The 252,735-nt window shown below is 40.7% G+C and overlaps 3 protein-coding genes and 2 pseudogenes across 11 annotated transcripts; 2 read left to right on the top strand and 3 right to left on the bottom strand.

Annotated features, from left to right (window-relative positions):
• Nucleotides 1-3,835: 3,835 nt before the first annotated feature.
• On the bottom strand, nt 3,836-16,354 carry AHCY (adenosylhomocysteinase). Its single transcript, XM_059133483.1, has 10 exons — nt 16,197-16,354; nt 11,747-11,937; nt 10,564-10,639; nt 8,921-9,070; nt 7,919-8,031; nt 7,259-7,466; nt 7,083-7,170; nt 6,864-6,981; nt 5,886-6,080; nt 3,836-4,747 (listed from the first exon to the last, which is right to left on the bottom strand). The coding sequence occupies exons 1-10, from the start codon at nt 16,222-16,224 to the stop codon at nt 4,616-4,618; spliced, it is 1,299 nt and encodes a 432-aa protein (XP_058989466.1). The 5' UTR covers nt 16,225-16,354; the 3' UTR covers nt 3,836-4,615.
• Nucleotides 16,355-37,227: 20,873 nt separating this feature from the next.
• On the bottom strand, nt 37,228-37,328 carry LOC131808711 (U6 spliceosomal RNA; annotated as a pseudogene).
• A 23,293-nt stretch (nt 37,329-60,621) lies between these two features.
• On the bottom strand, nt 60,622-62,011 carry LOC131807929 (putative elongation factor 1-alpha-like 3; annotated as a pseudogene).
• Nucleotides 62,012-76,361: 14,350 nt separating this feature from the next.
• Nucleotides 76,362-213,168, top strand: ITCH (itchy E3 ubiquitin protein ligase). 8 transcript variants are annotated; one of them, XM_059133478.1, is made up of 26 exons: nt 76,362-76,492; nt 81,150-81,226; nt 102,331-102,426; nt 119,852-119,942; nt 130,536-130,677; nt 134,369-134,493; nt 135,507-135,644; nt 144,871-144,916; nt 159,063-159,220; nt 160,848-161,037; nt 162,247-162,342; nt 163,934-164,108; nt 175,268-175,337; nt 180,450-180,534; nt 185,445-185,573; nt 191,346-191,418; nt 192,290-192,361; nt 194,736-194,824; nt 197,207-197,366; nt 197,597-197,730; nt 198,044-198,184; nt 200,095-200,215; nt 200,662-200,766; nt 203,964-204,060; nt 208,117-208,189; nt 210,491-210,618. In XM_059133478.1, exons 3-26 carry the CDS (start codon nt 102,394-102,396, stop codon nt 210,492-210,494), a joined length of 2,547 nt encoding a protein of 848 aa, XP_058989461.1. In that variant the 5' UTR covers nt 76,362-76,492; nt 81,150-81,226; nt 102,331-102,393; the 3' UTR covers nt 210,495-210,618. The 8 variants fall into 8 exon arrangements, with proteins under 8 accessions (XP_058989461.1, XP_058989462.1, XP_058989454.1 ...); XM_059133479.1 differs by having other exon boundaries at nt 76,363-76,492; nt 159,174-159,220; nt 210,511-213,168; XM_059133471.1 differs by having other exon boundaries at nt 76,363-76,492; nt 210,511-213,168.
• A 3,297-nt stretch (nt 213,169-216,465) lies between these two features.
• Nucleotides 216,466-236,011, top strand: DYNLRB1 (dynein light chain roadblock-type 1). Of its 2 annotated transcripts, none has more exons than XM_059133480.1 (4): nt 216,466-216,621; nt 225,791-225,866; nt 231,834-232,001; nt 235,652-236,011. In XM_059133480.1, the coding sequence occupies exons 1-4, from the start codon at nt 216,619-216,621 to the stop codon at nt 235,693-235,695; spliced, it is 291 nt and encodes a 96-aa protein (XP_058989463.1). In that variant the 5' UTR covers nt 216,466-216,618; the 3' UTR covers nt 235,696-236,011. The 2 variants fall into 2 exon arrangements, with proteins under 2 accessions (XP_058989463.1, XP_058989464.1); XM_059133481.1 differs by lacking the exon at nt 216,466-216,621 and adding an exon at nt 216,816-216,976.
• Nucleotides 236,012-252,735: the final 16,724 nt, after the last annotated feature.

Genomic DNA, 252,735 nt, shown 5'->3' with positions numbered 1-252,735 from the left:
AAAAAAAAGGTACCCGCGGAGAGACATGCTGAAGCAAGGCATTGTTGGACGCACTGTAGGTGTATGTTCCTACCCACCTGTTTCTCTCCCTGGTAACAGGACAAGTATGAGAACAAGTGTGAGTGCAGGCAGACCACTAGGGTGCTGGGCAGTGTGGACTTAGGTGCCAATTGTCGGAAAAAGCCCAGTGCCTAATACTTGGGGCCTTTGGGCCCCTTGTGAGTCATAACTCCTCCAGCCTGGAGAGAAAGCAGTAGTCCTAGAGGAATCTGGGAACAAGCGCAGCTCCCACTGGGTCCAGGCAGCCCAGAGCAGGGTCCTGGGGTCACAGTTGGGAAATGTTCTACATTGCACACACCAGATTTCCCGTAAAAGTCCTAAAGCCCTGCATTTGATTCTGGACCTACTTGAGCCACGTGCCTGTCCTTGAGCCAGTCTGGAGAGCTGATAGATGAGGAACAGACTGAAGCTGACTGACAAGGCCTGGATCACATCAGCACCCCTGGCTGCCTCTATCACTTCAAGCAGGTTTCCTAGTCTCATCCGCTGGGGTAGCCCTGAGTAGGTCTCAGGTGTAAGAGTCTGGATTCCTGAGGTTTCCTGAAACGTTGGACCCTCCCCCACCAAAGCGGTGGTGACCCCTACCTGCTGCCTCTTCTAGTTCCCACTGGTATCAACAGGCCCACACGACCCCTCCAAGCTCATTACTTATCCCCAACAGGACTTGAAAAGGATGCCAGCACCTCTAGCCTAGCCGGGTCCTGCCACCACGTGGATGTGAGCAGAGGGGCCTCGTATCCAGGGAAAAGCTCTATCTGGAGGCAAGCTGGACACCTGCATCTGTAGGATGACTTTATGTGTCACTTAAGTTCTTTGAGCCTCAACTTCTCCACATACAAATGTTGGATTTGGCTTTACAGATGCTCTAAGACCCTTCCTGGTTCTAAGAGCCTATGATTTTTCTATAGTATTGTCTAATTTTCCAAGTATTCTAAATTCTCTGCCCTCAAAACTGCTCCCTCACACCCACTGTACTTGACACACTTAAAAAAAATTTTTTAAAGATCTTATTTATTTGACAGAGATCACAAGTAGGCAGAGAGGCAGGCAGAGAGAGAGGAAGGGAAGCAGGCTCCCTGCTGAGCAGAGAGCCTGATGCGGACCTCGATCCCAGGACCCTGGGATCATGACCTGAGCCAAAGGCAGAAGCTTTAACCCACTGAGCCACCCAGGCACCCTGACACACTTAAAATTTGACATGAAACTCTTCATACATGTTACATCATTTGACCCTCAAAACAGCCACCTGAGGTAGATACTTGTCCGGGCCCCAAGTCACGTGGTGGGTTAACAGCAGACCCATGTCTCGTGCTTTCAGACCCCAGCCCCCTGCTCCGCAACCCCCACCCAGCCCCCAAAGGCCTTAACCTCCTTTCTCCCTTTCCTGCAGCAGAGGAAGTGGGGGCAGAGACAGCCATGGCCGGGCTAGGTGTTACAGAACCCTCAGCCAATTCCTTTTTTACCCCATGAAGCTTTGATGATGGAGCCCAGACATCAGGAGTGGGGACTGGGGACATACGAGACACATCATCTTTCATTGTGGATACCAGGTCAATGTTACACATGTGACAGATCAGCACATGTTACCCATGTGACTGAGATCAGAGGTAAGGCTGAAACCAGATTTAAGGGGAGAGGGTTGTTTAATACACAGTGTAGTTTCACTGAGTTTACCTGAGGCCATTCTCATTCCTATAAGTAAGTGTACATTTATATCTTAATAAGGATGTTGCTTGAAAGATGCATTATATACAGTATAGGAGGTGGTGTTTTTTTAAGATGAAAGATTCTAAGAACTGGCAGGACATTTCCAAAGATGAAAGGGAAAAAAAAAAAAGGAAAGGCCTGGATAACAAAAACCAGAACTCCTGGGAGACTGGAGGTCCGGGGTGGGGGCACGGGGATCTCACAGAAGGGAATTCTAGAAAGGTATTTCCTAGGTCTGGAAGGAGGCTGACTTGAGGGAAGGGAATGTGCTTACACACAGGGCTTCTTGGAGGGAGCAGCATGACTGCCTTGTGAGCTTAAGTGTCTAACCTCTCTGGCTCAGATGAACAGCGGCCTGCCCCTCTTTTCCACTGAGAAGTCATTGTCCCAAAGACCACCATGGTAGAGTTGCTGAGGGGGTTGCTGTGGGCAGCACTTTCTGGTGGAAGTCTTACCTTTAGGGGGATTTGTATTACAGTTCCAGAGTTACTGATCCAAATGTTGGGAAGTCCTGGGGTATGGATAAGGCTTGGATTGGGGCTCAGAATCCTACCTAGTACAAAGGCCAGTTCACGCTCATGGTTCCTCTCAGAGCCTGTTTGCTGATCTGTAGAACAGGAATGCAAGTCCCTACGAGGTTATCATGAGGAATAAGCACTTTCTTAGCATAATACGTGATAAACAATTAGGTTACGTGAAACAGCAGTGGGCATGGTAATGGATGCTTGACCATTAGTGTCACAATCAGTTGAGAAGTGGGTCCTATGTCATTTGTTACTGGTAATCACTGAAGTATGAAAATTCATAAAATTATTCACAGTAGAGACCTATCATATATGCAATAATGTATGTATGACCTAGGGTCAGGCCATTTGGCCTCTCTGAACCTGTCCTCATTAGTAACATGGGAATAATACCACCTCATGGCTGGAGGCCGAGAATACAGAAATGAACAAACCACATTTGTGGAATGCTCAGCCAAGTAGGGATATTTCAGGAGTCTGTACGGCTCAAGGATTAAAACCAGAGGTCTCGTCTTAGTGTTCCAAGTCTATCCTTCCTATCCCCAGGCCACCTTTCAAACCCTTTATCTCAGCTTCTCCTAAACTACAGCCGAACAACTCTATCCTAACCCATCCCCTCAACCCACACTTGCTTAAGCTGTTCTGCCTGGAATGCCCTTTCCTTCAATTCCTCCCGTTAAAATTCACCAGTTCTTTCAAAATCCATTTCAAGCATTACCTCTTCCCTGTGCCTTTCTCCTACTACTGCCAGGAACTGAACTCTAAAGCTGGACAGAGAAAAAGAAATGCCAGGAGATGGCAAAGCTGTTTTGTAAGTGTATTCTCCCTCTAGCTTGATCCCAGAAGGCTAGTCAGGTCTCAGACATCCCAATATCCCCATCAGGGCCTCCATCCAGTGAATGACCCTTAGAATAGTCTTATCCTGTCCAGGTGGGTTCCTGACTTCCAGGACCAGCACAGAGTTCAATATATTACCATTTCAGCAAATAGGAGGGACCTCAATTTCCTTTAAGTAGCCTCTTAAAAACTGTGGGACTTTAGGAAAGACATTTAATCTGAGTCTCCACTCTCAACTATGAAGTTGGGGTAACATTATTACTAAGCTTATTATGAGAATAAAGAAAATCAATAATGAAGCACCTAGCATCCAGCAGATGCTCAGGAAGTAACAGCTCCCCCCAAGGAGCACTGGATCAACCCAAAGTATAAAGGGGAAGAAAAAGAAAAGATGAATGAAACACACAAAAAAATAAGGTAGATGAAAAAATTTGAATAGAGATTACAATAAATATAAATGGGCTAAATCCACCTATTAAATGATAGATTAGGTTAAAAAACATGCAAGTTTACAAGACACATACCTCAAGAGATCAAATTCTCTCTTCACTTTACCCATTCTTCCAAGTCCAAGGGTTTGCTTGCAGGCTTTATCACCCCACCCCACACTGCAAACAAATCCTTGTTTTCATCAGCAGGCAACTATTACTTCTTATCCATGGCATTTATTGTTGGCTGTGGATTATCTATATAATAAAGGCTCAGAATTCTTTTAGGCACCAAAATTTTTATTTACCCATCTTCCTGCTATTTTTTAACATTATAAACATTAAACATTATAAACCAAATGAATCTTCTTAATCCAGGGTTGTTACAGGAACCATTGTGTTCCAAAGAGGTGGCAGATCTATGCCTCCTTTTATGATTCTCTGGCCCCTCTCAACCTCTGGGTGTCACTTCTTTTTCTTGCTCTCCCTTAACAGTATACTCTAACCTGTGTAAAATAGAAACTGACAGTACTAACCTCATTGTTCTGTGAAACCTCTTTAACAAGAGAATCCGCAGCACTAAGGTAGGTTCTCAGGGACATCAAACTCCCAAAAGTTCCTCCCAGCTCTCTGATACAGTTCATTCTCGTGTCATGGGCTGAGGAACCAGTGAATCAGTAAACTAAGAACATGTGTAAAGTCCACAGGCCAGGTGAGGGCCTAGATGGTAAAGTGCATGCACTTTGTGACCACCACTTCTGAATTCCAACCCAAGTAAGGACTGACTGAGCAATTCTAAAACCCCTGAGCTCATGGTTCCCTGTGGGTATCTCCTATGTACTTGCGATGACCACTTGAGAAGGGGCTTCTCAATTCCATCTGCCACACTTAGAACAGTATGAGGGATGCACCAGAGGCCAAAGATGGAGTGACTAGCTCTGGGGAGTCAATGGGGGACATTAACAAACCTATCTCAAAGTTGGTGCCATTTGCTCTTGGGGAAGAGAGGTGGGACCCCAGCAAGGCCAGCATCTACAAGGCAAACAGTAGGCCTGGTTCTCAGTAGCGGTAATGATCAGGCTTGAAGGGACCATCACGGGACAAGCCCAAGTACTGGGCCTGCTTCTCAGTCAGCTTGGTCAGCTTCACATTCAGCTTAGTCAGGTGGGCTTCAGCCACTGCTTCATCCAGCTAGAGAGAAACACAGGAAGATGTAGAATCAGTGTCCTGCTCTGGGACCCATTACCTGCAACCAGCTACCCACAGAGACAAGAACTACTCTGTTGAAGTATCCGTCATATATGTTACACGTATTACCTCATTCTATCCTCACAGCCAGCCTCACTGGATGTGTTGTTTTTGGCTGCCCAGCTCCCCTTCCTCAAGAGGGAGCCATGCAACATACCCCCTCCAAGTAGCCCTGGTGAGACCATCGACTACATCTCCTTCCTCACCCTCCACCAACCCAAGCAACTACCACACGCTGCTCTGGAATTTATCTATGAACAGAACATATTTTCTATGACAGAGACAGGGATTCTTTAATTCCTAAACAGGGAGATAATCTTTTTTTTTTTTTTTTTTTTTTTTTTTTTTAAGATTTTATCTATTTATTTGAGAGACAGTGAGAGAGAGCATGAGAGAGGAAAAGGTCAGAGGGAGAAGCAGACTCCCCATGGAGCCGGGAGCCCGATGTGGGACTTGATCCCAGGACTCCAGGATCATGACCCAAGTGGAAGGCAGTCGCTCAACCAACTGAGCCACCCGGGCGCCCGGGAGGGAATCTTAAACAGGAAGGGTATCAGTCTCAGCTCGTCAGTCAGTGGCAAGTCTATTTGACAAGTGAAGTGAATCTAAAGAAGAGAACAGCCAAGACACAGAGGAAGATGAATCCCTAGGTCCACTGTCTGACTCTTAGACTTCTCTGTTATATAGCCAAGGGTTTCCTTTTAGGTTAAAATGGCTGTTGACTGTTTTACAATAGATCCTTAAATTCTTTGTTTATAAGTTCGTAATATCATTTCCTTCAAGAGGGAGAGCCAATTCCTCGCTCTTTGAGTGACTCACTTCCAATGAATAGAATAAAGCAGAAATGATGTTGTGGGACCTGGAGACTAGGTCCTAAAAGGCATTTGAAGCTTCCTCCTTTGCTCTCTTGTGGATCACTCACTCTAGGGGAAGGCCAGCTCCCCTAGCGGCAACAGCCACTCTCTGGGAGTCAGTCCCTGCTTTTGGGCCTCAGTTTCCTCCTCTGATAAATGGAGAGAATGATTTCTGCCCTGTGGAGGACTCTGGGAGGACTCCTAAGAGGGCAGAAATGCAAACCCACCTTCTTGGGCAGGAAGTGGACTCCAACAGAGTACTTGTCTGGGTGTGTCCACAACTCTATCTGTGCCAGCACTTGGTTGGTGAAGGAGTTGCTCATCACAAAGCTGGGATGGCCCGTGGCACAGCCTAGGTTGACCAGCCGGCCCTCAGCCAACAGGATGATACGGCGCCCATTTTTCAGCCAGTAGCGGTCCACCTGTAAGTGGGCAGAGCAGCAGTGAGGGTTGGCAGGACATTTGTTCCCAATGTCCATCCCTGCCTCATCCTACCCTCTTGTCTAGCAGGCCTTCCTGCCTCCTGCAGTGTCTGTGAAGGGACTGGACTGTCCAGAACAACCCACAGCACAGGGCCAGGCCCTCACAAGTAGTAAGAGCCAATAGTTTTTAAGGAGCTCTGAGCTGCAGAGCTCAGAGGTCTGCTGTGAGAATTTAATAAGCTGACACATGTAAAGCCTTTGACACATGGCTTGGCAGATCCTAAAGTACTCAGTAAGTATTAACTAATGTTATTATCATTATTATTGCCATGTGCCTTGGGTTAAAAGCGTACACAAACTAATTATATATTTGTATATAATTATTACATTTGATTCCAGTAACCACCCTATGATTTAAGTACTATTATTATCCTCATTTCACAGATAGAGAAACCGAAGTTTAAAGGGTTAAGTTGCTGCAATTTGAGCCCGGACATTTTGAGCACAAATCCCATGTTCTCGATTGTCATGCTTAGTCAAAGTCGGAGGGGTGCCCAACGTGGGCTGCACAGCAGAATCATCTTGGGAGCTTTAAAAAAAAAATATGGGGATGTCTTGGTGTCACTCTAAGATTCTGATTTAAGTGGCCCTGAAACTAGGCCCTCGTCCTCCCCCGTTCCACTGCCCAGGTTGCCAGAGCCTCCTCATCTACTCTTCCTGGTGACCAGCCCACAAACACACCCCCCTCTGCCTTCATCTGCCCACCCTGCTGGGGCTTCTCACCTGGGGCTTGATGTTCACCTTCTCCACAGCATTTTCGTTCAGCCACTTGACATCAATCTCCACGTCGAAGTGTCCAATGTTACACACTATGGAGTCATCTTTCATCTGCTCAAAGTGCCTGTTGGGGGAGTGCCAACCCATGGGAGGCTGTCAGGGACAAAGAGCAGCCCCGAGCCTGCCTTCTTCCTCGCTCCCTGCGACCCCCACCCTGGCACCTACCGGCCAAGGATGATGTCAGTACAGCCTGTGGTGGTGACAAATATGTTGCCCTCCTGACAGGCCTCATCCATAGTGGTCACCTCATAGCCTGTGCAGAGATGGCGTCCACGGGTCATCCAGGGTGGCCCTGCCCCTCTGGCCCCAGTGGCTGACAGCCAACCCTTGCCCTATCATACCCTCCATGGCAGCCTGCAGTGCATTGATGGGGTCGATCTCCGTGATGATGACGCGGGCCCCAAAACCCCTCAGGGCCTGGGCACAACCTTTGCCCACATCGCCATAGCCTGCTACCACTGCCACCTTGCCTGCAATCATCACATCTGTAGCCCGCTTGATGCCATCTATAAGAGACTCCCGGCAGCCATACAGGTTGTCAAACTTGCTCTGAAAGAAGAGGGGGCAAAGGGGTGACGGGGGCAGGCAAGGCCCTGGGGCCTCGGACCTACTCTCAGCATCTTGGCCTAGTGGGGCTTGGGCTGATCCCTTCCTGGGACTCTCCCCACCAGCTAATGTGCTCCTATGCCCCTCGCTCTGGTCAGCCCAAGACATTCTCCCTAGCCCTTCTATGCCAGTCTAGAAGGCTTCCTGAGGATCAACTGCTAAGAGAGATTGCCTAGAATCTGCTTCACTTTAAAGCTCTGGCTGTATAACTCATTGTATAATTCTTCCCTCTTTAATGTACTTACTACCCTCAGTCATTATAACTCCTTTCCCCCTGTCAAATGAGGGCTTCAAGTCCTTAGCCTACAGCCTTCCCAGGGGCCTTTCTTCAGAGGCCTGCTCCTGAGCTGCACTGGGAATGAACGGCTGAACACGACACTGCCCCACAGACTCACCTTGGTGACGGAGTCATTGACGTTGATGGCAGGCACCTTCAGCTTCCCGTTGGCCATCATCTTGTATAGGTTGTGGACCCCCGTTGTGGTCTCCTCAGAAATGCCTCGGATACCTGGACAAGAGAGGAGGGCCTGAGGCTAAGGCCAGGAAGGGGCTGACCAAAGGATAATTAATGGCCGTGCCTCTGGGATGAGACCCCAAGAGCCTCAAAGAACCCACACCTCAACTCACCCAAATTCTTCACCTCTGCCCCCAAAGCGGCTTTTCTTTCTGGCTTCCCATCTCTGTGACTGATACCAGTCACCCAATCCTCTAGCCCAGCATGCAAGGGGAGTCACCACCATCACCAGCCCTAAGGATCCCGTCTCCCCACGATCCCCAAGCTCTCCATTCGAACTGCCACTGCCCTAGTCCCTGCCACCATCATCTCTCGCCTGGTCTCCCAGCCACAACCCATCTTCTATCTACACAGAGCCCAGGAGCCATTTTATATTTTCAGAGAAATCTTTTTAGTACCACCCAATTACTTCTCTTTCCTCTCAGGATCAAGCCAAACTCTCTTCTCTTGGCCTGTTAAGTGCTTACACATCCACCCTTCATTAAAGCTCCGTCTATACCCTGCAATTCTCCTCAGTAAAGGAATGCCATACTGGCTTCCCTTCAGTTTCCTGAATAGTCCATCCTTTCCTGCCTCAGGGCCTTTGTACTGCCTAACCCCTCTACATTCCTTCCCACCCTGATTTAACAAAGCTGACTCCTTCCCAGCTGTTCCCAGCCCTCAAACCAGACCTTAGCCAGACCTCCCCCCATCACCTCAGCCCCACACCATCAGAAATCAGGAGGCCAGGCCCCAGCATGTCTGCAGGAGCCTGCCATCTTCCCATCTTCCACAGGATCTGCTGCTCTAGGCAGTGGAGTTCTGCCAGGGCTGCTGCCTTCACACGGGCAAGCAGGCCCCATCTAGCCTACCAATACCCTGCCCACCCACCTACCCCATTTACCTGACAGAAGCTGTGGGTACTTGGTGTGAATGAGGTTGGTGAGGTCACCGCCATCATCCAGAATCATGTTGAGGGGCCCGTCCTTGAAGTACAGCGTCTGCTCAATGCACCACAGGTACTCCTCGTCTGTCTCACCCTTCCAGGCGTACACTGGAGGTCGGGTGGCACAGTATATCGGGACTCGCCCTCCCCACTGAGGCCTGCTATAGGCAGCCACCGGAGCATAGCCAATGCGATCTCCTACCGAGTTTCCATCCCCAGCCACCTCCAGCCCCTCTGAGGACTCAGGCGGTGAAAAGAACAGAACTTGGAACCAGCTCGATCTGAGGGCAAATCCTGGTTCTCCATTCACCAGCTGGGGGACTTTGAACAAAGCACTTCACCTCTGACAGCCTCCGTTTCTTCACCTCTAACAGTACTGATTAAGTGAGATGGAGGCCAAGTACGGCCCCTCCAGATATAGGTATCTGGAAATAATTATTTCCTTCCCTACCCCCTTCTGTCTGGACCCCAAGGATGGGGACAGCAATGAGTGACCGGGGCTCGGTCACCCACAATGCCTAATGCTGCAAAGTGTTACAGGATCATTGAGCCACACTCAGGTGGACCCACAAGCCAAGATCCAAGATCCATTCTGCACTGAAAGGACTTGAGGGCCCAGCAGTCTCTGTGGTGGGTTGTCCTGGGCTAAGTCTGGCCAAAAATTTAATAGCAGCTACTGTGCATGGAGCACTTTCTCTGTGGCAGACATTATTTTGACTGCCTCATGCTCCCTCTCATTTTTCCTCACAGTAACACTCTGAGGCAGGCATTACCATCATTCATTTTTGATGCCCAGAGAGGGGCTAAGATGCGCCCAAGTCACAGCATGGGCATTCCAGAACAGGCACCAGAATCCAGGCCTCCTCCTAACTGCCAGCCCAGAGTGGGACACGGATGTTGGGCTCCTGTGAATCTTGAGCAAATGAAACTGGCCAAGCAGGCCCAGCTGCCCTCTCCATCGAACTACAGCAGACAGTGGTCTTGAAAACAAGGCCTCTCCCAGAAAAGGGTCACGGAGCCAAATAAGGCAGAGCATTGGGGGACCTGCCAGTCCAAGCTCTGGAAGGGTCCTCCCCAACCCATTCTCTCCACCTATGGCTGGTTAGAGGGAATTGTGCATGCCCTATTGAATCACCATCAGAGCTAACCACTTCCCTCCCAGAGTCCCAGCAGATGTGTACCTGTTTCTCTAGCAGCTTGTGATGAAGTCTTTCCTTAGCCTCCTAGACCATCAGACTCTAGGCAATGGACCTCTGGGGCTATTTTTCCACCCAGTATCTCCCCCGATTCTTTTGGAAATAGACGTAGATCTTCCTTTAAGGAACTTCCTCTCCTCAGCATCATGTGGTTCCCAATCATAGGATCCCACCCTCCCTGGTTATGTGATTTGGGAGGGGCCAAGAAGTGCATCCCAGAGGATTTTAGATGACACTGGCACAAAACAACTCTTTCCTTAAGAATCACTAGGCTAGAATTCTGTGACGGGAACCCCTCTCCCCTGCCATGGGAAAACCTGTTGCAATGCGAGTCAGTGAGGCAAAAAAGGGAGAAGCAGAGCCCATTATGCATTCCCACATCCCTCAGCAGCAAACAGGACTCACCTGGAATGCCAGCCTTGGCGATGGCAGCAGCTGCGTGGTCCTGGGTCGAGAAGATGTTGCAGCTGGACCACTGCACCTAGAACAGCCAACGAGACAGGGCTGCTGGTCAGACGGCTCATGCACAGACAGAGATTGAGCAAAGCCCTGGATCAAGGGGAACGAGGCCCAGCGGGCTCTTCAACCATAGGCTGGGGACAGCTGGTGGATGGATGGGAGCCAGAGCATTAACAAAACCCGATTTAGGCTTTAAAACATCACCTGGTGCTATGGGAGGGCAAAGAGCTCCACAAGGAAGCAAGGAGATAAGTGAGGAAGCTGCTGTAAGAGTTCAGACGAGAAATGCCATGGTAGCAGCGGAGGTGACCACAGGTCTATTCTGAAGGCCGAGATGACAGAATTTGCTGTGGGGTTAGTTGCTGGCGGGGGAGAGAAAAAGGAGTCCAGGTCCTTGGACGGAGAGAACCTGGAAGGCTGGTGTTTCCATTTACTTACATGAGGAAGACTGCAGGAGGAGGGGGGAACAGGAAATCATGAGTTTGGACATGTTGAGGTTGAGATGTCTACTAGATCTCTAAGTGGAGATGACTGACACAGCGGCTGCCGGATACATGGTCTGGAGTTGCGGGGAGAAGTCCAGGCTAATCCATGTATTTTGGAGTCATACACACAGTACTTAAAGCCAGGAAATCAGGCCACTGAGTGTGAATGTTGAAGAGCGGTAAGAGGTCCAAGGACTGAGGGCTGGTAGACTTGGTTCGTTGTTTGTGGCTGCTCTTCCCTGCCGCGTCTCGGGAAACCATCTTACTCCAAAACTCCCAGAGAGGTTGGAAGAGCCGCCAGCCCTTGGTACTTATAACCCAGGCTGAAACAACGAGAGCACACCCATCCTCCTGGCACCATGACTGGTCCATGGCGGGCACAGGACCCTGGGAGGGCCCATGAGAGACAGTCCTTAGATGACTCGGTGGGACATCAGCCTTGAGTTTTTTCCTACCCAGAGCTCCTCAGTCAGCAGGATGTAAACTGAAGGAACTCAAACTATCTTCACAGTCAGGGCAAAAACATGCGTAAGAATAGTCACCACAAAGGGTGGTGGCACTGTGACAGCCTGAAGCCTCTATTGGGCCCCAGGGGCACCACATTGGACGTCCCCACCCCCCACAGGAAATGCTGAGGGCCTCACCTCTGCACCCAGGGCCACGAGGGTCTCAATGAGGACAGCTGTCTCCACAGTCATGTGTAGGCAGCCAGCGATGCGGGCGCCCTTCAGTGGCTTAGAGGCCGAGTACATCTCCCTCATGCGCATCAGGCCTGGCATCTCATTCTCCGCAATGTCCAGGGCCTTGCGTCCCCAGGAGGCCAGGCTGATGTCGGCTGTAGGACCAAGATGGATAGGAGTTCCGTGAGCCGCCACCTCCCACCAACCACAAAACACCACCATTCTTGCTTATCTACTTGTGGACACAAAACACTCAAGTGAGCCATCTGGTCACTGCACTCTCACTAACGCAACAAGGATTTACGGAGATGGGGCAGTCAAAGACCGACAGACATGGTCCCTGCCTAACCGCAGCTTACAGCCGTGTAGGAGAACACATGTAATCAAGGAGTCACTACAACGCAGTTGCTTGATCTCCTTGACCATATGAAAATGCTGCTTCCCCACTACCGATGTTTCTTTCCACTGGGAGTAAACTCACCTGTGTAACTAATACTCTTGGCCTCTCTCTGCCCTTGGAGAAGCCAGAGTGACGTGTCTGATTGGTAAACTTGGGAAGAATGAAGGGCATGCGCAGTTAAGCTCTCCCTTTTGCAAGCAAGCAGTAGCCAGCCAGCCTGCGGGGAGCAAGTTCTTTCACATGGAGACCTACCTAAGCTCCCCTTGCCTGTACCTGCAGGGTACCTGAATTTCGCAGTTTGCTAGCGGGATCATTGGACTTCAACACTCATCTACACCCTCTGGCTTCGATGTCATCAGTAATGAGAGTTCTATTTTGGCTTCTCTCTGCTACCCCAAATGTCTCAAATGTGTCCAAATTCTCAGACAGGAAAGAAGGATACTATTATGAGCTCTCTCACCATCTCAATATTCTTCTAACAATTTCACCCTTTCTCTCTCCCAGCCCACACCAGCTCATTCCCTAGGTCAGTGGTCACAAACTTCCCTGATAAGAGTCATCAGGCATCCTTGTAAATCTCCCCTGGAAAAAAAGAGTCAATAGTTCTAGGCTGAGGGCTGAGACTCCTGGCGATTTTTATCCTGAGGGAAATTTATGTCCTGCCAATCACCCAAAAAGGTAGTTGGTGGGAGGGAAAAAACTGCAGAGAATAGTAACAATAAAACTAAGTCTGCTTCCTTCTGTACATCTAAGCAATTTCAGAGAAGAAATATTCCTCCCCCACGGGAGGAACTACTCCCCCAGTGTCTCGACACACACACCCTCCCCTTTCACCCTCCCACCCCACCCCTACCCATTCACCTTGGCAGGCCATCACCAATTCTGACCCTCCTTTGGAAATCTTGATTTCAAAACCAGCTCTGGCCATGTCCCATCTTTCCAATCCTCTCCCTCTGGAGCCCAAACTCCCAACAAGGGCAAAGCTGACCAGGTCAGAACCTCGAATGCATTAATCCTACCGATTTCCACAGTCCCTCACCACACCACCTTCTATTCTCAATTGCTTCCACAGTGGAAGATTCCCCTGTTCCCTCTGAGAACTCCTTGGCAAAACTCCCTCACCCAACCCTCCACTGCACCCAAGCCAGTGAGCCCAGCAGGAGGAAAATCACAACCATACTAAGACCACAAATCTCACAGCACATTCAGCAATCATAGGATTTTTTTTTTTAACATCTTATTAATTTGATGGATAGAGATCACAAGTAGGCAGAGAGGCAGGCAGAGAGAGGGGGGAAGGAGGCTCCCTGCTGAGCAGTGAGCACGAGGCGGGGCTCAATCCCAGGACCCTGAGACCATGACCTGAGCCGAAGGCAGAGGCTTAACCCATTGAGCCACCCAGGCGCCCCAATCGTAGGATTTTCTTAATAAATTTACTCTCCTTAGGCTGGGGCACCTGGGTGGCTCAGTTGGTTAAGTGTCCAACTCTTGATTTTGGCTCAAGTCATGATCTCAGGGTTGTGAGAGGAAGCCTTCTCGTGCTGAGCATGGAGCCTGCTTAAGGCTCTCCCTCCCAGGGGGCCTGAGTGGGTGTACTCTCTTGCACGCACACTCTCAATCTCTTAAAAAAAAAAAAAATTTACTCTTGTCCTACTCTGTCCAAGCCTCTAGCACCTCTCCTCATGAATTAATAACCTCACTTCACAACTCATTGAGAAGAAATCAGAACTATGCCATATTGCCTTCATGCAATCCACTAGTCCTCCTCCTCTGTAGCTGTAGACCAAGCATTCTTATTATAAAAGAGAACAGTCCTCCTTCTGAAACCCTTTCTTTTCTTGGCTTCTATGTCTGTCGTCCCATAGTTTTCTTCCTACCCTTCTGGCTCCTCTTCCTGTAACTGACTCTAATGTTTGGAAGCCTTCAGGGCTCCATCATCTCCTTCTTCTCTCTTACCAGGTGAGCTCATCCCATTACAGCCTTTAAATACCTTCCCTACGGCAACAATTCCTATGTTATTTCCAGCCCAAACTTCTCCCCTGAACTTAGGACTCTCATAATCCAACTTATCTATTCAGCATCTCTACTTGGATACCCAGTTAGATCTATTATGTGTCACATTTGAGCCCTTGGGACTTCTCCTCCCTTTCAAACTTTTACTTCCCCAATCTTCCCATTTTAGGGAAATGAAACCACCATTTGATCAGCCACTCCAGCCAAAATCTTTAAGATTTCTTGATTCCTCTTTTCCCCTTTCACTGTCTCACCCTCTTCCAGCCCATCAGCAACATTCCAAAAAGGCCCTCAGCCCTGGCCAGCTGATCTCTCCACAGTATGACATGACCCCATTCTCGCTCAGGCACCGATGAGATCTTTACTTAACCTCTCTGGGCTTCAGTTTCATGGGGACAACTGGCTATTTGATAAGCCACCATTTCCACAGTATCTTCCCCTCCCCCCAAAGATTTTATGTAAGAGAGCACAAGCAGGGGCACCTGGGTGGCTCAGTGGGTTAAGCAGCTGCCTTCGGCTCAGGTCATGATCTCAGGGTCCTGGGATCGAGTCCGGCATGGGGCTCTCTGCTCAGCAGGGAGCCTACTTCCCTTCCTCTCTCTCTGCCTGCCTCTCCGTCTACTTGTGATTTCTCTGTCAAATAAATAAAAATCTTTAAAAAAAAAAAAAAAAAAAAAAGAGAGAGAGAGAGCACAAGCAGAGGGGAGGAGCAGAGGGCAAGGGAGAAGCACACTCCCCACTGAGCAGGGAGCCCAACTCCGGGCTCTGTCCCAGGACCCTGGGATTATGACTTGAGCCCAACTAGCCCACTAAGACGTAACCCACTAAGCCACCCAGGCATCCTATTTCCACAGAATCTTTACAAGTGCTTCCTACTAGTGCCTCAGTTTCTTCCTCTGTATAACAGGACAAAGTCTACTTCCAAAGATTATTTTGTAAACACAAGCAAATCACCAAATACACTGCAAGTGCCCCATAAATACTGATGACTTTCTCCAGGTTTAATGGTGTCTTGAATTTACTTTAAAAACTGCTAGCAGCCTGAACAGGTTTGTGCTGAGAGTTCATTAGTTTGCTCCAAGTGTGTTCAATTACACAGAGTGGTGAAAGGGGTGTGCTTAGAGGCCTCCAAGGCCTACATTCATATCCTGCTCCAACACCAACCAGCTCTAAGACCTTGAGCAAGCTACCTTTATTCTTGTGACTACGCATACTCAACAACAAATGAGAAAGTAATAGTCCCTTCCCTAAAAAACCGTGACATAAAATGAATTAATGTAGAATAAAGGTCAAAGGTGGTGCCCATCCCATAATAAACGCCCAAAATACACTGGCAGTTTATCAACTTTAATCCACAGAACAGCAAGGATTTTTCTAAGCACTCCAAGCTTTCTTCGAGATTCGCCGCACGACTGTCCCTGTTGACCAGGAGAGTGACCCCAGAGGTTGAGCAACGAGCCCAAAGTCCCCTGTGAGTGGACTAGTGCCGGCCTCTGGCTAGCTGTCCAGGCCTCTCCCCCGCACACGCCTTGGGGACTCCAGCGCCCTCGCTTTCCCTACAGGAGGCCCAGACAGGGGTAGACACTTGTCCGGGTCCACCCTGCTGGCCTAGGGGGATCCAGGTGCAGACGACAGGATCTTGGCCTCCTGGAATAGGTCCCTGCAGGTGCCAACAGTCCCAGGCCGCAGCCAGGTGCACGCTCTCCGCCTGCCCCAGCCCCCTCCCGGCGCAACACGCCGCCAGTTGGCGGCTCCGCAGCCCGCGCCGGGGCAATGGGCCTTGCGCGGTACGCCGGAACTTGTAGTCCACGGCCGCCTCCAACGAACCGCTCGCTTTGACTTGAGAACTCCAACCCCCAGGAGGCCTCGCGCAGCCAAGATCGCGCCGAGCCAAAGATTCAAGAGGACCATGAGCGCCCCGCGAGGGCCCCGCGGCTGCCTCCCCAACAGGCCACCAGTGGATGTGGAGCCTACGCGGCTAGCTGCGCTCCTGGAACTCACCGACTTTGTACGGCAGTTTGTCCGACATGCTGGCAATTTCCGCACAGAGTGATGGACACACGCGAAGGGAACCAGCCCTGGGACTGCGGGTAGCGCAAGAAGGGCGGCGCTGGGCAGGGATCTGCGAGAGGCGCCGGCGCCTTTAAATATCTTCCTCTATCTTGCATATTCATGAGTCCCGCTACTGCTGAGCGGTCCGGGGCGGGGCCCAAGGCCGCGGAGGGAGGGGGCAGGGGCCGGAACCGACTTCGAATCCAGCTGAGAAAAAAACCCGGATTTTGTTCGTGGTGCGTCTGGAAGAGAGCTCGGGGAGAGTCCTGAGGGCAAACCTGAGGCTTCCTTTCTTTCATTCGTTCAGCCACGAAATCCATAGTCAAAACCTGGTGAAACTGCTATTCTAACCAGCTCACCTCCCGGAGCCGCAATTTGCTCATTAGTAAAATGGACCGAATGTACCTACCAAACGGGTTATACGTAAAGTTGCAATATGTCAGGTACCTAGCACAACCCAGATAATTCCACCCTCCCCGCCAGGTAACCACTCTCCTGAATTTAGGTAAATTTGCGAGCATTTTACTACTTCTACTGCATTTGTGTACATCGTTAAACGTTTCATTAAATTCCTTCTGTAAGACCATTACGTAAATGGTACTATACTGCACGTAGACTTCTGCAACTTGCTTTTTTCTGTCACTGTGATATTTGTACGAGTCACGCATATAGCTTAAAATGTACTTATTTTTGCTTTTGCTGCTAGATGCCATTTCAGGCGTACGTTCCATGATTAATTTATCTGTTCCATGCTGATGTGCAGGTAATACACAATCTATCGCTTCTGTATACGTGGAGCAATGGACATTTCTGTCCTTGTCTCTTAGTGCACGTGTGCGGGTGTCTCTGAGGCCGAAATGTACCCAGGCGTGGAGTTTCTGGGCGGATATTGCCAATTTAGTTTCCGAGGTAGTTTTACCATTTTACCTGCCCCACCGCCCCACACACACACAAGCGGTATCTGAGATGGTCTGTTTTTCCATATCTCCGTGACCCCTTGTCAGTCTAACAAATTTCTGTTGACGTTATGGATGTGAAAATGTATCTTCTTGTGTTTTTAACTGGCCACCTGAAGACCCTTTAACATCTCTCAAGGAACCCTGCCCCCCCCGACCCCCCCCCCAGCTGCTATCCATTTTCTTCCTCCCCTTTTTCAAACATTTTCAGTGTTATGCCTTTCCCCGATCTGCTCTTCTTAGCTCCCACTCAGTTCTCAGCTGTGTGGCTTCTACCCCCAGGTCTTGGCTGAAATTTCTACAGCCAAGGAAGGTCATCAGGAAACCTGGCTGAATCCAACAAATGTGCCTCAACCTGCATTTCCATCCCACTGCAGCACACAATATGCCTTTGCATTCCTCCTTCCTGTCTCTCCTCCCGGTATTTATTCCTGTCCACTCAGTTCCTTCTCTGTCCTTGGAAACTTCCTCTTTCTCTAGTGCCTTTAAGGATTGATGTTCCTTCCTGTGCCATTTCACCCATACTCATGGCTGTTAGGACCATTCTGTCAGGTTGATCCATGTGTCTGTGGATTGAAACACTGCCATATGCCAGAAGCCACCTGCTTCCCTTCTCCCCACCTGGAAGTTATTGCTACAGTGAATTTTGTCTTAATCATTTTTCTTTTCTTCTTTCTTTCTCCTTTGCTTTTCTTAATGGGTTTTATTATCTTTGTGACTATCCCTAAACACAACATTGTTTAGTTTGGCCGGTTTTTTGCCTTTGTAAAAATGAAATCATACGGTACATAGTCTTCTGCAACTTGCTTTTCTCTCAACAATGTTTTTGAGTCAGTTGTGTAGATGGTGTAGCTATGGTTCATCTATTTCCCATATAATCCATTGTGTGAATATATCACAATTTACTAATTCATGAAATTGTTGATGGGCACTGAGTTGTTCCAGTTTTCTCTACTACAAATAATAATGCTCTAACATTCTGCAGGTACACTCATGTCCAACTTAGCTGGATAATATGAAACTGTTTCCCAAAGTGGTTGCATCAGTCTATAACCCCACCAACTTTGGATAAAAGTTATTGTTCTGTCCCTTTACCAGCACATCCTGGTATCAATTTTTATTTTTGTCAACCTGGCAGGTATGACATGATCTTCTGTGTGGTTTTAATTTGGATTTCTGTAACTACTAATGAGCTTGAGCACCTACTTGTATGCTATTTATTGTATGAATTCTATCTGCGATCCTTTCTCTGTAAAAGTTGTCTTGCCCATTTAAAAATAGGTGGTTTGTTTTTCCTTTCAGTTAATAGGAATTCTTTGCATATTCTGGATACATACCAATCGTAGGGGTTGCAGATGTCTTCTCCCGGTTTTTTGTCTTCTCAACCTCGCTCTGTTTTTTGATAAATAGAAATTCTTCATTTTAATGTAGTCAAATTTATCTTTTCCCATAGGAAGTTTTTGTCTTGTTTTAGAAAGTCTACAGATCCCAAGGTCGTAAAGAATTTCTCCTGTATTGTCTTCCCACAGTTTTATGATTCAAATATGTATGCAGTTGGTGTGAGGTAGGAATTCTGTTTCATTTTTCTCCCCATATGGGTAAGCAGTTCTCTCAGTGCCACTTAGTGCCTCCCTAACCCCAGGGGCCAACAGTGCCAGCTGTCACAGATTAAGTGTCCATGGTTTCTGCATTCTCTGTTTTGATGCATTGATCTATTCCAACTCTACCCTGTTGAAATGACCAAAGTTTTATAATAGATCTTTTTTTTTTTCTTTAAGTTAGGCTTAGTGCCCAGTGTGGGGCTTGAACTCATGACCCTGAGATCAAGACTGACATGTTCTACCAACCAAGCTAACCAGGACCCCCTAAAGCTTTATAGTAAACCTTGATATCTGGTAGGGGAAGTCCCCTCCCACCATGTTCATCTTCAAGAGTGTACAATTTATGGACACTGGGTGGCCCGGTAGGTTAAGCATCTGTCTTTGGCTCTGGTCATGATCCCAGGTCCTGGGATAGAGTACTGTATCATGTTCCCTGCTCACTGGGAAGACTGCTTCTCCCTCCCTGCTCTCCCCTGGCTTGTGTTCTATCTCTCTGACAAATAAATAAATAAAATCTTTTAAAAAGGGGGGGTATGCAATTGGTAAACAGTGATATACACAGAGCTTAAGTATTATACAGATTAATTTTGACACATACGTACATCTATGTAACCTATACACCAGCAAGATAAGAGAATATGTACAAGGATACTTTTTTTATTTTTTTAAAGATTTTATTTATTTACTTGAGAGAGAGAGCATCAGAGGGAGAAGGAGACTCCCTGCTCATCAGGGAGCCTAATGTAGGACTCGATCCCAGGACTCCAGGATCATGACCTGAGCTGAAGGCAGTCACTTAACCTACTGAGCCACTCAGGCACCCTGGATAATTTTTTTTTGAAGTTCTCATGGAGTGGATGTATCACACAGGTTTTTCCATTTTTTCACTATTAGAACTACGATGAGTTGTTCATTCACACGGAGTTCCTTATATATTTTGGATCACCCCCTTGGGGGAAAAATCCTAGAATTTGGACTAACTGGATCAAAGGACATAAGCATTTTTTTTTTAAAGATTCTCTTTATTCATTTGAAAGAGAGAGAGTGCACACAGGGACAGCAGCAGAGGGAGAGGGAGAAGCAGGCTCCCCACTGAGCAGGACCCCAGGATCATGACCTGAGCTGAAAGCAAATGCTTAACCAACTGAGCCAACCATGCACCCCTGGACATAAACATTTTTAAGGCTCCTTCTGATTTTATTGCCATATTTTCTAAAAATCACCTGTGGTATCTGAGTTTATTTTACTGCATGTTTTCCAGCATTTATATTATCATTGTTTTTGTTGTAGGTTTTTTTTGTTTTTGTTTTGGGTTTTTTTTGCTAATTTAGTAGGTAAAAATGATACATTGTTGAAATGTGCATTTCTGCACCTTTGGAACAAAAGGTTCCTGCTCCAGAATGAACCTAGCCAGAACATCCCACTGAAAGTTTACCAGGGTCTATCTGATTCCATGCCATATAGCCTGAGATACTTTATTTTCCAGTTTGTTTCTTCAGAAGTGATTTCCATTCCTCTTTCTCTGTCATCCTTCTCTCCTGGAGAGAGTGTCCACCTGCCCATTGCCTGTCAAGTCTCAAACTTACTGGTCTCCACTCCTGCTGTGATCCTTGGGGAAGCACACCACCTTTCTGAGCCTCATTTTCCTCTACTGTAAAATGGGAATAAGAATAAGAACATCACCTCAGAGGGCTAGTGCTAATCAAAAAGTACGATACCTTCACGTGGATATAGCACTTTACAGGTGACAAAGCACTTTTAAATCCCTTTTCTTGGGGTGCCTGGGTGGCTCAGTGGGTTAAAGCCTCTGCCTTCGGCTCAGGTCATGCTCCCAGGGTCCTGGGATCGAGTCCCGCATCGGGCTCTCTGCTCGGCGGGGAGCCTGCTTCCTCCTCTCTCTCTGCCTGCCTCTCTGCTTACTTGTGATCTGTCTGTCAAATAAATTAATAAAATCCAAAAAAAAAATCCATTTTCTCACTTTGGAAAATTAATAACTTTTTCTATTAAACAGATAATTATGTGAAATGTAAAAAAAAATAAGTATAAAAACCTCAAACTAATTCAGAGAAATGACTATTCAGAGATTATGATTTATCATTTTGATGAATTTCCTCTTGGTCTCTTTTCATTATATCTATAGTTTTTCTATATCTGAGATCATATTGTATAAACTGTCTTATACCTCTTTTTTTTTTAAGAATTTATTTATTCGGGGCGCCTGGGTGGCTCAGTGGGTTGAGCCGCTGCCTCGGCTCAGGTCATGATCTCAGGGCCCTGGGATCAAGTCCCACATTGGGCTCTCTGCTCGGCGGGGAGCCTGCTTCCTCCTTCTCTCTGCCTGCCTCTCTGCCTATTTGTGATCTCTCTCTGTCAAATAAATAAATAAAATCTTTAAAAAAAAAAGAATTTATTTATTCATTTGACAGAAAGATAGCAAGAGAGAGAGAGAGCACAAGCAGGGGGAGAGGCAGAGAGAGAGGGAGAAGCAGGATCCCCACTGAACAGGGAGCCCTACACAGCGTAATTCCAGGACCCTGGGATCATGACTTGAGCAGAAGGCAGATAGATATTTAACAGACTGAGCCACCCAGGCGCCCCTATACCTCTTTTTTTATACCTAAAATTATTACAAGAGCTAGCTTCATAATGCTCTCAATTTATGCCCGGTTGCATTCAAAGAGCTTTGTAAATAGTAGCTCATTTAATCCTCATAATACTAAGAAGTAGGTTTTCCTCATATTGCAAATGAGGAAAGTGGCACAAAAAGGTTAAGTAATTTCCCCAGAGTTACACACTTTATAAGTAAAGAAACTAGAATTTCAGGGTGCCTGGGTGACTCAGTCGGCGTCTGCCTTTGGCTCAGGTCATGATCCTGGGGTCCTAGGGATTGAGCCCCGTGTCACTCCATGGGAACCCTGCTTCTCCCTCTCCCACTTCCCCTGCTCTATGTCTCTCTCTGTCAAAAAAATCAATAAATAAAATCTTAAAAAAAAAAAAAACCTAGAATTTCAACCCAGGTGGTCAGACTCCAAAATTTGTTCTTAACTCCTATATTATGCAGTTTCTCTTCTTACAGAAATTCCAGCCTGTGGATGTATCACAATTTATATAGCCCAAGCATCTGTTGTTTCAGTTTCCCTGAAATAACAAGTCCCACCTTTGATACATTATGGCTTCAGATAAACAAATAGAATTGCTTGCTTAAGGAATATCAAAATTCTTTTTAAAAAAAAGATTTATTTATTTTGTGGGGGGAGAGCATGGGAGGGAGGGACAGAGAGAGGAAGAGAGAAAATCTCAAGCAGACCCCCAGTTGAGTGCAGAGCCCAGACAAGGGGCTCAGTCTCACAACCTGGAGATAATGACCTCAGCCAAAACCAAGACTCAGTCACTTAACTGACTGAGCCACCCAGGCACCCCAACATTTGTCAAAGTCTTGATCCAACTTGCCAAATTACCTTCCAGAAATTTGGTTCCTATTCTTGATACTCTGGAAAATTAAGTATAATATTTCAAGTATTTTCTAATTTATTGGGTGAAAAAGTTGACCATACAATCTCCAACCTTTATCCTTTTTTAAGCATTATTTTTTAAATAAGCTTTTTATTTTGCACTGATTGAAGATTCTCACGTAGATGTAAGAAATAATACAGAGAGATCCCATGGTCCCTTTACACTATTTCCCCCAGTGATGAGGTCTTTCAAAACTGTACAACCAGACTGCTGACACTGATACAGTCAAGATACAAAACATTTCCATCACCACAAGAATCCCTCATGTTGCAAATCATAAGAGAATCTTAGGAAACAAACAGAAGGTTGTTGGAGGGGAGAGGGTTGGGGGACAGGGTAACTGGGTGATGGACATTGAGGAGGGTATGTGTTGTAATGAGGACTGGGTATTATATAAGACTAATGAATCACAGACCTGTACCCCTGAAACAGTACATTATATGTTGATTAATTGAATTTATATTTAAAAAAAGAATAACAGAAATTTGTAATATCAAATGTCAGTTTAGTAAGGATCATGAAATAAATGTGTCCAGTTTTTTTTAAGATTTTATTTATTTTGGCAGAGATCACAAGTAGGCAGAGAGGCAGGCAGAGAGAGAGGAGGAAGCAGGCTCCCACTGAGCAGAGAGCCCAATGGCAGGCTTGATCCCAGGACCCTGAGACCATTACATGAGCTGAAGGCAGAGGCTTTAACCCACTGAGCCACCCAGGTGCCCCTAAATGTGTCATTTAAAATTAAAAAAAAAAAAAAAGAGTCCCTCATGTTGCCCTTTTATAACCACACCCACTTTACCTGGTTCTATTCCCAGCCACTAATCACATGTCCAACTCTATAATTTTGTCATTTCAAGAATACTATATAGGGCACCTGGGTGGTTCAGTTGGTTGAGCATCTGCCTTCAGCTCAGGTCATGATCTCAGGGTCCTGGGATTGAGTCTGGCATCAGGCTCTCTGCTCAGCAAGGAGTCTTCTTCTCCCTCTCATTGCCCCTCTGTGTGCATGCGTTCTCTCTCTCGCTCGCTCGCTCGCTCTCTCAAATAAAAAAAGAATGCTATATAAATGGAATCCTACACTATGTAACCTATGTGGATGGCTTCTCCCACGCAGCATACTTCTTTGGAGATTCACCTAGGTTGCTGCATTTATCAAAGTTGTTCTTTTTTATTGCTGAGTAGTATTCCTTTGTATGGATGCACTACTTGGTTTAACCAGTCGCTGACTGAAAGACATCTGGATTGTTTCCAGTTCTTGACTATTACAAATAAAGTTACTATGACTATCCATTTACAGGTTTTTTATGTGAACATGAATTTTAATTTTTCAGGGATAAATGCTGAGAAATAGAATTGCTGGCGGGGATCTGGCTGGCTCCGTCACTGGAGCGTGTGACTCTTGATCTTGGAGTTGTTAAGTTCAAGCCCCATACTGGGTGTGGAGAATACTTAAAATCTCTTTTTTAAAAAAGTGAAATTGCTGGGTTGTATTGGAATTGCATGTTTAATTTTTTAAGAATAACTGCCAGACTATTTTCCAGAGGGGCTGTACCATTGTGCTATGTGTCCACCAACAAAGTATGAATGATTATTTTTTAGATTTCATTTATTTGAGAGAGAGAGAGATAGCACACATGAGTGGGGGGAGGAACAGAAGGAGAGGGAGAAGCAGACTCCCCAGGGAGCCGGGAACCTGATGCAGGGCTTGATCCCAGGACTCTGGGATCATTACTTGAACCAAAAGCAGCTGCTTAACTGCTTAACTGACTGAGCTACCCATGTGCCCAAAGTACCAGTGATTTAGTTTCTCTGCGTCCTTGTGAGCATTTGGTGTTGTCACTATTTTTTATTTTAACCACTCTGATAGGTGTATAATAACTCATTGTGGTTTTAATTTGCATTTTCCTGACAGCTAACGATGTTGAACATTTTTTCATATGTATATTTGCCATTAGTATGTCCTCTTTGATGAAATAGCTCTTTCTTGCTTTTTGCCCATTTTCTAACTGGACTGTTTTGGGAGGGGGGGTTGTTGTTGTTGAGTTTTACAAGTTCTTTATATATTTTAGGTAGTAGCGCCGTGTCATATATGTGGTTTACAAATATATTCTCCTGGTCTGTAGTTTCTCTTTTTATCCTCTTAAGAAGGTCTTTCACAAAGCAAAAGTTTTCAATTTTGATGCAATCCAATTTATCAATGTTTCCTTTTACAGATCATGCCTTCAGTGTCAATCCCAAGAACTCTCTGCATCAGCCCTAGAGCTCAAAGATTCTCTCCTATGATGTTTTCTAAAACTTTTGGAGTTTTATGTTTTACATTTAAGTTATGATCCGTTTGAGTTAATGTTGGTATCAAGTGGGCAGTTTGGTTTTGGTTCTGGTTGATTTGGGGGGTATCTTTTTTGCCACTGAGTATGCAATGGGCATTCAGTTATTCCAGCACCACTTGGAGCAGGTTACCTTTCCTCTCCTGAACTGGTTTTGCCCCTTTGTCAGAAATCAGCTGGGCCCATTGATTTCCATCTATTTCAAATCCCCTCGTCCATTTCTCTAATCCATACGTCTATTCTTCTGCCAGAAATCCAGTCTAGGTTTCTGTAGCGATGCAATTAGTTTTAAGATCAGGTAAGCTGATTCTCCAACTCTGCCCTTTTTATTTTTCAAAATTGTTTTAGTTATTTTACTTTCTTTTTCTTTTCACATAAATTTTAGAACAAGCTGATTCTCCAACTCTGCCCTTTTTATTTTTCAAAATTGTTTTAGTTATTTTACTTTCTTTTTCTTTTCACATAAATTTTAGAACAATCCTGTCCATGTCTAAAGGATTTATTTATTTATTTATTTATTTATTTGACAGAGAGAAATCACAAGTAGATGGAGAGGCAGGCAGAGAGAGAGGGAAGCAGGCTCCCTGCTGAGCAGAGAGCCCGATGCGGGACTCGATCCCAGGACCCTGAGATCATGACCTGAGCCAAAGGCAGTGGCTTAACCCACTGAGCCACCCAGGCGCCCCTGTCTAAAGGATTTCTTGCAAGGATGTTGGTAGGAATGGCATCAAACTGTGTATGGATTCAAGGAGAACTGACATCTTTCCTATGTTGATTCTTACAATCCACAGACACAGTTATGTTTCCCCCATTTGGGTCTTCTTTGATTTCCTTTATTAGTATCTTGCCGTTTTCAGCATACAAGTCCTGTGGTGTTAGATATACACCTAAGCATTTCTTTCTTCTTTTTCTTCTATTTTTCTCTTCCTCTACCTCCTGAATGATACAACGTTTTACATTTTGGTGGTCATGTGTTCATTATTAATGTATAGCAATGTGGTAATGTACAATCGAAATGGTATGTTTCTTTTGTGTTTTATAGATAAAAGATACCCTTGCTGAACTCACAAGTCATAGACATTTTGTGTTTGGTTTTGTTTTGTAGGTTCTTTGGAATTTTCTGTGTAGTCAATCCTGTCACCTGCACATAGGGACAGTTTTATTATTTCTTTCTGATCTGTATGCTTTTTATTTCCTTTTCTTGCATCATTGTACTGACTAGAACTTCCAGCACTGTTGAATAAGAATGATAAGAACAGACATTCTTGCTTTGCTCCTGAGTTTAGATAGAGAGCATTCAGTTCAGTCTTTCCCCATTAAGTAAGTTAGCCATAGATTTTTTTTTTTAATAGATGTTCTCTATCAAGTTGAGAAAGTTCCCCTCTACTCCTATTTCCTGTTGTTGATGTTTTTTTAAATCATGAACAGATGATGAGTTCTGTCTTGTGCTTTTACTGATATTAATTGATGTCATGAGTTTTTTCTTCTTTAGATTGTTAACATGGTAGGTTATGTTGATTGGTTTAAAAATATTAAACCAGATTTGCACCCTTGGAATAAGCTCCACTTGAAAGAATTACATGGCATATAATTCTTTATAATTATTGTTGGATTATATTTGTTAATATTTTGTTAAGATTTGGGGGGAAAAAGGAGAATTTTGCATTTGTATTAGTGAAGGATATGGAGCTGTAGTTTTCTTTCTTTGTACTGACTTCGTCTGGTTTTGGTATCAAGATAATACAGCTTCATAAAATGAATTGAGGGGTCGCCTGAGTGGTCCAGTCACTTAAGCATCCCATTCTTGGTTTTAGCTCAGGTCTTGATCTCAGGGTCATGAGATTGAGCCCCATGTTGGTCTCCATGCTAGGCAGGGAACCTACTTGGGATTCTCTCTCTCCCTCTCTTTCTGCCCTTCCCTCTGCTTGTGCACTCATGTTCTCTCTCTCTCTAAGGAAAAAAAAAAAAAGGATTAGAAAATATTCCCTTCTCTTCTATTTTCTGGAAGAGATTGGATGGAATTGCTGTTAATTCTTTCTTAAAACTTTGATAGAATTCTCCAATGAAATGGGTCTGAAAATGTCTTTCCTGAGAGTTTTTAAATTATGAATTTAATTTTCTTAATAATCTAAGACTATTCAAATTACCTATTTCACATTTAATGAACATGGTAGTTAGTTTGTGTTTTTGTGGGGGGAGAGTGAGCCATCTTGTTGAGGATGAATTTGTATGTGTAGAATTATTTGCAGTATTTCCTTATTACGCTCTTAATGTCTGTGTGGTCTATAGTGATATCCCTGTTTCATTCCTGATACTGGTAATCTGTGTCTTTTCTCTCTTTTTTCTTTGTCTGTCTTCCTAGAGTTTTGTCAATTTTATCAATCTTTTCAAAGAACTGGCTGTTGCTTTCATTGAATTTCTCTACTTTTCTACTTTCAACTCACTTCTGGTCTTTATTATTGTCTTTCTTTTTTAAAAAAAGATCTTATTTATTCATTTGAGAGAGAGAGAGAGAGAAAGCACAAGCAGGGGGAGCAGCAAAGGTAGAGGGAGGACCAGGTTCCCCACTGAGCAGGGACTCTGATACAGGACTTGATCCCAGGACCCTGAGATCATGACCTGAGTGGAAGGCAGGTGCTTAACAACTGAGTAACCCAGGCACACCTATTTCCTTCTTTCTGCTTGCTTTGGTTTATTTTACTCTGCTTTTTTTATATTCTTGAGGCAGGAGCTTTGATGATTGACTTGAGACATTTCTACTTTTCCAATACATGCATTTAGTCCTATGAATTTCCCTCTTAGCGCTGCTTTAGCACAAGTTTTAATATGTTATGTTTTTATTTACATTCAATTCTGCGTTTTTTTCATAATTTCCCTAGCGACTTCCTCTTTGACATGAGGACTATTTCAACATCTGTTATTTACTTTGTAAGTGTTTGGAAATCTTCGCATTATCCTTCTATTATTGATTTCTAAGTTTGACTCCATTGTGATCAGAGAACACATTCTGTAGGCTTTCAGTTACTTTAAATGTCTTAAGATTTATTTTATTTTGTGAGCAAGGACGTGGTCAATCGTGGTATGTGTCTTTTGGGCCCTGGAAGCCAGTGTGTGTTCTGTGGTTACATGCACTATTCTGAGTGTGTCAAGTAGATACCGTGGTTGGTGATATTGTTGAGGTCTTCTGTGTCCTTGCTGATTTTCTGTCCACTTGTTCTATCAGTTGTTGAGAGGTATCTTAAAATATTCCAACTGTAATTATGGATTTGTCTGCCTCTTCTTTCAGTTCTACTGGTTTTGTTTTTGCAAATTTTGGACCTCTGTTTTGTTGTGCATATACACTTGGGATTGCTTTGTCATCCTGGTGGATTGAGCCTTTCATCATTCCATAGTGGGAAAAAATATATATTAAAAAAAAAAATCAAGGAGAGGGGGGATTCTTTCTTAGTGGCACCTGGGGGTGGACACTAGGCTCCTGGTATTGTTTATGGCTGGGGAACGGGGATGATCAATTTTCTTTTTACATTTAGTATCAGACTGATAAAAATTTAAAAGTGTGATAACTGCTGGTTATCTGTTGGTGAGGCAGTGGGGAAGCAGGCCTCTCATACATCATACATTGGCCCAACTTTTTTTTTTTTTAAGATTTTATTTATTTATTTGACAGAGAGAGACAGAGAGATAGTGAACAGAAGCAGGGGGAGTGGGAGAGGGAGAAGCAGGCTTCCTGCTGAGCAGGGAGCCCAATGCAGGGTTGGATCCCAGGACCCTGGGATCATGACCCGAGCCAAAGGCAGCCACCCAGTGACTGAGCTGCCCAAGGGCCCCTGGCCCAGCTTTAAAGGGGAACATTCCAGGAACAAGATCACAAACTCACATGCCCTTTGACCAAACAGTTCGCTTCTTAGGAATTTATCCCAAAGACATGCGAGCAAAATGACACTAAGAGCAAAAGATTGCAAACAGTCGAAATGTCCTTCTGTAGACTTGCTAAATAAATAAAGGTCCCGTCCAAATGGTGGATTACTGAAGTGCCACCACTTCTTTAAAAGGAAGGAATTTATCTATTGCTACATAATGTTCCATCATCAAGATAAAATGTTAAGTGATGAAAAAGAAAGCATAGTGCAGGACAATGTGTCTGGTATGTCATTATTTGTCTAAGAGGGAAAAAAAACACAAACAAGTATTTGCCTATATATGTTAAAAAAAAAAAAAAAAAATCAGGCTGAATGCACAAGTGCTTCCTAGAGGGTCGCCCACACAGGTGCACTCTGCTTAAGGCCACCGTGGACAAAATACTGTCAGATGGGCCTTCTCCCCCCACCCCCCCAGGCACCAGCCTAGGCCTCTGCAGAGGCTGCGGGGCCACCCTAAATAATAGGCAGAGACAGGCCAGTCCCTGTGGCCAGCCACATTGTCTGCCCTTTGAACCTACCCTTTGGGTGTTTGCTTTTGCAGTCACTTAGGCCTCCAGCTTGGAAAGTGGAGAGGGGTGGAGACAGAAGGAGCCCTCCCATTGGCCAGAGGGCCCTCTGGTTTGCCCAAGCTCCCAGGATCAGCACTTAGATTGTGAATTAATTGGGAGGCTGCCAGATGGGGGATTGGGGTCCAGATCCTGAGGATGCCTGTCGATGAGGATGAGATGGAATACTGCAGCTCTGGAATAATGCCTCTGTCACTGCTCCACGCCTATCGGGGTGTCTCCCCACCTTCCCAACTCCTTCCCAACTCCTTCTACAACCTCCTTCCAAGCCCTCTCAGATTTGTACTTGTCCCTTGGGTGGGCCTTGATGTCCCTGCTGGGCATTGGGTACAGCAATGGGGGGTTTCTTGGAGAGTTTGGAATAGGACTCCCCCAGGCCCCCTCAATCTTCTCTTCCTAGACTGCTGCATTGGAGGTGGTGAGGGGGCCTTTGAGAGTCCCAGGAGCTGGCTGTCCCCACCCGCAGACACGCTTCTCCCCTTGGAGAAGCCCTCAGACTCAAATGGGGGTGTATGCTACTAGGTATCATTATGTCAAAATCATCCGATCGTATGTCTGACTGTCCCACTGCTTCTAGAGGGGTCACGAATGTATCTGGTTTTGCCCACCACTGTGTACCCAATGTCCAGCTCAGTGTCTGACACACAGAAGGCACCCAGTATTTGTGGAATGAATTAACGCTCTCAGATGTAGGCCCCAGAACCCAGCTTGTGGTGTCTCTTGGCTTCAGCCCACAGACCTGGCTATCCTTGGTTGGGGGGCAGGGTGGACCAGGAACTCTGCAAATCCAGGTCTCGAATGTCCCCGGTTGAAGTGTTGAAGTGGGAGCCTTCCCCTGAGGGGGGCTGGATGTTTTCTTGGGTCAAGAAACGTTTTCTTGACAGCTGAGTAAGAAAACATTTCTTATTCTTTTTCTTTTTCTTTTTAAGATTTTATTTATTTCTTTGACACGGAGAGAGAGATCACAAGGAGGCGGAGCAGCACAGAGGGGGGGGCAGGGGGGGAAGCAGGCTCCCTGCTGAGCAGAGAGCCTGATGTGAGGCTTGATCCCAGGACCCTGGGATCATGACCTGAGCTGAAGGCAGAGGCATAACCCACTGAGCCACCCAGGCGCCCCAAGAAAACATTTCTTGATCCAAGAAAACATCCAGCCATTAAAACGAATGCATTCTTGGGGCACCGGAGTGGCTCAGTCATTAAGCATCTGCCCTCTACTCAGGTCATGATCCCAGGATCCTGGGATGGAACCCACATTGGCTCCCTGCTCAGCGGGAGGCCTGCTTCTCCGTCTCCCATTCCCCCTGCTTGTGTTCCTTCTTTCACTGTGTTTCTCTCCGTCAAACAAATAAAATCTTAAAAAAAAAAAAAATGCAATCTTGCCATTTGCAATAACATGGATGGAACTAGAGGGTATTATAAGCAAAATAAGTCAGGGGAGGATAAAAACCATATGATTTCACTCCTGTGTGGAATTTAAGAAACAAAACAGATAAACATAGGGGAAGGGAAGGAAAAATGAAGTAAGATGAAAACAGAGAGGGAGGCAAACCATAAGAAACTATGGGAAGCAAACTGAGGGTTGCTGGAACAGAGGCGGGTGGGGGGATGAGGTAACCAGCTAATGGTCATTAAGGAGAGCTCTTGAAGTAATGAGCCCTGCGTGATATATACTACTCATGACTCACTGGATTCCACCTCTGAAATTAATAATATAGTATACGTTAGTTAAATTGAACTTAAATAAAAAAAATTTTTTTAAACATTTTCTTGACTAGAAAATACCTAAATATTTTTTCTTGACTAAACAAAAAAAATTTTTTTAAATGTTTTCTTGACTCTAACATACTAGAGTCTGGGCTTCCACGATCCTTTTATTCCAGCATTTACTGAGAACCTAGTCCAGGGATCCTAGGAATCCAGTGGTCCGGGATGCTGCCACTCCCTGTCATTTCTCAGATGAGTCCTTCCCTCCTGAAGAGATAGACATTGTCTAAATAATCACACAGAAGAATGCAAAATGAATACGGCTTGCTCTGAGAACTTGTGACGGCGGCCTGGCTCAGTCCGCCTGCTAAAGCGCGATCTGAGGAAGGAGGAGTCCAGCAGACGAAAGGGGGCGGGGAGAGGCAGCCTAAGCTCCCCAGATGTAGAAACCCCCTCCTCCCAGCTGCCCCTTTGCGGGCAGTCCTGACAGCATCTGCCTCCTATGAGATCCGCGACTAGTCTGAGGGAGCCAACCTTTACCCCATACTTCCAGGAGAGGGCACCCTGTTCCTAGCTTTGGCTTCTGCCTCCCTCAGTCCGGTGATCTCATAAACCTCCCAGCTGCCCTAGGAGGCAAAATACAGGGCATTGTAGGACAAACTAAGGCTCAGAGAATTTTGACGTATATAGTTTGTAGTCTGTTGACATGTTTGGAGGGGTTTTAGCCTTTGGAAGTATCCAGTGTGGGGGTCAATAGTGACATTCAGTATAATGATACTGGCTGACATTTGCTAACTACTTCCTACGCCCCACCCTACAGGTTAGATGCTGCAATCGTACCTATATTACAGATGAAAAAACTGAGGCTTATAGTGGTCACCTGGCCCAAAGTTAGAAGCACTGATGACATCTGACTCTTGGACCCCTGCTGGTAAGCACTGTGCTATTCTGTTTTCCCATGATGCTCTTCCTGATTTACCCCTCCCCCCTCCACATTCTGGGCGTGCCAGATACTAGAGGTGAAGACAGAAAGAGGAACAACACAAAGACCCTTTCCCGTGGAGCTCCATCTTAGTGACCGTGTGTGTTTACACATAAATGCAACCATATAAACCCTCACACCCGTATTCTTTCACATAAAAACGTTTTTCCCACCATCACACACAGATACACGCCCCCCCCCCAACACACATATTCTCACTCATTCACAGGCACACACATTCACACACTGTCACATACTCACATATATTCAGACACACATTTACACACAGTTAAGTGTTAGACAGGATGGGCCCTTGACCTGTTTTAGCTGCCAGAGCCCTGGGGCCCAAGGTTCAGTCAGTGATCAGGGAGCTGCCTGTGACACCCCTCCCTTCCTCTTCCCTTCCCTTTATTCCAGAAATACTGCTGGACCCCCACCCAAGGGCAGACTACTGGGGAACATGGATGACTCAGGCCTGGCTCCTGCCCTTCAGAAACTTCCTAGCTCAGGGTCCAAAGACTCACCAAGAACCACCACATAGACCATCGATGTTCAGGCACATTTGAGCAAAGGGTCCAGAGGGGAGGGAAGCAATGATGCACCAGCCTGGGGGCTGTGGAGGTTTCTCAGAGGCAGCTGTGCCCACCTGGGTCTAGAAAGAGCCATACAGAAAAGGCAGAAAGAGACCTGCTCCAGCATGGAAATGTTAGCAAAGTCATGACAGAGTAAAAGAGTGGGGGAAATAGCAGTTGACATCATGAACTCTTTCAAACCCTCCATGTCAATGATCCTGTTTAACCCCCTCAACAATCCTATGGGATAACAATCATTATTAACTGCATTATATAGATAAGAAAACTGAGGGTCAGGAAAACCCAGCTGGTAAAGCTGCAGAGCCAGGATCTGAACCAAGTTCTACCCAGCCCCAAGGTGCAGACTCACGGCGCCAGGTTTCTGCTGCTTTGGCTGTGATTACTTCTGCTTCCCACACATAGACGTCCTTCCTCTCTCTCCTCTGCCACTGAAGGGGGCCCTGACAGGTGCAACAATATAGTGTCCCCCTCCTCACGCCCTTCAAAATTCATCTAAGTATTCTGGTGCCTCCCGCCCAAGAAGAACTTTCCAGTAGTGTGCCCTTAGAAACCACACTGTGTTATTTTGGTTTTGGCAAACAGCTTTGTAAAGTGCGTTATAACCACCTTCCACCCCCAAAGTATAAAGTCTGAATTAGTTGCCAATTTTTTTTTAAATTGGGAGAGTTCCCATGGAAATCCATATTTCTAGGTTCTCTTGAAAAATGATCAGGTCTGGCAAGTGAGCGTATGTTGTCCTATAGCCATGGGTGGGCAAGCTGGGTGTTAACTGCCCTCTTTAGATGGTATTTAAGTTCTCCAGGCCAACATCCATTCCCGCCCCTGGTCCACTTCAGTTGTTCTGACAGTCTGGTGTCTGGCTCACTTTCCTCAATGATCCAGGATCATCCCAATGATCACTGGTTGCCAGTCTCATTGGCACAGTGGCCACTGAGTTGTTTGCCCCCACGCTAGATGTCCCCGCATTGCAAGACTTCCTGTGTTGCTTATAATGTACCTATCTTCCAGTTGCCCCCCGGGATCCGAAAATACAAGCATTAAAAATAACCCCTTAGGAGTGCCTGGCTGGCACAGTCAATAGAGTGCGCGATTCTTGATCTCGGAGTTGTGAGTTCAAGCCCCAAACTGGGTGTGCAGATTACTTAATAAAATCTTTATAAAAAATAATAATAACCTCTGAAACTCAAGCTTCTCTGGGCTTTGGATCCTTGTAGCCTCCCTTTGAGGTGGACAGAGCTGGAACTATTATGCATTTGACAGAAGAGTAAACAGGGACAAGGTCTTGCCTGAAGCATCCTGGAGTCAGCAGGGGATAATAGCCTGGGGCTTTAAAGCTCCCAGCCAGATAGGGAGTTTGACGCAGCAGCGGTCATGTGATGTGAGGATCAGATGATAAGGACTGTGCTCTGAGATCCTGGCTTCTGGGGGTGGAAGAGAAGGCTCCAGAGGGAGGACAGAGAGCTTGGCACCCCTGCCCCATGGTGGTCTGAAGCTAAATGTTGGTCAGTCTCTGCCAGTTATCTACTGCTGTACAGCATCCCCCACCCCCATGCTTAGTGGCATGTAACAACAGTAATCATTACTACTGCCTTTTGGTTTGGGGGTTAATGGAGCTCAGCTGGGCCGTTCTTGGTCTTTGTTTCTTTTGCAGTTGTGGTTAGGTAGTGGCTGGCCTGGTGTCATCTTAAAGGCTTCCTCACACACATGGCTGCCAGTGGGTGCGGGCTGTCAGCTGGGACCTCGGTGAGGCTGTCAGGAGGAAACCTGCACGTGGGCTCCCCGTGTGGCCTGGGCTTCCTCCTAGCATGGTAGCTGGGCTCCCCGGGGGAGTGTCCCAAGAGAGAACCGGGAAGGATTGATGTCACCTTTTATTTTTTTTTTAACTGTTTCTTTTTGTGTTGTTTTTTTAAAGATTTTACCCATTTATTTGAAAGAGAGAGGACAAGCAGTGGGGCAGGGGCAGAGGGGAAATGAGAAACAGAGTGATCCCTGACTTACTTTTCTCACCAGCCCAGGATCATCCCAATGAAACTTCCCACTGAGCAGGGAGCACATCATGGGGCTCATCTCAGGATCCCAAGATCATGACCTGAACCAAAGGCAGACACCCAGCTGACTGAGCCACCCAAGCACCCTTTTTTAACTGTTCTTTAAAAAAAAAATTTTTTTTCTAGCTTTATGGAGGTGTAATTGACATACAACATTGTGTAAAGTATACAGGGGTACCTGGGTGGCTCAGTTGCTTAAGCATTTGCCTTAAGCTTCTCCCTCTTCCTCCTCCCTCTCCCTCTGCCTGCCGCTTCCCCTACTTATGCGCACTCTCTCCCCGTCAAATAAATAAATAAAATCTTAAAAAAAAAATAAAGTGTACAATGTGATGATTTGACAATCATATGTATTGTGAAAATCTGAATACAATAAAGTTAGGTAACTGTATAGCTATCATTCACCTCACATAATTATCAGTAATTTTTTTTCTTGTGGTGGTTAATGGTGGTGATGAGAACCTTTAAGATCTACTCTCTTAGGGGCGCCTGGGTGGCTCAGTGGATTAAGCCGCTGCCTTAGGCTCAGGTCATGATCTCAGGATCCTGGGATCAAGTCCCGCATCAGGCTCTCTGCTCAGCAGGGAGCCTACTTCCCTCTATCTCCCTCTCTGCCTGCCTCTCCATCTGCTTGTGATCTCTCTCTGTCAAATAAATAAATAAAAGATTTAAAAAAAAAAAGATCTACTCTCTTAGCAACTTTCAAGTATACCATATAGTATTGCTAGCTATAGTCACCATCTTTTTTAAAAATTCTTTTTATTTATTTGACAGAGAGAGACACAGCAGGAGAGGGAACACAAGCAGGAGGATTGGGGGAGGGAGAAACAGGCTTCCCATTGAGCAGGGAGCCCGATGCAGGGCTCAGTCCCAGGACCCTGGGATCATGACCTGAACTTAAGGCAGACACTTAACAACAGAGCCCCCCAGACACCCCTATAATCACCATCTTATAATACATTCCACAACTTATTCATCTTCTAACTGGAAGTTTATGCCTTCTGACCAACATCTCCCCATTTTCCCCACTCCCAGCCCCTGGCAACCACCATTCTATTCTCTGATTCTATGAATTTGGCTTTTTGAGATTCCACGTACAAATAAGACCTGCAGTATTTGCCTTTCTTTGTCTGACTTACTTCACTTACAATGCCCTCAACTCGGTCCATGTTGTCCCAAATGGCAGGATTTCCTTCTTTTCTTTTTTTCCCAAAGATTTACTTATTTTAGAAAGATAGAGAGAAAGAGCCCATGAGTGGGGAGAGAGACAGAGGGAGAGGAAGAGAGAGAATCCCAAGCAGGCTCCCTGCCCAGCACAGAGCCTGATGCAGGGCTTCAGCTCACAACCCTGAGATCATGACCTGAGCTGAAACCAAGAGTCAGACACCTAACTGAATGAGCCACCCAGGTGCCGTAGGTTTCCTTCTTTTTATGACTGGACAATGTTCCATTGTATGGGGAAAAGTGGCATATTTTTTCTTTATCCATTCATCCATCAATGGACAGTCAGGTGTTTCCATGTCTTGGCCATTTTTTGGTATCATCTCTCAGGATCTAGCCTTGGAATTGATATTGGCATCACTTCTACCATACTGTTATTTGAAGCAGTCACAGAGACCCACTCAAGTTCAAGAGAAGGGGCCATAGATTCTACTGTTCCATTGGAGAGTGACAAGTTTCTAGAAGAACATGAGGGATGGGAGCTATTGATGTGGTCATTTTTTAAAAATATGCTCTACCACACCCAATAAGGAAGTGGGGAGCTCTGGAGTCAGATGCCTGGGTTAGAATCCAAGCAGTACCCTTTATGGCTCTGAGTTTCATTTTCTCATCTATAAAATGAGACTAAAAATAACACCTGTTTCGTGTGATTTCTCTGAGGATTATATGAGTCAAGGTCCCAAAGGTCCAAAGGCCAGGTACCTGGCACATGGCCAATGTTCAGTCACTATCACTGTCATCATGCCAAGATCTGACGAGTGGGGGTCACCACCCAGGCCATTGCCTGTTTATATGTGTATGAGGAAGCCTGGAGGTATGTTCAAGGATGGATGTATGTGCATGGACCCACATGCCCAGAGGAGCTGAATGAGTGTGTATGTGTGTCAGTATGAAGACTTAACTAGGTAGGACCTTGAGTGCAGGCCTCCCCATGCACCGGGGCACCTGCAGGACTATGGGAGTGTGTGAGTGTGTGAGACAGGGGAGTGAGAATGACTGAGGGTGAGTGTGTGTTGCCAGCTGCACACAATTAGTAATGGATGGGGGCAGATGGAGCCATGAAGATCCATGAGAATGTGGGATATGGCCAAGCGTGTGTGTTAGATGGTGTGTGCCTATGTACGTGAGCCCGGGTGTTTTCTGAATGGTATCTGTCCGTGCTTGATGCTTGGGAAAAAATGAGAACATGTAGAAACAAAGAATGCTTTCAAACCTTCCCAAGGATGTTTGAATCAAATGAACCCTTGGGGACTGTGACCAGTTGGGAAGACTAGGCAAGCCAGGAGGAGGAGGGTGGAGAAAGGCTTTTCTGAGGCTCCTAATCACACTTGGGCTGAGAACCAGGGACCCTGTTAGGGCCAACAGCTTCCCCCACACAGTTGTCTCTTCAGCTTGGATGACAGAGTCATACCTGGGCCCTCTTCCTCTTCATTCCCACCACTATTAGTAGATCATTTGTTCACTCATTCAAAACATTTTTTTAGTCAACTAGTTTATTCTCTTTTTTTGTTTTAATTTTAATTCTAATTAATTAATTTTAATTTGTACATTAGTTAACATACAAAAGCACTTCATGAATTTGCTTGTCAACCTTGTAGGGGCCATGCTAATCTTCTCCATATTATTTCAGTCTTAGTCTATGTGCTGTCAAAGCGAGCCAGTCATTCAGATTTTTATTGGATGCCAGGGCACCTGGGTGGCTCAGTCATTAACCATCTGCCTTCGGCTCAGGTCATGATCCCAGAGTCCTGGGATTGAGCCCCGCATCAGGCTCCCTGCTCTGCGGGAAGCCTGCTGCTCCCTCTCCCACTCCCCTTGCTTGTGTTCCCTCTCTTGCTGTCTTTCTCTCTCTTTCAAATTAATAAATAAAAGCTTTTAGTAGTTTTTTTAAAAGATTTTATTTATTTATTTATTTGACAGCAGAGATCACAAGCGGGCAGAGAGGCAGGCAAAGAGAGAGGAAGGAAAGCAGACTCCCTGCTGAGCAGAGAGCTCGATGTGGGGCTCAATCCCAGGACCCTGAGATCATGACCTCAGCCGAAGGCAGAAGTTTTAACCCACTGAGCCACCCAGGTGCCCCCAAAATCTTTTATTTTTTTTTAATGTTCAAACATTTACTAAATATTTACTCTGGACTAGGAACTTTGCTACAGGCTGGGGGTAAAGCCCCTGCCCTAGAGAAGCCAGTGTCTTAATTGGAGGGGATATTACATATATAAACACATATATCATGGACAAATGTCACATCAAGTGGTGGTGAGGGCCATAAAAAAAATCAGAGAGATGGGGGTGACTTGGGAGGTGGGAGATGCAGAGAGGAAACCAGGGAGGCCTGTTTGGGGAGCAGAGAACTGAATGTCAAGGGGAAGACAAATATTTTAGACAAAGGAAACAGCAAACACCAAGACCTTAGGTGAGAATGAATCTGGTACATTCCAGGAATGATGAGGAGACCCGGGAGGCTGCAGTGAAATGAACTAGGAGCAGAAGGCAGGAAATTGGGTCATAAAGATGAAGAATCATGAGCTTCAGGAGGGAAGGCGGACTCTCTCTCCTTCCTTTCCATTGCCTTCTCTGCTACCCTTGCGTGTTCCTTTCCAGCAGCTGCTGTGTCAGCTTACCGTGGACTGGTGGTATAAAACAAATGAAATTTTTTCTTGCAGAGTTATGGAGACCGGAGTCCAAAATCAAGGTGTCAGCCAGGCCACACTCCCTCTGAAAGCTCTAGGATAGAGAATGCTTTCTTGCTTCTTCTGGATTCTGGTGGCTCTTGGAGTTCACTGGTTTATGGCCACATCCCTCCAATCTGTCTCCATCTTCCCATGGCCTCCTCTTCTCTCTGTGTCTCTTCCGACTTCTTGTCTCTTCTGAGGATTCTTATCATTGGATTTAGGATTCAGGGTCCATCCAGATAAACTCATCATGAGATCCTTAATTGAATTGCACCTGCGATTTGCAGGTTCTGGAGTGAGGACATAGGTATATCTTTTGAGGGGCCACTGTTGAACCCACCGCACTTCATTTTTTTAGGATCTAAGGCAGATCAAGTGGGGCCTCTGTGGATTTCAGTTTCCACCTTTATAGAAGAGGACAATGGCATGGATTCCTAAGGTTGTCAAGAGGGAAAGTTGAAGTCATGAATAAAAAGGTGCCCCAGAGGCGCCTGGGTGGCTCAGTGGGTTGGGCTGCTGCCTTCGGCTCAGGTCATGATCTCAGGGTCCTGGGATCGAGTCCCGCATCGGGCTCTCTGCTCGGCAGGGAGCCTGCTTCCCTCTCTCTCTCTCTCTCTCTGCCTGCCTATCCATCTACTTGTGATTTCTCTCTGTCAAATAAATAAATAAAATCTTAAAAAAAAAAAAAAATCTTTTAAAAAAAAAAAAAGGTGCCCCAGATATGTAGGTGCTCCATATTGAATTGTTACTATTGGGGGTGTGTCTCCATGAAATCAGTCACTTTATCAAGTTTCTTGAGCTTCTATTGAGTGTAGAGCCTCTCCTAGGCACCATGGGAGTTGAAAAGCAAGGGGCAGGCCCAACATCAGGTCCCCCTCCCAATGCTGCTCTGGTTGGCAAAAAGTACCCACCACCCTCACCTTTTGTGATGGTTAATTTTATGTGCCAACTTGATTGGGCCACACGGTGTCCAAATTAAACATTCTTTCTGGGTGTCTCTGTGTGTTTCCACGTGAGAGTCACATTTGAATCAGTGGACTCGGTAAAGGACATTGTCTTCCCCAATGTGAGTAGGCATCACTGAGGGCCTGAATGGAACAAAAGGTGGAGAACGGGAGGGTTTATTCCCTTCCTGATGGCTTGTTTGAGCTGGACATTGATCTTCTCCTGCCCTTGGACAGAATTATACCACCAGGTTTCCTGGGTCTCCAGCTTGAGGATGGTAGATCATGAGACTTTGTCCCTGTAATCATGTGATTCAATTCCTCAAGTAAATTTCTCTCTCTCTCTTTTTTTTTTTTTTTTAAAGATTTTATTTATTTATATGACAGAGAGAAATCACAAGTAGATGGAGAGGCAGGCAGAGAGAGAGGGAAGCAGGCTCCCCGCTGAGCAGAGAGCCCGATGCGGGACTCGATCCCAGGACCCTGAGATCACGACCCGAGCCGAAGGCAGCGGCCCAACCCACTGAGCCACCCAGGCGCCCCTCTCTCTCTCTTTTTTAACACGGACAAATCTCGGTACTAAATTGAGTGAAAGAAGCCAAACAAAAAAAGAGTACATGTTGGGACGCCTGGGTGGCTCAGCTGGTTAAGCGGCTGCCTTCGGCTCAGGTCATGATCCCAGCGTCCTGGGATCGAGTCCCGCATCGGGCTCCTTGCTCAGCCAGGAGCCTGCTTCTCCCTCTGCCTCTGCCTACCACTCTGTCTGCTTGTGCTCACTCTCACTCCTCTCTTTCTGACAAATAAATAAATAAAATCTTAAAAAAAAAAAAAAAAGAGTACATGTTGCATAACTCCACTTGTATGAAGTTCAAGAGCAAGTAAAACTAATGTACGTTTGTAGAAAATAGGACAGTTGTTACTTTGGCAGAGAGACTGAGGACTCTTAACTGGGAAGGGACATGAAGGAGTCATCTAGTGGTCTAGAAACAGTCTGGGTAGAGGTTACATGGTTTTGAACAAAAGTAAAAATGCATGAAGCTGGACGCTTAGGACAGGTGTATTTTATTTACTTAAATGTACTGTGTTATATCTCCATCACAACATTAATAAGTCTGCCAAAACCAAATGCTGACAACAGTGAGGAGTACTAGGACTTCTCATGCTTTGTTAGTAGGGGAAAAGTAGATGCACATAATCTCTTGGGGAGCCAATTAGCAGTAACTTGCCAAGTTGAAGCTGTGCATGCCTACCAATTCCATTCCCAAGTCTATACCCAACAGAATATCACACATGTGCTCAAGAAGACGTGTACAACATTGTTTATTGCATCATTGTTTGTAAATGTGATATATTAGACACAACCTGAATGTCCATCAACAGGATCATAAGATGTGCTATACTCTTGTAATGTAATTACACATACCAGATGAGTTAGAGAGAAGAGGTAGAGAATCATGGGTGGTAGATCTAGAAGGGCCTCAAAGATCAAGCCCATGCTCTCTTTTAACCATAATGAAACTGAGGCCCAGAGAGGCTGACTGATTTGTCGAGGGTCACACAGCAAATTAATGAACAAGTCAGGTGAGGCTTAGATTTTCTTACTCCCAATCCAGTTCTCATCCTTAGGGATAGAAAAGGAAATTTGTTATAATCACTGTTCAGGGAGCTTTCCTGGGGGCAGGAGGCAATTCCACACATGGGGAAGTAAGCACAATTATGGTTTGGGTATAGGGACCCTCTCCCACAGAGATATCCTATGGCCAGCTGCCCCATCACAAATCTTGTGATACCTTCACCACTTTCTTGAGACCAGGCCAGGATTACTCAGGGACCCTTTGCAGGTGCAGCCACCAAAGGGAGTTGGGGGAGAATGAATATATGGATGCCAGGCTCTTCCTTGAGTACTCTCATCCCATCAGGATCTAAACTCAGTTCCCACCCTGGGCCCACTCCCTCCCTGCCTGCAGCACTCCCCCACTCAGCCATTCCATCACTCCTTGCTGCCTCAGGCTTCCCTATCCCTGGTCCTGCCTACATGGGTGCTTGTCTTAGATGTTTCCTCTGCGGCTTCAGAACCTCTTTTTCTATACAAAACACACTTCTTGACCTTCCCAGAATGTTTCCTTTCAGGGCTGCTCTACTAGAGTAAATGGAAGGGGGTGCTGATTTGAGGTTGACTTTAGTTGGAGGAAGGATACTTTGTAAAATTTGTCCTGAAAGATAGACTGATCTTTACAGAGGTCCTTATGGCAGCCTTGTTTCCCCTTCTGAGCCTTCAGGAAGGGTACCATGTCCCCAAGGGTCCTGTCAAGGAAAGGTCTCTCATTTCCTGTCAACTCCATGCATCTCAGAACCTTCTCCATTCCCGAATGCTCCTTGCACATTGTTGCTTCAGTTGAATTGCCTGAGCCTCTCTTTGCTCAGATGCAGAGTGGAGATAGTAAAAGTATTGCCAAAGAATGCTCTTGGTCGCAAGCCATAGAAAACTGAACCAATAGTAAGTTAGGGGACTTTGTTTTACATGAAGTCTCAATATAGGGAGCTGCTTGGGTTGTTTCACTGGCTTAATGATGTCGTGGCCAGGGTCTCCATGATTCTGTTGGCCCTTTTGTTGTATTGTAGCCTCATGGGATATATTGTTCCATGGATGACATCAGGTCCATGTGCCAGGTAGAAAAAGAAAGTAAAGTAAAGGAATGAAGGGAGATCAACTCTTCTTAGAAAGTCTACGTATTACCAGAAGTTTTACCCCATGGATTCTCTTCTGTCTCATTGGCCAGAATTATACCCAGCACTCCCCTTAGCTAGAAGGTAGCTAGAGAGGAGAATATTGATGAGGTCAGTCACTAATCAACAGTATCCACACACACAAATTCACCTCTTGGGGTGATATGAGGGTGACAAGAGCATAGTGCCACCAGAATAGTGAGAATGCAAAAGGCTGACGATGTCAAGTGTTGATGAGAATGTGGAGCAACTAGAACGCTCATACATTATTGGTAAGAGAATAAGTTGGTACAACCCCTTTGGAAACTATTTGGCATTACATACTAAAGCTAAATCTGTATCTGTCTTATGATTCAGCAACACCCCTAGGTTTATATGTCCAAGAAGAGTAAATAGATACATCCAAAAAACATGTGCTTGTGTGATCATGGCAGTCTTCTCTGAAAACAATCCTGATGCCCATCAACAGCAGAACAGGTCAACTGTGGACTATTCATACAATGGGACCCTGCATAACAGAAGGAGGAGGGGGAAAGAAGAGGAGGAGAGGAAGAAACACATACATGCAAAGGTGGGATTCAACCCCAGGTGGGGTGACTCCAAATGCTGTGCTTCTTAGAGGAAACAGGATCTCCAGCTGGTGGGAAGGTAAATTAGAAAAGCCTTCTTTTTATGTATGTATGTATGTACGTATGTATGTATTTGATAGAGAGAGAAAGAGAGAGAGAGAGCATGTGCACACAAGCAGGGGGAGAGGCAGAGGGAGAGGGGGAGGCAGGCTCTCTGTTGAGCAAAGAGCCAGATGTGGGGTTCGATCCCAGGGCTCTAGGATCATGACTTGAGCTGAAGGCAGACACTTAACAGGCTGAACCACCCAGGCGCCCCTAGAAAAGCCTTCTTGAGGGAGGTTTGGCAGTATTGTTGCTAAAACTGTAATGGCCTTTGACTCAGCAAGGTCACCATCACAACCGACCCTATGAAACATATCCTTGTGGACAAGAAAGAAGCATGTGTGAGGATGTTCTCTTCAGCATTGTTTGTCATGGGGGAAAATAGGAAACAATCCAAATATCCTCCAGTAGGGTACTGGGAGGGCGCTGTTGCATTTAGAAAGGCTCTTAGAGGGGGGCGCCTGGGTGGCTCAGTGGGTTGAAGTCTCTGCCTCCGGCTCAGGTCATGATTTCAGGGTCCTGGAATTGAGCCCCACATCAGGTTCTCTGCTCAGCGGGGAGCCTGCTTTCCCCTCTATCTCTGCCTGCTGCTCTGCCTGCTTGTGATCTCTCTCTCTCTGTCAAATAAATAAATAAATAAAGTCTTAGAAAAAAGGCTCTTAGAGATGCAGTGGGTACAGCCTACTTAAAAACCAAAACAAAACAAAAAACAGCTAGGAGGTGCGCCTGGCTGGTTCAGTTGAAGAGCATATGACTCTTGATCTCGGCACTTAAGTAATTAAGTAAATATTTTTAAAATTTTTTAAAACTACAAAGATCTGAAAAATCTATGTCTTTGTACAGAAAAGATATCTTTAGGTCCTAGGATGAAGTAGGAAGCTAGTTGCACATTTCTAGTTATTCTTCCCCCTTGGAAAAGTAAAATGATATTTTCCTGTATGTTTATGCCACAGTTCCAATAAAAACAAGATCTGGAAAGATATAGACCACAGGTATGACAGAGTTACCTCTGGGGCAAAGGAGGAATTTTGCTGTTTTATCTGCCACTTAATAGCTATGTGATCTTGGACAAGTTATAGTGCCTCTCTGTGCCTCATTTGCCCCATCTTTAAAATGGGGATACACTAGTAGCTAAATGGCTGTAAGGACTAAATGAATTAACACACATGAATCACCTAGAATAGTGCCTATAGCACAGTGCAAAGAACTGTTAGCTATTACTCATGAAATTAAATTTCTTTTCATTCTTTTGTGCTCTTTCACTCAACTGAAAACTTCTCTGTCTGGGTCAGAAGTGGGGGCTAGCTACACCCTCACAATTCCTTTGGGGTTTTATGCAGAGGAAAAGCTTGAGAAAGTTTGAAGGATTGTACTGGAGACAGAGGGTAAAGAAAGGCTCGTGGGTGGTGGGCAGGAGTGGGCCTGGGAGTGGGACAGTGGAGGAGGAGATGGTTATGGCCAGGCCCCGTCTCCAAGAACAGAGCCCAAGGGACCGCATTTCATCCAATTTGAGACCCATTGTTGTAATATGTGTAACACCATTAACCATTGTTATTTTATTTTGTGTAACACCATGTGCTTTTTACACATACCTCAACTATTACGTGCATCCCAATTTCAAAGATTAAAAGACAAACAGATGTGTATTGTAGACTCATTAAAATATGGGCCCTTAAAGCACTGAAAAATTATAATGATCTCACCCCATTTTTTAATATCCTACAAAACTGTAAAATAAGGAGAACAAGATTTTCGCTCTGATGGTTACTTTGAAGTTTCTTGGGGGAGGGGCTGGAATAGTAAATGTCAAATTCTTTCCTTAAACCATATCTCGTCGTCTTTGTTCATCTGCATGGGCTGAGTCAGCCTGTTGGGTGACCCAGGCCTGCCCCAGGGGAGGGGGGAAGCCACACAACTGAGCTCTTTGAGCTTCTCCCCTGCCTCAAGGGCAGCAGCAGCTGGAAAAGGGCCCGGCTTTATGGGGGAACAATGGTGCCAGCCAGCTGCGGGTGAAGCAGGGCTGAGCGGCCTGGCCCAGCCTGGCCTGGGTCCAAAAAAGTGACCCTTGTACCTAAGGAGTCCACTCCACTTGGGGAAAAGTCTGAGAGATCCAGGGAAAGTGGAGAGGGACTTGCCTCAACACTCCTGGTGAACAACTCCATGCATGAAATCCAGGAATCTCTTAACCAGAGGCATGTAGGGCCCATGGGATTAAACAGTCCTATTGTACAGCTAGGAAATCAAAGGCCTCAAAGGAATTAAAACTTGCCCCAGGTCACACAGTAAAGTCAGAAGCAAAGCTGGAGCCAAATCCAGGTTCCCTCTGACTCACCAAGTCCACTGTCAAGTGATGATTTGTGCGATCTTCTATAAACATGCCCAGGTCATGTGGTTTTGACAAAGTGACTGTCTGACACATCGGATATAGTGTCTGATCCATATGATCTATGGAATGAGATCCACACTGATATGCTCACTGACTTGAAGTATGAGTATCTCCGGGACGGGAGATCTGTGGACACCTGCCTGCCCCCACTCCTTCAAGCCAGTCTTTACCATTGACATGGTAACTGCCTGAGTTCAAAGCCCACCCCTAATACTTACCCTATGCATGACCCTGGGTAAATTACTTTGTCACTGTGGTAGCTAGCCTCCATGATGTCCTTCAATGGTTTTCACCTCCTGGTCTTTCTTCATACCCTTGTAGAGTCGGTCCCCTCCACTGTGATTAGAACTAACCTGTGTAACCACTAGGATATTAGAGAAATGATAGCGTGACTTCGGAGGCTAAGCCAGAAAATACATTTCAGCGTCCTCTTTGCTCTCTTGGATCAGTTGCTCTGGGACAAGTCAGCCGCCATGTTGTAAGTGCACTCAAGCAGCCCAATGGCGAGAGCCACATAGCAAGTAATAGATACAACTGCCAACTGATTTGCAAGGGGCTGCCTTGGCACTGGATTCTCCAGCCCTGGTGGACAGCTTGACTGGAAGCCCATGGGGTGCCCCAGTCGAGATTCACCCTGCTAATTTGCTCTTAAATTCTCTGGCCCACAGAAAATGCATGATATAACAAATGATTACTGTGGTTTGCAGCTGTTAAGCTTCAGAATAATTTGTTATGCAGCAATAATGAGTATCGTCACTCATCCTCGGCCTCGCTTTCCTTACCTTTGAACTGCAGATGACAGAAGCACCCGCTGCAAAGAATCACAGGGAGGATTCAGTAGGATGATGCCAGGGAAGGGTCTGGGTCCTGGCGAACACTCGTGGAGAGGCGCCAGCATTACCGTATTATTTTACAGTCTTTATTCTTCGAGAGCAGAGGTGGATACTGTGTGAGGCAGGGCCGGGAGGAAGGATGCAGTAGCAACACTAGTTATCTTCTTTATCTTCCTGGCCTCTCAGTTCTGACTCTCTATTTGCCTACCCTTTCTGGGGACAGAAGTGCTATGGAAACCTCAGTCTCCTTAGGAGGCAGGGTGGGACCCAGCCACTGCTCCCCCAGCACAGTCTCAGTCTCTGGCGTCCCACCTTGGTAGCTGATCTAGTGATTTCTTGCTCATCTGCGAGGAAGCCCTATGCACCGAATTCCCTTCATCTCAGGCCTTTCGGGGATGTTCCCTTACCCTGGCAGCCACACAGCTAAGGACTGCTTTGCTCCTTATTCTATCTCTGAGAACCAAGTTTATTACTATTTTTTTAAGATTTATTTATTGGGGCACCTGGGTGGCTCAGTGGGTTAAAGCCTCTGCCTTCGGCTCAGGTCATGATCTCAGGGTCCTGGGATCAAGCCCCGTATTGGACTCTCTGCTCAGCAGGGAGCCTGCTTCCTCCTCTCTCTCTCTGCCTGCCTCTCTGCCTATTTGTCTGTCAAATAAATAAATAAAATCTTTTTTAAAAAGAGACTACATTATAAGATTTATTTATTTATTTGACAGAGAGAGAGAGGGAGGGAGACAGCGAAACGGAACACAAGCAGGAGGAGTGGGAGAGGCAGGCTCCCTGCTCAGCCTGATGCGGGGTTCCATCCCAGGATTCTGGCTGAGATTGTGAACTGAGCGGAAGGCAGACCCTTAATGACTGAGCCACCCCGGTGCTCCTGAGAACCAAGTTTACATTTTAACTCTGCTCATGGTTTGCCCTGTGTCAAGTCACTCATCCTCTTGAGTCGTATTTCCTCATCTGACAAACAGAGATAGTGATTTCGCCTCAGGGTCGTTGGGAGAAGAAAATGAAGCAAGACAGTGAGCTAGGAATACTTTGTTAAGTGGAAATAATAAACTGTAAATGTCCCCAAGCCTGCCAGGCGCTGCCCAGCTGCCCAGCTGCCCCGCCCTCCCCACAGCCACACTGCGGTTCTGCCTTGCTCTGGGCTTGAGACCAACCTTGTTTTTTAATCAGAGGACTTTTTTTTAAAGATTTTATTATTTATTTGTCAGAGACAGAGAGAGAGCACAAGCAGGGGGAGCAGCAGGCAGAGGGAGAGGGAGAAGCAGGCTCCCCGCTGAGTAGGGTACCTGACAAGGACCCTGAGATCATGATCTGACGGAAGGCAGATGCTTAATGAACTGAGCCACCCAGATGCCCTAATCAGGGACTTTAAAGAGATTTGATTCTTTAATCAGGGGCTCAGCCATAAGTTGAAAATGTGCTGTAGTACCATGTTTCCTATGTCAAAGACCAGTTCAAAATAAACTATTTTTAAATCAAAGTACTAAAATCACAATATAAAATATTGACCTTAAATCTGGATGTGCACTGAAATCAGCCTGAGGAGTTCATTTGATGCCCAGACCGCACCTCCAGAAATTTAGATTTAATTATCTAGGGTTGGGCTTGGATGTTGGGATTTTTTTTTTTTTTAAAGATTTTATTTATTTGACAGACAGAGATCACAAGTAGGCAGAGAGGCAGGCAGAGAGAGAAGGTGAAGCAAGCTCCCCGCCAAGCAGACAGCCCGATGCAGGGCTCGATCCCAGGACCTTGGGATCATGACCTCAGCCAAAGGTAGAAGCTTTAACCCACTGAGCCACCCAGGCACCCCAAGACACTGGGATTTTTAAAAGCTCCCTTGCCTCACTGCCCTGAATGAAACAACTGTTTTTTGGGGTTTTGTCTTTGGTTTTTTGGGTATTTTTGAAGCAATCGTTTTCAGGCGCCGGACACCAGGAAATAAAGACAGTGTTCCCTGAGAGCCTAGAGATGAACGAGGTGGGATCTATGATTTTTCTGGACTACTATCTTGAGATGGTGTTTTCAGGCTAAATGGTGCAGGGCTCCAAGTGGAGCCCAGCAGCCTCTTTGAGTTGGGGAGACAGAGCTGAGAGTCTGGGAAGACCAGAAGTGTACCAAAGAGGAGAGAGAGAGAATTCTGGAGATCTACTCAAATATTCAGCTGAGTATTCACCAGCACGTGCATATGAAGAAATTACCTGAGGACAAGGAAGGGACCAGACCAAAGGATTAGAAGGAACAGTGTTCAGTGCTCCTGATGGGCCAAGAATAGTCCCCAGTTCCACCAGCCAGACTGGCAAGCCTCATGATTCATAGGGCATTTGGTAGAATACACAGGCCGTATTGCTTCAGCAGTGGGGAGAAATTAGGCCTAGACTAAGCCCTGTTTTGGTCCTACCTAATCTTAAAAGCAAGACCCTTTAACATTTATGGATTTCTTGGGGTGCCTGGGTGGCTCAGTGGGTTAAGCCTCTTCCTTCAGCTCAGGTCCTATTCTCAGGGTCATGGGATCAAGCCCCGCATTGGGCTCTTTGCTCAGCGGGTAGCCTGTTTCCCTGTCTCTCTCTGCCTGCCTCTCTGCCTACTTGTGATCTCTGTCTGTCAAATAAATAAATAAAATATTTTAAAAAAAGATTTATTGATTTCTTCAGTAAACATTTATTGAGTGCCTGTTACATGTGAGACACTGTTCTAGTTGCTGGGATAATAGCAGTGATCAACACAGGCCAAAACCCATGCTCCCATGGAATTTATATTCCAGTGGAGGGAGAATGAGAACAAACATAACAAAATATGACATGTTGCATAGTGTTAATTCTGAGAGGTCAAATATAGCAGGCAAGTGAGACAGACAAGGTGTCGTGACAGGGCTTGCAATTTTAAATAACATAATTGCAAATTTACAGAATGGTCAGGGAAGGACCCTCCAAACAGTTGATATTTGAGCAAAGATCTGAAGAAGGTGAGGGCAGGGAGCCACATGGTTATCTGGGTTCCAGGATGTTCTAGCAAAAAAGAACAGAAAGGTAGATGCATGCCTGGGGTTTCTGAGGAATAGCACAGAGCCCAGTGTGTCCAGAATGGTGTAAGGGAGACAGTAGTAGGAGATGATGTCAGAGTAAAAATAGCAGGGCCAGACCACAGAGCCTAATAGGTAAGACACTGGTTTTATGGGATGCTATGAAAGAGTTTCAAGTAAAGGAGTGACTGGAAATGAGTTACATTTATAGGATCATGCTGGTTGCTGGGTTGAGAATAGACTAAAAATGTTGAATCTTCTACTTCCAAGATGTTAGAAGAAATCATTAAGTTTAATAAAGTTTAATAAGCAACTGTGACTATTAAAAAAAAAAAGAAAAGAAAAAAGCAATATCCACAGGATCAAACTGTTTCCAAATAAGGGCATCCCAGAACAAAGTCCAAGAATACTCATAAAATTACAAAAATATCCTGCAGCCAACAGGTAACATCCACGATATCTAGCATCCAGGAAAAAAATTTACCAGTCATGCAAAGCAGGAAATAATGAGAAGAAAGAGGAATTGAAACTGACCCAGAACTGACATAGGTATTAAAATTAGCAGAGAAGGGCACTTGGGTGGCTCATTTGGTTAAACATATCAGGCTCCCAGCTCGGCAGAAATCTGCTTCTCCCTCTGACATTCTCCCCTCTCATTGTCTCTCTCTCAAATAAATAAATAAAATCTTAAAATAAAAATAATTAGCAGAAAAAAAATAATAATTAACAGAGAAGAAATTAAGGCAGCTATTATAACTGAATTCTACATGTCCAAAAAGTTAAGTAGATACGTGGAAGACATAAAAAAAAAAATCAAACCTCTAGAAATGAGTGAGATGTTATTGACTGATTGATTTCTGGGTTGCCTATTTTTAATTTATTTCTTTTAAGACCACCTCCTTGCAATTTCCAAAGAGAAAATACAAAACAAGAAACGGACTTCGTTTCAGAAACAGAAACAGTGTGCCAGAGTTTTGTGGGTTTTTTTTTTTTTCTTAAGATTTTATTTATTTGACAGAGAGAGATTACAAGTAGGCAGAGAGGCAGGCAGAGAGAGAGGAGGAAGCAGGCTCCCTGCTGAGCAGAGAGCCCGATCCCAGGACCCTGAGGTCATGACCTGAGCCGAAGGCAGCGGCTTAACCCATTGAGCCACCCAGGCACCCCAGTGTGCCAGAGTTTAAAGCATTACTGATAACATTGTTACAGAAGAATGTCTGCTTACTCCAGGGCATTTCAGTATTCCTGAGGCATGAACATGATTTCTCTTTTCCTCCCACTGGGGTGTTCTCCGGTATAAGTCACTGCCCCCGGTCTTTGACATATTTCCCATGTAGAAAATAAGGAGCCTGGAATTCATGCTGACAGTTGGAGAAGGCCATTCCCAATCCCATGCCAGAACTAAAGGCTAATGGCGACGTTCTTCTTTTAAAGAAGGTTAAGTGACAAAACAAGTCTTACTCATAAACTAGTCCTTCATGCACCGGTCACACTTCCTACCTAGCTCTGAATCCCAGGGGTTTCTCACCCCCAGCTCCAGCTTTCCTTAAGGTTGGGGGGACATGTTGCCCGTGCTCCTGGGATGAGTGAGATTTTATTTTATTTTTTTTTAAAGATTTTATTTATTTATTTGACAGAAAGAGATCACAAATAGGCAGAGAGGCAGGCAGAGAGAGAGAGGAGGAAGCAGGCTCCCTGCTGAGCAGAGAGCCCGATGCGGGACTCGATCCCAGGACCCTGAGATCATGACCTGAGCTGAAGGCAGCGGCTTAACCCACTGAGCCACCCAAAAATACACTTGGGGCACCTGGGTGGCTCAGTTGTTAAGCGTCTGCCTTCAACGCAGGTCATGATCCCAGGATACTTGGATTGAGCCCCGCATCGGGCTCCCAGCTCTGCAGGAAGCCTGCTTCTTCCTCTCCCACTCCCCCTGATTGTGTTCCCTCTTTCACTGTGTGTGTGTGTGTCTCTCTCTCTGTCAAATAATAAATAAAATCTTAAAAAAAATAAAATACACTGAATGCAGGGAGCCTGGCTGGCTCAGTTGTTGTAGTAGGTGACTCTTGGTCTTGGGCTTGTGATATGGGACTCTACATTGGGTGTAGTGATTATATAAAAATACAAAAAAATTTTTTTAAATAAAACAAAAAATTAAATACACTGGATGGGATTAACAGCATATTAGACATTACAGTACAGAAGAAAATATGTAGGGATAAGTATGGTAAAGAATATGAAATATCTCTGTAGTCTGAAAACCATAGAACATTGCTGAGAGACTAAAAAAAGACTTAAATAGATTGAGAAATATACTGTATTATGGGTCAGAAGACTTACTTCTCCCCAAATTGACCTATAAATTCAATGCAATCCCAGTTAAAAATTCTAGTGGGCTTTTTGTAAAAATTGAGAAGCTGGTTCTAAAACTCATATGGAAATGCAAGAGCCTGGGATAGACAAAACTTGATTTCAAGACTATATAAAACTGTGGTAGTCATGACAATATGGTCTTGGCAGAAAGACTGAGAAATAGATTAATGGAACAGAACAGAGTTGAGGAACACATCCACATTGTATATGGGCTACTGATTTTCACAAAGATTCTAAAGGCAAGCATAACCTTTTCTACAACTGGTGCTGAAACAACTGGTTATCCCTATGCAAAAGAAAAAGATAATAAAATATAAAAAAAAATTTGATTCATACCTTGCACCATCTACAAAAATTAACTCAAACTGCAGACCTAAATGTAAAACTGAAAACTTTATGACATTGGGTTAACCAAAGTTTTCAAGGGTATCACACCAAAAGCACAATCCATAAAAGAAGAAATCGATAAAATGGATTTCATGGAAATCAATAACTTCCACTTTCCAAAAGACACTGTTAGAAAAATGAAAAGACAAGTCACAGACTGAGAGAAAAATATTTGTAAATCATAAAAAATAAAGTACCAGAATATATAAACAACTCTCAAGACTCATGAAGAGAATGAACAACCCAAAAATGAGCAAACAATTTGAATAGACGCTTTACCAAAGAAAAGATATGGCTGGTAAACAAGCACATGAAAAGATGCTCTACATAATTAGTTATTAGGAAAATGCAACTTAAAACTGCAATTAGAAACCACTACATTGTTATTGTGAGGAGCCTGGCCGGCTCCATTGGAGGAATGTGCAACTCTTGGTCTGAGGGTCATGAGTTTGAGCCCCGTTTTGGGTGTAGAGATTACTTAAATAAATAAAACTTAGGAAAAAATGTTTTTAAAAACCCCCACTATACACCTATTAGAATGATTAAAATTAGTAAAGCTGACCACAGCAAGTATTGGAGGAGCTGGAGCTCTTTTACGCTGCTGTTTGGGAAAATAAAATTGTATAATCACTTTGGAAAATAATTCAGCAGTTTCTTAAAAAGTTAAAAGTGGGGGCGCCTGGGTGGCTCAGTGGGTTAAAGCCTTTGCCTTCAGCTCAGGTCATGATCCCAGGGTCCTGGGATTGAGCCCCGCATCTGGACTCTCTGCTCCACGGGGAGCCTTCTTCCCCACCCACTGTCTGCCTCTCTGCCTACTTGCTCTCTCTCTGTCAAATAAATAAATAAAATCTTTTATTAAAAAAAAAAAAGAAATGAACAATCTCTACATGTTGCAGTGTTGATGCATCTCAGAATAATTGTGTGGAGTAAAGAAACCAGACACAAAAGAGTATATACAGTATGATTTCATTTATATAAAATTCTAAAAAATGTAAACTGATCTGTAGTGATAGCAGATGAGTGGTTGCCTGTGACACGGCAAAAGGAAGGGATTATAAAGGGACATGAGGAAATTTTGGGAAGTGTGGATATATTGGGGTTCATGGGTCTTTACATATGTCAAAGTTTATCAAATTGCATTCTTCATTTTTTTTAAGATTTTATTTATTCATTTGACATGGAGAGAGATCACAAGTAGGCAGAGTGGCAGGCAGAGGGGGAGGGAGAAGCAGGTTCCTGACTGAGCAGAGAGCCCTAGTCGGGGCTTAATCCCAGGACCCTGGGATCATGACCTGAGCTGAAGGTAGAATGCTTAACTGACTGAGACACCCAGGTGCCCCTAAATTGCACACTTTAAATATGAACAGTTTATTGTATGTCAATTGGATCTTAATAAAGCTATAAAAATTGCACGAGTGATTCTAAGGCCCAGCATAGTTTTAGAATACTGTTACAGAACATTTAAAGCTTAAAAGAAACCCTACAATTCCATACAATCCCAACAAATTTAGTGTGGGCATTCTGGTGGATCATCTAATCTTGTCTTCAAATATGTATACATTTACTTATGGCAAGTTTTTTTTAAAAAACCGGAACAGTAATATATGCCCAACGAAATCTGGAAAAATACAGAAAGTAGAAAGAAGAGAAAAGATCACCCATAATCCCACTACTCAAATATAACCACTGGTGACATTTTTAGTATATTTCCTTCCAGGCTCAGGGGAAAGGTCTTAGCTATAGGAACAAAATTTGGAGGGGAGCCTGTCTGGCTCAGTTGGAGGAGCATGCAACTCTTGATATTGGGATTGTAAATTTGATCCCACCCTGGGTGCAGAGATTACTTAAAAAAAATATATTTTGAGGATGCATGGGTGGCTCAGTGGGTTAAGCCTTTGGCTCAGGTCATGATCCCAGGGTGCTGGGATCGAGCCCCGAATCGGGCTCTCTGCTCAGCTGGGAGCCTGCTTCTCCGTCTCTCTCTGCCTTCCTTTATGCCTTTTTGTGATCTCTGTCTGTCAAATAAATAAATAACTAAATAAATGAAATCTTTTTAAAAAAATAAAAAAATTTTTAAAAATAAAATTTGTGGTCACTGGCACAGGGATGGTAATTTGATTTTTATTTTTTAAAATAAATTTTAGGGGCACTGGGGTGGCTCAGTTGGTTAAGCCTTGACTCTTGGTTTCAGCTCAGGTCAGTATCTCAGGGTCATGGGATCAAGCCCAAGTTGATCTACATTCAGTGGGGGGGGGGGGGAGGGGTCTGCTTAAGATTCTTTCTCTCTTGGGGCACCTGGGTGGCCCAGTGGTTAAGCATCTGTCTGCCTTCAGCTCGGGTCATGATCCCAGAGTCCTGGGATCGAGCACTGCATCAGGCTCCTTGCTCAGCAGAAAGCCTGCTTCTCCCTCTCCCACTTGCCCTGTTTGTATTCCTTCTCTCTTTGTCTAGCTCTCTGTCAAATAAAGAAATAAATTCTCTAAAAAAAAAAAAATTCTCTCTCTCTCTCTGCCCCCTGCCCCAGCTCACACATAAATAAATAATTTAATTGTGAAAATGTTCAAATATACAGAAAATCGAAAGAATAACATAATGATCAACCAAAGACTCAGATTTAATGACTGCTAGCATTTGCCATATTTGCTTTACCTGCACATAAGCATGTGAGTGTGTACTTTTTTGTGTTGTTTTTTGCTAAACCTTTTGAAAATGAGTGTTAGACATCAGACACGTCAGCACTATGTACCCCTCAGCATGCATGCCTTAGAAAGGATGTTTCCTTCCTAAACAGTTCACTATAGCACACAGGAAAAGGAATAATAACTCCCAAATATCAAATTTCTATTCCATAATCAGATGTTATTTTTTAATAATGATATTTATTTATTTGCGGTGGGGAGGGACAGAGGGAGAGAATCTCAAGCAAACTCCCTGCCCAGTACTAAGCCCCCTGCAGGGCTTGATCTCACGACCTTGAGATCATAACCTGAGCCGAAAACAAGACTCAAATGCTTAACCACCTGAGCCACACAGGCACCCCCATAATCAGATAGTCAAAATTGCCCGTTTTTGTAGCTTTTTCTGAAAGAAAATCCATTGACATTTCACATCAAGCGTTTTGGTCTTGTATCTCTTCAGTCTCCTCCAACCTAGAACAGCCGTCCCCCCTCCCTCCTACTTTCCATGGCACTGATGTTTTGAAGGAACAAAGCCAACTGGCTTGAGTAATGTCTTGCATTCTGTCATTCTCTAATTGCTTGTGGTGCTCTTTAACTTACTCCTCTGTCTTGTATATTTCCTCTAAATTGGAAACTAGGTCTCAAGGCCTCATTATATTTGGGATAAATATTTTGGGCCAAAATACAGAGCTTCATAGGTCATGTTGGGGCACCTCACATTGTATCATGTCACAGGCACACACTGTCAGGCAGTCCATCTGTGAAAACTGCGAATGTTGATCCACCCGTGAGGGGGTGACAACGGATGGCCAGATCTTGCTATTGGGAAAAAAAGATCTATTTCTTCTTTGCAATTCGTGAATAATCTGTGGGGTGATATGTTGTCACAGGGGAAATAACCTATTGTCAAACAGCTAAAATCTAAGTGTTAGCAGACATTGATGATCTTCGACCAATTATTTCACTGGAGGTTGCAAAATGGTAATTTCAAAAAAATTTTAGAGGTGCTTGGATGGCTCAGTGGGTTAAGCGTCTGCCTTCAGCTCTGGTCATGATCCAAGATCCTGGAATCAAATCCCACATCTCACTCCCTGCTCAGTGGGGAGTCTGCTTCTCCCTCTGTCTGCTGCTCCCCCAGCTTGTGTGGAAACACTCTCTCTCTCTGGCAAATGGGTAAATAAAATCTATCATTCCTTCTATGTTTGATCAGCATCACTCTTTGGTAAAGAAAAGTTTTCTTACTTTTGAGGATGAATTACAGGTCCTACTAGAAAGATGGGTTAAATGATTAACTCCTTCTAATAACCAATAATCACGGTAAAGAGGTAAATTCATAGATTTTTATTTATTCAATGTTTTATAATTAATTACATTCATTTTTTGTTGTTAATACTCAAATTGTCCCAAATTCAGGCAAAGCTTCTTGAACCTACCTTTGTTTCTTTGTTTGGACATAACATTATTAATCTTGAGTGCATCCCTATTTTTTGGCACAACAAAATGTTCTAGGCTCTGCCCAAGTTCTAGAATCAGGGATTTCTCCAAAGAGCCCTGGCCACTTTTAATCTAAAAATGTGGGTTTTTTTTTTTTAAGATTTTTTTTTAATGATTTCAATTATTTATCCGAGAGAGAGAGAGAGAGAGAGAAAGTGGAAGCATAAGCAGGGGTGGGGCACAGAAGGGACAGAAGGAGAGGGTGAAGCGACTCCCCACTGAGCAGGGAGGCAGGGAGCCCAATGTGGGGCTGAATCACAGGACCCCAAGATTATGACCTGAGCTAAAGGCAGAGGCTTCACTTACTGAGCCATCCAGCCACCCCTAAGATCTTTTCTTTTTTTAAAGATTTTATTTATTTATTTGACAGACAGAGATCACAAGTAGACAGAGCATCAGGCAGCCCCCAACATGGGGCTTGATCTTACAACCCCAAGATCAAGCATCTCATGCTCTACTGACTGATGTAGCCACGCTCCCCAATGGAGAAAGGTATTTAAAGACTAAGATTTAGGTTCATTGCTACTGGCTTGTTATTACTTCCAGGCTTTCCCTTTCACTGGGTAAATATATATGATCATGTGGTTATCTTCTTGTTATTTCCAATTTATAAGTGTTTTTCAGAAGTTAACTTTATATTGGGATCTCTTTTCTCTTGTATAGAAAATTTTGATTCTTGATAATCACATAATTACTTATTTGCTTTATTCTATACTGTATATATACTAGTTCCAAAATTACCATACCAACATTAATGGTAACAATAAAAACACCAGATGAAGTTTTGATATTCAGAATACATCCCTTCATGTGTATAGATTTTCTGTGTTCAAAGATCATTCTATTGTTCCTTCTTCATTTTAAGCCATGAGAATGAATTCTATCATTTCGATTGTGAAGAAAACTCATCCTGAGGAGAGCAGCATTTAGATGTTGGGTAGAAGAGTTGGCAGGAAGAAAAACAGGAATTTCAGGTGTCACAGGGACTCGGGATAGTTTTTCCTTACCAGTGGAGGGCCCACAATTGTACTGACAGCTGTTTAGAGCTCAAGCATGACACAGACAGATAGATGCTACTACTAATAATAAAAATTAGTTTTCTATATTCCAGTGTGAAATAATGGAAAAATTATATATGTATAAGTTTCTACCCCCAGTTCTGGAACAGAGCTCCTAAAACCCTTGTAGTTTTCTAAGTGATAAAAGCACTAGGCCCCTTGGAATTTTCTGGGTGATAGGAGCATTGTTTATTCTAATGATTCAACTCTTGGTGGACTTCTGGATAGCTTCTGAAATAGAGGCCAGTCACCAGAAAGACCCAGCCATGATTAGAGGCTTGGAATTTGCAGCCCCACCCTCCAACCTCAGAGAATGGAGAGCAGCTGGAGTTTGAGTAATGATCAAGAATCGTTAACTACGAAGGGGCCCCTGGCTGGCTCAGTCAGTGGAGCCTGCAACTCTTGATCTCAGGATTGTAAGTTTGAGCCTCATCTTGAGTGTAATGATTACTTAAAAATACAATCTTAAAAAAAAAATCATTAATGATGTGCTAAATCCTCCATAAAAATCCCAAAGGTCTGGCAGTTGAGGAGCTTCTGAGTTGGTAAGCACATTCAAGTGCCAGGATAATGGTGCACCCCAAGTCCCTGGGACAGACCTTTCCAGACCTCACACTATGTATATCTTTGACTGGTTGTTCATTTGTATCCTTTAAAATATCCTTGGTAATAAATCAGCAATAGTAAGCAAATTGTTCTCTTGGGTTCTGTGAGCCATTCTAGCAAATTACCAAACTGCGAAATGAGGGTCATGAGAACCTCCAGTTTGTAGCCAAGAGTGAAAGAAGTTGTGGTAACTTGAGGACCCACTGCTTGTGATTGGTATCTGATGTTGGGGGCAGTCTTCTGGGACTGAGCCCTTAGCCTGTAGGAACTGTGCTAACTCCAGGCGGTTATTGTCGGAACTGCTTGATTTGGAAAACCCACACGTGTGGTATCAGAAGTGTTGTGAGTATGGCTGTTGTAGTGTGAGAGTGAAGGAAAACAGTGAGTTTTTCCTACACAATGAGGCACTGTGTTTAGTGCTTTGTACACCGTTACCCGTTTCATCTTTGTAGTAAGCCTATGGGGTTGGCATTATTTTCATCTCCATTCTCACAAGAGAAATTGAGTTACAGAGAGATTGAACAACTCCCTCAAGGCCACACAGGAAGCAAGGAGACCTGGTTTCTCACCCAGGCAATCTACCTCTAGGGCAAGCTCTTAAACATAAATGTCTGTTGGATTTGGAAACATAGTTGTCAGTGGCCTTAAGAAACACAATTTCAGGGGCACCTGGGTGGCTCAGTTGGTTAAGCATCGGCTGTGGGCTCAGGTCCTGGGGTCAAGCCCCACATTGGGTTCCCTGCTCAACAGGGAGCCTGCTTCTCCCTTTCCCTCTGCCTGCCCCCTTCTTGTGCATGCTTACGCTCTGTCAAATAAATAAATAAAATCTTAAAAAAAAAAAAAAGAAATAAGAAACATAATTTCATTGGAAAGAAGGTGAGGGAAGCTAGATTGGAGTACGGTAGAGTAGATGTGCAGGAAGAAAGATCTTTGAAGTCAGATTTTTTTTTAATTTTTTATTTTTTATAAACATATATTTTTATCCCCAGGGGTACAGGTCTGTGAATCACCAGGTTTACACACTTCACAGCACTCACCAAAACACATACCCTCCCCAATGTCCATAACCCCAACCCCCTTCTTCCAACCCCCCTCCCCCCAGCAACCCTCAGTTTGTTTTGTGAGATTAAGAGTCACTATGGTTTGTCTCCCTCCCAATTCCATCTTGTTTCATTGATTCTTCTCCTACCCACTTAAGACCCCATGTTGCATCACCACTTCCTCATATCAGGGAGATGAAGTCAGATTTTTGAAGAAGGCTGGCTGTGAAAGGAAACAGGGAATAGAAACACAGATAAAGGGGATATAGAATCAAAGGAGAGTTGCTTACTTGTTTTTTGATATGGTTGGATCCAAAACATATTCATTTGCTGATGGATAGACCAATAGAGAGGGTGAAACTAGTGAAGCAAGAGAGAGGGTAGAATTGAGAAGGTGAAAGGGATGGGACCCTGAGACCCAGAGCATCAAGAGGGAGATTGTTTTATGGGGCACCTGGGTGGCTCAGTGGGTAAAGCCTCTGCCTTTGGCTCAGGTCATGATCCCAGGGTCCTGGGATGAAGCCCCACTTTGGGCTCTCTGCTCAGCGGGGAGCCTGCTTCCCCTTCTCTCTCTGCCTGCCTCTCTGCCTACTTGTGATCTCTTGTCTGTCAAATAAATAAATAAAATCTTTAAAAAAAAAAAAAGAGGGAGATGGTTTTAGATAGGATGAGGGCTATCTCTTCGGGTTAGAGGGGGAAGTAAGGGAGTTCTCTTGATTTCCATTTCTTCAAGAGGCTTGAGATGACATTGCCAGCTGAAAGGGGAGAGAGTTCTTGAGAGAGGTTTGAAGGAGAGGAGAATGTATGAAACAGTTGTCTGATAGAATGAGCCAAAAGAGTTAACCTGATAAGGTTGAGACCCCACTGGAGGTTGTGTACTTGAATTAAAAGTAAAACAAAGCTAAGACATACAGTATTCTCCAGCTGTGTTCAACATGGTTGCCAGAGAAGGCAGATATATGATGGGCTCATTCTGTACGTCGGGAATTACCTAGGAGAAGACGGGACAAGGATCTTTCATCCATCACAGTGATGAACAGGGAATCCAGGTGGGCCAGGAGGAACACGGAAGTGGAGCGGGGGTAGGTGGGCAGTGTCTCAGGGCCAGTGGATTTGTGGTCTCACTGAGGTCAACAGTATGATGGAAGGAAAAATCCTTCCTCCTCTCTTCAAGGTCTTCCACCTGGACTAAGAATTAAATTTACACTAGATATATTAACAGAGGAAAAAAACAAAGTTTTATTAGGTGCACACAGAGGCCCGATGATGAAACGGAGACCTAATCAAATGGCCATCACAGGCTTTTTTTTTTTTTTTTTTTTAATTAAACTTTTGTTTTAATGGGTCTCAAAATTCTGTGACAGATTTTTGGTCAAGTTGTTTCCATTAAAAAGTACTGATTTTAAAAACTAATAACTTGGGGCGCCTGGGTGGCTCAGTGGATTAAGCCACTGCCTTCGGCTCAGGTCATGATCTCAGTTTCCTGGGATCGAGCCCCGCATCGGGCTCTTTGCTCAGCGGGAGCCTGCTTCTCTCTCTCTCTGCCTGACTCTCCGCCTACTTGTGATTTCTCTCTCTCTGTCAAATAAATAATAAATAAAAAATCTTTAAAAAAAAATAAAAATAAAAACTAATAACTTAAAACTGCCACACACACACAAAAAAAAACCCAAATGGTCCCCAAAACATTCTCCTTTCCTTCTGAAGGTTTTACGATGCATTGTTATCATTAACCAGTCTTTTACTATTAAACTTAAATGGCCAATTGACACAAACAGTTCTTTTTTTTTTTTTTTTTTAAAGATTTTATTTATTTGACAGAGAGAGATCACAAGTAGGCAGAGAGGCAGGCAGAGAGAGAGAGAGGAGGAAGCAGGCTCCCCGCCGAGCAGAGAGCCCGATGCGGGACTCGATCCCAGGACCCTGAGATCATGACCTGAGCCGAAGGCAGCGGCCCAACCCACCGAGCCACCCAGGCGCCCAACACAAACAGTTCTGAGACCGTTCTTCCACCACTGATTAAGACTGGGGTGGCAGGTATTGGGGATAATATTCATTTAGCCTTTTGAGCTTTCTGGGCAGACTTGGTGACCTTGCCAGCTCCAGCTGCCTTCTTGTCCACTGCTTTGATGACACCCACAGCAACCGTCTATCTCATGTCACGAACAGCGAAACGGCCCAGAGGAGGATAGTCAGAGAAGCTCTCAACACACATAGGCTTGCCAGGAACCATATCAACAATGGCAGCGTCACCAGATTTCAAGAACTTGGGACCATCTTCCAGCTTTTTTCCAGAACGACGATCTATCTTCTCCTTCAGCTCAGCAAACTTGCAAGCAATGTGAGCTGTGTGACAATCCAGCACAGGTGCATATCCAGCACTAATTTGGCCTGGATGGTTCAGGATAATCACCTGAGCTGTGAAGCCAGCTGCTTCCATTGGTGGGTCATTTTTGCTGTCACCAGCCACATTGCCACGACGAGCATCTTTGACAGATACGTTCTTGACATTGAAGCCCACATTGTCCCCAGGAAGAGCCTAACTCAAAGCTTCATGGTGCATTTCAACAGACTTGACTTCAGTTGTAACATTGACTGGAGCAAAAGTGACCACCATGCCAGGCTTAAGAACACCAGTCTCCACTCGGCCCACAGGAACAGTACCAATACCACCAATTTTGTAGACGTCCTAGAGAGGCAGATGCAAGGGCTTGTCAGTTGGACGAGTTGGTGGCAGAATACAATCCAGAGCTTCAAGCAGTGTGGTTCCACTGGCATTCATTACGGGTGACTTTCCATCCCTTGAACCAAGGCATATTAGCACTTGGCTCCAGCATGTTGTCACCATTCCAACCAGAAATTGTCACAAATGCTACTGTGTCGGGGTTGTAGCCAATTTTCTTAATGTAGGTGCTGACTTCCTTAATGATTTCCTCGTATCTCTTCTGGCTGTAGGGTGGCTCAGTGGAATCCATTTTGTTAACACCAACAATTAGTTGTTTTACACCCAGTGTGTAAGCCAGAAGGGCAAATTGCTTCAAATTGCTTCAAATTCACCAACACCAGCAGCAACAAACAGGACAGCACAGTCAGCCTGGGATGTGCCTGTAATCATGTTTTTGATAAAATCTCTGTGTCCTGGAGCATCAATGATGGTCACGTAATACTTGCTGGTCTCGAATTTCCACAGGGAGATATCAATGGTGATACCACGTTCATGTTCAGCTTTCAGTTTATCCAAGACCCAGGCATACTTGAAGGAGCCTTTTCCCATCTCAGCAGCCTCCTTCTCGAATTTTTCGATAGTTCTTTTGTCGATCCCACCACATTTGTAGATCAGATGACCAGTAGTGGTAGACTCGCCTGAATCTACATGTCGGATGACAACAATGTTGATATGAGTCTTTTCCTTTCCCATTCTGGTTTAGGATGAGCGGTGGTTTTCACAACACCTGTGTTCTGGCGGCAAACCCCCACAGGCGGTTTTTATACGGTTTAGACAAAGAGACAATAATCTGTGAGGAATTGACAGGATAAAGAAAATAGATGTGTGGAGGCTTTAATTAGTAAGGAATTTTTTATACAATTTTATTCACTTATCTGATTGAGAGAGAGAGAACCAGCAGGGGAGGGGCAGAGGGAGAGGAAGAGGCTGAGCAGGGAGCCCAATCAGGGACTCGATCCCAGGACCCTGGGATCATGACCCGAGCCGAAGACAGACACTTCACAGACTGAGCCACCCAGGCGCCCCATAATTAATAAGGAATTCTAAGTGGAATTTGTGCTGAGGTAGTAGATTAGTAAAAATTTAACAAGGTTTGTTTCTATAGCTTTCTCAGTTTTGAAGTTCCTCTCTCTGGTAATAAGGATGTCTTTTCCTTTTTTTATGGGCTGGGGCGTATCTTTCATATGGGAGATTTGTTTCCTGATTTCAGCAGGACAGAGCAGAGTCTGAGTGTCCTGTCCTTGCACGAGTTCCTTCCCAAGTAGCTTCAATTCAAAAACAATCACTATGTTATTGTGGTACATTTTGGGTGGCTGCCGTTGGCCTCTCCAGATCAAAGGAGAGGAGGCAGGAAAAGGAAATCAAGGTTCAGACTTGGCATTCAGATATGACCCTGGGAGACCAAGGTCACTGGAGGAGAGGAGACCAAGGAAGGCTCTGATACTGAATCAATCATCCTAGAAGAATGTCAGGAGTAGAGGTAAGAAGTAAAACAACCAGTTTTTCTACAGGGGAGGAAACAAGAGGTTAGAGATGGTGAGGCACATACTTAAGGTCACACAGTGATGTTGGCAGGAGGGCTGGGATTTGAGGCCACCTCTGCTAACCCAGGAGCCTGGGTCACACCTTTACTCTGCTGAATCAGTGAGTTCAGCCTCGGAGGCTAGGGCCCTGGGGTTTTGCCTCCTCTCCTGCAGAGCTAAGCTGCTGCCAGGCCACCTCGTGCCAAACATGCGTTGCGCCAGCCACCTGCCGCCATCATCTCTGAATCCTACATTCTGTTCACTGTCATGGACTTTTTCTCTTCCCCTTTAGCTGACTCTGACTCCAGAACCTGTTCTACCCTGGAGGCTGTGTCAACAGCTCCAAATCCTGCTGTTCATGACACAGCCTGTCCCATGGCCAGACCGTCTTCTGACATGGATTGGGAGGGAAATGAGAGTCATAAAGCAAATAACAGCACCTGCTTCCGTGAGCCCTCACAAACACCCACTCGACACCAGACTTGGTATCTATCCCCTCTCATTTAATCCTCATGACGTCTGATTGGACCCATTTTGCAGATGAGAACACGAAGGCTCAGAGAGAGTCACTTGTCTGGGACCCCACAGCCAGGAAGTTGCAGAGCTGGAGTTCATCCTGAAAATGTGTAGCTCTTACAGTCCTTGTCCTTTGCAAATACTAGGGGGAAAAAATGAATTAAGATAATGGACATAATAGTGTTAGTACCAGTATAACACATTTTTATTAAAATAACTTTTCAAAAGAATTGCATATTTCCTGACCTCCATCTGCCAGAGCAGGCTGGCATTCCCCGTCAAGTCTCCTTCAAGAATTCCTTAGAATCTCTGGGGGTGTCTTTCCTGTGTTCCAAAACAGGTCTTGTGGGCTGCCACGTGACCTTATCATTACTCACCCTATTTGAGTAGGTACTTCAGTGCGCCTGGCATCTGGCCTAGCATTCTATGCACATGATTTCATACACATGTCTACACACCCTTAATATACATACATAAAATGTAAACAAATCATATATGTAAATATAAGATACTGTTTCTCTTTCACAAATGAGGCACAGAGAAGTAAGACTGGTAGCTATTGGTAGCATTCAGATCTCAGGGTTGGCAAAGCAAACTATAGTGTCCATCCCCACAGCAGTGATCCTGGCATCTCTCCTGCCTAAGTTCTCAGGGTGATCTGGGGAGTCGTTCCTAATTGTATACAGTCCCCAAGCCTGGTGCTCTGGCTCTCATGGATATCCTATGGGCCACCCAACATCCTTTATTGAATATCTTTCCTACTCAAACGGAAGAGAGTTGATTTCTTTTATTTGCAACTAAGCTTTTATTTTTTAAAGATTTTATTTATTCATTTGAGAGAGAGAGAGAGAGAGAGCGCACACAGGCAAGGGAAGAGGCAGAAGAAGAGGGAGAACCAGACTCCCTGCTGAGCTGGGAGCCTGATTTGGGGCTTGATCCCAGGACTTGGAGATCGTGACCTGAGCCAAGACAGACATTTAACCACCTGGCCTACCCAGGTGTTCCAGCAACTAAGCCTTCTGATTTGTATGTTCCATAGCAACTCTATAGGAATGTGTATTATTTGTATTAAAAGCATGTTTGAGTTACTTAATGAATGTTTTTTTTTTTTGTTTTAAATAATATAATAAATAATAGAGGTGCTTGTGAATCCACCATCCCGAAATAAAATGCAGAACCTCACAGTAACTTCTAACTATCTGCCCTCCACCCCAGCCAACCCTTTCCCTGATCACAGTGACCATCCTCCTGGACCATGTGTACATTGTTCCCTTTTTTATTTTAAAAAAATTCTATTGAATTATAACACATATGCAGTAAGGTACACAAATATCAAGTGTACAATTCAAGTTACTATGTGTGTCTAGGTTTTGGTATAACTAGATCAATATACAGGAATCAGCCCTGTCCCAGAAGCCTCCTGTCCCAGCTAATTCCTATTGTTCCAGAGAAATCATTATTCTTACCTCTATTGTCTTATATTTATTTTGCCTGGTTTTTTTTTTCAAAGATTTTATTTATTTATTTGACAGACAGAGATCACAAGTAGGCAGAGAGGCAGGCAGAGAGAGAGGAGGAAGCAGGCTCCCTGCTGAGCAGAGAGCCCGACCCCAGGACCCTGAGATCATGACCTGAGCCGAAAGCAGAGGCTTTAACCCACTGAGCCACCCAGGCGCCCCTGTTTTTTTTTTTTTTTTTTTTAAGATTTTATTTATTTATTTGACAGAGAGAGATCATAAGTAGGCAGAGAAGCAGACAGAGAGAGGGGGGAAAAAGGCTGCCTGCTGAGCAAAGAGCCCGATGCGGGCTCAATCCCAGGACCCTGAGATCATGACCTGAGCCAAAGACAGAGGCTTAACCCACTGAGCCAGCTAGGCGCCACTGTTTTGCCTGTTCTTAAACATTCAAAGAAAAAGTATACATTTTATGGGCATCTTTTTTTTTTTGTCCAGCTTCTTTCATTCATCATTATGTTTGTGCAAATCATCTATGTTTTCACGTGTGGTGGTAGTTTGCACTTTTTATTGTTAGATGCATTCCATTGTATGAATGTGCCATCATTTATTTTATTCATTCTATTGAAAACACTTGGGCTATTCTCTTACTTTCCTTTGTGTATTGCTTTATTTCATCTATATGTATTTCTGAAAGTGTCATCTCCATGTTTACAACTGTGCAAATGGAGGCTCAGAGAAGTTAGGTGACTTGCCTGAAGTTGCACAGCAAACAAGCAGTAGAACCTGGCTTGACTCCATCCACATCCTAAGTTCTGCATCTCAACTGCAGAGGAATGGAATAAAGGCCCTTCCTCTTTTTACTCTCTGGGACTGGGGAATTGCCATGTGTGTCCAAAAGACCCAGGTGACCTGACCCCATCCCCGGTGGCAGCAAGATTGTGATGTAGCTTAGTGGCTGGGAGCTCTGTATCTGTGATATGAGCTCACTCTTACCCTCTCAGGCTGCAACCACAAGTTCCTGACTGCTCCTTCCACAACCATTGTGTCGGGCAGTGCTCGGAAGGCTCAAGGTTCAGGCGCCCAGCCTCTGTCTCTTCAACCCCAGGCCAGACAGAGTGGGGTGTGGAGTCACCAGGAGGGCAGGCTGAGGCTGGCCACCTTGATGGATGGCCTGTGTTGGCTCCCAGCTGAACTCATCATCATCCTACCTCAGCGGTTTGTCCTTTTTCGCATATACTCTGTGATTGACTTACTCTTATTTTCTTTAAATCAACTTCCTTTTTTAAAACAACTTTAGGGCACACAACAAGGGGCACCTGGTTGCCTCTGTCAGTTGAGCGTCCAACTCTTGGTTTTGGCTGGGATCAGGACCTCAGGGTCGCGGGGTCAAGCCCACCTCAGGCTCAGTGTTCAGCAGGGAATCGGCTTAGGATTCTCTCTCTCTCCCCTCCCTCATTATCTCTCTCCTTCTTTCTTTCTCTCTCAATAAGTGGATAAAATTTTTTTAACTGTTCTTCAAAAAAACCCAATCTTCATTATTTTCACAACTTCTATTTTTCATATAGTTAATATAAGGATCTAAGACACTATTCAAAGAGTATGAAAGGTATAGAGGAGAATGTTTTTCTCTTGTCCTTATCTTCCAGGCATCCAACTCCTTTTTTTTTTTTTTAAGATTTTATTTATTTATTTGACAGACAGAGATCAGAAGTAGGCAGAGAGACAGGCAGAGAGAGAGGGAGGAAGCAGGCTCCCTGCTAAGCAGAGAGCCCGATTCGGGACTTGATCCCAGAACCCTGGGATCATGAAACCCTTAGCTGAAGGCAGAGGCTTTAATCCACTGAGCCACCCAGGCACCCCAGCATCCAACTCCTTTAAGAGACATCCACTTTATTAATTTCCTTTGTGTCTTCCAGAAATATTCTATGCACACATAAACAAATGGATAGTCCAGTTACTTTTTTTTTTTTTTTACCAAATGTTTAGATTTTATTTCCTAAATAAAATAAAGTGGAGACCGTTTCATATCTGTGTACATAGATCTTCCTTGTTTTGGTTTTTTTTTTAAGGTTGCATAGTTTTCCAGCACCATGTTTTATCTCATCCTCTACTGATGGACATTGACCTTATTTCCAGTTTTTTCCTATTACAAACAATGTTATGATAACCAGATTCATCTGCTATTTTGCTCATTGTATATTTCTTTGTAAATTCCTAGAAATCGAACTGCTGGAACACCTGGCATATGTGGGTTGTTTTTTGGTTTTTTTGTTTTGGGCGTATGGGGTCTGCTTTTTTTTTTTTTTTTTTTCTTTAGGGAGAGTTTTTTTTAGAGAGAGATTGAGAGAGCGAGTGCCCATGCATGCATGAGTAGGGGAGGAAGAGCAGAGAGAGAGAATCTTAAAGCAGGCTCCACCCTGAGCTTGGAGCCTGAATGCAGCCCTACTTGGGGCTAGATCTCACAACACCATTGTGAGATCATCACCTGAGCTGAAATCAAAAGTTGGAGGCTTAACCCACTGAACCACCCAGACGCCCCCATATATGTTTTTTAAAACAACTCTGTAGAGGTATAATGAACATATCATAAAATTCACCCATTTTAAAGATACAGTTCAATGATTTGTAGCAGATTTATTGAGTTGTGCAACCATTATCATAACCTATTTTTAGAATATTTTCAATACTCCAATAAGATCCCTTGTGGTCATTTACAATTACTTTCTATTCCCATTCTCCACCACGGGCAACCATTCATCTCTACTTTCTGTCTCTACAGATTTGTCTTTTCTGGACATTTCATGTACTGAACACAGAATCATGCAATATGTGATCTCTTGTGTCTGGCTTTTTGTATTTAACTTAATGTTTCTGAGGTTCATTCATATCATAGCAAGTATCAATAACTCATTCCTTTTTATTATTGAGTAGTATCCCATTGTATGAATAAAATACTTTTTTAATTCATTTGCCAATTAATGAATATTTGAATTGTTTCTTTTTATTTTCACTTTCTGGGTATTATGAATAAAGTTGCTGTGAACATTTACATGCAGATCATTGGTAGACATTTATTTCCATTTTTCTTGGGTAGATACCTAGAAGTAGAATTGTTGAATCGTGTGATATATTTATATTCAACTTTTTAAGAAACCAAGAAACTGTTTTCCAAAGTGTAGGTACTATTTTTTAATTCCTACCAGCAATGTATGAAACTTCCTGCTTCTCCACATTCTTGCCAATGTTTGTTATTGTCTGTTTTTTTTTTTTTATTATTATTCTTATAACCATCCTAGTGGGTGTAATGACATGTCATTGTGGTTTTAATTTGCATTTCACTAATAACTAATGATATTGGGAATCTGTTCATGTGCTTATTAGTCATTCCTGTACCTTCTTTGGTGAAATGGTAAAAATGCTCATTTTTTAAAAATGGGGTTCTTTGTCTTATTATTGAGTTTTGCAAGTTCTTTATATATTCTGGATACAAATCCTTTACAATATATGTGTTCTGAGCAAATTTTCTCCCAGTCTGTGTCTTCATTTTTTTTCTTTCTTATTTTTTAAGACAGTATTCATCCATTTATATATATATTTTTTAATTTTTTAAGTAAGCTCCACACACAATGTGGGGCTTGAATTCATGACCCTGAGATCAGGAGTCACATGTTGTACTGATTGAGCCAGCCAGGCACCCCATCTTTCATTTTCTTAATGATGTCTTTAAAAAAAATTGTTGAAGGAAAAATCACAAAACATAAAATCAACCATTTAATATTGAACAATTCTGGGTACCTGGCTGGTTCAGTTGGAAGAACATGCAACTCTTGATCTCAAATTCATAACTTCAAGCCACATGTTGAGTGTAGAGAATACATAGACATGTAAATCTTAAAAAATAAAATTACCAACTCATTAATGGTGCGTTTTGAAGGAAAAAATTGAATTTTGATCACCTCATTAATTTTTTTTATCCATAATTCTTTGTTGTGTCATATCTAAAAAAACTTTTCCTAAACCAAGGTCTCAAAGATTTTTCTCCAGGATCTTCTAAAAGTCTTATAGTTTGACTCTTCTCTTTAGGTTCCAGATCCAATTTAAGTTATTTTTTGTGTATGCTGTAAAATAGTGTTATAAGCCCATCTTTTTACATGTGGATATCCTGACATATATATTTTTAATTTCAATAGAGATGATCAAATTGTCTCCCCACCACACAACTGGCGTCACACCAATCACCGGCGAGCATGGCGGTTTTCTCACACTCAGTGTGTTAGCAGTTGCTATCTCAAAGAGTTGCTATCTCTTTGATATCTCAGTTATCAAACTTTTGTTCTTGGCCAATCTAATCATGAAAATATAGCATCTCAGAGCTTTACTTTGCTAAATTTCTGCTTTAGCCACAACCTAATCACTACTGTGAAATATAATAGCTCCGTGTATTAGCTACCTATTGCTTTAGCATATATTACTAAGACACGTAGGGTGACTGGACCATTTAACCTTGTAGGACCTGCCCATCCTTCCCTCCAACCTTGGAAGGTCCTCAAGGACTGAAAATAAAGTCACGTTCCCTGTATATTTGATTGTGCCCTTTGCCACCTCAGAAGTTTGCTTAAATGGAGGCTGAGTTCTAAAATTCCCAAGATTGTTTCTGGTCTGACATATTCTCAGCTTGCATAAGGTGACCTGGATGCGTATTGCTTGACTCTATCTTTGCCTGAGGAATTTGCAGGCATGCATTAGATTTTCTTTTTAAGAGATAGAAATTCTGGTTTAGGACAGACATTTCCAGTGCCATGGGCAAGAAATGATTCTGATTGGCAATTTGTAGAGATAGGGTAATGGGGCTTAACTAGGAGAAGGAGACCTTTAGGTTTGAGAGCAAGAAAAGAGGGAACTGGGGATAATGAGCAGGAACAGAAGCTCTGACATACTGTTTATTATCCAAGGGAGTTCTTCAGTCCTACGGTTGCTCATCCAAATTTTAGTCCTCCCAAAAACTGCAGGAGGAGGTGCTCAGAGCTCCTTATGGCTATTTATTTTTATGACTTTTTTTTTCTACTTCTAAATTCAGTACAGACAATCTGAAGGATACAGAGAAGCACAAAGTCTTTTTTTGGCATTGATTCAAAGAGGCAGTTGTGGAATAAGTGAAAAAGACAGTCCTAGGTTTAAATATCAGGTCTGTTTCTTGCATTCTGCTAACAGAGTTGGCGAGTCACCCAACCCTTCTGACCTCTGTTCCTCCTCTGGAAAAGTGGTAATCACAATGCCTCCTCCCTCACTGGGGATGAATAGAGACACATTTAGTTCAGGGCATACAGTGGGCACTCAGTGTGTCTCTGTTTCCTCCTTTCACAATTTACAAGAAATTTTCATTCAAGCATTTTCTGAGCATCTTTAAAATGTTATTACAGGCCAGAGGAAATACAGGGATGGATAAGACTGTGTCCTTGCCCTTGAAGAACTTACAATTTGAGGAAAGAGAGATTAAATGGTCTAGGCCGCTGCCTTTGATAAAATAGACACATGACTCCAATTTTCACATGTCAGCAGAGGCCCAGAGAGGCCAAGAAATACAGCAAGTAAGTAGTAGGGAGGGGACTGGAACACAATTAAGAGGAATATTGGGACAGAAGCAACGAGAAAGGAATTTTGGAAATAAAATCATGCCAATTTGTAGTTCAAAAGAGAGGAAGAGGAGCACCTCTCTAGCTGGCTCAGTCAGTAGAACTTGATCTTGATGCCACTCTTGATCTCAGGCTTGTGAGTTCAAACCCCACACTGGGTGTAGAGCCTATTAAAAAAAAAAAAAAAAAGAGGAGGTGGGGACAGGGGGACAGGGGGACAGGTGGGAGATGGAGACGTCTACGAATGAATCAAGGGTTACAAATCCAGCCCTGAAGGTGGACTGCATTTTGTTGGTGCAGGATTTCCCCTCTCCTCCCAACATTTTATTATGAACATTTTCCAACCTATAGAACTGTTGAAACACTTGTACAGTGAACATCCATGTATCCACCATCTGGATTCCATAGTTGCTAACCCTTTGGTATGTTTGCTTTGTCATGTGTTTATTCACTTATCTAGCTCTCCATCTATCCATCTTATTTTTTTTTTAAAGATTTTATTTATTTATTTGACAGAGAGAGATCACAAGTAGGCAGAAAGGCAGGCAGAGAGAGAGAGAGGAGGAAGCAGACTCCCCGCTGAGCAGAGAGCCTGATGCGGGACTCGATCCCAGGACCCTGAGATCATGACCCGAGCCGAAGGCAGTGGCTTAACCCACTGAGCCACCCAGGCGCCCCTATCCATCTTATTTGATGCAATTCACAGAAGCTGCAGAGTTCACTCTCCTTCTAGACACTTCAGCACCCCCTCATTAGAGCTCAATATTTGTTTCTGTTTTTAGGTTAAATTTACATACAGTGGTATGCGTAGATCTCAAGTAAACCATTTGCTGCTTTTGACAAATGGATACAACTGTGTAATCCACACCCCTCACAAGGTACTGAGAGAACATTTTCAACAGCAGGAAATTCCCTCCTGCCAGAGGCAACCGCTATTGTGATTTTTTTCCACCATCAATTAGGTTTTTACCTGTTCTAGAACATTTTACAATTTATAGAACATTTTAAAATATTATTTATACATATATACTCTTTTGCATAAGGCATCTTTCCTTTAGTATGATGTCTGAGGCTTATCTATTTTTTGCATATTAGTAATGTTGTTATTGCCTAGTAGTATCCTACTGTATGAGTGACTACAACAGAATTTATTCATTTTCCTGTTGATGGAGCACACAGAAGGTTTTCAAAATTTTTTTTTAGATTTTATTTATTTATTTGACAGACAGAGATCACAGGCAGGCAGAGAGAGAGAGAGGGAGAAGCAGGCTCCCTGCTGAGCAGAGAGCCCGATGCAGGGCTGGATCCCAGGACTCTGGGATCATGACCTGAGCTGAAAGCAGAGGCTTTAACCCACTGAACCACCCAGACACCCCCACACAGAAGTTTTAAACACTTTGTACTGGTTGCCAGTGTTGTATGCCTGGCTGCAAATCCTGGCTCTGTTGTATGCTAGATATGTGCCCATGTGCTGGTTACTTTATCTCTTTGAGATTCAGTTTTCCCAATCTGCATAATGGGAAAACTGACAGCTATTGCTTATTAAATATTTGCCATGTGCTTGCTTGGCCCTTTCCAAGTGTTTCACATAATCACTTAATCCTCATAATGACCCACAAGATAGGGTTTATTACCATTCCTATTTTATAGATTTGGAAACTGAACACTCCACCTAGTTGCTGGAAGTATTCAAAGAACTAGTGTCTGGAAAGCACTTGGGACTCTATGTTGTAACTACAATGTAGACAGTAAACATTAGTTGTTATTTTTCGTTTTACCTTACTGGCCCTTAGAGGAATCAATCAATCAATCAATTTTTAAGATTTTTTAAAAAGATTTTATTGATTTATTTGACACAGAGAGAGACAATGCATGAGCACAAGCAGGTAGAGCGGCAGGCAGAGGGAGAAGCAGGCTCCCTGCTGAGCAAGGAGCCTGATGGGGAACTCCATCCCAGGACCCTGGGATCATGATCTGAGCAGAAGGCAGACGCTTAACCGACTGAGCAACCCAGGTGTCCCTCTTGGGAGAATTTAAGTTTATTACTCTTTTTTTTTTTTTTTTAAAGATTTTATTTATTTATTTGGCAGACAGAGATCACAAGTAGGCAGAGAGGCAGGCAGAGAGAGAGAAAGAGAAGCAGGCTTCCTGCTGAGCAGAGAGCCCGATGTGGGGCTCGATCCCAGAACCCTGAGATCATGACCTGAGCCAAAGGCAGAGGCTTTAACCCACTGAGCCACCCAGGCGCCCCTAAGTTTATTACTTTTAATGGAGAAACTGTATAAAACCCTGAGAATAGGGTTGCCAGATAAAAGGCAGATGTCCAGTTAAGTTTGAATTTTAGATAGACAATGAAAATAATTTTAGCCTAACTATATTACATCAAATTTGTCACATATTAATGCTAAAAAGTGATTCGTTGTTTATCTAAAATTCAAATTTAATCCAGCCTCCTCTATTTTTATTTTCTAAGTATGGCAACCTTACCTTGGAGGAAATGACTAAGGTGACTAGGGACAGAACTTGTGCACATCAGTTTGGAGATAAGTAAACAGTCTTAAAGAGGGCAAAGGAGAGAGCCATGAGGTCTTAAGTGGATCCAGATCTTAGTCTCCTAGAAGCTCCATTAGTGTCTGGTCTCCATCAATGCACAACTCTGCCACTTTTCAAGTCTTCCCCTGCCTCTGGCAGTTGAATGCAGAGTGGCTTCAGGGAAGACGGGGGCAGCAACATGACTAAGTGTTCTGTGGGGAAAGCCAGTAAGTGACAGGCGGCATGTGGGCTGCTGGGGTTTCTCTTCCCACTCCTTCCAGCTCTGCATCCCTGCTTCCTTCCCTCCTTCTCTCCCCAGAGGCCTGGAAAGCTCCTTCCCTTGCTGGTGGGGCTTCCTCCAGCGCTGCTCTGGCAGGACTGGGTCCTGTCCCATGCTGACCTGGGTGTCCATGGCAGAAGAAGGGTGTCGGTGGTTCAGGGCTTTATCAGTCACAGGGTCTGCATTCCGACCAGGTCTACACTGACTTCTGAATCAGGGAACATGGGAGCCAGAGCCACAGCAAGGGAGAGGAGGAAGTGGTCACACTGGGATTCTCTGTTCTCATGAATTCAGCTTCTCCTTTGAGAACCACGAACTACCTTTTACCAACTACCAGAACGTTCACAACATCCTACAAGGTAGAATCTATTATTTCCATCTAGAGATTCAGACACCGAGGCTAAGGGACTGGCCTAAGACCCCTAAATTGTTGACTGTCAGGGCTAGATCCTTGATCTATATGCCTTGGAAGAGACATAAGTTTTTAACTTCTGCTAGGTACTGCCTCCCAGATCAGAGCTAATCCACCCTGTTGGAATCTGCAAGTTAGGATAGCATAATCCAGTGGTTCTCAAAATGTGATCCCTGGGGGGTACCTGTGTGGCTCAGTGGGTTAAAGCCTCTGCCTTCGGCTCAGGTCATGATCCCAGGGTCCTGGGATCGAGCCCCGCATAGGGGTCTCTGCTCAGTAGGGAGCCTGCTTCCTCCTCTCTCTGCCTACTTGTGATCTCAGTCTGTCAAATAAATAAAATTTTAAAAAAGATGTGATCCCTGGGCATCAACATCACCAGGAAGCTTGTGAGGAATGCAATTCTTGGGCCTACTGATAACAGAACTTTCTGACTCAGAAATTCTGTGGCTAATATCTGGCAATCGGGTTTTAATAAGCCTTCCAGGTGATTCTGATGCACTCTGAAGTTTGAGAATCTTTATGAATAATAGAAAGAGGTGCATTTTAAAAAGTGCACATATTTAAAGCATATTTAAGTAAACTTTTACTGACATATAATATAAATACAGAAAAAGACACAAATCATAAGTATACAGCTCAATGGGCTTTCAAATAGTGAGAATGCTTGTGTATCAGAACTCAGCTCAAGACACAGAACATTATTACCAACCTGGAGAAACCCCTTTGTGCCCCTTCCTGGTATTACCTCTCTTCAAAGGATAATCCCTATCCTGACCTCAAACACTATTAGATTAGTTTTGCCTAACATTATATGGTTTTAAAAATTGTAGATGAAGGTATGGAATGCCTGGGTGGCGGGTAAGCGACCCACTCTTGTTTCAGCTCAGGGCATGATCTCGGCATTGTGGAATCAAGCTCTGAGTGGGGCTCCCTGTTCAGCTAGGAGTCTGCTTGAGATTCTCTCTCTCTCCCTCTCCCCGCCCCTCCCCTCCCAAATAAATAAATCTTAAAAAAAAAAAAAAAATTGTAGATGAAGACAGAATCTGGAACCACAGGACTTTTACTGGATCCCTGGTTTCCTACTAACTGATCTAGAATCAGTCATCTAATCTCCTTCTCTGTATAATGCTCATAGAAATACCTCAAACCTTAAAGGGACAGTGTGTTTCCTAAACTTGTGTGGTGTCAAGAATCACCTGGGGCACTAGTTAAAAAACCCATATTCCCCAGAGCATACCTTCTTCATAAGACAAAAATTGGTTGTGGGTAGAGAGGAAAAATTTTCTCCTTGCTTATGTAAAAGCACACATATATATTAAAAGCACATACAATACATTAATAGATATACAGTATATTTGTGGTATTAAAATTTCATGGGGGAATAATTAGAGAAACATGTCTAAAAAGTTCTTTAGAGAGCTGATAATTTTTTTTTTTTTTTAAGGTTGAAAAACACTGCCCTACAGCAATGATTCGTCAAGCGTGGTCTGTGGTTAAAAATGCAAATTCTCGGGTCTCACTCCAGATCTACTGAATCGGAAATTCTGGGGGTGGGGCCCAGCAATCTATCGTTTAACAAATCCTTCGGGAGATTCTGATGGGCACTAAAGTTTGAGAACCACTGCCCTGGAGATTCTGACTGGGGTAAGATCCCTGAGTCTGGACCTTTAACCAGCTCTCCTAAGCCATATTGCAGCCAACATTGACAAAGAGATTTGAACGTACTTTGAAAAATGCAAGTGACGCCATGTGGTAAAATATGTTCATATGGACAGGCTAAACAATAACAGTGAAGGTCATTAATTACTAAGCCCTTAGCTGGGTCTCTGAGTCTACTTGCACAGCCTATTAATTCTCACAAACAAGAAGTTAAGAGGACGGACCAGACTGCCTGGGTTTCTTTCTTTCTTTAAAAGATCTTATTTATTTACTTGACAGATCACAAGTAGGCAGAGAGGCAGGCAGAGGGAGAGGGAGAAGCAGGCTCTCCGCTGAGCAGAGAGCCCTAGTGCAGGGCTCGATCCCAGGACCCTGGAATCATGACCTGAGCTGAAGGCAGAGGCTTTAACTCACTGAGCCACCCAGGCGCCCCCTGCCTGAGTTTCCATCCAGCTTGTGACTTGGTTTATGCATTTGTAACGTGAAGATAATACAAGTAGTTTTGTCATAGATTTGTTGTGAGGCTGAAAGAGCTTACGGATCAGCTCTTCGAACACCTGCCGCGTTGGCATCACTTTTATGTAGGCTGTTTCCATATCCTTAACCGCACCTTGTTAAAAAAAAAAAAAAAAAAAAAAAAAAGGTGGATTTGAACCCGATCAATCAAACTCCCTAGTGTACTTTCTTAAGGACTAAACTATAATCCAGTAGTTCTGAAAGTGTGATCCCCCACCAGGAGCACACCAGAGTCAGATAGAGGCAAATTATTACATCCATCCCAGATCTGCTGAAAGAGGAACTCTGGGGGTGGGGCCCCTAAGTTTCAACAAGTTCTTCAGGTAATTCTGATGCACATTAGCGTTTGGGAACCACAGCTACAGTCTTTAGAGGTTCGGGGGTGGAGAGTAGCTTTAAAAAAAAAAAAAAAAGCCTTGAGGGGCTGGGAGAACTCCCAGGGTCCCTCCCACCTAAGCGCGAGCCTACTCCGGTTTAGAAGGTCTCCCAAGTTTCTGCCAACTCTCCCGGTCGGCGCGAAAGGCCTTCTGGGGCTTGTGGTCCACATTCCTTCCAAGCTGGAGGCGCCTGCGCGTTGGCCTCCAACTAGCTCTAGTTGCTGTGGTCGGGGCTCGGGACCGGCTGCCATCTTAGTCGAGGGACCGAAGAGTCGCCGCCGCCCCGAGTCCCGGTAAACATTCGCTGGCTGGCCGGGGGTAGTTCTGGGTAGAGGGGGGAGCCCGCATGAGAGTGTCCGAGGAGAACCAGGGGTGAGAGTGCGGCGCGCGGGCGGAGGACTCCAGAGCCGCGACTGCTCTCTTTTCCCTCACAGCCGGTGCCCGTGGGGGTCGCGGGGAGCTCGGGCTAGTGGCCGAGGGGTGGGTTGGCCGGAGGCGCCGACCAGCCACTAATGGCCGGGGTATGGGGAGCCCCTCGCCTCGCGGGCGCCAAGTTGTGAGAGGGCTGGGCCGTGGCGGGCGGCAGCAGGGTCCATCCCCGCGCCCCTCAGCCCCGCCCGGGGGCCAGTCTCCCGCGGCCCGGCCTACGCGCGGGGCCCCGCGGCAGCGGCCGGAGCGGCCGACGTGGCTCTGTGAGGGGCGGCGGCGGGGCCCACCTGCCACTCGGCTGGCCTTCACGAGACTTTTTGGAGCCCCCAGTCGGGAGGCGGGCCCAACACAGCGGCTGCCTCCTCCTTCTTCCACTCCCTTCCTCCCTCCATTGTCCCCCATCGTGGTGGTCCCGGGCCGGGCGCCCTTTTCTGCGCCCGGTGTCGCGACCCCGCCGGCACTTCCCGGCGCCGAGTTTTGCGGACGTGGAGCTGTCACTGCCCTCCCTCTTGAGTGCCCTTTTTTTCATCGGAGAAAAGAAAAAAGTAGCCGCGAACGTATTCTAAGGGTCGAAACGTGATGAGGACATGACTTAGTGGGAACTAAGTGGGGGAACTCAAGTTTTCAGACATAGTCCCGGGCCACGACTTGAGAGGCTCCGGGTCTCTGCGTCCAAGGTGGACGTTAGGCCTAAAGTTAGAGATGTAACCAGGTGAATGTGCAAACTACCTGCAATTCACGATTTCCCCGTCACAACTTGTTTTCTTGCTTATATTCGCCTTTTAATATTGTTACATTTTCTGCCGTAATTCTACAGCGCTAGTGTACTTTTTTGGGGAGTGAGGTTGGGGAAGGAAAAGCGGGATTTTTTTTTTTTTCCTTTGGAAATTTTTTGGAAAGCGGGGCCAGCCACTTACCATTGCACTAAGTTGGGGTCTCCCGTATCTACTCCTAATATAATTCGATTTTAAGGAGGTGTGTAAAGGCAGTGTATTTCTATCCTCAAAATCGGCTAAGGATTTCTCAGCTGACATAAAATTCTCATGGCATATAATGCTGAGAGCCTGCACTATGCATTCACAGATTTACTCGAGGTACAGTTACCAACAGAGAAAGTAAGTTTTTTGGGTGTGAATCCAGAGGGAATTCCTTCATGTTTAGTATAGGAATCAAGTAAAAAAAAGAATATGAAATAAAAAACAAATGCAGAATACTTTTTCACAGTGTTCTAGAGGGATGATTTCTAAATTCTTTTTAAAAAACACATTCGTTTACCTATTGGAAGAGATAGACAAACTAATTGCTCCCCAAATTGCCCAATAGAATAATTAGGGGAGCTTTTTAAAAAGTAGAAACTCCAGGGTCTCCTTCCTAAGGTTGATTTAGTAGGTCTGCTTTGGTTCTGAAGAATTTATTTTATTTTATTTTTTAAAGATTTTATTTATTTATTTGACAGAGACCACAAGTAGGCAAAGAGGTAGGCAAAGAGGCAGGCAGAGAGAGAGGGGTGAAGCAGGCTCCCCGCTGAGCAGAGATTTCCCGATGTGGGTCTCCATCCCAGGACCTTGGGATCATGACCAGAGCCGAAGGTAGAGGCTTTAACCCACTGAGCCACAGAAGAATTTGTTTTTAAAACTTGCTTCCAGCCGCTCTCATGGTCTTGGGAACCACTGAGGCAAACAATACTGTGAACCTGAGAAACGCGCAAAAAAGTTTTAAGACTCATACCAGTTTTGTCTGGGGTTTGGCTATAGAAGGTGGCAGGACCTACCCCTGGTCCTAAGCTGGGTCTTAGATGATGAGTGTACGAGTGTAACCAGCATAGGTTAAAGGAAGGACAGGGCAGACAGGACCCCCCTTAATGCTGTGTGTAAATGCAGAAGACTGTGGGAGAAAAAGGTTTCATGGAGCAGGGATGGGATCAGGAAGGAGAGCATTGTGGGACATGAGGTCAGAAAGGTAAAAGGAGGTAACTATGTGAAAAGTTACAAGTATAATGCTAAAAAAAACCTTGAGTTTTATGTTACTAATAGATTCAGATTTTAAACAGGGAAATTATATGAGTGACATGAATGTTGTAGAAAGATGGCTCTGGTGATGAGAGTACAGTGATGGAAGAGTGGCTGTTGCAGAAGTCTAGGTGAGAGGTTAGAGGTTTGATGTTGGAGAGAGGCTGTGAGGATTGGATTTAGTTCTTTACTAGTGCAATATTGTTACCATATTTTTGGATGAAAATTGTTAGGGCCCCACTGGGTTTTGAAAAGGCTCTTATTCTGTAAAAAGGACCCACAAGCAAATCTGAATAATTTTGCCAGGTTATATATATTAATGGTATCAGAGTATATTTTTCATTAACACTTAAAAAAAATGATTTTATTTATTTATTTAAACGAGAGAGAGAAAGAGAGCCAGAGCACGCAGAGAGAGGGAAGGTCAGAGGGAGGAGCAGACTCTCTGCTGAGCAGAGAGCCCTGTCCGGGACTCATCCTGGGACTCCAGGATCATGACCCCAACTGAAGACAGTCGCTTAACCAACTGAGCCACCCAGGCACCCTCCATTAGCACTTTTGAAAAATTAGAATCAGATTGGCTGCAATTTGTAGGAGAATTTGGAGATTAGACTGCAATTTATGACTATCAACACTATTGATCTAAGCTTGTTGGAAGTGTTTCTCTCATACTCAGAAACTTGGTGTTAGAATTAAAGAGTTGGAAGAGATTGCAGAGATTACTAGTCCACAGTGGCAAATATATTTTGGTCTATGGACCAGCTCTGCTTTGAAGTAGCTGGCAGAGCGATTTTGGTCATATATGTTCTCTGGGAACGTGAGTTATGATTGATTAGTGATGCTTCCTGTGGACACAGTTACTTAGTAGGTGATATATGTGCCAGGTATATGCTATCCTTAGACTAGTCCAAACTTAGTTTTCTGTTTATTAAAAAAAAAATCCTAAGCAGGTTCAATAATTTACCTAGAGCTAGTTAAGAATTAGAGCTAGAATTGGGGGCACCTGGGTGGCTCAGTGGGTAGGGCCACTGCCTTTGGCTTGGGTCGTGATCTCAGGGTCCTGGGATCGAGCCCCGCGTCGGGCTCTTTGCTCATCGGGGAGCCTGCTTCTCTCTCTGTCTGCCTCTCTGTCTACTTGTGATCTTTCTCTGTCAAATAAATAAATAAAATCTTAAAAAAAAAAAAAAGAATTAGAGCTAGAATTAGAACTGAGTTTTTGTAACTTTTAGTTAATCTCCAGTGTGTCAAGATGAATATGTGCTGCTAAAGAGCCTTTGGTATTAGACCAAAAGAAAAAAAGATACTTCTAGCCTGTGCCTCTTGACTGTTTAGGCAAGAGTTTAACAAGGAACTTTGGCCTAGAATGAATTTTGTTCTATTTATTTTGGCTTAAGAAATTTGTTGTTAGGTGCACCTGGGTGGCTCAGAGGGGTAAGCCTCTGCCTTCGGCTCAGGTCATGATCTCAGGGTCCTGGGATCGAGCCCCACATCTCTGCTCAGCAGGGAGCCTGCTTCCCCCTCTCTGCCTGCCTTTCTGCCTACTTGTGATCTCTCTCTCTCTGTGTGAAATTAATAAATTAAAATCTTAAAAAAAAATTGTCGTTAGTACTGCTAGGAAATAGTCACCTGTTTGTGGCCCCGCCCCCCACGTCCTTGTTCCTCACCCCCTCTCAATTTTGGGTTTTGGGGATTGGTTTTATTTATATGAGTTAAGACAAAGTGTATAAAGTTATTTTTTCCTGTATTTGTAGCACCTCACCAAATTCTAGGCTCATAATAAGCTCTTAGTAAAGGCGTGTTGATTTTTGTGGTTGTACATGATACTGGTTTTGAGTTAATATCAGTTAGTGGTGCAGAATTGAATTGCAGCATTATCTGGTTGGTAGGTCGGCCCCTCAGCTAAAAATGTTGAGTTGGAAATAGCTTCACAACTAGTAGTCATTAACCAGGAGCTGTTCCTCCTTCAGTCTAGCAGTGTACTGTCCTTGGAAAACTGCTGCCACCTCAGCTTTTTTCTTTTCCGAACTGACTGTACTCTGATCCTTGAAGTGCTTTTTCTTTTCCTATCCTTAGGAGCCTCCCAAGTTGCAGGGACCATTGTTATAGTGACCCCAGTACATAGAGTGTGTGTTTTATGGTCATCTTCATTTTGCCATGTAGCCATCATACCCAAGTGGGCATCACCCCTACTCTGTAGGAGTCATTTTTCATAACTCACCTTCTTATCCTGCCTGCCCCACCAAAAATTATCTGTGCCTCCCCAAATTATCTATCCCATGAAACTTTTACATTTATTTTATTAATTTCTAGAAGTAATCTCTGTGTCCATCGTGGTTCTTGAATTCATGACCTCAAGATCAAGAATTAACATACTCTCCTGATGAGTCAGCCAGGTACCCTTATCCCATGAAGCTTAAAAAGCCATTGTGCTGTCAAATTCCCAAGGTCATTGCTAATCTGATGTGTTTAACTATAAGAATAATGTGTTAATGGACCCTCCTTCCCCTCTCAGGTAACATGCATTTAACAGCGGTCTTCTGGAGACAACACCTTAACCCAAAGAAGTGACTCGAACGGTGAGAACTTCAGGTATGGTGGCAGGCCTGTGAAAGAGTTTGGGAGACAGGAATGGTGCAGAGGGTGAGAGCCCTGGTCATATAACTGAAAGAGGGTGTTGATGCTGACTACATCAATTGGTTGAGCTAGGCATTTTGCACTTGGGTTTGAAACTCATAGTCTCTTCTATAAGGATTAGCTTGTGAGCCACACTTTGCTCTTACTTTTGGTCTTCTGACTTTCCTGTTTTTTTTTGTTTTTCTTGGACATACACACATTTTTCCCACTTGTGCTGTTCTATAAACATTTATCTCTGTATACTTGTCCAGATATGTGCGTTATGATTAAAAAGTTAAGAAGTAAAAAGAAGGCAACATGCAATGGAGATAGAGAATTTGGAAAGAAAGGACTGATTTGATTTTCCCACTGACAAACTGTATGACTTTTGGCCAGTTATTTAATCTTGACTGGCCTCAGTTTATATATCTGTAAAATAGATGTATCGATTCCTACCTGCCTTCCTGACATTGTTGTGAGGATCAAATAAAATAATACATACTAAAGCTTTAGAAAAAAATGAATTCACAACTTAAGACATTATCTAGGTCTATAAGGTAAGAGAAGTTGGGAGTAATACTGAGAAGGAAAACATGAGGACAGGACAGATTGACTTTAAAGGATTAGGAGAGAGAAAAGGAAGACTCTACTCGATAAGAAAAAAAAAAGTAGAGCAGGAAAAACTCAAGAAGAGAGTAAGGAGTGAATGAAGTAGAACTAATGAATTGGTAGGTTAGAAAGCTGAATACTGTAGAGAGTGGTCCCTTTTACTAATTTTAACCTTGCAACTCTTTGTTGTCATTGTCATTACTACCTTCACATAATGTCCTAGATTCCATACTTAGATTCCTGTCCTCACTGTAAATGTCAGTATTTATTATTCATACCTCTACGTGACCCTTTGCATTTAGTTTATATTTTTGTTCAATAATTACCCTCTAAATGCTTAGAGAACAAGACTACGATTTGCTTGTTATGGTGTCCCAGGCCATTGCTGTAATCAAATGTGTGCTTACTCTGTTCTTTTTTTATAATTATGGAGGGAAAGGAAGGAGATAGTGGGAGCTTTGTGAGAGGTAGTAGGAAAGGAAGTGGCTAAGAGGGAAAGTAGGTAAATAAGATGTAGTAAGAAGAAGAATTCCCAAAAAATAAAGAAAGGAAGTACATGAAAGTGAAAAATACATAGTGCAAAAAAAGAAGGGGAAAAGGAAGTGGTGTTACTTGCAGTTAAGGAACCAAGGCAGCTTTCATTTCTTTAATGGTGATATAATACCTCACAAAAAGTTATGTGCTGGGAAAGATCATTCTTCATACCAAGTATCTTTTTTTTTTTTTTTAAAGGTTTTATTTATTTGACACAGAGGGAGAGAGCATAAGCAGGGGGAGCAGCAGAGGGAGAGGGAGAAGCAGGCTCCCCACTGAGCAGGGAGCATGATATGGGGCTTGATCCCAGGACCCTGGGTTTATGACCTGAAATGAAGGCAGACACTTTACCTACTGAGCCACCCAGGTGCCCCCATACCAAGTATCTTTAAAATATTTCTAAAAGTATCCACTGCATCCTGAACTCACAGAGTAGTTCTTTGTGGAAAGAAAACTAGGGCAACATTCCAGGAAACCTGGGTTCTAGCCTTTGGTATTTCTTGTTGCTTACTCCTGAAATCTTGGGCAGTTCGCTTAAATCTCTCTGGGCCTCTTTTTCCTCACATGTATGTTAAAGGTATCAAACATGATGATCTCTCTGTTTTCTTCTAGCTCACTCTTTGATTATATTTTGTGCTTTATGTTCTCTTACTAATTTTTCAGGATTTTGTTGATTCCACAATATAAGATTGGTAGTAGAAATATCTTATAGTAGAACTTCATTGGGCGCCTGGGTGGCTCAGTGGATTAAGCCGCTGCCTTCGGCTCAGGTCATGATCTCAGGGTCCTGGGATCGAGTCCCACATCGGGCTCTCTGCTCAGCAGGGAGCCTGCTTCCCTCTCTCTCTCTCTGCCTGCCTCTCCATCTACTTGTGATTTCTCTCTGTCAAATAAATAAATAAAATCTTTAAAAAAAAAAAAAAAAAAAAAAAAAAGAACTTCATAATATCCATTACCTTGTAAGTGAGAAGCCATTATATTTTAAGTTCTACTTTAAACATTGGCAGAAAGAGAGATGTATAGAAAAACTAAGTACAGAAATGTTAAGTTTGTAATATTCAACAAGTGTTTATTTGAGCTCCTGTTGTGCTAGGTCCCAATAGGTAAATATAAAACCCCTATCTAAAGAATTTTGTGGTTTTGTCAGGAAAACAGACGTGCTCACCAGTAATTTTTGTAAAAAGCAGGGTGATAAGTGCTATAATAAGGATTACATTGCATTGCAATTTAAGGTAGAAGCTTTAGATTTCTTTGTTCTTTTAATATAAATGAATATATGCTAAGTGCTGCTCTGTGCTAGGTGTTGCAGGGACTCATGATGAAAAAAAAGTCCCTGACCTCAGGCTTTTTTTCATGTCTGGGAGCTGCTTACCCTAAAGGATTTACATTTCTGTACCAGGAAAGAAGTTTTGTACTGTATCATCACTTCATAGTTTTAAACTAAATTCATCTGCATATTGAGCTTCCCTCAATCCCAAATGTTAAATAACATACTTTCTGAGAAAATCTGTATTATTTTATTGGATCTGTATTGTTTTCTCTGTCAATGACAGAAATTTTTCTTTTAGGGTAAGGAAAAAATCCAAATGCTGTCTGGATAACATGTGTAGGTAAACTTTGGTTTGCTTCTTAATCATTCAAAGAAAGAGGGAGATCTAAAATTTAGCATTCCTTGTTCCAGGGAATTATTTCAGTTGGTCACAGAGGAGAGAATGCCACTCTAAAGCAATCTATGATTCCTTTAGATTGTCTGGTTTTGACTTTTGGCTCTACTGTGTACTGGGAGTATAACCTTAGTCAATTTCCTCATCCATAAATTGGGACTAGAAATTGCATATATCCATAGGGTTGTTGTGTGGATTAAATAAGGTAAAATATTTTTGCTTGAATAATAGTTGGTTGAATAAGTATGAAGTGTTCATTGCTATTACTGTTTTTTTATTATCATCATTACCACCGACCTTGTCTTAAAATTATTATCTCAATTGTTTAATTCATTAAATAAGCTTATCTAGCGTGAGCATTATAAATTTGAATGGAACATTTTATTTATTTTACGATTTTATTTATTTGACATCACGAGTAGGCAGAGAGGCAGGCACTTGTCTTAAAATTATTATCTCAGTTGTTTAACTCATTAAATAAGCTTATCTAGGGTGAGCATTATAAATTTGAATGGAACATTTTATTTATTTTAAGATTTTATTTATTTATTTGACAGAGAGAGAGAGAGATCACAAGTAGGCAGAGAGGCAGGCAGGCAGGGAGGGGGAAGCAGGGCCCCGCTGAATGGAGAGCCTTTCTCAGGGCTCCATCCCAGGACCCCAAGATCATGACCTGAGCTGAAGGCAGAGGCCTAACCCACTGAGCCACTAAGGTGCCCCCTGAACGGGACGTTTTAAATAGTAAAGATCAAATTGAGACTAAAGTGAACCAGGGAATTCGTGTTCCTCTAATGGGGTAGTTGTTAAGTGGCTTTGGCTTGCTTTTTTAAAAAATTAAAGGTAAAATTGACCATTTTCACCATTAAAAATATATATAATTCAGTGTTGCCTCACTTTTGATCTAGTGGGGAATATAGGACGAAGTGTGGGCCAAACATCTTAACTTTTTTCTAAACAGAAGCTGGGAATCCAGATTTTGTGAGAAATCTTTATTTTAAAATGTTGACAACTTTTGAAATCATGAATGCTATGGGCCAAGCAAATCACCACTGCGGGAAGGATTTGTCTTGTGGGTTGCCGCTTTGCAGCCTCTGTTCTGGAGCTTGACTTTTTGCATCATAACCCATGTTCCCTGCCTTCCAGGAAGAAAGTCCTTACACACATAAAGATTTAAAACTGTTCAGGCAATACCTCAGAGCAGTCTAGGTCTGAATGAGAGGTACACAGGGTAATTATTAAGGCAGAGAGGAGGAGGGATGTTATTTAAGATAGATTAAAAATTGCCAAAGGTATAGAGGCAGGAATGGACTTGAGATTGTGGTAGTACAGGGAATAGATTAGTTGGAGTTTAGATTAGTTTCAAGAGGGTTTAATGGGCCTGGTAATAGAAGAAAGTTTGATAGTTAAGAGACCAGCCTTCTTGTTTTGGGATAACTTAAGTCCTGTTGGCTGACAGAATAAAATGGTATTTTGTGGCGATTTATTAGGTAATACTGAAGCCTGCAGTATTTACTAGGGTTGGTAGCTTCTGGAGGCTGGAAGAACAGGCTAGGGAGGTAGGTGGTAGTGGGAATGGAAAGGAAGGGACAAAAGCTTGTGTAAGAGACAAAAGCATGCATATATATATATATATATATATATATATATATATATATGGGTCACTCTGTGACAGTGGAACACTGCAGTAGATAAAGATAGCCAATTTTGAAAGCTTTTCCCCTAGTTCTTTTGTAAAAACTGGGGTATGTGAGAATAATACTATTATCTCTCCTTTTTGTGTTGTGGATCTTGCTTTATCAATCTCTCCACCCCAGCTTAATTATGGATGGTATACATAGTCTTACAATTGCCCAGCTTGCACAAAGAGAATAGAAAAAAGAGGAAATAAAGTAGTTCAGCTGTTTATCACATTTCTAGTTTTGGATTTTTGGTGATCTCGGATCTCTGATAAGTTTCATTAGACTTTATACATGGAATTTTTGTATTTACCAAAGTTTGGAAACACTGGAAGTTTTCTCATGGAAAAGATGTAGAATTTTGCTGCAGAAGCTTGACACAATAATTAATTCATGATTTAGAATGTTTAAAGAAAGTGATAAACATTGTAGAAAGGTGGAATGTGTTTATTCTGTGTGACTTGAGAAAGTGATTTTTAGGATTTCATTTTCACCAGGATTTATTTTATAGTTCCTCTTGAGAATTTTGACATATACAGGGAAATTATTTCTTATTCTTGGCTAAAATGCCAAGTGTAGTTATTGTAAGTAGTCTTTTTGATGAGTAAGTTGAGTAGTATGTTAGGTATAGCCTGAGTATTAAGAATAGTTGAGATGCAGTAATATTTCCCTCACTGATGAATAAAAGTCCTGAACTGAGCCTCTGAAAAGTACAAAAAATTGGGGCCCGTCAGAGAGATGCAGCAATAGGGTCAAATAGATTTGAACTAAATCTAAATCTCATTTAATGGAGAAGGGATTGTTTTTTTTTTTTTAATTTTAAAGCATGGTCTAACCTAGTTTTTGGAATTCATTTGTTCTTGAATATTGAAAGGGATTTTCAGGTAGTTCATTTAATTATACGTCTGTTTTGGAAGTAGGAAGGTAAGGAACACGAGAGAGGGATTAGCTGCATTTGTTTCTGTGGAAAGTTAGTAGTTAAGAGGAAATCCCAAGTTATCTTTTTCTGTTCTTGAATTTTTTAGAGGAAAGATACCTACCACAGGTCTTAATTAAAAATAATATGCTATATGTATATTGAAATGTGCAGTACCTAGTTACTACTGCTTTTCATTGTCTAGAATGTTGTTGACATTTAACTGCTGTCATCTCCTTGCCTTTTGTCTCTGTTTTGACTTTATTTCATTTTGCTGGTGTTTTAGGAGGGAATGGAGTTGGAGTTCTTATGTTCAGTCAGTCCAGTTAGTTGATTTTACTCTTATCAGTTGATGTTTTCACCTCTGAGGGACAATGAAAATGATTAACTTATCTGTTCTGATTATTTTTTGGTTTCTTTTTTTAAAAGATGTTATTTGTTTATTTGACAGAGAGCAGAAGAGCACAGGGGGGGGGGGACTGGAGAGGGAGAAGCAGGCCCCCTGCTGAGCAGGGAGCCCCATGTGGGTGGGGCTAGATCCAGGACTCTGGGATCACGACCCAAGCCGAAGGCAGTGGCTTAACCCATTGGGCCACCCAGGTGCCCCTTTGTTTTTTTTTCTTTGTGGTTAAATACACATGATGTAAAACTGACTATTGTAAATGTTTATTTAAGTGTTCAGTTTAAGTACATTCACTTTGGGATGCCTGGGTGGCTCAGTCAGTTCAGCATCTGCTTTAGCCGGAAACCTGGGATCATCAAGCCTCAGGTCAAGGCCCCTTGCTCAGCGGGGAGTCTGCTTCTCCCTCTGCCTGCTGCTCCCCCTGCTTGTGCTCTCTGACAAGTAAAGAAATAAAATCTTTTAAAAAAGTGTATTCACTTTGTTGTGCAGTCATTACCATTGTGCACATCTCAGATTTTTTCATCATCCCAAACTGAAACTCAGCACCCACTGAAAAAGAACTCACCATTTTCCTTCCCTTAACCCCTTATAACCACTATGCTATTTTTTTCTCTGTGTAGAATTTGACTGTTAGTTAATGTAAGTGGAATCATACAGTATTTGTCATTTATGTTGGTTTGTTTCACTTTGCATAATGTCTTCAGGGTTCATTGGTGTAGCATGTGTCATTTGTGTCATGATTTCATTCCTTTTTAAGGCTGACTCATACTCGATTTTATGTGTACACCACATTTTGTTTATTCATTCTTCTGTTGGTGGACAGTTAGCTTTCTTTTACCTTTTGGCTTTTGTGAATAATAATGCTATGAATGTGGGTGCACAAACGACTGTTTGAGTCCCTTCTTTTAGTATTCTTAGGTATATTACCAGAAATGGAATTTCTGGATCAGATGGTAATTCTGTGTGTAATTTTTTTGAGGAACCACCGTATTGTTCAACAACAGCTGTGCCATTTTACATTCCCACCAGCAGTGCACAAGAATTCCAGTTTTCTACACACATACCATTTGTTACTTGCTGTGTTGGCATTTTTTTTTTAAAGTAATCATCCCAGTGAGTAAATTGGTATCTCATTATAGTTTTGATTTGCATTTCTCTAATGATCAGTGATACTGAGTGTCTTTTCATGCATTTTTTGGATGTTAGTATATTTTTTGAGAAATGTCTGCTCAAGTCCTTTCCCATTTTAAAATGAGGGTTGTTTGGTATGTGGTGTCCTGATTATTTTGTAGGCTTCTGCCCATATCTTTTCTGCTTCTTAGTCTACTGCTCTTCTCCTTTCCTATTGTTGAAGAGCAGCTAGAACCATTCTCTCCAATGGATAGTCCCTCAGTAAATGTTTGATGATAACAGGTTAAAAGTAGGGCTTTCTGGGAAGGTAAATGTTGGTTGGGGCAAGACCTTCATTACATTTTTCTCAAGTTTTGGAGTTCCCTGTTCTCTTTTAAACATTTACTTGGTGGGGTAAACTTTTTTTTTTTTAATTTATTTGAGAGAGAGATTCAGGTAAGCACGGGGGAGAGGCAGAGAGAGAGGGAGAGAGAATCCACAAGCAGGCTTCCCTCTGAGTGGGGAGTCCAACGCAGGGCAACATCCCGGAACCCTGAGATCATGTTTAACAGCTGAGCCACCCAGGCGCCCCCCGGTTGGGTAGACATTTATGAAAGATTATGTTTTTAGGGAAAGAAGTCTATGTGTCATTTAGATTGTGTTTTTTTTTTTTTTTTTTTTTTAAGATTTATTTATTTATTTATTGGACAGAGAGATCACAAGTAGACAGAGAGGCAGGCAGAAAGAGAGAGAGAGAAGCAGACTCCCTGCTGAGCAGAGAGCCCGAAGCGGGACTCGATCCCAGGACCCTGAGATCATGACCTGAGCCGAAGGCAGCGGCTTAACCCACTGAGCCACCCAGGCGCCCTAGATTGTGTTTTAGAGGAGGAAAATATAAGGTCTTAAAAGAAATTTTATTTTTCTCTGAGAAGCTTGCTATTAATGTTTAAGTACAAGTTGGCCTGAGGTATCCAAAGAAGAATTTTACTTTTTGTGATTCTGAAGGAAGAAAATCTGTTTTAATCATTTCAGTGACTCATTTTTCTTTCCCCCCTCAGTTATCTGTATACTCAATGTGGGGCTTGAACTCATAACCCTGAGATTAAAAGTCTCATGCTCTACCAACTCAGTCAATCAGGTGCCTCTCAGTGATTCACTTCTTAACTTTTTCTTGTGTAATGATTTAGAATTTCTTATTTTGAAGGTGCTATTTGTTTTTTGTTTTTGCTTTAGGCAAGAGGGGATTAGGAGTGATCCTAGACTCAATATATATGTTAATGATTTTAAAAAGGGTCAACCTGAATAAATTCAAGTATAGCAATGACATAAGTATATTTTTTAAAATTTAAATTCAGCTAATTAACATATAATCTTACTGGTTTCAGATGTAGAGGTCAGTGATTTATCAGTCTTATTAATACTCATTGCTCATTATATCACATGCCCTCCTTACTGTCTGTCACCCAGTTACCCTATCCCCCACTTCCCTCCCTCCCCTCCTGTTTGTTTGTTTTCCTGTTGTCTTTTGTTTCCTTTAAGGAACCATGGTTTTATTTTTATTTATTTATTTATTTATTTATTTTAGGAACCATGGTTTTAAATCATGAAATTAATGTTGAACAAGGCTAGCGATCTCTCTTTTGGCCACATCTTTTGTTCTGATCTTGGACAATCCATTTTGATTGGGTTATTACTGAGTTGTAAGAATTCTTTGTAAATTCTGGATTTAAGTCTTCTATTAGATATGCATTTTACAAATATATTCTCCTAGGCTTTTGGTTGTCTTTTTTTTTTTCATTTTATTCAGAATGTCTTTTGAAAAGTAGAAGTTCCTAATTTTGTTGAGGCTTTTTTCTCAGTTTTTTCTTTTATGAGTAGTACTTTTGTCATATATAAGAAATCTTTGCCTAACTGGGCAACCCATTTAACTTTTCTGGATTTCAGTTTGTTTACCTATAAGAACAAATAAGATGTTTGTGTATTTTGACTTCTTTGCAATAATATTTTTATTCAATGTCTTTTTGAGTTTGAAGTAGAGAAGGTAGTCTTGGAATAGAATACTAAGGTGAAAATCTATAGACCCATATTGAAATATAAAATTGGCCCTGCTTTCATAATCCTGTTTGTTTCCTAATGGGTAAGTGGTGTTTGTCTCTCTCCTCCTCTCCTGCCACAAATATTTGGGGCTTCTGGTTGTAAATGGTTCTCTGATTTTTTTTTTCTGTGTTTTTAATACAGCCTGAATAATAATGGTTTTTGACTCCTTTTAATAAAAATATAAATTTGTAAAGTATACATACATGTTACTCAGTGATTCATTAATATTGATATCTAATTTACTTGAGAGTTCTTAAAATTATGTTCAGAAATGATCTGAGAAAGTTTTGTTGGGAGGATGGGGATGGTGGCTATCAGGATTTTGTATTTTGAGGACAATTTGTAGGTATTAAGAGATGGTCAGAAACTAGTTTCTTGGGAGCCAGGGAGTACATAATTTATACATAATTAGGTTGTATACACCTTGATACATAGTTAGGTTGTATAATTTCACACAAGCATTGTTTGCAAAAGAGAGCAATACTTACTGTAGCACAATGGTAGTTATATTTATTGTGGCATATCATATAATTTAAAATTCAGCAGTAAATAGTCAAAACCAGGAAATAGCTTGTAATAGTTAATATTAAAATGTTTGTTAGCTGTTTGGGAGAACAGGGAGAAAATTGCCATCTGAAGTAGTGGGTACAGAGTTCAAACCAGCAAATGAATACTAAAAGTTTGATTTTAGTGCCAGTTTCCTTAAATTCTGTTGCCATACTCTTGAACCTTGAAAGTTACAACTTTCTGTTTTTCTCTTTGAATAAGATAATTGTCTTTTTATGCATATGCTTTAGATCCACACGCATAGATTTGGTTGGAAAATGGGAAATGAGCTTTCAGTGATCTGAGATGATTTACATGATGTTCAGAGCCAAGGTGTCACTTTTGAGAGGGAGAATATTCTATGCCCTACCTTTCTGTTAAGGTAACTTTCTCTAGTCAGTAAGAAAGCAGTTTTTCCCCATCATCAGTGGGTTTGAGTTCCATTTTCTCTCATTTTATTGAGAATGTTATGGAAATGAGTATTTCTCTTCTACCCCAACCCAAAGAACTCTTATCCCCTCTGATAATACCTCCAACTTCTACAAGTTAAGTTCTATTGCCATTATTAGTAGAGAATGGGATCTAAAGGTTGTTCCTTCTGGTTAGTCTCTGCTACTATGACTGGAGAGAGCAGGATCTAGTTTTCAACCTGGCTGGGTAGTGTGGCTACTGGTGGCATACATAAGAACCATTATCACCTTCATGGTTCTACTTGCATCTGGATTGAGGCTCTGTTCTTCACAGTAGTGGCTGGTGAATAAATACAGACTTTTAAAAGCTGATCCTTTTAGACATAGCGATTTTACTTGAGTGGTGGTTTAAGAACATGGTTGAGTGGCCTTGTTCGAAGGAGACTACTCAGTATTGACAGTTATGGTGTATGCTTCTGTATCTTATTTTATTTATTTTTTTAAAGATGTATTTATTTGAGGGGGAGGGGCAGGAGGAGGAGAGAATCTAAAGCAGACTCCCCATTGAGTGTGGAGCCCACCTCAGCTAGATCTCACAACCCTCAAGTCATGACCTGAGCTGAAATCAAGAGTCAGGCGCTCTACCGACTGAGCCACCCAAGTGTCCCACTTCTGTATTGTATAGTAAGGCTGTTTGAGAGTTTGACTTCCTTTAGGTTTTAGTTCTCTGAATACCACTGTGTACTTTAGCTCTTTGAGCAATGTACTTGTGCTTTGACAAGCAGTTTTTCTCCTTAGCAGTTTAGTGTGGTTTTTTGGGGTTTGTTTTTGTTTTTGTTTTTTGAGAGAGTGAGGTGGTGAGGGGGGAGGGCAGAGGGAGAAAGAGAATCTGAATGCAGGCTCCATGCCTAGTGCAGAGACCGAATATGCAGGGCTCAGTGGGGGACTCAGTCTCACAACCCTGAGATCAGACCGGAGCTGAAATCAAGAGTCGGACACTTAACTGACTGATCCACCCAGTTGCCCATAGTGAGTTTTCCTTTTTTTAAGATTTTATTTATTTATTTGACAGAGATCAGAAGTAGGCAGAGAGGCAAGCAGAGAGAGTGGGGGAGGCAGGCTCCCCACTGAGCAGAGAGCCCGATGTGGGGCTTGTTCCCAGGACCTTGGGATCATGACCTGAGCTGAAGGCAGAGGCCTCAACCCACTGAGCCACTCGGGCGCCCTCATAGTGTGTTTTCTGAAATGTCTTTTTGATGGCTTCTTTTAAGAATTATAGACCCATATTAAGTTATTGAAAAGTTTTCTAGGTCAAAATAGATGGTGGCCTACAAAAAAAACCAGATTATGTTGGCTGTATTATTTCTGAAAATAAACCAAGCAAATTTAATAATGTCCTAATAATTTTTCTATGAATAAGATAATGTTTTAAAATAAGGCTAGAGGGGCACCTGGGTGGCTCAGTGGGTTAAGCCGCTGCCTTCGGCTCAGGTCATGATCTCGGGGTCCCAGGATCGAGTCCCGCATCAGGCTCTCTACTCAGCAGGGAGCCTGCTTCCTCCTCTCTCTCTCTGCCTGCCTCTCTGCCTACTTGTGATCTCTCTCTGTCAAATAAATAAATAAAATTAAAAAAAAATATAAGGCTAGAAATGTAGTTTGCTGCTTGTTGCTTGTGGGACAAGATATAACTGAAATAATCATATGAAGTGTGTCTTTTTCTTTCCACATTTTTATTTCTGTTGCCTTTCAGGAAGATGTTAAGGATAGTTTTTACCTATGGCAGTGTTTTAGGACCTCCTTTCTGCATTAGACATTCTGTCACATTTTTCTAGTGTGATAGTAAACATTACTCAAAATAAACAATATATAAATTTTAAGAATTGACCCTATTTTAAGTTTCTTTGTATCTGATAGACTAATAGGTTATAGATTATATTAATATTGTATTATATCTTAGATTCAGACTGGTATCTTCAGTGGTTCACGTCACAGTGGTTTACCAGGCAAAGATAGAGACTCCATTGTACTTGATGGTGAAAGTTTTGTTTTTTTAATGATGTAAAAAGTAAGTCTGTTGTCTTTTTATTTTATTATTATTTTTTATTTTTTTTTTAATGTTTTTATTTATTTGTCATAGAGAGTGATAGAGCACAAGCATGAGGGAGGCAGGCAGAAGGAGAGGAAGAAGCAGGCTCCCACTGAGCAGGGAACCGGATGTGGAACTTTACCTCAGGGTCCTGGGATCATGACCTGAGCCAAAGGCAGATGCTTAACCAGCTGAGCCACCCAGGCATCCCTGTTATTATTATTAATTTATTATTTGATAGACAGCGAGAGAGGGAACATAAGCAAGGGGAGTTAGAGAGGTAGAAGCAGGCTTCCTGCTGAGCAGGGGGCCTGATTTGGTTCTCAGTGCCAGGGCCCTGGGATCATGACCTGAGCCGACTGATCCACCCAGGTGCCCCTTCCCTGTTACTTTTTATAGGAAATTCAAACTGAGGCATCCATCTTGTCTCTCTATCTTTTTTTTTTTAATGTATTTTTAGAGTGAGTAAGTGAGAGCACATGAGTGGGAGGAGGGGCTAAGGGAGAGGGAAAGAGAATCCTCAAGCAGCCTTTGCACTGAGCATGGAACCCACATGGGGCTTGATCCCAGGACCCTGAGATCATGACTTGAGCTGAAATCAAGAGTTGGATACTCAACCAGCTGAGCCACCCAGGTGCCCCATGTCTCTATATCTTGGAAGCAAAGTTTTGAAATTGCTTTAAAAATTGGGTGTTAGGAAGAGGAAGAGGAGGCTAAAGGATAGATCATAAAATGAAAGGGACGTTAGAAAAGACAAGTTAATGCAGCAGTGAGATATGGAAGTAGAAGGGTAGTACTAGAAAGGATAGATGGGTCCTGGAGAGACCTCCCCAAGATACACAGGAGAGCTAGAGTCAATTTTTTTTTCCTGTAATTGTACAAACTAGATTAGGATTTTGGGGGGGGGGTCATTCAGATTGGGAATTTTTTAAAGGGTTTTTTTCTTTTTCTTTTTTTTTTTTTTTTTAAGATTTTATTTATTTATTTATTTGACAGAGAGAAATCACAAGTAGACGGAGAGGCAGGCAGAGAGAGAGGAAGGGAAGCAGGCTCCCTGCTGAGCAGAGAGCATGATGTGGGACTCGATCCCAGGACCCTGAGATTATGACCTGAGCCGAAGGCAGCGGCTTAACCCACTGAGCCACCCAGGCGCCCCGGGTTTTTTTATTTTTCTTTTTAAAAGATTTTATTTATTATTTGACACAGAGGGAGAGAGAGCACAGGCAGGCAGAGGGAGAGGGGGAGGCATGCTCCCAACTGAGCAAGGAGCCTGACACAGGGCTGGATCCCAAGGACCCTGGTATGTGACCTGACCCAAAGGCAGACGCTTAACTGACTGAGCCACTCAGGTGCCCCTGCAGTTAAGTTTATTAAGATGTAACTTGGGCATAGTAAAATTCATCCTTTTCTAGTATACAGGTCTTTGAATTTTGACAGTTTTATTCCTTTGTGGTCATACATTTCTCCCCAGCTCTGTCCCCTAGGAAGTACTGATGTGTTTTCTGTCCCAATAGTTTTGCCTTTTCCAGAATGTCATATAAATAGAGTCATAGGATATTTCATTTTCCTAGAACTGCTGTAACAAGTTGCCACATACTGGTTAGTTTAAAACAGCTGAGCCTTATTCTGTCACAGTATTGGAGTCTAAAAGACCAAAACAAGGTGTCAGTAGGATTGAACTTCTAAGGAGAATCTGTGCCATGCCTCTCTCATAGCTTCTGGTGGTTGCTGGCCTTCCTTGCATTTCTTTATGCCTCTGTCTTTGTGTGGCATTCTCCCTATGTGTTTTCATATCACCTTTACTCTGTGCATGCCTATATGTCCAAATTTTTCTTATAAGGACACAAGTCATTGAACTAGGGCCCACCCTAATCCAGTATGATCTTATCATAATGATTATATCTACAAAGATCGTATAAGACCAAATAAGGTCACATTCTGAGATTTCAGGTGGACATGAATTTTGGGGAGACACTATCAGCATAGCACATAGGGGATGTAGCCTTTTTAAAACAGTGTGTTTTGGGGAGGTACCTGGGTGTTTTAGTTGTTTAAGCATCTAACTCAGTTATGGCTTCGGTCAGGTTCTTGGGGTAGTGGGATCAAGCCCCTCCTCATGCTCCATGCTCAGTGAGGTGTCTGCTGGAGATTCTCTTTCCTCTGCCCCCCCCCCCAGAATAAATCCTCTTTTTTTAAAATGTGGTTTTTTAAATGTTTTTAATGCTACTTTTAAAAAAATCATAGAGTAAAATTGGCTTTTTCTCTTGGTGTACAGTTGTATGAATTTTTAACACATGTACAGATTTTTGTAACACCATAATGAGGATATAGAATTGTTCTATCATACCAGAAACCTCCCTTGTACTGCACTTTGTAGTCCTACCCACACTCTACTCTTAACAGCCATGGATTTGTTATCTATCTCTGTTGTTTTGTCTTTTGGAGATTGTCACTATAAGCGGAATAATACATATGTAACCTTTTTTTTGGACTTATGTAACTTTTTGAGACTGGGTTTCACTGAGCATGATGTGTTCCAGATACATACAGGTTGTTTCATGTATCAGTAGTTTGTTTCTTTTTGTTGCACCACAGTTTATCAGTTTATCTGTTGAGGGATTTGGGGTTGTTTCACATTTTTGGTAATTATGAGCAGAGGTACTATTAACATTTCTGTATAGCTTTTAGGTGAATGTTGCTTTTATTTCTTTAGGCAGGATTTCTTAATCTTGGTACTATTGACATGTTGGGCTGGAAAATTAATTCTTTGTTGTGGAGAGCTCAGTAGGATGTTTAGCAGCATCCCTTGCTTCTTCTACCCATTAGATAACAGTAGCCACCTGCACCTTGTGCCAGTTGTTTAAAAAAAAAAAAAAAGTTGCATAGTGCAGAATAACCTCCGGTTAAGAACTCTGCTCTAAGGTAAATACCTAGAAATGGGATTGTTGGGTTGTATGGTAAATGTGTTGAAATTTATAAGAAGTAGGCGAAAGATTTTCCATATTGACTTTACCATTTTGTATTCCAACCACAAATATATAAGGATGTTTGCATCCTTGTCAGACACTTGTTATTGTCAGTATTTTCTTGTTGTAGCCATTCTAATAGTGTCAGGTATCTCATTGTGATGGGATACTCTTTATATTCTTCTCCTTCTTCTTCTTCTTTTTTTTTTTTTTTAAAGATTTTATTTATTCGTTTGACAGAGAGAGAGATCACAAGTAGGCAGAGAGGCAAAGAGAGAAGGGGAAGGAGGCTCCCTGCTGAGCAGAGAGCCCGATGTGGGGCTTGATCCCAGGACCCTGGGATCATGACCCAAGCCGAAGGCAGAGGCTTTAACCCACTGAGCCACCCAGGCGCCCCTGTATTCTTTTTTAAAAAACAACAACAACAACAACAACAAAGTTACTTTAAAAAAAATCTAAGATACAGAAAAGTCAGAAGAATAGTATAGTGAATACTTGTAATCACTTGGCCTGGACTGACCAGTTAATAACATCTTGTGACGTTTGCTTTCTCTCTCTAGATAGTTACTTTTGATTTTGCTGAACCATAAGAAAGTAAGTTGCAGGGCTTGATTTCAGGATCTGGAGACCATGACTTGAGCTGAAACCAAGCTTAACCAACTGAGCCACCTATATGCATCCCTGTCATAACCATTTTTAAGTCTGTGGTTCAGTGGTACTCAGTACATTCATATCATTGTGCAGTCATCACCACCATCCATCTCTAGAACTTTTTGTCTTGCAGAATTGAAACTCTGTGCCATTGAACAACACATCCACATCCCCTTCTCCCCCAGCATTGGTACACAAGGGTTATAATTTCTCCACATATTTGGCAACATTTGTTAATATCTTGATTTTTTGATAGTAGCCCTCCTGATGGGTGTGAGGTGGTATTTCATTGTGGTTTTGATTTGGATTTCCCTAATGATTGATGGTGTTACTGGCCATTCTTTGGAGAAATGTCTGTTCAAACACTTTGTCTGTTTTTGAATTAAGTTTTTGTTGTTGAATTTTAGTTCTCTGGATATTCTGGATATTAATCCTTTAGATGAATGATTTCAGATATTTTCTCCTATTTTGTAGGAGTGTGTGTGTGCCTTTGTTTGTGTGCCTTTTCATTCTGTTGATAGTTTCTTTTGCACAAAAGTTTGAAATTTTTGTGAAGTCCAGTTTATCTATTTTTTTTCTTTTGTTGCCTATACCTTTGGTGTCATTGGACTTATTGCCAAATCCATGTTGTGAAACATTTGTCCTATTTTCCTCCAAGAGTTTTATATTTTTAGGTCTTAACATTTAGGTCTTTGATCCATTTTTAATTTTTGTAAATGGTGTTAGGTAAGGGTCCAACTTTATTCTTTTGCAAGTGGAGATTTGGTTTTCCCAGCACCATTTGTTGAAAAGACTGTCCTTTCCCCAATGAATGGCCTTGGCACCTTTGGCAGGAATCATTTTACTTTATCTGTCAGAGTTTATTTTTGGGCTCTTTAAGTCCAGTGGAATAAGTTTGTATGTCTTTATGCCAGCACCACAATGTTTTGATTATTGCAGCTTTGTACTAAATTTTGAAATCAGGAAATCTAAATCCTCTAACTTTGTTCTTCTTTTTCAAGATTATTTTGGCTATTCAACGTCTCTGGAGATTGTATATGAATTTTAGGATGGATTTTCGGTTTCTGCAAGGAACGTCATTGTTTATTTCTTTGTTTGTTTTTACATCCTTGGTTTTTTGATAGGAGTTACACTGAATCTGTGGACTGCTTTGGGTAGTATTAATATCTTAGTATGAAGACTTCTAATCCATAAGCACAAGATGTCTTTCCATTTATTTGCGTCTTTTAATTTCTTTCAACAGTGTTTTACAGTTTTCAGTGTTACAAGTCTTTTACCTCACTGGTTAATTCGTAGGTGTCTTACTGTTTGTTTTTGTTTTGTTTTTTAAGGTTTTATACATTTGGGAGAGAGAGAAAAAAGTAGGGGTAGGCCAGGGAGAGGGAGAAGCAGGCTCCCCACTGAGCAGAGTGGGGCTGACTGGGGCTTAATTCCAGGACCCTGGGATCATGACCTGAATGGAAGGCAGATGCTTAACCTACTGATTTTATAAATAGATCTGTGTTCTTAATTTTCTGTTTGGATTGTTGATTGTTAATGAACAGAAATACAGCAGTTTTTTATGTGTTGATTTCTGTATCTTGCTAGTTTGCAGAATTTATTAGTTCTAACAGTTTTTCTCTGTGGAATCTCTAGGGTTTTCTATATATAAGATCATATCTTCAAACAGAATTTTACTCTTTTCCTATTTGGGTGCTTTTGATTTCTTTTTCTTGCCTAACTGCTTTGGTTCAGGTTTCCAGGATTGTGTTGAATGGAAGTGGTAAGAGTGGGCATCTTTGCCTTATTCCTGGTCTTCAAGAAGCTTTCATTCTTTCATCATTGAATATGATGTCAGTGTGCATTTTTCATATATGGCCTTTATTAGTGAACTGAGGTGGTTCCCTTCTGTTCCTACTTTGTTGAATGTTTTTATCATAAAAGGGTGTTAAATTTTGTCAGGTGCCTTTTCACTATCAATTGAGATGATTGTGATTTTTTCCGTTTATTCTTTCAATATAGTGTATTACATTGATTAATTTTTGTATGTTGAACCATCCTTGAATGCCACGAATAAACCCACTTCATATATAATCCTTCCAGTATGCTGAGAAATGTCTATTTCTACCTTCAAGCCTGTTAGTTTTTGCTTCATTTATTTTGATGGTCTGTTATTACTAAATTTTTATAATTGTGTAAATGTTTATAAATCACTGTATATTCCTGCTGTTTTGGGCCTTTTATTAATAATTAATTAATTATTAATTAATTTGTTAATATTGTAACATCTTTTGTCTCAACCTTTTTTTTTTAAAGTTCTGTTTATGTATTTTTAAATTTAATCTCTATACCTAATGTGGGGCTCAAATTTATGACTCTGAGATCAAGTGTCTCAAGCTCCCCTGACTGAGCCAGCTTGGCTCTCACAACTTTTTTTGATTTAAAGTCGTTTTGGAGGTGCCTGGGTGGCTCATTCAGTTAAATGTCAGCCTGTGGCTCAGGTCGTGATCCCGGAGTCCTGGAATCGGGTACCATAGGGCTTCTTGCTCCTTGGGGAGTATGCTTCTCTCTCTTTCTCTGCTCCTCCCCCCGCTCATACTCTTTTCTTTCTCTCTCTCTCTCTCTCTCTCTCTATCAAATAAATAAATAAAATCTTTTTTAAAAAGTCTGTTTTGTGTGACTTTAGTAGACTTAACTCAGCAGTCTTTTGGTTACTATTGATAGTTTACTTGGAATATCTTTTTCCATCCTTTTACTTTTAGCCCATTTGTGTCTTTGGATCTAGAATGAGTCTTCTGTAGACAACATATGATTGGATGATGTTTTAAATCCATTCTGCCAATTTCTGTCTTCTGATTGGAGAGTTCAGCCCATTTTCATGTAAACTAATTACTGTTAAAGAGGGACTTCCTCATTTTACTCTTTGTTTTCCATATATGTTAGAGCTCTTTTGTCATTCATTTCCTTCATTACTGTCATTGTGTTTAATTGATAGTGAAACATTTCCATTGTCTTCTTATTTCCTTTTGTGTATATTCTGTAACTGTTTTCTTTTGTGGTTACCATGGGGATTACATTTAAAGTCCTAAAGTTATAATACTCTAATTTGAATTTATAACCGCTTAGTTTTTCTTTTTATTATTAACATATAATGTATTATTTGTTTCAAGGATACAGTTGTGATACATCAGTCTTAACAGAATTCACAGCATTCACCATACATAGCACATACCCTCCCCAGTGTCCATCACCTAGTGACTCCATCCCTCCTACCCCCCTCCAGTCCAGCAACCCTCAGTTTGTTTCCTCAGATTGAGTCTCTTATGGTTTGTCTGCTTCTCTGGTTTTGTTTAGATTCATTTTTCCCTCCCTTCCCATATGAATCTCTGTCTTGTTTCTCAAATTCCTCATATTGATGAGATCATATGGTATTGTCTTTCTCTGACTTATTTCACTTAGCATGATACCGTTTAGTTCCATCCACATTGTTGCAAATGGCAGGGTTTGAGGGCTTTTTTATGTCTGTGTAATATTCCATTGTGTGTGTGTGTGTGTATCACATATTCTTTGTCCATTCATCTGTTCATGGACATCGAAGCTCTTTCCATAGTTTGGCAATTGTGGACATTGCTGTTATAAACATTTGGGTGTGCATGCTCCTTCGGATCACTACATTTGTATCCTTTTGGTAAATACCCCGTGATGCAATTGCTGGGTTATAGGGTAGCTTTACTTTCAACTTTTGAGAAACCTCCATACTGTTTTCCAGAGTGGCTGCACCAGCTTGCATTCCCACCAGTAGTGAGGAGGGTTCCCCTTTCTCCACATCCTTGCCAACACCTGTTGTTTCCAGCCATTCTGACTGGTGTGAGGTGGTATCTCACTGTGGGTTTGATTTGTATTTCCCTGATGCCAAGTGATGTTGAGCACGTTTTCATGTGTCTGTTGGCCATTTGGATGTCTTTGCAGAAATGTCTGTGTCTTCTGTCCGTTTCTTGATTGGATTATTTGTTCTTTGGGTATTGAGTTTAAGTTTTTTATAGATTGTGGATACTAGCCCTTTATCTGATATGTCATTTGCAAATACCTTCCCCCATTTTGTTGGTTGTCTTGGTTTTGTTGACTGTTTCCTTTGCTGTGCAAAAGCTTTTCATCTTGATGAAGTTCCAGTAGTTCATTTTTGCTCTTGTTTTTCTTGCCTTTGGCAATGTTCCTGGGAAGAAGTTGATGTGGCTGTCGAAGAGGTTGCTGCCTGTGTTCTGAAGGATTTGGATGGATTCTTGTCTCACCATTAGGTCTTTCATCCATTTTGAGTCTGTTTCTGTGTGTGGTGTAAGGAAATGGTCAGTTTCTTCTACATGTGGCTGTCCAGTTTTCCTAACACCATTTGTTGAAGAGACTGTCTTTTTTCCATTGGACATTCTTTCCTGCTTTGTTGAAGATTAGTTGACCACAGAGTTGAGAGTCCATTTCTGGGCTCTCTATTCTGTTCCATTGATCTATGTGTCTTTTTTTGTGCCAGTACCATACTGCTTGGTGATTACAGCTTTGTAATAGAGCTTAAAGTCCAGAATTGTGATGCCACTAGTTTTGGTTTTCTTTTTCAACATTCCTCTGGCCTTTCGGGGTCTTTTCTGGTTCCATACAAGTTCTAGGATTATTTGGATTTATTTGAAAAATGTTGATGGTATTTTGATAGGGATTGCATTAAATGTGTAGATTGCTCTAGGTAGCAAAGACATTTCACAATATTTGTTCTTCCAGTCCATGAGCATGAAACGTTTTTCCATTTTTTTGGTGTCTTCCTCAGTTTCTTCCATGAGTATTTTATACTGAGTACAGGTTCTTTGCCTCTTTGGTTAGATTTATTCCTAGGTATCTTATGGTTTTGGGTGTGATTGTAAGTGGGATCAACTCCTTAATTTCTCTTTCTTCTTTCTTGCTGTTGGTGTATAGAAAGGCAACTGGTTTCTGTGCATTGATTTTATATCCTTTCATTTTACTGAATTCTTGTATAAGTTCTAGCAGTTTTGGGGATGGAGTCTTTTGGATTTTCCACAAAACGTACCATACTATCTGCAAAGAGTGAGAGTTTGACTTCTTTGCCGATTTGGATGCCTTTTATTTATTTTTGTTGTCTGATTGCTGAAGCTAGGACTTCTAGTACTATTTTGAATAGCAGTGGTGATAGTGGGCATCCCTGCTATGTTTCTGACCTTAGAGGGAAAGCGCTCAGTTTTTCTCCATGGGGAATGATATTTGGTGTGGGTTTTTCACAGATGGCTTTGATGATATTGAGGTATGTACCCTTTATCCCTATACTGTGAAGAGTTTTAATCACGAAGGGATGTTTTTTCTGCATCTGTTGAGAGTATTATATGGTTCTTGTTCTTCCCTTTATTAATGTACTATACCACATTGATTGATTTGCAGATGTTGAACCACCCTTGCAGCCCAGGAATAAATTCCAGTTGGTCATGGTGAATAATCCTTTTAATGTACTGTTGGATCCTATTGGCTAGTATTTTGGTAAGAATTTTTGCATCTGTGTTCATCAAGGATATTGGTCTGTAATTTTCCTTTTTGATGGGGTCTTTGTCTGGTTTGGGGATCAAGGTAATGCTGGCCTCATAAAATGAGTTTGGAAGTTTTCCTTCCATTTCTATTTTTTGGAGCCATTTCAGGAGAATAAGTACTAATTCTTTAAATGTTTGGTAGAATTCCCCTGGGAAGCCATCTGGCCCTGGGCTCTTGTTGGGAAATTTTTGATAACTGCTTCAGTTTCCTTACTGGTTATAGGTCTGTTCAGATTTTTTATTTCTTCCTGGTTCAGTTTTGGTCATTTATACATCTCTAGGAATGCATCCATTTCTTCCAGATTGTCAAATTTTCTGGAATATAGTTGCTCATACTATGTTCTTATAATTGTTTGTATTTCTTTGGTGCTGGTTGTGATCTCTTCTCTTTCATTCATGATTTTATTAACTTGGATCTTTTCTATTTTTTTTTTTTTAAGATTTTATTTATTTATTTGTCAGACAGAGATCACAAGTAGGCAGGGAGGCAGGCAGAGAGAGAGGAAGGAAAGCAGGCTCCCTGCCGAGCAGAGAGCCCGACACGGGGCTCGATCCCAGGACCCTGGGATCATGACCTGGGCTGAAGGCAGAGGCTTAACCCACTGAGCCACCCAGGCGCCCCTCTATTTTGTTTTTGACAAATCTGGCCAGGGGTTTATCAATCTTACCAATTCTTTCAAAGAACCAGCTCCTAGTTTCGTTGATCTGTTCTACTGTCCTTTTGGTTTCTTTTTCTTTGATTTCTACTCTGATCTTAATGATTTCTCTTCTCCTGCTGAGGTTTGGCTTTCTTTGCTGTTCTTTCTCCAGCTCCTTTAGGTATAGGGTTAGGGTGTGGTTTTTTGTTTTTGTTTTTGTTTTTGAGAGACCTTTCTTGGTCTGTTTGTTTTGTTTGTTTGTTTTTGTTTTTTATTTTGTTTTTTTGTCCGAGAGAGAAAGCACAGGCAGGCAGAGTAGGAGGCAGAAGGAGAAGCAGGCTCCCTGCCGAGCAAGGAGCCTGATGTGGGACTTGATCCCAGAACGCTGGTATCATGACCTGAGCCAAAGGCAGCTCCTTAACTGACTGAGCCACCCAGGCGTCCACTTTCTTGTTTCTTGAGAAAGGCTTGTATTGCTATATACTTTGCTGTCAGGACTGCCTTTGATGTGTCCCAAAGATTTTGAACAGTTGTGTTTTCATTTTCATTGGTTTCCATGAATTTTTAAAAATTCTTCTTTAATTTCCAGGTTGATTCATTCATCCATCAGTAGGATGCTCTTTAGCCTCCCTGTATTTGAGTTCTTTCCAACTTTTCTCTTGTGATTGAGTTCTAGTTTCAAAGCATTGCAGCCTGAAAATATGCAGGGAATGATCCTAATCTTTTGGTACCAGTTGAGACCTTATTTGTGACCCAGGATATGATCTGTTCTGGAGAATGTTCCATGTACACTAGAGAAGAATGTGTATTCTGTGGCTTTGGGTTGGAGTGTTCTGAATATATCTGTGATGTCCATCTGGTCATTGTGTCATTTAAAGCCTTTATTTCTCTGTTGATCTTTTGCTTAGATCATCTGTTCATTTCAGGGAGGGGGATGTTAAACTCCCCTACTATTATTGTGTTACTGTCAGTATATTTCTTTGATATTAACTGATTTATATAATTGGCTGCTCCCATGTTAGGGGTATAGATATTTAAATTTTTTTTTTTTTTTTAAGATTTTATTTATTTTTTTGACAGAGAGAGAGATCACAAGTAGGCAGAGAGGCAGGCAGAGACAGAGGGGGAAGCAGGCTCCCTGCTGAGCAGAGAGCCTGATGCGGGGCTCGATCCCAGGACACTGAGATCATGACCCGAGCCGAAGGCAGTGGCTTAATCCACTGAGCCACCCATGTGCCCCTAGATATTTAAAATTGTTAAATCTTCTTGTTGGACAGACTCTTTAAGTAGGATAGTGTCCTTCCTCATCTCTTATTGTAGTTTTTGGCTTAAAATCTAATTTGTCTTATACAAGGATTGCCACCCCAGACTTCTTTTGATGTCCATTAGCATGGTAAGTGGTTTTCCACCCCCTCACTTTAAATCTGGAGGTGTCTGTGAGTCTCTTGCAGACAGCATATGAAAAGGTCTTACTTTTTTATCCATTCTGGAACCCTGTGTCTTTTGATTGAGGTATTTAACCCGTTTACATTCAGGGTAACTATTGAAAGATAGGATTTTAGTGCTATTGTATTGCCTGTAAGGTGACTGTTTCTGTATATTGTCTCTGTTCCTTTCTGGTGTATATGACTTTTAAGCTTTCTATTTTAGAGGACCATTTTCAGTATTTCCTGTAGGGTTGATAACCACTTAATTTCAATAATATACAAAAGCTGTTCCTTTACAGCTCTGTCAGTACCCATTTTAGTTATCGATGTTACAGAATTGTATCTTGTGCATTGTTGTGGCATTTCTTTTTATGCCTTCACCTTGGAAGTCACATACTATCCTTTCTTGCCACATTCTGTTCATTAGAAGAGAGTAACTAAATCTGGCCTACACTCAAGAGACAGGGTATTAGGTTCCATCTTTTGAAGGGAGTAATATCAAATAGTTTGTGGATATATATTAAAATATCATCATCTTTTCAGGTTGCAAAATAATGATTCTTTCATTTCTTCTTCATTTATTAAGCTCAGCTAAGTTTTGACAGCAAAGTCAGTCCCTATGACCAGCCTCCAAATATTGTTTCCAAACCAGTTTTTTTAAATTACATTTTATTACTTTTTATTCATATCCCCAGATCTTCTGGTTTATTTGATTACTTAACATTTCTGTGCTTGTTTCATCATTGGCAAAATGTTGATAGTAGTATCTATGTCATTGGGAGTGTATTAATTTCCTGTGACTGCTATAACAAATTACCTCAAACTTGGTGACCTAAAATAGAGAATTTCTCACAGTTCTGGAGGCTAGAAGTCTGAAGGCAAGATGTCAGAATAGCTGCATTTGCTTTAAAAGCTCTGGGGAGAATCCTTCCTTCCTTTTGCTACCACCTGGTGGCTCTAGGTGTCTCTTGGCTTTTGGCTACATAATTTTAATCTCTGCCTATCTTCTCATGGCCTTTTTTTTCTTCTACTTTCTGTGTGTTTCTTAACAGGACAGTTGTTACTAGATTTAAGGTGCAGCTGGATAATCGGGATGCTACCATCTAGAAATTCCTAATTAGATGTGTAAAGACCCTTCTTCCAAGTAAGGTCACGTTTGTAGGTTTCAGGAAATAGGATGTGGACATATTTTGGGAGCCATTACTCAGCTCATTACCGGGAGATTGTATTAAATGAATTAGTACATGTAAAATTCTTTAAAATGGTTCCCAGCATATGATTATTCACCAAACTAGTTTTTTTTTTTTTTTTTTTTAAGATTTATTTATTTATTTATTTGAGAGAGATACCTGAAGAGAAGAAACACTTAAGCAGGGAGAGTGGGAGAGGGAGAAGCAGGCTTCCTACTGAGCAGGAAGCTCACCCCAGGGGCTCTATCCCAGGACCCTTGGATCATGACCTGAGTGGAAGGCAAACACACAATGACTAAGCCACCCAGGTGCCCTTTTTTTTTTTTTAGATTTTATTTATTTATTAGACAGAGATCACAAGTAAGAAGAGAGGCAGGCAGAGAGAGGAGGAAGCAGGCTCCCTGCTGAGCAGAGAGCCCGATGTGGGGCTCGATCCCAGGACCCCAAGATCAAGACCTGAGCTGAAGGCAGCGGCTTTAACCTACTGAGTCATTTTTTTTCAAGATTTTGGTTTTAAGTGATTTCTACACCCAGGTGGATCTTGAAATCATAACCTGAGATCAAGAGTCGCATCTCCACTGACTGAGCCATCCAGGTGCCCCCAAACTAGTTTTTTTTTTTTTTCTTAAGGGCAGAGGGAAAGGGAGAGAGAGAATCTTAAACAGACTCCATGCCCAGCACAGATCCTGATACAGGACTCACAATCCTGAGGTCATGACCTGAGCCAAAATCAAAAGTAAGATGCTTAACTGACTGAGCCACCCAGGTACCCAAACTAATAATTTTTTATTATGATGATGCTTGTAATTTATTGCAGTCTCCTGAATCTAATACTTTTTCTTTTATACCACCTTATTTTAGCAGTTTAAATTTCCATACCTATAGTGCATAATTAGGGTGGCGTTATGTCATGGTTTGCCTAGTATAGGTCGGGTTTATTCCTGTTGACACAACATCTCATCTTGTCCCTGTTCACGATCAAAACCTTTCCAGTTTGTATGAAAAATTAAATGGTCACTGTCCCATAATTCATCCTATTCTTTATTTTGCCTTTTAAGAAATAAATCATTACCAAATGTAAAATAAGCACATACCATTCTATTTGAATTGTAAGAACTTAAGGATAGGTTTTAAGCATGTTAGGCTAGTACTTCAGTGTAAGTTTTTTTTTCATGTAATTTAGAGCAGAGATCTTATATTACCCTAGTACTTAGCCAAGATTATACCATGGTTTCTCTATTAGTGTCCTGTTGCTATACAATAGATTATCCAGAAGTTCTGGGGCTTAAAATAATAATTACTTATCTTCTGCAGTTTCTATGGTTGAGAAATTTGGGAGTAGCTTGCCTGAGCAGTTGTGGCTTAAGGTCTCTCTTGGTACCTCTTGATATCAGTTAGATAATCAGGCTGCATTCATCTTTAGTCTTGACTAGGACTGGAAGATCTACTTCCAGGGTGGCTCACTCATGGTTAGCAAATTGGTGCTGGCTTTAGTGGGAGGCTTCATTTCCTTTTTACCTAGAAATCTCCATAGGACCACTTAAATGTTTACTGACTTCTCCCAGAATAAGCAATCCTAGGGATCAAGGCAAAAGTTTGTAATGCTTTTATGACCTAGCTTTAAATATAGTACAATGCTACTTCCACCATATTCTGTGGTTGTATAAGCCAACCTTGTGTCACTGTCAGGGGAATTACACAAGAGTTTTAATATCAGGACGTAAGGATTTTGGGGGGGACTTTTTTTTTTTTTTAAAGATTGTATTATTTGTTTATTTGACAGAGATCACAAGTAGGCAGAGAGGCAGGCAGAGAGAGAGGAAGAGAAGCAGGCTCCCTGGACCCTGGGATCGTGACCTGAGCTGAAGGCAGAGGCTTTAACCCACTGAGCCAGCCAGGCGCCTTGGGGGTACATTTTTTAAAAAAGATTTTATTTACTTGTCAGAGAGAAACCACAAGCATGGGGAGTGGCAGGCAGAGGGAGAAACAGGCTCCTTGCTGACCATGGAGCCTGATGTGGGGCTCTATCCCAGGACCCTCAGTTCATAGCCTAAGCTGACGGCAAATGTCCAATCAACTGAGCTACCCAGGTGTCCCTTTTGCTAGAGTTTAGACGGAATTTGGAAGGAGATTCAGACATGCATGTGTAATCTATCATTTTGTAAAAGAACTTTCTCTACATATTTCATTTTTCTCTTTTTGTTTACTTCCTGCATTCTTCTGGATTCGTATTTCTTTTTCTCTCAAATCTCTTTTCTCCATACTGGTTTGAAATATGTGCACTCTGTTTTTAATTTTTTACTGTTTTGTTTTGAAATTTTAACTTGCATATTAACATCACAAAAGTTAATCAGTATCTTTGCCTTGCTGAGCAATAGGAAGATCTTAGAAATAAACTCCAGTTATCTTCATTCCTGATTTTCATTTCAGTATTTTAGCTTTATATTTTTAAATCCTCAAATTAGATGTTCTTTCACATATTTTATATTTACCTAATGTGTACCATTAGGTAAACATTATTTTTTTTTAAAGATTTTATTTACTTGACAGACAAGTAGGCAGAGAGGCAGGCAGAATGGGAGGAGGAAGCAGGCTCCCTGCTGAGCAGAGAACCCGGCTGGGGGCTTGATCCCAGGACCCTGAGATCATTAACTGAGCTGAAGGCAGAGGCTTTAACCCACTGAGCCACCCAGGCGCCCCTCTTAGTCACTTTTTTATCTTGAGTCGCAGAACTTCTTTTAAGAATCATTGTCTTTATTCCTGAAGTACATCCTTTAGAATTTCTTTTTTTTTTTTTTAAGATTTTATTTATTTATTTATTTATTTGACAGAGAGAGAGAGAGAGAGAGAGATCACAAGTAGGCAGAGAGGCAGGCAGAGAGAGAGGAAGGGAAGCAGGCTCCCGCTGAGCAGAGAGCCTGATGTGGGACTCAATTCCAGGACCCTGAGATCATGACCTGAGCTGAGGGCAGAGGTTTAACCCACTGAACCACCCAGGCCCCCTCCTTTAGAATTTCTTAAAACTTCTTTGCCTTTCAGCTAAGATCAAGTGTAGAATTTCTTCTAGTGAGGATCCATTGGTAGTAAAACCTTTAGCGTAGAAAAATAAAAAAATTCTCCTAAAATTTTTGTGTTTTTTTTGTCTTAATTAGTTTTATTGATATGTAGTTCACACACCATACAATATACCCATTGTTAATGTATAGTTCTCTGCATCTCTTAGTTCTCACTCCAAGTGCCACGTCTGCTTAGCCCTAGGCAACCAATGATTTACTTACTGTCTCTATAGTTTAGTTGACTCTGGACATATTGTGTAGATGGAATCCTATAATAATCTGGTCCTTTGTGACTGGCTTCTTTCACTTAGCTTAGTATTTTCAGGGTTCGTGATACAGATTTTACCAGTGCTTCATTTCTTTTTATTGCTGAATAATATTCCATTGTCTGAAAATTTTTTTTCTTTCTTTTTTTTTTTTTTAAGAATGAATGAAACAAGATGGGATTGGGAGGGAGACAAACCATAAGTGACTTTGTTTTTTTTTAAGATTTTATTTATTTGACAGAGAGAGAGAAATCACAAGTAGGCAGAGAGGCAGGCAGAGAGAGAGAGGGGAGAAAGCAGGTTCCCTGTGGAGCAGAGAGCCCAACGTGGGGCTCGATCCCAGAACCCTGGGATCATGACCTGAGCCGAACGAAGGCAGAGGCTTTAACCCACTGAGCCACCATTAAAAATCCATTCATTATTTGATGGCCATTTGGGTTATTTGTTTTCTGACTGTTATGAATAATGCTGTGAATATTCATGTTCAGGTTTTTGTGTGGACATGTTTTCATTTCTTCTGGGTGTATCCCTGGAGAAGAATAGCTGTATCACCTGGTAATTCAGTGTTTTACTTCTTGAGGAACCATTGCAGTTGCACCATTTTACACTGTATGAAAGTTCTAACTTATGTACATCCTCATTAACAGTAGTTATTGGTTATTTTGATTATAGGCATCCTAAGTAGGTGTGAGGTGGTATCTTATTTCGGTTTTAATTTGCATGTCTCTGATGATTAATGATGTTGAGTATCTTTTCATGTGCTTATTGGCCATTTGTGTATCTTTGGAGAAATGTCTTTTTAGGTATTTTGCCAGTTTTTCAGTCATTGCCTTTGTGACAGCTCCTTAGATATTTAGATACTTTTTGTCGGATGTATACGATTTACAGAAATTATCTTGCATTTTGTGGGTTGGCTTCTCACTTTTTTTCCCCCAAGATTTATTTATTTTAGAGAGAGTGTGCATGTATACCGGCCCATCTGCTTGTGCTTTGGGTGAGGGACAAAGGGAGAAGTAGAGAGAATCCCAAGTAGAATCCCTGCTAAGTAAGGATCCCTCCCTACATGGGGCTCAGTGTGAAGGGCTTGATCTCACCACGGTGAGATCATGACTGAGCTGAAATCATCTGTCAGAGACTAAGCCAACTCAGCAACCCAGATACCTCCGGCTTCTCACTTCTTTTTTTAAAAAGGATTTTATTTATTTATTTATTTGAGAGAGAGAAGAGAGAGTGAGCATTAGGGGGGAGGATCAGAGGGAGAAACAGACTCCCCACTGAGCAGGGAGCCTGATGCGGGACTCGATTTTGGGACTCCAAGATCATGATCTGAGCTGAAGGCAGTTGCTTGACCAAGTGAGCCACCCAGGTGCCCTGGCTTCTCACTTCTTGATGGTTGTTTTGAAAAACAAAAATTTTAACTTTTAATTTATATACACTTTGCTTTGCTTTTGCTTTTATATTGGGTTCTAGTTGAATTTTAGGGTTTTTTTTCTTCAAAAAAATGCCATTGGAATTTTGAATGGGATTGCACTGAATCTGTAAATCTTTCAACCCATGAATATGGATGTCCTTCCATTTATTTGTGGCTTCTTTAATTTCTTTCAGCAGAGTTTTGTAGTTTTTTATTTTATTTATGAGAGAGAGACAACATGAGAAAGAGAGAACACGAGTGAGGAGAAGGGAGAGGGAGAAGCAGACTCCCCACTGAGCAGGGAGCTGGGTGCGGGGGCTCAGTCCCCCGCCCCTGGGATCATGACCTGAGCCAAAGGCAATGCTTAACCGACTGAGCCACCGAGACACCCCAAGGTTTGCAGTTTCATCTCCTTGATTAAGTTTATTCCTGAGTATTTTACTCTTTTTGGTGATGTTGTAAGTGGGGTTGTTCTCTTTATTTTTTTTCCTGGTCTGATTGCTCTGGCTAGGAGTATTATATGAAATAAAAACAGTGGGAGTTAGCATTCTGTCTTATTCCTAGTATTAGAAGACAAGGTTTTAATTTTTCACCACTGAGTGTGATATTAATTGTGGGCTTTCAATATATACCATTCATTTTGTTGAGGTAATTTTCTTCTGTTCCTAGTTTAACAGTTTTTATCATGAAAGACTATTGAATTTTGTCAAATACTTTTTTTTACATCAGTTGTGATGATCATGTGATTTTTAGCCTTCTTTTAATTGTAACACACTGATTTTTGTATTTTGATCCATCCTTGCAACCCAGTGATGAATCCCACATGGTCATAACATAGTTAGCCTTTTAATGTGTTGTTGAATTTGGTTTGCTAGTATGAAAAACTGGACATTATTAATGTTCTGGAAATCAAATTCATCTGCTACTTCATGGTTTCTTCTCTTCTCTTTTCTTTTTTTAAGATTTATTTATTTAGAGCACGTGTGTGCAGGGGGAGGGGCAAAGGGAGAGGGAGAGAGACCCAGGCAGACATTGCTCAGCATGAGTCAGGATGCAGGGTTCGATCCCAGGACCTTGAGATCATGACCCTGAGCCCAAAATAAAAACCCGGGGGCGCCTGGGTGGCTCAGTGGGTTAAGCCGCTGCCTTCGGCTCAGGTCATGATCTCAGGGTCCTGGGATCGAGTCCCGCATCGGGCTCTCTGCTTGGCGGGGAGCCTGCTTCCTCCTCTCTCTCTCTCTCTGCCTGCCTCTCTGCCTACTTGTGATCTCTCTCTGTCAAATGGATAAATAAAATCTTTAAAAAAATGAAAAATTTTTTCATTTTTTCAAACAGACTGAGCCACCCAGCTGCCCCTTATTTCATGATTTCTTATTGCTGCTTATTGTGGTTGTTTACTTATTCTATGACCTTTCCAAACTAATTTTGTGTAGTCTGTATTCTTTGTCATGTATGGCCACTGAAGTCTGTGTTCTGTTAGATTAGTGTTCAGCAATGATTGATGGATGTCCTTAAAAACTTGCAATCAAAAAACCCCCCAAACACTACCATGTTTGCAGATTGGCTGTGTTTGGACACTCCTGTGGTTAGGCAATTTAAAACTGTCTTAGCTTTTATTTCCTCCTTGCGTGGAGCCTGAAGGTCAATCAGAGTTAAGGGCCAGGATCTTCTCCTAGCCGTGTGGAGCACGCATCCACCCCTTGGCCTTTGCACGGACTTCTAGTTTTAACGTAATACCCAAGAGTGTTTCAAAGCCCTCATTGCCCCAATACATCTTGTTCTCCAGTCTCTTCCTTCCGTGCCCCACCTATTATCCCTTTCCCCTGGAGGCATAGGTTACTGCCTTTGCTTTTAAATGCTTTTGGCAAAGGCTACCTGGCTATCTCAGCCCCAAGGAAGCTGCCATGCAAGAGAACAAAGGCAAGAGACATTCTTGAGCCTATCAGTCCTTCATGTAACTTCTGGACAGGTCAAAACATACAACCACAGTTCTTTTGTAGGGGTCCAGCTTTTTTTTTTTTTTTTTTTTTAACATATGGTTGTGCAGTTGTCCCAGCACCATTTGTTGAAGAGATGGCAGTGAGTTTTTAGATGTGACACCAATAGCATAATCCATGAAAGATGAAACTTAATAAGTTGGACTTTATTAAAATGCACTAAGTGAGGGGTGCCTTGCTTGGTTCAGTTGTTAAGCATCTGCCTTTGGCTTAGGTCATGATCCCAGGGTCCTGGGATTGAGCCCCATATCAGGCTCTCTGCTCAGTAAGAAGCCTCCTTCCTCTCCCACTCCCCCTGCTTGTGTTCCCTCTCTTGCTCTCTCTGTCAAATAAATAAATAAAATCTCTTTTAAAAAAATGCACTATGTGATACTGTGGTCTTAAAATAAAAAATATGTATCTGCTTTTCAGTCCTGTTCCTGACACAGAGCTCCTAAAACTCTTGGAATTTCCTAAGTGATCAGAGTGATAAAGGTGTCTTTTCTTAGGTTAATGAGGTGGCTTTTAGAAGTTGTCTTAAGGGGGCGCCTGGGTGGCTCAGTGGGTTAAATCCTCTGCCTTCAGCTCAGGTCATAATCCCAGGTTCCTGGGATCAGCCCCCCCCCCATTGTCTCTCTGCTCAGCAGGGAGCCTGCTTCCTCCTCTCTCTCTGCCTGCCTCTCAGCCTACTTGTGATCTCTGCCTGTCAAATGAATAAATAAATAAAATCTTAAAAAAAAAAAGTTGTCTTAAGGTGGAAGCTGGTTGTCATTGGAGCCAACCATGTGATTAGAGATTGACACTTTTAGTTCCCTCCCACCCCCAAGGAGGAGAGGGCTGGAGATCCGAGTTCAATTGATAATGGTCAGCCTCCATAAAAATCTAAAAGGATGGTTTTCAGAGAGGTTCTAGGTTGGTGAATACAGGAAGATTTGGGGAGAGTAGTGCACTGGCTGAGGATCTGAAACTTCATACCTTTTCTCCATACCGTGCCCTGTGCATCTCTTTCATCTGGCTGTTAGTGATATCTTTTTATAATAAACTGGTAATCTAGGAATTTGTGAGCCACTCTAGTAAATTAATCAGACCCAAGGAGGTGGTCATTAGAACCTCTGGTATATAGCTGGTTAGTCAGCACAGGGCATCCTGGACTTGAGACAAGCATCTGAAGTGGGGTCGGGGGAACTTGTAGGACTGATCACTTAACCTGTGGGATCTGACACTATGTCTGGGTGAATAAGAATTAAGAATTAAGCTGTAGGACACCCAGCTGGTGTCAGAAAATTGGTCGTTGGTATGAGGAAACCACCCCCATCCCCCACATACACCCACAGTTTGGAACATTTACGCTGTTAAGAAGGAGAAGCCATAGGCTGTGAGAAAATACTTGCAAAACACAAGTCTCTTAAAGAACTTGTTTCTAAAATACATAAAGAACTCTTAAAATGTAATAATGTAGAAACAAGTTAAAAATTGAGCAAAAGCTCTGAAGAGATACCCTACCAAACAATATATACATAGATGCCAAATAAGCATATGAAAAGATGTTCAATATCATGGGAATTACAAATTAAACCATCAGTGAAGTATCACTGTACATCTGTTAGATTGGCAAAATTTTGAAAAGCTAATAATACCAAAAGCTGGTGAAGATACAGAATAAGCAAGCATGAGTTGTGGGGGTGGGGCAGAAGCAGATTCTCCACGAAGCAGGGAACCTGACCTGGTGCTTGATTCTAGGACACTGAGATCATTACCTGGGTTGAAGGCAGACAACTGACTGAGCCACCCAACAGCCCCAGGAGTTTTCCTTCAATCCTAATAGGAATGCAGAATGGTACAACTACTTTGGAAGATGATTTGGCAGTTTCTTAGAGGGTTAAAACATAGGCTTACCATTATCCAGCAGTTGTATACCTATTTATTCAATTAAATTAAAAGCTTAAGTCCACAAATAAACTGTACATGAATTTTTATAGCAGCTTTTTTCATAATTGCCCCAAACCAGAAGCAAGCAAGATATCCTTTAATAGGAGAATGGATAAACTGTGGAGGGGCACCTGGGTGGCTCAGTGGCTTAAAGCCTCTGCCTTCCTTTGGCTCAGGTCATAATCCCGCATTGGGCTCTCTGCTTGGCAGGGAGCCTGTTTCTCCCTCTCTCTGCCTGCCTGTCTGCCTACTTTTGATCTCTGTCTGTGAAATAAATAAATAAAATCTTTAAAAAAAACAAAAACAAACCAAACACACAATGGAATATTATTCAGCAATTAAAAAAGGTTGTCAAGCCATGGAAAGGTATGGAGGAACCTTTAGTAATATTGCTGAGTAGTAGAAGGCAGTCTGAAAAGGCCTCAAATTATATGATTCCACCTACCTGACATTAAGATGTCAAATTTTAAGGGGCTCAAATTTACAACCTGAGATCAAGAGTCTCTACCAACTGCTTGAGCAAGCTCTACGGACTAAGCCAGCCAGGCATCCCTGGACTGACTGACTTATTTATTTATTTTTAATTTTTAAAGTTTTATTAATTTTTTAAAAAAGATTTTAAGTAATCTGTATACCCACTGTGGGGCTTAAACTCAAAACCCCAAGATCGAGAGTCCCGTACTCCAGACTGTGCAGCCAGGTGCCCCTGGACTTTTTTTTTTGTTGTTAAGATTTTATTTATTTATTTGACAGAGAGAGAGATCACAAGTAGGCAGAGTAGCAGGCAAAGAGAGAGGGGGAAGCAGGCTCCCTGCTGAGCAGGAATTCTGATGCAGGGCTCAATCCCAGGACCCTGAGATCATGACCTGAGCTGAAGGCAGAGGCTCAACCAACAGCCACCCAGGCGCCCCTGAACAGTTTTTTTTTTAATTGACATATAGTTGACACACAGTGTTACATTATTTTCAGGTATACAACATAGTGATTTGATGGCTCTATTATGCTATGCACACCGCAAGTGTAGCTGCCATCTCTCACCCTACGTCACTATTATAAGACCATTGATGTCTTCCCTATGCTGTACCTTTCATCCCCATGACTTACTCATTTCATAACTGGAAGTCTGTATCTCCCACTCTCTTTGCCCATTTTGCCTTGTCTCCTTACCCTCTCCCTTCTGACAACCATGGTTTGTTCTTTGTATTTAAGGTCTGCTTCTGCTTTTTTTGTTTGTTCATTTGTTTTGTGTTTTATATTCCATGTGTAGGTGAAATCATATGGTATTTGTCTTTCTCTGTCTAACTTATTTCACTTAGCATAATATCCTCTAGGACCATCAATGCTCTTATAAATGGCAAGATTTTTTTTTTTAAATATGGTTAATACTCTGTTGTATATACATACCACATCTTTATCCATTCATCTACTGATGGGCATTTAGGTTGCTTCCATTTTTTATTTGTTGTAAATAATGCTGCATTAAAGATAAGGGTGCTTATATATTTTTGAATTAATGTTTTAAGTTTTCTTGGGTAAATACCCAGTGGTGGAATTACTGGATCGTGTGGTATTTCTATTTGTAATTTTTTAAGGAACCTCCATATTGTTTTCCACAGTGGCATACCAATTTACATTCTTACTAACAGTGCTCAGTGGTCCCTTTTCTGAACATTCTTGCCAATACTTATTATTTCTTGTATTTTTGATGCGAGGTATTGTGACAGGTGAAATTGTGGACTTAAAAAAAAAAAGAACACAACAAAACTTCCAAAATATTCTAGGCACTGATAACAGGGTAGAGAAAGAAGGTGCCTGCTTTTGTGGACTTTAAAGTCCATTCATATAAAGTGATTGGATGTTTCCTTTAGGATAAGTCCAGACAGATGTGAGGAGGTGATACTTAACTTGAAGACTGAATATAAGATGTTAGCTATTTTTTTAAAACGATATATTTATTCATTTGAGAGAGAGATCAAGAGAGAGCGTGTGTGCATGAGCTGGAGGAGGGGCAGAGGGAGAATCCTCAAGCAGACTTCCCACTGAGAGATGTGGGGTTTGATTCCAGGACTGGGAGATCATGACTTGAGTGGAGATCAAGAGCAGAATGCTCAATCTACTGAGCCACTCAGGTGCACATATTTATTTATTTATTTATTTATTTATTTAATTTTATTTTTTTAAGATTTTATTTGTTTATTTGACAGACAGAGATTACAAGTAGACAGAGAGGCAGGCAGAGAGAGAGAGAGGGAAGCAGGCTCCCTGCTGAGCAGAGAGCCCGATGCGCGGGACTCGATCCCAGGACCCTGGGATCATGACCTCAGCCGAAGGCAGCGCCTTAACCCACTGAGCCACCCAGGCGCCCAGGTGCACCTATTTAAAGACAGAGGAAAAAGCATGCCCAGCAGACAGAACAGTTAGGTACAAACTCTGTAAGGCTGGAAAGACCTAGCGTGTTTGAGAAATAGAAAGAAAGCTAGATTTTTAATGGGTGAGGGGGAGAATGATAACGAGATAAGATCAGAGACTCAGTCATGGGTAGAATGGAGTCAGGCATCTGTAAGCCAGGGAAGGAGTTTAGATTCTATTTTAACTGAGATAGGAGGTTACTGAGTGGTTAAGCAGAGTAGAATATGATCTTTTTTTTTTTTTTTTTTTTTTAAAGATTTATTTATTTGAGAGGGAGAGAGAGAGAGAGAACAAGCAGAGGGAGCTGCAGGGGGAGAGGGAGAAGCAGATGCCCCAGTGAGCAGAGAGCCTGACATGGGGCTCAATCCCAGTACTGTGGGATTATGACTTTAGCGGAAGGCAGACACTTAAATAACTGAGCCACCCAGGCATCCCTAATCTAACCTTTTTTTTTTTTTTTTTTTTAAGCATATTCTAGTTGCTCTGTGGAGAATGGTGGGGCGGGGAGGGAGCAGGAGCTGGGAGCAAGTGCAGAAGCAAGGAAACCAGTTTAATAACTTCTCATAATTTGTTGCCAAGGAAGGAATGGATGTTTATAGCTTGGACTTGGATGCTTAAGAAGGGAAGGAGAAAAGTAGCTATATAGTAGGGTATGTTTTGTAGGCAGGATCTTTGGAATGTATTGAGGGAAAGATAAAGCCCACATTTTGTTTAGCTTGAGCAACTGAATGGATGGTGGTGCTATTGAGGCCAGGGTGAGTGTAAAATTTTAGTCATTTTAACCAGGTAGGTATGCATTTGTAAATAATGGTCAAACCTAAGAGTCCGGAGCTCAGGGAGAAAGATGGGACTTGACGTATAGATTCTCTCTTATATCTACTCTCTCTCTTGCCTGTTTTTAAATTGTGCAGATCATCTGTGATACATGTTTTCTTTTAGAAACCTCAAAAATACATATAAAACTACAGATCCCCATGAACACCTTCTGTGCATATTCTTCTCCTCCACAAAAGTAATCACTGTGACCAATTTCAGATGTATACCTTTTTTGCATTTATTTATGGGTACCTATAGGAATATATAATTTTTGTCTGCAGTATATAATTTCTGTTTGCAAAAATAACACCATATTGTATATATTTTGTAACTTAAATGTTCTTGTAATCATTTAGTTTCATTCATTAATAGGTTACTTGTTTCAGTGGCTGCATAGTATTCTGTTCTATGGTATGAATATGTGATTTAACTGGTTGCCAATATATATTAGTTGGTTTCTTTAGGTTTTCTTTTTTATTATTATATGGATGGTTATTTTAATTTTTCTTAATTTAAAATACTTGATATAAAAAAAGTAATATGTATATGTTCATCAATTATTAAAATTACTAGCATGTTTTTACAGAGCATCTGTTATTACTACAGTGATTCCCTGTAATTATCTGGGGGAGAATCCCTGTTCCTAAAAATGTAGTCTGTACTTCCATGAGTCTTTTCTATATGAAGTTGATTTGAGTTTTTAAAATATATTTTATTTCGGGACGCCTGGGTGGCTCAGTTGGTTAAGCAGCTGCCTTCGGCTCAGGTCATGATCCCAGCGTCCTGGGATCGAGTCCCACATCGGGCTCCTTGCTCAGCAGGGAGCCTGCTTCTCCCTCTGCCTCTGCTGCCATTCCGTCTGCCTGTGCTGGCTCTCTCCCTCTCTCTCTCTGACAAGTAAATAAAATCTTAAAAAAAAAAAAATAAAATAAAATATATTTTATTTCTGTTGAGACCTTAAGTTTATTTTCTTTTCAACTTTGTAATTTTAACTTAGAATAATTAATGTATGCCATACCATTAAGAAGGATATTTTCTCGGCAGTAGATTGTTGATATAGATCAGCAACTAGAATGGTAGTGTATCATGCATAATAAGATTAGCACCCAGATATTGGACTTCACTTGCTGTCTCTTGATTCACTTGTCTTGATGTCATAGTACTGTTAACATACATCCTTTGGGTATTGAGGACAAGGTAATAACTACATAGAATGTTGCAATGATGTCTTGGAGGATTTTTTGTATTACAAGCACTTTGAATCAGAAGAGTAGTGGGGAGGGGCAGAGGGAGAAGCAGGTTTCCCGCTGAGCAAGTAGTTGGACTTAGGTCTTGATCCCAGAACAGTGGGATCATGACCTGAGCCGAAGGCAGATGCTTAACTGATAAAGCCACCAAGGCATCCCAGGTTTTAAACACTTTAAAACTCATCCTGATTGTGTTCAGAATAGGCACTGAATCTAGACACAAGGTAGAAACAGGGAGACTAGTTGGTAATTAAGTAATTTAGGAGGGAAGCATAATGCAGGAAGAAAAGTCAGGCTGTCAGAGGCCACTATGAACAGATTGATGGTAGAGTTGGTGAGAAAAGGTTGGATTCTGGATATGTTCTGCAGAGACTGTTGAATTGTTGACAGATAGGAAGGGAAATAAAAAAGGCAGGGTAGAGGTTTTTAGCCTGAGTATATGAAAGGATGGAATTGTTATCAGCAGTTTTGTTTGATGTGTTTGATGTGAAATTTGGCGGGGTTGGGGGGGCATTTTTTAGATAACCAAGTGAACTTGTTTGGAGTTTAGGAATGACATCTGGGATAGAAATATAAAGTTGGGACTCACTGGTATATGGATGACATTTAAGGCCATAATACTGGATTATATCCTTGAGGAAATGAGTGTAGAGAAGTTAAGAGGGAACCAGTAACTGAGCCCTAGGGCACTCCGACATTAAGAGAGGGGAGAAAACAGGAGGGATTTTCAAAGAAGCCTAAGAACAATCAGTGAGGTAGGACATAAACCTAGAGAACGAGTCTTAGGAGTTCAAGGAAAGAATGTAAACAATGGAAGAAAGAATGAAAAGCAATGTCATTTTGTTGATAGTTTAGACAGGATGAATACTAGAATTGGAAATTTTATTTAGCAGTGTTAAGGCTACCATTATTGTGTGGTCTTTGGTGAGACATGGAAATAGCCTGGTTAGCACTATACATATTTTTAATATGGGATTTTTTGATGTTTACCGTGTCTCCTTTTCCATGTTCAGATTTGCCGTCCTATTGGTGGTATGTCTGGCAGTGGATCACAGCTTGGTTCAATGGGTAGCCTGACCATGAAATCACAACTTCAGATCACTGGTAAGTCTTAAAAAGATCTACATCTATACTTTTTTACCCCAAGATAAAAATAATCTTAAGAAAATCTTCAGTGGCTTTTTTAGGTGTTGAATTAATATTTGCTTGGTGAATGAAGAATGTTTAATAGTATAAAAATTATGTTTTTATTTCAGAATATTCTTGGGTGTTTTGAAGGTTTTGTTTTTTCTCTCCTATTAAACATTGGAGTCTGGTCAATTGCTATTGTTTTTTGTTTTGTATTAATGGCCTTGAGAGGTAACTCACATAGCACACAGTTCACTCATTTAGAGGATCAGTGTTCCTTAGTATGCTCATTGTGTTTTATAACTGCCACCACAGTCAATTTTAGAAACCTCTACCTATTACTGGAGGACTTCCCATGTCTCCTAGCCACTCTCAGCCCTAGGCAGCCACTAATCACTTCCTGTCTGTAGATTTGCCTGTTCTGGATCTCTCATATAAATGAAGCAGTAAAATGTATGGCTTTTTGTTTATGACTTTTTCCTCTTAGCATGTTTTCAGTGTTTATCTGTATTGTAGCATGCATTAGTATTTCATTTCTTTTTATTGCCAAATAATATTAGGTATGAACATACTATATTTTATTTATCCATTTATCAGTTGGTATATGTTTGGGTTGTTTCTACTCTTTAGCTATTGTGAATAATGCTATGAACATTTATGTTCAAGTTCTTGTGAAATTTTGTCTTTTCAGTTCTCTTGAGTATATACCTACGAGGAGTCACTGGGTCATATAGTATATGTATTTCACTTTGCGAGGAATAACTCCAAAGTATTTTTCAAAGCATCCACACCATTTATATTCCATTAGCCCTCTATGAGGGTTTCACTTTCTCCACATGCTTGCCATTGCTTGTTGTCTGTCTTTTTGATTATAGACATCCTAGTGGGTATGAAATGGTATGTCATTGTGGGTTTGATATGCATTTCTCTGGTGGTTAATGATGTTGAACATCTTTTCATGAGCTTATAGGCCATTTATATATTTTTTTGGAGAAATATCTGTTTAAATCCTTTGGTTACTATTATTACTTAACTAATATCTCTCTCTTTCTCTAACCATACTAGCCAAGTATATTGCTTTCATGTTAGTATTCCTAATGCTCTACTATGCCATTTGTTAGATTACATTCCTGCTCACAACCCGTTAGTGCTTCATTTTGGCTATAGTTGAGAATTTCTGTAGCCTGGGCTAAGAGCTTTAACAGTCTGGCTCCATGTGGTCTCTTTGTAGGTATTTATAAATGAATTATTTGGTGAGTCACTGCAGTTTTTCCAGACATGCATGTGTCTGTATCACACAGTGAAACCTTGGCCTTTATCCTTTTAATGGCATTTATTTCTTATAGAACAATTATTCTCTGTATAGTATTTCAGCTTTTTAAAAATTTTTATTTATTTTAGAGAGCATATGAGTGGGTAGGGGGGTGTGGCAAGCAGAAGGGAAAGAATTTCAAGCAGACTCCATGCAAGCACAGAACCCAACAAAGGGCTCAATCCCAAGGCGCTGAGTTCATGACCCAAGCTGAAACCAAGAGTTGGATGCTCAACTGACTTGAGCTACCCAGATACCCCAGTATTTTAGCTTTTATTATACCTGTCTTTTTTTTTTTTAATTAAGATTTTATTTATTTATTTATTTGTTTGTTTGTTTATTTATTTTTAAACATTTTATTTCTTTATTTGGGGGAGAGAGATTGAGCACATGAGCACAAGCAGGGGAAGCAGCTGGCAGAGGGAGAGGGAGAAGCAGGTTTCCCACTGACCAGAGAGCCTGACGTGGGGCTCAGTCCCACGACCCTGGGATCATGACCTGAACCGAAGGTAGCTGCCTAACCAGTTGAGCTATCCAGGTGCCCCAAGGTTTTATTTATTTATTTGAGAGAGAGAGAAAGAGCACGAGCAGGGTGAGGGGCAGAGAGAGAAGCAGACTCCCTGCTGAGCAGGGAACCAGATTCAGGCCTTGATCCTGGGATCTACCTCTGGATTGTGAATATTGGGCCACAAACCATATCCTTATTATCTTTCTCAAAACCTAAAAGTGAATTATATAAAAACACTTTCGTAAGGTGACAGCATCTTAGAATTTATTTGGGGGGATTCCTTCACTATAGTGTCTTTCCTTAGCGATGTCCGATTCTCAGTGAAAGGTATTAATATTTCTTTGTTAAGCAAGATTCTGATTGTTTTCCAGTGCTCCCCATCCTGAAGCTAGCCTGAATAGCTGATTTAAATTGAGCCTGCTTCTTATTATTTTTCTTTTTTGGGGCAGATTAATGTTGAAACCTTTGATTGGAATGATCTTTAAAAAAAACGTCTTTACCGGGGCGCCCGGGTGGCTCAGCTATTAAGCATCTGCCTTTGGCTCGGGTCATGATCCCAAGGTCTCCGGGATCGAGCCCTGTATCAGGCTCCCTGCTCAGCGGAAAGCCTGCTTCTTCCTCTCCCACTCCCCCTGCTTGTGCTCCCTCTCTCACTGTGTCTCTCTCTGTCAAATAAATAAATCTTTAAAAACAAAACAAAACAAAAAAAAGTCTTTTCCTTTTCAGGTTACATGAGTAATGCACATGTTTTTTAGTTTTACAAACTCAGTAAAATAATAATCAGGGGTCTTATTTATCATCTTAGTCCTCAGAGATGATATTTTTACTTGTTTAGGTTTCAGTGTATGCTCCTTTTGAATTTTTCTTTGCATACTGCTTATCATATTTGTTATCATCATCATTATCATAGTAGGAAGAATATTTAATAAAAGCCTGAATGCACCTCAGGAAGACAAAATTCTTGGCATTTATAAGGTTTTAATCTTGGGTCTATATTTTCTGAGAATGCACAAGTACAAGGCAAAAACAGTTTAATAAAAACAAAGAATGATAAAAATTACATATTTGGCAAATATATCATTAGATATGAGACAAATGGAGGGCATAAGATTATAAAGAGTAATGTGCCAAGTTGAGTAAATCAACTGTGCTTCATAATTCATTGTTTACTTCTTTGCTTTTGATGCTAGAAACCTTAGAACTAAGTTTTTTGCACAGATCCCTTTAATGACATTACAATTTTTATTCTGTGTAAATGGATCATTTATAGTATTGTCTTGTTTTGTTTTTGGTAAGCTGCCTCAACATCTTTCTAGAATCAAGGAGGGCATAAATATTCAAGTGTAAAAAATAAATGCCATGATATATGGTAATGTCAAGAAAAGAGAACAACTTTGGTCAGGAAAGAGAGATCAGTATTTGACCAAAGTTGCAGTGAAAGGAGTCGCTGCTTAAAACATTGTTACTATTTAAATGCAGGAGGTTATTTTTTTTAAATGTAGGGATTTTTTTTAGGAGACAATATGGGTAAGAGGCACAAAGCAGGGAAATGCACAAGACTTCACCAGTGCCCCTAACAGCCACTGCTACAGAGTGGGGGAACCATGAGAATTTAATGGGGAGTGGGTCCTCTCCTTAAGGTGTGTGTCAGGGATACAAAAAAATCATATTTGGAAGATTTAGAGAGTAATCAGGCCTTTTAACAAAGAGTAATCAATTGTGTTTGTGTTTTAGAAGGTTGCTGTGAAAGACTGATAAGAGTTGAGTGTCATAGTTAAAATCCTATTCTGTGGTTCTGCTCTAGTTTCTTGGCTTTTTTTTTTTTTTTTTAAAATTTTATTTATTTATTTGTCAGAGAACGTCATCAAGGGAGCAGCAGCCAGAGGGAGAAGCATGCTTCCCACTGAGCAAGGAGCGTGATGTGGCACTTGGTCCCAGGACCCTGGGATTGTGACCTGAGCTGAAGGCAGACACTTAACTGACTGAGCCACCCAGGCATCCCCTTCCTTTTTTTTTTAAGTGGGCTCCACTACTACTATGGAGCCCAACACAGCTCTTGAACTCATGACCCTGAGATCAAAACCTGAGTTGAGATCAAGAGTCTGATGCTTAACCAATTGAGTCACCCATGTGCCTGTGTCTTTTTCTTTTTTTTAAATCCAAGTATTTCAGCAGCATTTATTGAAGAGACTGATTTTTCTCCATTGAGTATTCTTGGCTCTTGTCAAATATCAGTTGACCTTATATGTTTGTGTTTATTTCTGGGCTCTCAATTCTGTTCCATGGGTCTGTTTGTCAGTTTTTATGTCAGTACCATATGATTTTGATTACTATTGCTTTTTTTTTTTTTTTAAGATACATTTTTTATTTATTTGAGAGAGAGAGAGAGCATGCACATGGGGGCGGAAGGGCAGAGGGAGAGAGAAACCTAAGTAGACTCTGTGCTGAGTGCAGAGCCCAATGCAGGGCTCAGTCTTATAACTCTGAGTTCATGACCTGAGCTGAAACCAAGAATCAGTTGCTTAACCAACTGTGCTACCCAGCCGCCCCAGTTACTGTAGGTTTATAGGATAGCTTGAAATTAGGAAGTATGATGCCTCCTTCTTTGTTCTTTCTCAGGATTTCTTTTGATATTCAGGGTCTTTTGTAGTTCCATATAAATTTTAGGAGTGTTTTTTCTATGTTCATCAAAAATGCTACTAGAGGGGCACCTGGGTGGCTCAGTGGGTTGAGGCCTCTGCCTCCAGCTCAGGTCATGATCTCAGGGTTCTGGGTTTGAGCACCGCATTCGACCTCTCTGCTCAGCAGGGAGCCTGCTTCCTCCTTCCTCTCTGCCTGCCTCTCTGACTACTTGTGATCCCTGTCTGTCAAATAAATAAATAATATCTTTTAAAAAAAATGCTACTAGAATCTTGATAGGCAGTGCACCGAACCTGCAGATGGCTTCTACTCTTACTATTTTCTTACCTCTTTCAAATTTCTTTCTTTTTTTAAAAATTTTTAAGTAGTCTCCACACCCAGCATGGGGCTTGAACTCATAACCCTGACATCGAGTCATATGCTCTACCAACTGAGCCAAAAAGGGGCCTATTTTTAACCTCCTCTATCATACATGCAGACATACATACATAAATTCCTTTTAATTATTTATTTGCAATATATATTTGCTAATTGGTCATCCTCACCTGATTGAGGGCAAGTAGAAAATTTATTTCAGAGAAATGACACTTAATGACACAACCCTAGTTTTAGTGACGAAATCTATATAGATTAATGACTCCCATCTTCAGGGGAGTTAATGGCCCTGGAATTTAGTCTTGGTTCTGATACTTAATAGTTTTATAACCTTGTGCATTTCACTGATATCTCTGAGCCTCTTTTCTTAGCTGTGAACTGAGGACATTAACATCTTTGTCACATGGTTGTTGGGAGACAGTGTATATGAGTTGGTAAACTCTAAAACACTGTGTAAGTATAGATTATTCTCTTTCCCCTGATTCTTTATTTCCTTCTCCTTCTAGTATTACTCATCTAATTTAATACCTTAACAGCAACCTAAGCTTAAAATTTTAAATAAAGTTCATTGATTATTTTACATTACCTTTATCATCCTAATTTTACTTTTTTTTTTTTTTTTTAAGATTTTTTATTTATTTGAGAGAGAGCATGAGCAAATGAGAGCACGAGCAGGGGAGAAGGTCAGAGGGAGAGGGAGAAGAAGACTCCCCACTAAGCAGGGAGCCCGATTCAGTGCTCCATCCCAGGACCCCAGGATCATGACCTGAGCTGAAGGCAGATGCTTAACTGACTGAGCCACCCATGCACCCTCATTCTAATTTTCTTTAAGTTTAAAAGAACGAATGGCAAGAATGGCAGTGTTCGTGAAAGATGGTTGATGCTTATGTAAAAGTTTAATTTATAAGTGTTAACATTGTTATGAGGAGGCTAACTGGTGGATCGCATATTTAAAATTTTCTTTACCTCTTTGTCCTGTATCCTTCACATTCCTGTCATTAGATTCTGCTGATTTTTACAATTGGATTTTTTGGGTCATCTACTCTTTTTTCCTGTAATGACATGGTCTAGTCCCTTAACTTGTACATAAGTCTGTTTTCTTACGTCCTTCCCTCTCTTTAGCCATTTTCTGTTTATGTTGTACACATAACCTCAGGTATTCTGAACTCATCTGTGTTTTTTATTTGATGCTTGTTGTGTGATAGCATTATATAATGTGGACAAAATAAGTAACTTTGTTATTTCCTAGAACTTTCTTTGCCTCAGTCTTTACTTAGAACTGATCATTTGAAGAAGAGAAAGCATCTTGATTTTACTATTAATTGGGATTAAATAATACTGTACTTTACCACATTTACTAGAAGACTGTAATCTGATTGCTTGGATAGTAGGAATGCCCTTTTTCCTTGAATTTAAAGTTCAGAGTTTATATAAAATTCTTTCTAGTCAACACATACTTCTGCCACAGAGGTCTTTTGTGGCTTGTCATAACTCTGACCATAAAGTTAGCCCTTGCTTAACTGGTTTATTTCTTATTCAGCTCATACTGCTAATTTACTGGGTCTCAGCACCCTTACTTGTTTTACCTTGTTCATTATAGTCCCCCCAGTTCCCAGAATAGGTTGGGATAAGCTAAGGATTCACTTTAATTTCTTTATATTTAAGCTGTTAGGGTGCCTGGGTAGTGCATTTGGGTAAGTGTCTGATGCTTGACTTCAGCTCAGGTCGTGAACTCAAGCCCTGTATCAGGCTCTATGCTCATCAGGGAGTCTGCTTGGGAATCTCTCCCTCTCCTTCTGCCGCACGCCCCTCCCCCCCAAATAAATAAGCCTTTTAAAAGAAATAATAAATTGTCAAAGTTTTTTGTACTGAAGAGTTAGGATGAAGAACCAATGTCAAAGCATTGACTTTCAGAAAGGATCAAAAGAACATTAATATAAATTTTAAAATTTTTAAGAAGTTTTTTATTTGAACTCATGACCCTAAGATCAAGAGTTGCATGCTCTTCTGACTGAGCCAGCCAGGTGCCCCAGAAGAACATTAATATATGCCATGAAACTATATACAATAGATACTGTATGTGTGTATGTAACAATAAAGCAGGGAAACTTGTTTTCTACCATGACTAATCATTAGGTTCAACAGATACGTCAAATGTCTCTCATGTTTAAATTACTAGATGCTATATAAAGACTGTCTACATCCTTGTCATGACAGGGATTACAGTGTTAGTTAAACTAAAAACCAGTAAACTTAATAAAAGCTAAGGCAGAATGAAGAGCTGTAGGAACCATACATAAATATGAAAATGCAGAGGAAATGTAGAGACAGTAGCAATTTAACTTCTTAGGTTTAAAGAAGCATTAAATCAGGTCATCTCTTTCTCAAGAAGTAGGATTTTATTAGGTAGGAAAGGAAGAAGTCTTGATCATTGTGAGTGAAACTTCCAGAGTAGCATATGAAAATACATAGTCCTTGTGAGGGACAGCAAACAGCTAAGGGTGGTTAGAATGCCAGGGGACTGGGTGGGATTTGGTATAGGAGGAGGCTGAAAAGGTACATAACAATGTAAAATACCCCAGAGTTTAAATTTCATTTTTCAGGTATTAGGGAAGTATTTGAAAAGTATTTACATGACCACATCTGTTTAGGAAGATAATTCTAGAAGATGTGAGGTTAAAAATAAAAAATTATTAGAGATCTTTGCATTAGCCTGTGTAACAGATGATACTGACAATTTTTTGGTTCCCTGTCATATAGTTGACTGTTTTTATTCTTCTTATTTACTCTAGGAATTTAAATTTCGGGAAATAGTAAGTTATCTATTTCCAGATACTAGGACTATAACAAAGTTTTATGCATTCTAAACTGAGTTTTGGGGGTGCCTGGATGGCTTAGTCAGTTAACTGTTTGCCTTTAGCTCAGGTCATGATCTCAGGGTCCTGGCATCAAGCCCCACATCAGGCTCCCTGCTCAGTGGAGAGTATGCTTCTCTCTTTCTCTCTCTCTCTCTCTCTCTCCACCCCACTTGTGCTCTCTCTCTCTGTCTCAAATAAATAAATAAAGTGGGATTTGAGCACTTAATTTCTCTTGTTCAGGCTTCACAAGTGACCCTTGGGCAAACTCTTAAGTTCTTTTGAGTTTGTCTTTTTATGTGTAAAAATTAAGATGATAGTATCTATCTCACAGACTAGTCTTGATTATTGAAATAAAAATATTTTAAGTCTAGACACATAGCAAACACTGACAGTTGGTGTTAGTTTCCTTTACCCCTCTTATTTTCCCATTTAAAGTTTCCTAAAATGGTTCTATTGGGGTTGGATGGGATTATGTGGCAAAACAGTTCCAAAAGTTTGAATCCTTTTTACCCCCCAAGATTTTATTTATTTATTTGACAGAGAGCAAGCATGCGTACACACAAGCAGGGAGAGTTACAGGCAGGAGGAGAGGGAGAAGTAGACTCCCTGCCCAGCGGAGAGCCTGATGTGGGGCTCTATTCAGGGCTTTGGAATCATGACCTCAGCTGAAGGCAGGCGCTTAACTGACTGAGCCACCCAGGTGCCCTAAAAAACCACTGAGGGCGGATCATTTCCTTCCTGTCAGGCCTGCATTGCTTTGGTTAATCAGTTTTAGAGGAACGCAAGAGCCCCTGAAATACAGTGGTGGGTCTTGCATAATTGTTTAGGCTCTTTCACCTTTTCTCAGACCAGAAATATATTAAAAAGAAGGGTTTTATATTTTTTCTGAGGCAATCCTGTGATTGAATTTTGTTCTGTATTAAGTACTAGAGCTTTATAGTACGTATTAATCAGAGATCAGTCTCGTCCCCACTTGAGTATTTTCTGTTCTGAAAAAGATTTCTAAGTGTTTATACTTGGATGTCTCACACATATCTCAAATTTTATATGTTCAGTACAATACTCTTGATTTTTTTCTTGCCCAAGCCACTCCCCTCAAACTTGTTTCCCAGATCTTTTCCATCTTATTAAATGATACTATCTTCCATTCCTTTATTCATGCTAGAAACCTGAGAGTTATCCTTGCTGCTGCTTTTCTCCAACTTCCTCATGTAATCTAATCCTATTGGTTCTCAGAAAATACTTACTCCTCCCTTACTCCTCCATGTACATATCCATGTTCACCACCAAATCACTGTCATTTCTTGATTAGAAGGCTCTAGTAGTCTCTTAACTCCTACTTTTGTTTCCCTTTCATTTTTCCCACAGCAGTGGAATGATCTTTGAGTTTTAGTCTGATCATCGCTGTATTCTCAGTGCCCCAGATAGTACCTCATATATGTAGTAGGCACTTAGTAAATTTGTTGAATAGCACTCTTTTACTTAAAATTCCGTACTGGCTTCTTATTGCCTACTTCAGTAATATCTCTTATAGCTCTTTTTCTTTGTTGACAGATACTTTTTTTGATACTGCATATTGATTTCAAATCTCATTGAACTTTATTACACCAAGTATTCTAAAATACTGATGGAGCTCTAATTTATAGAATGTGAATACATTGTTGGAGTACTAACCCTGTAGCTGGCTTGCATGCTATCAAAAAAAGGCATGTATGTACCAAAGGACAGAAGTCTGTGGTACTTGTGATCTCAGGAGATTCATGGCTGCTACCTGGGACTGGACTTGTAGGATGCCCAGACTGTACTTTGAACTATATATTGAGCTTCTTGGGTAGCTGCTATACAGATGACTCTAACAACTCCAAAGGTCGCTTTACCTTGATATAGGTACTGGCATTCTCTGTGCTTTGCAGGGAATATTTCCATGGCTGTGATCACCTCATTTATGGGGGAGCAATTTCTCATTTGTGGGAACCATGAGGTACTCTGCTGGATACATACCTACTTGTTACACCTTCCAAGGGGCTTGAACAAGGTTATTTTTTGGCAAAAGTTACTAACTCAAGGGTGAAGATGATGGAGTCCGTATCTTAATTAAGATGCATTTTATAGGAAGCTTTTGCTAATATGAGATATATGAGATGCTAAAAATAATCCTAGTTTGTAACTCTCTTCCTCTGATGGCTTTCCAGCATGCTTAGAAAGAATAAAATCCAAATTCCTTATCTGGGCCTACAAAGTTAAATGTGATCTCACCTCATTTACCATACTTCCCTCTTTGCTATATTTTCCTCAGATGTGCCAAGGTTTTGTTTTTGTTTTTGTTTTTGCTTCTCTCTAGAATGCTCTTCCCACTTTTCACAGCTTATTCCCTGTATTTAGATGTTTGCTCAAAATGCTTCCTCAGAGGCCTTCCTTTCTAACAGGTCATATTCTGCCACAGGAGCCTGTGTTTCAGCATATGGACTTCCTCTAACTAGGATATTATCTCCCTGAGAGCCAGAGGCTTTTCTGTTTTGTAAACTGCTCTATTTATAGTTAGAGCAATATCTGGTATATGGTAAGCATTCAAATATTTGTTAACCAGGTTTGTTGCTGTACTTTCCAATTGACATTAGAGTTCTGAGACTGTTGATACCGACATTGGAGGTATATTAATAGTAATTTGGATGCATTATATGGGGGAAGGACTATGTTTATTTAGTAGGTTGGGAGGAAATACAAAGGTCATGACTGAATGAAATTAGTAAATATTTTAGAGCAAAACTGCCTCTCTGAGTAAAAGTAATAATGTTCTGTGTAATCTTTATGAAATTAAGTTGAAGGACGAACTAACATCTTGAATATTTAAATATTTTCCCTTTTCTTTTGCCTAGTCATTTCAGCAAAACTTAAAGAAAATAAAAAGAATTGGTTTGGACCAAGTCCTTATGTGGAAGTCACAGTAGATGGACAGTCAAAGAAGACAGAAAAATGCAACAATACGAACAGTCCCAAATGGAAGCAACCCCTTACAGTGTAGGTTTGAAAGTATTTTCGATAGTATATTTAGTTTAGTAGGTGAAGAGAAACGAAGCTTTAAAAATTTCTCACTTGTTTTCTTTGCTCCTCCTCTTTCATTTTTTTTTCTCCCCTATTCCTAGGACGACTTTCTTTAGTCCCTGTTTGTTTCTCTTTAGATATTTCTTTCTCCAATCTCTCCTTTATCTTCTGTAGGTTAGTTGATGATGGTATCATTACTGCTGCTGAACAGTATCTGGAGAGCCCATGGTCATGGGCCTAGAAAGATTCTTAACAGCTCTTTCCTTAATTTAGAGCTATGAGTAGCTCACTTAATTCTCATTTATTTATTTATTTGAGGGAGTGAGAAAGAGAGAACTCGCATGAGGGGGTGAGGGGGTAGGCGGGGGTGGTCGAGGTGGGCAGAGGGAGAGGGAGACCAGACTCCCTGCTGAAGAGGGAGCCTGAGGCCGGGCTGGATCCCAGCACCCTGGGATCATGTCCTGAGCTGAAGGCAGACGCTTAATCGACTGAGCCACCCCGGTGTCCCACTCACTTTATTTTTTAGTTTAATTTTTAAAAATGGTTTTATTTTGTGTTTTTAATTACAGTGCCCACACAGAACCTACATGAGGGTTTTCTTCCTTTAAAAAAATTACTAACTTTATTCTATAACTGTTTTAATACTTCACTTAGTATGGTTATCTCTCTAGCTGTATATATAGAGATCTAACATACATTATATAGTTATTTAATATTCCATAATAAGAATGGACTATCATTTATTTTACTAGTTCTCTGTTATCACTTGGTTTCTAATGTTGTGTTATTACACAGCATCGCAGTATACATCATGTGCCTGTGTCTGTAATTTGGTGCTGTTATCTGCAGAATGAATTCACGGAAGTAGCACATAGCTCAGTTTTTAACACTTACTGACAGAGCCCCATGTGTTGGTATTGAATACTCACTGAAGAGAATTACAGATTAATTTTAATGTTTTTACTAAAATGGAAGAAAATGTGATTTAACAACAAATGGACTTCAAAAGAATAATAGCATATTTAGTTTGGGTACCAACTATATTAAAAATGTAGTTCAAAATATAATTGGTTGTTACTGCATCAAATACACAGAAATTGTTTTTTTATTACCTAACATTTGGAATTCTTGCATTTTTTCCCCTTAGAGAAGTAAACCAAGGACTAAAGAAAAGTTTTATTTCTAACCGGTGAGATAAGATATTTGAAACTATATGTTCTTCACACAGTACACACTTATGTGTATAGTATTTATTCCTAATAAATTACAGAACAAATTGGATATACCTAACTTGTTCTTTAACTTTTGGATTTCTAGGGTATCTTTTTTTTTTTTTTCTTCTCAGCATAATAGAATTCATTGTTTATGCACCACACTCAGTGCTCCAGGCAGTATGTGCCCTGCATAATATCTTGATATATTTTATGATTTTGAGCAAATGAGTGAAATTTAAGAAGTGTCATTCTGATGGTTCTCATTTGTATTAATTTCCACAAAGTTTCTTAGACTTTTTTTTTTTTTTTTTTTTAAGATTTTCTTTATTTGACAGAGAGAGATCACAGTAGAGAAAGAGAGAGGGAAGCAGACTCCCTGCTGAGCAGAGATCCCGATGCGGGACTCGATCCCAGGACCCTGAGATCATGACCTGAGCCGAAGGCAGCGGCTTAATCCACTGAGCCACCCAGGCGCCCTTAGACATTGTTTTTAATTAATGATCTTTTAGAGATTGTCTCTAAATTTTAAATTATGTGAGTAAATTTTTTTTTTAAAAAGCAAATAAAATCTATTAAAGTTCACAGCCCCCATAATAACTAGAGATGTTCAACAGAATAATTTCAGTATTCACTGAATACTCATCTAGTTTTTCCCAGCTGCTGGCTGTGTTCACTAGATGTGCACTTTGAGGCTCTTAAACTGATGATGTGAATTCTTTAGTGGTTTAAAAGTTAAGAAAAAAAGAAACTCTCCCTGTAGCCCCTTAAGGTAGTGCTCTTGTTGAGCCCAGATGTTTGGGGAAACACATAGCTCAAGTTTTGAATTTTTAAGTTGCAACAGATTGGTCTGCAATTTTAACGTGGCTTCCATTGTAGACATTGTTTCTAGAATTGAAATAATTTAGGTCAGACCATCTTTGACAGTATACTTTATCCTCTCACAGTATACTTTATCCTCTCACAGTATACTTTATCCTCTCTCAAATTAAAGTAAAAGTACTCATTTATTTTATTCTATCCCCACTATGATTTCCCAGATGACTAATGGAGGAATGTTTTCTTGATATGTTCTTCTGAATGTAATATCTGAAAATTTTATTTTATTTTTTAATTTTTAATTTCTAATTTTTTTTTCAAGATTTTATTTATTTATCTGACAGGGAGACAGCAGCAGCAGGAATACAAGCAGGGGGAGTGGGAGAGGGAAAGTAGGCCTCCCACCAAGTAGGGATCCTGATGCAGGGCTCCATCCCAGGAACCGGGATCATGACCTGAGCTGAAGGCAGTTGCTTAACTGAGCCACCCAAGCACCCCTATCTGAGAATTTCAAAGAGAAGACTACATTGTCCTTCCCTATCCCACAAAAGAAGAGGCAGTGTTAAGATGAGAATTTTTTAGTTTGTTTAAACTGTTAAAATGGTGGTGGAAATATGATGGGGAGATTAGGCATAGGTAGACTTCTGAGAAAGTGTTTATTTATCCCCCCAGATTTGATCACCTTTTAGAAGGACTGAGTCACCCAGGTGTCCCCAGATAGTATCCTTTTTTATTTTTTCTTTTAAGATTTTATCTATCCATTTGACAGAGATCACAAGTAGGCAGAGAGAGAGAGGGAAGCAGGCTCCCTCCTGAGCAGAGAGCCCTGTGCTGGGCTCTATCCCAGGGCCCTGAGATCATGACCTGAGCCAAAGGCAGAGGCTCGACCCACTGAGCCACCCAGGTGCCTCCTTCTCCCCTCCCAGATAGTATTCTATATAAGCATTTGGCAAGGTGCAAGTGAGTCTATATTTGACAGTTATTACAGACACTTTGCTTCTAACAGTGTGAAATTTAGGGTATCTAACATAATCCTCAGATCATGTAGCTGACTGAAGAACTTGTTTGTTTCTTGTTTTTCTCAAGACTGAGGAAGTTTTCAATACAAATTTTAATGCCAGACTTTGTTCAAATTATAGCCTGCCATTGACTAGCTAGCTAGCTGTGCAATGTTGGGTAATTTGCTTAACTTCTCTGAATAGCAGTTTCTATATCTGAAGGTGGGGTGGTAATTCCCCATCTCTTGGGGTTGCTGTGAGGATTAAATGATATAACCTCAGGCTTATCACTACCTGACCTAAAATAGGGATTTAATTTATAAATTAACTTTTTTATACTATTGAAATAAAACTAGATTTCTAACAGTTTGTAGCATGATAGGCAGTTTTACTTTTATTGATGATGCATGAAGTTGCCCCTGTAGTTCAACTACAGGTGAAAATGATGATATGAGCATGTAGTATTCAGGTGTTTTCCATTAGGTTATAGAAAATGGGCAATATTGGTTGTACAGTAAACTCTTAAGGTCTACAGTTAAAATATTATAGACATTAAAATTTAATTGCAATTTATTTAGGATCTATTGTGATTATTTTAATGAAAACAATACATCTTTTTTTACCCGTCTTTGCTTTTAGTATCGTCACCCCTGTGAGTAAATTACATTTTCGTGTATGGAGTCACCAGACACTGAAATCTGATGTTTTGTTGGGAACTGCTGCATTAGATATCTTTGAAACCTTAAAGTCAAACAACATGAAACGTATGTATGTAAAAGTAACAGAAATTGTGCTAGGCTATTTGTTTTTCTGTATGAAATTCATGTGTAAAAGATATAGAATGACTATGTTCACTATTTGTTTTTATGCTTACTTGATTATAATATTAAGGAGAAGAACCTTGAACTATTTATTTAAAGCATTCCAAATAACCTTGATGAAGCCATTCATTTTCATTTTTGACCCAGTATTTTTCATAAATTTAATAAATAGGTACTTATTAAAAGATTACATACTCAATTATGGAAAACTAAAAAATACAGAGCAGAAATTAATGAAAAATGTAATCCCATTTCAGAGACAATATGGTTAATATTTCGGCAGATTTTCTTTTCAAATACTTTGAAAATTTATTAATTTTAGTTGGCTGTGGTTTTATTTGTGTATGTATATATAAAATGGAGATATAATAAACTTGAAATATGTTTGTTTTTATTAGTATCATGATTTAAAACATAGATATTTTTGTTCCTCCTTGACTAGCTAAAACATACTTCCTAAATCTCATTTAAGAGATATAATCCTTTTTTTTTTTTTTTTAAGTTGGTTCCACGCCCAGTGTGGAGCCCATCACAGGGCTTGAACTCATGACCCTGAGTGTTAAGACCTTAGCTGAGATCAAGAGTTGAAAGCTTTACCAACTGAGCAAATCAGGCGCTCTGAGACACAGTCCATTCCTATGTTACATGTTTTCACTCAATAAAATTCAGGCATATGTTGCTGAATAATCCTGCTGACTTATTTTATGCAAGGATGTAATGAATATAACAGATGATTGAGCTAGTTAGTATTTTACATTATGGATATTAAGCATTAGCAAATTTTTTTCTGTTTTTTAAATGTTTTGTGTCAAAAGGCCTGAAACCTCAATGAACTATACTAAAAACAATTTATAAGCACATAAATATCAAGTTTTTCTGACGTTCTTTTTAACAGTTAAGATGACTTAAAGAAAGAAAAATTGATCATTTTGTTCTGTAATTATATTCTTTTACAGTTGAGGAAGTAGTTGTGACTTTACAGCTTGTAGGTGACAAAGAGCCGACAGAGACAATAGGAGACTTGTCAGTTTGTCTTGATGGGCTGCAGTTAGATTCTGAAGTTGTTACCAATGGTGAAACTACATGTTCAGAAAGTAAGTAATCACTTTTTCTGTAGGCTCTTTAATGATTCTTAACATTAGCCACCAAAGAACGCTGATGTAATCAGTGCTGTTCTTTTTCACCTTAAAGAAATTATTTCCTTTTTAAAAGGAGACATTATTTTAAACATTTTCCTTTTATTGTGTTGTTTCTGTGAATAAAACATTTTTCTGTAAGTTGAAAAGCTAACCACAGAAAAGTTGAATCACAGTTGACTGTATAATGGGTTGATTTATTTTATAGGCCAGTAATCACAGTTAATATGACTTATAATGCCACATCTTCTCCAGTGCCAGTCGCTGACATAACTGGCCTGCAGCTGTATCTGGTTGAGTATAAATTTGACGCAAAATCCCGCTTAGTGCTTAGTAATCCTACTTAGTACTGTACCAGACTGCCAATACAAGCCAAAGTCCATTTGCCATTCCTGTGCCATTTTCTGTAGGCTACATTTATAAAGCTGTCTTTGTGTTACAATAATAACAAAATCAATTCATTATATGTATGCCATTATATCTTATAAATTATGATTTACTAGCTTTTGTTACAGGAAATAAGAAACATGAAACAACAGTAATTGAAAGAAGTTCGGCACCTGAATTAGTGCCTGTATAGCTAGCATGCTTAATAAAACTACTTTTTAGTCGATTCCTTCTAGATACTCAAGTGAAACTTAGAGGACCCAAGACAAAGAGAAGATTAATGGTTTTCTTGATTAGTCTGACAAAGTTTTTGTTTATTTATTAGGAACTAGATTATGAAACATTTTGCACTTGTCAGGTGTTACTATTCTTCCGTTTCTGCTTTGGAAGACTTCTTACTTTTTTAACTTGTGAAAAAAAATTTTTTTTTTAAGATTTTATTTATTCATTTGAGACAGATACAGAGAGAGAGAGAGAGAGCATGAGCAGGGGGATAGGGACAGAGGAAGAGGGAGAAGCAGACTCCCCACTGAGCAGGGAGCCCGATATGGGGTTCAATCCCAAGATCCCAGCACCATGACCCAAGCCAAAGGCAGATGCTTAACTATCTAAGCCACCCAGGCCCCCCAACTTATGACCTTCTTTAATAGCAGGACCTTCAAGATAGTCTCAGTGTATCTTCCAGATTGGTTCTTTGAGGTTAATGAGGGTGGAGAGAAATTTCTGAAAGGATCATACTGTACTGCTTCAGAGTTGACAAGTTCATTTTAATTGACTGCCATTCACAGGAGCTCTGAATAGTCAAATTTTTCTATAGATTAGAATTCTGGAAGATAATATACAACTTAAATTTCATTGTTAAATTGCTCTGAACTCAGTATTTATAGCTTCCCAAGTTTTTTACCCCCTACAAGTTGAAACTATTAATGCAGAATGTTTAATAATTAACAAAGCATAATCGTCTTCATATTTCAGAGTAGAACCTAAACTATATATTTATACTTACTTTAATGTTTATTGCCCATGGAAGTGAACATTTCTATGTCATCAGTTTTCCACTCAGCTAGGAAAATAATTGATAGAATTTTAACCTGATACTTAGAGGTTTTTAACTGGAAAATCACAGTGGTTTCCAAATAAAATAGCTGCCAGTTTTTGAATGCTTGCTGTGTGCCAACCACTATGTTGGTGTGTGTACATATATACTCATTTAACCATCATAGCTTTGAAGGCATAACCTATATTTTGCATATAAGGAAAGTGAGGTTGTGATCATTTAAATAGTAAGTCCAACATCTTACCAGCTAGTATGATGCAGAGTCAAGACTGAAACACAAATATTTATGTTTCGTATTCTTTCCAATTGCTTTCACACTTAAAAACCTAGAAATTTTGAATCACATCATGAATTGTAAGCAAACAAACAAAATCCAGTTCCTTTCACAAGCATATGTGGTAGAAACTACACTTGGATTGTTCTTTGGTTCCATTTCTGTAACCTTAACTGCAAGTTAGAAATGAAAATTAGAGTTTAGTATTAAAATTTAATTTCTAGTACCTGCAGTTGTTTGGTTGGATGAGAACGGGGGGTTGAGGGAGATTGCTTTTGTATTCCAGTAATTTTCTACTGTTAAAGATTTTCAGATTTTTTTTCCCCTAAGGATGTTAGTCAGAAGTTTTTGTTTTTTAAGAAAGACTTTATTTTTAAGTACTGTCTACACCCAATGTGGGACTTAAACTTACAACCCTGAGATCCAGAGTCATATGTTCTACTGACTGAGCCAGCCAGGAGCCTCAGTTAGAAGTTTTTTGGGTTTGGTTTTGTTTTTTAAAGATTTTATTTATTTATTTGACAGAGAGAGAGAGATCACAAGTTAGAGAGGCAGGCAGACAGAGAAGGGGAAGCAGGCTCCCTGCTGAGCAGAAAAGCCAATGCGGGGCTCAATCCCAGGACCTTGAGATCATGACCTCAGATGAAGGCAGAGGCTTAACCCACTGAGCCACCCAGGTGCTCCTAGAAGTATTTTTGTGAAAGAACACATAGGATGGTTCCTAGAAGAAATTTGTTCTTGTAGATGTAAATATTTTTGGTTAAGTATTTGGTTTTAAGTTTTATGAAAAGAAATCACTGTCTGAATTTTAGTATTAAGAGTCACTAAATAATAGCTTACTATATATTTAAATGTACTGTGAAAGTTGGTTTTCCTGATGGGACAGTATTATCTCTTTGGGTACCTAGAAATTTTTGGTCATTGTTCTTGGTGGATAAATTTTCTTTTTCTTTTCCTTTTTTTTTTTTTTTTTAAGTTTTTCAGATTTTTTTTTTTTTTTTTAAGATTTATTTTTATTTGGCAGGGAGAGGGGGCAGAGGGAGAAAGAGTCTCAAGCAGATTCCACACCAAACCTAGAGCCCCACCTCTCAACCCTGAGATCACAATCTAAGCCAAAACCAAGAGTCAGATGCTTAATCAACTATGCTACCAAGGCACCCCTGGTGGATAAATATTCTAAAAATGGCAATTATATAAGTAGACCTTTTTCAAGTAAAGTAAAATTTTCTCAGCATGTTTGTTTTTTCTTTCCACTTATCTTCAAGCTGTATTTGAAAACTAGAGAGCTTTCTATCCCCACTCCAGTTTCCCACCCCCTGCTCTGGCTCAGAGAACAATTTTAATATGCAAAATGAGTGTTAGTTGTAGTTGTCACATTTTCTTTGATAGTCTTTCTTATTTCTTTGGTTTAGAAAATAATTTAATAATTTGCTCTGGTGTTTTCCTCTACTTAAGTACAGCGTTAATAGGCTTTTATGAATCTCTGGGAAGAATCCTTTAGTTAGATAGACTTATTGTTTTAACACTCAGTTCTAAATTAGCAAATTGAGTGTAGGCAGTTATTCATATCTGCAAGTACTTCCTTTTCATCTATTTTTACCTCTTGGGCTGCTGGTGGTGGTAGATTATTAATTTAACACTGTCTTCCCAAATATACCATTGAAAAGTATTACTGTCAAAGACATTATTTTTCCTAAAGATAAAAATCTATTTTAGTTATGAATTCATGATTATAAAATGAGAGCATACTCTTGTAAAAATCTTTATTCTTTACCATGTGTATTCTTGGTATATATAAAATTATTTTAGGGATAAGTTTTTCAGCACATGAGACCTTTGGTTCTTATTGGGTGTGTTCCATTCCATTTTGATTTTATCTTACTTCCTTGCATTAGACTCTAGTTTTTGTGGTCCCTTTTAATTTTAATGTAAATAGCCATTTTTGTGTGAATATGTAATGTTTTCTTATCAGTATAATAAATTCTAAGAAACTAGCTTAAATTTTTTGCTTTACCAAATTTTATTTGAAATTACTAGATCTCAGTAAGGTCTGGGCACCAACTAATTTATGGAGGGAAACTTATTTGACTTATCTTTGACGTTTTCTATGTATGCTCAGAATATGAACGAGTTTGCCCTCCTCAAGAAACTAGGAAAACTCTCCACTAGTTCTACTTAAAATCCAAGTATTGAAACAGCTGAAGAGGGAAATAAAGAGCTAAATCTTAGTGTCCTCCCAATCTCCCCTGTGTCTCATTAGTTGAACCCAATGCAAGGTAGAGCCAAAGAAGCCAATTAGTGATTAATGTATGTCCTACAGGTTATACCTGTCGGGCACAGAGCAGGAAGAGAAAGCTGGAGAGTGGTGTTCACCCCTATTCTCCCTTGCTTCTTTTTTCTTCTTCTTCTTTTTTTTTTTTTAAATACACAGCCAGAGTAGTTTTGAGAAAACATAAGAAAGACCTTGTCCGATGCCTGCCCCAGTGATTTTCTATAGCACCTTAGAAGTTGTTAAAGCCTATGTGGTCTGACATCCAAAGCTCTTCTACTTTGATGGCTTCATCTCTTACTTACTCTTTTACGCAATTTTCTTGAGTGACACCACTCTCCTTGTGGTTTCTTGAACACTACAGGAACATGCCTGCTTTAGGGCCATTAAAGGTTTCTTTCGTTGGCTTGAACTCTCTTCCTTCAGTATTCTGTGTGATTCACTTCAGGATTTACTTGAATGTCACCTTCTCTGCAAGGTTGTTCCTGGCCATATGTCTAATGTTTCAACAGCCCTCTCATCAAATCCTGACGTACTTTTCTCCATAGAAAAATTCTATTTTCTATCTATTTCTATCTATTTCTATTTGCCGTCTATTATATTTTACATTATATGTAGCTTTAATATATTTAGTTTAATGTGAGTTCCCTGAGGATAGGGTTTTTTTTTTCTGTTTTCCCAGTTTCTAGATCAGGGTTGACACAAGAAGATGATTGATAAATACTTGTTTATCAAATGAATAAAACAAAAAAAAGGATATCATCCTTCTCCTAAGTTTTTTCCTATAATAAAATATTTGAAATCCAGAAAAACAAACAAAAAATCCAAGTATTAAAGCTATAATATGATTATTGTTGGTTTAGAATAAGATTTTGCTGTATTTTTCATCCTTTTTTAAAAATTTACAAAACACTGACTTATATGCCGTATATGAGAATATATATAAAACACCTATCTCATTTTATAACATATATTCTTCTATTTATTATGTATAATATATAAACTAGCATAATAGAATTATGCACACATGAATTACTACACAACTTAGAAATTAGAACATTAATAACATCATGGCATCCACCTGTATTTTCCTCCCTGTAGCATTCCTTGTCTTTCCCCTACAGATAATCACTACTCTGAATTTTGAATTTATTATTTCCTTGCTTAAAATTTTTTAAAGATTTTTTTATTATTTTTATATGATCTAAGACAGCTAGATGCTCCTAAAAAATTTTTAATACATATGCATATTCCTAAACAGTGTATTACTTGCCCTTTTTCTTGAGCTCTGTGAATATAGATTTTTCCTTTTTAAGATTTATCCATATTACTGTTTCTGTAACTTATTTTCATTGCTGTATGATAATCTGTTGGGTGAATATACCACAATTTATCCATTTTTATGTCAAAAGATAATTTGGTTTCTTTCTAGTTTTTTGCCATTGTGGATAGTCATAGCTTGAATATTTCTGCATTTATACATTTATATTTCTCTTGGTACACAGGTTGAAGAGTCTGTGTAGGATGTATACTTGGGAGTGGAATTGTTGGTACATATTGATATGTGCATTTTCAGATTTTTTTCCAAATATGGCCCTTTTTTGTTGTGATTCTTTTAATTGAGGTAAAATTTATACAACATACAATTAACCTTATAAAGTAATACAATTCAGTGGCATTTATTGTATGTATAATTAGTATCCACCACCTCTAATTTCAAAACTCTGTCATTACCCCAGAAAAATAAACCATTGTCCATTCTATAATCACTTCCTGATCTCCCCTCCCCTGCACCCCACCCCAGCCATTTGGTAAACATTAATCTGCTTTCTGTCTCTGTGGATTTGCCTATTCTGGGTATATTATAAAGAAGAAATTATATAGTATGTGACCTTTTTTGTCTGGATTCTTAGCATATTGTTTTTGAGGTTTATCAATTTGAAACATGTATCAGTACTTCCTTTTTTGTGGCTGAATAATATTCCATTGTATGTATATGCCAGTTTGTTTATCATTTTCATCCACTGGTGGACATGTGACTTATTTTTCCACCTTTGCCTTTTAATGAGTCATAAATAATAATGCTATAAACATTTGTATGTAAGTTTCTTTGTGCATATGTTTTCATTTCTCTTGGGTATATTCCTAGGAATGGAATTGCTGGTGCTTGTTTGATAGTTTGTTTTTTTCCTTGTTAATTTGCTTTTGATACAGTTTTTTTTTAATGTTCTCCATTTGAAAATTATAATAGATACATATATAAAAAGAAAATTCCAGTATCAGAAATCTTTGGAGATATGTTTTTATGTCTCTCCTTCCTTGAGGCTTGTTTTCTTATATGTTTGCTACTCTTTGATTGCCAGTTTATTTTTTATTGTAGTCTTTGGGTATCTTAGGGGCCTAAATTGGGGATTAATTGCCCCAGAGAAAATTTCTTTTGCTTCTGGTAGTGCCAGGGTGTGCTACATACCTGGGAACACTTCAGCTCCTTTAGAGGATCCCAGACCTTTGTTTCTGTTCTATCTCCGAGCTGATAATAGCCATCAGGAAACCTTACCCACCCCCTCATATTTGCTTACTGCACCCTGTTCCTGCTCTAGTATCAGTTCACTTGTTTGTTTGGCTTTTAAGATTGCTAGGCACCCTGGAAATAGAGCAGTGTGTTAAATAGCTTTGTCTACCAGCTAGTTATTTTGTGGCAGGAAAGCTCTTTTGGGTAGCTTATTGAATAGAAGAGATCTTTGTAGATGTTCCTCCAAAGTGTCCTGTGGGTAATATGTGTGCATTTAGAAAAATGATGATTTTTTGTTGAGGAAATTTGGAGTAGGAATGCTGTAAAAGAACAATACATTTGTAAAATGCAAACTTTAAGTATGGTCATTGTTTCCTTCTTGGAATTCATTGTATAAGTGTCAGATATTTTGTGCCTTTTAAAAAAACTATTCTCTGGAAACACAAGATTAGGTCTATTTAATTTATGCCATACAGTTCATAGTTAGGTCTTCACCTCCATTTTGAAGTGAAATAAAAGATCGAACAAAATGGCCCTTGTCTATATTTACTGATGAAATATAAATTTGAGGGTGCCTGGATGGCTCAGTGGGTTAGGCCTCTGCCTTTGGCTCAGGTCATGATCTCAGGGTCCTGGGATTGAGTTCCGCATTGGGCTTTCTGCTCAGCAGGGAGCCTGCCTTCTTCTCTCTCTCTCTGCCTGACTCTCTGCCTATTTGTGATCTCTGTCAAGTAAATAAGTAAAATCTTTAAAAAAAAAAAAAAAAGGCAAATTTGAGACAGTAATAGCTAATACTTATAGAGGGCTTATGTGTTCTGGGCACTGCTCTAAATATTTATGCTTAATCCTCACAACTATTCTATGAAGTAGGTATCCTTGTTGTCTCCATTTTATGTGAGGTAAAATAAAAAGCACAGGAAGATTATGTGTACTTTTCTAAAGTCATGAAGTTAGTACATGATGGAAGCTATGATGCAGACCAGGCAGTCTGGCCTCAGGGTCCATGTGATTAAATACTATGCTTCTCTGCAATATAAGAAGTTTAGAAGCGGCATTTATTGGTAGATTTAAAAAGAATATTCCAAACGACTTTCTTAATTTTTTAGATAGGTGGGATACTAATTGTCTGATTTTAGTAAAACTATATTTTTATTTCCTTTTCTGATTTCATTTGTCTCATCAGCTATTTTAGGTGAATATAGTCTATATAAAATAAGGGTTTTTTTTTTCTTAAAGATTTTATTTATTTATTTGACGACACAGCAAGAGAGGGAACACAAGCAGGGGGCATGGGAGAGGGAGAAGCAGGCCTCCCGCTGAACAGGGGGCCTGACGCTGGGCTTGATCCCAGGATCCTGGATTCATGACCTGAGCAGAACGCAGACATCTAACAAATGAGCCACCTAGGACTTCCTAAAAGTAATTCTTGTAAAACTGAAATGTGCCCTTTTTAGCTAAAATGCATTTCATTGTGCCATGTTTTTAAAACCATTTTTAACTGTTTCATTGAGGTGTATTTTATATTTCATAAAATGTACTCATTGCAAGTCTAAAATTTAATGCTTTTTAGTAATTTAATTGAGTGATCCAGCCATTACTGTAAATCAGGATTAGAACATTTTTATCCCCCGGCAAGATCCCTTTTATTTACACAAAATTCTGTTCTCATATTTAAACCCAGGCAACCACTTATCTATCTTACCTCCAAAAATTTGTCTTTTCTGAAATTTCATTATCATATAACACTAGTAAAATACTGTTGACTTTATTTCCTTATGCTGTACATTTTATGCCCCCACTTTTTTTAATGTAATATTTTCTAGACAAGATGATATACCTGCCAACATTGCTGAGGTGATATAATGTAGTGATGATTCAGCATTTTTTAAATGAATTATTCATTAATTATGCCTTGGAGCAATAGCAGTTACGATTTTACTGTTTAAAACTATGACTGTATTAAGGGACTATTGTTCTTTAACTACAATGAGGTAGACTGTTAAACTTGAATTCTTGTTTCTGCATTTTATAGTTTTTCTTTCTCTGCCTACTATTTTTGCTACAATCACTGGGCCTGCTTTTTAATATTTTTCTAGTGCACAGGCCCTTACTGAATCCTCAGAATAATTACCATGAATAAAATTTGAAGAAAATGTGAAATTTGTGGCATTAATTTGCCACTTTGAGATTAATTGGTACCTTTCCTATCTTGTAGTTGTTTTCCAGGCTCTTGCATTAGAGAGATGTTACTAGTTTTTTTTTTTATTTTCAGATTCTGTTTTTTATCCATTATCCTGATGGTGATCAGAATTTTTTGTGAGGTTTTTGGAATATAAAAGATGGCTGAAGTATTAGATTTGAGTTAGAATCAAACAAACAAACAAATAAATACAAATCTTGAGAAAAAAAAAGAATCAAGCAGACATACATTTCAAAAGGCATAAGTAGGACATGAGTAATAATAATACCTTGACTAATTGACATCTCTTACATGTAGTAAGCATTCGAACAACATTTTGGTAAAACATTTCTAATTTCAATCACATGAACATGTATCACATTTTCCTTGAAATTTAAGTTATAATATATTCTACAATATTTAATGAAAGGCTTTGCATGTTTAGGAAGAAGGTGAAAAACACTTTTTGAATCTCATTTTCTGTGTAAATTTTATTGATGTTAAAGGTGCTTCACAGAGTGATGATGGCTCCAGACCCAAGGATGAAACAAGGTAAGAGTTCACTTTTTGCTTTACTATAGAATATTCGAAGAGATAAGGGAGAATGAATATTAATTGTAGTCAGAATTTTAGTTTGACTAAAACAGAAGTTTAGATTGCTACAAGAATAAAGGAGGGTCAAAAAATTCAGGACTCAGGCATCTGGCTGGCTCAGTGACTGGAGCATGCATCTCTTGATCTCAGGGTTGTGGAATTTGAGCCCCACCTTTGGTGTAGAGATTAGTTTAGGAAAAAAAAATCTTTAAAAAAAAATTCAGGGTTCAGAGTAAGAAAGAAAATATTTATGAATGTTTCAGGACTCTTAGCTCATCTGACTGCAGTTCTCCAGATTAGGACAAGGGTACCTGAATTGCCCTTCTGACTGAGCCAGCTCTTCTGACTGAGCCAGCTCTTCTGACTGAGCCAGCCAGCTGCCAATAGATTCAGCAGTTTCATGTGCCTATCTGCCTTGAGGTCTAGGGTCTGAAAAATATTGATTGCCTTGGGTTGTGTTAACTGACTTAAACTTTTATTTTTTTCAAAGATTTATTTCTTAGAGAGAGAGAATCTTAAGCACACTTTCTGCCAAGCACAGAGCCTGATGCAGGGCTCCATTCTAGGACCCTGAGATCATGAACAGAGCCAAAATCAAGAGTTCGCCCAGCCACTTAACGGACTGAGCCAACCAGGTGCACCCTGACTTAAATTTTAAGTGTTTAGTGGTCATCCTAGAAGTTGGTAATGGGAGATAAACTTAGAAAAGGAAATGTTCCTAGTCTTAAAGCAGTAAGAGGAATGTATCTTAAAGAGTTAGAAAATCCCATTTGATTCTTTGTTTTTCCCAAACTGAGTAAGCAGTAAATAGGAAGATGGTGAACCACGGAAGTGTCATGGTCAAAGGAGGAGAATAGAAAAGCAGTATCACAGAACATAAGGGAAAATATCTGGAGAAGTGGGTGTTACAGTGTCAAGTGCTGTTAAGAGAGGAGAGGTGGAGCAAGTAGAACAAAATGGTGGTGGTTATTGAAGCTGAGTCGATAGGGAGTTTGTTGTACCAGTCTGTCTACTTGCGTGATGTAGGGAAAATTTCATAATAAAAGTTAAAGACAACTCAGCAAGATCTTTGGGGAAATGAAAGTATATGAAACTGTTGTCTTTCATCTAATAGAGATCTACCTTCAGAGTCGCTTCTATAACAAAGACTCATCTCTCGTACTAATCTCACAAGAGGTGAAAAATTAAGGACTAATAACATCTTGTTCAGGGATTAATAACTGCTTTTTTTTTTTTTTTCCCCTGAGAAAGAGAAGGGTGGGAGGAGCTGAGAGAGAGAGAGAATTTTAAGCGGCTTCCATGCCCAGTGTGGAGCCCAGTGATGCAGGACTCAGTCTCACAACTCTGAGATCATGACCTGAGCTGTTAGACGCTTAACCAGCTGAGCCACCCAGACACCCTGAATAATAACTGCTTTTATTGCTCAGTGTGATTAAAAAGCAATAGAAAAGGTTTTTGAAATTATATAAATATATCTGTAGACTGGAAGACAGCATAGGCCTCTTGTGCTTCTTTTTAGTTAGATTTTTAATAGAAGTTTTTTGAATTCCTGAAAATTTCTGCATAATAATGTATAATATTTCAGTTTGCATTCATGAGTTGAGAACTTTTGCATAATAAATCCATATTTTTCCATTAATGAGAATGTGATAGAATTTTGTGTGCTTTCTTGAAAGTCTAAGTCATTTTCTTTTTTTGCAAATGTCAAGTTTTATGTTTTTATTTAATTTTTAAGTAATCTCTGCACACAATGCGGGGCTTAAATTTATAACCCCGAGATCAAGAGTTGTATGCTCTACCGAACTGAACCAGCCAAGTGCCTCCTACAAATCTCATTCTTAAAATACTTTATTTAAACTACTCTGGACAGGGCGCCTGGGTGACTCAGTGGGTTAAACTACTCTGGACAACTATAAGTTTCTTGCAAAGGCATTCCTGGAGTCCTCTCTTCATGCCATTTATTTAATCAATGCTCTACATCTTCCCAAGTAAATCATTGTCATAAATAATCTGAGGAATAGTACCTTCTAAATTTCTGAGATAGTTAGAGTGATCTCTCAGCCTGTCTTTTGTGTTAAGCATGAATTCCTTTGCATTAGCTTTTATTCCAGAGAGCATACCTCTGAGATGATGGGTTTGAAAAGCATTTAGTAAACTGTCAAATTTTTTTTTTTTTTAAGATTTTATTTATTTGATAGAGACACAGCGAGAGAGGGAACACAGCAGGGGGAGTAGGAGGGGGGAAGCAGGCTTCCCACTGAGCAGGGAGCCCGATGAGGGCTCGATCCTAGGACCCTGGGATCATGACCTGAGCCGAAGGCAGACATTTAACAACTGAGCCACCCAGGCACCCCTTTCAAATGTTTTTAAATGGTACTCTGCAGTAATCATGGCCATGACTGGCTTTTCCCCTTTATTTTTATTTACAGACTTCCTAACTATAAGATTAAAAAGCAGGGCAATATGTATACCCAGTGGACAGGGTCTTTGTGCCCATCTCCTCCAGTCCATTGCCCTAGTTATCATTTAGGAAGATGACTGAACAACTTTTGATTGGTTTACTTTTTTGTCCTAATTCAGGCACTATGTATACTGTGACTGTAGTCTTGGTAGTCTTCTATTCTCTGTAACATGTCTGGATGTTTTGTGTTTCTGTGTTGTTTTTTGTCATTTTTATGAAGTTCAAGGTGATCGCTGCCTTGTACTCAAGATTTTGTTATTAGGAGTACCTTTCCAACTGTTATGAACTTATTGTATTGGCATCTTGGTTCTCCATGGTACTTTATCCTGTCCATAAACATCCAAGCTTATGTGTAAGTTAGATATATAAGTGTGATGAGATAAGGAGAGGTTTGTGGTAAGATTGTGGAGCAGAGGAACAGAGCCATAGTAAAGCACATACTTTGTAGCCAATTCCTTTTAAAAGATAGTTGGTAGTGGTAAGTTAATACTGACAATACTGTATAGTGAGTAGGTTTCCATGTTGGTTTTCAAAATCCATTTCAGGTTTTAGTTTCATACCCATTTATTAAAGGAACTAAATGGCTGTGTTTCTCAAACCTCAGAGTACACCAGAATCACCTGGGAGACTTGTTCAACTACAGGTTGTGTCTTAATCTCTAGTTCTCAATTTGCTATTTCTAGTTTTGGCTCAAAATTTGTGTTTCTCAGGTTTCTAGGTGATGGTGATGTTGTTAGACCAGGCCATATACTTTGAGAATCACTATGGTTAGACATACAGCTATTTCTTAGATTACAGCTAACTAATATGGGAAATTTTTTCCCGTTACGTAATGAGGTCTGTTTCTTGAAAATCCCACCTTGCAGAATTGTCATTCTACCTTAATCTCTTACTCTTTTACTTCAGAACTAGTTTAAATCTTGTTTCTTTTGTTGAACTTTTAAAATTTTTGTTTATTATTAAAAAATAATTCTTGATGGTTTTAAAAAATGTTTATCAGTATGTAAAATGTTTAAAAGCTTCATGGAAGAAATGGCATTTGGCCCAAGACCACAAAGCATAATTATAATTTGGCTTTGCATGCTTTGGGGAATTGGAGAGGGGAAGGACTTCTACGTGGAAGGAAGAAAAACAGTTATGGAGATGGGGAACAATACAGGGTCTTCAGTTATAGCATAAATAGCTCAAAATAGAGTAATTGAAAGGGAAAAATAGGAGGTGGTGAATTTGAGAGTGGAATCAACCAGTTAATGTTTATTGCATCTTATATGTCAGGCAGTGTGTTGAGCATGTTTCCCCTCATTTCAGTGAATCTTGAACATTTTTATGAAGTAGGTAGGTGTATATCATTTTTATGGGTGATGAGAAAACTGAGGCTTAGAAAGGGAAAGGAACTTGCTTGAGTTAATAAGGCTCAACATAGCATAGTTGAGCCTGGGATTACCTGACCTTCAGAGCCTGAACTCATAATTGTCATGCTTTACTGTGACCTAAAATGGGACTTCTTTTTTTTTTAATCTCATAAGTGCTTGATCCTCAATAAATGTCAATTATTTTTAATGTTACATAGGTTGGGGCCAGATAGAGGTTTTTGTTTGTAAATACAGATATACTTCATTTTATTGTGTTTTGCAAATATTATGTTTTTCACCAATTGAAGGTTTGTGGCAACCCTGCATTGAACAAATCTGTCAGCACCATTATTTTTAATAGCATGCACTCACTTGTGTCTCTGTCACATTTTGGTAATTCTTACACTATTTCAAACTTTTTCATTGTTATATTTGTAGTGGTGATCTGTGATCAGTAATCTTTGATGTTACTGTTGTAATTGTTTTGGAGTACGACAAACTGTGCCCATATAAGATGGTGAACTTAACTGATAAGTGTGTGTGTTCTGACTGCCCCACCGATAGGCTGTTCCCTGTCTCTCTCCCTCTTCTTGGGCCTCCTTATTCCCTGAGTTACAACTGTTAGGCCAATTAATAACCCTATAGTTGCTTCTAAGTACTCAAGTGAAAAAGAAGAATTGCTTGTCTCTCACTTTAAATCAAAAACTAGAAATAATTAAGCTTAGTGAGGAAGGCATTTTAGGCCAAAAGCTAGGCAGGGCTCTTGCACCAAATAGTTAACCAGGTTGTGAGTGCAGAGGAGAATTTCTTGAAGGAAATTGAAAGTGCTATTTCAGTGAACATACAAATGATATGAAAGCAAAGCAGCCGTATTGTTGATATGGAGTATTAGTAGTAGATTATAAGTAGCCTGGATAGAAGATCAAACCAGCTACAACTATCCCTTAAGCTAAAGCTTAATCCAGAGCAAGGCCCTAACTCTCTTCAGTTCTGTGAAGGCTGAGAGAGATAAGGAAGCTGCAGAAGAAAAGTTTGAAGGGAGTGGTGTTTGGTTCATGAGGTTTAAGGAAAGGAGCCATATCCATGATCATAGAAGTACAAGATGAAGCAGCAAGTGCTGATGTAGAAGCCAAAGCAAGTATCCAGAAAATCTGGCTAATTCCATGAAGGTGGCTACACTAAAAACAGATTTTCAACATAGATGAAATAGCCTTATATTGAAAGAAGATGCCATCTAAGACTTTCATAGCTGGAGAGAAGTTAGTTCCTGGCTTAGAAGGGCAGGCTGACTCTCTTGTTAGGGGCTAATACAGTTGGTGACTGAAGTTGAAACCAGTACTGATTGGCCATTCCAAATATCCTAGGGCCCTTAAGAATTTAAATTTACTCTGCCTGTGCTGTATAAACAGAACAAAAAAACCTGGATGACATTGCATCTGTTTATAAGGTTTATTTAATATTTAAAGCCCACTGTTGAAGCCTACTGCCCAGTAAAAAGATGCCTTTCAAATGTTACTGCTCATTGGCAGTGCATCTGGTCACCCAAGAGCCCTAATGGAGATGTACAATGAGATTAATGTTTTCATGCCTGCTAACACAGCATGTGTTCTGTAGCCCGTGGAGCTAGGAGCAGTTTTGACCTCAGGTTTTATTATTTAAGAAATACATTTTTAAAAAAGATTTTATTTATTTATTTGAGAGAGAGCACAAGCAGGAGGGAATGGCAGGCAGAGGGAGAAGCAGGCTCCCTACTGAGCAGGGAGCTCAATGTGGGACTCCATCCCAGGATCCTGGGATCATGACCTGAGTCGAAGGCAGACACTTAACTGAGTCACTCAGGCGTCCCATACATACATACATACATACATACATACATTTATTTTTATTTATATTTTAAATGTTTATTTATTTCAGAGAAAGGGAAAGAGAGCTCACAGATGAGCAGGAGGTATGGGGCTGGGAGAGAATCTCAAGCAGACTCCATGCTGAGCATGGAGCCCAGTTGGGAGTCTCTGTCCTATGAATGTGAGATCACAGCCTGAACTGAAACCAAGAGTCAGATGCTTAACTTACTGTGCAACCCAGGCACCCCAGGAAATATATTTCTTAATGTATTTCTTAATAACTGCTATACATAGTGATTTCTCTGATGGATTGGACAAGATAAATTGATAACCTTCTGGAAAGGAGTAAACATTCAAATGCCACTAAAAATATTTGTGATTCATGGGAGGTCATAATGTAAACATTAATAGGAGTTTGAAAAAAATTGATTACAATCCTCATGGATGACTTGGAGGGTTTAAGACTTCAGTGGAGGAAGTAATTGCAAATGTGGTAGAAATAGCAAGAGAGCTAGAATTAGAATCAGAGCCTAAAGATGTGACTAAATTGCTGCAATCTCATGATAAAACTTAAATAGACAAGAAGTTTTTCTTATGGATGAGTTAAAGAAAGGGGGTTTTTTGAGATTAAATCTACTCCTGGTAAAGATGCTGTGCAGATTGTTGAAATGACAACAAAGGAAGTAGAATATTACACAAACTTAGTTACAAAACACCAGGACGGTTTTAGAGGATTGATTCCGATTTTGAAAGAAGTTCTACTTTGGTAAACACAGTATCAAACAGTATTGCTACAGAGAAATCATTTGTGAAGGGAAGATTCAGTTGTTCTAGCAAACTTTATTGTTGTAAGAAATTGCCACAACCACATAGGGGAAAAGAGGAAAAAATGAAACAAGACAAAACAAGAGAGAGAGACAAACCGTAAGAGACTCTTAATCTCAGGAAGCAGACTAAGGGTTGCTGGAATGGAGGGCAGTGGGAAGGATGGGGTGACTGGGTGATAGACAGTGGGGAAGGTATGTGTTATGGGGAGTGCTGTGTATTTTGTAAGACTTATGGATCACAGGCCTGTACCTCTGAAACAAATAATACATTATATGTTAATAATTTTTTTAAAAAGAAAAAAAAAAGAAATCAACACAGCCACCCCAACAACCTTCAGCAACCACCACACTTCTCAGTCAGCAGCTATCAGCATCAAGGCAAGACCCTCCACCAGCAGAAAGATTAAGACTTGAATCACTTTCAGGGTGGATGATGGTTAGCATTTTTTAGCAACAAAGTATTTTTACATTAAGATTAGTACATTGTTGGGGTGCCTGGGTGGCTCAGTGGGTTAAGCCTCTGCCTTCGGCTCAGGTCATGATCCCAGGGTCCTGGGATCGAGTCCCACATCGGGCTCTCTGCTCAGCAGGGAGCCTGCTTCTCTCTCTCGGCTTGCCTCTCTGCCTGCTTGTGATCTCTGTCTGTCAAATAAATAAATAAATAATCTTAAAAAAAAAATTAGTACATTGTTCTTTTTAGACATAATACTGTTGCACACTTAATAGACTATAGCATAGTGTAAGCATATATGCACTGAGAAATTTTTAAAAATTGACTTTAATACTTGCCTTATTATAGTGGTCTGGAACCAGTATTGTTGAGGTATGCTGGTATAGGCTCATGGAATCTTTCTGTGGAGAGGAATGTCTCTAAAAATATTTAAGTGAGGCATTGGTATGATCAGAACTCCATTGGAAAAATTATTTCATTTAATAATCATGTATAGTTGATTATATAGTTCATTCATGGTGAATGAAGGTGGGAAGACCTAGGCAGGAAGTTGTTACAGTAATCCAGTAAGAGAGAAGGAGGGTTAGAACTGGGACACTGGTAGTGGAAGAGTAGAGAGAGAATGTGGAAGTGAAATCAGTGAGACTTTAGCATCAGGAGGCATAGGAGAGAAGAAAAGTCAAGTTTCCCAGGAAGATAGCTGTACCACTCATGGAACTGGAACATGAGAGGAATGATAGTATTAGAATTGGAGAGTTATTCTAGATCTCCTGCATTTAGTTGATAATTTGGTACCAGAGGATAAGAATAAGACAAGGATGACCATTTCTGATTTGGGAATCATTTCTGAGATGATATTTGAAATCATGAAATTTGAGACTCTAGGGGAAAAGACAAGGAAGAGGAAAGAACAAGAACAATGGGAACTATGTTTAGTGAATGGAAGGAAGAAAACAAACAGAAGAAGAGATGGTTAGAAGTGGGAGTAAAAGATTAGAAAACACTGTCACAGAAGTTAAGAGAAATGTTTTTATTTATTTATTTATTTATTTATTTTAAAATATTTTATTTAGTTGAGAGACAGTGCAGGAGAGCACAAACAAGAGGAGCAGCAGAGAGAGAGGGAAAAGCAGGCCTCTCACTGAGCAGGGCTCAGGGTTTGATCCCAGGATCCTGAGATCATGACCTGAGCTGAAGTCAGTTAATGACTAAGTCAGCTAGGCGCCCCAATTTATCATTTTTCATACTGTTAAATATCTGTCATTTGCCCTTAAGTCATTATTTTATTTTATTTTAAGATTTTATTTATTTATTTGACGGAGAGAGATCACAAGTAGGCAGAGAGGCAGCCAGAGAGAGGGAGAAGCAGGCTCCCCACTGAGCAGAGAGCCTGATGAGGGGCTAGATCTGAGATCATGACCCAAGATGAAAGCAGAGGCTTAACTCAGAGTTTTTGATTTCTGTATATTTAAATTTATTCAGGAATAAGTTCACTGTTCACATTTTCTTCTAAAGGTCTCATAGTTTCATTTTTTTGAAATCAGTTTTTAAATCATCCTGGAGTCTCCTCTGTTCTTGGAATAAGCTGAACCTCTAACCTGACTTCTCTTTTTCCACACAGCCAGTTTTCCTTGGCTTAGTCTAAGACCTCATTCTCTTCTACAGTATTTGTCAGCATTAAAAACCCCATATTTTAAAAACACTTCTCTTGGGGTACCTGGGTGGCTCCCTGCTCAGCAGAGAGTCTGCTTCTCTCTCTCCCTCTACCCCTCACCCCAGCTTGCTCTCTCTCTCTCACACTCTACATTTTCTCTCTTGCTCTACACTCTCTCAAATAAATAAAATCTTTTTTAAAAATCCTCAGATTGTAAAAAGATATTACAAATAATAAGGAAAACCATTCTCTTATGAGAATTATATGACAGAAAGATTTACAGGAGATGTATACAGTTCATGGAAGAAGAAACTCAAATGGCTTCTAAATGAAATATTGTTGAACATTAACTTTTTTATTTACAAGATTAGCAAAGACTTAAAAATATTTACATACCTGATGGTAAAAAGGGCATTTTCATAACTAACTGATAAGAAAATACCTTTGAAAATATTTTTAAAAAAATTTAGCAGTTAGCATTTCAGTCTTCAAAATATTTGCATACTTTAACCCAGGTATTCTATTCTGACAGTCTGTCTGTGGGAAATAGAACCACCCTCCCCCCCACTACCACCACCAAAAGAAAAGAAAAAATGTTGGAATGAGGACATGTCTATATGTTATCCTATAGTCATTAGATATTATAAATGTTTTTGAATAATTTGGGGGAAGTGCCACATATATAATAAATAACAAAACAAACACAAATTTGCTCAAGGTAAGAAACATTTAATGATCACAGACACAGCCAATGAAATAGGACTGGCAAGAAATGGGCATCCATGTCTTAATGGGATTGATCTCCAGAATGTAGGATGGAAGGTGATTTTATAATTAGAAGCCGTTTTTCACTTTGAAAGAGTGGAAGTCTTTGGAAAATTAAAATTACTAAATATGTTAATTACATAAATACAAGAAATTATAATGAAGGAAAAGAGAATGAAAGAACAAACAGCTTTGGTGTGGCACCTGGCTGGCTCAGTTGGTAGAGCATTTGACTCTTGATCTTGAGGTGATGAGTTTGAGTCCTACATTGGGTATAGAGAGTCAATCAATCAATCAATCTTAAAAAAAAAAAAAAAGGGACCAGCTGTGAAGAGCAATAGGATTGAGGAAATGTTTAGGTTGAGGAGTTTGATTATATTTGTGAAGTAAGAGGAAAGAGCTGGAAGAAGGAAGATGATGGAAGATATAAGGAGTGAAATGATGGTGGAAAGTCCTAGAGGATATAGGCTGAAATCAAGGACACAAATTAACCTTGAAGAAGTGAAGAGATTTCTTTTTCCCCCCAAAAAAGGAAACAAAGAAATGAAGGTGATTAATGGCACAGAGAATTTTTTATGATTGATTTATTATTATTTTTTAACAAGTTTATTCTTAAATATATAGCAGGATCTAAGATAAGACTTACTTTAACTATAGTTGACAATAGATGCTACAACAGACAGGGAATCCAGATGTTTAAACAGAAGTGGAATTAAGGAACACCATTTGTCTCAGACACAAGAGACAGCTTACTTTTCGTCAAATTTCCTAATTCCGTCTACGGCCAGGGGGCCCTTCTCTGCAGCCTTTGCTTTTAGCTCCTTGAGTTTTTTCTGCCCCTCCTCTGTTTCTGCTTAAGTGCCTTATCTTCCTTGTACATTTCCTTGGCCTGCTTCTTGGGCTACTTCAGAAGCTTCTGCCATCCTTGTGGCCGTACATTGTACTTGCTGCCCCTTCAGAACAGAGACGTTTAGACAGTTGAAGGATAGTGGATAATCATCATGTTAGAGAAAAGGCAGCATTGGAGCCATCTACAGATTGGGAAAGTGATCAAGAGTAGATTAGATCGGTAGGAAATGATTGATATCCAAGCAGTATGGGTAGTCCAGTTGAAGTTGTTAAATAAGGTCAACTGTAGCTTTTGTTGCCTCAGTCCCTAAAATGAGCATGCTTTAAGATTTAAGAAACTGATGTCTGCCAGGATAAGAAGATGGAGACTCAAGAAACAATTTTAATTTCTTTTTGGTTTTTTTTTGTGTGTGTAGGTCTCTCTAATTTTACAGCACCTAGTAAAAGTCCTTTGCCTTACCAGATTACTATCAATTTTTTTTATTACTGTTAATTTTAACATCAGTACACCAATCCCGATGAATCCATGGTGTTCAGTTGTCGTAGTCCTCCATAACTTATAATTGTTTAGCTCCCAGGAGATCTGAGGTGTGATTTCTTCCTTTTTAACAGGGAAAAAAGTGCTCACTTTGGCAACATTTAACTAAGCAGGGGCAGGGAGAAAAGACTACCTTGTTAGACATTGGAAATGAAAACTTGGGGACTTTTTCTTACTGGGTACAGTGAAAAATTTACAGGGACCTTTTATAGAACAGACTGCCCCTTTAATTTGGTACTTTTTAAAAAACTAGTTTATTTACTCTGCTAAATTACACCTGATTTTGCCACCAGAACATTATCTGTCATTACGTCTTGGCCCCAGAGAACAGTAGTAGAAAAAGTAAAAAGTAAATGAAGATTAGTTGTAGTGGAAGGATTGCTTGGGGCTAGGGGATAATGGATAATAATGAAGGAATTAAAGGACCTAGGGGAAGTAGTAGCCTCTGGTGGAGCCCAAGTGGGACTTGAAGGGAGCTGCTGAACTATGAATTTAAGAGGGGGTTAAAAGTCATAATGAGAGTGAATCAAAGATAAAGTAGGAGGCAGGTAGGAGTAGAAGGCTGTAGAAGGAGTAGGTAGAGTTGAAAATTAAAAGACCTAGGAAGCAAGAGCAATTCTAACCAACAAGGAAATTTAACGAGTTGTCATATTTCCAAGTTGTCAGATAACTATGTTGAGAAACTGAGGCCAAGTTTTTAGAAGGGTAAACAGCATGGATGTTGAAATTTTCCAAGCTTTTTTTTTTTTTTTTAAAGATTTTATTTATTTATTTGACAGAGAGAGATGACAAGCAAAGCAGCAGGTGGGGGTGGGGGGGGTGCAGGCTCCCCGCTGAGCAGAGAACCCCATTCATGGCTCAATTCCAGGACCTTGAGATCATGACCTGAGCAGAAGGCAGAGGCTTAACCCACTGAGCCACCCAGGTGCCCCCAACAGTAGTAGAAAAAGTAAAAAGTAAATGAAGATTAGTTGTAGTGGAAGGATTGCTTGGGGCTAGGGGATAATGGATAATAATGAAGGAATTAAAGGACCTAGGGGAAGTAGTAGCCTCAACAAGAGAACCAGTTTTGCTACACCTTTGTAATAACAGATTTACCTCATGCCCTGAATGTTCCTACTTACTTACATATTCCTAAAACTTGACTAGCACTGAGGTACAAAGAGATTAAGTAACTGAGTTGCCTGGGTGGCTTAGTCTGTTAAATATCTGACTCTTGATTTTGGCTCAGATCATGATCTCAGGGTTGTGGGATAGAGCCCAGTGATGGGCTCCTTGCTGGGCATGGAGCCTGCTTAAGATTCTTTCTCCCTCTCTCTCTACCCCACCCCTACTCTCCCTCTCCTAAAAAGAGAGAAGTAACTTTTCTTTGGTCATGTAACTATAGAATTAGAGGGGCACCTGGGTGGCTCAGTTGGTTGAGCATCTGCCTTCGGCTCAGGTCATGATCTCCAGGTCCTGGGATTGAGTCGTATCTTAGTCTCCCAGCTCGGTGGGGAGTCTGCTTCTCCTTCTTCCTCTGCCTCTCCTCCTACTGTGCTCTCTCTATCTCTGTATCTCTCTGAAATGAATAAAACAAAAAATCTTAACAGCAGAGTCAGAAACTAGAAACCTTAGTTTCATAGTTTTGGTTCATTCTATCATTTGTTGTCTTATCTTTTAAAAGATATTGGTTCTTAAAAACATTAAGAACTAATTAGTAATCTATTGAAATAGTATGGGAGGCAATACTTAGAGTCTTAAAGAGGTATACTACTCAAAATGGGTTTGGAACTTAGCACCTAGGGGAGGTGTAGCAGTGTCAGAGCGGACTCTTCTTGCCTTCAGTTCATATTTTGGGGTGGCTTGGCCTTCTTGTAGGCAGTCAGCACTACCCAGGTGCTGACTGCCAATTACTGAACTGTTCTTCTATTCAAAGTAAGCATTTGAGGCACCCCCAAAGCAGTCTTGTTGTGTCCTACTATTTACCCAGATCACCTGAGGATCTTATTAAAATCCAGTTCTGATATAGTGGGTGCTGGGAGTGGAGTGCAAGATTGTACATTTTTCACCTTTTTTTCTTTTTTAAGATTTTATCTGTTACAGAGCATGCATCCAAGTGAGGGGAAGGGCAGAGGGAGAAGGGAGGGACAGGCTGACTTGGAGCCTGATGCAGGGCTCAGTTCCTATCCCACAACCCCAAGAACATAAACTATGCCAAAACCAAGCAAATGAGCCATGCAGGTGCCCCAAGATTGTGCATTTCTAATAAGCTCTTACGTGTTACTCTTGCTTCTGTTCCAAAGACTACTTTGAGTAGAAAGGCCCTAAAGAACTTTAAGGCAACATAGTTTAAAAATGATTTAATTTTTTGTGCTGCCTCTCAATTTTAATTTCTTGAATTAAGTAGATTTTACTTTATTCAGTCTTATTTTGAAGGTCCAGTAGAGTATTAACACTGTGTAGTAGTTCGCTGCTTACCAAGTAGTAGATAGCAGTCTTAACTGAGGCATCTTCAAACCGGCTACATTCACTCTTTGCTTTCTAATTCATGGCAAGATCCCTCTGGGAAAAGGAACCAACTATATTTAGCTGGCCATAGTAGTGACTTTTCAATTTGACATTTCCTGTTGTTTTCCCCTTTCTTCTCTGTCCCTCAATTAATGCATTGGTTTGAAGAAATGATAACCTTTTTTTTTTTAAGATTTTATTTATTTATTTGACAGAGAGAGAGAGGGAGAACACAAGTAGGCAGAGAGGCAGGCTGAGAAAGAGGAGGAACCAGGCTCCCCACTGAGCAGAAAGCCTGATACAGGGCTCGATCCCAGAACCCTGAGATGATGACCTGATCCAAAGGCAGAGGCTTAACACACTGAGCCCACCCAGGCGTCCCAGAACAATAATTTTCAACATTTTGTATATCCGTTGCTGGGATGGAGAGAAAACATCTTATCTTTGGGATAAAAGTATTTCTTCTGCCAAAGAACAGTCAGCCCTATCCCCAAACTGAATATGTTAAGAGCCAATGGAAACCAGGAAAAGGATGGTGATATTAGCTGTGGTCATAATAAAATAAGGCCCTTCCTAAGACATTTGGATTTTGAGAATTTGATTCTGTTCTTGCTTATACAAGGCCTCCAAAGACTCTCTTGAAATCGGAATCACCTTACCTAATAGTTTTGAAGGCTCACAAGTGTTTCTGTGTGCTTTGGCAACCCCTCACTCTGTATCTGGGTGGGCTCTGAGGGTTGTATATAAGACTCTGCCCAAGGGCTATTTATGTATTTGGTAAAGCTGGCCAGAAATTTTAAGTTCTGGTCTTCTTATTTTTGTTAAATTCAAAGAGCATTCGTTTTCCGTTCCCTTTCGCCTTTTCTTACTCAGAACAAACACAAATGGATCAGATGAGCCTGAGGATGCAGGGGCTGGTGAAAATAGGAAGGTCAATGGGAATAATTCTCCATCACTCTCAAATGGTGGTTTTAAACCTTCTAGGCCTCCAAGACCTTCACGACCACCTCCACCTACCCCACGTAGACCAGGTACGTATTCCAGCACTAGGGATGTAGCTGTCAATACTGTGATTGTAAATAATGTTCTGTTTGGGAATTGACCTCAGGTAAGTGTCAAGAGACCCTTTTAGGTCAGTTTTCTAGCTGTATTTTTACATTTAAGTTTTGGCCAAGAATGATCTTTCTATAGGTAGACTAATATGTGCCTTTTCCCTAAGTTTTTCCTCCAGGGTGAAGTTCTTGAGGGAAATGCTTTATTAAGAATGAAAAAGAAAAATGAGAACCATATTTGCATTATTAAAAGTATAGGCAGTATAGAAAAGATAGCAACTTTTTGGCAGGGTTTATAATAGTGTGGACATAAGCATATCATATTGTCAAGGATCTGCTTGCTTATTTTCACTATATCTTTTAAAAGACAGAAATGGCAAGTAACCCAATAATGCTAAATGATATTCACATTTTGAAGCAAAAATTATACAACAAATGAGCATATTTCATGTAGTAAAAATGTAAACATCTATAGGTAGAATACCCATTTTTCCCAATTACTCAGAATAGAATCTTTAGTATTTCCTTCTGTATGTAGACAGACAATATAAAATAATTAAACCAAACATTATTGGAAAAGTAAACTAGTTATCTACAAATCATTTTAGTAAAAAACTTTGTTTTTTATTATACATCTTCCCCCCTTTTTGGTAGAAAAATGTGTTAAAAATATATTCCTAGCCTTTATGATCATATACTACTTGGTCAAAATATTGGTGACTTCCCTGAGGAATTGTTATGTCAAATCTCTCTTGAAGACATAATATGTACTTTATAACAATTTGTAAGAATGCAATAGCTGAACAGATCTTCTTTATTTTATAAACTAACATCAAAAAATTGGTCTTTGATCTGCAGGGTTTCGTAGAAAAGACAGTTTTAAAAAATATGAAAAATTAGAAAATGAACTTAAAGTACCAAAGGGTATTAGTGCTTTCCTTTTTATTTTTTTTTTAAAAGATTTTATTTATTTATTTGACAGAGAGAAATCACAAGTAGATGGAGAGGCAGGCAGAGAGAGAGAGAGGGAAGCAGGCTCCCTGCTGAGCAGAGAGCCCGATGTGGGCCTTGATCCCAGGACCCTGAGATCATGACCTGAGCCGAAGGCAGTGGCTTAACCCGCTGAGCCACCCAGGCGCCCCCTTTTTATTTTTTTAAGTAGCTTTTATTTCTTGTGGTATCATGAAATCAGAATTTGTATGTGGTTCATAATTAATAATGAGCCATTGGATAGATTGAACCTAAAAAGTTATTTAAAAAGTTTATTTAAGTAATTTTCACCTGCATATCCATATCTTAAATTTTCTATTTGTCATCTATCTACCTTTTTATTTTTATTTTTATTTATTTTTTTTAATTTATTTATTTGACAGACAGAGATCACAAGTAGGCAGAGAGAGGGGAAGCAAGCTCCCTGCCTAGCAGAGAGCCTGATGGCAGGGCTCGATCCCAGGACCCTGAGTCCATGACCTGAGCTGAAGGCAGAGGCTTTAACCCGCTGAGCCACCCAGGCGCCCCTACCTTTTTATTTTTTAAAGTTAAAATTCTATCCTGAATTTGGAATTCTGAAAATAAAAGTTTGTTGTTTTCCACAAATCTTTTATAGCATCTGTCAATGGTTCCCCATCTGCCACTTCTGAAAGTGATGGATCCAGTACAGGCTCTCTGCCACCAACAAATATAAATTCAAATACATCTGAAGGAGCAACATCTGGATTAATAATTCCTCTGACTATATCTGGAGGCTCAGGCCCTCGGCCATTAAATCCTGTACCTCAGGCTCCCCTACCACCTGGGTAAGTAACTGTTTTTGGTTACTATTTGTTTGTTTTAGGCTTCTGCATGTTCTTACTAATAAGGACAATAATACTGAACTCCGTTCTTTAAAAAAAACATCCTAAAGCAGTGTTGATTGATTTTGGATATGCTGTGTCTAGAGTCAAACTGAACCAAAAAAACCTCGCCACATTAAAAATCCACACCCTCCCATTCCGGGGCAAAGGTTTTCTGTTGTTTGTTTTGTTTTTTAAATTGAAGGACTTTGGACAATAGAAAGTTAACCAATGCAATGTAATAAAATAGACACCTAATTCGGATTACTTTCTCTTTGAAGGAGGAAAAAAACCCACTTTTTAAAATAAAATTTTTCCATCATAGAGTCATTATAGCAAAGTAATAATAATTTAAGAAACTGAGAAAATTCGTACTCATGACCCCATTTTAATCTCTACTAATTATTTTAAAAATTAATACTCTAGTAGTTTATGTACATATATACATTGTGGCATTCAGTTAATCCAGAGCTTGGAATCTAATTAAAATTAATTGCTTGATAAATTAAAAAACCCTCATGGTGAAACTTTTGGGTGCTAAACAGATACTATTTGTGGGTAGTTGGGCCATTTTCCTTTTACGAAACCTACATGGGAAACCAAAATAGAAAATTATTTGTGCAAGGGATTAGCAAACAGAAACTTGTGCTCTCCAAAGTGATTGGTACTTCTAAATTGTGATGGTTCATTTCTGTCTTCTCTTTGGGAATTAACCCATCAAGGAGACTAGAATACCCAGACTGATTGTGTCTGTTAGACTGTACAGAGACACATCTGACAAAATCTTAGTCTGATTTCAGTTCTTCTAGAGCACACATAGTGTTTTGCCTTTCAGTTAGCTGAGTCTTTCTTCAGATTTCAAAACATTAATCACAGCATTTTTTTTCCCCACCAAGTCTTGCATATGCCATGATCAGATTGAGCTAGACTTTGTCTCCTGAGTGCATGTACCTCAAATCTCTTCAGAAATATAAGGCACCTCTTGAGCAGATATTGCTGCTTTGACAGCACTCTGTCATCCTCAGGATAACATTTTTTTACTTTATTCCTAACTTCTTTTGATACTTTCTTTAGATATTAACATGCTTTTTTGTCTTAATTCTGTAATATGATCATATAAGAGAAGATAGCAAAGATAAGTGCTTTATCAGTTTTTTAAATTTTCTGTTTAAGTTGGGAGCAGAGAGTGGACCAGCATGGGCGAGTTTACTATGTAGATCATATTGAAAAAAGAACAACATGGGATAGACCAGAACCTCTACCTCCTGGGTAAGTATCTGAATTAAAGAAGAAGAAAAGTAATTTATTCAGAACTATAGATTATATCTGTACAGAATCTTCCCTATATTCCTACCTTTCCTCTTCCTTTCAGTCTTTTCCAAAGCTTCCACAAAGCATCCACTTTGTGTTGTGGTAGGTGCAAACTAGAAAGGAGAGAGAATTGATTGAACATGATGAATGATTTATTTTTATTCATTTCTGACCTAAAGAGTCCATAGGTCTTGCTATTTCCGTGTTTTCCTTTCTGTATTTTACCTGGCTCAAACCATAGGGTTTTAGAATTAGTTTCTTCAAGAGTAATTATTTTAATTTAATGGATTAATTTTAGTTAGTTTTAGATTTAGATTAATTCTAATTAATTTTAATAAATTAACTCATTAATTCTAATGTAACTGAATAAGAATTGTTATAGCCCCATCATATATATGAGATAAATTCCCTATTATATAAGAAACTTTAATATATAATATTGAAGTCATTGCAGAATAGTTGGGGAATTAAAGTCTGTATTAATGCATAATGTTAAGCATTTAACATTTACATTATAGAACATGGAAGAAAATATTTTTATTCAAGGGAAGTCAGTAGCAAACATGGGGAAATATTTACTCTTGCTGTAATCTCAAATATACACTTAAAAGGTACTGTTTTACTTACTAATTAGCAGACAGTATCCAGTGTTGGTGAGTTTGTAGAGGAACTTTATCACATAATATTGCTAGTGGTGGTATAAATTAGTTGCAATTCTTACAGAAAGTATATATAACTATAGTAATGCACATACCCTTAGTAATCCTGTCTAGGAAATTTATCCCAAAGAAGTAATGCAAAGGGAGAAAAAAAATTGATGTATTAAAGGTATTTATTATTTTACTATTTATAATAGAGAATATTGGAAATAACCACAAACAACAAAGTAGAAATCAACAAGTTATTGTTTTAATGTTTACTTAATATTATGAACCCATTTGAGGGGCACCTGGGTGGCTCAGTTAAGCAACCAGCTTTTGATTTAGGCTCAGGTCATGATCTCAGGGTTGTAAGATCAAGCCCCATGTCAGGCTCCCTGCTCAGTGGGGAGTCTGCTTGAGATTGTCTCTCTCCCTCTTCCGCCACCCCCTGTGTACTTTTCCTCTCTCTAAAATAAATTTTTTTAAAAAATACCATGCATCCATGATCAGTTGTTGTAATTTTATGGGAAAAGTGCTTTTTGACATCTGTGAAAAGCTGTATGTACAATTCTGTCTCTTCCTATTAAGATTTCAACAGTCAAAAGAACATCGGAAAGAAAATGGGAGAACTTTTTTCTTAATTACTATTTGAGACTTAACCACTAAATAAGCATTGTATTTTTAAAACTTGATACATCTTAACTTTTAAGAAAAGAAATTTTTAAAAGCATTTCTTTCGTGTTCACTTAATGACCATTTAAAAACATATAAAATAGAGTTCAGGTAAATCAAAAGTAATTTAAGGTAAAATCTTACCAGACCTGCACCAGGGCCAAGATAAAGTCCTGTTCAATTCATATCTGTATCACAAGTAATTACTGAATTAGGTTGTTTTTGTCCTGATTTAGCTGGGAACGTCGGGTTGACAACATGGGACGAATTTACTATGTTGACCATTTCACAAGAACAACAACGTGGCAGAGGCCAACATTGGAATCCGTCCGGAACTATGAACAGTGGCAGCTCCAACGTAGTCAGCTGCAAGGAGCAATGCAGCAGTTTAACCAGAGATTTATTTATGGGGTAAGCAGCCTGTTATACTATAAACTTAATAAGTATTTGTTTTTAACCTTTTTTTTTTTGCATATGAAATGTTAAGTACTAAAAGATAAGAGGGCACCCAGTTGTTGCTGTTGATATATACTATATTTATATCTTGTCTTGAGTATTCTGTGCATGTGATCTATTCTTACCTCTTCGAAAACTTCTAAAGTTCAACCTCCTTTGCTTTGTTAATGTCAAAAATAAAAAAGGAAGTTAGGACAACTTAAAATCCATGGACAAAAGGATAATAAAAATAAACCCAAGTGGTTTGAAGACAACTAAGACAGTTCTGAATTTAATGCTCCCTAGTTTGGCAGAATATTTGAAGGTTTGGCTCTAAGAGCACCTGACTATTAAGTGGTTATATAGAACTAGTGACAGAATTTAATCACTTTGTAACATGAAAGCACAGTTTACCTAATTAATTGGTGCGCTGGGAGACTAAGGAAATTTAATTCCTTATATGATTATGCTAACTATGTACTCTGGCTTCAAAACTATATTATCTTTGGTATGCAGATATTTCCTTTTAGAAATGGTTTAAGGTTGTACATATTTTTCTTCAGAGTAATACTGCAAAAATAGCTGTAAGTTCACCAAAATATATTAATGTTTTTTTAATGCAGTCGTTGGTGCTAGGAATTTTATAGTCTCTCAAATCATAAAGTATTACAGATCCTTTCTCTGAGGAAAGGAAAATAGTCCTTGGAGAAATATGATTCTGGGGGCCAAACAAAAGGGATTTGTTTGAGCATTATGTAGAACTTAAAACCAAAGAAAGTAAGGTCTTCAAGAGTTCAGAACTGACCTCCATTTTCATCTCTTCCCCTCCACCACCATTGGTATCATCCCTGTTAGAATACATCAGATTACATTTCTGTCTTCTCTGAGCATTATTTCCCCTTTTCTCCATACTTTTATCTATTTCTTGGATCTAATCACCATAACGGTTTCAGACACTGATTTAACCAAATTCTTCTTTATCACCAGCCTTCCCTTCACTACCTAGTTATGACTAAGATTCTTTCATATAACAGTTTTTCTTGCCACTTTCTATAGGCAGCAGTCATTATATTTCTTCCCAGTGGTTTTAGAAGTGAAATTAATTTGTCTCTTGCCTACCTGACCCTACCCATTTTTTTTTTCCTATGCAGTTTTACATCTTCCCTTCTTTCTAAATTATAATAGCTTTGATATACCTGGCCAAATTTCTTCTAGGGTTGAATGCTAGTTTGCCTGCTTCTTTAAAGCTATTTTCCACATAGGTGTTCAGTGGAAAGAACATGGGCTTTGGAGTCAGACACATCTGGGCTTGAGTCCTGATAACACAGTTAATTTCTCTATATGACTTTGAGAAAGTCACTTAACCTCATCAGGGCTCATTTACTTTATCTGTTTAACAAAATTTCCTGAGAGGAATTTTTTTGAGGATTCTATAAAATAAAGTTCCTAATATGTTTGGCACATATTTTTGGATGGATAGAAATGTTAGTTTTCATTCCCTCATAGTTTTCATTCCCACATTGTAAATGTGCTCTTTTTCTTAATTTTTCAGTACATCATCTTTAAAACATTGTTTTGAAGCACTGGTTTAGCATGTATTTCCAGGGCACCAGCAGTATATATTGCTTCATTGTAAACTTTACCAATTTGATACTCAGAGTCTTTGGAACCTCCTTTGAATTGCAGCCTTTTACCTCATTGTCCATGGTTTTTGTTGTTTTGTTTTATTTTTTATACTCTTATCCAAAAATAATCGGACCACTTTTTAAAATTCTTCCACTTTGTTCTTGTTATAGAATGTATTTTAAATCATAATTTAAACAGCCTATTTTAGTTACCTTTAAAATAGCTGGCAGTATTAACTGAATTAATGAATTAAGCATTCTTTTTTTTAAAATATTTTATTTATTTATTTGACAGAGATCACAGGTAGGCAGAGAGGCAGACAGAGAGAGAGAAAGAAGCAGGCTCCCTGCTGAGCAGAGAGCCCAATGTGGGGCTCAATCCCAGGACCCTGGGATCATGACCCGAGCTGAAGGCAGAGGCTTTAACCCACCCAGGTGTCACCCAGGTGCCCCTATGAATTAAGCATTCTTAACTATCAGCTGCTTAAAAAGTGATGGGGTGGTGGCGTATTGCTAAGAAAGTCTATTTTATAAAGTGGTCTTTGTTTTCCTGGTTATAGGTCAGTAGACTCTCATACACCGAGCTTTTTTTTTTTTCCTTAAGTGGGCTCCACACCCAACGTGGGGCTTGAACTCACAATCCCAAGATCAAGAGTCACATGCTCTACTGACTGAGCCAGCCAAACACCTCTACACCTAACATTTTTAGCCTCAGAATGGAAATGGTTGATGTTGGAACACTGTAATTGCTCTTCCTGGCCAATGGCTTCAATGTGTATGTCCCCAATTTACTTAACCAGGGAAGAGCCTTGGATCTTGGGCTTGGGCCTTAGAAAATTACCCCAATAGTTTGTTATATGCCAGACTTTTCAGACCTGTTCCATAACCAGTATTCAAACCTTTTTATAAGTGTTTATCCCTGGTCTCTCTGCTCTCAGTGCTTTTCATAATTATGTCTGTCAGGAGGAGCAAGGCCAGTTCTTGATAGGTCTGTCTTCCAAGAGTTGTTTAATCAGAGATAGAATGTCATATCCTTTAAAACTTTCTTTCTTTCTTTTTTTTTTTTTTTTATCAGAGAGAGAGAGGGAGAGAGAGCGAACACAGGCAGACAGAATGGCAGGCAGAGGCAGAGGGAGAAGCAGGCTCCCTGCCGAGCAAGGAGCCCGATATGGGACTTGATCCCAGGACGCTGAGATCATGACCCGAGCCGAAGGCAGCTGCTTAACCAACTGAGCCACCCAGGCGTCCCTCCTTTAAAACTTTCAATCATTTACCCAGTTTCTGTAATAAGTCAGTGACGTGGGAAAAAAACACCCAGAGACAATAGGGGGAACTGCTATAGATTGAGACTTGAGACTCAACCAAGTGTAATGGGAGGACTTTGAATTTCGACTTGAATGAATAATCATAGGCATTTAATTAGTGACCAGATATTAGATGATAAAATTAACATAGATTCTTTGCTAGGTATGCTTAACAATGTTGTGGTTATAGAAGATGTCCACAAATTTTAGAAAGACATGCTAAAATATATAGGGATGAAATAACTAAATGATTCAGCAAAGAAGAGGGGAAAAAAATTTGGCAAAGTCTTAATACTTGTTGAGTCTTGGTGCTGGGTACATAGGGTTTACTTTCCTTATTTTTTTTTTAATATTTTTTCCATTAATAATTTTTCTTTTAAAAACAGTTAGAAAATGGGGCACCTGGGTGGCTCAGTTGGTTAAGCAATTGCCTTTGGCTCAGGTCATAATCATGGAGTCCTGGGATGGAGTCCCACATCAGGCTTCCTGCTTGGTGGGGAGTCTGCTTCTCCCTCTGACCCTACCCCGTCTCATGCTTTCTCTCTCTCAAATAAATAGATAAAATCTTTAAAAAAAAAAAAAAAAAGCAGTTAGAATCTATTATTTACTCATTTTATCTTACTAAAGGGGAAAGGGTTTAACCAAATCTTCCCGAGAGACCACATGTTATCTCCACTTTATTATACATTTAAACCAGAACATACCCATTAACCCTACATGGTCACTATGACCTTTGCTTCTCTTATTTTAATGGTTGAAAATGGTTTCCTTTTTTCTAACCAGACTTTTGTCTCTACCAATGTGGTCATTAGAAATAGAAGTTTAAGAAATCTTCTTTACAGATCTGTATTTATCGACTCTTTACAACTGAAATTCTTTTCTTTTCCTCATCTGATAGCCTCTTCTTCCTACTCCAAAGGGTTGTGGAAAGCAACCCTTTCCACAATATTTGTATATACCCCATGTTTTGTATATGCTGCTTCTTTTTTTTTTTTTTTTTTCAGAGAAACAAAATATATTTTACATAACAAAGAAAAACAGTAAAATAAAATATCTAATAAAATGTTATTAAGTTTTATAAAATATTGTAAAATAATATAGTATTTAAGTCAATGATATAGTATTTAAGGTTAAATTTTAGATTGAGACAAACAAGGGTGTGAATCTTACTTCATGGTGATATATCCTCATGTAAAATTATTCTACAAGCTTCAATTCCCTTTCAGCTTTTACCTGAATATTTAGAGAGGTAATACCATAATTTTATTATGGGGATTAAATATAATAATGACCATAAATTGTTCATACAGCATTATTTACACAATGGTTAGCAATAATATCATTGTTTTTATTACTATATTCTTTTATTTTTTTTATTTTTTTTATTTTTTAAAATTTTTTTATTTTTATTTTTTTAATTTTTATAAACATATATTTTTATCCCCAGGGGTACAGGTCTGTGAATCACCAGGTTTACACACTTCACAGCACTCACCAAATCACATACCCTCCCCAATGTCCATAATCCCAACCCCCTCTCCCAAACCCCCTCCCCCCGGCAACCCTCAGTTTGTTTTGTGAGATTAAGAGTCACTTATGGTTTGTCTCCCTCCCAATCCCATCTTGTTTCATTTATTCTTCTTCTACCCACTTAAGCCTCCATGTTGTATCACCACTTCCTCATATCAGGGAGATCATATGATAGTTGTCTTTCTCTGCTTGACTTATTTCGCTAAGCATGATACGCTCTAGTTCCATCCATGTTGTTGCAAATGGCAAGATTTCATTTCTTTTGATGGCTGCATAGTATTCCATTGTGTATATATACCACATCTTCTTGATCCATTCATCTGTTGATGGACATCTAGGTTCTTTCCATAGTTTGGCTATTGTGGACATTGCTGCTATAAACATTCGGGTGCACGTGCCCCTTTGGATCACTACATTTGTATCTTTAGGGTAAATACCCAATAGTGCAATTGCTGGGTCATAGGGCAGTTCTATTTTCAACATTTTGAGGAACCTCCATGCTGTTTTCCAGAGTGGCTGCACCAGCTTGCATTCCCACCAACAGTGTAGGAGGGTTCCCCTTTCTCCGCATCCTCGCCAGCATCTGTCATTTCCTGACTTGTTGATTTTAGCCATTCTGACTGGTGTGAGGTGATATCTCATTGTGGTTTTGATTTGTATTTCCCTGATGCCGAGTGATATGGAGCACTTTTTCATGTGTCTGTTGGCCATCTGGATGTCTTCTTTGCAGAAATGTCTGTTCATGTCTTCTGCCCATTTCTTGATTGGATTATTTGTTCTTTGGGTGTTGAGTTTGCTAAGTTCTTTATAGATTCTGGACACTAGTCCTTTATCTGATATGTCGTTTGCAAATATCTTCTCCCATTCTGTCAGTTGTCTTTTGATTTTGTTAACTGTTTCCTTTGCTGTGCAAAAGCTTTTGATCTTGATGAAATCCCAGTAGTTCATTTTTTCCCTTGCTTCCCTTGCCTTTTGCGTTGTTCCTAGGAAGATGTTGCTGCGGCAGAGGTCGAAGAGGTTGCTGCCCGTGTTCTCCTCAAGGATTTTGATGGATTCCTTTCGTACATTGAGGTCCTTCATCCATTTTGAGTCTATTTTTGTGTGTGGTGTAAGGAAATGGTCCAATTTCATTTTTCTGCATGTGGCTGTCCAATTTTCCCAGCACCATTTATTGAAAAGGCTGTCTTTTTTCCATTGGACATTCTTTCCTGCTTTGTCGAAGATTAGTTGACCATAGATTTGAGGGTCTACTTCTGGGCTCTCTATTCTGTTCCATTGATCTATGTGTCTGTTTTTGTGCCAGTACCATGCTGTCTTGATGATGACAGCTTTGTAATAGAGCTTGAAGTCCGGAATTGTGATGCCACCAACGTTGGCTTTCTTTTTCAATATCCCTTTGGCTATTCGAGGTCTTTTCTGGTTCCATATAAATTTTAGCATTATTTGTTCCATTTCTTTGAAAAAGATGGATGGTACTTTGATAGGAATTGCATTAAATGTGTAGATTGCTTTAGGTAGCATAGACATTTTCACAATATTTATTCTTCCAATCCAGGAGCATGGAATATTTTTCCATTTCTTTGTGTCTTCCTCAATTTCTTTCATGAGTACTTTATAGTTTTCTGAGTATAGATTCTGTGTCTCTTTGGTTAGGTTTATTCCTAGGTATCTTATGGTTTTGGATGCAATTGTAAATGGGATTGACTCCTTAATATCTCTTTCTTCTGTCTTGCTGTTGGTGTAGAGAAATGCAACTGATTTCTGTGCATTGATTTTATATCCTGACACTTTACTGAATTCCTGTATAAGTTCTAGCAGTTTTGGAGTGGAGTCTTTTGGGTTTTCCACATATAGTATCATATCATCTGCGAAGAGTGATAATTTGACTTCTTCTTTGCCGATTTGGATGCCTTTAATTTCCTTTTGTTGTCTGATTGCTGAGGCTAGGACCTCTAGTACGATGTTGAATAGCAGTGGTGATAATGGACATCCCTGCCGTGTTCCTGACCTTAGCGGAAAAGCTTTCAGTTTTTCTCCATTGAGAATGATATTTGCGGTGGGTTTTTCATAGATGGCTTTGATGATATTGAGGTATGTGCCCTCTATCCCTACACTTTGAAGAGTTTTGATCAGGAAGGGATGTTGTACTTTGTCAAATGCTTTTTCAGCATCTATTGAGAGTATCATATGGTTCTTGTTCTTTCTTTTATTGATGTGTTGTATCACATTGACTGATTTGCGGATGTTGAACCAACCTTGCAGCCCTGGAATAAATCCCACTTGGTCGTGGTGAATAATCTTTTTAATGTACTGTTGAATCCTATTGGCTAGTATTTTGTTGAGTATTTTCGCATCTGTGTTCATCAAGGATATCGGTCTATAGCTCTCTTTTTTGGTGGGATCCTTGTCTGGTTTTGGGATCAAGGTGATGCTGGCTTCATAAAATGAGTTTGGAAGTTTTCCTTCCATTTCTATTTTTTGGAACAGTTTCAGGAGAATAGGAATTAGTTCTTCTTTAAATGTTTGGTAGAATTCCCCCGGGAAGCCGTCTGGCCCTGGGCTTTTGTTTGTTTGGAGATTTTTAATGACTGTTTCAATCTCCTTACTGGTTATGGGTCTGTTCAGGCTTTCTATTTCTTCCTGGTTCAGTTGTGGTAGTTTATATGTTTCTAGGAATGCATCCATTTCTTCCAGATTGTCAAATTTATTGCCATAGAGTTGCTCATAGTATGTTCTTATAATAGTTTGTATTTCTTTGGTGTTAGTTGTGATCTCTCCTCTTTCATTCATGATTTTATTTATTTGGGTCCTTTCTCTTTTCTTTTTGATAAGTCGGGCCAGGGGTTTATCAATTTTATTAATTCTTTCAAAGAACCAGCTCCTAGTTTCGTTGATTTGTTCTATTGTTTTTTTGGTTTCTATTTCATTGATTTCTGCTCTGATCTTTATGATTTCTCTTCTCCTGCTGGGCTTAGGGTTTCTTTCTTGTTCTTTCTCCAGCTCCTTTAGGTGTAGGGTTAGGTTGTGTACCTGAGACCTTTCTTGTTTCTTGAGAAAGGCTTGTACTGCTATATATTTTCCTCTCAGGACTGCCTTTGTTGTGTCCCACAGATTTTGAACCGTTGTATTTTCATTGTCATTTGTTTCCATGATTTTTTTCAATTCTTCTTTAATTTCCCGGTTGACCCATTCATTCTTTAGAAGGATACTGTTTAGTCTCCATGTATTTGGGTTCTTTCCAAACTTCCTTTTGTGGTTGAGTTCTAGCTTTAGAGCATTGTGGTCTGAAAATATGCAGGGAATGATCCCAATCTTTTGATACCGGTTGAGTCCTGATTTAGGACCGAGGATGTGATCTATTCTGGAGAATGTTCCATGTGCACTAGAGAAGAATGTGTATTCTGTTGCTTTGGGATGAAATGCTCTGAATATATCTGTGATGTCCATCTGGTCCAGTGTGTCGTTTAAGGCCTTTATTTCCTTGCTGATCTTTTGCTTGGATGACCTGTCCATTTCAGTGAGGGGAGTGTTAAAGTCCCCTACTATTATTGTATTATTGTTGATGTGTTTCTTTGATTTTGTTATTAATTGGTTTATATAGTTGGCTGCTCCCACATTAGGGGCATAGATATTTAAAATTGTTAAATCTTCTTGTTGGACAGACCCTTTGAGTATGATATAGTGTCCTTCCTCATCTCTTATTATAGTCTTTGGCTTAAAATCTAATTGATCTGATATAAGGATTGCCACTCCTGCTTTCTTCTGATGTCCATTAGCATGGTAAATTCTTTTCCACCCCCTCACTTTAAATCTGGAGGTGTCTTCGGGCTTAAAATGTGTTTCTTGGAGGCAACATATAGATGGGTTTTGTTTTTTTATCCATTCTGATACCCTGTGTCTTTTGACAGGGGCATTTAGCCCATTCACATTCAGGGTAAGTATTGAGAGATATGAATTTAGTGCCATTGTATTGCCTGTAAGGTGACTGTTACCGTATATGGTCTCTGTTCCTTTCTGATCTACCACTTGTAGGCTCTCTCTTTGCTTAGAGGACCCCTTTCAATATTTCCTGTAGAGCTGGTTTGGTATTTGCAAATTCTTTCAGTTGTTGTTTGTCCTGGAAGCTTTTAATCTCTCCTTCTATTTTCAATGATAGCCTAGCTGGATATAGTATTCTTGGCTGCATGTTTTTCTCGTTTAGTGCTCTGAAAATATCATGCCAGCTCTTTCTGGCCTGCCAGGTCTCTGTGGATAAGTCAGCTGCCAATCTAATATTTTTACCATTGTATGTTACAGACTTCTTTTCCCGGGCTGCTTTCAGGATTTTCTCTTTGTCATTGAGACTTGTAAATTTTACTATTAGGTGACGGGGTGTGGGCCTATTCTTATTGATTTTGAGGGGCATTCTCTGAACCTCCTGAATTTTGATGCTCGTTCCCTTTGCCATATTGGGGAAATTCTCCCCAATAATTCTCTCCAGTATACCTTCTGCTCCCCTCTCATTTTCTTCTTCTTCTGGAATCCCAATTATTCTAATGTTGTTTCGTCTTATGGTGTCACTTATCTCTCGAATTCTCCCCTCGTGGTCCAGTAGCTGCTTGTCCCTCTTTTGCTCAGCTTCTTTATTCTCTGTCATTTGGTCTTCTATATCACTAATTCTTTCTTCTGCCTCATTTATCCTAGCAGTTAGATCCTCCATTTTTGATTGCACCTCATTAATAGCTTTTTTGATTTCACCTTGGTTAGATTTTAGTTCTTTTATTTCTCCAGAAAGGGCTTTTATATCTCTCGAGAGGGTTTCTCTAATATCTTCCATGCCTTTTTCGAGCCCGGCTAGAACCTTGAGAATTGTCATTCTGAACTCTAGATCTGACATATTACCGATGTCTGTATTGATTAGGTCCCTAGCCTTCGGTACTGCCTCTTGTTCTTTTTTTTGTGTTGAATTTTTATGTCTTGTCATTTTGTCCAGATAAGTGTAAATGAAGGGGCAAGTAAAATACTAAAAGGGTGGCAACAACCCCAGGAAAATATGCTTTAACCAAATTAGAAGAGATCCAAAATCGTGAGGGGGGAGAAAGGGGATAAAAAGAGGTTCAAAAAGGAAGAAAGAAAAAAAAAAAACAAAAAGAAAAGAAAAAAAAAAAGAAAAGAATTTTTTAAAAAAAGAAAACACCTAAGAAAAATGTAAAAAAGAAAAAATATATATATTAGATAAACTAGTAAAAAATCGTTAAAAAAGAAAAAGGTAACAGTTAAAAAAAAAAATTTTACCCGAAGGCGAGAAAAAAAAAAAAATGAAAAAGAAAAAATTAAATTAACTGCAAGACTAAAAAAAATCACAGGAAAAAAGCCATGAGTTCCGTGTTTGGCTTTCTCCTCCTCTGGAATTCTGCTGCTCTCCTTGGTATTGAAACCGCACTCCTTGGTAGGTGAACTTGGTCTCGGCTGGATTTCTTGTTGATCTTCTGGGGGAGGGGCCTGGTGTAGTGATTCTCAAGTGTCTTTGCCCCAGGCGGAATTACACCGCCCTTACCCGGGGCCGGGGTGAGTAATCCGCTCGGGTTTGCTTTCAGGAGCTTTTGTTACCTGAGCGCTTTCCGTAGAGTTCCGGAGGACGGGAATACAAATGGCGGCCTCCTGGTCTCCGGCCCGGAGGAGCCGAGAGCCCAGGGCCCCACTCCTCAGTGCGCCCTCAGAGAACAGCGCCCAGTTACTCCCGTCTGCCTGACCTCCGGCCGCGCTCCGAGCTCACCGAGCCTGCGACCGGTTCAAGGTAACACGGAGCTGCGAGCTTACTGTCGGCTCTGTCTCTGTAGCCGGCTTTCCCGTTCCAATACCCGCAAGCTCTGCGACACTCAGACACCCCCGATCCTTCTATGACCCTGCGGGACCTGAGGCCACGCTGACCCCGCGTGGGCTGGGCTTCGCCCCGGTTTAGCCTCTGGAGCGATGTCCCTCAGCGGAACAGACTTTTAAAAGTCCTGATTTTGTGCACGGTTGCTCCGCTGCTTGCCGGGAGCCGGCCCCTCCCCCCGGGGTCTATCTTCCCGTCGCTTTGGATTCACTTCTCCGCCGGTCCTACCTTTCAGAAAGTGGTTGTTTTTCTGTTTCCAGAATTGCTGTTCTTCTTCTCTTCGATCTGCCGATGGATTTTCAGGTGTTTGCAATCTTTAGATAAGCTATCTAGCTGATCTCCGGCTAGCTGAAGCAGTCTCAGCTTGCTACTTCTCCGCCATCTTGACTCCTCCCCTCTGTATATGCTGCTTCTTTTTGAGTTAGAAATACAAGGTTAGTCTCAGCCATCTGGTGACTCTGAGTACTGTGGTTTATAAATGACTCTTTGGGGATTTATGTATTTCTCTAATTTACTGAGTTGTGGCTGAAGAAGAAAATGATCTTTTGAGGATAAGGATTACATATTTGTAATATTTGAATTTCACATAATTTCAAGCATTAATGTTTACAAAGATTTTTTTTCCCTCCAGAGCGTATTGGCATATATCCATTAACTGTGTGACATATCTCTAAGACGTGAACTCTATAAAAGTGTGTTACATTGCACATGACCAGGAAAGACTGGTAACCACCAGAGCTCATAACCCTTGCTTTCAAGGTTCTAATTAGGTTGTTCATTATTTCACCTTTTTCTTGATGATGTTGTTATTCTTTTTAGAATCAAGATTTGTTTACTACATCACAAAATAAAGAATTTGATCCCCTTGGTCCCCTGCCACCTGGATGGGGTAAGTCCCGTGATTTTTTTCATTGCATTTGTCATTTTAAAAATCAGGTATTAATGGATAACAGCCTGCTCTTGCTTGGGTGAATATCTGGGAAGTTTTGGGGGTGTGTCAGTTCAATTCAGAGAGCTAAACAGGTATTAAATTTCCCAGAAGTTCTAAGTTGATTGTCTTATTACAATTAATTTTTACTGGAATTCAAAGTTAATTTACTCTTTTAAAGTTTAAAAATATTTTGGGCATTTAGCAATAAAAAGAAATGGATGGTTAATACACAGAACATTCTGAATGGACCTCAAGGCGATTATGTATAGTGAAAAAAAGTCCATCTTAAAAGATTATATACCGTATGATTCAGTTTATGTAATATAGTCAAAATGACAAAATTAGAGAAATGGAAAACAGATTAGTAGTTGCTAGGAGACAGAGCTAGTGGCAGGTGGGTGCAAATACAAGAGGTAATATAAGTAGTTCTTGTGTGGCGGTGAAGTAGTTCTGTGTCTTTGCCATGGTAGTGATTATACAAATCTACACATATGGGATAAAAGTGCATAGATTATACATTCACATTAATGAATTTAGCTTAAAATTTGGTGAAAATTAAATAAAGTCTGTAGTTAGCAGTAATATACCAGTGTCACTTTCCTGATTTCATTATTGTACTATGGCTATATAAGATATTACCATTGGGGGAAACTGGTGAAGGGTACATTAGATTCTTAGAATAATTTTGGAACATCCTGTAATGATTATTTCAAAATTAAAAGCTTAAATATTTTTACCACATTTGTGCTTCTAAAACACTGTTCATAGTTTGGTTGAGTTGATGTAATTTTGAAACTACAGTGGAAGGGAAACATGTTAGGGTAGGACTTTGTACTTGGGTATGTTTTGTTGTTGAGTACATTTATCTTAGTATTAAAATTCTATAAATAGATTTTACGTACCCTACCAGATTTTTGTTTTATGGTAATATGTGAATCCTAGCACAGTAGCAAGTTTTCAGAGTAAACAGCAATATAGAAGTAGTTTTGTATGGATGTCAAAGAGAGTATAGAAAGAAAGAAACATGGGGTACCTGGGTGTCTCAATGGGTTTGAGCCTCTGCCTTTGGCTCAGGTCATGACCTCAGGGTCCTAGGATCGAGCCCCGCATCAGGCTCTCTGCTCAACGGGGAGCCTGCTTCCCCCTCTCTATCTGCCTGCCTCTCTGCCTACTTGTGATCTCTCTCTATCAAATAAATAAATCTTTAAAAAAAGAAAGAAAGAAAGAAAGAAGGAAACAGCTAAGTAAAGCCAGCCATGGAACTAGTTGAAGTTTTGTCTTCAAGAGTGAAATATTTTATAACTTGGGGGTAAAATCAGAAAATGATGTTTCTAGATAGTCTGAGAGGCCTTGGTACCAAGATCGATTGCTCTAGCATTACTTTATTGAGGAATGGAGAAAAATTGATTTGTCCAGGTCACATGAATCTGGGCAGTATATGATACTGGACATAAAGTTTGCCTTTGAGAAGTCCCATTGCCCTTTGGTTATTTATCCTTAACACTCTGTGAGACAAAGAGGTAAAAAACATGATAAGTAATACTTAACAATTGTTATTGTTATTAGCATGTAATAAAGGGAGGGCATTTGAAAGTGAATTGTGAATTTCTGTCTTCACCAAAGCTTGGTAATGTGATAAGGAGTCTTCTGTGTTAGAGTCAGAGGAGTATGCATGGTTGGTATGAAGTAACTTTAGAAAAGGGAATGTTGCCTTTATATAAAGCATATTGAACCAGGCCTGTCAGATTGCTTTTACTACACATGGATGGTTTTCCCAGCTTTATTTCTAGAATTGTTGTATGTCTGTATTACAGAGGAGAAATTAATACAATTAAAGGATGAATGTGAAGGTCATGTATTATTCTCTTAATGACCAGTGAGTGACCAGGTAGCTTTGTCAGAAACATGGACCTTCTCTAGACCAGTTATAGGAAAAAATTACCGCTTGCTCATTAGAAGTATGAATTGTAGGCTGTGTTGCCTTTATGCAAAAAAGCTTTTCCCGGTACTTGGATGACTCAGTCTCAAGTGTCTGCCTTCAGCCAAGGTCATGATTCCAGGGTCTTTGGATGGAGTCCTGCATCAGGCTTCCTGCTCAGTGGGGAGTCTGCTTCTCCCGTTCCCCCTGCCCCTCTGCCCTGCTTGTGCTGTCTCTTTCTCACTCTATCTCAAATAAAATCTTTAAAAAAATTTTTTTTTTAATTAAAAAAAAATTCCTGCAAGCTCCGGTGCCTTCTGTATTTATTATTATTTACACATATAAATATATATTATAAATATATTTATTAGTTAGTTATAATTAATATTTATTTGTTATTATAAATAATAATTTATTACTATTAGGATCTTTCTCTTTTTTCCTAACATTAGCCAACAACTCTTCCCTGAAATATTGCCTCTAAAGACCCAATCCCAGCTTACCCATGTTATGAGACTCTTTCCTTATTTTATATTCTGCTTATTTTTAGGTTTCACACTTCTGAAGTTGAAATGTACACCCCTTCCTAAATGAGTTCATGATTACCCTGTTACTTAGACTAAGCACTGCTTTATGACTCTCTGCCTTTGGGGCACATGTCTTGTTTGTGGAACCAGTGACAACACTGATACTGTTACAGACAAAAACCTACCTGACATGTCTTCAGGATTTACCCAGGAAATAAAACCCCAATTCATAGCACGTGTTTACATTCTGAAATAGACAGCATTATTTTTGTGACACAGTATGTTATTTATTTATGAATGAATCAATGAGAAGGCTTTATGTGGGGCTTAAACTCACAACCCCGAGATCGAGACCTGAGCTGAGACCAAGACTCAGATACTTAACCGACCTAGCCACCCAGATGCCCCTCCTTTCAGGCTTTATATGCTAGGACCTGACATTACCACCTCACAAGCTGACAGTGAAGAATTTTTAATACATGCAAACTAAAGAGGCTGGAGAACAAAAAGTGTTTTTGGTTCAACAGTGTAGTCTAATAGGGCTTTGTATACCTGGTTTTACCCATCAAGTATAAAAATATTTTCTCCTTTTGAGAGTTGCTGTGAAAGAATACATAGAACAGCAAGAAGTTTTTACTGTTTTATTCATCAAGTCAGGAAGGGCTCTGATCTGCATTCCCTTTGCTCTTCAGTAATCTCAGTATTGTTTATCATGTGACTTTTTTCAATAAAAATCAGCTCTATAGTCACAGTACTTCCTCTCATTAAAAGCAGATGAGCCTTTAGTTTGCAAGTGCACCCACCTTTTGAAATTTTGTTTCTCACAGCTTCTTTCAAGAAATGTTGGTATCAGCAGTATATACTTAGAACATACATAGAAAAGAAGTTTTCTATTGAATTTATCCAGCTTCATGTTAACTTTTGAAGAGAAAATCTCTGGCCCTGAAGTCTGAACTTACAGATATGCACTTGGTATTATTTTTAGATTATAAAAATTACTTGGATAGAAAAAAATCAGTTTCTGCAAATATATTTTAAAATTTTAAATTTAATGTGACTGCCCAGAATATTAACTAACATTATTACGTAGCTGTAGCACTGTGGATGCTTCTTTTTACCTCAGAAACAGACTTAAAGTTGGTTACTTTTCACACTCAAGATGCCATGACCAGTGAAGCCAGTGTTAATATTCACAATGTGTCACAAAATGCAGAATCCCATTTATCTGTATGTTACACATACTTGGGGTTCTCTTTCCATTATGGCTCAAGTGATGTAAATAGCTGAGATGTTAGGATGGGGTTCAGGATACTCGCCAGTATATCCATTCTAACCTCCCATATTACCACTATACTCTAAATAATGGAATTAGTGCTGGAGATAACAGTTGAAAGTTACCAAATACTAACTTGACATGGCTATATAATTTGGCTTAAGACTTGTCCTGCAGTAGCTTGCTCAGAGAAAGATCCAAAGGATCTAAATAAATGTTTTTTGAAAAATAGCTACCAACTTTTCAAACCGTAAGGGATAAAAAACCAAAAACAAACAGAAAACAAACTTGATCAGCTTGGAATTAACCTTAAAATTTTATTTGAAATTGCTAATTTTTAGAAACTATCCTTTTAAAAATATTGGGATCCATTCTATATTCTTCGTTACTTCACTTACCTCATTGTGAAACATCTAAAAAAATTCAGTTATAGAAATTATCTTTCGAAGAAGAATTATTTGGTAATGGAATAGAGAATTCAGTGGTTTAAAACAACAAACTTAATATTAAAATTTCAAGGACTGACTCTTCTTTTATTAAAAGAGAAAATGATATCTACATGTCTCCTAAACCTTACTGAGAAAGCTCAGGAATTCAGGGGAAATTGTGTAGAATGGGAATAAGAAAACAAGGAGAATTCTAAAGCAAGAGGTAGATGGAGGAAAGAAGCTGCAGTTTCAAAGGCAGTAAACTAAAGAACTGAGCCTTTTGCCCACCCTTTGTATAAAAGGTTACTTTAGATATTTAAGATTTGGGAACTGAGTATATTAGGGAAGAGGATATATTTTGAAACAGTGTCTTCTCTAGTTGAATAATACCTAGCATATAGCAAAGAAACAAGTTGTATCCCTCCCCCCATTGTATTTTAAGAAAGGAGGTGATGTGGTATGCCAAAAATGGCTGAAAGAGACCTGACTTTCCATCCTGTCATTATTACTCAATTCTGAGATTTGGGGCAGATCACTTAACCTGTCCAAGTTTCCCTATCATGAAGATGAAATGAAACTATCTACTCCTGGGACTAATATTAAAGATAAAATGAGGTCATGTATGAAAAGTTAAAATGTTAATTATTCTTGCTGCCTTTGGTTAGATTGAACAAAAAGGTCCTGTAGGCAGGACATTGTGAATTAAGTCTGTTTAGCTTCTAAAATGTAATGATATTTTAATAGCTCTAGCAGGTATATGAATTTAAAAGTGAAAGAATAAGTCAAACCTCTTAAAGTTGTGATTTGGAAGCTATAAAAATCAGTGCAATAAGAAATGGGAAAATTCAGCACATTTTATTTTAGTTTGTGGAAGAAGACAATGCCAACCCTAATGCTTTGCCTTTTTTTTTTTCTTTCTTTAAGAGAAGAGAACAGACAGCAATGGTAGAGTATATTTTGTCAACCACAACACTCGTATCACACAGTGGGAAGATCCCAGAAGTCAAGGGTAAGAAACTTTCAGTTACTAGTATATAGATAATCTCATGAAGATTGTACCCTATTTCTGACTCAGTTACGGAAAAAATCAAGTTACTGGTTCTTCCCCCAAAGTCCTTAAACATTACTCACCCATATACTTTAGAAAGAAAAAAATTACACTGTTATTATTGTATATAAAAGATGTGGGTTTCTTGAGAGTACAGGAAAAAAGTCATTGGTTCATACAAATATACTATGTATTTAAAAATTCCTATTTATTATTAGTAAGTCCAAATTAATAGCTCTAACACAGGTTTTGCAACCTGAGATCACTAGAGAAAATTCAGGGGATACGTGGCTTAAGAGGGAATAAACACAGATTCAGTTATATTAACTTTTACCTGAAATCGAGTGTTCCCATCCATTCTGATCGTAAGCTACAACCATAGTGGAATTAGCAGTGCCTTGGACTCTCCTACCAGTAGAAATCATACGTTTTTTAAAATAGCATTTTGCAATTGTTGCAATTATCTCAAAATATACTTTACACATATTGCAAGAACTTGCTAGTTAATATATTGACAAAGAGACACATACTATTATTACAAGTTTTCCTTTTCATTGAAGTATAATTAACATAAGGTATTATATTAGTTTCAGGTGTACAATTGATGATTTGATATTTATATACATTATGAAATTATTACCTAATAAATCTATTTACCCTCTGTCACCAAAGTTATTACAGTATTACTGGCTGTATTCCCTTTGTTGTACTTTATATCCCTGTGACATTTATTTCATAATTGGAAGTTTGTATCTCAAAGACAAGTTTGTTTTTTTAATGTTTGGTAACTGTGTATATACTTGCCCATCCTTCCTTCCTTCATTCCGAGTGAGGGAGCAGAAGCAAGGGGAGCAGCAGAGGGAAAGGGAGAAGCAGGCTCCCCACTGTGGGGCTTGATCCCAGGACACCAGGATCACGACCTGAGCCAAAGGCAGACACTAACCAGCTGAGCCGCCCAGGCACCCCTACTTGCTTTTCTTTGTAGCATTATGTAATAGTACTTATATTAGTTTGTTAGAGCTGCCTTAACAAAGTACCACAAATTGAGTGGCTTAAACAATAGAAATTTGTCTAATAGTTCAAGAGATTCAGGAGGCTAGACGTCTAGAATCAAGGTATAGGCAGGGCTTTGCTCCCTTGGAAGGCACTAAAAGGATTTGTTCCATGCCTTAGCTTATATCCATTACTATCGTGGAACAGAAACAATGATCCTTATTGAAGATATAGAGAAATTGGGGAACTCTCCTGCATTGCTGGTGGGAATGTAAAACAGTGCACAACTGTGGAAAACAATTTGATGGCTCCTCAAAAAGCTAAACATAAATTAATGTATCCAGCAGTTCTCCTAGGTATACCCAAAAGAAGTGAAAGCAAGGACTCAAACACATCCTTGTATACTGACACGTTCATAAATCGTGTTTATTGACAGTAGCCAAAAGATAGAAGCAACTTACGTGTCCATCAGCAGATGGATGGATAAACCAAATGTGATGTATACATACAGTGGAATATTATCCAGCCCTAAAGAGAAAGGAAATTCTTTTTTTTTTTTTTTTAAATTAACATATAATGTGTTATTTGTTTCAGGGGTATAGGTCTGTGATTCATCACGGACCTATAGTGAGTACACAGCACTCCCCACAACTCATACCCTCCCCGGTGTCCATCACCCAGCCACCCCATCCCCACCACGCTCCACTCCAGCTTCTGGTAGTTTGGTTTGTGGCAGCATAACTGCAGTCTTCACATAGCATTCTTCAGGTCTGCAAGTGTCAAGTGTCCAAATTTCCCCTTTTTATAAGGACTCCAGCCCTATTGGATTAATGGCTCACTGTACTCCAGTATGATCTCATCTTAACTGATAATGTTTGCAATGACCCTATTTCCAAATAAGGTCACATTCTGAGCTCCTGATGGTTAGTATATAGGAATCTGTGGATGAACACAATTCAGCCCATAATAAAATCTAATACTGTGCATTTATCAGACCACCAGAAGGTTCCATTCTGCAAGGAATTTGGCAAGCTGTAAAGTTGGAGAGCAGTCCCCCCAAGAATTCCCTCACTTTAGACATCAACCACAAACTGGGAGATCCCCCAAAATTGCTATCACTTCAGACCAACTGGGTATGGACTTAGGGGTTCCCATAACCACTTTCAGGTTTGATAACTCATTGAGAGACTAGAGCTCACTTGAAGCTTGTTATACTCACAGTTACATTTGTCATAGGGAAGGCATACAAATTACAAGCAGCAGAAAGAAGAAATACAGGACAGAATGTGAGAAGGTCCTAAATACCCAGAATTGCTATGGAATAATATGTGTGGAGGATTAGCAACCAGCAAATCTCACCTGAGTCTCTTACATCCAGAGTTTTTATTGGGGCTCCATTATGTACTGCTTGCATTGCTAACCTTTAGTCTCTAGCTCTGTCCCAGAGTTTGAGTTTGAGAGTTTGAGAGTCAGTGTCTAGTTACTCCAGAAGTTGCAGTTGATGGGAGGTGTCCCAAAGCCTCCATCATAAATCACATTGTTGACTCTCTGGTGTTCAAAGTTCCCAAGCAAACAGAGGTATTCCCGACATGCAGGACATTCTAGAGGCCTAGCAGTCACCTCCCAGTAACAGAGGGCAGAGGCCACACCTCTCTTTTGATATGATTAATTCTTCACACATCCCTTGACTCAAAGTTAAGTACCTTTGTTCTAATAATACGGTTTAAATTTAAAATCTGCTTCTGGATACTAACGTCACATTTTTTATGTTAATATTTAATTTAAATATATTCAGTATCCCTAAAAGGAAGAAGAATTTCAAAGGTAACATTTTAAATTGCTCTTAAAACTCTCTCTTGAAGGACAGAATGAACTATGTCACCTTTCTGTAATTTACTATCATTTTTTGTTCCCCCTTAGACTTTTAAAAGGTCAGAGCTGAAGTGAGAATCGTATCAAGACAACAGTTTGTTACTGAGCTTATCTTGAAAACAAATTATAACAAATAAATGTTAACTTTTGAAAAATTTTTGGTAATCCATTTTATCTGACATTTCTGTTCAGCTCTGTGAATAAAGCTAAATGTTCTTAACCTTTCAACACAGTTTACAGAATACTGTTCTGAACAATAGTTCTTAGCCTTTTATTACTCTGAAGTACATTTGAGGAAGATGACAATCCTGTCAGCAGTAGTGGCTCTCTAAAACCAGTCAGCTTAAATGCCTCTAACTCCTCCCTTTCTTCCTTTCTGATGAGAACTTGGACATTTCTATTTTTTTTTCCCTTCTCTCAGGTCAGAAAATCTGAAGCTGTAGAATAGAGGAAAACAAACTAGCAAATATGGGTAAAAACTTGGAACACTTATACCTAACTAGTTAAAAAATAGTTGCCATTATGACGGAACACACAAATACAAACTACAAAGGAGGTATTCAATAATTCTCTATCCATTCTAGTGGAATATTTTAAAATGCAAAAATGTCTTAAGTTCACAAGTAAGCAGTTTTGAATATTTATGCTTATGCCCCAGTTATTTTAATATATAACAAATAAAAGTGCACTATTGCCTTATAATCTAGTTCCTGTTTTAAAACTCGGGTAGTGGGGTGCCTGCATGACTAAGTCATTAAGCAGCTGCCTTCAGCTTGCGTTGTCATGCCAGGGTCCTGGTATCGAGCCCCACATTGGGCTATCTGCTCTGTGGGAGGCCTGCTTCTTCCTCTCCCACTCCCCCTACTCGTGTTCCCTCTCTGTGTCTTTCTCTGTCAAATGAAATCTTTAAAAGAAGCAGAAAACAAAACAAAAAAGCTCACATAGTATTTGCAGGGTGAAAGTTGTTGCCATACACACAAAAGCTGAAAAACTTGGCAAATGCTGTGCTAGCAGTCTGAAGGAAGTACTTTGAGAGATTCAAAAAGAATGATCACTATACAGTAGGGGGAATACTAATAGTTACAACTTGAGGGTTACTATGTGTGAAGCTTTTTACTAACATTGTCTCACTTATTCCTTTTATAGTCTTACTATATATACATTCTTAACAAACTGCAGTTGAGAGGAGGGATTAACCACTGTCCAAAGATAGGTATTAAGAAGTGGTTAGGGGGCGCCTGGGTGGCTCAGTGGGTTAAGCCTCTGCCTTCCAGCTCAGGTCATGATCTCAGGGTCCTGGGATCAAGCCCCACATCGGGCTCTCTCTGCTCAGCAGGGAGCCTGCTTCCTTCTCTCTCTCTGCCTGCCTCTCTGCCTACTTGTGATCTCTGTCAAATAAATAAATAAAATCTTTTTTTTTTGTTTTTAAAGATTTTATTTATTTATTTGACAGAGAGAAATCACAAGTAGACAGGCAGGCAGAGAGAGAGAGGGAAGCAGGCTCCCTGCTGAGTAGAGAGCCCGATGCGGGACTCGATCCCAGGACCCTGAGATCATGACCTGAGCCGAAGGCAGCGGCCTAACCCACTGAGCCACCCAGGCACCCTAAATAAATAAAATCTTTAAAAAAAAAAAAAAAAGTGGTTAGAAATACTTCAGAAAGAACAGATGAATGATGCCAGGGTAAGGATGTTCTTGGGGATTGAAAACAGTGATGAAAATGAAGGCTTCCAAGGCAGAATGGGCAGAACTTGGTTACCAAAAGGTGTTTAGGTGGGTTATTAGAAGGGATTACAGGCCAGGTAGGTGGAAACAGGGTGGTTCCATGAATCTATTGACATGTTTAACATGCTTGTAGGATATCTATAGAGAGGTCTAGTAAACAGTGGGAAATGCTGGACTAAGTGATCTAAATGATGCTGCATTTATGGGTGATTTTTGTTTTGTGTATTTGGGAAACAAACAGCTCAACATTTTTTATTTGTATTTTTTCCTATGTTTTATAGTCAATTAAATGAAAAGCCCTTGCCTGAAGGCTGGGAAATGAGATTCACAGTCGATGGAATTCCGTATTTTGTGGACCACAATAGAAGAACAACCACCTATATTGATCCCCGCACTGGAAAATCTGCCCTGTACGTTTTCTAAACGTTGTAGGTTAAAAGTAAAACCGATTCCTAAGATTTTGTTATGAAGAGCTAAATTAGCAAGGAGTACAGTTCTCACTGTTTCTTGAGTTGGGTTGCCCAGAAGTCATTGTTCCCTAAATATTTTGTATTTGTTATTGCCATATTTTCTCATAGTGATCTTTCATATTTGTTATCTATTCACATAGCACTAAAAAGGTTATTTAGAAATTATCAGTACAGTGCTGCTTACCAATTAATCCCTGATTTCTGATGCCTGCTTTCTTTCAATTCTCCTGTTACTAAAGTAACTTTCTGTTTTGTTTTGCTTAATGTGTTTTGTTTGAGGTGTTTTTTTGTGGCAAAATACGTATAGTAGAGTTTTATAGAGTACCTTTTTAACCATTTTAAGTGTACAATTCAGTGGCATTAAGTACCATCACTGTCCATCTCCAGAATATTCTTTCATTCCATACAGAAACTCTATGCCTATTTAACAATAACTCTCCTGTCCCCTGTTTTCCTTAGCCCCTGATAACTCTTAAACTTCCTGTCTGTGAATTTGACCTCTCATGTAAATGGAATCATGGTATTTGTGCTTGTGACTGGTTTATTTCACTTAGCATTATATTTCTAGGGTTCATCTGTGTTACCATTTGTATCAGAATTTCACTCCTTTTTAATGCATAATAATACTTTAGTGTGTGTATATATATATGCCATATTTTATTTATACATCTGTTCCTGGACTTTTGGGTTGTTTCAAACATCTTTTGACTATTGTGAATAATGCAGCTGTGAATGTGAGTGTACAAATACCTGTTTGTGGTTTTGTTTCACTTCTTTTGTGTATATATCAGAAGTGGAATTGCTCAGTCAATGGTAATTCTTTGTTTTTTTGAGGCACTTCAAGACTGTTTCCACCGTGGGTATACCATTTTACATTACCACCAAAAATGTACATAGGTTCCAGTTTTCCCTAGGATGGCCGAGCGGTCTAAGGCGCTGCGTTCAGGTTCCAGTTTTCCCTGTCAGTGGTTGTTGTTTTCTGTTTGTTTTTTAGAACTGTCAACCTGATGGTTATGAAGTGGTTTCACTCAGTTTTTATTTGTATTTCTCTAATGATTCATGATTTTGAGCATCTTTTCATGTGCTAATTGACCAAATATTTGTATATCTTCCTTAAAGAAATGTCTGTTCAACTTCTTTGCCCATCTTTGAATCTGGTTGTTTTTTATTGTTGAATTTTAGAAGTTCTTTATATTCTGGATATTACTCCCTTATGAGATACATCATTTGCTGTTATTTTCTCCTAATCTGATTATTAGCAGAATGTGTACACCTAAGAGTTAAAGCTATAAAACTTAGGTGTAGGTTTTGGGTACATTTTTAGTTAATTTTTGTGAATGGTATTGGCAAAGGGTCCAACTTTATTTCTTTGCAAGTGATGATCCAATTTTCCAAGCAGCCTTTGTTGAAAAGACTGCTGAATGATCTTTGCAGCCTTGTCAAAAATCCTTTCATCATAAATATGCAAGGTTTATTTCTGGAGTTTATATTTCATTGGTCATTATAGTTGTCTTTATTCTAATTCTACTCTGTTTTCATGACTGTAGGTTTTACTAAATTTTGAACTCAGGAAATGTGAGATCTCCAAGTTCTTTTTTGAGATTGCTTTGGCTTTTTAGGGTCCCTGAGATTTCATGATTTAGAATAGAATTTTGTATTGCTGCAAAAAATGTCATTAGGATTTTGATAGGGGTTGTATTGAATTTGTAGTTCTCTTTGGTTTCTTTTGACATCTTAACAATATGACATCTTTTAAGCCTGAACATAGGGTGTCTTTACATTTATTTGTCACCTTTAATTTCTTTTTCAACAATTGTTTGTAGTTTTCCAGTATACAAATCTTTTCTCCTTGGCTTAGTTAATTCCAGAGGTTTTTTTAATGATTTTTTTTTTAATTTTCCAGATTGATTATTAGCGTATAGAAATACAACTGATTTTTGTGTTGTTTTATATCCTACTTTGCTGAATGTGCTTATGGGTTGTGATAGTTCTTTGGAATCTTTAGGATTTTCTAAATAGAAGATTATGTCATCTTCAAACAAAGATAATTTTTACTTCTTCCTTTCTGGACACCTTTTTTTTTCTCTTCCTTGCTTGATTGCCCTGGCTAGAACTTCTAATACTATGTTGAATAGAAGGGAACGCAGGCATCCTTTCCTGGTTTCTGATCTTTGAAGGAAAGCTTTCATTTTCACCATTGAGTATGTCAGATGTGGGATGTTCATAAATGGCTCCTATTCTGAGGGAGTTTCCTTCTAGTCCTCTTTTGTTGAGTATTTTTTTCACCATAGAAGGATGTTAAACTTTATCAGTGTTTTGTTTTTGTTTTTTTCCTTTCTCTCTCTCTCTCTTTTTTTTTTTGCCTCAATTGAGATGATCATGTGGGGGTTTTTTGCCTTTGTTATTGAAGTCTGGTGTATAGAATTGACATTTCATATGTTGAACAATCCTTGTATTCCAGGAGTAAATCCCACTTTCCTTTTAAATTCTGCTGAATTCATTTTGCTAATACTTTGTTGTGGACTCTTACCAGTTCATAAGAAATACTGGTCAGTAGTTTTCTTGTAGTGTCTCTGGCTTTGATATCAGGGCAATGTTTATCTCTTGCTGCTTTTTAAATTTTATAATTTCTGCTTATTAAAAGCTTTGGGGACTCCTGGCTGGCTCAGTTGGTAGAACATGTGACTCTTGATATCAGGATTGTGCCTTCAAGCCCCATGTTGGGTATAGTGATTACATAAAAATAAAATCTTAAAAAACTTTGTATAAAGCAGAAACTAGAAATTCAGGCCACTTAGGTTTTAATTAAATTAAAAATTATTTAAATATCATTATTTACCCCAAAGATAAAAATATAGTGATCCGAAGGGGCATCTATACACCCATTATTCATAGCAGCAATGTCCACAGTAGCCCAGTTGTGGAGAGCCCAGATGTCCATCGACAAATGAATGGATAAAGAAGATGTGGTATATATATGCAATGGAATAGTACTACTCAGCAATCAAAAAAAATGAAATTTTGCCATTTGCAAGGACCTGGAAGGAGCTAGAGGGTATCATGCTAAGTGAAATAAGTCAGTCAGAGAAATATTATCCTCTGATCTCACTTATATGTGGAATTTAAGAAATAAAACAGAGGATCATAGGGGAAAAGAGGAAAAAATAAAACGAGATGAAATCACAGAGGTAGACAAACCATAAGAGACTCTTAATCATAGGAAACAAACAGAGGGGTCGCTAGAGGGGAGGGAGGTAGAAGGATGGGGTTAGGCATTAAGGAAAGTACGTGTTGTAATAAGCACTGAGTATTATATAAGGCTGAGGGATTACTGACCTCTACTTCAAAAACCCAATAATATATGTTAACTGAATTTAAATTTTAAAAATGAAAAAATTATTTAAGGATGCAAATAAATAATAGATTCTTTAGTATTATCTATTTTTAGTTTCAGTTAAGTTTGGTTTCATAAAACAGAAAAACATAAAACCATAGTGGTCCATTTATGACAGAAATATGTTTCTTTCCATCATTAAGCAAACTACTAATAACCCCTAGCTCAATGAAGTCCTGAGAAATTAGGAAACGTTGTATTTAATGATAATAAAAATGCAACATATCACAATTTGTGGGGTTTAACAAAAATAGTCCTCAGGGGAAATTTTATTGCTCTATTAGGATTTGATTAGAAAATAAGAAAGGGGGGTCCTGGGATCCAGTCCTGCTTTGGGCTCTCTGCTCAGCAGGGAGCCTGCTTTCCAACCCCACCCCCACCTACTTCCCACCCCCTCCCCACCTGTCTCTCTGCCTACTTGTGATCTCCCTGTGTCAAATAAATAAATAAAACCTTAAAAAAAAAAAGAAAGAAAGAAAAGAGAAAGATATAAAATCAGTGATCTCTGCTTTCACCCTAGTCTAGAAGAAGAAAGTTTATTAAACCCCAAATAAGCACAAAAAAGGAAATAAGCATAAAAGCAGATTTGAATAAAATGAAAATGAAATTATAGAGAACTCAGAGCTAGACGTTGGATCTTGGAAAAGACTAATGGTATCAGTAACCTCTAATAAACCTGAAGAGAGAATAAAAAGAAAACACAAATTAATATGAAAGTGAAAAACGCTACATATCCTATACAACATTGAAAGATAAGAGTATATACTTGAACAACCTAATGCCAAGAATTTTGTGTGTGCTGTTTTTTTTTTTTAAGAGAGAGGGGTGGGACAGAGAGGGAAAGAGAGAATCTTAAGCCGAGCATTGAGCCCGATGCAGGGCTTGATGTGGGGCTCAGTCTCAAGACCCTGAGATCATGACCTGAGCCAAAATCAAGAGTCAAACACTTAACCAACTGAGTCACCCAGGTGCTTCAAGAAGTTTGATATTTTAGGTCAAACTGACAAATTCCTTGAGAGATACAAGTTACCAAAATTAATATAAGAAAAAATAGTAAATCTCAATAACCCTATCTCTAGTAAAGAAATTGAATTCATAATTAAACAATTTCCCACAAAGAAAATTCTGCCCTAGATGGCTTCCACTGGTAAATTTTATCAAAACTGTAAGTAATATCAACTCTATTCAAATTCTTTCATAAAATAAAAGTGATGGGAACACTTACCAACTTATTAGGAACTCTCCTCCACCCTCTCCCCTCCTTTTCTTTTTCTTTTTCTTCTTTTTCTTTATCTTTGGAAGATTTTACTTTTGAATAATTTCTACAGCCAACGCAGGGCCCAAACCCCAAGACAAACCTACTGTCCAAGACAGGCGCCCCTAAAATCAATTATATTTCTACATTGAACATATAAAAAATGAATTTAAAAAAAATTTACCCAGGGTAGGGTGCCTGAGTGGTGCAGTAGGTTAAGCGGTTGCTGCAGCTCAGGTTTTGGTTCCAGGTTCCTGGGATCAAGCCCACAACTGACTCCTTGCTCAGCGGGGAGCCTGCTTCTCCCTTGCCTGCCCCCCCTGCTAATGCTCCTTGGTGTGCTCTCCCCCCCCCCCACCCGCCCTCCTGCTCTCTGAAATAAATAAAATGTTAAAAAAAAAAAAAAAAAAAAAGAAGTCCAGGGCTTGCTCGGAAGCCCCATGGTGCCATCAGTGATCTAGGCTTCTTTCTGTTCTACCATCCCAGACCATTGGCTCTTTTCTCAAGGTTACCTCATAGTATATGGTAACTGCTGAAACTTCGGCTATCAATGCACTCTAGGTTGGAATATAGAGGAACAACAAATTGGAAAGAAAAAATCCTTCTCTAGCTATCTTCACTCTCTTTAAATTAAACAGCCTCGTGGAAGTCCGTCCTATACATTTACAGTTCATTAACCATGGTTAAGTCACACAACCATGCTGGGAAATGTAATCTTTGTTCTGGGTAGTATTTTGCCCAGGTAGATATCAGAAGTCTGATTTAAGGACAAAGGAAAGAATGGATTTGGGGATAGGCAACATTCCCAGATAGAACTTCATATACCTAGTCCTGTTAGATTTCACTATATATAAAAGAAATTCCCCCAACAATGCCTTTAAGAAGATCTAAATTTCTGTCTCTTACAACTAGTCCTGGGAATTTTTTTTTAAAGGTGCTGTTAAGGAGTGTGCTATGCTACAGTATTTTTATATTTGACTGAGTACTGAGGGGGTGTGGTATTTTGCTTTCCTTCTATAATATTACATGCTGTTATACATGTCATATTAACATTTCTCCTCAGAGACAATGGACCACAGATAGCCTATGTACGGGATTTCAAGGCAAAAGTTCAGTATTTCCGGTTCTGGTGTCAGGTTAGTATCAGGACTTTTTTCCTGTACTCCCTTTCTTTTGTTATGTTGCTTATATTACCAGTGATTGTGAGGATAATTAAACCATAGAAAAACAAGTAAAATGGGAAACATTGGAATCTTCTTTTTTCTATTTTTAGGGCAAGAAAAAAATTTATCAGCTCATTTGTGGCTTCTGTAGTCCAGAAGAATAAATTTGAAACCGTTTGAATTAAAAAATTGCTACTCAAGGAGAGTAGCATATACCTATAATTCTAAGATTACAAAAGTCTTCAAACAAATGAGTTAAAGCATTCTCTGATGTACTGATTATAACCAGCCCCTTTCTTATTTATGTAACCAGCCCCTTTCATATCTAACATTTGACGTAAATGACTTTGATATATATTTATATTTATATTTATATTTACATTATGAGTATTCTTCCCAGATGTGATCAGTTATTTCTGATACATATTTTCTGAATTAATGATATCTTTGTGGGTTCTAAGTAAAATTAATGTACTAATCAAAGTGTTACTATGATGAATATTTTTAAACTTCAAACTCATGTAATTAACTGGGCCCAAGCAAGCAAAAATAATGTTAGCTTCCTGAAAGTAAAAATAAAGATATATTTGACTCATTAAGTAAGCACTGCATATGAAATCTTTTCTTTTTTCTTTTTTTTTGTTTTCTTTTGTTATATATCAAATGATCTGTAATTAGCATAAATGTCCACAAATGCATGTTTAAACATTACTGAAATAGATTCATATTCACAGTCTACTTTTTCCTCCAAGCAAAGATAAAAGTAAATAGAACTTCACTCTTTTGGTTTTTCAGTAGGCTGTTTATTATAGAGAGAGTTGACTTAGTCATTCTTACGTTTCAGCAACTGGCCATGCCACAGCACATAAAGATTACAGTGACAAGAAAGACCTTGTTTGAAGATTCCTTTCAGCAGGTACTGTTTTAATCCACTTGATAAAGCCCAATGGCTGCCTGTCCAAAACCACTTTTGGTTCCAGGTCTTAATAGTTTGGCTTTTTGATTTGGAGTCCTTAAATTAAGTATTGTCATATGTATTCATACTTAAAATTTAGGAACATGTAGATAGCTTTGTATGTATATATGTCTTGTGCTTTTGAAATGTCAGAATAATTTAATTGGTAAGTTTCAGGTTTTCATTTCTAAGCTAAATGTTCAGTTTGAAGTAGACATTTGAATAAAAAAGTAGGTTTTTGGTAGACAGAAGTCTGGAAATATCCATATGAACATTATTGGATGGGTAGAAAGGAAGAGGGGATGACTTTGCTTTTACACATGTGTGTTACTTGCATTTTTACAATCAGCATTTGTCATTCATAATTTTTATAAAAGTTTTTTTTTTTTATGTAGGAATGAAGTTGGTCATTGGTTACAATACCAAAGTAAAAAAAGATATTTTTTCAGAAGTAGTCAACAAATTATTTTTATTGTCCTCAGAACCTGTTAATTTAATCCTTATTTTATGGCCGGATATGGACATAATTTTTTATTATCAAGCCCCTGTGATAATTGTGGTAGCTACAGCTTCAAAATGAATGCAGAGGAAAAAGAAATTTTCTGAGATGGTTGGGAGGTCAGTTATGTACATTTCCTAATGGAATCTTTGTAATTAACATTGAAGAGAAAAGCCAGTTGGCATCTTGCTAATAAGTAAGAGCAGGTAGCTTTTTAGCAGCAGAACCTGACTAAGGCCATTTAGAGAATCATGAGTGATTCCCTTCATCTAATATAAGTCTCCAAGACCATTCCCAACTCCAGTCATTACCTGCCTGTAATTTTCATATTCATAACTACTGTGTAGTCAGCCTCTGGTGGGCCAGTTTCTTGGAACATAACTTGTTATTGCAGTGCTGAAAAGTACAAAACATGATTGACTATCCCTTTATTTTTTGACTTTTGAAACCTAAAGACTTTTCGCAGAATGACAGACCAGAGGGTACTAAAACAGTTGTTTAAAATTGTCGTCCTAGATTTGGTACCCACCAAATACATGTGAAACCGAAACTTAAAAGAAAAATTTGCTTTGGAAGAGTGACAGAGCTGATAGCAAAATTAGCACCAAATTTTCTTCCTAAGTGGTGGATAAAGTTGTTTGGGATAGTAAGTGTTTTGGTCATTGGGGAAATTGCAGGAGAAAAAATTTTTTTTAATATTAGACATTTATTAAAAGGCACTATCTAAAGATATTTTTCCCAGGGAATCCTAAAGTATCAGACACAGGGCAAAAAAACAAGTAAAATTTCCAAGGGAGGGCAGTCTCAGGTTTGGGGGAACGTCAAGAGAGATCAAAAACAGCTGTAGGTTTTGGGGAGCAGCCATAGGGACAAGGAATAGCCAGAGGGAGCAAGAAACAAACCAATAAAAACAAATATTTTAACCTTTACTGTCTGTCATTTGTATTGCTATATAGCTAACCTAGTGTATTTGTAGAATATTTGCCATAAGCATTGAATTTTTTGTTACATCTGGATGTTTTAGTAGCAGATGAATTCATGAAAGTGACTCGAAGTGAGCCCTGGCATAAACAGGTTACTTACTGGGCCTCTTTGGATATTTAATGTGAGAGTTCATTCTGATTTCATAAAAGAATGGCATTGAGTCCACTTCTCTTTGTCCAGGCCCTGTTACTTTTTTTTATAAAAGTAAATAATGCATGTACTGTCCTTTGGCCAAATTTTAGGCAAGTAATTAAATAGTTTTACAAGGGAAAAACCCAAATCGTCTACTCATTATATTTCAGTAATGGTGCTGTCCTTCAAACATGAAGATGTTCTTATTAACCACTGTAGTAGGACACAAAATTTGAGTATTTTTCCAGGTATTTATAGGTTTCCACTGAGAATGAGTTTCCAAAATTAACTATATTCTCTCGGTAGCCACTGGTTTTCATTTCTGTTAGCCAAATGCTGCTATGTGTACTTTTGGCTATAAAACAAATCCAAACATAACCAAACCAAGCCCTTCACCACCCAAATGACCTAACAAAGGACCATGCCTACAGTTACTCTGCTCTAATAAGCAAGTGACAGAAGCAACCTGCTAAGTCAAAAGGTATTAAAAGAAAATTATGTATAAAGTATATTAAAACATAGATATATATAATATTTATATAAAATATTAGAAAACTTTAATGTATTTTCTGTATGTATGTTGCTGACTAGACCACGAACACCATTCTTTGTCATGGGAAACTCAAGTTACATATAATGAAGAATATCTTAGACCTGGAAGTGGTAGAATGATGTTTCAATAACTGCTTTTACCAATTCTTTTACTTTATTATTTTGTAGATAATGAGCTTCAGTCCCCAAGATCTGCGAAGACGTTTGTGGGTGATTTTTCCAGGAGAAGAAGGTTTAGATTATGGAGGTGTAGCAAGGTAGTGATAATATGAATACTCAGAACTTAGTTCCTTTCTTCCAAAGGTATCATTCACTTTGCTTGCAAGTATTTTCTCAATCTTACATTTCAGGAAAATGAATGTGGCAAATTATTGTGCGTTTATTCTGCAGCTACAGAAGTTCAGCAAACACTAATTCAGCACTTCTCTAAGGGACTGCTAGGTGATTTCCCCCACATTACTCTTTTTAATCCTTAGGATAACCCTGTAAGAATTTTATAGGTAATAATGAAGCTTAGAGACTAAACTATGGCACAGAATGAAGATGGATGCAAGCTTTGTATCATCAAACCAGAAGCCCCAGTCTACCACCTCTTTTTTTTCCACAGAGTGAGCATACAAGGCCCTATAGTGATCAGGTTATTTTCCCCATCACAGATTACTGATAACAGAGATAGCCACTCAATTCCCAACTGAGATTAATGTATCTGCTTTAAGAATACAGAGGGCTGTGTAAAATAGGAGTTGAAATTTTAAATTCTGCTTTCTTGATATTGGAGCTTCTAATCAAACCCTAGAGGACAAACCCTGGTGGCAAAGAAATTCCTTTGTTTGTTGCATAACAATAAAGCTTATCAGGTTAAATATTTGCATAGCAGTGGCAGTGTAGAAAGCAAGAACTTTGGAGTCAAGACTGGATTTGAATCCTTTTTCTGTACTCAGTAGTACAACCTCGGGTACATACCTTCCATCTATTAAAAAAAATCATTTCTAGTTTTCTAGAATTATTGTGAAGAGTAGAAATAGTGTTAATTAATGACCTAGTTCAGACCCTCCATTTTTGTGTGCTCACTAAATGATAGCTGCATTTTAGTTCTTACTTATGTTATACAGTAAAGTTCACATTTCAAAATGTATGAAGCAGCCACTGGTAAATAGTAAATATGAATAGAAACACTGAATTTTGTATGAGTTCAAGGCAGTTCAGGAGGAGAGCAATCATTTATTCTTAAATTAGAAAATTAAATAGTATTAAGAAGTAAAAGCAGGGGCGCCTGGGTGGCTCAGTGGGTTAAGCCGCTGCCTTCGGCTCAGGTCATGATCTCAGGGTCCTGGGATCGAGTCCCGCATCGGGCTCTCTGCTCAGCAGGGAGCCTGCTTCCCTTCCTCTCTATCTGCCTGCCTCTGTCTACTTGTGTTCTCTGTCTGTCAAATAAAAAAAGGAAAAAAAAGAAAAAAAAAAAAAAAAAAAAAGAAGTAAAAGCAGCATTACCACCAGAGGCCATGAACTCATAGAAAAAGAAATCGGGGCGCCTGGGTGGCTCAGTGGGTTAAGCCGCTGCCTTCGGCTCGGGTCATGATCCCAGGGTCCTGGGATCGAGTCCCGCATCGGGCTCTCTGCTCAGCAGAGAGCCTGCTTCCCTAAATAAATAAAAATCTTAAAAAAAAAAAAAAAAAAAAAAAAAAAGAAAAAGAAATCTTGGGTGCCTGGGTGGCTCAGTCATTAAGTGTCTGCCTTCCACTAGGGTCATGATCCCAGGGTCTTGGCATCGAGCTCCATATCAGGCTCCCTGCTCAGTGGGAATCCTGCTTCTCCTTCTCCCACTCCCCCTGCTTATATTCCCTCTCCCACTGTCTCTCTCTCTGTGTCAAATAAATAAATAAAAATCTTTAAAAAAAAAAAAAGAAAGAAATCTCAGACACAAGGTAGTATCACCTGTATTGCCCCAGATCTGTTCTGCCTACGGTTCTATGAGGCCAACCCATGTTATGTAGTCACTGTAATCTTGTGTTAATATTGGTTGGTATTTTCACAGCAGCTGAATTAGAGCTCCTCAGAGCATTTTTCTAATGAATGAGTGGCTTCAGTTAAGTGTTTTATTGTCTTTGTGAAATTGGAAGTTTTCTTGTATTTACCTAAAATTTAGAGAGCAGTGGCATTTGATGAGGATTTCTGTGAGGTTTAGTAACAAATGAAGTAATACTAGACTTCTTTCAGCTGCTCTGACTACATGAGTTAATAGTGAATTTTAGACTTGCCTCTATATAGTATTTCATGGATTCTAAGACTAACATTTTAATGGCTCTGACATTGGACTATGTATCACAATTATATTTAGAAAAATTTTTAGTGGTTCATCAAATAATGGTGTCTTTTAAGTTGACGTCTTAGATTCTTTGAGATATAATATGCAGAATGTAAATATCTCTCTAAACTAGATATCTGACCTGCCTCCTTAGCGCAGTAGGCAGCTCGTCAGTCTCATAAACTAGATGTCTGTTTGAACAGAAACAGTTAAAAATCAACATGGGATTAAAAAACTATCACCAGCTGAGGAGTGTAGATTCCTGAGATCTTTGTAGCACTGCTGTTTGATTTGTTGGCATGGTTTTTCACCCTAAATTTTCTTTTGATTTCAGAGAGTGGTTCTTTCTTTTGTCACACGAAGTGTTGAACCCAATGTATTGCCTGTTTGAATATGCAGGGAAGGACAACTACTGCTTGCAGATTAATCCTGCTTCTTACATCAATCCAGATCACCTGAAATACTTTCGTTTTATTGGCAGGTTTATTGCCATGGTAAGTATGAATGGAGAACTGTTGCTCAGCAATACTAAAGCATGTTTCTTTAATCTTCTCATTTGAAATTTTCTCATTACTAAGACATTATTTTAAGATTGGTTTGTTATCTTTGCCCTTTTCCCAAAAATGTGCCATAATAGATGACAGGGGAGCTTTAGGGGAAGAATTCATCTAACATTCTATTATAAAATTATCATAAATGGTGGTATTATTTTCTTCTCATATAGGCTCTCTTCCATGGGAAATTCATAGACACAGGTTTTTCTTTGCCATTCTATAAACGTATATTGAACAAACCAGTTGGACTCAAGGATTTAGAATCTATTGATCCAGAATTTTACAATTCTCTCATCTGGGTTAAGTAAGTTTGTTTCCATTTAATTTATCAAAATTTAATCTTACATTTCATTATGGTGTTGGTAACTTATCCAAACTGTAGGCATGTAATTAGTTTATTGAATTTAAATATTAAACTTGTCTTGGGTTTTAATATGATGGATTTTACAGAATACACCCAATATCTTAGGTAAAAATATGACTTAAGAGTATATAATCTCTCCAGTTTTCTTATTTTGATGCTATAGTTTTATAGTAATTATTGAAGAACACAGTTCTTTAAAAAAAATTTTACGACTGAATTTGTTTAACAAATAGTGTTAATTTCATTTGTGCAGAGAAAATAATATTGAGGAATGTGGTTTGGAAATGTACTTCTCTGTCGATAAAGAAATTTTAGGTGAAATCAAGAGTCATGATTTGAAACCTAATGGTGGCAATATTCTTGTGACAGAAGAAAATAAAGAGGAATATATCAGGTGAGAGAGAATGCTCCTTTTAACATACAATGGCTACAGCACATTGACAGTTGCCTGGTAATACTAGTGGACAGTATTTCAAAAGATAATGTTTGCCTTTTTACTAATCATTATGAGACTTGATCAATGACATGGACATGATCACTTTCTACAAGTATGTTGAGAGAGGAACAAGGAAAGTGTTATGGGAAGTCAAGGGAGGGAGACATTATTTTTTCTAGTTGTAGTCATGAGCAGAGATACGAAGGCTGGAAAGCACAAGTCACAAGTAGTAAGTAGGGAAGTGTAGTGTGTGATGGTGCTGTCAGGCAGCTCAGAGTTGATATCCCATTCTGCCATGTCCTGCATTTCAGAGGCCACGGAAAATGAGGAAACTTTAGAAGATGTGGAGGCTAGTAAGTTACAGTAATCCTTAAGAGAACAATTACAGCTACATCCAAATGGTAGATAGAGAAACTACATTACAAGAAATTAAGGACCAAATTCAGTAGACGATCTAAATTTCTTTTAACTAGTCCAGTGGCAGAAAAAATGAGAAGGTAGAACAGATTCTTGTGGAGGCAGCAGGGTAGAGAGAATATGCTCCAGGTGAACTCAAACTAAATTTTACAGAGAATTAATCTAATGGGTACTGATAGGTTTTATACACCCTTTCTTGGTATATTTTCAGTTTTACCACAGTTTGAAGATTATATGTAAAGGGATAGAAAAGAATTTTGGTTATATAGAACTTTCATTTTTTAAAAATAGTGCTATATCACTCTTTTAAAAACCAGCTCTGTAATCACTGTGTCATGTAACATCAAGTCATTGAAAAGAATCTCAAGGGGCGCCTGGGTGATTCAATCAATTAAGCATCTGCCTTTGGCACAGGTCATGATCCTGGGGTCCTGGGATCAAGCCCTGTGTTGGGCTCCCCGCTCAGCAGGGAGTTTGCTTCTCCCTCTGCTTCTGTACCTGTTCATTCTCTCTCTCTCTCTCACCCCCTCACATAAAATCTTTTTTAAAAGTCAAAGATGAAATTTAGACTATTTAGTAGAGAATCTTCACTAAAAGTATTTTCATTCAAGGGTTGCTTGGGTGGCTCAGTTATGATCTCAGGGTGGTGGGATCCAGCCCCTCTACTGGCTCCTTGCTCAGCAGGGAGTCTGCTGGAGATTTTCTCTCCCTCTCCTTTAGTCAGTCCTTCCCTCCCCCAGTGCCAAACACTCTCATACTCTTGGATGCGTGTGCATGCGCTTTCTCTCCCTCTTTTTTTTTTTTTTTTTTGAAGATTTTATTTATTTATTTGACAGAGATCATACATAGGCGAAGAGGCAGACAGAGAGAGAAAGAAGCAGGCTCCCTGCTGAGCAGAGAGCCCTATGCAGGGCTTGATCCCAGGACCCTGGGATCCTGACTTGAGCTGAAGGCAGAGCCTTTAACCCACTGAACCACCCAAACATGCGCTCTCTCTTAATCTCTCTCTCTCTCAAATAAATAAATCTTCAAAAAAAATTTTTCATTTAAAAAAATAGCAAGGAGGAATCTATAAGCTAAAAACTTAAGAGAATTTTAGATTGTATGAACCCTTTTTAGATGCTGATTAAAGCAGTATGTTAAATTGAGTCAGAATTTGAGAACTGAATACTTGGCTATAAAGGAATTATTTACATTTTTGTGTGATAATAGAATTGTGGTGGTTTCAAAATGAGGCTTTATCTTAAAGAGATACATGCTGAATTATTTACGTTTAAAATGATATAGATTGGTGTTGTGTTGAAGCTGGGATATACATAGGATTCATTATATCCTACTTTTATAAATATTTGAAGTTTTTCATAATAAAGTTTTTAAAAATTATTTTTACACTTGGAATTAAAGGTAAAATCTAAAACTTCCTGATAGCTTTTTTAATATTTATTTACCAGAATGGTAGCTGAATGGAGGTTGTCTCGAGGTGTTGAAGAACAGACACAAGCTTTCTTTGAGGGCTTTAATGAAATTCTTCCCCAGCAGTATTTGCAATACTTTGATGCAAAGGAATTAGAGGTAATGAGTTTTTCTTATTTCCTCTGCAGCATGCTGGTAAATAATGCCTTCAGGTGTCTGCTTTTAGCTCACTTTCTCATCTTTCCAGTAGCAATAGTATTTTTTATGCTAGCAGGATGTTTTGAAGTATCCCTAGTGGTTTAAAAAGTCCATTAATTTATCAAATAAATAAAAAGTTACCCCCACAAAAAAGAATTACTATCAAAACTTCTCTACAGTGAATGACTGACTTACCTGAATACGTATATATATATGACACCATCCATGAAAACTCAACCTTCTTAAGTAATATAGACACAGTTCTTGATGCACAACTTACACGCCTAAGCCTCCTGATTAATTTGTTTTTTGAAAGTTGTTGAATATTAGTCTTTTCTTCTCTATGTCTAGCAGTTTTATATAACTTGTAAAGAAACCTTTTTTTTTTTTCCTTTAAATCTCCAAAGGTCCTTTTATGTGGAATGCAAGAAATTGACTTGAATGACTGGCAAAGACATGCCATCTACCGCCATTACACTAGGACAAGCAAACAAATCATGTGGTTTTGGCAGGTTTGTCTCGATTTATTTCAATTGGCAGAACATCATAATTTTTTAGAAACTGCTTACCATATATGGAAGAAAGTCACAGAACAAAATGTATCAGTATATTCAGGCCCCTCATTCCATTCTGTGCATTATAATAAATGAATAGATGATGTAAGTGCTAAGTTATGGAAGCAGCCCAAGTGTCCATTAATAGATGAATGGATCAAGGTGTGTGTGTGTGTGTGTGTGTGTGTGTGTGTGTGTGTGTGTTTTATAAAATGTTTGTGTATATCAACCACACGCACTGGAATATTACTCAGCCATTAAAAAGAATGAAATTTTATTGAGGGGGTAAGGAATGGACTCTGGCCATTTGTAATATCATGAATGGATTTAGAGGGTATAGTACTAAGTGAAATAAGTCAGCCCGAAAAAGACAAATGCCATATGATTTCACTCATATGGAATTTAAGAAACAGACAAAGAAAAATATAAACCAAGAAACCTACTCTTAACTAGAGAGAGCAAACTGATGGTTATCAGAGCGGACATGTGGGAGTGGGTAAAATTGGTGAAGGGGTTTAAGAGTAGACTCACCGTGACAAGCACTGATTAGTGTATAGAATTGTTGAATCACTATATTGTACTCCTGAAACTAATATAATACTACATGTTTATACTGGAATTAAATTTTTTAAAAAAGATTATAACATTTTTAAAAACTATTGCTGAGTAAGCAACACACACCTTTTACCTTTGCCCAGGGTATAAGACAACCTCAGATGATGATTCCCCTGCATTTGATCTAAATGCTTTTGGAATTTTATGGAACTGTCTAAAGTATGGTTTTCATCCTTCATACCTCATTAAGAATTATATAATGTTCAGAAGGCAAAACTTAAGGGAGCAATCAGGTTTGGAATCACAGTGGTGTGTCTTTAAAAAAAAAAAAGCCTTCTATAAGCACATGAGAAGATGCTCAAATCACTAATCATTAGGGAAGTGCAAATCAAAACCACAGTGAGACACCATTTCATATCCATTACTGTCATGGCTATTACCAAGAAACAGAAAATAATCATCCTTGTTGAGGATGTACAGAAATTGGAACTCTCTTGTATTGCTGGTAGGAATGTAAAATGGTGCACAACTGTGGAAAACAATTTGATGGCTCCTCAAAAAGCAAATATAAATTAACGTATCCAGCAGTTCTCCTAGGTATTCCCAAAGGAAGTGAAAGCAAGACTCAAACACATACTTCTATACCTACCTTCATAACAGCATTACTCACCATAGTGAAAAGGTAGATGCAATTTAATTGCCATCTATAGGTGAATGGATAAACAAAATGTGGTGTTCACATACAATGGAATATCATCCAGCCTTAAAGAGAAAGGAAGTTCTTTTTTTTAAATTAACATATAATTTATTATTTGTTTCAGGGATACAGGTCTGTGATTCATCACACTATCCATAATTCTCCCCACAACTTATATCCTCCCCAGTGTCCATCACCCAGCCACCCCATCCCTCCCACCCCCTTCTATTCCAGCAACCCTCAGGAGAAAGGAAATTCTGACAGGGGTAAACCTTTAGAATATTATTCTGAGTGAAATAAGCTAATCACAAAAGGACATTTATATGAGATATCTAGAATAGGCAAATTCATAGAGACAAAGTAGAACAGAGGTTAACAAGGGTGGTTGGGGGATGAGAAGATACATTTCATGAATTCAGTGTTTTTGTTTAGGGTCACAAAGTTCTGGATATAGTGGTAATAGCTATTTATCAGTGTGAACATACTTAATGCCATCGAATTGTGTGCTTAAAATGAAAAATTATATGTATTTTACCACAATAAGAAAATAAAATTTTAAAAGATGTCTGTTACTTATATAAAGAAATTCATAAGGGGGTGCCTGAGTGGTCAGTGGGTCAAGCTTCTGCCTTTGGGTTGGGTCATGATCTCAGGGTCCTGGGATCAAGCCCCGCATGGAGCTCTGCTCAGCAGGGAACCTACTTCCCCCTCACTCTCTGCCTGCCCGTCGGCCTACTTGTGATCTCTCTCTCTCTCTGTCAAATAAATAAATAAAATCTTTAAAAAAAAATTAATAAGAAACTCAGATGAACTGAACTTCTATAGCAAATAGAATTAGCATTTTAAAATACTTGACAGTGGGGCGCCTGGGTGGCTCAGTGGGTTAAAGCCTTTGCCTTCAGCTCAGGTCATGATCCCAGGATCCTGGGATGGAGCCCCGCATCAGGCTTTCTGCTCAGCAGGGAGTCTGCTTCCCCTCCTCTCTCTCTGCCTGCTTCTCTGCTTGCATGTACTGTCTCTCTCTGCCAGATAAATAAATAAAATCTTAAAAAAAAAAATAAAAAATAAAAAATACTTGACAGTAGTACAATATTTACAAAAAATATTTGGCTGAGTCAAAACATTTGTGCTACAGGCTGGAAAGCATCTTCCATAAACCTAATGTTTTGAGCCAGAGTTGTAGGAGTTGGAAACCACCTGATTCTGATAGTATGTAGCTACACCAAAACCTAGCAAACATTAAAAAAAAGAGCAGGGCGCCTGGGTGGCTCAGTGGGTTAAGCCACTGCCTTCGGCTCAGGTCATGATCTCAGGGTCCTGGGATCGAGTCCTGCATCGGGCTCTCTGCTCAGCAGGGGCCTGCTTCCTTCCCTTCCCCTCTCTCTGCCTGCCTCTCTTCCTACTGTGATCTCTCTCTGTCAAATAAATAAATAAAATCTTTAAAAAGAAAAAAAAAGAGCAAACATTAATATCTGGATCAGAATTCTAGGAGCTTGATTTCATGTATTCATAAAATTTAAAAAGTCCAGACTCACTCAAGCTCTGTGTCCTGTGTAACCACATGAGTATCCTATAGGACAAGCCTATCTGGGAGGTAAAATAAGGGGCTTCTCTAAAATAGCTCATCTTGAGGCTTTGAGTAGGGAGCTTTTAGGCCCAGGGTACCCTCCTTTTTCTGTCTCCCTAAAAGGATATGGTCCTAAGATTTATATCGGGGAAGGTTGGCAGGGCTTCGACAAACATGGAGAAATATCCATCCACAGTAGTGGGGTATAGTCATTATTATCTAGTGCATCTAACACTGGGAGTTCATTTGAAATGATTGTATATCATTCTTATTTATGCTAAACGTAACATAGGACCTATATATCTCTTTACGTGTGTGTGTATGTTTTTTTAACAGTTTGTTAAAGAAATTGATAATGAGAAGAGAATGAGACTTCTGCAGTTTGTTACTGGAACCTGCCGATTGCCAGTTGGAGGATTTGCTGACCTCATGGGTATGTATACAGGATCACTTTTCCTACACAGAAAATTACAACACAGTTATATCAAATCAATGTCTATAAAACTTACCAGAAATAACAAAGAATAGACATTTCCCAACCAGTCACAGTTACCCTGGATTTGTGTAAACTTTTAATTCACTTTGTAGTCTTTACCCCTAGAAATTTTTAACCTAAGGCTGGATCCCACATTTTAACTTCATAGGATAGCAATATTCTATATGTAAATCTATTTGGTCATTCAGTCATTGGTAAACATTTTAGGTCTCCTATGAGCCAGGCACTTTTGATTGTATTATACTATATTTTAATGAGTTTAACAGTCTTCTCTATTACACCTGGAGCTCCTTGAGATACAGATCCATATTTTCATCTTTTTATTTCTGGTGCCTCGCATAGTGCTTGTCACATGGTATTCACTGATCAAAATGTGTGTTGTTTGGACATGAATGACCATGAAAATACTTTTGTGATTTATAATAAAGTAAATTCAAATCTTTAACACCAGCATTATGCCAAGTACCACAGGAGAACAGGTTAAGATCCCTAAGTCTGTTTCAGCTGAAGCAGAAGTAAAAAACTAAGTAGGCAATTTTGGATACAGTGACTAAAAACCAGACCAGAAGAATTTTGGCCATTACTCTGAGGGTATTGGAAGCTGTGGAAATTTTTGAAGAGAGGAAAGCTTGCTGAAGCTGCATATTAGGAAGACTTGATAGCAAGGTATAGCATACATTAAAGGATAAGGGAAACCCTGAAGAGAGGAAGAAAATATTGGAGCAGTTAATTTTAGGAGATGGAGGTAGGGACGGAAAAGAAGGGATAAATGCTAGAGAAGTTCCAAAGGTAGCAACAGAACTTGATTAGAGATTAGAAGAATGTCAAGGATAAAACCATGTTTTGAGAAATGGAGAACTTACAAAGTGTAAAGAACATGGTTTAGAGGTTTTGAGGGAAGATAATGAATGGCTTAGAAACTCGAGTTCAAGGTGATAGCCAGACAACAGAATACCAGGAAGCCAGAGGGACAGTTGAGTGGGTGTTGCCAAAGTCGGAGTAGAGCAGTGACACTTGAAGCTATTAGAATAGGTTGGCTAATGCAAAAATGGAATATAAAGAGTAGAGGACTGATGCTTAGAAACACTTGTATTTAGGGATGAGACAGAAATAGCCTAGAGGCAACCTTAAAAGAATTTAGAGCCAGAGAGGGAAGAGGAGAAATAAATATTCTGTCTCTCAGAAGCAATATAGAAAGGAGATTTTTTAATCCAGCTCTAGAGAGGTCTCAGAGAATGTTTATTATTACTAAGTAAATTTTTGGAGAGGGGTATCTTTTGAGAATGCTGTCTTAATTTGAAAAAGAAAAACCATGTTGGTAGGTCAGGAAATAAGGTAGTATCATAATAAGGAAAAAAGTGGCCTAAGTTTCAGTATAAACTAGAAACCTGATCATTTAAGAGATAACAACTAGATCTGCTCTTGGGAATAATATTTGGGGTTGGATGGAGCTCTAATATAGGAGGATACCTGTGGAAGGCGGAGAGGAGATTGTGGTTCATAGAATTTTAGAGGCCATCTGGTTTAACCTTCCACTCAGTGTAGGAGGAGGAAGAATAATGTATATAACAATGTAATGTGTTGGATTTCAACTTTGACAGATCTAACATCCCTTTTCTGTAACAAATATTTATAATATCCTCTACAATATTCTGGAATAAAACTGGAAGACATGAAATAAAAGTACCTACAATCTCAAAAAAAATACAAAAACTTAGCCTAACTAAAATTTTTAAGAAGTGACTTATAGGGTGGTTGGGTTATGGGAGGGTATGTGCTATGATGAGTGCTGTCAAGTGTGTAAGCCTGATGATTCACAGACCTGTACCCTGGGGCAAATAATACATTATATGTTAATTTTTTTAAGTGACTTATAATGAAATAATACTTTAGTCAGTGTATATTTCGGAAAAACTGTTAGAAGACACTAGTTAATAGGTAATTGTTCCTACTTAAAAGGTTTGGGTTTAAGGTGAGATCAGAAAGCTTTCTCTATAATAAACACTGGAATATGAAAGAACAGACAGAAAGAGCAAGAAATAGAGATATCTGGGTGGCTCAGTTGGTTAAGCATGTGCCTTTGGCTCAGGTCATGATTCCAGGGTCCTGAGATCCAGTCCGCTGAGCAGGGAGCCTGCTTCTTCCTCTCCCTGCTGCTTCCCTGAAAGTCTGCTCACTTTCTTGCTCTGACAAATAAATAAATAAAACCTTTAAAAGAAAAGAAACGGCAAGAAATAATAGACTTAAGTATGGTAAGAAAAAGAGGGAGGGACAGCTGGGTGGCTCAGTTAGTGTAGCATCCAACTCTTGATCTCGGCTCAGGTCTTGATTTCATGGTTGTGAGCTCAAGCCCCACGCTGGGCTCCATGCTGCTGTGGAACCTACTTAGAAAAGAAAGAAAAACAGGGAAATAATCTAAATGAAGTAGGGATAATAGACTTGCCAGAATAAATTAGAGATGATCAAAGTGGAGAAAAATGAGGTAGTATCTATGATGAAATTCCACTGATACATAGAAAGTCCTCGGAGACCATATTATTTGAAAGTTGAAATGGGTTGAAAATAGGAACATAGGTGCAAGAATCCACATGAAACTTGTGTGGCTTAGGGGCAATGTCAGAATAAGATTGAAAACAGGCAACCTCAAAATAATTTCAGTATGTATAATGTATACAACTTGATGTCTTACCATTCTGTAAAGTTTTAGAAAGCACTTAGGATGATATGATATATTTGAAAGATAGCTTTACTGGTGAAATTCACTAAGATCCCTTCATTTCCTATTTTTCTCTTTTAGTATTTGATTCTCTTGTCTTCTTAATGCAATCCAGACTCTTCTGTTATATATTAATTAGCACTATTAAAATGTTCTATTCTTTGTGGTTAGAAATGCTGTAATATATTGACTAGAGAAAATGTTCAGAGTGAGTTAATGTAATTTTGAGTTTAATTATTTAATAATTTTAACTGTCGTTTTTCATAATCACCATTTCCTATCTTACTGGGCTTTTCATGTTAACTACTTGTGCAAATACTTTGATGTTATTCAATCAGAAGTACTACCAGTGCTTATTTGTACTGGTCAAGGGGGACATGAGGACATGAGAAAATTCTTTGAGTGTGACTGCCCCACACATTGCCAACATTCAGTTTGCCTGGCCCATTCTAAAGTGCAGTAACACCACCAATCATTGTAACTACCAATAAATACTTTCTAGGGATTGGTAGTGACCTTTTAGAAAACCAGTGCTTTAGGATCACCATTCACTCTGTTGACAACAGAAGGTAACTGAGAGGAGAGACAAGAAGTGGGTTGTAAGTATATAAGGTTTCTGTAGGACCTATAAGCACAAGCACTGTTAATATTGAATTCACTAGATTATATTTAAATCAAGCTTTATTGTATAAGACGGTTGTAGTTTTCCTGTTGTGTTTAAAGCTAAAATTAAGCTTTTTCAGTGTTCTGTTAGTTATAGCATTCTGTTATTCTGGCAAAGTAATGCCAGATAAAACTGCATTTTCTTCTCTTGGGCATACATTAACAAAATGGTTCTCAAACTTTAGCACTTTTCAGAATCACCTGGAAGCCTGTTCAGACGCACATTGCTTAGCCTTACCTCAAAGTTTCTGATTCAGTTCGGTAGGCTTTGGTTAGGGCCCATGGATTTGTGTTTGGTTTTGGTTTTTTCCTTTGAAAGATTTTACTTATTTTAGAGAGAGAGTGTGCACAAGTCGGGGAAGAGGAAGAAGGAGAGCCAGAAACCCAAGCAGAATCCACACTAGCATGGAGCCTGATGCAGGGCTTGATTTCATGATCCTGAGATCATGACCTGAGCTGAAATCAACGAGTCAGACGCTTGACCGACTGAGATACCCAGGAGCCCAGATTTGTGGTTCTGATAAGGTCCTAGGTGATGCTGATGCTGCAGGACTGAGGGGGTCACAATTTGAGAACCACCAAGTGTCAAACTATTGATGATTTCACTGTTTTAGGGAGTAATGGACCACAAAAATTCTGCATTGAAAAAGTTGGGAAAGAAAATTGGTTACCCAGAAGTCATACGTGGTAAGTAAAATCAGAAAGAGTAGAGAAAATATCTTTTTTCCAGTTACCCTGTAGATATTAAAGCCTGTTGGAAATTAGAAATGAAATATTTTCCCTATGGTATTGAATTATATTTTTATAACTTTAGCAAGGCATAATTTATATACAGTAAAACTACTAAAGGTCATAAGGTTATCCATTTAAATTCAGTGATATTTAGAAGATTACAGAGTAGTAACCATCAACCAATTTTAGATTATTTCTTTCACTCCAGAATGATTCCTTATGGCCCTTTGCAGTCAGTCCCTTTTCCTAGCCATGGATTTTTTTTTTTTAATGTGATATTAGGAAAACTTTTAACTTTTCTCTGAAAGCAGAAGATACCAACTTTTCATAGTTTTGGGGAGAACAGAAATATTTTCTTACTATAAATGTAGCTTAACCACATTTCCAAAAATGTACAGAACTAAAAACAACCCTAATTTTAATTCAAAATACAATATGTAGGAATCCCACCTAACATCAACAGTATTTGAACTGTATTTTGTGAGACATTTCAGTAGCCTTGCTGGATATTCCTTTATTTTCCCATCTGCCCTTTATATTTGTTTTAGTGTCTGTTCCTTTATATTTTGATTCATATACATACATGTGGTTTTTAAAAAAATAACATTGCCACATTTGTTGAAAATCAATTTACCATAAATAAATACATGAGTTTATTTTGGGATTCCTGAATCTATTTCATTGATCTGTTTGTCTTTCCTTAATGGTAGTACCACACTGTCTTGATTACTATAGCTTTGTAATAAGTTTTGAAATTAGGAGGTTTGAATTCTCCAACTTTTTCAAGATCATTTTGGATATTCTCAGTCCTTTGGATTTCCATATGAATTTTAGGATCTGCTTGTCCATTTCTACAAAGAGGTCAACTGGGATTTTGATACAAATTTCTCTGAATGTATAGATCAGTTTTGGGGGACACTTATTCTTTTTGAAGCTATTATAAATGGAATTGTTTCCTTAATTTCATTTCAGATTGTTAAGATTATTGCTAGTGTACAGAAATACTGTTGATTTTTGTACATTCATCTTGTACATATGCACATTTTTTATTTGACCTTGTCTTTTTTTCAAACTTGGAACAGACTGTGCCATTATACTCCTGTGAACAGTTTTTCTCAGTCACACACAAAACCCAGCCTCATTTTAGTTTGTCAAGTTCCAAGTTTTCATTTGCAAGAAGTAACAAAAGTTATAATTATAGACTTATTTTCTCTTTGTAGATAGCATTATTTTTTCTGATGTCAAACATCTGCCTAGGCCTTATCCTTAAAATATAACAGAAGGCCCAAAACCTTAATGGCAAACTCAATGCCTTATGAAGGTGGTAATAATGTAGCCCCAAATTAGAAGATGCCCTTTAAGACCTCACAGGTAAGAATAGGACAAGAAATTCAGTAGGACTAGAATATTAGATACTAAAGCAGAAAATTGTTTCTTAAAGTAGTACACAGTCCCTGACTTAAGATGGTTTGACTTTAAGATTTCTTGACTGACTTTATGATGGTGTGAAAATAATATGCATTTGGTAGAAACTGTACTTCGAATTTTTAATTTCATCTTTTCTTTGGCTAGCAATATATGTATGATATTCCCTCATGATGCTGGGCAATGGTAGTGAATTGTGTCTCCCATTCAGCCAGCAGTCATGAGGATAAACAACCAGTGTATTTAAACCAGTCTATATCCATACAACTATTCTGTTTTTCACTTTGAGTACATTATTCAATAAATTACATGATATTCAACAATTTATTATAAAATAGGTTTTATGTTCAATAATTGTGCCCAGCTATAGGCTAATGAAGGTTTTCTTAACACATTTAAGGTAGGCTAAGTTACGATATTTGGCAGGTTAGATTTATTAAAATGCATTTTTTACTTACGATACTTTTAACTATCATAGGGTTTATCCACATGTAACTCATGTCAGAGAAGATCTGTACTTAAAACCTATATTTACTGTCTAGCCCTCCACAGAAAAAGTTTGCTGGTCACTAATCTAGATTAAGGAGAGTATGAGAGGACTAACTCTTGCCCCTGTGTTGTATAAACACTTGTTCTTCATTCTACCCTAAAAGGTAAATATTGTTACTCCCATGCTACCAAAGAAGAAACCAAAATTGAGAAAGGTAAAAGCAATGTTCAAAGGCCCAGTGACAGAGCTGGGATTTGAACTCATTTTTACCTGACTTTAAAACCAGTGTTGTTATATACTACACTGCTCATATGATTCTTTGTATATTTCCTTTTCTCAAGCTAACAATTCTTACTTTTAGTTTTAATCGCCTGGACCTGCCACCCTACAAGAGCTATGAGCAACTGAAGGAAAAGCTGTTATTTGCCATTGAAGAAACAGAAGGATTTGGACAAGAGTAACTTCCAAGAACTTGTGCCACCAAAGGACAAGAACTTAATTGCAACGTCTGTCCTTTTCCTTCTCTGCTTGTTGCACATCTTGTTGTAAAATTGGGCTGTGACTGTTTAGAGAGTTATTTGAGTGTAAGTAAATTAATGTTATCATTGAGATTTATCTCCCAGTGATTCTGGATTTCTACGTAATATTTCCAGAAATCAGATCTGCAAATGACTAGTCAAATCTTACTTAACATGAGATTTAACACAGCAATGAAATCTGCCTTGTCTTATTCCACTAGATTGTTACCTTAACAATTTTGTATATGTGTGTCAAAAGTCTCACTTGGAAGTAGATTTTTTTCATTTAGAGATTTCTGCAGATATTCAGGGACGTCCCTTGGTAAATGAAATATTAAGACCTTAAGCCTCTTGGTAAGAGGTATTTATTAAAAGTGCAAACTCAGCCCAGCTTCTGGGGATGTGAGTGAACTTCTGGCTTGTGCTCTCCCTCTCATTTCAGCCTGGCCTGACTGTTGTTTTTCCTTTCCGGAGCATGAATTCATGCATCATTTTGCTGGTATCGTTGGAAAGTGATACAAGACTCTTGCATCGGTCTACAAAGTAGTTTGGTTACTTTGAATTCAGGGAGAAGTTGGTCCCAGCCTGCAAATGACCCTATAACTTTCTTCATTTGGAAGTTTGTTTTAATTGCCTTGCAAATACTAAACTTTACAAACAATATTAACACTGTGCTTCCTTCACGGTCGTTTTATAAAAGCTTAATCTAGAATTGGAATTAATTTGGATAAATTCATCAAAGGCCATCATTGACAATTTTTGTATGTTCCTATATATAAATTGTATCTATAATTTCATCATAATCCAGCAACTTCAGTTATATTTAATTATTGCTAAGGAGTTCAAGTTATAACTAGAGTACTTTACACCCAAAGAAAGAGGTCAGTGAAACATTCTCTAAATTACATTTTCATTAGGGAGGGAGAGCTGTGGTACTGGCTAAATAGAAGGGAGTAATACATTTACTAGCAATACATTTCTAGTAACCACAGAAATGTATTCTCTGTATGAATTAAAAGTCTTCAAACTTATCATTTCTCTCACACCTTGGAATAGTCTTTTCCATTCTTGACATTGTCTGAATTGGATACTCTCTCACTCCTAAAAATTTTAACAGGCTTTCCTTTTTATCCCCTATGACTATTTAATTTCATCCTGCTCCATTAGTATCTGATTAGTGCACTTTTGAACATCTCTGTAGTTAATTATTTTAACTTGGCCTAACTTAGACTCTGTCAGGAAGGCTGCTGTTAGGGATTTGACTTTATGGATAGTGGGATGAATCCTCAGTCAAATGAGAGCCCATCACAGCTAAACCCTGAGGACAGCCTCATAATTCGTGAAACAGGACTTTAGCAGGTTTCAGTAGCATAACATGAACAAGTAGCACTGAGCCAAAAATAAGCAGAGTAGCAAACCCCTGTTCCATATGGAAGGAAAATGGTTTTTCTTTGTCCCTAACTACTCTTACATCCTGGAACAACAACAAAAACATTTTTAAACTTGTGTACCTGTGCTCTAAAACACTGCCATCATAAAGCAGACTTAAGTGAGTTAAAGGGTTGCCTCATCTAGAAATTGTCAGTGTAAAGGGGGAGATTAGGTTCTCCCCAACCCTATCTTTATTTTGTTTTTTATTCCATATACTCCAGGAAATGTATGGTCTCTAAAAGCCCTAGTTGTTTCCAAAGTAGGGACTCTGCCTTTTTGTTGGTAGGGGGAAAATGCTATTGCTTTGTCTTACAGAGCGAATGTCTGCCAACTACCCATTCATTATATAAATCTGAACTTTGGTAATATATGGCTGTGGAGATTAAGCCTTCTATAAAGACTTACCATGGAGGTGAATTCTCATTAAAATGTAGTTATCTACAATATTTACTAGAGATTTATGAGATTAAATTAAATAATGTAAGAAAGTAGACCTTTTTTTGTTCTACATAATGCTTGATGATTCATTTAGGGACCTAGAAATATTGTGTGAAAATGTATAAATATCACCCAAAAGGCTTTCTGCCCTATATTTTTAAAATACAGAATAGTTATATTTGAAGTAGCCCTGGCCCTAGTTCTATAGGGCTTGGCTATTTAATATTTTTATGGAAGAAACGTTTAGTTCTGGAAAAGGTAAATGCTTGTATATATTTTTGCAGCCTGGGATCTCCCTTACTCCATTTCTTCCTTAATTTAAGTGGCCACATGTATATGTCTTCCCTGCTGTGTTAGGAAAATGGGGGCTGGATATCCCAAGAATCAGAGGTTATATAAAAATACTACAGATAGACAGCAAACATAAATACCTACCAAATGCTATTTTAAATTTTGGTCCAAACTGAACATTTGGAAATAGATTTATTGTAAGTGTTCAATTAGAGCGATTTCTTAAATCTGAACTAAATTGCTTTTAGAGTCCTTTTTCTTTGTAAGCATTGTAAATGCTAATAAACCCTGTTAATTTTTTTTACTGCATGTTATGTTGAAATAAAAACAAAGTAAAATGAGCAATTGCCTTATTCTTCTGCTCTTTTGGGTAATTGGGGAAGGCAGCATTTCACAGCCTGGGTCAGGAGGGAAGGATCTCACTTGTTATCAGAGTGGTTTAAAACTGATCCAGCAGCTCATAACAATAAATTCCTGCTCTGTCTTTTATGATCTTGTATCAGAGTGCAGAAGAATATAATTTCATAAGACTTACAATAACTCTATTTAAAATTCAGGTATTTTTTATCAAGAGATTGACATCAATGTCAGTGGATCGGAAATTTAAGTGAAAAATTACTCACTTGCCCACAAAGATCTCATCCTAAATGAATTATTTCAGTCAAGCCCACTCTGCCACTTTTTATCTGGTTAATAATCTAAAACGTTATCAGGGGTGACTCATGGGGTTATTAGACTTACTCTATTTCTACACCCTCCTTGTTTTGGATATAATTCCATCTGAACTCCTTTAGGTTAATTACTTCTATTTAATATTGTTGGTATCTCCAGCCCCCCCCTTATTTTTTGTTTTTCTCTTATTAGAGTTATATACAAAAGTATTTGTATATATGGTATGCTTTCATTTACTAAAAACTAGGAATGGCAGCACTGGATTGTATATTACTGTATTGGAGTTCCTTTGTTTCCTTGAACTGTAACTTCAAATACTCAGGTAACTCTACAAATATCACAGGGAGTCAAGTGCTCTTATAAAAGTCCTTCAAGGGGCTGCCTCACTTGCATTTCCTTAAAAGATGTAAGACTGCATTTATAATTAAACTTTTTTGGTCCTTTATTTGCACACTGTTCTGTTAGTTTGAGTAGGGAGGTTTTCCCTAACTACAGTGAAGCCTTCTTTCTTTCTATATGATTGAATCATATGGATTTCTGCCTCTCTGCTTTTCTGAGTGGGCAGGTTATAACCTGTCTGTACTGTGGAGTGGGTAGAAAAAACTGGAAAGACCTACTGGGATGAGACTGGATTTGTCCCCTATGTTGAAGAGAACAAAAATGAAGACATCTGCTTTTCTAAGACAACTAAAGTTGCTCTAAAACAGGACCCCAGCATGGGTTCTGAGTAGACAACCATCAGTTCGTTACCAAGATTAACCTCAAAATGCTGTCCTACTCTCCAGCTTCAGTGGACCTTTTTCTTGTTAAGAAACCATGCTCTCATTTAAAATAGAATCAGCAGTGAGAGGCTAAGGGGATTTGTTTTGTTTTTTGGTTTCGTTTTTAATGCTGAACTAACAGTGAGTAGAGGACAGAAACTGCAGTTCCTTCCCAGGTCCTGAGAAGTAGACCCTATCCTGCTTAATGTTTCAAATAAGCAGCTAGAATGATCTGGTTTCAGTGTGGCTGAGAAAAGGGATGGGGGGAACTGATCTCTCCCAGCATATAGAAATTTTCCGTGGGAAGTAGTTGTTCTTACATTTGGCTTCTGGCCCCAAACCATACAAAACAACTTCAAACAAGACTAGCTGTGGCCAACTGACCCTGTTATCTGGACTTTTAGGAAATGTCTCCTATTGCATAGCTCTAGAACAGAAATTGCTGTCACTCCCAGCCTATTTCAATTATCAAGTCTGTTTGTCTGTAGGGCTCCTCTGTGGCCAGGACATTTGCGCACAGGATTCCATGATCATCTTGCTATTTGGCTAGGAGAAGAGGGTCTTTAGTAAAGACCTCAGAAGGACAGTGTTTGTCCCTTATTAACAGGTTCCCATTAAGCAAAGTTCTGTGGGCAAGAGGGTTTCCTCAAGGCACCCTACAGAACAGGACCTTGAGAATTTGCAGTCATACCTACAAATCACTGAAAACACTCATACTGTTATTTTTCCTCATGTAATTCAGACCTGCTCTTCTGTCTTCCCCATCCTAGCAACCAATACCACACCTATATTCACTTAGTCCCAGGACAACTATCAACATTTATTACTATGTCCCAATCTTGGTTAGATATGCCACATGTAACTGTCAGTTAGTCTTCCTGGCCACTTTCAGGGATGATTATTTCTATTTTACAGATAGTAAAATGGAGGCTCAAAGTGATGAACTTGAGGCCATTCAGTGGCAAGAGTACAAACTGGAATTCTGGATTGTGACTCCAAAGCCTGCCTGCCTGCCTGCACATTTACATTCTATTAATAGTAATGTTAACCTTGAACCTCTGATTAAGATGGTGTCTGCCCAGTTTTCTCACTTTAAAGTCGCTACTGGATTCTCTTTACATCCAGACGCCCCTGGAGGAGCACATCCTTCCCTAAGGGAGAGAGGCTACAGTGGAATGAAAAATTGGACTTAGATTATCTGGGTTGAATTGAGGAACCTCCCAGGAATGTGACCTTAAGCCAGTCAAATGAAATTTCCTCAGTACTAGAAAGTTTACTGACAGACCTGTTCCTCTCCCCTTACAAGGGCCTAAATAATTCGTTCCTTGCTGATAAATTGCTTTCTTTCTTTTTTTTTTTTTTTTATTTTTTAAGATTTTATTTATTTATTTAACAGAGATCACAAGTAGGCAGAGAGAGGAGGAAGCAGGCTCCCCGCTGAGCAGAGAGCCCAATGCGGGACTCGATTCCAGGACCCTGAGATCGTGACCAGAGCAGAAGGCAGAGGCCTAACCCACCCAGGCGCCCCAAATTGCTTTTCTTTTTTATGCCCCCATCTGTAAAAGCCTTTGTATAGCTCAGTAGAGCTTCCCTCTATTTACTTAGATGCCGGATTCATCACTCGTGTTTATAAAGCCAATTCGAGCTTCGAATTTACGCCATCAAATTTTGTTTTCTAACAAAGGCAAAAGAACAAAAAATAGGACAAGAGGAAGGCTCCCCCCTTTTAAGTGAGAAAATAAGGGAACACAAAGATGTAAAGTGGTTTCTTCAAGGTAACCCAGAAATGAGGCTGAACTCAAGAGTCCTAAACCGCCATACTTCCAAGCTAGCCCTGTCCACTCTATCTGAGAATCTGCCTGGAATATTCCCAAAGTGTTCGCTCTAGTGACCCCAGAGACGCATGACTCCGGTCCCACTACCCGACTTTACTGTGCTTTGGGTGCATTTTGGCACCGCGCCTCATTTTTGCCTTAATGAGGGTGCAAAAGGGGTCTCAGCAACCCCCCACCTCGCCTTCGTATTCGCCCACTACCGTCCACCCAGGACTTCGAGAGCCAACTCAGACCTCGATTGAGTTGAAATCCTCTTCTGACACCAATAACAAGCATCTTTCGGCACAGAAGGAGTTGTGAATTTCCCACAGCTGAAAAGCCCCTCTGCTTTTCACTTTCGGACAGCGCCTGGTAAATTCCCTACAAGCCCTGGGGAGGCTAAGACCCGCCTGTCCGCTCGTGCTATACTCGCTCCTGATAGGCTGCCAGAGCTGTCCGTCTTGACAGGGTGTGTGCGCAGGCGCGGAGAGGCACCGGGACTGGATAGAGTGCCGGCGTCGCGGAGCTACCCGTCCGTTTAGAGATGGTGAGTGTCCTCCTGGAGTTCGCGGCTAGCGGCCGGAAGATGGCCGAGCACGGCCGCCCACCACCCTGCGCCTGGCCTTCCATCCTCCGGAGATGTCTCAGAGTGCCGGCCTGGGAATCCGCGGGGCTGGGCGTGGTTGGGCCGGAGCTGACCAGAGGGCGGAACCCGGGCGGTGCAGGCCTCTATACCCGGATTGAGGGGACAGCGGGGACCGAGGTGGGGCTCCCGGATCCCGCTGCCCCTTGCCCGGAAGCAGGAGCTCGGGCCTCGGCGAGGGTCTGACGGAGATGCGGAGGCCGGCCCACAGGCTCCTGCATCCTAGCGTCCCGGGCCTTGTTGCGCGATAACAATAATGGTAATGTTTCCTGGGAGCTTTATTTGTGTCAATCACTGCTAAGCGCTTTCCGTACCTTGGCTCTCCTCACCCCAGCTCTTTGAGGTAGGTGCAACCATTATCCCCATTTGACATACGTGGAGTCTGAAGCCGAGTCAAATTAAATGCCTGGCCTCAGGAAATGGCGGAGGTTGATTTGAACCCAGGAAGCTTGACTGACGCCTTTCTGTGCCTGTGGTTCTTTCGAGCGTCTGGAACTTGGTGCATGAATCAGAAATTGGTGCATGAATCAGAAATGAATCAGGCATCCCAAAGCCTTGCTGGCAGGAACTTTATGTCTTTGGCTCTTTATGCCTTTGTAGGTTTGTTTTCCTGTGGTTTTTATCCTGCCTACTTGTAGAAAGCTTGAAGAGACTTCTGAAATGTTAAGGCCAAAATCTTATTTTAAAATGTAAAGCCCACAATAAAAATGGCAAAGGAAAAAGGGACAGTGCCATGACCTAGAGGCAAACATTTGTAATTAGAAGACATAGCCTAATCTTTCGGTCCTCAGTTTTCACTTTATATAGTTTAGTTCCTACTGAATGTACAGTTGTGGACTCTGCTTTTTTCATTTATTATTACACCACAAAGAATGTGTTAACATCACTAAAAACATGTAGTAATTACTTCGAATATATGTAACCTCATCTTTCACATCACTTTTTTTTTTTTAATTGATTTTATTCATTTGACAGAGATCACAAGTAGGCACAGAAGCAAGCAGAGAGAGAGGTAGAAGCAGGCTCCCCGCTGAGCAGAGAGCTGGATACCGGGCTCCATCCCAGGACTCATGACCTGAACTGAAGGCAGAGGTTTTAACCCACTGAGCCACCCAGGCGCCCCTCACATAACTTTTTAAAGTGTAAAAAAAAGTAACCTGCACACAGTAAGAAAAAATAATCTGAAGGGATCTGAATGAAAAATAAATCTCCCACCCCTGATTCTCAGCTCAGTCACCAGAGTTGAAAGTTAGTTTCTTATACCTCTACATGCAAATACAGTTATGTGTATGCTCCCTCATCTTCTGACACAAATGGTAGCTTATTGAAACCAGTACCATTATACTGTGTTTTTACTTATAGAAGCAGAACATATTTAGATGCACATTTTAAACAATTCAAATAGTTTCAAAGTAATGTAGAAAGTGCATGTGGTCCCCATGTCACTCCCCTATGATAAATGACTGTTGGCAGTTGGGTGTGTTTCCTCCTGGATTTGATTAGTGCATAAGCACATTCACATATAAGCTGTTTATTACATGACACTAGAACATTTATGTTTCTAGGTATTAAGTTTACTTTAGGCTATACATAGGAAGAGATAGCTCTTTCTAGAGCTTACTCTAGTCACCTAAAAATACCAAACATTTTTCCATGGCAGTATATACAAATCTTCATTCTGTATAATATTCCATTGCAGTAAATACATTTAGGTGACTTACAGTTTTTCATTCTAGACAGTGCTGCAGTGACTATTGTCTTTTTTTTTTTTAAGATTTATTTATTTGAAAGAGAGAATGCAAGTGAGGGGAAGGGGCAGAGGGAGAGAGAATTCTCAAGTAGACCCCACTCAGGATAGAGCTGGATTCTGGTCTCCATCCCAGGGCCCTGAGATAATGACATGACCCGAAATCAAGAGTCAGACACTTTTACTGAGTCACCCAGGCACCCCTGCAGTTAACTGTTGTCTGTGTGTGTGTGTGTTCATGCTAGTGTCTATGTAGGATATAGGGTGGATTCCTAGAAGTGTTACTTCTGGCATGCATATTTTATAGTTTGGTAGAAACTGCCAGATTGACCTTCAGAATGGTGATATAAAAATCATCCATAACACTGTCTAGTTTTACTTCACCACAAAACTATTTCCTTTTTTTAAAAGATTTTATTTATTTATTTATTTATTTGGCAGAGAGAGATCAAAAGAAGGCAGAGAGGCAGGCAGAGGGGGAGGGGGAGGCAGGCTCCCTGCTGAGCAGAGAGCCCAATGCCTGGCCTGATCCCAGGACCCCAAGATCATGACCTAAGCCAAAGGCAGAGGTTTTAACCCACTGAGCCACCCAAGCGCCCCTACACAAAACTATTCTCATCTGATGATTGCTACATCATCTTTGTGATCTGTCATTTTTAATGACTACATAATAGTAAAATAGCTGTACCATAATTTGCGAAGCCATTCCCCTGGTGTACATTTGGGTTGCTTCTAGTTCTTCATTAGTTGAGATAATGCTGTGATGAGTACTTCTGTATGTGTAGAATTTATTTTTCTTTTTTAAAAAAATTATTAGATTATTTCCTTAGGAAAAATCCTCAGGGAAAAAATCTTCTGAGGCCAAGGGACCAGAACTTACAGGTCTTGCAGTAGTGTTGTTCTGTCACTTTCCCAAAAGGTCGAATTGCCTTTGTACCAGCTTTGCCATAACTGCTAGATTTAAAATCACTTCATCATTGCTACAATTTTTCATTTTTTAAGGAATGAAATGAAATGTCTCTTATTTTTCAGGAAACCGTGAACATTTTTCTATATGTTTGTAATTTCTCTTAGGTATATTTTCTACTAGTATCCTTTTTGCCCACTTAACTTTTAGACTATTTTTCTTTTTTTTTTTAAGATTTTATTTATTTGAGAGAGAAGGTGAAAGAGAGCAAGAGATCATGAGTAGGAGGGAAGGGTAGAGGGAGAAGTAAACTCTCCACTGAACAGGAAGCCTGATACAGGCCTTGATCCCAGGACTGTGGGATCATGACCTGACCTGAAGGCAGATGCTTAACCGACTGAGCCACCCAGGTGCCTCCAGACTTTATTTTTCTTAATCATTTTGTGTCATGTTTTGGAATTACTCTTTTGTTATATTAGATGCAGATTTTTTTTTGTTGTTTTGATTCATTTTTATTTTATACAAAGTATAATGTTTATGCTTAGGAGTCAGATTGGTCAGTTTCTTTGCGAATCATTTGCTTCTGATGATTATCATTCCTCTTATGCTGAACCAATAAATAATCCTGCTTATACTGCTACTTGTTTTTCCATCTGTCAGCAGCATGTACCTGGGAACTGAAGAACCTGAAAGGCTTGTTTCTTGCCTGATGCAGACACCATGTTAGTGTTACCTACAACCCAGAATGCAGAATATACCAGTTGGGCTCTCTCTAGGAGCAGGACAGGAAGTTGGAGATGTGAGCCAACCCTGGGGGACTGCATATCCACTCAGGCAGATCTGGGACCAGTTGGCTAGCTCGGCAGGAACGACAAACGTTGATCTAGAGCTGGCAATACTTGGATGCCTGCCTAGGACTGTCCTTTCCTATCTGTAAATGTCCCTGTTGCTACTTGTGGCTTTTTGGTAACATTAGTTTTTCTTCTTGGCTCTTTTAGGGCTGAACTTGAGGCTTGTTTAAAGCAGTTTCTCCTGAACCCAGATCAGTAGCTGGTGCTTTGCTCTCCTGGAGACCCCTCTCTAGACCTCATGATCCCCAACTCACCCAGGCTTAGCCCCATCCTATGGGTTGGGATCATGTTGGAAAAGACTATTCTCTAGTCTTAGAGAAAACTATTTTTTATATTTAATTATATACTTGACCAAAGTCTAATATTTCTAACATACAAAAGTTTTTTAAAATCAGTAGATATGTGGAAAAATCTAAAGACTTAAAAATGAGAGATGTAAACAATGTTTCATTTCAATTTCACCGATAAGTCTTAAAAATTAAAGAAAAGTTGACTTTCTGTTACATGATTTTCACCTATCAAAAAACATTGGCAGTACTAGCCCTCTCCATTCTTTAAACATGCCAAACTTGTTTCCACTTCACTGCCTTTGCTTTCAGTCCTTTGCCTGGAGTGCTTTCTTTCTCCTAATTTAGTTCTTTGCTTGAAGATTACAGCCTCAGGTGTTCCAGACCACACTAGCTAAAGTATATTCCTCTGCCCCCAGCCCTGTCCCTGTACCCTTCAAGAATCATGGTTACTTGTTTTTTGAATGTGTTTTCACCATCAGCCATCCAAAAAATAAATAAATAGAAAGAAAGAAATATCTTGGGGCACCTGGGTGGCTCAGTCAGTTAAGCGCCTGCTTTCAGCTCAGGTCATGATTCCAGTGTTCTGGAATCAAACACATCTGAGCAGGGAGCCTGCTACTCCCTCTTCCTCTGCCCCTCTGCTTCTGTTTTCTCTCTCTCTCTCTCTCTCACACACACACACACACACACACACATACACACACACACTTGTGCTTATTCTTTCTCAATTTAATAAACAAAAATCTTAAAAAAGAAAAATGTCTCTTCACCAGAATGTTAGCTCCCCATGACAGGGACCTCATCAGTTGTGATCAGAGGCATATTCATCTCTTCTTTTGACCTGCTGTGTGTCTTCAGGCAAAACTTCTCATTTCTGAATCTCCATTTCCTCATTGTAAAATGGAGATCCTACTAACCATGGAAGGTTCAAATGAGAGAAAGGTGTCTGAAAACATTCATCCCAATATCTGACTTATAGCAGGTATTGAGCAGGTTAATATATAATTGTATGTCCTCCCTTTCTTGTGTGTGTTTTCTTAAAGCAGCCAAGTCTTGGTCGAGGTTAAATATAGGATCACCTAAACCCCAGCTCTTTTTTACCCTGGGTACTGTAAGGCCTTGCCCCCCCCCCACTTGAAAAGGTTGATTTTTGTAAAACATGGTTGTAGAAATGCTTTTTATTTGTTCCTTAAGTATTTACTGAGTCTATACTGTGCCAGGTAGTGGGGCTCTAAAGTTGGGGTTCTTGTTCCTGGGGTGCTTTGGGTCTAGAGCAAAACAGATAGCTACATCCCAATGTATGTCCTGTGAAGGCAGGGTGAAGGGTACCCAGGAGAGGGGAGAAGGTCTCCCACAGAAGACTCATGAGCTGCATCCAAAGAGTCGGGAATTAGTTACATCAAGCAGTGAGTGCAGGAGTGAAGGTTGCTTCCTTCAGAGGGAGCAGTACTTGTTCAGACGGCTCAGGCAGGCTGTGCTTGCCCCCTACAGTCTGTTCTCCACAGAGCAACCAGACCCATTGTTTTGAAACATCAGATCTTGTCACTCCTCACCTCAAAACCTGCTAGTGGCTCCCCATATCATCCCCATTAAAAACCAAAGTCATTGCTGTGGTCTACCAGACCCACTGAAATCTAATCTGACCCTGGCCACCTCTGTCATCTGGCCGCCTGCTGCTCACTGCACTTCAACCACACTGGCTCCTTTGAGCCCTGAAATATGTTAACCTTGGGGCTCTTGTACTTGCTCTTTATGCGGTTTGGAATGCTCTCCTTAGAAATCCACATTAGCTCCCTCATTTTCTTCATTCAGATCTCTACAGCTTTCACCTTGGTGAGGTCTTCTCTGACCACCTTATTTAAAATTGCCTGCCTGGGTGGCTCAGTTGGTTAGGCCTCTGCCTTCAGCTCAGGCCATGGTCTCAGGGTCCTGGGATTGAACCCAACATCGGGCTCCTGCTCAGCCTGGAGTCTGTTTCTCCCTCTGCCCCTCCCCCAACTTGTGCACACATTTTCTCTCTCTCTCAAATAAATAAACTATTTTTAAAAGAATTGCCATCAGCCCCTTAATTCCAGATACCATTTCCCTACTGTATCCGACTTTATATTTTACTTGTTTAATGTCTGCCCCTTCCCCTAGGTCAGCTTCATGAGGGCAAGGGGTTTGTTTGTTTGTTTGTTTGTTTGTTTTTAGATTTTGTTCATTATAGCAGCTCAGGCCTAAAACAATGTCTGGCATATAGAAGGCATCCATATACCTGACGTAGGGCTGAAATGAATAGGAGTTAAGAAGTATTCATCTCTTTCATTTCAGCTATACTTTCTAGCCTCCAGGGAATATTTCAGACCTCTATTCTGACACCTTTGGTTTTAGCTTTCTTTCTCTTTCCTAGGTTGATTGAACATTGAGCTGTCAATGTTGAGCATGTCAGAGCCCTACAGTATCCCCATATTAGAGATCTCTTTCTTGGATACACAGAGAAGGGTTAAAAAAATGTTTGGATTTGGTGGATTTTTTTTTTTTTTTCAGTTTGTTCATTTATTTTAGAGGAGAGAGAGCACGAGTTAGGGGAGGAGGAAAGGAAGAGGGAGAAAATCTCAAGCGGCTCTGTGTTAACTTACGGAGCCTGACGCAGGGCTCAGCCCCATGACCCTGAGATCATGACCTAAACCAAAACCAAGAGGCAGATGTTTAACCAACTGAGCTAACCAGGCACCCCAAAAAAATGTCTTTAATTTTATTTTTTTTTTAAGATTTTATTTATTTATTTATTTATTTATTTATTTATTTTTAAAGATTTTATTTATTTATTTGACAGAGAGAAATTACAAGTACACTGAAAGGCAGGCAGAGAGAGAGAGAAGGAAGCAGGCTCCCTGCTGAGCAGAGAGCCCAATGCGGGACTCGATCCCAGGACCCCGAGATCATGACCTGAGCCGAAGGCAGCGGCTTAACCCACCGAGCCACCCAGGCGCCCCGTTAAGATTTTATTTATTTATTTGACAGATCATAAGTAGGCAGAGAGGCAGGCAGAGAGAAAGGGAAGCAGACCCCTCCCCGAGCAGAGAGCCTGTTATGGGGCTTAATCCCAGGACACCAGGATCATGACCTGAGCTGAAGGCAGAGGCTTTAACCCACTGAGCCACCCAGGCGCCCCCCCCAAAGATGTTTTTAAATAGAAACAATGTAATGGAATAAAAAGAGGCTGTTTTGGGGGCGCCTGGGTGGCTCAGTGGGTTAAGCCGCTGCCTTCGGCTCAGGTCATGATCTCAGGGTCCTGGGATCGAGTCCCGCATCAGGCTCTCTGCTCAGTGGGGAGCCTGCTTCCTCCTCTCTCTCTCTGCCTGCCTCTCTGCCTACTTGTGATCTCCCTCTGTCAAATAAATAAATAAAATCTTAAAAAAAAAAAAAAAAAGAGGCTGTTTTGGAAAAGAAAAAAAGAAAGAAAAAAGAAAATCTTATCTACAATTCCCTGCGTTCAATGTGGCTTTTATTTTTTTCAGAGTCCTAGCTTGCTTGTTTTCACGTGGGTGCCCTCATCAAGCACTTTATTTTTGCATTTAGCTGTTTTCACTTAATGTTATATCATGAACTTTTTGTGGTGATATATTCTGATTACCATTGTTAATATGTATATTATATTCCTATGAAGAGAAGTCTATAATTGAATTGACTTTTCTCCTAATTATTGGGCACTTTGGGCTCTTTCTGTATTTTGCAACTGCAGTTGTCACAGCAGCAAACATCTTGCTGTATTCTTTTAAGTTATTTCCTTAGGATGAGTTTCAGGAAAGTTACCAGGTCAGATGGAGTACTGTGTAAAACTGACCACTATTGTACTTCACCCCCCCTCTCCAAAATAGCATTTAATAGCAGCTCGGTGAAAGTCTGGAGTGAATTATGACCTCATACATTCATGACCCGCTGTATTATACTCCCGTCCACAGAGCTAGCCCTGTCCTTTTACTCAGTCTCCAGATTTATGACGTGTTAGGCTATTTGCCATCTCATAGGAGGAACTTGTTTGCTCTTCTCTCCAGCATTTCAGTATTCTTATATCATTGGGGAGTGGGTGGTAGTGACTGGATTGTCAGCTTTTTTCCTACTAGAAAAACAGTAATTCGTTGTGCTCTCTCCATCACTGTTTAGGAGCTCCTCCCCTCCAGGCCTACTCATTAGCCCTTGGGGGTGGGGAACTACTTCCTTTAGGTTGGTTGATGGCATCTGTTTTGAACATAGTCTGACTCACCCTTTGAGTAGCTTCTGCCTGGATTCTGGGCTGGTCTGGAAGGGGCCTCCTAAGAACAAGCACACTTTAAGGCCAGTTTCCATCCACAGAGTTAGGCCTAGTTCAGTTAAGAAGCTTTTTATTGAGCACCTGTTGTGCAGAGCATTGTAGAAACTCTAAGTAAACCAGTACCTAATGCATTCCTAGAGAGGTACAGTCCAAGAGTTTGGGGAGTCAGAACCGGGCAAAGACTCCAGAGTTGGGGATCAGTAAAAGCTTCATGGAAGAGGTAATGCCTTAAATGGCCTAGAAGAATTTATTGGGTTTCCTTGTTAGGGTAAAAAAGATTTGGAGATAAGGAGGTATAGGTGTGAAGATGGAGAGTTGAAGGAAGGGTAGAAGAGATGGCCGTGATAATAACATAAAAGGCCTGGCATGATAGGGTGAGGGCCCAAATGCCATGTGCTAGTTTCTGGAGAATCAGGATTAATGAGCCCCTTCCCCAGGCATATTTTCTGTGTCTATGTACCATGTGTCACACTGTCTCAGATGCTAGCTTACTAAGTCACCGAGTTTATCCTCGTGGAGTCATTTTCTTCCTTTGGAATATTTTCATTTGTGCTGTTTGGGCCACGAATGACAATTTAGTCTCCTTCCTAGTAGACACCGCTGTTTAGGTTTTTTCAAATCATTGGAGTCTGGTTCCCCCAGTGTTCCAAATATGAGAGTCATGGATGTGTCTGTTCTCCCAAGAATGGTATTTATATTCTGCTCCCAAATAGCTAAGCCGGGAGGGGTAATAGTGCCTAGTGGGCAAAGAGCCAGGAGTAGCCACACCCCATGCCGGGGTTTGTAACAGATGGTTTAAACCCTAGGGATGACCTAGGGACCACTCCAAACAGGCCTGGGGAGCTTTGAGGAGGTGCCATGTGCCTGGGTGTTACTTGTTTGTTATTGGAAGACAAATATGTGATTAATCAGCCAGGAGTGTGAGGGAGTCAGTCCACTCTTCCTGGCCCCTCCTAACCTGGGTCTTGTTCTCTCTGGCAGGCAGAGGTGGAGGAGACACTGAAGCGACTTCAGAGCCAGAAGGGAGTACAGGGCATCATCGTGGTGAACACAGAAGGTACACCCTCCCTTTGGCCATGACCTGCTCATAGGCAGACCCCAAGGAAACAGCCCAAACTTAGCCTGACACTTATTATTTACTAAGCCCCTTCACGTACAGAATCTAATTTGTATCCTCTTTTAAGCACTTCCAGTGTCCTAGCACTATTACTGGAATTCCAAAGTTTAAAAAAGGAAAAATTCACTCAATTCCACTGCCCTGACAGATCATACTTTTGACTGTGCCATGCTTTTCTAGCCCTTGCCGAGGTATATCTTTTCTTGGTCATAATTATTATAGTTGTTATTCTTTTGCATATGTTCGCTCATGAGCTTGTTTTCTGGCTTTTTTTGTCATGATTTACATAAGCAAAATTTTTAATTGCCAGTACAATGTTTATCAGCCATCCACCATTTATATGGTTTCTAATTTTTTTGTTTTTTTAAGTAAACTCTACACTCAGCCTAGGGCTCAAACCCACAACCCCGAAATCAGGAGTTGCACAGTCTACCCACTGAGCCAGGCCAGGTGCCCCTGTTTCAATTTTTTCACTAGATAATACTCTGGTCAACTTCTTAATGCCTATAGCTTTTTCCTCCTTTGGGGAGGTGGTGGGGGAGGGGGTTGTGCGGAGTGCAGAGGGAGAAAGAGAATTCTAAGCAGGTTCCATGCCCAGCACTGAGCCCATTGTGGGGCTCGATCTCACAAACCTGAGATCATGACCTCAGCTGAAATCAACAGTTGGATGCTTAACTGACTGAGTTACCCAGGCGCCTCTCCCTCCTTTTCTATACATTATTTCATCAACTAGAAGAGTACGGATACTAATATTCCCAAACTGCAGTAGACATGGTGAAGAAAAGAACTAACATTTATCAAACACTTGTTCTGTGCCAGGCTGCAAGCCATTGCTTTACAAACATTTTGTTTCATTTATTCCATAAAGCAGCCCTGTTGTCTCCATTTTGCAGTAGAGAGAACAGAGTCTAGAAATTTAATTGATTTTCCTGCCATTACAGAACCAAGATTGCAGGGGTGCCTGGGTGGCTCAGTGGGTTAACCTTCTGCCTCTGGCTCAGGTCATGATCTCAGGGTCATGGGATCCAACCCCGCTTTGGGATCTCTGCTCAGCAGGGAGCCTGCTTCCCCCCTCTCTCTCTCTGCCTATTTGTGATCTCTCTCTCTGTCAAATAAAGAAATAAAATCTTAAAAAAAAAAAAAAAAAGAACCAACATTTCATGCTAAGTCTGTCTGAATGCACTTGTGCTCTCTCCCACACTGTACTGTGAAGAAACAGAGAGTAGCTGTTGGTCTGTAGCCCAGTCAATGCTTAGGGTCACCCAGCTGGCCTCCCCCATTCTCTAGTGCAGTGCATTTAGTGAACTCTGATTTAAGAGCTCTGTGTGTATGTGATGTCATTCTAGTCCTTGTTTTTAGAAAGGCAGACTTCTCAATAATTCCTACTTATAGAGCAGAATGAAAGTCATTAAGGGTGAAAAAGTTGAAGTGACATGTCCTTAGTTAGAATGTTATTTTCCAAGTTGTCCGACTCCGGCCAGCCCAAATCTAGGCAGCGCACAGCGCATGCTCCCCAGCTTTGTCAAACTCTAATTATGCCATGTGGTCAAAGCAGGCAACAGGTTTGGGGTCCTCAGGACACTGTGGAGGCAGGAGCAAGTTCCAGCTGGGGTCTGCCACTGCTCAGCTAGAGGGCCTGGGGCTTCCTCTTCCCTTCTTCAGACCTCAGCTGCCATAAGTGGAGTGATTGATCTGGGTAATCTCTTTTAGCTGCTTCTTACTCCCAGATCTGAAAGACTATTTGTATATCTCCTAGAGAGACTATCTTCTCAGACTGGGCATTTTTTCACCCCACATGGGGGAGGATTAGACCTCCATCAGTATTTGGAAGTCACAGGCTTCAGTTTTGCTTTAAAACTGCCCCCAAACTTGAGCTTTTTCATTAGAATATAGCACCAACTGCTTACCTTTTGGATACTGATGGGCACTTCTTTTTTATACACTAATGTGGCAGTATTGCCCAGTGGGTAAGAATATAGAATGTGGAACCAGACTGCCTAGGTTTGAATCCTGGCTCTACTTAATTTTTATCAGCTGTGTGATCTTAGGCTAGTCACTTAACCTCTCTGTTCCAGTTTCCTTTTAAGGAAAGCTTTTAGAACAGTACCTGATGTAATGCCATATTGCAAGTATTTATTTTTAATTTGTATCCCACTACAGAGCTCCCACTTTCGTCTCTCATTTACATTTCACACCATGACCCTGCAAGGCAGGAGTATTGCCCATTTTTCAATTTTAGTATATGTGCTGCTGAAGCGAGCACTGCCCATTTTTCGATAAGAAACCTAGGGCTGAGAGAAATTGGGTGACATGTTCAAGGTCACCCACTTCTGGCTATCGGTCATCAGAACTCACTGCTCTATAGGGCCTTTAAGCTCTCTGGAAGCTTCCATGAAGGATGATTAGGGATTTTAATCTATTAGCCCCTCTAGGGCTTTCATACCCAAATGATTCAGCTCACTGCCTTTTCCTGCAGGATGCATTTCCTAACCACTCCAGCCCCGAGTGACTGCTTTTGCTCCTGAACTAATGACATACCCTTATCCCAATCACTTACCAACCACCTGCCACTGCCTTTTGACATCTTTGCCTTGGCCAAATTTAAATGAAGTTTCATAGTAAAAATGTGAATTTTAAGTGGAATTACCAAAAACTTAAGGACTACTCCATTCCATTTGTACCTCTTCAGACCGCTTCCATCTTTTTTCTTTTTTTTTTTTTTTTTTATTTATCTGACAGAGATCACAAGTAGGCAGAGAGGCAAGCAGAGAGAGAGGAGGAAGCAGGCTCCCTGCAGAGCAGAGAGCCCGATGTGGGGCTCGATCCCAGGACCCTGGGATCATGACCTGAGCCGAAAGCAGAGGCTTATCCCACTGAGCCACCCAGGTGCCCCCAGACCGCTTCTATCTTGTGCTGTACCCACATGGGGCAACATAAAAGACTCAACTTGTAAGCTTCGAGGGCAGAGATTTGTCTCTTGTGTTCACTGCTGTATCCCTAGCACCTAGAACAATGTTGACACGTAGTAGGTGCTTAACAAATACAGTAGTCCCCCCTTATCCATGGGGGGTACATTCCAAAACCCCCAGTGAATGCCTGAAAACAGGATGGTACTCAACCCTATGTGTACTATGGTTTTTCCTATATGTACATACTTATGATAAAGTTAAATGTATAAATAAAGCACAAGAAGAGATGAAGAACAAAACTAATAATAAACAGTTATGACAATATACTATAATAAAAGTTATGTGAATGTGGTCTCTCAAAATACCTTATTATATGGTATTCACCCTTCTTGTAATGACGTGCGATCCTAAAATTTCCTATGTGATGAAATGAAGTCAGGTGAATGACCTAGGCATTGTGAGACAACAGTAGGCTACTGTTGACCTGATCAAGAGAATCATCTGCTTCCACATCAGAGTTGATGCAGGTAACTGAAGCCATGGAAAGTGAAACCACAGATAATGCGGGGGATTACTGCCTCTGTTAAATATTGTTAATGTTTTTTACTGTTGATTAATAATGAATCTGGGTTTGGTGGGAGCACCTGGCTGTACAACCTTGGTCTTGACGGATCTAAGCCCCAAGTTAGAAATCATGCTCCCTAGTAACCAGCTACTTCTGCAGGCTGCATAGTCCACATTTGTGAAGGCACAAGCTTGGAGGAGGTGACCTAATTGTTCGGCTGTCTGTGTGGTGTCCCCAGCTCTGACATCCTGTGAATCTGGACTTGATCTCTTGTCCTTATTTGAAATGCTCTCCGGTTTTGGTCCCACCTCCTCACTACTTCAGTGTTTGTAGTTTTTTTTGTTTGTTTTTTTGTTTGTTTGTTTGTTTTGCTTTTTAAAGTGAGCTGACAAGTGTTTAGCTTCTGGTCTCATTTGTACACCTGTCACTTAGTAGAAATGTGATCAGACTCATGACAGTATTTGAACTGCTGAAGGAGCCCTTGAGAGCACTTATTTATCATCTGCAATAAATGCTTAGTGAAGTCTCTTTAAGGACAATGGTGAGCAAATCAGACCTGGTCCTGCTCACTTCCATAATGGTGTGATATCAAACTCCAGAGGAAACAGCTCTGAAGAAAAATTGGGTGGGTGGTAGAGTGGGGGCATTGACCACATCTGGAGGTGGGTAGATCCACCAGAAAATGGACACCTGAGGGACCAGTGGGAATTATGAGAGAATCGGGAAGGAAGGAAAGTCCCAGGCAGAGGGACCTGAGAAAAGATGGCCTTGTGGTATAGAAGAAGAGAAGGTTAAGAGTTTTGATCATCCAGACTTCGCCAGGCCTTGACATTGGCCCCTCAAGTTACCTGGGGGATGGAATTTATTTTGTACTGATGTTGGTAACAAGCCAACATTACATTTGTACTCTTGCTAAACATTCTTAAATGGATTAGCTGTATTTAATCCTCACAGCACAAGCATTATTTTACAGATGAAGAAACAGAGGCTTGAGAGGTTAACTCACTTGTGTAAGGCCACATAGCCACCCCAAGGGATAGAGCTAGGGTGTAAGTCCAGGTCATCAGATTTCAGAATTCCTACTCAGTCATCACCGTGGCTGCTCATACTGCCATCCTTAGGAAGATTCTGCTATGGAGTAAAGCTTCAGGGGGCCCTGGTGGGCACATTGTTGCCATCTAGGACCCAGTAGCAGCCCTAGTGACCTAGTTGTCTTGTCGCTTAAAGGCAAATGGTCACTAGTCTGTCTTCATGACTTCACTTGGCTCAGAACAGCCTCTGGCTCAGCTGCTTCTCTTGCCCACACTCATGTTCCTATGCCCTAAGAAGACAAGATTGGGCCAGTTTCTTGCCACCTGTGAGTAGGCCTGAGGGTGATTGCCTTTGGCCAGTCCTTAAGCTGGTCACTTACGGGCCAGACCAGCAGGGTCATGGGCCCCCATATCTGGCCACTTATGTGTGAGGAGTCATTTGTGCCACATTTATCACAAATACCTGTTAGCGTTGGGCACTTAAGGCTTCCTCCGTGGAACCTTCTGCTGATATGTCACAGTGATTCATAGGCACCTGATGATTAAGTTGTGTCCTGAGTTCGCTCAGGCTGAGCCCCATTTTTCACCTCCATGATGATAGGTACTGACTAGTAAGGGAGGTCCTTTTAATAGTTCATTGAAAGGAAACAATCTTCAAAACAGAAAAAGCTTGGTACACAATGGTGTTCATGGCACTGTAATTAAGTTAAAAAAAAAAAAAAAAAATCCAGCCTATGTCCCAACAATAAAGGAATGATTAATTCTGTGGAATGGCCAGTTGTGGGCTATTTGAAAGCAATAGCAATGCTGTTTACCAGTCTATACACGGACAGAGAAACACACTTTAATTTGAGGGACACGATCATGTGTGTGGACGGACATGTGTTTATAACTGGGCCCTAAACCTCCCTTGGTGGGAACTAGAGCAAAGCACCTAGGGATGGTAGTGTCTTGACACAGGCGACCTTTTTTCCTTCTTCCTACTTTTCAGTATTTACAAATTCACAAGAGCTGTCCTCTTTATTCAGGTTCTAAGTATTCTGAATGACAGTCTCCCCTTTTATTGCTGGAAGCCAGTCAAGACAGTGCAGCCCTGTGGAAGGAGCCCAGCAGTGGAGCCAACAGGCCCGCATTTGAATCCTAGCCCCACTGCTTCTGTGCTGTGTGAAGGCTCAGCGCTTCTGTTGCCTCACTGGCAAGTGAAGATGGTGATTCCACTGCCAGAGTAATTCCAGGGACTGGTGCTGCCATGCTGAAAGTGCTCAGCGCTGTGCCTGCCAAGCCCTCAGTAAATAGTGGCATTGGTTATTAATTGCTGGTCCAGTACTCTTAAGGGTGTGGGGTTGGGAGCTGGGCAGAATGGGGCTCCAGCTTCCTACTCATTCCCTTGCTCTCCCCTCAGGCATTCCCATCAAGAGCACCATGGACAACCCCACCACCACACAGTATGCCAACCTCATGCACAACTTCATCTTGAAGGCCCGGAGCACCGTGCGTGAAATTGACCCCCAGAATGACCTCACCTTCCTTCGAATTCGCTCCAAGAAAAATGAAATTATGGTTGCACCAGGTAAGAGGTCTTCCACATTCCTGCTTGGGAGCAGACTGTCCCAGCATATTGTGGGTAGCTTATTGGGACAACTTGGCACATTGGTGTCCCCATAGTTGCCATTGTGAGCCTGAAGAATTGAAGGTACAGAGTTGATTGCCTCACTGCCTAGCTAGTCTCTGGCTGGCATCCCCAACACATACTTATGCACTGTGACTCTCCTAGGCCACAGAGGGGAATCGTGGTCTCATGGAACAAAGAAGAAGGTGTGGTTAGGTCTTCCCAGAAAAGGGGACATTTGAGCTGAATCTAGAAGGCACAGGAAAGAGTGTAACCAAGTTGGAGGGATGGGAAAACGATGTTTGAAAGAAAAAGAATTCGGTGATTTGAAACCAAAGCACAAGACAAAAATACCATATGGTCATTTTATCCTTGAAAAAGTATTAAATTGCCCACTACTAAAGTGTAGTCCTGTCTCTCTGGGCCCTGTATGGCCAGCTTTTCCTCCAGTGTTGGAACAAATTGCTGCTTTTGTTTCTTCTCGTGCAGTGCTTGGCCTGTGTTTACGAGCTGTGTAGGGGGTGTCTGGGTGGCTCAGTGGGTTATGATCTCAAGGTCTGCCTTCAGCTCAGGTCATGATCTCAAGGTCCTGGGATCGAGCTCCGCATGGGGCTCTGTGCTCAGCAGGGAGCCTGCTTCTCCCCCCGCCCCCCCCCCCGCCCGCCTGCGTCTCTGCCTACTTGTGATCTCTCTGTCAAAAAAAATAAATGAAATCTTGAGGGGGGTGGAAGCCGTGTAGTACGAACTATACCTGTCTTTAGGTCTTAGGACCATTCGCAGGATGATGAAATGCGCCTCCTGGGAGGAGCCTGCAAGGACTGGGCCACAGAAGGGCACATCAGGGCCACCTGTCGTGGCCTGTATTACCTCACTCACAGACTGGAGTGAGGTGGACAGATTAATTGTCTAGGACTATTTTTATATTATTACTTCTGCTCCTCCCCCTCTCTTTCTTTGGCTGGGCCACGAAGTTCAGTGTGCCTATGGTGACACAGGTGGGCTGCAGCACAGCTCGTCTAGCCCATCAGAATATGTGTGGGAAGGAATGAGGGTGAGATGTTTGGTCCATTATCGAAGAGGCATCAGACACCAAACTTAGCTGTATGGACTTGACCCTGTGATGGTTTTTAAGCCAGGAGGCAACATGATTGTCTTTGGGGCCCGGATGAAGGAGGGTGATAGGGAGGCTGTGGATGCTGAGTGTCCTTGGACTTGGCAACACAGATGAAGAGGAAGCTGGCTGCAGAATTCTGGGGTCATTTGTTGGGGCACCCACCCCAGTAGCAGGGCAGTGTTGGTTCTCTGCCTCAGGCTTGTTCTGACCTCCCTGGCTGCTTAGAAGGATACAAAGAGGAGAACCATTGACCCAGTCACAGGGGCTCACAGTTTCTGGATTTTGGTGCCAGAACTCTTGTGGGCAGGGGCCACTGTCCAGAGCCTCTGAAGCATTAGGACTAGATGGCTTTGGGATTTCCACAGAGCTCAAGTCCCACGGGGATGGCCCCCAGCATAGAACAGGCCTAGTTGCTGCATGTTGAGGTGGGTCCTTATGGTACTATAATTAGCATTCCACACCACGGGAACAACTTGGAAGAGCCCTGCCCAGGAAGGAAGTCCAGTATCCCTTTCTTCCCACCTAATCTTTCTGGCTGATCAAAGTAAGAAGCTGCTTCCCTGACCACAAATAGCAACAGTTAGTTTCAGACAGTTTGGTCCACTGCATATGTGCCAGTTTTCACCCCATCCTGGCCCAGAACAGCCTGTGCGAAAAGACGTTTTAAGACAGACTTTTGATTTTCATTTGTTAACCTCACTAATACAAAGCCAAGTTAATACAGCATGATCAAGCTTTAATACTCTGCCTCCCACAAAGCACTTGGAGTGATGTTATTGAATTTAGAGCTTGATACTTGGAAGAAAAGACACTAGTATTGCTAATTGTGTCTGTTTTATTGGTGGCTTGTTAATTATTTCTACTTTTATTTGTAAGTGATTTTAACTTACACAGATTGCTTAGCCCTGAAACTCTTAGTCATATAAAATCTGTTTCTTCCTATCTGCAACAGCCTGTCATCATGGGAAGAAGCAAACTTTAGGTTTGAATCCGCACACACAAAGCAGACAAGGCCAAGGTCCTGCCGTTTCTCCCCTCTTCAGCAGAGGGCAGACCAGAGGTGTGCGGAGCATCTGGGTCTAACCCAGCTGGCTGCCCAGTCCTGCGTTTTTGCTCTGGCTTGGGCAACCTCTCTGAGCTTCAGTGAGGTGGAAAACACTAGTGTCTGTCTCATGGAGTGATTTACTGAGGCACCATATGAGAAGCGATTGGCCCAGGACTGGGCACATGGGAGCCTTAATAAATGTTTGTAGTTTAAGTGGGCCAAGTTTGAAATGCTCTGCTTCTCCAATCTCTACTAAAATAAATGAAAAGCAACCTTAACTTAGTGGCTGTCCCAGAACCTGCAGCATCAGCATTACCTGGGAACTTGTTAAAAATGTAAACTCTTGGGGCGCCTGGGTGGCTCAGTGGGTTAAAGCCTCTGCCTTCGGCTCAGGTCATGATCCCAGGGTCCTGGGATCGAGCCCCAAATTGGGCTCTCTGCTCAGCAGGGAGTCTGCTTCCCCCTTTCTCTGCCTGCCTCTCTGCCTACTTGTGATCTCTGTCTGTCAAATAAATAAATAAAATCTTTAAAAAAAAAAAAAAGTAAATTCTTTTAACTATACTGTAATTAAAACTAAAAACTTGTTTAGGGGATACCTGGTTGGCTTAGTAAGAGGAGCATGTGATTCTTGATCTTGGGGCTGTGAGTTTGAGCCCCACATTGGCTGTATCGAGAAATATGTAAATAAATAAATAAATAAACAAAACTTTAAAAGAGTAAATGCAAATTTAAAAATAAAAACTTAATTTAAAAAAACCCAATTTCTTCGGCTGTACTCCAGACCTACTGAATCCAAAGGGCTAGGGGCGGGGCCCAGTAGTGTTTGTTTTGAGCCCAGACCCTAGGAAATTCATGTGCCCTCTAGTTTGAGAATCACTGCCGTAGGCCATTCATTTAAATTCTCTGAATCTGGGACGCCTGGGTGGCTCAGTTGGTTAAGCAGCTGCCTTCGGCTCGGGTCATGATCCCAGCGTCCTGGGATCGAGTCCCACATCGGGCTCCTTGCTCAGCGGGGAGCCTGCTTCTCCCTCTGCCTCTGCCTGCCATTCTGTCTGCCTGTGTTCGCTCTCTCCCCCTCTCTCTCTCTGATAAATAAATAAAATCTTAAAAAAAAAAAAATAAAAAATAAAAAATAAATTCTCTGAATCTGAGTTTTCCTACCCAGAAAGCAGGCATGATACTCCTACCTCCCTGTTCATATGGTAGCATGAATATTAGAAAAGGGGGGGTGCTGCGGGCCGAGGCTGCGGGGTGGGAGGGGCTTCGCTTTCCCGGCAGCCACAGGGCGGCAGCCACCTTGGGAAGCTTGCAAGTTCATCTTCTGTTTTCCCAACAGTTGGAAGTAGCCTGAGCATTGATGCTTTTTATGTTCCTCTCCCCTTTTATGGTTGGTCATTTTAATTTTAATTTTAATGATGTAATGATTTATTTTTTCGTTTTTCTCTTTTGCAGATAAAGACTATTTCCTGATTGTGATTCAGAATCCAACTGAATAAGCCACTCTCTTGGCTTCCTGCGTCATTCCTTAATTTAATAGCCCCCAAGAATAATAATGTTAATCATGTCAACCTGACTGGCAGGTGGAAATCACCTTAGGGCCTCCTTAGAGGATGCGCCAGTGCTCAGTCATCAGAGGCATCCCTCTGCTGGCCGGTCACCCTTGAATTCTTGGGAGGGCCTTCTTTCCTCACGTCCAGATCTCGGAGCAAGAGCTTTGAGCAGCCCACACCCTGCTTCCTTCTGACCTTCAGTTCACTTTATCACCCTTGGAAAAGGCTGTTTTTGTTTAACTAAAAATAACTGAAATGCTTACCCTGCTGTGTGTCTTTAAATACTAGGTTGAAAAAAGGCCTCTCTCCCTCCCTCTCTTTCTGTGTAATCGTGTGGTCTAAAGGCTGAGCCCCACTGCTGCCTCCAGCCCCCATGGCAGATGGTATTTGCGGTTCAGAGAGGCCTGCTTCCTACTGCACCTGTGGCCACACTTGCTGAGCAGAGTCCGGTTTGTGATCGGTATCCTGGTTTCGGGGCCTCTAGTCCCTAGCCGCCGCTCTTATCGTTTCCCACTCCCGCCAGTGTTTTTGAAAGATTTTTTTTTTTTTTTTCTGCTACACTGCACCAGGGATCGGAAAGGAGTGATATTGGTTGAGAACCCAGAATGCACCAGCGTGTTATATACCTTGACTCATATCATCCTGAAGACAGTGTTAAAGTTGTATTAAAGACGAGGAAACAGGTCTAGAGAATGACTTAACCAAAGTTTCACAACTGTGGCAGTCTCTGACTCCAGAAGCTCTTTTTTTTCTGCACCTTCTTCTCGGAATTCCCCGATGGTCCCCTTTATGAGTGAGCTCATAAACAGATAGACATGTGCCTTCCTTCCCTTAGACTCGAGGTGGGTGGTCCCAGAACATAACTGCTACTCTGTGAGGCCGTAGGCCATCTGTCATCCTGTAGCACTCTGGGATTTTTCTCCCAGGAACCATATGTATTTATTTTTTGTATTAGGTTTTTCTTTTTGTCTTTTGTTTCTTGTTATAGAGGGAAAAGATTCAAAACTTCATTATCCTTCATTCCCCAGAAGTAACCTTTGTCTACAGTGAGTTCTTCCATCTAGCAAAAATACTTCTTGAGATTTTCCAGTGAAGTTTCCTTAATGGTATCCGGGGAGTAAAAGATGCACCCTCGGGAGCGTGGGGGTGTAGTTTATAAGGGCTGAGCAAAATCTTTTCAGAATCTCCCTTTTTAGTGGAAGATAATAGGGGATTTTCCACTCCATAATATATCCACGCTTGTTTTAATATAACAGTAATACTTTCAAATAATTTTCCCCAAATCACCAAGGAAAACTGATTCTCTGGGAAAACATTGCAGGTTTGCCCTGTCCCAGTGGGCTCAGGAAGCATAGCTGAGGAAGGAGGGATTGTAGGACCAGAGCCAAATGACCCTGGATCCGTAATGATCTCAGAGATTCAGTTTTAAAAGAAAGTGAGATATGGCCACTGGCATCTTCTTTGGTCTCAGAGGCTTCTGGAAGCCGGGATCTAAGTCTGAGGTTCCTGTGTCCTTCTGGCTTGGGTTCCTCCAAGAAGGATAACGGGGAAAGAAGGTCTGGTCAACTTAAATTAGCTGGTTGCAAAGTCGGGTTTCTAAAGGAGGAGAGGGGCTCAGTCCCTAGGAAAGGAGGTGGTCTGGCTCCAGAGCAAGAGCTTGAAGACCTCACCCTCCTTTCTTCCCTTCGTCCTCCCACGCCCTCGTTTGCCTTAAAATTCCGAAAACTTTCCTTCCAGGTCCCAAGTAAGGGTTTAGGCTTAGTCTGGCTTTGGGGAAAACAAGATGACTGCTGAACATCTATTCTGCCTCCGAGTCCCCTGGGCTGTGGGATTTCTTCACACATGGGAAGCCAACTGGAAATACAATGTGTAAAACTCGCTGGAGTCCTCGTAAGGTGTCAAAAGTTTAAAAAAAAAAAAAAGTAAAAACTCAGGGTTTTTTTTATATTTAAAAGTTTAAATGTTGGTAGAACACCTGCAGATACCCTAGGGTCTCTGTACTTAAAGTAGCAAGTATATGGCAATATAGTACCCACTGAAGTTAGAAGCTGACAACTGTCCGGGACCTGGAGGGAAGGGCATGGCTTCTGGGTTCAGAAGTACATTTGCCAATATCTTATAAGGTTGCCAGCATTGTGAATATCTAAGAGAAGTTAAAATATTTACATATCCTCCATTTAATTCTATAGTTAACATTCTCCTACATGTCTTTATCATGCTACTAACCGTTCCTTCATCCATCCTGGTTTTGACACATTTTGAAGGACGGGTGCAGACAGTACACACTCCTAAACACTTCAACAGGCATGTTATGCGCTAGTTTACCTTTTTTGGAGGGTGGATGAAATTTATGTACAGTGAATGCACAAATCTTAAGTGTGCCACTTACGTGACAAGTGCTGGTGTACCAGCCAACTGAGTCCCCTCTCAAGATCACATCATCCCAGAAAATTCTGCTTCCCAGCCAGTATCCACCACACCCCCAGCACCCCCCAAAGACAGCCCTTGTTAGATTCCCTCCAAAGTGCAGCTCCTTCATTCAAGCATCCACATCAGCACTTGCCAGTGTGTCTGGGAATTCTGTTCCTCTGTGAGCTGGTTACTGCCTTTCTCCAAAAACGTGTTTTTAAAACTGCAGGGAATTACAGGGGTGCCTGGGTGACTCAGTCGGTTAAGCATCCAACTCTTGATTTCAACTCAGGTCATGATCATCAGAGTCCTGGGATTGAGCCCTGGTCAGGCTCTGTGCTCAGCAGGGTCTGCCTAAGATTTCTGCCCGTCCCCTTGCTCTTGCTCATGTGTCTACACGTGTTCTCTCTCTCCACCCCCCCCCCCGAAAAGTAAATCTTTAAAACACTGCAGGGGGGTGGGGCGCCTGGGTGGCTCAAATCTGTTAAGCGTCTGCGGTAAACTCAGGTCATGTCCCAGGGTCCTGGGTTTGAGCCCTGCATCAGACTCCCTGCCCTTGGGGGAGTCTGTTTTTCCCTCTCCCTCTGCCCATCCTCTCCCTCATGTCACACTCTCCGCTCTCGAATAAATAAAACCTTCAAAAAAAAGAAAAAAAAAGCCACTGCAGGAATTACAGGCTTTCTCCTTTTATATATGTTTGACTCAAACCAACTGTAATTCTGTCCATTTTTTCATTGAGAATCCCATCTTTCCACACCAGATTCAGGTTCTCGTGAATTACCGGGAGGAAAAGGAAACGTAGATCCCGTAGACTTCTTGCAGAAGGTAGAAATCATGAATTTGCCCACACCTCAACTCAGTAGAGCCACAATCCAGTATCAATGAACTTAAGCTGAAAAATTGCATTCAGTTGCAAAGGAAATCACAGGATGCAAAGTGCTAGTTCAACTGTTGTGTTAAACAGGCTCGATGTGATCAAAAGGCAACTTTATTATAGTTTCCCACAGTTTTTCAATTTATTCTCTGAGGCTTGTTGTTCCCCTGCCCCTGGATAGAAGGTCTGACAAGTCCTAAGGCTTCTCCCATCATCTTTGGGTACCAAAGGCCCTCCCATCGGCAGGCGATGTGTCCAGTCCAGTGTAACAACAAAACCTTTTAACTGGATTTGGAGACAGAGACTGCCCCTTACCTACCTTCAGCCCGCTGCCAGCCTTGCCTTATGTGGTGGGGGTCGCAGGGTGGGCAGCAAGTGCTTGGCCCTGTTTCCTGACTGTGCTGCCACCTCTTTGGCCCCAGTGTTGCTAAGAGGGGAGTGAGATGGAGAGGAAAGTGCGAACTTGACTGATAGCTCTTGTGAACTTGGTTCTGGCTCTCTAAGCCTGACATGTTTAAAACTGAAACTTGTCCTTCTGGTCCATCTTTCATGAATGTTTTCAAGACCTGTCTGCTGTCCCACCGGCCACTCCCTCACTTTGGATGCTGCAGGCTCCCTGCTGGCCCCTGACAACTTGCCTTTTGGCCTCTGGTGCTCAGGGACCCCCTCTACACGCTCTGCCTCTGGCAATGTGAGGTGAAACAGAATCAACCACCACTTCCCTCCCTGGGTGGAGATCGAAGCGTATCAACAGCTTCTAACGATCTCACCCTCTAGCTTCCACCTCCTGTCCGGGCTAGCGCGCAGGCAGAAGTCTGGCCTGGCTTTGGGCCACCTTGTGGTGCGGTCCTGCGTTCCTCCTGCTCCTCTCAGCATGCGGCCACTCCTGCCTTGGAGCTTCTGCAGAAACTGGGATGAAAATTACTAGACTTTAACTTCCTAGTTCACAAGACCTATGTTGTTAAAAACTTGCCGTAAAGGCAAGATGAAATAGGAGTTTCATCATTTTATCATCATTATCATTTCATGATTTAAAAAAAAATCTGGGTTTTAAATACTTTCTGGACATACAAGACTTGTTGGACTTTCGGGTACTATTAAATTTTCAAATATATTTAGAGAAAACATTATGGATAAAAGAGATGTAGTGCCTGTAACTTGTTCTTATTCTAATCTTCACAAAGCAGTGCTTTGTTCATTGATTCGTTCAAAAGTTACTTAGTGCCTGCCTAACTATGCATCAGGCCCATGTCTAGACATAAAGGAATGAGAACACGAGCTTATTTCGAGTGGAGATGAGACAACGGTTAAGAAAAATAAAACTGTGCTTGGGGCCCATCTTGGACCAGTTAAATCATAATCCTTGAGAATCATTAGTTTGTAAAAGCTTCTCAGGTTTTTGTGACATGCACCTAGAGTTGAGAACCATGGGCACCAATAAAGCCTTACACACTTGCCATGGTTGTGAGTGTAGGAGACTAAACAATATTCAGAGATTAAAAAAAAAAACAAAACTCTTGAAAGATTAAAAATATGAAGGGAGGGATGCCTGGATGGCTCAGTGGGCTGAGCCTCTGCCTTCGGCTCAGGTCATGATCTCAGGTCCTGGAATCAAGCCCCGAATCAGGCTCTTTGCTCAGCCGGGAGCCTGCTTCTGCCTCCATCTGCCTGCCTCTGACTGCTTGTGATTTCTCTCTCTGTCAAATAAATAAATAAAATCTTTTAAAAAATTTAAATATGAAGGGAATAATTTCAGCAGATGAACTGCAAGATAATGTTGAGAAAATCTCCCCAAATGGAAAAAAAGGAAGAGAAAATTGGAAAAGTTAAGAAAATTGAGGGATCCATCTGAGATATTCAACATCTGATTAGCAGAAGTTCCAGGAAGAGAAAACAGAGGATAGAAAGTTATCAAGAGACTACGAGAAATTTTCCAGAACTAAGTTTCCAGATCAAAACAACTGAGTGACCAGAGCAAATAATTTTTAAAAGACCCAGGCACCCCAATGTTTATAGGAGCAGTGTCCACAATAGCCAAGATACGGAAAGAGCCCAGATGTCCATCGACAGATGAATGGATAAAGAAGATGTGGGATGTATATACAATGGACTGTTACTCAGCCATCAAAAAGAATGAAATCTTGCCATCTGCAAGGATGTGGATGGAACTAGAGGGTACTATGCTAAGTGACATAAGTTTAAGAAAGACCTATACCATATGATTTCACTCATGTGGAATTTAAGAAACAAGACAGATGAACATCCGGGAAGGGAAGGAAAAATAAATTAAGATAAAAATACAGAGACAAACCGTAAGAGACACTGAACTCTAGGAAACAAACTGAGGGCTGCTGGAGGGAAGGTGGATGGGGGAGATGGAGTAACTGGGCAGTGGCCATTAAGGACGGCACTAGATGTAGGAGCACTGGGTTAATATCCAACAGCAACTGATGAATCACTAAATTCTACCCCAGTAACTAATAATACAGCGTATGTTAACTAAATTGAATTTAAGTAATTTTTAAAAAATAAAACTAAAATGACCCACACCAGGTCCCATCATCACGACATCTCAGAACACTGTGAACAGACATAATCCAGGGAGAGAAAGGAAAACAGGTGCCAAGGATTAGAAATTACAACAGCATTAAACCAACGGCATCACTAGAAACAAAAAGAGTGGCGCGATGCCCTAAAAATTCTGATTGAAAAATTATTTACAAGCCAGCATTCTGTTCCCAGCCGAACTATTAGTTAAGTGTGAGAGTAAGGTAAATATTTTCAGGCATATGAGATCAATGTATTTATCTGCCCTGAATCGTTTTCAGGAAGATACTGAAGAATATACATCAAAATTAGGGCATGAAGCAAAGAAAATTAAGACGTGGGGTTCAGGCAATGTGAGACTCCAACACAAGAGAGACAAGAGGATCAGCTCAGGATGGTGGCGAAGGGCCCAGGGCAGTAAACCTAGAGAAAAGTCCTAAAGAGGGGGCAGGGATATTCCCAAGAAGAAAAAGCTGATAGATTATTTGATGTATTTGCATCGTTTCAGAGAGACTTTTAGTTCGGCAACAAATTTAAGGATAATTTAATATTGGGGCATGAAAAAAAAAAGTAAACTCAACAATACAAAGCAAATCTAGGACCTTTCATGTGGCTCAGCTGTGCATAGTTATGGAGGCAAAATACCATTAACCCTGAATGGTGCTACAGCTGCTGGGGCTGGGAAGGGTGATGACGGGCAAGGGTCAAATCCCCTTCCAACGTAAGGACTGAAGAAATAAGAGGAGAACTACAGCACTTAGAAACATGCAGGTAAGCTCAGCTGGGTAAGCATCTGACTCTTGATTTCAGCTCAGGGCATGATCTCAGCGCTGTGATCTCAAACAGTCTGGGGCTCTGTGCTGGGCATGGAGTCTGCTCAAGATCCTCTCTCTTTCAAAAAAAACAGCATGAAGGTTAATATCAAGAAACAGCAGGGTTGCCGGGGGCCGGGGGGCAGGGAGAGGGTGGTTGGGTTATGGACATTGGTGAGGGTATGTGCTATGGTGAGTGCTGTGAAGTGTGTAAACCTGGCGATTCACAGACCTGTACCCCTGGGGCTACTAATACATTATATGTTAACTTAAAAAAAAAGAAACAGCAATAAGTAAATTTTTTTTGACTTTTGTATGTTCCCAGTATTATTTGGGTTAAAGTTAAATTTTTGAGAGTTTGCCCTAAGCTAAAGCTATGCTTATAATATATTAGTGTTTCTAGCCCTTTTCCAGTGAAATAACTGAAGAATGAGGAGAGTTTTCTAGAACTCCAGGGGGAATCTAGAGGGATAGATCAAAAAGAATCTGTTCCAAGCATAAATGATCTTTTAAGTCTCCTACTGTTTTTTTTTTTTTTTTTAAGATTTTATTTATTTATTTGACAGAGATCACAAGCAGGCAGAGAGGCAGGCAGAGAGAGAGGAGGAAGCAGGCTGCCTGCTGAGCAGAGAGCCCGATGCAGGGCTCGATCCCAGGACCCTGGGATCATGACCTGAGCCGAAGGCAGCAGCTTAACCCACTGAGCCACCCAGGCACCCCAGAGTCTCCTACTGTTTTTAAATGTTTACACACATTTTGCATTCTGATGGCTTTGTTGAGAAGCAGGACCTGAGTGCAATCAAGAGCCAAGTCAGCCAGGTGAGCACTGATGGTGGCCTGGGTGAGAGGATTAAGTTGGGGTCCTTTCTGGGGGGTGGGTGTAGGAGGGGGTTCCCAAGGAAACCATCAGAATTTGCTGAACTGGTGGGAGGGAAGGAATGACATGTCAAGGGGACTCCTAGGTGCTTGCCTAGCAACCAGGTGCTGCCCCTCATTGAGACGAGCAATTTTGGAGAGGACGAGACCACTAATTTTGAAATGGCCTGCTTAATCTGGGCCTGCTAGACTTCAGTGGGTCTGAAATGTTGAACACACCGTTGGATACACAATTCTGTGCTAGACATCCAACTTGGGACCATAGCCTGTGATTAAAGCCAAGAGCTTTTCATGAATTCACTAGAGTGAAAGAGGGAACGAAAGGGAAAGGACCCTTCTGGAGGCATCAGCAGGGCTACTTCTGCTCTGGAGGTCTGCTCCAGGAGCAGGCACTGGCAGAGAATGAGAAGGAGGGAGGCTAGGAGAGTCAATTGAGACAAAAGCTGTTTCAATTAGAATTTAGTTCTGCTGCAGAAAACTCAAAATAACTGTGGCTTAAAGATAAAATATCTAGTCAGCAGGCCCAGATCAGAATGGTGATTTCACAAAATCATCAGGGACCCAGGTTCTTTTCAGCTTTTAGCTCCACTACCCCCAGGGTATAGCCCTTGTCCTTAAGATCCAAGATAGCTGCTAGAGCCCCAGCCATCACACTCAAGTTTCAAGCAGCTGATGGAGGTCAGGGTACAGATGTACTCTTTCCCTTTAAGGAGATTTCCCAGAAGCCCCACATAGCACTTTCCATTTTTTTCCTCCCTAAGAGCACTCTATGCCTTTACAACAACCAAGCAGGCTACTTGAGGGGTTTGAAGCAGGAGGAGGGGGTGGCCCCAAGGCTAGGCCGACTTGCTTCCCAGGATTATAGGTGGTGACTGATCATCTTGGGATGATTCCCACCTGGTCGAGGGTCTTGCTCTCGTAGAAGCCCACCATGTCCATGTCCATGTCCATTAGGATGATCTTGTCCCGCAACACTTGTGTTTTATGGACAAAGTTTTGTCATCTTGTCACTCTTAACTGCAGTGGAAGCTGGGAGTTCAAGCTGGGTGTGCGGCAAGCGGGGAGGGTAGCAGCAGAATTGTGCAGGGGGAACGGTCCACACGCTCCGCCAGAGAAGCCAAGAGAAGAAAGAACCTCAAGGAGAAAGTGGTCCTGACCGTGGTTGAGAGGGGAGCCACGGGGTGTGTGCTTTCCTGGAACAAGTCTGTTTGCAGGTGAGAGACGGAGAGTGGCCTCCAAGAGAAGGATGGCCCTGGGGGGGTCCCAGGGGGGTCCCAGGGGGACTGGCTGACCTAGGCAAGAGTAGGGACAGCTAGGCCACTGCACCTGAGGGGAGGCAGGGCGAGGGCACAGAGGGGCCAGGAGGTCTCTTCGGGAAGGGGGTGCCAGCGGGAGGGCCGGAGCTGCAGGCCGGGGAGGACTCGAACTCACCGCCCAGCTGAGCGGTGCCGCAGTCAACAACTGTGCCTCCTCGTCTGCTGCCAGGGCCGCAGCCGTGCGACAAGCTCTCTGCTGGCTTCCGCCAGGACCAGGGTGCTGCTGGGTGACTCGGCCGACTGGGGCAGTTCCGGGCTCTGGGAAACAACAAGCGGGACGGGCTGTGGAACGTGCGCTCCGCCCGAGAGAGCGGAGGCGGGGAGGGAAGTGAGAAGTGAGGGATAGAGGTGAAGTAGATGCATCTTGTCTGTTCGGAGGCCGGTGGTGAAGCGTGTGGTCTTGGCCGAGACCCGGAAGTGGGGGGCCAAGCGGACCGGTGGGGTGACACTGGGGAGGGTTGAGAGGGGGCAGACGGGTCTGAGAGGATTCGAGAGTGACTGGGTTGGTGACTGAAGCGGGGAGCCCCGCCGAGACCCGCGTCAGGCTGGGGCGAAGGGATGGGAGGGCCGGTGCGGAGGAGCCGGAGGCGCGGATGCTGGGCAAGATGGCGGCTTCGCTAGGGTGTGTTGACCTTGAGAAGCCCAAGCCTTCTGAGACGACCTTTGCTCGGGAGGCAGGCCCCAGATCTGAGGCTCTGAGGGAAAGCCAGGGCTGGGAGTAGGGATCTGGGCGTCACCGTCCTGTTGAAGGCAGTGACATTGTGAATGGAAGCGGCCCCGAGATGACTTGGGCGGGCTGAGGAGCGATGAGGGCCACGGCAGATGCGATCTCGTAGGGGCAGAAAGGCCAAGCGGAGGCAAGCTCGCCCGGGGACTGGCCAGCTCTGGAGGCCAGTGTGTGGGGAGGACAGGGACTGTGAGGACATAGGAGGGGAGGGGGAGAGTTGCCACCCAGGCCCTGTCCTTCGGGGAGGGAGGGTGAGCGCTGAGCGTGCCCCTGGCTGGAGGGCAAGGGGGGGGGCATAGAGAACGAGGTCCCGGGTGGGCAGTGGGACTGCTGGTCATGGCCTCTACTTCCCAGTGAGGCCGGAGAGACTTTCGAGGAGTGAGGGTAGCACAGCCCCAGCCTGGGCACTCCTGGGCAGGTTTCATTCCCTCCAAGCTTTGGAAAATTCCACTTGGGAGTCCATAAACAGGAACAGCCAATCCTCGCTCAGAGATAACGACTCTGACTCACAGATCTCCATCCTCCTGGGTCCTCCCAAATTGAGGCCCATTTTATAATTGAGTTCGTCGCCTTCAGTAAGCTATCAGGGCAGTGGGTGCGGAAGTCGGTCCAGCTGACTCGGCACCCTCCTGCTCACTCACTAGTACTGCCCCTTGGCCTCAGAGGTAGGTTCTGTTAGCATCTCCAGGGGAAGAAATTGAGGCTCCAGGGGGGAAAGAATGTGCTCAAGTAAGAGGCAAAGCTACTTTGGGCCCATGTCTCTCCTGTAAAGGAGCAGACAGAAGCTCCAAGACGAATGTACCTGCTCACACTCTTAACTGGTGGCCACCCGGCGGGGCTGCTCCCCTCCTGTGGGATGGGCCAGCCGGGGTCAGCCACTCTGCCTTTTCTCAGGCCCAGGAGTCCTGGTCAGAAGCATCCAAACAGCAGGAAGCCGGGGCAGTGGGGAACATGAGCTTCACTATGGGTGAGACTCTTACCCTAAGCTGACCGTTTCCCCAACCACCCCAAACAGTCCTTTGGCATCTCCTCTGCACCCAACAGCAGAGCTTGGCCCAGATCCCGTGGTCTAGAGGGGAGGCAGACCCCCCCAGACCTGGAGAAATGGTATGTGAAGGCCCAGAGGAGAGGTCCTCACCTCGCAAATATTTACCCAGCGAGCACCTTCCACGTGCTACGCTCTTTGGGTGCTGGCATAGAGCAGGAACCAAACACACAGAAAGTGCTGCCCTTAAGGGGCTTGAATGTTAGTGGGAGGGAGAAATAAAGTAATTTTTGTAATAATTTTACACCATATTGAACTTAAACCCACAATGGGATACCGCTGCACACCCCCCAGTGTGGCTAGACTTAACACAACCGGCCACACCGAGTGTTGGCAAGGATGCAGAGCTGCTAGAACTCCCATACCACGTGGATAGGAATCTAAGGTGGAACCACAGCTTTAGAAAAAGATCTGGTAATTTCTTATAAACACACGCCTACCCCATAAGCCAGCAATTCCACTCCCAGATCTTTGTCCAAGTGGAATAAAATGAGTATGTCCATGCGAAGACTCTTAAAGGAATGTTCATAGCATCTTTATTACAATCGCCAGAAGCTGGACAGTCCGGGTGTCCATCGGTAGGAGAGTGGATAACCAAACCAGGTACATCCATACGATGGAAACTACACAGCAATATACAAGACCAGTGCTCTAACCCCTGAGCTATAGGGCCAACTACACAGCAATATAAAGACATGGTCTCCTGGTGTCTGCGGTGACAGGAACCTCCAAATGTTTCTATTGAGGTAAAGAAGCCAGATGCAGAAGCATGTACTGTGTGGTTCTGTTTATGTGAAGTTCTAGATCAGCCCAGACTAATCTTTTCTAAAGAGGTGATGGTGGTGTTATGTCTCTTTGCAGGAGTTTGGGTTGTACAGGTGCCAATACTCCTCAAACACACACTTAAAATCTGTGCTTAGTTGTATGTAAATTTTATCCCCACAATGGAAAAAAAAAAAAAAAACAAAAAACCACACATTGATATGGATGTGAAGGGTTTAGGGATAAAGTGAACTGAAAGGTAACTTACTGGGGTTTTTCCTTTTCTCTATTGAGACATATTTGACATATAACATTTCTATTACTTTCTGGTGAACAATATAATGATTCAATATTTGTGTATATTGTGAAATGATCACCACAGTAAGTTTGGTTAACAACTATTAGCATACATAGTTACAATATTTTTTTTCTTGTGATGGGAACTTTTAAGACCTATTCTTTAGCAACTTTCAAATATACACAAATATACATTACTAACCACAGTCACCATGCTGTACATTACATCTCCTTGCCTCGCACCCCGCCTGCCCCCACTGCATATTTGCGGCTCAATCTCATGACCCTGAGATCATGACCTGAGCTGAGATCAAGAATCGGACCCCCTGGGGCACCTGGGCGGCTCAGTGGGTTAAGCCTCTGCCTTCGGCTCAAGTCATGATCTCAAGGTCCTGGGATTGAGCCCCACATCGAGCCCCACATTGGGCTCTCTGCTCAGCAAGGAGCCTTCCTCTCCACCCCACCTCTACCTGCCTCTCTGCCTTCTTGTGATCTCTCTCTGTCATAAATAAATAAAATCTTAAAAAAAAATAAAAAGAATCGGACCCCCAACCAACTGAGCCACCTAGGTGGCCCCCCTTGACTTATTTATAACTGAAAGTGTCTTTGACCCCTTTCACTCATTTTGCATGCCCCACCACTCTTTAGCCTATGACAACCATCAATCTATTTTTTTTTTTAAGAAGAGAATCTTTTTTTTTTTTTTAAGATTTTATTTATTTATTTGACACAGAGAGAGAGAGATCACAAGTAGGCAGAGAAGCAGGCAGAGAGAGGGGGGAAGCAGGCTCCCCACCGAGCAGAGAGCCCTACGGGGGGCTTGATCCCAGGACCCTGAGATCATGACCCGAGCCAAAGGCAGAGGCTTAACCCAATGAGCCACCCAGGTGCCCCAGCAACCATCAATCTATTCTCTGCAGTTATGAGATTGTTCCTTTTTTAAGATACCACATATCAGTGAGACCACGATCCATCAATGTTGTCACAAATGGCAAGATTTCATTCTATAAAAATGGAGTAATAATATTCTTGTGTGTGTGTGCCACATTTTCTTTATCCATTCATCTATCAGTGGACACTCAGGTTGTTTCCCTATTTTGGCTATTGTAAATAATGCTGCAATAAACATAGGGATACATACATCTATCTTTTCTGGAGATTTTCATTTTCCTTCAGATAAACACTCAGAGGTGGAATTGCTAGATTTTTATTTTTAATTTTTTGAGGAAATTCCATACTGTTTTCCACAGTGGCTGCACAAATTTACCTTCCCACCAACAGTGCACAAGTATCCCCTTTTCTCCATATCCTTGCCAATGTTGTTGTTTCTTGGCATGATAGGTAGTCAAGTGTGAGGTGGTATCTCATTGTGGTTTTGATTTGCATTTCCCTGCTGATCAGTGATATTGAACATCTTATCATGTGTCTATTGGCCTTCTGCATATCTTCTTTGGAAAAGTGTCTATTCAGGTCCTCTAATGATTTTTAATCAGATTGGGTTTTTTTTTTTTTCTGTTTGTTTTGTTTTGTTTGCTGTTGACTTGTATGAGTTCTTTATATACTTGGGATTTTAACCCCTTATCAAATATATGACTTGAAAATATTTTTTTTCTTCTTCTTCTTTTTTTTAAAGATTTTATTTGTCAGAATACAAGTAGGGGGAGCAGCAGGCAGAGGGAGAAGTAGGCTTCCTCTGCAAGGAGCCTGATGCAGGACTCAATCCCAGGACCCTAGGACCATGACCTGAGCCTAAGGCAGATGCTTAACCAACTGAGGCACCCAGAGGTCCTGCAAATGTTTTCTGTTCGGTAGTAGGTTGTCTTTTTACTGTATTGATGGTTTCCTTTGCTGTGCAGAAGCTTTTTAGTTTGATGTAGTCCCACTTATTTTTGCTGTTGTTGCCTTTGCTTTTGGTATCAAATCCCAAAATCGTCACCAAGACCAATGTCGAGGAGTTTACCACCTATGTTTTCTTATAGTTTTATGGTTTCAGGTCTTACATTCAAGTCTTTAATTCATTTTTGAATTAGTGGTCATCGCGGTGCAAGTAGTGGTCCTTTACTAAAGGGACTGTCCTTTCCTCCATGTGCATTCTTGGCTTCTTATAATTTCATTGATCATATATGCATGGGCTTATTTCTGGGATCTCTATTTTACTCCACTGATTTATGTGTTTTGAATGCCAATACCATACTGTTTTGATTACTGTAGCTTTGTAATATAGTTTGAAATCAGGAAGTGTGAGGTCTCCAGCTTTGTTGTTCTTTTCCAAGACTGCTTTGGCCATTCAGGATCTTTTGTGGGTCCATACAAATTTTAGGATTGTTTGTTCTATTTCTGTGAAAAATGCCATTGGAATTTTAATAAGGATTGCATTAAATCTGCAGGTTGCTTTCAGTATAGACATTTTAATATTTTCTCATCAATGAGTACAGAATATCCATTTATTCATGTCTTTGATTTCTTTCATCAATGAAGTATACAAGTCTCTCACCTCCTTTGTTAAATTTATTCCTAGGTATTTTATTCTTTTTGATGCAATTTTAAATGGGATTTTTTTCTTAATTTCTCTTTCTGATAGTTCATTATTAGCATATAGAAACAACAGATTTTTAAAATTTTTTATTAACATATAATGTATTATTAGCCCCTGGGGTACAGGTCTGTAAATCACCAGGTTTACACGCTTCACAGCACTCACCATAGCACATACCTTCCCCATTGTCCATAACCCAACCACCCTCTCCCTACCGCCCTCCCCCCTACAACCCTCAGTTTGTTTTGTGAGATTAAGAGTCTCTTATGGTTTGTCTCTCTCCCAATCCCATCTTGTTTCATTTATTCCTTTCCTACCCCCCAAACCCCCCACGTTGCCTCTCAACTTCCTCATATCGGGAGATCATATGATAATTATATTTCTCTGATTGCCTTATTTCGCTCAGCATAATACCCTCTGGTTCCAACCACATCATCACAAATGGCAGGATTTCATTTCTTTTGATGGCTGTGTAGTATTCCATTGTGTATCTATACCATATCTTCTTTGTCCATTCATCTGTTGATGGACATCTAGGTTCTTTCCATAGTTTGGCTATTGTGGACATTTTGCAACAGGTTTTTTTATATTTGATTTTGTATCTTGCGACTTGACTCTTCAGGACTTTCTATATATATAATATCCTATCATCAGGGGAACCTGGGTGGCTCAGTCAGTTAAGCATCTGCCTTTGGCTCAGGTCATGATCCCAGGGTCCTGGGATTGAGCCCCACATCGGGCTCCCTTCTTAATGGGGAGTCTGCTTCTCCCTCTCCCTCTGCTTGCTGCTCCCCCTGCTTGTGCGCTCTGTCAAATACATAAAATCCTGAAAAATAATATCCTGTCATGTATAAATAGTGAGTTTTATGTCTTCCTTTCTGATTTAGATGCCTTTTACTTCTTGCCTAATTGCTCTGGCTAGAACTTCCAAGATGGTGTTGAATAAAGGTGGAAGAGTGGGCATCTTTGTCTTGTTCCTGATTTTGAAGGAGAAGCTTTCAACTTTTTACTATTGAGTATGTTAGGTGTTAGCTTGTCATAAATGTAGCCTTTATTATGTTGAGATATGTTTCCCCTATAACAACTTTGTTGAGTGTGTTTATCATAAATGGATGTTGGATCACAGCTTACTCTGAAATGCATAAAAAGGATCGGGTAGATGGTTGGATGTACAGATAAGGCAAACAGAACTAGCATTAAGCGTAGAATGTAACTGGTGGGTATATTGGTGATCGCTGGACAATGACTTCAGGAGTACCGTGTACCTGAAAGCTTTCACAATGCTTAGAAAAATTCCGGCAAAATATTAAGCAAGGCATTTGGAGGGAGAATAGGAGTGACTGGGGTGGGGGCCGCAACATTAAATAAAGTCATTCAGGAAATCCTCCCTGAAGAGTTCTGGGAAATGAGCGAGTGAGATGCAGAAATCCTGGGGAAGAATGTTCTGGGCAAAGGGAACAGCAAGTATAGAAAAGCCGGGGGGCGCAAGTATGTCTGGGTCTCCCGGAACAGCGAGGAGGCCAGTGTAGCCGAAGCCGAGGGGTGAGGATGAGGGTAGATGAGGCCCCAGGAGTAGCAGGGAGGGGGGTCCCGTGGGCCTCGTGGGCCTCGTGGGGCACTGTTGGGCTTTGACTTTTGCTCTGAATGCGTGGGGTCCACAAACCACTGACCCAAGTCCTGTGCAAGCAGGAAAGCTGCTGTTCCCTGTAGGGAGACCAAACGGGGGCTCGCAAAACCAAAGACAGGAAACCAGAGGGGAGCTGCCAGCGACAATCAGGCAAGCGAAGATGGCGGCTCTGGCCTAAGGGTAGTGGTGGAAGTGGTGAGAAGTGGTCAGATTCCGGAGCTGTTTTGAAATGTTGGACATCAGGGTTTGGGTGTGGGTTGGGTGTGTGGGTAGTGAAAGAAAGGAAGGAGACAAAGATGACAGATGGAGACCGGGACGATTACAAGGGGAGCACATTTTAGAGGAAGGACCTAGGTTCATTTAGGGGAGGTTAAATTTGAGATGTCTGCTGGGCTTTCAAGTAGAGGCATGGGGTAGGCCAGACCTTTGCATTCGAGGGAGATGGGGGTGAGGACGACGTCCTGGAGAGAAAAACCAGAGCATCGGAGGAGGGAGCGTCGGTCCTGCTGACAGGTCAGGTAAGAGGAAGAGGGAGCACAGATCCTGGGATTTGGGGGATGGGCACCTCCCCCACTGTAGCCTCAATCTAGGGCTTAGTCAGATGAAAGAGAGGTGTAACCATTTCCCCAAGGCCATGGCCAACCTAGTTCTTTGAGCCGCACTTAGTAGTTCTGACCACACTATCCTGTAACTTGGTGAGAAGTGTCCATTTTGACACTGCTGTAGATCAAGAGTCAGTGAACTAAGGCCTGAGGCCAGATCTATTTTAGCAAATTTTTATTGGGATACAACCATGCCCATTCAGGGCCTAAGGCTGCTTCCACACTCCAACAGAATTGAGCAGCTGCTGGGAATCAAATGGCCTGCAAATCCACACCTATCTGTCTGGCCGGTCAAGAGGAAGTTTGCTGACCCCTGCTCTCTCACCGTGCGTTGCTCTGTTAAAGGAATACCCAAGACGTTCAGTAGGACAGTTAGATGGTCCCAATTTTCTGCTCTTGTGAAAATGCTCCAATAAACATACTTAGCTGTGTTCCCTTGAGTTCATATGGTACACGCAAGTGGCATTCCTGATCTGGAGGATACAGGCATCTTCCATTTCAGTAGATTTTGCCAAATTGCTTTTTAGTGTGGCTAAAAAGATTTATACTCCCATCA

This window comes from Mustela lutreola, chromosome 9 (genome assembly GCF_030435805.1).
Source record: "Mustela lutreola isolate mMusLut2 chromosome 9, mMusLut2.pri, whole genome shotgun sequence".
Lineage (NCBI taxonomy): Eukaryota > Metazoa > Chordata > Mammalia > Carnivora > Mustelidae > Mustela > Mustela lutreola.
The sequence above is the reverse complement of the archived record's forward strand: the minus strand, read 5'-3'. Positions and strand labels throughout refer to the sequence as shown.

Bases quoted from the DNA above. Each gene is read 5' to 3' on its own strand.
- AHCY (XM_059133483.1), bottom strand. From the start codon at position 16,224: ATGTCGGACAAACTGCCGTACAAAGTCG. The intron at 7,467-7,918 runs GTGAGTCTGTGG...CTCTTCTTTCAG, and splicing joins TCAATGACTCCGTCACCAAG to AGCAAGTTTGACAACCTGTA. The intron at 6,081-6,863 runs GTGAGAAGCCCC...GCCCACTTACAG, and splicing joins AGGTGAACATCAAGCCCCAG to GTGGACCGCTACTGGCTGAA.
- ITCH (XM_059133471.1), top strand. From the start codon at position 102,394: ATGTACTGTTGGATCCTATTGGCTAGTATTTTG. The intron at 161,038-162,246 runs GTAAGTAACTGT...TTTCTGTTTAAG, and splicing joins CAGGCTCCCCTACCACCTGG to TTGGGAGCAGAGAGTGGACC. The intron at 197,731-198,043 runs GTAAGTTTGTTT...TCATTTGTGCAG, and splicing joins AATTCTCTCATCTGGGTTAA to AGAAAATAATATTGAGGAAT.
- DYNLRB1 (XM_059133480.1), top strand. The intron at 225,867-231,833 runs GTACACCCTCCC...CTCTCCCCTCAG, and splicing joins CATCGTGGTGAACACAGAAG to GCATTCCCATCAAGAGCACC. The intron at 232,002-235,651 runs GTAAGAGGTCTT...TCTCTTTTGCAG, and splicing joins TGAAATTATGGTTGCACCAG to ATAAAGACTATTTCCTGATT.